This window comes from Rhineura floridana, chromosome 1, assembly GCF_030035675.1.
Source record: "Rhineura floridana isolate rRhiFlo1 chromosome 1, rRhiFlo1.hap2, whole genome shotgun sequence".
Classification (NCBI taxonomy): Eukaryota; Metazoa; Chordata; class Lepidosauria; order Squamata; family Rhineuridae; genus Rhineura; species Rhineura floridana.
In genome coordinates this window covers 122788521-123076878 of record NC_084480.1, presented here as the reverse complement: position 1 = coordinate 123076878, position 288358 = coordinate 122788521, and the positions used below count along the sequence as shown (strand labels likewise).

The following is a 288358-nucleotide window of genomic DNA, read 5'->3' as shown; positions in this document are numbered from 1 at the left end:
ATCAGCTTATAGAATCTCTGTCTCTTAAGTTCCCTGCCTTCTGATACCTCATCTGTATCAGATTTCTACTCATCAAGCTGTCCCAGAGAGCTCCTACTATCCTTAGGGCAGCCTTTCCCAACTAGTGGGCCACCAGATGTTGTTGGACCACAATCCCCATCTTTCCTGACCATTGGCAATGCTGGCTGAGGCTGATGGGAGTTGTGGTCCAGCAACACCTGGTGGCCCACTAGTTGGGAAAGGCTGCCTTACGGCCTGTGTGAGTGTTTAAACCCAGCTAACTCACAACATTCTTTTTTTGTAGTGTCTAAAAGCATCTGAGAGCATTCTGCCCTGAAAAGTTAGAACGTTCATGAACATTCTGTGCCATCATATCAGCTCAGCCAATCAGTGTCAGAGACACCAATGACACATGCACAATACAAGTCTCTACGGAGACTTTGGAATTGCTTCTTCCCAATACAATTCCCAGGATTCTTTAAGGAAGGTCAGTCAAACAAACCACTATGTATTTATGGTGTAGAGAGGGAAAATATCTCTCCAAAGCTGTGTAAATCTAAATCCAACTTTTGTACCAGTGTGAGCTGTGTGCTTGCTGATATGACTAAACTAGTGTGTAAAAAAGCAACGTGAGCAGATTACTTCAGAGTTCAGCAAGCATATGGTGAAGCAGTCAAGGAATTGTTTCACATTTACAGTGGAGGCAAGGAGCTGTCTTAGGCTGAGTCAGACTATCATTCCTCCAAGTCCAATACTATTTATGAACTTCCTTTCCAGTTAAAAGGATCAAGTAGCATATAGGGATGTGGAAAAAAAACTCTGCCCCAGATCCTGGAGAGGCACTGCCTATCACAGTGGAAAATAATTGGCTAGATAGTCTGTGCTGTCTTGCTAATCTTTCTTTAAGATCTGCAGAGCTGTGTATGTCTCACCTATGAACCTTCTTGGATGCCGTATTCTCAGAATGCCGTATTTTATTTGCTATACCCACAGAGTGGGGTTGGGTATAGATAAGGAATGGGGAACCTTTGGCCCTCCATGACATTGCTGGACTCTCCCATCAGTCCCAGCCAGCATGACCAGTGGTCAGGCAGTCCAACCACATCTGGACAGCCACAGATTTCCTAACCTGGTAAATGTGATCATTTGCCATCTAATATCTTCTTGTGGTGGGCATATAACCTATGGCTGCAGAGGGAGGAGCAGCATATATTCAGAATATGCTAGAATTCTGCCCAATTCAGATTTGGTACCAACTTTTTTATTAATCCACTTTATCACTGCAGATCGGATTTTTATGTAGTGATTTTCCATGGGTATTTTCAAAAAACTTTCACACCTCTAAAATATTGATATTAAGAGCAATAATTTTATAGATATTTCCTTTCAAAACATCCATATTTCCTTTAAAATTATAGGTATTTAATATCTTTTTTTTTTTTGCAAGGGGAAAAAACAACAGCAGCTAGCACACAAAGAATAACTTGAATTGATACTGGCCTATTAAATTGACAGAATGCTTTGGTATCAGCACAGGCCAATGAATCCCATTGCTAATTTACATTAAATATAAAACCAAACTAACAATATAACGATTCTAGCAAAAACATTAAAGCAATATAAATTCATCAGTATAAAAACGCCTTTCTCCTTACTACAAAAGTCATGACATCAAAAAGCCACATTAAAAGCCTAGCAAAAGAGATAAGTTTTCAGTTGGTACCAAAAAACTAACCAATGTTGGTACCAGCTGGATTTCAAGATAGAGGACATTCCACAATTAAGGGAGCCATCACTGAGAAGGCCCTTTCATAAGCTGTAGAGGAACTAACTTTATTCCGCAATAGTAGGGGATGCCCAGCAGATGTTAACTTCCAGGCAGGCTACTACATGGAGAGACGCTCCTTTAGGTAACTTGCTCCTAAGTTGTTTAGGGCCTTTGAAGTCAGCATTAGAGCAGCACACTCAGTAGCATACAGCCTCTTCAGAGCTGGTCTTATACGAGCTCAGTTAGACAAGCCTGTCTTGGCACAGCCATAGCCTGTGACCAACCTATCTTTCTCCAGTAATGGCAGTAGCTGTCAGACCAGCCAGAGCTGTCAATAGACTCTCTTGATCACTTGGCCATCCAGTAGCAAAGATGACTCCAAGAGCACGCCAGATGATACACCATTCCATCAGCCCCACCCAGAACAGTCTATCTACTCAGTTCCTGGACACAGGAGCCATTTATCTTCAGGACCTCTGTCTTTTCAGGATTCAACCTCAGTCTTGTTGGAATTCAATTTGTTGGTCCTCATCTAGCCCATTACTGACTCAAGACACAAGTCTATACCTGCATAGCCTCTCTTGATTCAGTTGATATAAAGAAATAGGGCTGGGTATCATCAGCATACTGGTGACACCATGCCTCTCCTAACGGCTTCACATACATGTTAAACAGCACTGGGTACAACACTGAGCCTTGCAGGACCCCACAACACAATTAGCATGCAGCCGAACAAAAGTCCCATATTGCCACTCTCTGGAAATGGCCCTGCAGATAGGAGAGGAAGTACCATTTCACCATGCCTCTAACCTGCTGAGTTGATCCAGAAGGATACGGTGGCCAATGAGGCCAGAAGCTACAGAAACATCTAGGAGGACTAACAAGATCACACCCTCCCATCTCCCAGTATAGATAATTGTCATGGCCCCATCAGAGGACTCCTCCGATGAGGACGACTCGGGAGTAACAGCAGCAGACCCAGGAGCAGCAGACCCAGAAGGAGACACGGAAGAGACTCCTGAGAATCCAGCTCCTTCTCCCCCTCAGCTGCAGAGCACCCCAGATACAGCGGAGGCCCGGCAGCCAGACGCAGACAGTGAACAGGATACTCCCCCCTCACCTGCAGAACGTAGACAGCAGAAGGTCAGGCAGAAGAGAGGCAGGCCTGTCCCCTTAAGGCCCAAACGCTGAGGGCTCACATCTGCTGTCAACCCTGCTCTTTATAAGGCACACCTTGGCTGTAGCTTGTTGCTGACTGCAACGTCAGGCGTGGCTTCGTGTATTCCCAGTTTCCCTGCAGCATCTCTTGGACTGACCCCTTGGCAATTGATCCCGGATCTCTACTGACCTCGCTTCTGGACTTGTGAGGTGGCAAGTAAGCTTCAGACAGGCCTGGCCCTTATCAGGTTCCCTCCTCGTTGCCCTGGCAGATTTACAACCAGTCTGCCGGCTAATGACTTCCCTTCCCTGCTAACAACCCAGGAATTTCCAACCCCCACTGCTGACTCAGTGCAGAGCTGACAGTAATCAATCTGGGTGACCAAAGCCATTTTAGTGCCAAAATTGGGCCTGAAGTCAGACTGAAATGTTTTTAGAGCAGTGGTTCCAAACCTTCTCCCCCACTGACCACTTGAAAAGTGCTGATGGTTTTGGTGGACCACTTCAATGAATTTTCTGCCTGTTGTAGCAATTGTAATGTGCTGTGCTAGGTGCTGCCTGAATTTTAATTGCATTTTATTACTTCTTTTATTTCAAATATTTATTACAATTTGCATTCCATAGAATTCCAATTGTGATACAATAAAATATAAGAAATAAAAGAAGAAATAAAATATAATTAAAAATCAATAAGAATACTGAATATAAACATTCCGCACACCACCTGAATGAAGTTTGTGGACCACTGGTGTTCCACGGACCACAGTTTGGGAACCCCTGGTTTAGAGAATCTGATTCCTCCAAGTATGCCTGGAGCTAAGCAGTCAACATCCAGGCAAACAGCTTGCCAAAAGGGGGGTATTCACGATTGGGTGATAGGTGTCACATACTCCTGGGCCCCAGAAGGGCTCTCTTTCACTACCTCTCTCAAGGTAGTCAGCTTCTTCCCCTCCAACAAGGAAGCATTTTCAACTTGCTTGACCAACCCAGACAGTTTCCTCTGGGTAGGTTGAATTAGATGGGCAAGGGCTTAGACATGTGGTCGGTCAAACCCCTTCAGGTGTTTCGTCCATGTCTTCAAGCCACAATGATTAAAACTGATCCCACAAAATCCAGCAGTGCTCTGGACACCTCTGGATGGTGGCATCTAACTCAGGGCAAATGCTATTTTTTTGCCTCAAATGTCTTTCAAATTTGTCCCACCAGACCAACAAAGGTTCTGGTAACCCACCAACTGGGACAGATAGTAAAACTGATCACTCAGAAAAGTTCAGCTGGACAGCTATTTGAGGTGCCAGAGCAGTAATCTCTTTGTTGCCATCACTGTCACCTGGTAGGCACAATGATGTGCTCTTACCTGTGTTTAGTCGTCTTTGCTGGAAGGTTTATGCCACTTGCTCTCTAGCCATCATCCAGCCTGCTTCATGGCTTGAAGCTCCCCTGAAACCAGGGTGACATTTGAACTCCATCGCATGGGAGAGGGCACTTAAAAGTGATCATGTAAGTAGCCCTCCCCATCTCCCAGTTCTACAGGTTAAATTGGATCTCAACTGGAGTTCCAAATGGCCAATCGGAAAAATACTAACAGCACTCAGGAATCCATTCAACAGACTAACATAATGGGCCTGTCATCCCTGCAAAGTGACTGACCACTGATCATTTCACCAGGAAATGATCTATCTATGAAATGGGGTTACAACACACACACACACATATGCACCAATTGGAACACCTATCACCACCACTCATTGAAAAAAACAGAATATGACTTACAACATGTGTTATCCCATGGTTGTCATGAGTGGCCATGAAGGCTGGAGCTGGCCTAGTTGTAGTGGCCTTTGCATGAATGCTGAAAATCTACAATAAAACTATCTGTTGTAAGATGGGCCTATTTGTTACTATTAGCCATGATACCTAAATGGAACCTCCATGTTCAGAGTTAGTATACTCTGATAATACCAGATGCTGGGGATAAAACAGGGGTGGCCATTAGCTTCCAAAGGCATCTAAGTGGCCAGACCACAGTTGGAACTGGAATTCTGGACTAGATGGAGCATTGGGTGGATCTATCAGGGCAAGTTTTATGCTCTTGTGTTTTGCCAAGCAAAACTGATGGAAGATCTGGCGTGGTCTGCAGTGCACTATATCTGCTTCACCTCTAGCAGATCTAGAAAGGTTATATTTATTCACAGAGTGAGCAAGAGCACATTCTTAGAAGTTTTGAACCCTGCCCATAATACCAGCTGTGGCAGATGAGGAAGACGGGCCTATGTCCTCTCAGAAATTTCTCTAGGAATGTTCAAGAGACAAACGCCAGCTTAGTGAACATGTGCTGGGTGGAGACGGCACATGCTCTCTAAGGAATGACAGGATCTCTGCTTGGGCAGCACTTCTGTTTCAACAGAAAGGAAGAGAAATCGTGTTATCGGTTGATTGGTTTGTGTGCACATGGACCTGGTTAATTTCAGGTGATGCAAGCCATTTAAGATGAGGAAAGTCTTCATCCAGTGGTGGCTGGTGTCCATCAGGGCTGGTAGGATGGAAGACAGGGAGCCCAACAGGTGGTGGAGCCAGAGCCAATGACAGGCAGAGCCAACTCAGACTAGTTTTGTCCCCATCATTTTCCTTGCTGAGTTCTAGAAGGGCAACACTGAGCTTAAGATGGAGGAAGATGACAGGCAATGCCATCCCCTGGTCTGATTGTAAGTAAGGGACAGACAGGTTGGGGCTGACTGAGGGCAGAGTGAGGTTGGAGGAGCAGTGTCCCATTCTCCCTAATGGACCATCCTCCACTGGATTCATTTAAACCATTGCTCATCCTTCAAACAAGCTATAGCTCTAAACTGTACATCAGTCATGGGGAACCTCAGGCCTGGGGGCCATGTATGGCCCTCCAGGTCTCTCGGTTTGGCCCTCAGAACTCTCCCCAGGCCACACCTCTCAGTGGCCCTCGTCCACACACCAAGGGCTTTTGCCTAGCTGGAATGCATCCTTGAACTCTGATAATGCCTCTTTATTTGTCTGGATGGAGGACAGAGAATGTGTGTGGGTGTGTCTAGAAGCTAGCCTACTGAACAAAGGTAATATTTACATTCATTGCTCCACCCACTTTTGTCTCTGGCCTAACCCACCACTGCCATGTGGCTCTTGGAAGGTTGCCCAGAAGGGAATGAGGCCCTTGAGATGAAAAAGGTTCACCATCCCTGCTGTACATAAGCCTAGGAACATACAGAACATAGGCAGCTGCCTCATAGCATTGTCTATCCAAGAATGGGGAAACTGTGGTCCTCCAGATTTTGCTGGACTTCAACTCCCATCAGCCCCAAAGAACATGGCTCATGGTCAAAGATGATGGGTGTTGTAGTCCAACAACATCTGGAACATGTTGTGTGGATGTTTTAGTACATTTTTAGTAGATTTTTATCGTCATTGTTTTCAGATGTTTAATGTCTTTTATATCTGTATGCCTATTTTGTACATCGCCCAGAGTGGCTGGATAGCCAGCCAGATGGGCGACTAAGAAATTCAATAAATAAATAAAATAAATTATACATACTTATAATGTCTCTTAATACATTTATAAATACCATTTTTAAAATCTGTCATGGCGCATTCACATGCGCAAATCACCACATGATATTTCACTCATTGAGTGATGAACCCACATTTGTGAACTGTCCCAAAGCTACATGGATGTTCTTCATAGACGACACCATGAGTCTCGTATTTTGAACTCAGCAATTAGTTTCCAAGTCCAAAATGTGCTGCATGACATAGACCTCCTCAGCTGAACAGGAAGCACATTTTGGAACAAGGGGCAACAATTATGAAGGACATCACCTTTCTAAGCAGGTTCAAAGAGCAGGGCCTGATATCCCAACTGTAGCTGGCACATGGACTGATATAGCAAGAGGGGATCCCTCATATTGGAACCCAGATTCAAATCCACCATTATCATCTGAACCAGACTTGCATTCCTACTTTATTTCTTTATACCTTACAAAGAGATTGTTGTAGAGATTGACTTAATGGGTGATATTCAATGCTAGTCCTATTCAGAGCAGATCCATTGAAGTTAATGACATGAATAACTTTGGTTAATTAATTTCAGTAGGTCTACTCTGAGTAGGACTTAGTTGAATATAACCCAATATTTGCATGTCTAGAGAACCAGTGTGTGTTGTAGTGGTTAACTACGACCTGGGAGAACAGGGTTCAAATCCCCACACAGCCATGAAGCTCACTGGGTGACCTTGGGCCAGTCACTGCCTCTCAGCCTCAGAGGAAGGCAATGGTAAACCCCCTCTGAATACCACTTACCATGAAAACTCTATTCATAGGGTCACCATAAGTCGAAATCGACTCGAAGGCAGTACATTTACCTTTATTTGCATTTCTGGCTAACTTTCCGTACAAGACATGCCAACAAACCCTGGTTTGCAGCTGAATATACCCTTGACAAGGAGTGACAGCCAGTTCCTGCATCTCTGATGAGTATGTGTGTGTACATGCATGTATATAATTTGGCTTCTCTGCCCTTTAATACATTGCCACATGCTTGTCTTCACTTGATAACTGCAAGGTCAAGTGGCTGTTTGCATGTGTGAATGAGTCATAAATTTATAATGTTACAAGCAGAACTCTCAAATCACCATAGTGGAGTTGGTTCACACATTCAGCTGCCAGTCATCAAACATGTGAACCATCCCATGATGACTGGCAGCTAAATATGTGAACAGAGTCCGCTAAGAAGCATTGCACATGAAGCAATATATTTGTGAGCTGCAGTCATCAAGTGATAACCACTCATGGGTAGTCACTAAAACCAAGCTCAAACCTGTATGATTCATGTGTTTTCGATGCAATAAATGATTATAATTTTAGAGATATGCTTTACAAAAATAAAACCTTAGGTATACATTTAAAAAACTTGAGAATATAATTCCAAAGCACCACTATTGTGTGTGTGCATTTTACACACAGAGAGAAAAGGGTGAGTATCCTTGCCTGCCTGCCTTCAGAAAGGGTTTTATTGAAGGAAAGCCATCCATCACTGCAAAGCAACGCAGAGCCAATGAACCGAAATGGGCTTTCGGTTACCAAAGACTATCCCCCCACTCATTCTGCCTTTGGATACAAGTGATTGTGCAGTCTTTCTTACTTACTATCAATCTTCAAAACCGGGCTCTCTTATGATGATAATCTCTGGATCAGCTTGGATCTGTCTCCTCAGTGCTTTCTAGCTGGGCTTTTTTGGTGTTGGGGGGGAGGAGGAGAAAGAAGAGGGGTGGTCTGCTTCTTCCTTTCTGATTGGTCAACCATCTCTCCTTTTGTTTTGGAGATGATTATAGAATTGACTTCCAAGTGCTAGTCTCTCCTCCTTACTTACCCTTATGATACACCCTGCATCGGTCGCTTAGAATTTTTTTTAATACTTTTATGTAAAGGTTGTGACAAAGCATTATGAGCTTGCAATGGTAAGTGCCCTTTTTATTACACTTCCTCTCTCTCTCTCTCTCTCTCGCTAGCGAGCCAGGGTTCGTTTTGGGAAGGGGGGGTAAGAGGGGCTTTGGGGGTGGGACTGTTTCGGAATAACCAGCCAGCCTCTTTAAAAGTGCACATAAAACGATGCTGGGGAAAACTTCTAGTGTACCTTGGGATGGGAGGGCAAGGGTGCAGAAAGTCTGCCTGCCACAGTATTTTGCATATATGGTTTTTAAAATCTCTGCTCAAATCTAAATGATTCCGGCATCAGACCCACAACCTGAGGCTTGCGCTCTGAAAGGCGCCAAAGAAGAGGACAGAGTCCCATAATAATCTAGCGCCGCCCAAGAACAATGGAACGTCTCCCTTTCAAAAACTAGACGCGTCTTCTCGGCGGCACGTTCGCGTGTGTGCATGTGTGTGCGCGCGTGCGTGTTTAACCCTCCCATCTATTAATTGGCATTAACTCGTCGCTCGAGTGAAACTGACACACACCAAAAGCATTGCTAGTAGTTATGGCTATCTGAACACCACGCGCACAGCTTCTCATTCAGGCTGCAACCCTACGCACGCGTCCCTGGGAGTGAGTCCCATTGGACTCGAAGAGGCTTTCTTGTGAGTAGACATACCTGGGATTGCACGGTCAGTTCAACTGTCACTGAAAGGCGAAGGAAAGGAAGGGGTCATCAGAACTGGCGTGAGGAACCGTTGGCCCTCCAGATGTTGCCAAACTACAAAGTCTCATTACCCCTGGCCATTGGCCATGCTTACTGGGGCTGATGAGAGTTGTAGTTCAGCAACATCTGGAGTGCCAAAGATTCCCCACTCCTGCTTTAGAATGAGACAGGGAAGTAAATCTAAACTTAATCCTCTCCTTGCACCCCATATCTTGCCAGATGTGTAATATATTTTCATATGAAATGGGGAGCAATTGGAAAAGATCATAGGGCTGCTATTCTGTTGGGGTAGGGGTGGGATCTTTTAGCAGGCGCAGTTTGTCTAAACCAGGGGTAGCCAATGTGGTGCCCTCCAGACGTTGCTGAACTACAACTCTCATAATCCCCGACTATTGGCCACACTGGCTGGGTGCAATGGGAGTTGTAGTCCAACAATATCTGGAGGGCAGCAGATAGGTTACCCCATGTCTAAATCCCACATATAACACCAGCCAATCCTCCCTTTTTCTCTTAGCCAACTTTTTTATTGGCTCCTGTGCTTTTAACAACAGTCTGATGTACAGAGTTTAGGGAGTGATAACATTTATGTCCATGCTGTGAAAAGCAGCTCAAGCCGCTGTTAAAAACCACAAGAGAAGGCTAGGCTAGCTATCTTTTCAGTCAGTTGTCAACCTCTCTGCCACACTTTGTGCTCCTTTGCATTAGGCCCCTGTTATGATAATTTTTCCCGTTAATGGTTGAGACCTCAGCTGAGGTTAGAGCATCTCCCAACTGTCAACTAAGTCAGTCTTACAACTGCTTTATAATATTTAATATGCCCATTGAAACAATTGCCCTGTGATAAAGAGTGAGTGTGATGTAGTGGTTAAGGTGTTGGACTACGACCTGGGAGACCAGGGTTTGAATCCCCACACAGCCATGAAGCTCACTGGGTGACCTTGGGCCAGTCACTGCCTTTCAGCCTCAGAGGAAGGCAATTGTAAACCCCTTCTGAATACCCCTTACCATGAAAACCCTATTCATAGGGTCGCCATAAGTCGGGATCGACTTGAAGGCAGTCAATTTTCAATAGCCTGTTATAAGACTGATAGGAGGAGGGCACATAACCCAAAGATAGGGCAGCTGGACTACAACTTCCATCAGCCCTGAACATTGACCATGCTGGCTGGGGCTGATGAGACCTGGAGTCTTTTGGAAAGCCACCAGTTGCCCAACCCTGCCATAACTGAATAAGCCTCATAGCTGAGGAATGGTTTAACCTTGGTCTTCCATGTCCAAAGACATCATTTTAGCCAGCAAAGTTCCTCTAGAGTTGCCACTTTTTTTCCCCTTGAGATAAGCTCTGCACAACAGGCAGTGACTCAACAGATGTGAGATTGAGAAGTACAGTGTAGAATTTCCACCTGTCAAGCACCTTTGGGAACCTCTGCATCATAAAAGGGGGCTAGTGAACCAGGAGTTTAGATGCAACATGGAAATGCCATGAAGGGGGAAAGCACCCCTACTCAATTTCTACCTATCCTGCAGCATGTCAATGCAGAAACCTCTCAGGGAAAAGGTTGGGAAAATAAAACTTTTCCTACTTTTAAATATCTGAAAACTAATAGTTTTTTTTAATGAGCCAATGAGCCATCCATCCAATACTTTCTCAAATGTTTGTCCTAGCAAATGATTCTACCTTGTAGTTATTTTATTTAACTTTTCCTAGCACCTTTTATCTTTGAAGTGAACCTTCCATTTCAGATACATGAGTCATTAGCAAGTACATACACAACAAAACAAGTTACAAAGAGGATAGCATCAAATTATCATCATCCAGATTGGAGACAACTATTAAATATAGCCTTGGATGCTGTCACTTATTGATGCAATAGGGGGGAGGATCATAGAAATAGTGTAAGCAGCACAGTATTCAGACATCCCACCATGTTATCTACAATCATTACAAAGTTGTGGAAAGAGAGCTGACAATTGGTCGAATAGGGTTGCCAGCATTTTGACCACCCCCTCTCTTGCTTCTGTGCATTTAACAGCTTGATCTGCAGGCAAATGGATTGTTAGCCCCGGATCATCTCCATGCTTCAAAACATTTCACCTGCTGAGTTCTTCACATCAAGTTGTGAAATTGACCAAGTCCATCTTTTCCTGGTCAATTGGCAACCCTAGTAGTAGCGTGGGGGACTTCACTTGCAGGATTTGTTGAAATGGCTGAAAAGTATAAGCAGAATGACACTGTAATATATCTGCTTCTATAGACATATGTGCAAGGCTATATGACACCTAACACTGGTATTCCATCCCTGACCACACCTGCTTCCTTTCACCACTGGTGTTGACCATCCGTAGCAGCTGTATAATACAACAACAACACCCCGATGTGTAGAAAGAAATTATGAGCACCACTGGCACAAATCTTTTTTTTTTGGCTGGTCTTTATTTTCAGCCCCAATCTAGGCACCACACACAAAAAAGTATGTGTGTATGTATATATCCTGCCCTTCCTCCCAGCAGGAGCCCAGGGCAGCATTTTTCCCACCTATTTTCTGAGGAACTCAAGATGGCTATCAAGTCCCAGTACCAAAACAGTATTTCACATGAAAACAAACCCCTAAGTTAAATCCAGTCATAAAAAACCAAAGTAATAATTCCAACACAACCAAGCACAGAAAGAAAGAATCAGCCAAAGGCCTTTGTGAAAAGCCATGTCTTTACTAGCAACCTGAAATAAGTGCTAGTGTCTAAATGTACCTCACTTGGCAAAGCATCCCACAGGATGGGCACCACCTCAGAGAATGCCCCAGTTAAGATGTGAGCACCATCTTAGAGAACACTATACCCCTGAAAGCCATCATCCATGTTCAATGGGGCTTCTCCCTAGTAAGTGTACTCAGGATCATGGCCCTCAAACTATTAGTGGCCATTCCATGAAATATGCATGGTTTGTAAAAAATGAAATACTTGGTAAAAAAAACAACTTTTTCAATGGATGGGGTGTTCCAGCAATGCCATTAAGCTTCTCTTTGGCTTTCATTTGTGGGACTAACAAAACTACAATGAACACCCTGAGCTGTAGTTTCTACAAGTGCCAGAAATACATCTACCAGAGGTCCCTGTAATTTCCTGTTAATAAACCTAATTATTTTTAATGGAATGGGGATATTTGCCATCCACCACTGGAATAATCATTAGCTTTCTTGTGTCCAGGCAAGCTTATCTTCAGACTTTCAACTGGCCCATCTCACTGAAATGAATGGGATGTGCATCTAAAAGAAGAAATTCAATAATAAATAAAAGGTTATAATAAAGTATACGTTGTTAAGTGTCTTAGATAACATGAAATTTGTCCTAAGACAAATGCAAACCATACAGAGCTGTAAGCTTACACACCATATCTAAGACACATAAAACCTGCATTTACAGGAGGTCTTCCTACTTAAACTGTAGCTGTTTTGACAACATAAAAATAAATAATATTTTCATTTTAAATAAGAATTGCTAACCAATTAGTAAAAAAAATTGGCCTGGTCTGCTCTTGAGCTTTTAACAACAGCAGCTTGATCTGCATAAATCAACCACCAGAGACATTGCAAGTTTCTGTTGAAGCCATAGCTATAGCAAGCCAGCTGAAAAGCCGATAAACCTAGCTTAAATAGCAAATAAGACCTGTCCATTCCTCTAAGTTACTAGTAAATTAGAAACTGATATAATAGCTTTAGAGAGAAGGTTGCTTAATTTTTTCCTGGCAGTGCTCCTGAGCCTCTAAAAGCTTTGTGACAGGCAGAAATTTAACAGATACAGCTCATGATGCAGTGATAATGCATGGGACAGACTGAAAAGTTTGGATTCCTCTTGTGCAAGAAAAACTGGGCTACTGGTTTTTCTGTTTGTCATACAGCTCTAAAAGGCACACCCACAAAGCTTAAAGTCCTGTTTGCCAATTTTGTTGGCTTGGAGAGCTTTGCACATATTTCACTACTTTGTCAGGACTATAGCTGGGGGAAGAGACTTTCTGCATCTCTTTCCTGAATTATTCAGGCTTTCTGTTTTTTTTTTTTTAAAAAAACTATATTTCTTTAAGTTAAAGCAGTGTTTCTCAATAATGTTAAACTTGGGGAAAGAACCCCACAAATTTACAGCACAATCCTATACATGATTATTCAGTTTAACTCTCACTGTGTTCAATGGGGCTTACATCCAAGTAAGTGTGCATAGAATTATATCTCTATGTTACCTTCTGGAGTCTCCCAACTCAGCACCAATAAGCTGTTCCACACAAATTTTAATGTGCAGAGATTCTTGCAGACATTCATGTACATATACTCTACTGTTGTTGCATGTGAGAATCTATGGACTGGGATAGTAATCCAACACTGCATTGGAAGTAGTTTTTTCTGTATTACATTGACTTCACCATCCCCATATTGCTCGGCTACATCACTACACTACATAATGTTTCTGATTACAAGTCTGCTTATTGTATATTTATACAAGCATTCAAGCTACAGAAACTTCTGATTTTAGAAAGCTGTTTCACACTGTGGGTTGAGATTGACTGGAGGGTTTCAAATGCGTAGGGGTGCCAACTGATCAGGAAAAGAGCCCACTGATCTGCTCTAGTGCCCTTAACAGTTGATTGCTATGGAGAAATTAGCAAGTGAAGCTTTTCAAGGTGTGGAGATCAACATTATGATCATGTTTACCATCTGCTAATGCCTATACATCAGGCTGCTGAGAAAATGCATAAGAGCAACAATAGGAGTTAGCAACCTTAAAAACAGAGAAAGTTTAGACAGAGTGGCAAATTCAATGGATTTGAAAAACATTGTCTTAAAGAAAAGTTAGTTCAGTGCACCTTTACACCTTTTTGCCATGTCTTTATGCATCTAGATAAGAGGTAGCTAACACAGTGCCCTCCAGATATTCTTGGGAGTACGACTCCCATCATCCCTGGCCATTGGACATGCTGACTAGGGTTGATGGGAGTTGTAGTCCAAGAACATCTGGAGGGCACCCCACTGGCTACCCCTGATCTAGATAGTAGATACTTTTAAGCAACACAATAAAATGAATCAGCATTTGAAGTTTTAACTCCCTGGGAAATTTGCTGCAGCTACCCATCTCTCATTAACCTTAATGGAGGTAGACTGCAAGAAGGCAGACTCTTTGGTTTCACATTTCATTCTGCTCATATAGTACATAAATTGTGTTTTCTTACATGATTGTAATATAGCAATCTACTTGATGAATCTCTTCCAGTTTAGCTGCTTGTGCCACTGTTGTGACATAGGTGGGAAAGTGGTACAGTCCAATATTTGAAATGAAAGCAACTACAGGACAGACTACTGCAGTCCTAGCTGAAAAAAATCAAATAGTGTTACAGCGGCAGTCTTTATAGCTATGATTCCATTTTACCGAAGGAATATCTATAACTTACCTTCTCTCAGAGTGGCCTCCAAAAACTGGAATGGGTGTCAACAACTAGATTTTTATTTTCTGCTTTTCCCAGACCAATTTGGGCATCCAAAATGGGGCCGGAAAGGGCTGGAATGGGCTAGGGCTTTCTAGGGCCTACCACATGGATGCCATCTGATCCGAGCGTGGATCAGATACTCCCCACCCATCCATCAGATGTCATCTTAATTGGACCAAGGTGAAGTTTGCCCAACTCTGCTCCCTCTGCATTCTTTATAAAGTTGGTCCCTGGAAGTAAGTGATTTTTTTTTTCTGGGGCAGGAAATTTAGAATATATACACATGCACACTTCTAGGGCAGGATACTGCTTGTGACTCTTGCCAGATAGGAAGTAAGTGTGAAGACCACAAATATAAGAGCATATTGTGTATGTCTCTGCTTCTTGGTAGCTTCTACTGACAAAGAAAGGAGAGTGTTGTTTATTCTTGGAACAACAGATAATGTTGACAAGTGAGGACAATATGATCTGTGGATACGATTTTTGTCAGTAACAATGAATAAAATCCCAGGAGGTCTTTTCCTTTGGATCAAGCTCTTTTGTGCAATGATCAGATTGTTGAGATCTTAATGCTAGTTAGTTAGTTACTCCAGGTTGCGCAAGTTTTACAAGTTTTGGAAAAGACATCCAAGACATTCTGCTGTCTCAAAATACAAACATTTCAGTATAAGGTTAGATGCACTTTAAACTGATGGGGAAGGGGAGAAGGGCTAGATTTTCCCTGTGATGTGCAGTGTTACATAACTACCATGGTGGGGAAAGATATCCCTGAGATGATTCCTAGCTGTGAAAATTACTTCTTCTATAACTGCATGGGAAAAGATCAAAAAGTCGCCCCTATTCCTAATATGCCAAGAAAAATTAATGGTGCATTCATTGTGAAGGAAAAAATAATTTCTTGAGGAGGAAGTGTTACACAAACTGTGATTTATTATTATTATTATTTTAATAATAATAATAATAATATTTTATTTATTGGTCGCCTATCTGTCCAGGTTAGTGGACACTCTAGGCGACTTACAATAACAAAAAGCTATACATAATATACATATACAAAAACAAACCACAGTCCTAAACAATTTAAAACCAATTTCCAATTAAAACATCATAAAAAAGCAGCACACAAAAAAACAAACAAAAAACAAACAAACACCCAGGCCACCCCAGCCAGCTGGCTTATGTATCCGTCCAAAGAGGGACAGGTGGTAGCAATCAGTCCCAGCTGGCTGGGTACCTGGGGCCTGGTCCTGCAGGGTGCAGGTCTGCCAGGCAGAAGTCCCACAGGGAAGGGTGGTGGAGGTGGTGATCCCACAGCAGCAGCAGCAGCAGACTCTCCTTCCCTGGGCAGCGATGTTCTCTTCCTGCAGGCCCTGGGTCTCCCAGGCCACCCCAGCCAGGAGGTTTGAGATTTGTATTATTTATCAGATCCAAATCTGGGAGATTTGCAGGATTGTACCGATGGTACAATTACACCTGTGTGGCAGTTGTGTGGAAACACATTTCAGTACCCAGGAGAGCAGCAACTGACCAGGAAGAAAAAATGGTCTGGTCTTTTTCTGTGCACCTAACATTAGTCAAACTTAGCAGCAAAAATGGCACCTTACAAAAGTGGCACCTGCTGCACCTTACAAAACTAGCACATTTTACTATGGCTTATGCTTCTGTGGATTAGAGCCCACTTCATCAGATGCATGGAGTGTGATCTTCAGTTATCAGGTATATATACAAAAGTGTAAAGGTAATGTTGGTAGTGGAAATGTAACGCTTGGGGGTAAATCGCAATGGAATATAAAAGTACAGTCTGTGACAATTCAATTGGAGTGTAACTGTATGCAAAATGACAGTTCACAGCAGCAGTAATTGATAATGGAATCATGTTAATATTGTTGAGCAAACTGTCACCTGTCATGGGACGGGAAACCACTGTCTCTCTATTTGGACCTCAATGAACAGAATTTTTGAGGAAAACTGCAACTATTATTATTCCATTTATATCCCATCTTCCTTCCATCATGGAACCCAAGGATCCTTGTTGTTCTCAGGAGGTCTCCCATCCAAGCATTGATCATACTTAGCTTCAAAAAGGTGGTGGCCTTATGTGCCTTCAGTGCAATTCAACAGTTTCACACTGGAGATTACCAGGTGCTTATTTTTCCAGATAAGATTTCAGCCAGACATGCTTAACAACTATTACCCAGTGGGCAAGGTGCTCAAGAGGGCAGTGGCAGCCCAGTTTCAGGCATGCTTGGAAGAAACTGATTGTCTGGATCCATTTTAGTCTAGTTTAAGGCACAGTCATGACACGGAAAGTATGTAGCCTAATAAACAAACTTGGTGACTCACAATCCCATAGACCTTGATATCAGCAGGGATGGGAAAACTGTGGATCTCCAGATGTTCTTGGGACTCCAACTCCTGATTGTTGGCCATGCTGACTGGGGCTGATGGGAGCTGGAGTCCAGCATCATCAGGAAAGGAAGGCAACAGGCTCCCAATTCCTGTATTACAGGATTACATGCTCAAAGAATGCAGTCCTTCCCAGAAATCTGTTCCTGTTCCATTTACAGGAAAGGCATAAAAATGGACAATTGATTTCTTTTTGTAGATATATAGAGAATTGCACTCTCTGTGTCAATATCTCTTTGTTGGGGAGGGGGGAACAAACACAACATGAAAGATTTGTGATATAATAAAAAATGTAGTTGTGTGGGGCTGCAGGGGGAGGTAGTGCTCCGAGGGGGACCTCTCTGTCTTATTCCTATTTTCTGTCCCTTGAAGTTGCTCTTACTCCCACAGTGTGCGTGTGTGGGGGGAGAGATACAGGTTCCTTTATTGAGCCTGCCTTTTTTTCTAATAGCAGCTAGGAGCATAGGAATGATATGGACTAAGAAAATGATGCAAGGAGTTGGACATCTCCTCCTCTAGCCCTGCTGCTCTGATACGTTCAAGATTAAATAGCTAAACTGCAGTGTATTTTAACATCTCTCTTCTGAAAATAGGGGCACGCTAGTCAAACCCTGCCCCTTTTTACTCTAAAACCTGGAGGGAGCTGCTTGAGTGCATTTTTTTAAAAAACAAATCAGCTTCAAAGAGTTTTTGCAACTGATTGGCAGATCAACCCATTCCCCCTCCCCCAGGAATGACTAATGGAAATACTTTGTTCTGTTTACAGTCTCGGTGTGTAGAACCAGTGGGAGGGAAAGAACTGTGTGATGCTTAGGCCAGATTCAGCAATGCTTCTACAGGAGAAAGGGTGGGATAGAAATCAAATAAATAAATAAATAAATAAAATAATGTCTCCCTGAAAAGAATTGGGATGGCATCCCTCCCTGTCCTACTTGAATAAATGTTTATTAATTAAATGTTTATTCATTCCAGTGTGGTGTAGTGGTTAAGGTGTTGGACTGGTTCAAATCCCCACATAGCCATGAAGCTCACTGGGTGACCTTGGGCCAGTCACTGCCTCTCAGCCTCATGAAAACCCTATTCATAGGGTCGCCATAAGTTGGAATTGACTTGAAGGCAGTACATTTACATTTTAATCTTCAAATGTGTAGTGCTCAATCACATGTGGTTCTATTACACAGCACCCTTGATAGCAAATATTTTAAATGCTGCAAAAATGGAGAATTGATTGAGAACATCCAGAAGTAAATACCTTTAGGCTGCATTCCCATACATACTTACTTGGGAGAAAGTCACATTAAACAGAACTGGCAACATTTGAGGAAACAGGGCATTAAACTTTTTCACTGGTCAGATGTTGTTTCAGTGTTAATCCCATTACTGACCCTAAAAGTAAATACACTAAAACTCATGGGAATTGTGCACAGAACCATTTGCAGACATTCAAAGGCACATTTACAGAATGTGGGGGTAGCCAAGAGGAGATCAGGTTCTGGCCAATACTCATTCATTATATATACTTTTTAAAATACCTGTAAAGAGTTTGTATCCAATGCCGGCAGCTGCTGCACCTCAGTTCCCATACTACTTGAAACTCTGTCTGTAACTCACTAAGGATATAGATCTGCTTAAATGTGAGGGGGGTCAGAAAGAAGAGCCATAGCTCAGTGGCAGAGCATCTGCTTTGCATGCAGATGGTTCCAGGTGCAGTGCCCAGCACCTGCAGTAGGGCTGGGAATGTCTTCTGTTTGAAATCATGGAGAGCCTCTGCCAGTCAGTGTAGACAAGAGTAGGTGAGAGGGAACAGTTGTCTGATTTGGTATAAGGCAGCTTCCCAAGTTCCTAATGCAAAAGAAAGTGTTGTTTTCCATACCTTTCATAACTATGGTAGAGAAGAAATGGTTTCAGCAAGCACAACTTTCCTCACCCCTGCATAGGGTTGCCAGGTTCAAAGCCTGAGACTGATCCTGTATCTTTAGGAGAAGAGAAAGTCAGCCAAGCGCAGGTGTTCTTTCAACACTGTAATGGGAAAAACCACAAGGAGAAATCCTTCCTTCCCCTTGCACAACTTTTAAAAATACAGAAGACCTCTTGGAGGCTGGGCCTGACAACCAAGAGGTCTTCTGTATCTTTAAAAGTTGTGCAAGGGGGAGGAAGAATTCCACCTTGTGGTTTTTCCCATTACAGGGTTGCAAGAACACCTGCACTTGGCTGACTTTCTCTTCTCCTAAAGATACAGGATCAGTCTCAGGCCTTGAACCTGGCAACCCTACCCCTGCATGATCATCTGATTAATTCCCTCCTCTGCAGAACTTTTACAGATGCAAGAGCCTTCTTGCCCCATTTTCTTAAGTTGCTGTAAATCAGCCAAATGGGGTCTTTGTACTTCTGGAGGAGTAGCTGCTGGTGAGAATGTGAGGCTTGTTTGCAGGGTGTGGGGGGAGAGGGTGAAATCTATTTTAGGCTACCATTTGTTAGCAAGTCATGCATTTTCTTCTAAAAATATTCCCAGCTCTGACGTCCTGGCGGGTGCATTCTAAGAATACAGCCATGTTGTAAGCTCAAGCCTGGTCATCTATACTAATCTTGCTGTTTGGACACATCTTGTGGCGAGAAATATCTGGAGTTTGGTTGATCTCCCAGTCCACCACCAAACGTCCTTGCACTTAATTCCCCTCCTTTTTTGTTTGTTTCTAAGCAAGCAGGCAATTAGATTTCACATTGAACTGAGCAAGCATTGATGGCGTTTTGCATGCTACAGTGCACTGTCTTGTTCTGCACATGTGAATATGAAACAGATGGTCAAGGAAGCCCAGCAAGGTGGGGAGGGGTGGTAAGGAAACCTGCTGCGCCCTTTCTAATGGGACCTTAATATTAGAGGAGATAGCAGCTAAATGCTTTCCAAATAAGTATTTTAAAGCAAATACAGCTTTCTGATAATGTTTTTTAATGATCGGATGTTTCCTTTAAAAAAAAAACACTGCAGAGCAATACTGCGTATCACAGTCACTCAACTATCATGGCATCTTTCCTATGCAGTGGTATACTCAGTGCAGGACTTTGGAACAGCAGAATGAACAAAAATTGAAATGGACTGCTTTCAAGTCGATTTTGACTTATGGCGACCCCGTGAATAGGGTTTTCATGGTAAGTGGGGTTCAGAGGGGGTTTACCACTGCCTTCCCCTGAGGCTGAGAGGCAGTGACTGGCCCAAGGTTACCCAGTGAGCTTCATGGCTGTGTGGGGATTCGAACCCTGGTCTCCCAGGTCATAGTCCAACACCTTAATCACTACAAGACCCCTAAATTGGAGGGCTGGGTTGCTACAGTTAGAAATAAGTGAAGTAATATATATTTCCATCTAAAGAAGAGGAGCTCCACATGGCCACTTAGTTCCATCTCTTATATTACCTCAGTACTCCACTGCTCCAAAGGAACACTTTCTAACATTTCTGTTATTCTCCGAGCTTGGTTATGTACTTCTAAACTTAGTCAACTTCTTGTCCCATCTTGCAGCAATGATAATCTGTGCATGCTTCCCTCCCAACTACTCAACATTTATGTTTGTTTTGTTTGTTTAAAACACTTATAAACCATTTCATATTTAAAAGATCTCTATGCAGTATATAACATAAAACCAGTAAACAACATCATTAAAACAAAAATACAACAGAAAACCAGTATAGCAGTAATCTAAAGGCATGCAAAAACAAATAAAAGCAGGACTTTTATAGAGGTAAGAAACAAGGCCTGATCTGATGGTTAAGGAAAAGCTTGGGCAAGAAGATGTATCTTTACAAGACATCTGTACTAATTGATGGCCACTGCTTCTCATGTGGCAGAGGGAAGATTCCTGTGATATTCTGTCACGTGTGGTACCATGAGTAGACTTTCCATAGATGATGAAATTGATCTTACAGTTATATATAGGTGCAGACAGTCTTTCAGGTAACATGGTCCTGAATTGTTCAGGGATTATTATGTTAATAATGAGACGGGTTTATATGTTAATAATGAGACCTTGAACACGGCCTGGTAGTTGATCAGCAGCCAGTGAAGTTCCCCCAGCACCCATGTGCTCTACTCAACAACCTGGCAAGCTGCAGCTTCCGGACCAATCTCAAGGAAAGCCCCACATAAAGCACATTACGGTGGTCCAGATGTGAGGTTGTTCAAGTATAGCTTATTACAAAAGAAACACATATCATCTGATCATAAGAACATAAGAACATAAGAAGAGCCTGCTGGATCAGGCCAGTGGCTCATCTAGTCCAGCATCCTGTTCTCACAGTGGCCAACCAGGTGCCTGGGGGAAGCCCGCAAGCAGGACCCGAGTGCAAGAACACTCTCCCCTCCTGAGGCTTCCGGCAACTGGTTTTCAGAAGCATGCTGCCTCTGACTAGGGTGGCAGAGCACAGCCATCATGGCTAGTAGCCATTGATAGCCCTGTCCTCCATGAATTTGTCTAATCTTCTTTTAAAGCCGTCCAAGCTGGTGGCCATTACTGCATCTTGTGGGAGCAAATTCCATAGTTTAACTATGCGCTGAGTAAAGAAGTACTTCCTTTTGTCTGTCCTGAATCTTCCAACATTCAGCTTCTTTGAATGTCCACGAGTTCTAGTATTATGAGAGAGGAAGAAGAACTTTTCTCTATCCACTTTCTCAATGCCATGCATAATTTTATACACTTCTATCATGTCTCCTCTGACCCGCCTTTTCTCTAAACTAAAAAGCCCCCAATGCTGCAACCTTTCCTCGTAAGGGAGTCGCTCCATCCCCTTGATCATTCTGGTTGCCCTCTTCTGAACCTTTTCCAACTCTAGAATATCCTTTTTGAGATGAGGCGACCAGAACTGTACACAGTATTCCAAATGCGGCCGCACCATAGATTTATACAACGGCATTATGATATCGGCTGTTTAATTTTCAATACCTTTCCTAATTATTGCTAGCATGGAATTTGCCTTTTTCACAGCTGCCGCACACTGGGTCGACATTTTCATCGTGCTGTCCACTACAACCCCGAGGTCTCTCTCCTGGTCGGTCACCGCCAGTTCAGACCCCATGAGCGTATATGTGAAATTAAGATTTTTTGCTCCAATATGCATAATTTTACACTTGTTTATATTGAATTGCATTTGCCATTTTTCCACCCATTCACTCAGTTTGGAGAGGTCTTTTTGGAGCTCTTCGCAATCCCTTTTTGTTTTAACAACCCTGAACAATTTAGTGTCGTCAGCAAACTTGGCCACTTCACTGCTCACTCCTAATTCTAGGTCATTAATGAACAAGTTGAAAAGTACAGGTCCCAATACCGATCCTTGAGGGACTCCACTTTCTACAGCCCTCCATTGGGAGAACTGTCCGTTTATTCCTACTCTCTGCTTTCTGCTTCTTAACCAATTCCTTATCCACAAGAGGACCTCTCCTCTTATTCCATGACTGCTAAGTTTCCTCAGAAACCTTTGGTGAGGTACCTTGTCAAACGCTTTTTGAAAGTCTAAGTACACTATGTCCACTGGATCACCTCTATCTATATGCTTGTTGACACTCTCAAAGAATTCTAATAGGTTACTGAGACAGGACTTTCCCTTGCAGAAGCCATGCTGGCTCTGCTTCAGCAAGGCTTGTTCTTCTATGTGCTTGGTTAATCTAGCTTTAATAATACTTTCTACCAGTTTTCCAGGGACAGAAGTTAAGCTAACTGGCCTGTAATTTCCGGGATCCCCTCTGGATCCCTTTTTGAAGATTGGTGTTACATTTGCCACTTTCCAGTCCTCAGGCACGGAGGAGGACCCAAGGGACAAGTTACATATTTTAGTTAGCAGATCAGCAATTTCACCTTTGAGTTCTTTGAGAACTCTCGGGTGGATGCCATCCGGGCCCGGTGATTTGTCAGTTTTTATATTGTCCATTAAGCTTAGAACTTCCTCTCTCGTTACCACTATTTGTCTTAGTTCCTCAGAATCCCTTCCTGCAAATGTTAGTTCAGGTTCAGGGATCTGCCCTATATCTTCCACTGTGAAGACAGATGCAAAGAATTCATTTAGCTTCTCTGCAATCTCCTTATCGTTCTTTAGTACACCTTTGACTCCCTTATCATCCAAGGGTCCAATTGTCTCCCTAGATGGTCTCCTGCTTTGAATGTATTTATAGAATTTTTTGTTGTTGGTTTTTATGTTCTTAGCAATGTGCTCCTCAAATTCTTTTTTAGCATCCCTTATTGTCTTCTTGCATTTCTTTTGCCAGAGTTTGTGTTCTTTTTTATTTTCTTCATTCGGACAAGACTTCCATTTTCTGAAGGAAGACTTTTTGCCTCTAAGAGCTTCCTTGAGGTTGCTCGTTAACCATGCTGGCATCTTCTTGGCCCTGGCGGTACCTTTTCTGATCTCCGGTATGCACTCCAGTTGAGCTTCTAATATAGTGTTTTTAAACAACTTCCAAGCATTTTCGAGTGATGTGACCCTCTGGACTTTGTTTTTCAGCTTTCTTTTTACCAATCCCCTCATTTTTGTGAAGTTTCCTCTTTTGAAGTCAAATGTGACCGTGTTGGATTTTCTTGGCAATTGGCCAGTTACATGTATGTTTAATTTAATAGCACTGTGGTCACTGCTCCCAATCGGTTCAACAACACTTAACATCTCGCACCAGGTCCCGGTCCCTACTGAGGATTAAGTCCAGGGTTGCCGTCCCTCTGGTCGGTTCCATGACCAACTGCTCTAGGGAATAGTCATTTAGAATATCTAGAAACTTTGCTTCTTTGTCATGACTGGAACACATATGCAGCCAGTCTATGTCCGGGTAGTTGAAGTCACCCATTACTACCACATTTTCTAGTTTGGATGCTTCCTCAATTTCATATCTCATCTCAAGGTCTCCCTGAGCATTTTGATCAGGGGGACGATAGATCGTTCCCAGTATTAAGTCCCTCCTGGGGCACGGTATCACCACCCACAACGATTCTGTGGAGGAGTCTGCCTCTTTTGGGGTTTCGAGCTTGCTGGATTCAATGCCTTCTTTCACGTATAGAGCGACTCCGCCACCAATACGTCCTTCCCTGTCCTTCCGATATAGTTTATATCCAGGGATAACCGTATCCCACTGGTTTTCTCCATTCCACCAGGTCTCGGTTATGCTCATCCATAGGTCAGCATGCGGAGATTCTTGCAGGCAACTATGTGCCTGTAGTCTTCCGCTGCATATGAGGATCTGTGAATTGGGGCACTAATTCAACATTGGCATTAGAGGGGAAAGCTCCTAAAACTTTGCAGAGGGATATACTAGTTGAACACAGCAGGAGCTCTGGCCTATCTGCATTATATATTTAAATCAGTGTCATCTCACTTTGAACAGTCATGACTTCCCCTAAAGAATCCTGGAAACCATAGTTTGTAAAGGGTGCTAAGAGTTGTTAGGATAGCCCCATTCCCATCACAGAGCTACAATTCCCAGAATTCCCTGGGGAAAGGGATTGATTGTTAAAAAGTACTCTGAAAATTGTAGCTCTGTAGTAACAGCTGCTCCACATGTCTGAGAAAATAAAATCTGGTTTGTAACCCAAATTAAATTAAATACACACAGGTTCCTGAGTAGGCTGAGAGGGAGAAATAAAGAAAAAGATGACAGTCTTTAATTTTTAAAAAGAACTGGGCCCCCAATTACAATTCCACTATGGAGCCAAGTCTACAAGCTGACCCCATGGCTAACATCCAACCCTAATTTTGTACTTGTGTGTGTGTGTGTGTGTGTGTGTGTGTGCGCGTGTGTGTGCTTTTTTCCCCTCACCCCTGCCTCTGTGCTTGCTGCAACATCTTGCCTGATGGAAGACTTCGGGAGAACTCAAAAGCATGACACAATTTTCTGACATTTTGGTTAGTCCTAAAAGATATATTGTTCAACTAGGAATTTTGGAGGATTTTTTCTCTCTCTCTCATGGACCAATAACTTTTTTTTAACATCAGGGGACAGAAAAAACACATTTACTTGGAGTAAGCTCCATTGAGCACAGTATCCCTTACTTCTGAGTAAACATTTGTAGGACTGGCTGCACATCTTTTCCCACAAAGTGAGCTTTAGTTAATCTGCCTTAGATTATATGGAGTCTGACCATGAATCCATCTAGCTGAGTATTGTCAGACCCAGGACTCACCTTCAGTCGAAACCTGCATTTGGGGACCCACTTCTTAAATTATTACTATGTATTTGTATGATAGTAGTGCTGCCATTGCGGCCCACTATAAGTCAGACGGTGATCTACTAGTTGGGTCCCCCAACCCACCAGCTGAAGACCAGGTTCAAATTGATTCGTAGCAGCTCTTTAGGTCCCAGACAGGAATCTTTTACCTGCTCTTCTTGAAACTTCCTGGAGATTGAACCTGGCACTGTTTCCATGCAAACAGGTGCTACCCACTGAGTTACAGCCTGTTACTTCGGTAGAGTCTTGCGGCATTAGGATGCCGTTTCTAATATCAGCTGCTTTGCATGTCCTTTTATTTAGAAAAATCCTTCAAACGGTTGTGTACTTTTTTTTATTAAATGAAGCATGTAAAATCCTCCTGAACTCATTTTGCTTGTGATATTGAATAGTGTTGAAATAGCATTCGAATGAGAATGGTCTTCTCAGATTTTGTGGGGACGGTGGTAGTATTTTTTTTTCTTTACAGGCTTGCCCAATCCAGCTGTATATTTTATATGCTAATCTAAATTCTATTTTTGTTCCCCTTGGGGGTTTTAAGTGATTATAATTGTTGCTCTTCAAAAGCCAAACAGATGATGATTGCTGCTTCAGGAATATACCAAAAAGAAACTGGCTTTCATTAAACCTGCTGATCCTCTTCGTAATTATTGCTATTTTATCTTGCTAAGAAGCAGGGGGGGAAATGGCAAGTGTAGTTCACCGAAGGCAGTTTGGTTATTTAAACACAGCTTTTATTGAGCTAACAGGGGGTGTTAAAAGGGGATTTCCAGGAGGAACTGCAGCCTATAGTCTAGTTACCTTTCCACTGGAGAGTCGAGAACCCTGAGTCAGCGTGGAATGTAGGCCAGTCAAGAATATTGCAGGACAGGTGACCTTTTATAGCATCTCTGGCAAGAGAGAAAGGGAGGGGGGATGAAGAGAGAGTGTTAAACCCATCCTCATGAATATGTTTGTGATAGCGGACTGACAGATGTTTCGCAACATGCCTCTCTGCCTGTCCGCTCTGCTGGAAGGTGCATTAGAGTAAGCAGCACATCATTACGGGAGTGAGAAGAGAAAAGAAATGGAGAGGCTGGCAAATTGGATACTTTGAGCTCTTCCAGACAAACTGTTTATTGGGAATGCATCCTCATCTGTTTGCATGGAGGTTAGATAGCTGTTGGCTATTGAATGAGCATTCATTCTGATTTGTTTGCAGGGAGGTTAGATAAGGTTGCATCAAAACAAGTGTTAACCCCATGCTTTCCAGGGCATTTCCTCACCACTGTTCTTACTGCAAAAGTCTGATCTTTTGGGGAAGCAGGTTTGTTGCATGAGACCTATCAATCAGCAAAAATTGTGCAACCTGAATTTCCCCGTGTGTGATTGAATCCCAGCTGAGAATAGTGACAGTCTGAAAACAACCTACAAGTCCATACTGGTTTGGAGCAGGGGTTCTAAATCAATGCCACAAGGCAAAGGAATATGTTTAGCCCAAAGGTCACACTCCCTTCTAGGCAACCTTCCAAGGGCCACATGCCAGTGGTGGGCAGGGCCAATGGTAAAAGTGGGTGAAGCAACAAATGTAAATGTTACCTTTGGACAGTAGGCTAGACTCACACACCCCTCTCTGTCCTCCATGCAGGCAAGCAAAAGGCATGATCAGAGTCCAAGGACACATTTCCAGCCAGTCAAAAACATCAAGGAGGATACAAAGCAGGATTGGAGAAGGGTGTGGCCTGAGGGGAGATGCAGCCTAGGGAGAGTCTTGAGGGCCAGACAGAGAGGTGTGGAGGGCCACATTTGTCCCCCAGAGCTGAGGTTCTTCATCCCTATTTTAGAACAAAGCAGCCTTCTTTCATCTTGTCAGATCCTGCTTGGAAGATGGGGGTGTGGTGGTGGTGGTGGTGGTGAGCAGTAAACAGAGCTCCTTGTGGAGGTTAACTATTGCAAATTCAACTTCAAATACCCGTGCAGATTTGCAAGCAAAAAAAAGTACAGCTAATTTCTCACAGAAGAAATGCTTGTCTGGAAATATAAGTCTCTGATCTGTTCATCATTCCTCCCTCGTCCCTGCTATGCGGGGCTGCTCAGTCTGAAGTTCTTCAGTCATGATGCACTCTGTATCTGCTCAGGGACATTGTCATTTCTTCTTGCTTCGTATGTTCCTGGGGATCACCCAGATGGCATGCATATTGAGCATTCATCCTGATTTGCTTACACAAAACTTACACAGAAGTGCTACAGTGCCTGCTCTTGATTGAGCATTCATTCTGATTTGTTTGCAGAGAAGTTATATGACAATGACCGTTCATCTTGAGTTCATCAGAGGATATATGTCACCTTGTCAATCAATTAGTATCCCATATTTTGTAGTGCATTTCCCTATCACTTCGCTAACCTCACTCTGAGAGTTCCAAGGGCCAGACAGATAAGCCTTGAGGGCCACATTTGGCCCCCAGGCCTGAGGTTCCGCATCCCTGATGAGGCAGTTAAAACCTATATGATGTAGGATCAACAGCATCACCTTAATTTAATTAAACTAACATTGGCAGAGATCCGGGCATCTTCTGGAATGTAATGCCTTTCCAAATATTTGCATCACTCTGTGCTGCCATCCCCAGTGTCTACTGTACTCTAGACAAGTTACACCACTGGGCCCTGCCATTTCTCTTACACCTTTCTCCTTCAGCCTGGCTAATGCTACATTGCCTTTTTATAAGCCCAGGATTGCCTCTCAAGGAGATCTGTAAAAGCACGACTGTCGAGTGGATTTCTGTCCGCGCCCCCCGCCCCCCACTGTCCAGGAGACAATCTGTATTAGTTGTGTGATAAAGCTGGTCTCCTATTTTGAAAAGGAAGGATTTATTCCAAGGCTGTGCTCTTGTGCATGGCAATTGCCATACCATGATTGGCCTGCTGAGTCTGGCAGGGGAAAAAAGGTATGAATCTTACAAGTCAACACAGTAGGTCAGCAATTCAGAACAAGGGCACCATTTAGATGGGCCAGGAGGGGGTTGTTTCCTCCACCCACGCAGTGTTTCAGATCACATTCGTTCTCAAGAGCATCTCCAACTCATGGGTTCTGTGCACTGAATGACTACTGGCCCTTTCTACATGCACACCCAGCAGTGAGAGAGGTACATCTGTGTCTGTCTCTCGCAGGAGGACCCTCTGAGCATTCAAAAACCCTCAAAGAGGCTTAAAGCAAAGGCCATTAAAGCAGAATGGGTTTGTATTCCAACCAGGCTCCCATTAACTGAGGGGTTCCTCCTGTTCAAGGATGGGGCCTAGAATCCGGCCAAAGATCCTGCGAGCAGAGGGGGAAAGCAATTTTCACCAACTCCCCCTATCTCACTTCTCATGCCCCCTATCTCACCTCTCAGTCTGTTCCAGGTGATCCCCCAGTTCTCCCATAGTAGATATGTATACAACTGAACTGAGAATCAATCACTATTGTCACTGTGTTTGTGCAATCAAGCCCACAGTAGGTATGTGATTATCTTCAGGATATAAGGGGCTCCCTGACCCACAGCAAGGTCTTCAATGAGGGGGCATTTGTGAGGTGGGATGATACAACCAGTGTTCCCCACTCCTTCTACCCTGAGTGGTATAACCATGCATGTTGTCCTGAAGACTGAGAAGTCACTCACCCACCCACTCTCCCATCCCCATCACCACAGGAGAGCTCTAGGGCTGAAATCTTGCAAGACGTGGGATTTCTGGATCCCATGAAAGCTAGGGACTACATTTGTGGGATCTGTATATTTATACATTTGTGGGATCGACACACATGGATCTGCCTCACTCAGGGCCAGATGGACAGTATGACCCATCCTCCCTTGGATGAAGGGTCACCCCAGGTTACAACCAGCCACTCTTTTGAGGGCCAGGTAGGAACCTTCTCATGCCATCCAGATTGGCTGAGGAGAGTAATTCTTGGTCCTTCCACAGCTATCACCAGCCCAATTTTATGTTCTGATTGGGTTTGACAGCTGAAGAGGAAAGTAAAGTTGCACCTCTCCTTATTGCTGACCACAAGCTACCTTTGCCATTTTAAAAATTGGTTTAGTTTCTAAACTAGGGAACCCTGCCCTCTGCTCTTTATGAGAGTCTGTTTGGTTAAATCCATGGAGGAGAAAACATTCTCCACATGCTCAGGTGTACCTGTTGCTTAACATGAGCTTTTCCTTGTTTTGATATTTATTTACTTAATAATTGATTTATTACATTTATATACCACCTTTCTTCCAAGGAGCTCAAAGTGGTGTACATGGTTCTCCCCCTCCTCATTTAATCCCCATGACAAACATGTGAGGTGGGATAGGCTGAGAGACAGTGACTGGCCCAAGGTCACTCAGTGAGCTTCATGACTGAGTGGTCTCCCAGGTTCTAGTCCGACACTCTAAACATTACAGCACACAGACGTGCTGTTTAAATGTTTAAGTTTTAATGCCCCTGTTGCTTTTTTATCTTGTTGGTTCTCATTATTTTATCTGACATTTTAACATTTTTGTTATTTGTAACTTGCCTTGACTTTTTTTTTATGAGGCAGCATAGAAATATATTAAATAAAAACATGCAAAAAGGTCCAGGGTTTGATCCTTGGTACATGTTAAAAAGATCAGGTTGTGGGTGATGTGAAAGACATCTGCATGAAATCCCCAGAGAGCTGGCAATTCTGGGGAGGGATGGACAAAAAAATCTGACCTGATATAGGTCAGTTTCCTGTATTCCAGGACTGAGCTGTATTATTAGAAGTTGATTCTGAGGCTAAACCCTGTCTACAAGCAACACCTGGGATTATGGAAGTGATAGAATTATTCATAATCTAGTCAGCAGGAACACAGATGGGGGGGAACCTTTTGCAGAGGGCAGAACTCTGAAAGGCTACTCATTTAGTCATACCCCCCCTCTCTCACACACACACATATGCACAGAGGAAGGCTTTCAATACAAATAGTACATGGGGACAGAAACTTCTGTTGGCAACCTTGCCAACTACATGATTCCCAATCAGCTTAGCTTTTTAATTGTTGTTAGAGTTGCTAATATATCAGTGGCTTACTAGAGAATGGAGTTTTGTTTTCTAGAAGACAAAACTTTGAAATCCTGTGCTTTGGGGTTTTATTGACACTGCCTGTTAAGTAGTTGTTTCTTGCTTTCCAGTGTCAGGTGCAATTGTCCATCTATAAAGACATCTATCAAGATACCCAATCACAACAAGCATCTTAATCAAAGGAGGGTTTCAATCTCACTAGTGCTTCTCTGTCTGCTCCCTTATAGCTTCTTTATTGTCACTACAGACTTGGAGTGAACAGCGTCTGCTTTTCAATTAAAAGTCTTCCAGAGCCCAAGTAGCAATATGATGAAGTAAGATGTTATTACAGAAATACAAGTTGGATTTTGCACTCAAATCATTTAAACCAGGAATGGGGAACCTATAATAATAAATAATAATAATAATTTAATTTATGTGTCGCCTATCTGGCCAATGGCCACTCTAGGCGACGTACAAATCAGTTGCAGTAAATGCAGCACAATAAAATACACATAAAATACAATATAACAAGGAAACTATAAATAGGAATGATAACAGTTCAGAGTAATAGGCAGTTAGTCCTGAAAATTAACCCTCCCCGGATGTCCCAAAGGCCTGTCTGAAAAGCCAGGTCTTCAAGGCTTTGCGGAATACATTCAGGGAAGGGGCATGCCGAAGATCGTACGGGAGGGAGTTCCAGAGAGTGGGGGCCGCCACTGAAAATGCCCTCTCTCTAGTTCCCACCAACCTAGCTGTTTTAGTTGGTGGGACTGAGAGAAGGCCCTGAGTGGCCGATCTTGTCGGGCGGCATATGGCTCTCCAGATGCTGGATTCTAGCTCTCATCATCAGCCTCAGCCAGACAATGGTCAAGGATGATGGGAGTTGTAGTCCAACAACATTTGGAGGGCCACACATTCCTTGCCCATGATTTAAATAGTGTCAGTGTCTTCCTCATTTGGATCAGTGATTATTGGGTTTAGTAATCCTGGACATGGCATCATATTAGCAAATTATGTTCAGCAACAATGATAATTTGCAGCAGGGCAATCTGATCTTGAGATGTTTCTTTGAATGAGCTAAGTGGATATGATAGTCTTAAATAAAAGTGAAGCTTCATTGATAGATACCAAGTTAGGTTTAAACAGCTTCTTGATTCCCCCACCCCCTACTAAGGTCATGGAAAGGGCTGTGAATTTTTGTGTATGAGAGACCTGACTGATTTCCAACTTCAGAAGTAAAATATTTTTTCTATATGATCCTTATAATTAAAGTGACCTAAACCCAGCAATCAATATAGATAAGGCACAAAACAAACACTCTTGCTTGATGACTGCAGAAAGCCATTAAAACAATCTTAATCAATGGGACTTTCATTGCACTCTCTGGATATCAACCTGAACAGATATGCTGCAAAAATCCAGAAGCTAAACTAACTGATGTTGAAAAGAAAAAGGAACAGTCCATAAATGCATTTATTTAGCACTGAGTCAATGCATTAACTTCAGGTGCAAACGTATGGGAGCTTTAATCATATCCATACTTACTTCAGAGTAAGCTCCAATAAACTCAGTGAGGCTTCTCAGTAAACAGGGCTGACAAGTATGTTTTATTCAGCATATCAAAGTGAGTTTGAGCAGACTTTACAGCCTTGAATTTAGAAAGAACTTTATGGAATGCCATCATTATTGAGAGGGTGAAATAATCCAATTGCCTGGAAATGCACATTTTCCCTGGGAGAAAGCTTCTCCCAACACAAGACAAGTTGCTTCAGATGAAATATGCATAGGATCAGGCTCCATGTCTCAAAATACATTTGGGAAGCAAAAACAGCATTTTTAGAGCTGAACCAAAATTTCTCAGAAGGCATTTTTCTGAGAAAAACTTCTTTTCATTTCTCACCCTCCTAGGATTTTCTCCAAACATTCTCAGCCTTTTTTTTTTTTTTTTTTGTGGCCGGCACTGTTAGCCCTCTCTGCAATGCACTAGCACAACACAAGATCAAGGGCGCTGTGGAAGATGCAAAATGGTGGCCAACTAGCCAAAACAGTCGCTCCTTCCACTTGCACAGCAGAAGCAAAAGGAACCTTGGAGGAAATGTGGTGCTACTGCAATTGCTAATGGTGAGCCCCTGAGAAACTTTTGGAGAATTTCTTCTCCTCTTGTAAAAATTTGCCCCAATTTCTCTGCCCACAGAGTGACCTGATACAAACAACAACTCCAGTATTTTCTATAGAGCATTTTTTTGTATTTTCCTAGACACTTTCTTTTTTAAAAAGATGGATTGTTATTATTTATTAAATTTATATATCAATGATAAAATATACTTACCCTTATACTCCACTGTATATCCAAGGAGCAGCATATATATGGTTTCCTGTCTAGTTTCAACATTAGAAATGAACAGTGAATCATCAGACCATTGTTTAGTTTATCTTCTGTACATACAGCTGTTTGATCCCTCTTGTTTCCTCACATAAGAATGCTGGCCTACTTTACAGGCCTATTGTAAGAATTATGGAGATACTATATGTGAAGCACTCTGAACACTTTAAATGAACTCTATAAATGCCAAGCATTCTCATCTTTTGTATATTTACAAAAATGATATTTGCTTCCAAAAGGTCATACAGCTGTTACACAAATACCACCATTGCTCTAATCTGAGTGAGCCTACAGTTTGCAGATACAATAACAGATAATAAAAATAATATGAATGTCATATATTGCCAACATAAATGATGGAGACTGCAGTCATGTATATATATAATTGAGAGTAAACACCACTAGGCCTTATGGCTATGTAAGTGGCAAAGTCATTCCATTCTATTTTCTCAGATCAGGCTGTAAAACCATAATTTCGGTTTGTTCCTAATATGATTTTGAGTGTGTTTTAAATATGTCTTAGTCCACAGTACAAATCTGTCTCTTATACATGGGATATTATTATATTAAGATCTAATTACATAGTATTCCAACCATGAGGAATGTAGAAGCTTTTGTTAAAAAAGGGTAGTAACTAGTAATGGGCAATAGCCATTATTTTACAGCACTATATTATTAGCAGAACAATTACTAAAGAAGATAGATATTTCAGTGCAATGCACACTCTTTTCTCCCTTAGCTAACTGCATGAGAACATAAAACCCATGTTCTGACAGTGAAACACATGTGTCGCTGGTTTTAACTTTTGATATCATGCTTGCATGCTAACCTTTACAATAGCGATCATTCCCACCCCCTCACTTACATTGGAGGGCTATGGAATTAGTATATCTGCCAAACTGGTACATATAATTCAGAGTTGTAGATTTTACTTGCTAGGATGCTCAGAACATTTCAGCATGAGTTCTCATAATGATCTGTAGTATCAAGTAACAGTCAAAAGTTACAGAAACTATATTAATATAATTGGCAATAGTTTTGTGGCGCTTTGGTTTTTTTTAAAGAATAATTTAATTATTTTAAACTTTTTATATTGAGCTTTGTGTTTACAAAGTTATCTTAGGATAATTATTCATTGTGTCCTGAACACAGGAGGCTACTTTATACTGAGTCAGACCCATTGATCCATCTAGCTCAGTACTGTTTAAACTGTCTGTCAGGGTTCCAGGCAGATGTCTTTCACCATCCCTACTTGGAGATGCTAAGGACTGAACCTGGAAACTTTTGCATGCTGAGCATGTGCCCTACCACTGAGCTACAGTTGTTCTCAAGGCTGTCTGATGCCATTTGTAATGAATGAGTATCCCACACTTGGTATACAGATGAGTTAGCCGCAAAGAGCATTTATCAAATAATATACAAGCAAGCAAACTAAGCTTACATATCAAGGTATTTAAAGTTTCTATTGGTCTGTAAATAAATATTGGTATGTACTCCTTCACAGGACAGGTGGTTATCTTCTTCCCCTTTTCCTCCTCTGTACGGGATTTTAAGAACATATTAATGCTGTGAAAGGGGGTGATGGATTCCTTAGCTCTCTACAGCCACAGTTTTACTACCTTGGGTATATATTATTTGTCATGGGCTATTGGAGAATATGGAGTATATTTCTGTTGGTGGAATACTAGGAGTGCAAAATGGTTGCCTTGGACATCCTTCACAATTGCGATCCAATGATGGAAGCCATTGACCATGCTCACACCCAGCCTTTGCATTTGATGGCACCATTCAAACTGGATCTGAACAAGAAGGACAGACTCTTGTTCAGTGCCAATGGCAACAGCACACAAGTTACTGAAAAGTAACATGACTGCATGCTTAGGGATCAGCTCACTGAAAACTGTGTCAGTGGCTCCCCAGCATTTGCCACATTGCCCACACACTTTTGTCTATCCCAACATCTGCAGAAGTACACTTAGTTGCAGTGGCAACTGGTGGCTCCATGTCAGTGGAGCAGTGGAATCTCTTCTGTGTTTTAGTCTGAACTTTCAAGGAGCTATCTATTGGTTTCAGCACCTTGGACAGCTCCTTGAAAGTCCAGACTAAAACCCAGAATAGATTCTACTGCCCCACTGACATGGAGCCACCAGCCACCACTGCCTAGTTAATACCAGGAAGGGGGGCTTTGCAGTGGCTGTACCCAGCCTCCAGACCTCTCTCCCATGGAAGCCTTGGCTTGCCTCCCCACTTTTTTGGCTTTCCACTGGATGGTTACATTCTTCCTGTATAGGAAGGCTTTGGAGTCATGAACAGTTTGTAACCAGCTGAGCTAAATTGTTTTAACTGTTTCAGCAGCTGCTTTGCATTTTGAGTTTGTGTGGGTGCGTTCTGCTATTTTAGTAATTTTAGTGATTCTGTTTTATTTCATTTCCTTCGACATTGTTATTCCCTGCCTTGTGCTCTTTTAGAGCAGGGGTGGCTCAGCTGAGGCCCTCCAGATGTTGTGGTACCACAACTCCCATAATCCCGGACTGTTGGCTTTGCTGGCTGGTTCTGATGATAGTTGCAGTCATAAAAACCATAGGTTAGACACCCCTACTTTGGAAGAGAGGCGGGATATAGATGTTTTAAATAAATAAATACATGTCTGGAGTGTCCAGCTTAATGAACAGGTCATACAAGGCACCCACTATTTAGAAACCCCTAGGTATGCTACCCACCTAACCACACCATATTTTCTGTTCTAAATGTAAAAGATGTGGCTCCATTATCTCAGCGATCCTTACAACAAGCCTGTAAGGCATGCCACTTTATTTCTCCTCACATTGCAGGACACTTAACCTGGCAGAAAGTAACTGGCTGAGGGCTGTCCCGTATGCTGGGGAAGGGGGTTGAGATTTAGCACAGAGACTTTCAGCTCACAGATTATTCTCTCCACTGCCATTCTCATGCCCTCTCTCAAAGCTTTCCATCTTCGACTAAATAAACAAAGTCATATTTTAACACCAGCCATTTTCTTACTAAATCAGAAAGGAGATGAGTCCTTGACACCATTAGCCTTTTGAACAGGATTTGTTGCTTACACAAACATATGGCTCATTTTTCTTGCACCAATTCAGTAATTATTCTGAAGCTCATTAGTCAGGCTCCCCTTCCCTCTTTCAGAGAGGAGTTTCCTAATTTATGGTCCCTAAGAGATGGAGTGTGTGTGTGTGCATGCATGCATGTGCATGAGTACAGGTGCCTGTGCAAGTGTGCAGGTGCTTGTGTGTAGTACAAGGCCATCTTCTCCACACCCACACATAGTGGGGACCTTTTATTTACATACACTGCATTAGCCCACACACCCTGAACCTGCAGTTTAATTTGTCTTTTAAAAGGAATGATGTTATGTGTGGACTTCCAGTGCACCTGGAAAGATGAATTTTGTTGCAGCTAGAGAACCTTTCTCCAGCAGAATGTGAAACCCCACTATTCTATTCCTAATCCAGGTGTCATTTAAGGACACTACATATGGGCTTCTTTCCTTCCTTCATTTTTTAAAGCAGTACTGAATCACGGCTCAGCTAAGTCCATTCTCTTCTCTCCTTACAAGTGGGAAGGCATTCTAAATAGACCTTAGCTTTAGGCATCCTATCAGCAACGTGCTGCTGCCTGTCTCGCTAACCCAACCATCCTTACTCCCCAAATTTCAGTTTCTTAATTTACAGCGCAGTTGTGTGTGTGTGTGTTATTTATTTGCCACAGCAGAACGGAGCTGAGTCTGTCCTTGCTGCTCCCTTATAGCACTGGGATGGCCTCTTATCAAGGCTAAAGTTTGGCGCAATGCAAGCGTCCCCCATTCAAGTTATTATCTGTCGAGGACCTCTCGAGCCATCACCATCGCTGCAGCTTGCTGATAAGGCAGCTGTTTCTCTCGCTGTCGTGTCTCTCTGGGCCTCGGTCTGTCTTTTGGTACAAACTGTGGCTTTGTTAACGTGGCCTGGTGAAATAACACTTTCTCTGTTGTGCGGGCGTTTGAACCGAGCACAAAAGGGATATTGGGGGGAGGGGCGGAAGAGAGGGAGATGGAACTGATCGCCTGGTTGATAGGCATGGTTAAAAAAAGAAAAAGAAAAACACGTATTGCACCCAAGTTGAAGGGAAGTGATGGGGAAAAATACCCGGCACATAAACAACAAACCAGAAACACCCCCATTTCCCCCCTTTAAATAAAAATCTAGCAAATGTGTGAGGGATAACAACGAGTTCTCGGGGAGAAAGCAAGCAGATGGCTTCCTCCAGTCTGAATCCAAATAATGATCATTTATCTTTCCTTTCAAGAAGTTACGAGATTGCTGGTGTCCTTGCCTGGAAAGAATAATTTTTAAAAGCACCCCCCACGCGCCGCAATTCTCTCTCTCTCTCTCTCTCTCTCTCTCTCTCTCTCTCTCTCTCTCTCTCTCTCTCTCTCTCTCTCTGTACATACCAATCATTCGCGGAGGGGGGCAGGAGACTCATTAGTATTAAGACCACTGCATCATTCTTTTTAAAAGGAAGTATTGCTTAGTTAGACTTGCAACTGCTAAACTTGCTTCCAACATATGTGTCCCGCACGCACACACATTTATACATGTGGATCTTTCTTCATATATATATATATATATATATACATACATACACCCCATCAAGGGGTTTAAGAATGCAGGGCTTATTTCCAAGTAACAGCACAATCCTATATACGTCCACTCAGAAGTGAACACCACTGACTTCATTGTTCAATGGAACTTACTCCCAGGAAAGAGTGTATAAGGTTGCAGCCCAAATGTCATAGTGTGCTCCTAAATACACTCACTTGGAAACAGGCTTCCGTTGAAAGAAATAGCAACATCCTAATAAGCAAGTACGTTGAAGTTCAAGGCCCATGAGGTGGCTGCTTTGCAACAAGGAACGAAGCAAGACCTTTTTTAGTTAAAAGAGAAATGTTGTCGTAGATGGTGTGCTGAATGAAGCAACGCCTAGACCAAGCTACTCCAGGAGTGGTGCGATTTGTTTCGATCCCGCATGCTTACTATATACTTCGTTACGTTAGGGAGCACGCCCAGGAAACATGACCTTACCAGAGCCCTTTCAAAAGGAAGCTGCTTTCAAGACCGATCTCTCAACGCACACAGTGTCACCCATGGGAAAACGCTATCTCTTTGACATAATGTGTTTTCCAAACGAGTAGACCCTTAGTCAGATATTTTCAGCTCCAGTCTTTCCCCATCCCCCACCCTACTCCCTGCTCGAGTTTGACCGTGAACAAGCGACTCTCTTTTTTATAGTAATGTTCTGTAAGGCTGCTGTAAAACAATGCCTTTCTAAAACAAAAGTTTTTGTTTTGTTTTGTTTTTTAAACTTGGCTTTTAACTCTTAGCTGTGTGAGTTCGCCGATCGTGGGAGACTGCTTAGAACAGAAAGCAAAGCGAGAGCGGTGAGCATCGTCGGGGAAGTGAGAAGCTAAAACGGGGCTGGGCACCTCTGTCCATGGTCCTGAAACATTCCAACTATGGTACTATGGTGGAAGTTGACAGTTTAGTGCTTGCATAGATCTTGGGAGTTCTTTGTCCCACATCCAGCGCCTAGAACAGTATTCTCCTGTCAAATTAAGTATACCTTCCAGGGCAGGCGTCTTAAAAACAGCTTTTTAATTTGTTTTTCTGACTCAAATAAAGATGCTACACTAAATTATTGAGTTTGGTGAACTGCTGGCGTATAGGGCGGTGGTGGAATCTACACTACTCTGAATTATGTTGCCTATATCCAAAAGTTGGTGGTGCTGTTGTTTTTGAAGAGCAAACACGAACACGTATGTTCGGTTTTCTTTTGTGGGGTCTTAGCAAGGAAAAGCAGCGACTGTGTAACCAGAAAAGTAGTCTCTATCTTTGTGCATGTCTGAAGCGTTGATGTCGGAAATGTGGTTTCTTTTTAGAAAGTTAGGGGGGGAAACACAAACCAAAAAAGAAAGAAGGGCACGCTTTTGTCTAAAGATGAGTGGGAGACAAGAGGAACCCAGTGGTGATCTGGCTTGTCACTCTGACAGCTGTGTTTCTGCTTAAGGTCACTTGCTACAGTGCTAAGTGTTTGTAAAGCTATGGTTTATTTAAAAAAAAATAGTACAAACTAAGGATTATCACTGCATTTGACCCGTTGACAGGATTGACTTGTGCCAACTTCTTGTAGAATCTCTATTTAGTCTTTGGGGAAAGTTGATGAAATTCCATTCCTTAAGTTAAAAAGAAAAAGAAACATCTTCGGGATTTAGCTGGAGCAGCTGCTTTTGAAAACTTAGCAAGTGTGTTGTTTTTAATCGATTTAACTGAAGACAGGATGTCAGTCTGGAACATTTTAATCAGCTTTGGCATTTCACAAGGTTACTTTCCTTTCTTGCTTCTCCAAGGCTGCCACTCTCGCATTAAAATAACCCTCCGAAGTTAAGTGACTTAGGCTAAAAGAAGGAACAGGAAACTCTCCCTGAGTTTGCCTATCTACAGCAGAGAGGATGCCGATGGTCTTCATCCTTTTTCTAATTCATCCTGCAAACACCGATTTGTCATACGATAATTGAGCTTTATCAAGAGATGCTACTGAACGAGGGGCGTGTCTACAATGCATGGCTAGACTGTAAAAAAAAGAAGCTCGCGTTCTTGCTTTAATGTAGGCATAGCTAAGCAATGGGGGGGTAGCTTTATACCACAATTAGCATCCACGTCTACAATTTCAAGTGGGATAAGCAAAAACTCATGGTGTTTTACAGGACACCAACGTTTGAAATCTAGTCCCACGAGCATCCTCGAAGTGGGTGCCATTTCAGAAGTAAAGCACAGCCGAGGCTTCAGTCACAGTCACCTGTCTCTCTTCCTTTAAATCTTCCATGCTCACTCTGTTTTAGGTTTTGGATCCATTTCATCCCACATTCCCCAAAGAGACAGTCAACATTCAAGGAGTTAAGTGTTCTCTATAGATGGTTCAGTACCACTTCAGCCTAATGTGAAAGGTTCGCTAGAGGATGATATGCCCATTTTATTTCACCTGTAGGCGGCTTGACGGTGTAAAAATCACCCCCACCCCGAGTTCCACTCTGATTGCATGACATGGATTGAATACTGCGATTGTATGGGCCAAGCAGCCGGATAATCGAAGGTTCTGGTATCCGTTCCATTAATCACTTGTAAATAATCAAGGGTACACTTCTAGGACAACCCAAATTAACACTGTGCTGCTCTTCCAGTCTTTACCGACTTCTTTTGCACCCTCTACTTTCAAATGCACAATTGCACCAAAGAGATTGGGGGCAGGGGAGAGGGATGGGCATATAATGTCCCCCCCACGGTATATAAGTGCTTGGTTGTTGCAACATACAGCGGTTTCACCCGCCTCTCCCACCAAATCTAGTCTAGAAGACATTTCCGATTGAAAAACAAGTTGACGTACAGGGGAAGGACACGGAAGGACAAAGGCATGAAAAGCTTCTGCAGCGTGCTCACCTGGGGAGGGGTGGGAATCATTCTCAAACAGAATTAAGCCAGGACATTCAGGAGAGAGGGGAAAGGTATTTGCTCTCCCCGTCACTGTCAGCCGGAGGGGGGGGGGAGCAAGTTAGGAAAGCAACCGGAATGATTCTGAGTAACTTTCCTTGAGAATAAAGAAGTTTATGGCAGGAAAATGAATGCAGGACGCTGAAAGCAGCCTGTGTAGTTTAAGAGGGACACAACCTCGCAGTTTTCTTCTTCTCGAAAGAGAAAATAGGTAAACGCCCAGTGAACTAACTAACTAAATAGATGGCAAATAAGACTATCCCTGGCCTCGGGATGGGGCTACTTTTTATGAATTTTAAGTTCTCTGGGCAAGAAAGAGTCTGCCCAACTCTTTCATCGTTGACATTTCCCTCTATGATTTCCAAGGTGTTTCCTTCCTTCCTTTTCTTCAGTAGATGATCTACATAGTGGTAAAAGAGGTGTGAGGTGTGTGTGCACACAATGTGCGTGGGTGTACTCCAGGGTACAGAGAACTCGTACACTGCACTTGTAAGAGCCTTCCCCCGCCTAAGCGGACAATAGTCTCTTCCTCCGTCTGAAGAAATGTGGAAACGTCCTAACCCAGCACGTTTAGTCTCCAAACATGCTATGCAAACGATGTGGCGCGGATCCCAAGGTATTGCATTGGTCTAATTCGGGGAAGTTCTACTGAAAGAGAGAAAGGGGGAGGGAAAAGAGAAGGACAAACGGCAGCGCAGCAACTTCACTGCAGCTACATACATCCTACGACGCTTTCTTCTTAAGCTGCTCACCCCCTCCCCCCCCCCCGCCTGCCCGCCCTGCGCTGAATGTGGTATCGCTCGGCGCAACGCACCCTGAAACGGGACTCCATTGAGCCTACCGGAGTGGCACAGAGCGGCCACCAATCAGCGGCGGAGGCTGCCTCAGGGCGGTGCCGGTTGAAACCGAGCGGACCAATCGGGCACGACAGAGGCCCTGCGAGCGGGTTCAGTTGTCTCTGGATTCGGCGTATACTTCCGCGCGTGGCACTCGGGATAGGTGGGAGAGCCTGGCACGGCTGCAGAGACACATACGCGCACACGCTCGTGCGGAAGCAGAGGAGCGCCGGGTGATACGGTGCCTATAAATCTGTGCTCCAGTTCACCTTCCATTTAAGGCGTCCTCCCCCCTTATGTCTGTTCTCAGTTAAGAGATGCAGCAGCTTACTTCGATTGGGCGCTGCTAGAACGAAGGAGGCAGAGACAGGGAGGCAGCCTTTTAGGAAACCCTCCTTTCATCCCTTCTTTCCTTTGTTCCTACCTTTTATTTCTCCTCCCCTCCCCCCTTTTCGTTGAGTTGTGTTGTAATAGGAGACCGTTCAGTCTTGCCGCGCTCCTTTTTTGGGAGTAAAGTTTTTCCCCTTTCTTTTTTTAACCCCCCTTCCCAATTTATTTTCCTGCTGTGGGAGTGGAGAAAAGCAGCTTTCATTTTTATTTTTATTTTTTGTGTCCTTTTCCCTCCCCTCCCTCCATTTTTATTTTCTTCTCTTTACAACTGTCTGCAATTTAGGTTTTGGGTGTTGTCGTGAGACCTACCCTTCTGCTTCTTACTCATCTTTATTGGGACATCGTTACCTTTCCCCCCTTTTTTTCTTTTCTTTTTTTAAACTGAAGCGAGAAAGGTAAGTTGTGCTTTTTGTCATTATGCTATTATAATTTTTTATTATTAAATGTCTCCGTAGCTGTTAGGATGCCTACATTACCTACAAAAGGGCACGCGGTATACAATTAAGTTTATTGCAGACGCTTCCGCTTGCTCCCCAGCAGTTGGTGTCCATTGCATTGGGCTAGTAGGGTTAGATACCCGATGTACCGCTATAGAAATACTTGTATAGAAAAATAGCACTGGCAGATGAGGATATACGATTTATTCTATATTAGTTGCGTTTAGGGCATTTAGATGCCCTCAGGGAGCAAAAAGCTCCAGAAATACAGCAGCTTAGCTGGAGGTGTAAAGTTCATCGCTCTGATCGTGAAATGCATGTCTCGCGTTGGACCAGCAGAAAGTACCCAACACCCGACATGAAGATGAATGAATGGAATGAGTATCGATTTGAAACGCTTAAATCGGCGTTTGCAGATCAGACGGGATAAGCTCCGGGCTCTAATTGCATTAGCCAAATAGCATTTGGTGGCCTGGGAAGAAAGGGATGGGGGGCGGGGAGCACTAGACAGAGAAGGGATGCGAGAAGCCATGACTTGAAATTGGACCAGTCTGCAGATCCTCGTGTGACAACTGTCAAAGCTGGTGGCTGGAGGTATGCCAGGGTATGAAAAAGGTGGCAGCAGGATGGGAGAACCAGACTTTAAAGCACCTTCCACTGACAATTATAGCGCTTTGTAGGGAGGGTTCCGCTTTTATATCCGGGAGACACGATTTTCTTTGTTCTGAGGAAGCTGAGGAGGGGGAAAATATGCTTAAGCTCTTGATGCAGCCGAAAGCCGTTCTGATGGGAGCCCTGCTAGCATACCTGGTTTAGGCGTAGAGCGATCCATTTCCTCATGTCGCTGTCCTTGGTCCTGAAAGGGGGCGCGGTGACGGCGGAGACATTGAAGCTCGGGAAGAAGAAAGCAATCCCCCGAAGCGAAAAACCGTAGAGTCAGCCCGACGATGAGACAACCCTCCTTCAGTCTCCTCCTATTGTGAAACTGACACCATGCTAGGGAGGATGCGAGGCGTTCCTAGTTCAGATCCCGCTTTCGTTTTGCCTGGTGTCAGCATTTAGGAAGAAAGCGTCGGCTCCTCTTGTCTAGTAAAGAAGAAAGGCGCGCGCGCGCACACACGCTCCGTCATCCCCGCACATCCTTGAATTTTGTATGAAAGAAGTTGGTACCAAAGCTGGAACGGGGGTGCGGCCAGGAGGGGTGGTGGGGGCTGGAAGGGTGGGGTGAGGGGTGGGGGGGACAGACGGGGCGTGGAGATTGGCTGACGCGGCGAGACTGGCACCCGAAGCCGAGAAGCTCCTCCCCAGAACACCCCCCCAACCCAACAACCCCCCCCCCAGCCGCAGCCTTGTATTCCAGCAAGGACCGGTCCCCGGTTTGCCGTTGTTCCTTAATTTATGCCCAGCACGTTGCCATGTATGTAGCCAGCTACTTCACGTCTGGGAAGCATTTAACGGGAGAGCTATATTATTCTGCCAGATTGGTAGCCTAGTTTACCTCTTTCCTTTGGGGGATCTCCAACTGGATTGGAAAGGCAATTGGTACCGAGGAGCTGAGATTTAATTAACAATTGCAGGCTTTAGAGTGTGTTGGGGGGGATTAGAGAATGTGTGTGATAAAATCACAGGTAGGCTGAGCGTTGATATTTCTAAGGTCCCGACGAACCCCCTCCAGATCGACACACCTCACTGCATGCCCCCGTAAAGCCTGTGCATATATTGCACAAACCTAAGACAACGCATTTGCCCTGCACAACCTCCGAATGCGTTTAGGTGTACGAAAGCCGGAATATCCCTCTCGATACACGGCAGAGGAGACGGTCGTGGAACTCCTCCGGAGGCAGTGGCTGGGAGGGTGATGGCTTTACATCTCCCTCAAGGGACAAAGAGGCTCTCCGCCATGCTTACTTTAAGAGAGACAGTGTCGGGAACCAGAATTCTCCCGAAGGGGCTTGGAACGTGCTTGGTGGTGGTGAATCTAGCTCTGTTCTAGCCGTTACGAAGACTCGGTCTTTAGTCTCCCCACGCCAGCTCGGGTGGCTTTTCAATCGCGCCTTCTCCAGGCCACGCCGCAGAGACACGGCCAATCAGCGCGGCAGTTCACGCCGGGGAGTTGAGCCGCCGTCTCTTTATGGAAGGCACTCGGTTAAAAACCCAAGCCCAGCCTGGCCGCTGGCGCTTACAACCGAGCGTGCTTCATGCCAGGCGTGCCGGGGCTATGCAGGAGCACAGCAGCCCAAGACAGCCGTCTGTAAGACTGGTGTAGTCCCCTGCAGCTGCAGCAGGAACCAGAAGAGGCGTTGGGAATGATTTTGTAACAAGGATGCTCTTAGGTCTTCTACTTGTGCCGTAAAGAAGGTAGAGGGAAAGTCCCACTCTCGAGAAGGGCGAGGGGGAAGGGCCTTAGCTCCGTGCTAAAGCATTTGCTGGACCAATGGTTGGACTCGGTCTAAGGCAGCTTCCTACGTCCCTAGGTGATTATGCATGTTTGCTTCATTCTGTGCCAGAAGGGTGTAAGGGAACTATCACCCACAGCCCCCTGTTAGGACACCCCCAAGAAACCACGCTGACCTTGTATGCCCTTCTCCCCACCATACAATAAAGGGACTGATTTTAGGAGCATGCGATGCGAATACGGTCAAGATGACGTTGAATACGCGCTCGTGAAGCCACTTAACCAGGTCTACCTGCGTATATATATTGGGTTCAGGCCTGAGCCAAGCGCATCCCAAGGCTTCAAGAGCGTGCCGTTTTAAGCAAGCCCCGATTCCGCCTATGGGCCGGCTCTGCGCCCAAGGCTGCAGGTGACGGCGATAAAGTCTCCTAGCGAAGGGCTTAGAGAGGCGGCAGGTGCAAGCAACGCCATCTAATTGGTGAAGGTCACGCTTCTGGTCTCTTAGCCAGAAGTAAGCAGAAAATAATGCTGTTGTATTCGGTGGGATTTAGAGCTGCCCCCCGGGCAGGACTTGGTCGTTCAGCGTTTATGAGGAAGGTGAACGAATACTGTTACAGATTATTGAATTACTACAAAGCTGTAGTTCTAAATTCACCCTGCTTTCCAATCCCAACGGTATGCTGTAGGTGCATGCAGATATGGTCAAGATGGCGTGGAGCACGCGGTCCTGAAGCCACTTAACTCGGCCTGCCTGCGTTTGAATCGAGTTTAGGCCCACTGACCTAAAAGGAGCCGAGCGTGGCCTTCTCCTAATCAGGGCTGTCCTCTTTTCCATGGGAGTCAGCCCACTGAACTCATTGGGTCTAACTTCCAAGTTAACTGGGCTGTACGGTCCTCTGAGTTGAGTCAAGACGGCAGGGACGGCAAGGCTACTCCGAACTCAGAGGGTTGGCGGTCTACGCGATGCCCCTTGAAGAGCTAAGCGCTTTCAAACATCTTTCCCAACTCGTTAGAACATTCACTTACACGAACTGAATCACACCTACCTAGAAAACGCCTAACCCAGTTTAAAAGCGAATAGGATTTTAAGGCAGACCCCCCCCTCCTATCACTTAGACAAAGGGATCTTTTGTTTAGATTGGTAAATCTTGGCACGACGGCTTAAGTGTTTTATGGACCAAAGCCACGAACGATTTCCTTCACGTAACTCCATAGTCTTCCATTAATCTTTAACGAGATGTTATGCAGAGTTAAGAGACTTTGTGGATTACAGCCCAAAAGCGCTAATTCTGAACAGGTTTCTCCAGAGTCACTGAACTGATCTATACTATTACTTCAAAGTAGGTTTATCTGCTTTATTTTACATGCTTACGCTGAAGCAAGTCTCCGTGCATTCAGATCATTACGCATCCGTGCAATCCGATTCTATGGATGTTTACTTTGAAGTAAGTACCACTGATTTTAGTGGGATTTACTCACATGCATGTGTGCATTGGATTGGGCTGCATTAGTGTTAATGGAGTTAGCTTCCTGATAATTGTGTAGGATATTTTGCGGCTGTAATCCTCCGCACATATCACTGTGGGTAAGCCCCATACAACTCGGTAAGACTTTTTTTCTGAGTAAACTCATATAGCTTCGGGCTGTGAGTTTAGGATCGCAGCCTAACAGTTCGATCCTATTCCTTTTTCTTTTTTGAGAAGTAAAGCCACTGATTTTAACAGGGCCTGCTTCCAAGAGCAGCAATTCCTCTGGAAAACAAAGGGAATTATGTCCAGCTAAACCAGACTGTGATCGGGCCACAATGTTAAGAATTTCTGGTATATGGGCATAAATACAGGGCAGCTTTTCCCAACCCAGTGGTCGCCACCAAACTTTTGGACTATAACTCCCTTCATCCTGGGCTATTGGCCATGCTACCTGGAGCTGATGGGAGCTGGAGGCTCACAATGTTTAGAGAGCGGCCGGTAGAAGGCTGATAGTGGGGCCTTAAAGACATCAGAGTAGAACGTGAGCCTCCCGCCTTCTTTTCTTCTCGTAACTGCAGAACGACAAGGAAGCGGCCCTATCCATTGATTGCGCATTGCACGGCATCAGCAGACATACAATCAGAAAGAAAGCGACCTCCATCTTCTTTCCGTAGAGAAACAAAGCTTCTGGAAGACCCACAAATGCACTGTAGGCTTTTGAAATGCAACTTGTGCCGCTGTTACAGTAGGTATAAAGCTAAGACTTCTGGGTCTTTAACATTTTTACCCCAGAAGAGGAGGGAAAAAAACCACACAACCCACCCCCGCACAACCTGTCTGTCAAGCTTAAATGTGGGGTTGAGGCGGAGCTGCGTCTTGGGTTGGCCTATGGCGCAAGCGCATTTCTCAAACACACCCTGTTGTCATTCAAACATCTCAGGGAGGCGGTTCATTTTTTTTCCCGCCAGCTCTCGCCGACAGCTCTGTGCTAGGACTCAACTAAGTACACCGAGAGTATTCTTTCACTAAAAGCTGAAAACGCCAGAGGTCAGATTTTATTTTTCTGCAAGGGTATAGGACTGGGTCTTACGGCCACGAACAGATATCGCAAAGTTAGTATATTGCGATAAGAAATAGGTTGTCTTTAAGAGAGAGTTCTTAAGAGACGGGGTTGCTATACATCACTAGACATGTTCTTTTTCTGTGTTAAAAACCAAGACAGGCGGAAGATACAGTCCAATCCTGTGCATTCTTATGCAGCACATTTCGTTTCTTTCAGTTTGTCTTGCAAAGCAGTGTGAGTAGGAATGCAGTTTTAGTCTACCATCCTATGCATACTTGGGAGTAAGGCCTGTTGCTTCTGTACAAGCCTGCAGGCATGCATGCTGTTAGTTCTTCATCTGGAAATCGTGGCTAGGTTACCAGGCGTTGCAGTCGTATCCTATCTTTAACTGTAGCAGCGCAAACCCAAAATCCTGATCAAGTCAGTAAGATTCTGGTGTGCGTAACTTACAGCCTTGCTTTTCTCCATCCAAATTCGGTTGTATAAATCCCGGGGAAATCCATAGGTAGCGTTTCCAAGAAAGAGACCGTAGCCTTGCTAAGAAAAAAAGGGTCCCACTAAACTCTGTTAATACCCATAACTATAATGGGACTGAAAGGGTGGCGTTCTGCACGCAGTTTCTTGAGGGGAAGCTCTATTTGAATTCAGTGAGCAGAGGAATCGCGCCGAAGGTTGCTTACGGCACAGCCCTGTGCTAGCGCTCTAGGTCCACGGTGCCTAGCCGGGAGAAATGGGAGCAACAACTCGTTGTAGGGAAATATTGCTCAGGTTACTTACTTTGCTTTCTTGCTCATAGTCACGCGTGTATACGTGTGTGTGTGTGTGTGTGTGTGTGTGTAAATACACCCACCCACCCACCAATCAGCAGGGGTTTCGGGGTGCTTGCAGATATGGTGGCTAGCGATTTGATGGTGTTAAGTAACAGGCGGCTTGTTAGAGAGTAGGCGTTAGCCTCGTTAAAAGGGTGTCTCTACGGAGCACTTTGGCTGCCTGCTTGCCTGCTTTTCCGGGATTGCACGCGACGAGAAGGCGTGGCGAAGGGTGACCCGCGAGCGGCTAAGTACTTTAAGGCGCTTGGAATGGCCGCACGCGGAGCTTCGCGGTAGCGTCACGTGCCTCTGATTCTCTTCTCTCAGGTGGGCGCAGGAGCGAGTAATTGCTACTGGCTAGTGTTGAACTTGCGTGGGTAAAAAGAGGGGCGCGCGCTGGTGGCCGGTCTCTATAGCTTTCATTCGGACTGGCGCCAGACCTGCGAAGATCGTGGCCTTTGTTTAGCTTGCCAGGTTAGACGCTGTCGTCGGGCAGTTCTATTGCTTTAAGTAGCCAAGTCTTTTTGCAGCCATTTGTGACGGGCTGTGAACAAGCTTCGACCAACGCCCATTTTTTCATGGGGGAAGAAAGAGGAGAGGAATTCTTAAACTTTGCAGCTACAGTTTTCTTTTTTTCTTAGGTGCTGTGGGAACGGGCTTCAGTTTTCTCCTTGCCAATGGTTTCGTAAAAAAAAAAAAAAAAGGAAAAGATACGTTTGAAAATCCGTGTGTGTGTGCGCGCCCTGGTATGACTGAGTTGTAGCTGGTATCAAAAAAGACGCACTAGACGTGTGTGTGTGTGTGTGTGGGAAGGGTTGTCGCCCAGTGGTGGAACCCATACTTGATGTGTAAAAGGTCTAGGGTTGCCAGGTTCCTGGCCTGAGAGTGATCCTGTGTCTTTAGGAGAAGAGAAAGTCAGCCAAGTGTAGGTGGTGTTGCAACACTGTAATGAGAAAAACATGTGGACCCTTAAAAAGGTCACAGGTTCAATCCCTGCTGGGCTGGGGAAAGTTCCTGCTTAAAATCCTACAGAGTTTGCATTGAGCAGGGGGTTGGACTTGATGGCTTCATAGGCCCCTTCCAACTCTACTATTCTATGAGTTGCACCTAGTCAGGCTGAACAATACTGAGCTGGTTGGGCCAGTTGTCTAACTTTTGTACAAGGCAGCTTTCTCTGTACAGATAGAACTCTTGGTTTTTTCTTTAAAAAGTTTTTAGTATTGTAAGATGTTAATAAATAATTGTGAAACCAAATATTTCAGATTTCCCTAATGATGTATTTGCTAGCATATTGAACAAGATTGGAATTGGGGGTATGAGAAGGTTAAAACTAAGACTCATAGAGGAGGAAGTAGCTGGTGAGAAACAATACTCTGATGGTGATTATTATTTAGATTTGTTGCCTTCCCTTCATCCGAAGGAACTGGATGTGGATGCAGGCCTGTAAACTTTTTATAACAACTTTTTTGCTCCAGCAGCATTAGTCAGTATTGGCTACTGGCCGATTCAAAATGTTAAAGCAGGTTATTTAATGTATTTACATTTAGCGGCATTAAGGTTGCAGTTCTCTGTGCACTTGGAGATAAGCCCCATTGAATTCAGTGGGACTTAGTTCTGAGGAGTTGTGCTTAAAAATGCTTGTCTATCATCCCAGTACCTTTGTGCTTCCTGATCACAATATTGAAAGCCAAGAACAGGTTTATATCTTCCTGGATAGAATGCTGCCTGCTGATTTTTCCTTCTGTCAAATGATGTGGAGATTGTTCTTTTAGAACAAAAACCGAGAACACAGGGAAGAAGCTTCTGGGGGCCAAGAAGTCCATATGATGATTTCCCCCGGTGTGTCTGTATCTGCACACTGTTGTTTCTAGATATAAAAGTGTACTGTTCCTATGCACCATTTTGTTAAAATTACTTTGGAATCCGATTCAACTTTCAAGCCTAACTGAAGCTAGAAGGAATGTGTGTTGCTAAAGGCCACAAATGTAGTTGATGAGTCTTGATCCATCCTTTGGTTTTTTTTTTACTATAATTAGAAGTTTTGAGAGCCTAGGTCCCTCTAAGATTCTTTGGTTGGGGGAAGGGGCTCCCCAGATTACTTTGAAATGGACTGCCTTCAAGTTGATTCAGACTTATGGTGACCCTATAAATAGGGTTTTCATGGTAAGCGGTATTCAGAGGTGGTTTACCATTGCCTTCCTCTGAGGCTGAGAAGCAGTGACTGGCCCAAGGTTACCCAGTGAGCTTCATGGTTGTGTGGGGATTTGAACCCTGGTCTCCCAGGTTGTAGTCCAACACTCAAACCACTATGCCACGCTGGCTTTCTCGGATCACTGTAAATGAACCTAAATGTCATTCATTGTGATTGGAAGTTGAATTCAGATGTGGCAAATAAAAAGAAATAGACAAGGCTTGCTAGAGTCTTGATTTGGAGAAAAGATAATGTGAATGAACTTGCATATGAAACATAGTGTCTCGACAAGACTACAGTCAGATTATGTTAAATGAATTGACATAAAATTGGTGTTTGTCTCTTCCAAAGCTTGGTTGCATACTCCAGCTAAAGTTTTATTTAAGTTCAGTTGATCTGAACTAGCGTGCTTTGTTAGTATTGAAGAACAATCTTCCCCAACCTGATACAGATGCTTTGGACACCAAATTCCATCATTCCTGACCATTTCCCATGCGGATTCAGGCTTACATTTGTGCCATTGAAATCAATGGGAATTACATGCACTCAGCTTTTGTTAGATTGTGCCTTTGGCCAGGCTTATTATGCAATGCTTATTTGAAGCGGGAACCTTCCTTTATGCTAGGTAGCTGGTAAGAAATGGTAACCATAGATAGGTGTGTATATCACTTTTTTGTCCCATCTGTTCATCTCATGGCATGTAGCATACATCCATTACATTTCTAACACTTCAGTGAGCAGATCTCCATATTATTAGCCTTTCTCTAGTCCTTTAAATCAATAGTGGGGAACTATGGCCTCCACATGTGGGTGAACTACAACTCCCATTATCTATGATCATTGACCATGCTGGAGGAGGGTGATGAGAATTAGAGTCCAGCAATATCTGGTCGGCCACAGGTTATTGATTTCTGCTTTAAATCGCATATTCCACAAATTTTTGGCACAGGGGTGGCCCCCTAACAATTACAAAAGTATACAAATTAGGGTTTCATAATTTTGTAAAAATCCCCTGAAACTATTTTATGGTGGATAATGCTGTCTAATTAAAAGATCCTATAATGTCTTTTGTATCTCTGTGTGTGATTTTTAAAAGGTAGTGTGTTAGTGTATTCATAGTGAGTAGAGTTTACAACACTTAAGTCTCTAAAGCTCAGACTCAAAATAAACTGTAAAATGGACCTGTGTTACTTGTCACCTGTAAAACTGAATTCATCCTACCAGCCAATTCTTCTAGGAATTGTTGGTTACTGCTGGTTGCCTTTTGTAGGTGGCATCGTCAGGGTGGCAGGCCTCTTCTAAAAGTAGCTTACAGAATACTGTTTGGCTTTCAAGTACAGGAAGGAGCCTGTGGGCAGTAGGAAGTACCTTAAGAAGTACTCCATTCTGTGGTTAAAAGCAGCTTAAGCAGAACAACTGACATGCCTCATGAATGCCCATATAAAATTTCATTTTTAAGCTGAGCTAAGTTTCTTGATTAACCATAATATAAGAGAGAGCACAATGAATAATGTGTCAATTGCAAACCAAGAAAAATGGAATCTTTATTTTCTAATGGAACTGGAAAAATAGCTGAACAGCATCTTCTTTTGCCTATTAATTGATTGAAATAGAAGTGGTCACCATCCCCTTTAAATAGTACTTCACTGACTAAGGAGAAACTCAGAGCACTATCTGAAGTCCTAGAGCAGATTTGTTGTTAAACTCCTTGCTCTGGAGCATTAACCTAAATTAACAGTAGTCAGTAGTGTGTGGTCAAGGACTGGATTTAAGGTCATTAACTCAAAGCAACACACCAATAAGAAAAGGAAGTTTATTTAAAAGTAAAGAAAGGTACATATAAAAAAGAGAGCAGCATTATTTTCCTTTAAAGCCAATTACCCACAACTGGGCTGAGCAAGATATATTTACATAATACTGTGAGAGATTCAAAACAGACCAAAAGAAAATAACAAACCTTACCTATTCTTGCTAATACTCATTTCAAATTGAAAGCCTGGTTCCCAAAGGCTTACAAGTGTCTTCAGGCGATTCAAGTCGATCCTGACTTAGGGTTTTCATGGTAGGCGGTATTCAGAGGGAGTTTACCATTGCCTCCTTCTGAGGCTGAGAGGCAGTGACTTGCCCAAGGTCACCCAGTGAGCTTCATGGCTGTGTGGGGATTCAAACCCTGGTCTCTCAGGTCGTAGTCCAACACCTTAACCACTATACCACACTGGGTCTCTAGAAATGCAAATATTCTATTCAGCAAAAATGTGAATATTTGGATTATTTCTTTCAACTATTTTGGTTTCCACAACGGTTTAGTTTTAGCAAAACTGATCTCATAGATGTGCAACTCAATCCTATACATGTTTATTCAGAAGTTTTAAGTTCAAAGGAGTGTGAATAGGATTACAGCTTTAGTCACTAGTTAACAGTAGCCGTCAGCTGGTGATCTTATCAGTTCGGAATAAAATGTGATTAGACAGATCTGCTTAGTACTGAATATTGTGTTTATGTATAATGGTGTAGTAGTTAAGGTGCTGGACTACAACCTGGGAGACCAGGGTTCAAATCCCCACACAGCTATGAAGCTCCCTGGGTGACCTTGGGCCAGTCACTGCCTCTCAGCATCAGAGGACCGCAATGGTAAACCACCTCTGAATACAGTTTAGCATGAAAACCCTATTCATAGGGTCAGCATAAGTTGGGATTGACTTGAAGGCAGTCCATTTTCATAAGTGTGTGTGTATGTAATTATTCTGCAAGTGCCCTGTAAGCATGAGATTTCTATTGATTGGCAAAATGCATTTGGCCTTCGCTGCACTCTGTGTATTTGTACATCAACTTACCTAACAGCCATGATGTGATGCCCATGTGAGTTCTCATCTTTGCTAGATCAATCTAAAGCTTGTCCAAGGGAGGAAAATGTGTATAAAATTATTACCCTTCAGTTGTGTTAGTAAATATTTAAACAAAGATTGAGATGCATCTTTTTTTCAATTTGAAAAATAGTAAACTGACCCCTAGATCCAGTGTGTGCTGAAGGGCAGGTAAAATAGCTGAAAGAAAAGGCATTTGCTGGCATTTGCTTGTTGAGTAATCTAATTTCTAAAAAGGGAATGAATGAACTTCATTGGTGTTTCAGATGGAAGTCAACTTTTTATATTCCTGTTTTTAATATGTGTGTGGCAAATGAGACCAATTGTAAATAACCTTGAACACAGAAAAGAATTGTATTGTCATTTAATGTTTTGAAACACCAAGGCTTCATTTCTCATTCAAAAGCCTTCTGTAAATGCACTTGAACTGATAATTCCTTTCATAGTGATACTTCTCAATTGTAGTGCATTTTTGTTTTGTAAAATGCCTGGTCTTCTACTTGTGCTCTGTAAAAATTACTTTGTCTTCAGTGTAACCAGAGAGGGTGTTTTTTATGTGTGTGTAGTCTGTATTTTTTTTAAAAAAATCTGCACCAAGAAAAGCTCAGTTCTGAAACCTTTTTACATTATGCAAATTGAAGCAAACTTGATTTTCATTTTGGATAATTTTTCTATCTTGTGAAATTATTTTTTCTAGTCATGAGAATATATAGTAGAGCACTAAATCTCTGTCCCTAACTGGAAATTTTGTTCAACAATCCCTGTGGCTTTTGAGGCTTCAGCAAGTATTGCCCACACACTTACATATACCTTCACACTGATAAGGGCTTTTCAGTGGAGTGTAACAAATTATCAGGTGCTAAATGCTATGTCGAATTACACATTCTGTACATTTTACTCTTTGTGTTATACTCTGTGGATCTGGGGCAAGATATTTTCTCTGTAGTGAGGCATAGCTTCTGATATTTAGTCACCAGACAAATTCTGGGACTCTGTTTGGAATACGTAGTTTCCCTCATGAACGTCCACCACTACTTTTTGTGTAGCTCTAAAGAAGAGTATCTTAGTATTGGGTGTCATGGTATGCTTTTTTTATTTTGGTTTTTGGAATGGCTCCTAAAAGTGTGTGCCAAGCTGTCAGATCCAAGTCATGGTATCTTGTCTCCTTTTATGTTTTGTTTTGTTGTGAACTCAAAAAATTCATTGCAGTTCAGTATTGCAGCCATAGAGATAAAGGAATTGCTTGTGCACATTCTGTACCATTCATTATGATAAAATATAGCATGCATATAGGATAATACCCTGCTAGATTGGCTGCTAATTATTATTTTTTAAACTTTGCTGATCTCTCCTGGTGGGAGAAACTGCAGTTGACAGATGGTTTTGCTTGCATTGTAAGTATGTAATGGCTCTGTCTTGTTTCCCAGTTCATATTTTAATTTGCCCAAATGATTAAATTTTCTAAAGGTGAAGATTTCTAAAATCTTCTAAATTGTTCTCTAAGACAAAAGAAAAAAATGTTACTTAAAGGGATTTGTTTACTTCTAGTACTTGCCCTTCACACAAATAATGTTGAGCTTGATTTATTGTGGGTTTTTAACTTTGTGTAAAGTATTGTGGAATAAGAATCCAAAACTGAATTTTGAATTCAGTCCTTGTTCAAGGAAACAATATCTGAATTACAGTTACAGTACTTATTAGTTGGGATGTGTCTCTGTTCAAAGCAGAAGATACCTTTTTATATGAAAAATGTGATAGTTGCTCAAACAGGTATTTAAAACAATGGAAGATAGCAATAGTAAAACAACATACGAATATGGTGGATTGCAAGAGCTGGTTTTTTATCTCTTTCTGGAGAGAGAAATCTGGAAAATGCTGCCAGTATTTGCAGATCATCCTATGCTACTAACCCAGCAGGCATTGTTGTCAAATTGCAAGGACTCCAGCATCTAATGGATTACAACTGAAGCTCGGCTTCTGTAATATCTGCCAAATTATACAAATAGAAAGCAACTGCAACCTAGCTATTCTGCCTTGCTTGATACAAATAGTTTTAGCAAGTAATATTGAGATCGGGGCTGTAGGTCTAAGCAAACATGCTTGGGGAGGAAGCCCCATTGGACTTGGGGGGAGGATTGGTTCTCAGTAAACATGCCTATGTTTGTGAGGTGTTAAGCATTAAACATTTTGGAGGCTCCAAATGTGTTGCATTGTTTGTGTGTGCATGCGTGCATGGAGGAAATACTTGTATACACACCTGTGGAGCAACTGTCTTAAAACATCTTGCAATTGAGTACATAACATAGTTACAATCTGAGTTGATATAATCGAAAGAGATTACATCTGCTAGCATGTGCTCAGTTTGATTTAAAGGTCTTGTGTGATGGGTTATTAAAGTTGCCTGACTCATTATTTTAAAAAATGAATGTTTACTGGAATGCTAACGGGCATTCCAACCCTCAAAGTGTGCTGTCATTGGGTTAGTTCTCATTGATGGTGAATGCTTTTACAGCTTGCAGCCAAAATCTTTATGCCAGGAATGGGGAACCTGTGGCCTTCAGATGTTGCTGAACTTCAGCTCCTGACATTCCTGACTGTTGCCTGTGCTGGCTGGAGCGGAATGAAATAATATCTGGAAAGTCACAGGTTCCCCATCCCTACTTTATGGTAAGTCAGGGGTGGGGAATCTTTTTGGCTCCAGGGGCCAGATCTTTAGCTGTTACCACCCCGCAAGCAAACTTTGACAGGTGGGCAGGGCAATCCACCTGTCAGTCACACATCACATGATTAATAAGTGGTTGTCCCACCTATCCATCAAAATCTCTTGCACCTGCAAAGCTTTCCTGTACTGATTCTTTCAACATCCAATTATGAGGTTGAAAGGATCAGTATGAGGTGAGCTTTCCAAGCCTCCCTGCGTCCCTCCTTTCAAGCTCTGCAATCAGTCCAGCGATACTTTAAAAGACTGACAAAATTATTTTGGCATAAGTTTTTGTGGTGACAACAGTTCACTTCATCACACACATAAAGCATAATTGCAAATTGACAGGCATAGAGGGGAGGAAAGAGAGGAGTGGGATCAGAGAAAAATAAAATTTGAAAAGAATGCAGTGACTATAGTGTGGTTAAAAATCTGTAATCTCAATGCAAGAGTGATATCACTGTCTTTTTTACATTTTGTTATCCCCTGACTTTACTTCTCTCCATTTTTGGATTTTGCTTCATGTGTCTGAAGTAAACTCAGATCTACAAAAGGCATAATAAGTATGTTAATCTTTCAGATACAGCAAGGCTGTTCTTGCTGCAATGGACTGACATGGCTAACGTTCTGGAAATTATGTTAGAAGTATTTGTGTTGCACAGGACTCGTATTGAAGTAATTATGGCTTACAAATAGTTCCAGTGAAAAACATTTTAATTTATAACTTGGAATTCAGTTCGCTCATCCTGCAAACGTGCTTAAAATAGATTGATGAATGTTGCTTAGTACTATAAAAGTGTCAGATATCTTACAAATAAGCGTAAGTAAAAGACAGGTCCCTGTCCTAAGCAGTTTGCAGACCAATCATAGATGGGGGAAAATGGAAGATAAGAGGAAATGTCCGGCATTTGATACTTTCGTTTCTATGCTTTTCTAGTCAGTACACTGGTATTGCAATTCATAGTTTGTTTCTAACTGTGTTTACTTGGAAGTAAGTCCCACGAACTTTCATAGGAGTTACTTCCTAGTAAGAGTGCTTGGAATTTCATCCTCTATGGCTTAGTTACTAGCAACAAATTCTTAAGATCTATGCATAGTAGCTACTTGTGTCAGAATGGGCACCCCCCCCCAAAAAAAACTTGGGCAGTAGTGCATTTGCCTGGGATTATGGCAACCATCTAAATCTTTTGACTCTAAGCTATCTTCAGGTTTGGTCTGCAAGTACATTAACTCTTGTTCTGTTAAGAGTTTAGAATTAGACTTAGAATTTAAGTTACATAGATAGCTATAAGACATTCAGATGAATGTGTTCAAGAAAAACATGGTGTTAGATGTTTACATAATATGCTAACCATTTCAATGGGAAAAGGAGCACATGCCCCATAAAAGGCACCTTAATTTTTCCTTGCAGACTGATTGTGTGTTGAATTCTACTACTTTGTAGAACACCAAGATGTGCTAATGGTATCAACTCAGTTCAACACGTTACCTGGCAGAAGGTTTTTAGGTGAACAAATCTTAGACCTAAAAAGTCATGAGGCCCTGAATTTGCTGCTAAGAATTTGTGGATTCTAAATATTTTATTGTATTTATATATTTACTAGCTTCTGTTGTGGTTCCAAGGCAGTCACCCATCCAGGCTAGGAGCAGAGCCAAACTTGCTTAGCTTCAGCAGGGTGGTGGTCTTATACCATAGCCTGGTAACTAATAATGTGTAATTTTATATATAATAATAAATATATAACAAAATCCAGTTGGATTGATGACTTATTGAGTAAGGAAAGCTTTTATATTATATAAAATTGTGGTAATTTTAGAAATGGCTAGGTGTACATAGTGGTGCTACCTCTTGTAGGAAGTACATTTGTGGTGGGCTACCAAACTGAAACATCAAGATTGGTGCTGAACTGCAGGTGTTTGGCTTTTTAAAGATTGACTTTTTTCTCTTTCACCTACCTAGGTGGCTCATTACTCCATGGCTGTCTCCTCTCCACTTGATATACGATGTGGAGCATTGTAAAAGTGTTAAAAGCATTTTAACACTGAGCCTGTAAAAAAAATGTAATTGGTGTTAACTCTAAATTTCCTAGTAAAGCAGTATGGCAAAATCTCACACAGTAATTATGTGTTTCTGTAAGGTGATATTGGTGGACTTGAATGTGCAGATACCGGTTAAAACATCAGCAGTGAAATGCTTGTCTTACAAGCAGGTGTCTTGGCCGAATTTTCAACAAGGCAGTTCATAATGAGGTTTCCATTAGTTTACCTAATTGAAAGTTCATCTCTTTAAGACTGGTAGGATTTGGCTGTAGTAAATATGGCTAAAGTCAGGCTATTGGGGGTCTAAAGCAACTGGGTTTTAAAATTAGTATCATGCATGTGATATGGATGACTATTTCATTGTATTTTACACAATTTATGAACGACAGTTGCACTAGCACATGCTTAGATAGTAGCTGCCTTTTATGTATCCGTTGTTCCAAATATGTAGACCTTAGGATTCATGAAAAAAACTTGAAGCAGAGGTTTTTTAAAATGCTGTCTTGACTTATGCAGATAACAAAACGCGCACTGTGGCTCAGCTGAGTCTCTGAAATAGATTTAGCACTTTGTGAATTTAACGACATTGTGAGCTCATGATGCTTGTAGTCAGTAGAGGTTGCATAACCTCAGACTCTTGAACTTCCTCATTTTTAAATATGTGATTTGTAAAGCAGAACATTATGGATAGTAGGATAAAATTAAACAGTCCAGTCTGTAATATGCTTCAGGCATTAACTATTGCTCTGGTATTATAAACATTTTGCTGACTTCACCACCACAACAGAACATGCATAAAGCTTTTTATAGGCATAGCGATGGGACATTCCTGAAAATTTGAAGCCATGGGAGGAACCCAGGTCTTTTTACATTGAATTCCTTGGAAAACTTACGTAATACTTTTTATCAAACCTCTATTTTACTGCATTAACAACATAAAACATGTAATATAACTTAGAATATAAAGTTATATTCAATATGTTTATGAAATTTAAAATTTAAATGCCTTGGTTTGTACAAGCAAATTGTGAATATACCCAACTGTGGCCCACTTCTTCTGTGGGTTTTGCTTAGAACTTGCTTCCAAGTCTATAGCATGGTGTCTGTCACAGTTCCTTAAGGAGAGGAGGAACCCTCAAGGAGCCCGGTCACAGTAAGAGCAGAAACAGAATATTTCTTCTAGTATCTCCATAGTAGATCAGAAGAAGGCGAGCAGCAATTCACAAGCAATACAAAGGCCCTGCATGACCATTCCCTAATGCTAGATTGTCTTGCATTAAAAGATTAGTTTATATAAAAGCATTTTATACATTTTAAACAAGAAAAAAATCATAGGAACTTTTTCAGTGTTCCCAATATTTCCAATTTTTCTTCTGGAAAAATTGACAAAGTCTTGGGGGGGAAAGGGGAAATGCCCCCCTCATCCCCCAAGGTCTTCATATCATTATATAGGCAGCACCTATTTCGTAATATAGTTTGTTATGTGCCTTCAAGTCGGTTTTGATTTGTATCGACGCTTAGCATCTGTTATAAACCACGTGGTCAGTTCTTGTTAAGTTCAGGTCTGTGGCTTCCTTTATGGAATCAATCCATCTCTTGTTTGGCCTTCTTTTTCTACTCCTTTCTGTTTTTCCCAGCATTATTGTATTTTCTAGTGAATCATGTCTTCTCATTATGTGTCCACAGTATGATAACCTCAGTTTCATCATTTTAGCTTCTAGTGATAGTTTTCATTTAATTTGTTCTAACACCCAATTATTTGTCTTTTTCGCAGTCCTCCAATACCACTTTTCAAATGAGTTGATTTTTCTCTTACCCACTTCTTTCACGGTCCAACTTTCACACCCATACATAGAGATCGGGAGTACCATGGTCTGAACGATCCTGACTTTAGTGTTCAGTGATACATCTTTGCATTTGAGGGCCTTTTCGAGTTCTCTCATAGCTGCTCTCCCCAGTCCTAGCCTTCTTCTAATTTCTTGACTATTGTCTCCATTTTGGTTAATGACTGTGCGAAGGTATTCAGTGTCGTAATTGTCAACTTTAAAGTTGCATAAATCTTCTGTTATTACTTTAGTCTTCTTGATGTTCAGCTGTAGTTCTGCTTTCCTCTTTAACTTTCATCAGCATTCATTTCAAATCATTACTGGTTTCTGTTAGTAGTATGGTATTGTCTGCATATCTTTAATTATTGATATTTCTTCCTCCAGTTTTCTCACCTTCTTCATCTTGATCCAATCCTGCTTTCCATATATGTTCTGCATATAGATTAAACAAATAGGATGATAAAATATACCCCTATCTCTTACCCTTTCCGATGGTGAACCAATTGGTTTCTCCATATTCTGTCCTTATAGTATCCTCTAATAGCTGTGGTCTGACCATCTTACATCCATGTATTTGGGATAGAGTCATTGAACACAGAGTCTGTCTTCTAAGTATTGGATTGGGCTCGTGTTTCATAACAGCATTAATGCTGCTTTGCCTCTAAAATGTTCATTTTAGTGCTATATTTAATCACTTATTTAATCATTCTTCACAAGAAGCTCCATGTATTTCTAAAATTATGAAATAAAATCCTCTTACTGTTTTAAAAACATGAATTATATTCTGCAATTGATTGGGGCTCCCAGTTAAGAAACTGATTGGGTCCACATCTGCTTCAGAAAGGCTTCATCAGCTGGAGCTTCCAAATAAAATAATCATTCCAAATAAAACCATTCCAAATAAAATCCTCCTGAATTCCTATAGGAATTCTCACCGAAACCATGTAGGGTAGGATGAAGTAATATTCTAGTTCTGGCAGTTAAACATCCTCCTTTGATTGAGATGAGTTTTTCTAGAAGCCAAATGGCCTAAAACTAGTGCGTTTTGCAGGTCTACAGAGTTAAGTGGTCTTTCTCCTAAAGTAAGCATCCAAAATAATTTATCATGTGCAAGCAGACTTCAAGTGTTCTCTCTGACCTCAGATCACTTATGAATAAACTGTGTAGGGTTGCATCCAATGAGGTTGCTCCATTTGCAACCTTCCAGAGCAGGTGGGGGTGGGGAGGGAAGGGAGGGAAATCTCTGTTGCACATGTGGAACTCTTTGTGTGAATGAGATGACCTTGTTGAATACAACCTATACTGTTGCACTTAATACAGATGCTTCTTGGACCCCACTTCTTTTTTTGCATTGTGGAGGAAAATAGCTCTTTCTTGCACAAGAAGTGGGGGGTGAGGGTAAAAATTGGAACAAGAAGTACTAGCAATGCAAGGCTCCTACCTATGTGTGCGATTCCCTCTCTCAATAAAAGAAAAATTGTGGGGAGAGGAGGAACACTCCTTCAACATAATTTTATAGATCTGTGAAGTCCCATCTAAAAATGGCACTTAAAAATAAAGTTTTATTAGCCACATATGAATGAAGAGGCAGACTGGTGAACATTATTGAGGGCTAGTAATTTTTACAAATTTGCTAGGGATAACAAGACAGGAGTAAATGCACATTTGATAACCTTTGTAATGTGCTATTCCTCATTATCCAGCCATAAGGTAAGAATAAAGTAAGCTGAAGAGTAAAAGAGCTAAAGACAGACAAAGCTTAAAGTACAACTATATATATGACTACCCAGAAGTGAGCCCCACTGATGTCAATGGGACTTACTCTCAGGTATGCAATTGCAGTTTAAGACTTAATTTGTCATGTTGTAATTGGATTAGGGGTAATAATGACACCAAGTGACTGAAATGCAAAGCAAAGGGTAGTCTGTAGGGAAAAGATCGTGTGCCATGAAAGTGCTCTCTGTGCTGACCTGAGTTATGCACAAAATATTTTTAAATCTTATTTTAAAGGGTTACATTTGTAGTTGGGAAGTGTGGTGTAAATAAGTGCAGCTTGAATCATCTCTGATCTGGGGACAACATCTCCTTGCATGAGGCAAGTTAATCTTTGCAAGCCTGAATTCTGCTTTCTGGCATGTGCTGTTGCTGCCCCAAAGTTCTAATATCTGCTGATGTGGTTGGTGGCATGCCTTCACACTTCACTCAATATAAGTATAGAATGAGATGCTGAAGAAAGCAGTTTTTTTAAGTGATAGCTGACAATAGGTCTTGTGCTTTAGTTTGCAGTAGGTAATAGAAGTAGGCAGCACTGCATAGATAAATTACTTTGCAGTTTGCACTCTTTAGATGCAAATACTTACCTTGATTAGCCTACTTGTTTCTTTCTCTTTGCCTCCCCCCACTCGAGTTTCCACTACTTCCATTCTTTCTTCCACACCAGAAACATTGGACTCCATCGTACTGCTACATTTCTTTACTTTAGAACACCCACAGCAATATTTAAATATTAAATGACCCAGCAAAGGTGTTTCAGTTGTATTTATTGGATATATTTCATCTGACTTCCCCCGAGCCTTCCCAGTGTCTAATAATAGTTTGCTGAAATACTTGAAGAAGGGCAAGTTCTAAACTTCTTACAGCTTTTCCGAGTAGTTACAGGTATATTATGAAGGGGATTAGCATTTCTTTTTGGCATGCGCAAGCTTGACCATCTAGTATGCAGATACTCTATACTTATCATTCGATAAAGGTGAGCTCTGTTCACATTGGCTCAGAAAGAGCCAAGCTGCCCCCTCCCAAAAAATTGGAGAAACAGCTCTGCTAGTTTCTGAGCCATCCAAATTCATTAACACCTGAACTACATTCTTCCATCTTGAAACTCCCATGTCTCTTCCCTTCAAATCTAACCCAGAGGAGCTGTCCTGGCTCCTTACTTGCTGGTGTGGCTAGTGGCAGCAAGCAGCTGAAAGGTGGTAGGTAGAGAGGCTATAGCTCTGAAAATTGCTGGTGGTCACTGTGCCCCCCTCTCCCAAGAAGCCTTTTGCTCCAAGGTGGTTTTCTGGGGAGCTGAGCAAGTATAAAGGTAGATGCACCGGAAAATCTTCTGGGATTAAAATCCAAGCCAGCCTGAGAATTGGAAGCCCAAGCAGAAGAAAAATCGAGGAGCTTGTGATGCTCTTCTCTTCTTTGAGATAAGTTTATGAGCCCTTGTAGCTCTTACCTGGGCCCAAGCTTCCAAGCTTGACCAGATTCACTGGCATCTTTGCTTATAACAGATGGACTGTTTAGGAATAGGTTAGCTTCACTGTCTAACAAGCTGTAGCAATAAGTTATCTCTTGCAAAATGAAAATCTGTTTTGCATCACTGCAGTATGTTTGACTTTGTTTTCAGGAACCAAAAAGCAACTCCACTCACTGTTAAAGCACAAATAGGGTTACATCTCCATTTAGGTGCAAGATTTTCATTTTTATTTACATTCTGTCTAAATTTCTGTTTCTGTAGTATTGTAGGCAATGTACCCTGGCCTCTAGGCCACAGGAAATTAGATCACTTTCTTCCAGCTGTCACTTGCTGCTTCCTATAATTCCTATAATTCCTCGTATCATTGCATAAGTGATATCATGAAACACTGGGGGGGAAAACAACTATTGCAATCCATATGTTAACCTTGTGGTGTGATTGCTACCACAGAGCTGTCTCTGTCCTCCCGCTCCGAAGCTGATGTCTGTGCTGCACTGGTAATTTAGAAATATTAGTTTCATAATGAGAGGCTGGATCATGTGGAGTACTTCCCATACAGCTATCATTCCCTTGTTATTGCTAGTAAGTGAATGTGGAAAATGCCCATGATCAACCAGTCACTGATAAGATTCCTTGTTATAGCATGCTGTATAACAGAGTGTTCCCCAGTGAAGTGCAATAGCTGAGGAACATTCCTGAAAAGTAAAGTTCCTCCAAATGGTGGATACTGACTTTATTTATTTATTAAATTTATATCCTGCCTTCCTCCCAGAAGGAGCCCAGTGCGGCAAAGAAAAACATTAAAAGCACTTTAAAACACCTTAAAAACAAAATACTTTAAAAACATTAAAACAAAATGTCCTAAAAACATACTTAAAAACAACTTCAAAACATCTTAAAAAGCAATTCCAGCACGGAAACAGACTGGGATAAGGTCTGTATTTAAAAGGCTTGCTGAGGAGGAAGGTCTTCAGTAGACGCCAAAAAGATAACAGAGATGGCACCTGTCTAATATTTAATGTGAATGAATTCCAAAGTGTTGGTGCCACAAAACTAAAGATCCACTTCCTGTATTGTTCAGAAAGGACCTTCTGATAACGTATCTGTAGAAGTCCCTGACCTGCAGAGCGCAGTGATGGACTGAGCATATAAGGGAAAATATTTTTCAGGTATCCTGATGCCAAGCTGTATAGGGCTTTGTACACCAAAACTAGAACCTTGAACGTGGCCTGGTAGCTAATGGACAGCCAGTACAGTTCTTTCAAAAGCAGGATATGTTGGTGATACCCTGCCCCGGTGAGGAGTTGCGCTGCCGCATTTTGCACCAGCTGTAGCTTCTGGACTAATGTCAAGGGAAGTTCCATGTAGAGCATATTACAGTAATCCAGCCTGGAGGTTACCAGTGCATGAACACAGCTTGGGACCAGGATATGTGAAAGATTGTCTTATCTCTTATATATCCAGTCGATCACTGCACTCTGTAGGTCAGGGCCTCCTGTAAATACCATCTTATCAGGAAGTCTGTTGCACACAACATAAGAAACAGAACTTTACTGTTATGGCACCTATGAATTTCCTCTCCTTAAATATTAGACAGGTGCCATCTCTGTTATCTTTTTGGTGCTTATCGAAGATGTTCCTCTTTCAACAAGACTTTTTAAGTAGTGACCTTATCCCAGTCTGTGTCTGTGCTGGAATTGCTTAAGAAGTTTTTCAAGTTGTTTATTTTAAAGAAGTTCTTAAGATTTTTGTTCTAATATGTTTTAAAGTCCTTTGTTTTTAAGGTACTTTTAGTGTTTTTGTTTGCTGCCCTGGGCGCCTTCTGGAAGGAAGGGTGGGATATAAATTTAATAATAATAATAAAAAATAATGGCCAACAGTGGGCAGGCTATCAAGGTCCAGAAATGGCTGCAGCTGTCTTACCAGCTAAAGCTGGTAAGCTTGTTGATAGCAGTTTTCTGTGCTTTGCTGATTTTATATTTGTATCTGTTGTATATATATTTATTTGTATTGTTGCTGCTAAAAATAATAAAAATGATTAGGGGGGAAAAAGTCAAGTGTCTCCAGGTGGTAGTCCACCTTGAGGCAATTTGGTGTCTTCAGAAAGTTTTCACAAATCTCCTTGCTTTCTTCCCAGTGGGGAGTGTCCTTACTGAGTTCTCTGTGAATTGCAGATGATTTGGGAAAAGGGAGGGTTGTGTTTCCTTTTATGCTGGCTTGCTGGAAGCAGCATGAGACTCACACAGGTGGTGGAACAAGGCCTGTCATCTCTACTTCCGTGCTTTTCAGAGTGGTCTGATTTGCAGGTAATGCTAAGCTGTGGGCTCCTGTGCTCTTCCTCTCTTGCTCCGACATGGCTGTGAGGAGGAGATTAGAAACTTTTGCTTCCATTTTCAACCCAGCAGTGATTTCCTTTTTATGAACCTGGACCAACTAGTTAATCTTACCTAGGGTTTATTGAAACAAATCAGGAACTTCTGTCTTGGCATATTACTGGACATTATGGCAATTGATGACCAGAGATAAAGCAGAAAAGTGGGGGCATGGATGTTGACTGTTTGGGTTGCCTGCAGCAGGGGAGAGTTTGTCTGCTCATCTCAACATGCTTTTATAGTGGACGCTGTCCAGGTGGAAGCATTAAATGATGGTAGGAGTGATATTGTAGGAGATAGTTCTTGTGCCACATTTGCCGTTCATACTTTTTGTTGGTAAAAGCTCATTTTTACTTAGTATGGTATGTACTTGGGAATGTTTGCTTCTAAGTGATGCTCTATTCATTTTTTCTAGAACAGATGCTGTCTTTGCATGAGAAAATCTTACATGTATGAAACACTAAATCAAATACTAGCTATTTATGCCAATAGTTTGAAGCAAGTTCTTACAAGAGAAGAAGCTAGATGGCAGCATCAGCAAGCTGTGGCTACGTCAGTAGCACCTATTGACCTTGCTGAACTGATCTTGATAGAAACAAAATCTCTTCCTTAAAAGGATAAGATTTTGGGGACCCAATGAAAACCCCTGAAAGATGGGTTTTATTGCACTTTGATCTATTCAAGCTGCCACTTGGATGTTCTAGCCTTGTAAGATTATGGAACTGTTACCTAAATGGTTTGTATATCCAGAAGGCAGTTGTGAACACAAGACAACTTATGCAAAACTTTTTGAGGTGGGGAGCAAATATTTGGCATCCTTTGGGGAAAGTAAAGTAAGTAGAGCTATGGTAAAAAAAAAAAAAGACATAAAGCATAATTGCAGGCGGAGTGATTATATGGTAGGTCTAGGGTGTGAACCAGTTACCCCAAGATGGCAATTCTAAATTAATCACATCTGATAAGTGCCAGAGAGCCAGTGTGGTGTAGTGGTAAGGTGTTGGACTATGACCTGGGAGACCAGGGTTCAAATCCCCACATAGCCATGAAGCTCACTGGGTGACTTTGGGCCAGTCACTGCCTCTCAGCCTCATGAAAACCCTATTCATAGGGTTGCCATAAGTCGGAATCGACTTGAAAGCTGTACATTTATTATTACTTTTTAACTGATAAGTGCCAGTGAACTGAGAGTGGTTGCCTTTTGCTTCCTCTTCCACCCTGGATTAATGTGATTAGACTTGCAACCAATCAAATGTAAAATGTAGGTGAACTAACCTTCTTAGTAACTACCTAATGCTATCAACATCGCTTCATTTGATTTCTTGTCTACAAAATGGGAATCATAGTTCTGGAAAAATATAAGGACTGTAAAGCTTTTGTATTTAGATATTCATATGGTCATTTGTATAGTACTTTATAATGGATCCAGTGCTCCATAATCTGTTTATCTTTGCAAAATTGCAGTGAGGTGGTCACTGGTAGGTGAGACACACAGCAGCTACCAGAATGAAGTTTCAAGGACTGCCTCTCTTTACACGTACCAACCCAGACCTTGTGCTTGTCATTGGAGGCTCTATTTCCTGTGCCCCCTCCATATCATAGTTGAGAGTGGCAACATGAGAATGGGCCTTCTTAGTGGTGGTCCCCTTTTTGTGGAAAGCTCTCCCCATGGAAGTATGCCTGGCATCATCATTATCTATCTTTAGGTGCCAGGCATCGTTCTTAACTTTGGAAGGCTTTTGGAGGGCTTCTGTTGTATAACTTCCCTAAGAAAGGTTGTTCCACGAGCTAGAGGGAGCCCCAGCTGACGAAGCGTCAAGGCAAGTTAAGCAGCAGGGCGAAAAGAGGGTAAGTAGCTCCCATTTATTCCATTATTTAATTGAAGTAAAACAGCTCAGAGCAATAACTAATAAGGGCAGCCCAAGGTCACCCTGAGCTAGGAGCCAAATCCTGAAAGAACCTATATCTTAGGAGACAGATCCTTGGAGAAGGAAGCGTATAGAAAGCTAGTTTTCAACACCACCCTAGCAGGAAAGCTTCAGGGGACACTGTAAACAAGGCTAAATTCCAGTCAGAGAGAAGGGGGAAAAGGAAACTCCACCGATACATACAGGGAGAGAGTCAGCTCAGTCCTTGCTAAAAAGGGCAGCTTCAGCCTTCCTGAAACACAACCACAAGCTCTGTTTCCCTAGGTTAAAGAAAGGTCAGGCTGTTCTAGGTGGGAAAACAACAAACACAAAAGACTTGCCTGGAAGGCGCAGCCCCTTGCTGAGATTAAAAGCAGCCAAAAGCTTAAACAGCCCCGCCCCTTGCTCAGGAAGGAAGCCTGAGAGAATACTAAAGAGTTAAGCCCCAGCTGATAGCCATCAGCCTCAAGTAACACATCATTGGCTGGCAGCAGTAGCTGGGAGGAACCAGCCACACATATAAAGTCAGAGCACCCTAGCGAGGGAGCCTGCTCCACGAGCTGGAGCCCCAGCTGACAAAGCATCAAGGCGAGTTAAGCAGCTGAGCGAGTTCGGCAGCAGGGCGAGGAGGCCAGGGCCCCCCACTCTGCCCGTCTGTTCCCTGACCTCAACTAAACCGCAGTCTCCAACCCATTGACGTAATAAACCTTAAACAAAACTATGCAGGTAAGAAGCCAGCAGGGGTGTGGGGGCTTTCCAGTGTTTTGCACCGCCTGCAGCATGTACGACTATCTGCCTGTTGGACAGAAGTCGTGGGTGTGCTCTCGGTGCAATGAGCTCCTGGCTCTGCGGGAACGACTTCATTTCCTTGAGGCCAAGGTGGCGGACCTGGAAAAGCTCAGAGAGGTGTGTGGAGGAGGGCTTCAGGGACGTTATAGCTGTGTCCCACTCCAACGATGATAGCTCTCCTGCTATCATGGACAACGATGGTCTTGGGGAAGGAGAGCATCCAGCTGAGGAAGAGGGAAACGATCCCTTAGAAGGGACCCATTCCTTGGGGGATGAGCAGCTATCCTCTCGTGCCGAGGATATATCTCCAGGGGGTGGAGGGATCCTTGTAGTGGGTGATTCGATCATTAGGAACATAGACAGTGGGGTGTGTGATGGGCGTGTAGACCGCAAGGTGTTTCGCCTGCCTGGTGCGAAGGTTGCGGATATCGCCCGTCGTTTAGATAGTTTGGTAGACAGTGCTGGGAAGGAGTCAGTGGTCGTGGTGCACGTTGGCACCAACGACATGGGGAAATGCAGCCGTGAGGTCCTGGAAGCAAAATTTAGCTTGCTAGGTAGGATGCTGAAAGCCAGGACCTCCAAGGTGGCTTTCTCTGAAATGCTACCGGTTCCACGCTCAGGACCAGCCAGACAGGCCCAGCTTCGCAGTCTCAATGCGTGGATGAGACGATGGTGTCGGGTGGAAGGGTTTGGATTTGTTAGGCACTGGGGAACATTTTGGGACAAGCCGGGCCTGTACAAAAGGGACGGGCTCCACTTGAACCAGAATGGAACCAGACTGCTGGCACTTAAAATTAAAAAGGTGGCAGAGCAGCTTTTAAACTGACAGAGGGGAGGAAACCCGACAGGAGCTGAGAAAGGTCCGGTTCGGAATAAACCTCCCCCCTGGGATAAAAACCAAAGAAATGATGAAATTTTAAAAGGGGTAGGCCTAGAAGTAGGCATTGTGAGAGCAGGGGCACAGGATATAAATTCAGAAGAGCAAAATTACCACAGGCCTAACCAGAAGTGCCAAAGACACTTGAAGAGAGACACTGCTTACAAGTGCCTGTACGCTAATGCTAGGAGCCTGCAAACCAAGATGGGAGAACTGGAGTGCTTGGTCTTAGAGGAGAGCATTGATATAGTGAGCATAACGGAGACCTGGTGGAATGGAGAAAACCAGTGGGATACGGTTATCCCTGGATATAAACTATATCGGAAGGACAGGGAAGGACGTATTGGTGGCGGAGTCGCTCTATACGTGAAAGAAGGCATTGAATCCAGCAAGCTCGAAACCCCAAAAGAGGCGGACTCCTCCACAGAATCGTTGTGGGTGGTGATACCGTGCCCCAGGAGGGACTTAATACTGGGAACGATCTATCGTCCCCCTGATCAAAATGCTCAGGGAGACCTTGAGATGAGATATGAAATTGAGGAAGCATCCAAACTAGGAAATGTGGTAGTAATGGGTGACTTCAACTACCCGGACATAGACTGGCTGCATATGTGTTCCAGTCATGACAAAGAAGCAAAGTTTCTAGATATTCTAAATGACTATTCCCTAGACCAGTTGGTCATGGAACCGACCAGAGGGACGGCAACCCTGGACTTAATCCTCAGTAGGGACCGGGACCTGGTGCGAGATGTAAGTGTTGTTGAACCGATTGGGAGCAGTGACCACAGTGCTATTAAATTAAACATACATGTAACTGGCCAATTGCCAAGAAAATCCAACACGGTCACATTTGACTTCAAAAGAGGAAACTTCACAAAAATGAGGGGATTGGTAAAAAGAAAGCTGAAAAACAAAGTCCAGAGGGTCACATCACTCGAAAATGCTTGGAAGTTGTTTAAAAACACTATATTAGAAGCTCAACTGGAGTGCATACCGGAGATCAGAAAAGGTACCGCCAGGGCCAAGAAGATGCCAGCATGGTTAACGAGCAAAGTCAAGGAAGCTCTTAGAGGCAAAAAGTCTTCCTTCAAAAAATGGAAGTCTTGTCCGAATGAAGAAAATAAAAAAGAACACAAACTCTGGCAAAAGAAATGCAAGAAGACAATAAGGGATGCTAAAAAAGAATTTGAGGAGCACATTGCTAAGAACATAAAAACCAACAACAAAAAATTCTATAAATACATTCAAAGCAGGAGACCATCTAGGGAGACAATTGGACCCTTGGATGATAAGGGAGTCAAAGGTGTACTAAAGAACGATAAGGAGATTGCAGAGAAGCTAAATGAATTCTTTGCATCTGTCTTCACAGTGGAAGATATAGGGCAGATCCCTGAACCTGAACTAACATTTGCAGGAAGGGATTCTGAGGAACTGAGACAAATAGTGGTAACGAGAGAGGAAGTTCTAAGCTTAATGGACAATATAAAAACTGACAAATCACCGGGCCCGGATGGCATCCACCCGAGAGTTCTCAAAGAACTCAAAGGTGAAATTGCTGATCTGCTAACTAAAATATGTAACTTGTCCCTCAGGTCCTCCTCCGTGCCTGAGGACTGGAAAGTGGCAAATGTAACACCAATCTTCAAAAAGGGATCCAGAGGGGATCCCGGAAATTACAGGCCAGTTAGCTTAACTTCTGTCCCTGGAAAACTGGTAGAAAGTATTATTAAAGCTAGATTAACTAAGCACATAGAAGAACAAGCCTTGCTGAAGCAGAGCCAGCATGGCTTCTGCAAGGGAAAGTCCTGTCTGAGTAACCTATTAGAATTCTTTGAGAGTGTCAACAAGCATATAGATAGAGGTGATCCAGTGGACATAGTGTACTTAGACTTTCAAAAAGCGTTTGACAAGGTACCTCACCAAAGGCTTCTGAGGAAGCTTAGCAGTCATGGAATAAGGGGAGAGGTCCTCTTGTGGATAAGGAATTGGTTAAGAAGCAGAAAACAGAGAGTAGGAATCAACGGACAGTTCTCCCAATGGAGGGCTGTAGAAAGTGGAGTCCCTCAAGGATCGGTATTGGGACCTGTACTTTTCAACTTGTTCATTAATGACCTAGAATTAGGAGTGAGCAGTGAAGTGGCCAAGTTTGCTGATGACACTAAATTGTTCAAGGTTGTTAAAACAAAAAGGGATTGCGAAGAGCTCCAAAAAGCCCTCTCCAAACTGACTGAATGGGCGGAAAAATGGCAAATGCAATTCAATATAAACAAGTGTAAAATTATGCATATTGGAGCAAAAAATCTTAATTTCACATATACGCTCATGGGGTCTGAACTGGCGGTGACCGACCAAGAGAGAGACCTCGGGGTTGTAGTGGACAGCACGATGAAAATGTCGACCCAGTGTGCGGCAGCTGTGAAAAAGGCAAATTCCATGCTAGCGATAATTAGGAAAGGTATTGAAAATAAAACAGCCGATATCATAATGCCGTTGTATAAATCTATGGTGCGGCCGCATTTGGAATACTGTGTACAGTTCTGGTCGCCTCATCTCAAAAAGGATATTCTAGAGTTGGAAAAGGTTCAGAAGAGGGCAACCAGAATGATCAAGGGGATGGAGCGACTCCCTTACGAGGAAAGGTTGCAGCATTTGGGGCTTTTTAGTTTAGAGAAAAGGCGGGTCAGAGGAGACATGATAGAAGTGTATAAAATTATGCATGGCATTGAGAAAGTGGATAGAGAAAAGTTCTTCTCCCTCTCTCATAATACTAGAACTCGTGGACATTCAAAGAAGCTGAAGGTTGGAAGATTCAGGACAGACAAAAGGAAGTACTTCTTTACTCAGCGCATAGTTAAACTATGGAATTTGCTCCCACAAGATGCAGTAATGGCCACCAGCTTGGATGGCTTTAACAGAAGATTAGACAAATTCATGGAGGACAGGGTTATCAATGGCTACTAGCCGTGATGGCTGTGCTCTGCCACCCTAGTCAGAGGCAGCATGCTTCTGAAAACCAGTTGCCGGAAGCCTCAGGAGGGGAGAGTGTTCTTGCACTCGGGTCCTGCTTGCAGGCTTCCCCCAGGCACCTGGTTGGCCACTGTGAGAACAGGATGCTGGACTAGATGGGCCACTGGCCTGATCCAGCAGGCTCTTCTTATGTTCTTATGTTCCTCCGTCTTATTTTATTTTAAACTTTTTTTTTAATCTTTCACTTTTATTTTTAACTGTAAGTCACTTTGAGTGCGCATATGTGTAGAAAAGTGACTATCAAATTTAATAAATAGATAAATAACATAATAACATTTTATTGTAGACAGTTTTTCATTCTTGCTTCTGGCATGTTTATAAACATTGGTAATAAAAACAATTAACAACTGTCACTGATCTGATTTACTCTCCTTTTTTAAATTAAAAAGCTGTCAACTTCAAATGTTAATTCACAAAAATAACTTATTTAGTGGCCTTTATTTGTGAGAAATAAAAATAATTTGATACTTGAATCTGTTTAGCTTAGATCAGAAGGATAACTGTAATGCTGCTGTTTATCTTTCACTGCTCTATCCTTGCGAAGCTTTAGTGGAACTTTTGTGAAATTCCTGCATGAAACTGGATTATTTGTACAGGGGAACTGCTCTCATTTGTATAATACTTCTTTATTAGGGTGAGCTAAAATATCACAAAGTATTAAGCCAGCTTTTTGAGCCCAGAACTCTTCAGACTGGATATTCAGTAAAACAACAAGGGAAGTGGGGGGGAAGAGAGATGTTTCAGGGCATGATAGAAAAGCCCCAAAGCTTGGAGCTCATACTGTTGTAAGATGGAGTATAGGATGGTGCTATCCATATGTAAATGGGCTAGAAGGAGCTAGGTGCAAAACAGAAATATTCTCCTTTTAGGAAAATGGCAGTAATTTGGACCATCTGCTAGCACTAGTTAGAAAACACAGCTTAGAACAGAGGTAAAGCAAATGTATGCATTAAAACAAAGCTGGAGATTTCTTTTAGATGGTATAATTCAGCTATAGGAGGGTTTTTTTGGGGGGGCAGGGGAGCTATGATGGGTAGACCAAAGCACATGCCTGACAGTAGAGATTCAATGACAACACCAAGTATGGCCTGCACACATGATTCCCCCTTTGAATCCCCACCCCTTTATTTCCCCGTTCTGGCCATTTCCTTAAAAAATAACAACCGTTTTTCTCCCTTCCAGAAGCTGATGCTAGGGAACCAGAAAAACACATGCTTGCATGATTTTTTTTGGTATCTTTCTCAGAAAACTACGGATTTCATCTTGTTTTAAAAAAGTTTTGTACTGCTAGTCACATTCTTTACCTCTCCCTAAATAACTTGGGTGGTGAGGGTTATTAGCAATGGGAATTGTGAAGTGGTTAAGTTTAGCTTTTGATAAAAATAATTCACAAGACAAATGAATGGTTCCTAGGTGAAAGAGAAGATAACTGCAATGGGACAAAGTGACTATGGAAGAAAATTTGGTAATGAAAGTGGCAGTGACCAGGAAGAAGGGCTGAGTTAGTTACCTTTCCAGACCAATCACTGATTCTTCCTATGGCCCTTTGTTCATCTTTAATGGTGGCTAATTGGAAACAGAATGGGACAGGCTGTATGATGCAGTGTGGACCATGCTGCTACTTCGGGAAACAAAATGAACAGATTATGGTAGGATGGGTCCAAATATCCACTTAATTGCACACAAAGTGCCATCCCTTTGGTACAGTGTTGGGAGTGGAAGACAATGTCATTTCTCATTTTCCCAGCAGCTCTCATTTTTTCAAGCTATTTTATTGATTGATTGATTGATTGATTGCACTTGTATACCGCCCCATAGCCGAAGCTCTCTGGGCGGTTTACAGCAATCAGAAACATGAAAACAAATATACAATTTAAAACACATATTTTAAAAACAATTTAAAACACAATTTTAAAATTTAAAGCAACATAAAACAATATAAAAACAATTGCTAAAGAGCTGCAAATTTCACTTTCACCTTTATGAGAAACTCTTCAGTGCCAATAGTTCTGTTTAAGACCATTGGAAAATGGGGTGTAGGCCTGATGCAGTGATTTGTGTAGTCCCTGGCTGCTTCCCCATCATTTGAAGAGAGCCTGAATAATGAAGTTGAGAAGCTGAGCGCTTATATTTCAGAATATGTGCAGTCTTTATTAGCTCTGACAAGTGAGCCACCTCTTTTTTTATTCTTGTTTGCATGTGAGATTAGTGGGTCTGAAGTATTGAAGTATTCAAAGCAGAGGGGTGTTAGCATTCCAATACTGTGAATTGTTGCACTTGGGGCCAAAGTAGACATGGAATCTGGAGATCTGTTAATTGGCTTGCCTGCTTTTTAGAAGCGGAGTTGGTAGTTTTAGGAATATGATTCAGATCAGTGCTATGGTGCTGGGTGAGAAGTGGCTAGCCCTTTTCCCCATGCCAGTTTATTTACTTAGAATCAAAAGTGTTCCAATGTCCCTTCTTTAAAGAAAAGGCCAGATGCGGTGATGGTGGTGAAAGAAGTGCTCACCCCAAAAGGTGTTACCTTGGACTTCACATCAACACCATACATTTAAAGCTGGCATACCATTAACAGTTGTGGCTTCCCCAAAGAATCTTTGGAACTGTAGTTTGTTAAAATGGACTGCCTTCAAGTCGATTCCGACTGGGAATTATAACTCTGTGAGGGTTCTCCTAGCAACTCTCAGTATCCTTAAACTACAGTTCCCAGGATTCTTTGCATGAAGCCATGACTATTAAAAAGGGTATGAAAGTGCTTTAAATGTATGGTGTGAATGTGACCAGAGTTAGCTGAGTGGTGTGAGACAGATGAAAGTGCATTGGTGTGGATATACCCCATGGGCCATAGGCATCCATCCTAGGGGTTGGCTTGGCTTTAATTATGTGTGTACTGCCTTCAAGTCGATTCTGACTTATGGCGACCCTATGAATAGGGTTTTCATGAGGCTGAGAGGCAGTGACTGGCCCAAGGTCACCCAGTGAGCTTCATGGCTATGTGGGGATTTGAACCCTGGTCTCCCAGGTCATAGTCCAACACCTTAACCACTACACCTTCAATTAAGAGCTTGTAAATTACTGTATCTAACATAATAGTCTGACATACTCCCTATCAACCTGCTATATGTCTACTTTCAAATGCATTCTCAGAGAGCATCTTTTCCAGCTTTAAAACTCTGCTGGACTACTGTCCTGTAATTTGCCCTTAAATGTCTGGTTACACAAAAGGTGATGAGATTCAATTTGTATATACCAGATACCACAGTGGAATCTGAGCATGATGTTGGTGACTAAGGCAGCAGCCCAATACACTTACCTGAGAGTAAGTCCCATTGAACCCACTTGAGCTTACTTCTGAGTAGACATGTATTGGATTGCAGCCTAACAAGGTATCTAGAAGACTATTCTGTAGGGTCAGGGTTGCTTGGTTTCAGTTAAGAGCTTGTAAATTACTCGAACACTACACAGCCTCAACCAATTAATGTTAAATCTGTAACTTGTGTTGTTGTTTTTTCTATGTGATGTATTCCTATTGGTTAATTTAAAGGCAATTAAATTGAGAGCTGATGTAGTGTACCACCAAGGAGTATGAGCTAGGACGGTAGTCAATGTGGTGCCCTATAGATATTATTGGACTTCACCTCCCATCAGCCAAGCCAGCCTGGTTAATGGTGAAGGATGATAGTTGTAGTCGAACAACATCTATAGGGCACCATGGTGGCTCTTCCTGAGTTAGGAAGTACAGTAGGGCTCCTCTTTACAGCGCTTTGCTTTACGGCGCTTCGCTAATGCAGCGGTCTCAGACACAATTAGACTAAAGCCCCACTCATACGGCGCTTGTTCCGCTTTTATGGTGGTTTTTGGGCGTTGCGCACCATTCTATTCAATGAGTTCTGCTTTACAGCGTTTTTCGCTTTATAGTGGGGGTCCGGAACGTAACCTTCCATATGAGTGGGGCCCTACTGTATCTGGTTCAGATTCTCTCTGTAACTCATAGATGGCATTAGGCAAGCTATTGTTTTGTTTTGTTTTTAGTTTCAGTCCATGCTATCTTCCAAGGTTGTTATAAAGATTAAGTGTTTGTGTGTGGGGGGGGGTTGGTGCCACTTGGTACTCCTGGAATAGGTATATAAGCGTTAAATATTTACTGGAAGTCTTCGTATGTGACAGTGGATGCCTGCATGCAGCTTACAGAAACTCCCTTGCGAAGTTTTCAGTGGTGACAGCTGTCCTGGCATCTTTCATTCCCCTAATTTTCCATGAAGCTTGGATAACAGAAGGAAGAAGCTTTGCCTTTTTGCTTTGTGAAAGGCAGAAGCAGAAAGATACTTGCACTGTTTAAGCTATCTGCAGAAGCTCTGAGTAAAATGAAAAGACCAACCCCTTTTGGCATCTTCAGAAGATTTGGAATGGAATATTGGCAGTGTCTGCAACAATGGCTAGCAATGAGCCAAGACAGGATATATCTCCTGGTCATAATAGTATTTGAGCATCTGCATAGTTCAATGCTTGCAGTATTTATTTAGAAAGATTTATCAGCCATGTAATAAAGAAGCAACCTTGTGCTGGCAACCAGTTGGAAGCAAGTTACTAGGAAAGTTTTGGGTATAGAACGTTCAGAATTGGCCAGGTAGAGCACTCATAAAGCTATGGTAATCTTGCATTCTTGTCTTGAGAATGAAGTATGACAAACTTAGCAAGGTTGGGAAAGGAAACAGTTTAGAGCCGATCTAGAGATAACATTCCCCATGAGGATTAATCTCCCCACGATAAGTTGCCTATCTCCCCTCCCCCCACTCCCGGTAGGAGCATTACAAGAACTCTTGGTCCAAACCGCTGTCTCATAAGAATCGTAGAGTTGGAAGGGGCCTATAAGGCCATCGAGTCCAACCCCCTGCTTAATGCAGAAATCCAACTTAAAGTATACCCAACAGGTGGCTGTCCAGCTGCCTCTGGAATGCCTCCAGTGTTGGAGAACCCACTATCTAGGGAATTGGTTCCACTGTTGTACCACTCTTAGGAAGTCCTCGTAAAACTATTAGGAAGTTTTTTCCTGATGTTCAGTTGAAATGTGGCCTTCTGCAACTTGAGCCCATTATTCCGTGTCCTGCACTCTGGGACGATCGAGAAGAGATTCCGGCCCTCCTCTGTGTGACAACCTTTCATATACTTGAAGAGTGCTATCATATCTCCCCTCAGTCTTCTCAAGGCTAAACATGCCCAGTTCTTCTCTTCTCAAGGCTAAACATGCCCAGTTCTTTCGGTCTCTCCTCACAGGGCTTCGTTTCTAGTCCCCTGATTATCCTTGTTGCCCCCCTCTGAACCTGTTCCAGTTTACAGGGCTGTGGAGTCGGTACGCCAAACCTTCGACTCCAACTCTATTTTTCTACTATCCGACTCCTTCATAAATGGCAAATGTATATTAACTAGCAATAACAAATTTACTGTAGTAAAATGGTAGCACAAGGCATTTCATCACCACCATGTGAATCATCAGGCTAGATTGATAGAACATAAAATATATTTATTTGATTAAAAATTCTGAACAAGAAAACTCTCCTAAATTCCTATGGAAGTTTTTACTTTAAAGCCGGAGTCGGTACATTTCTTCCGACTCCACCCAAAATTGCTTCCTACACCGCAACTCCGACTCTGACTCCACAGCCCTGCCACTTTATCTGCATCCTTGTTAAAGGACAGAGTATTCAAGTTGAGGTCTAACCAGTGCTGAGTAGAACTGAGCTAGTGCTTCACATTATTTTGAAACTATACTTCTGCTAATGCAGCCTGAAATAGCATTTGCCTTTTTTGCAGCCACATTGCACTGTTGGCTCATATTCAGCTTGTGATCAACAATTCCAGGATCCTTCTCACATGTAGTATTGCTGAGCCAAGTATCCCCCATCTTATAACTGTGTATTTGGTTCCTTTTTCCTAAGTGTAGAACTTTGTATTTATCTCTGTTAAATTTTATGCTGTTTTATATTATGTCTGCAGCATTCTCACAGTCTACCATGGAGGTTACCCAGTCAAAAAATAAAATTAGTCTGTTTAGTTCTTGACAAATCCATGTTGGCTTCTAGAATCACTGCATTGTTTTCAGGGTGTTTGCAGATTGACCACTTTATAATCTTCAGATTTTCCCCAGGGATTGATGTCAGACTGACTAGTCTTATAGTTCTCAGGTTCCTCCTTTTTGCCCTTTTTGAAGATAGGGACAACATTAGCCCTCTTCCAGTCATCTGGCATTTCACACATCCTCCACAATTTTGCAAAGATAATAGACAGTGGTTCTGAGAGTTCTTCAGCCAGTTATTTCAATACTCTAGGATGCAGTTCATTGGGCCCTGGAGATTTGAACTCATTCCAAGTGATTAGGTATTCCTTGACGATTTGTCTATCAGTTTCAAACTGCAGCCCTACCCCTTCAACTTCACATTTGCCAGGAGGATCATAGACCTCCTTTGGGGAGAAGACTGAGCCAAAGTAGGAATTGAGCACTTCTGCCTTTTCTGTCATTTGTTATCATTTTGCCATCCTCATTGAGTAGCTGTATCACCATTTCATTTCTTTGTCTTTTCTATGCATATACCTGAAGAAAGCTTTTTTTGTTGCTTTTGGCATCTCTCGCTAACCTTAGCTCATTCTCAACTTTTAGACTTCTTGACACTATCCCTGCAATTCCGTACTACCTGTCTGTACTCCTCCTTTGTGGCCTGGCCTTCCTTCCACTTCCTGTATGTGTCATTTTGTTTTCAGGTCATCTCTAAGCTGTTTGTGAAGCTACATTGGCTTCTTTAGGACTTGTTTGCAATTATGCCTTTTAGCATTCCTTTTTTAGACTCCACCCATCTTGGACTCCTTTTCTCATTAGGGTTGCTTGCCATGGCAGCTTACTTATCATTGTTCTGAGTTTATTAAAATTGGCTTTCCTGAAGTCCAAGGTATGCATATGGCTACTCTCAGTTTTTGTTTGCTTTGAAATCAAGAACTCAAGTATAACATGGTCACTTTCCCTCAGAGTTCCCTTAACTCACTTCATCCACCAAGTCATTTGTGTTGATTAGATCAGGTCAAGGATAGTTTCTTCTGCTTTCTGTAGGAGAAAGTTATCAGCAAAACAAGTTAGGAATTTCTTGGAAGGGGCATGTATAGCAGCATTTGTTTCCCAACAGATATATTGGGGTAATTGAAGTCCCCCATTACTGCTATATAATGCCTCCTCGAAACATTAGCAATTTGCTTTCAAAAGTTTCATCCTCGTCTTCTCCTTTATTGGGTGGTTGGTAGTAGACTCCAGCCACCATGTTCCTTTTACTCCTTGCCCCATTAATTTTAATCCAGATACTCTCAGTGAGGCTTTCTATTCCTTTCGTTCTTAACACAAGTACTGTTAATACACATATGTGTATTATGATATGCTCTGTTGGAACATTTTCTCCAATTGAAACAAGATACAGAATTGGTCAGGCTCAAGAGGGAGTTGAAAGGTGTAGGTAAAAATGGGGAGGAAATTTCACATGGCACAGGGGAATTTGAAATCCAGGGTCTGTAGATAACGTTTCTACATCTTTTTTTTGCCTTCAAATTGTGTCTTCCCTGACTTCTTGCTTAATAGCAAAACCATCTTGAGGCTACAACTATATGAAAATTAGGTTCTGTGCTTAGAAAAGGCATACTTTTCTTGTTTCTGTCCTTTATAAGCTTTGATCTGGGTTTTGCCTTTTAGATGCTAGACGAGTGGTGTGGCAGCTACTTTTTCTGTAGGCTCATTCCACAATGCTGCTGTAACATTTAAAGATATACCACCATGAGACCAATCACATGATCACTTATCATGCTGGCATTTCTGAGAATGGCTTCACCCATGTGATGATGGGCCTGTAAATACTGAAGAATTGTGGAATGAACATAAATGCAAATGAGTTCCCTGCTATAATGTCTCACTGGCAGGTCAGACACCAGTCCATGTTCCATTAAATTGCAATGCAAAATTGGCAGTCAGTTGGCAAACTGAGGCTCAATCCAGATGAGATTGAGATGCTGCTAGTGGGCGGTTCTTCTGGATGTTCAACCTGTCCTGGATGGGCTCAGGTAGCCTCGGTGGCATGGAGTGCTTTCTACCAACTTCGGTTGGTGGCCCAGCTACGCCCCTATCTGGACAGGGATAACCTGACTTCAGTTGTCCATGCTCTGATAACCTCCAAGGTAGATCACTGCAATACACACTACGTGGGACTGCCTTTGAAGACAGTCTGGAAACTGCAGCTTGTGCAAATTGCAGTGACCATATCGGTAACAGGGACCAGACGGTTCGAACATATAAAACTGATTCTGGCCTGCTTGCATTGGCTGCCTGTATGTTTCCGAGCTCGATTCAAAGTGCTGGTTTTAACCTATAAAGCCTTACACGGCTTGGGACCACAATACCTGATGGAATGCCTCTCCTGACACAAACCCACTTGTACACTACGCTCCACATCCAAGACCCTCCTGTAGGTGCCTACTCTGATGGAAGCTGGGAGTCTGGCAACAAGGGAGATGGCCTTCTCAGTGGTGGCCCCCAAATTATGGAATTATTTTTCTGACGAGGTGCACCTGGCACCAACACTGTTATCTTTTCAGAGCCAGGTGAAGACTTTCCTCTTCTCCCAGGCATTTTAGCATGTGTTTTTAAATTGTTTTTTAAAAATGTGTTTTTAAAATTTGTATATTTGTTTTTAATGTTTTTAATTGTTGTAGACCGCTCAGAGAGCTTCGGCTATGGGGCGGTAAACAAATGTCATTCATAAATAGATAGATAGACAGAGAATATTCAGTTAAGACTGTACTGAACTAAGATGTTATTTGGGCTTATTCCATTGTCAGAGCTGGACTTGCAGACCTTGACTACACATTAATTGCACAGTTGAGACACAATGGTCTTAATAATTTAGGTGTTTGGGAGCAAGCATTAATCTCTACAAGGCACTTCTCAAAACATCTTGGTTGACCTATCTAGTCTGTACCCATGCAAAAGAATTGGTTTCTAAAATGGAGTTATTAAACTGTTAAGGGATGTTTCACATGCAAGACAAATGTAGGAATGTAGGGATGCCTGAAGCCACCCTAATATAAGATCTGTGCTGGTTGGTGGGTTTTTTTGCTTATATTGTGCCAAGTGTTTTGATTCATTAAAACAAAGCCATGAAAAGATGCCGTATTGCCTGGCTCCAGGGAAGAAAAGAATTTAAAAGTTACAGTAATAATGCTTGAGAACACAGTGATTAGTACCTATAAAACTTCTCCAATAAATCTGTGGGGTTTTTTTAGGGGGGGAGGGATCTTTTGTATTGTAGCACCTCGCCATCCCATCTAAATAATCAGTAAATATTTAAATTAACATGTAACTACTTTGTAAGCACAGTACAGTATACTCCGGTAGCCTGGTTTGTCTGCTTAATGTTGCTAAAAATTATAGAAATGGATTATCAGATTAAAAGAGTTATGCTGTAAAGCTGACCATTTTACAATACAAGTGCAAGATAAGTGGATACTTACTTTTTAGGAGGAAAACATTTAAGTTTCACTGCAAAGAACTTGACACTCTGTGGAGACTACAAATACATAATTGTGCACTGGGAGGAATTGTTCCTGACAATGTTCTGCCAAAAGTGAAGTGTCCTCGGGTTGCTTTGGCTTATTTGCTCCGACTTGTTGTGTTTCTTTATTGTGGCTTAGAGCAGAATAATGATGTTACAAAAATTAATTGGTCTTTAGAGCACTGTGTATGTATACAGACCAGCCATGTACTGAAACATTGTTCCATCTTTAGAGAGATCCAGTTTCTCTTGGGCTGTTAAAAGTTGAATGCAAGGCGGATATGCAGCTAAGTGAGTGGCATTTCACAATGAAAAGTGACCCATCTGTTAGCATAGCAGGACATAGGATAATTTCTTTTAAGTAGTAGACAAACTTAGGCTGTGAAATTTCTTTGGGGAGTGAATGGCTTTGAATCAGGTACAGTGTATTCAAAGTGGTGTCCCCTTGTTCTCTTGCTGGTCTTGAATACTTGAGTGCTCAAGTAAAACAACTGAGGAAAAAATGCATTTGTAATCCTTACTTCTTACTTCCACTTCGTATAAGACCACCTAGTCTTGAAGTTATTACAACCTCCTGATGTAATGAAATATTACAGCTGGAAGTTTGACCCTGGACTGAAAAGGTAGAACCTCCTCCACATATTAGGAAATTGCATAGGATTTCCATCTTTCCCATAGAGTGTTTCATCATAAGCATTGGTGGTCTCCATAGGAAATATCCTTGGTTACAGCTATTTACATTGTTGTACTGTCTCATTTCCCATTAATTATGGGGTGCTTTTTATGGGGTTCTGTTGTGAGCTTGCCCTAAATCATCTTTTATGAAAAACAACTTTTCTGGACATTACTACCTGCTCTGGAAACATGCTGTAAATATCGTATTTACAGTTGGTATCTATTCATTCTTACTAACGAACTTTTGAAATGGAAATTCTTCTGTGGAAAAATAAAGCACTGGAAAAATTTCCACCCTACATCACTGCTGCAGAAATACCTAATACAAGTTGGGTTTAGTATGCATCCACTGCTATTGCAGCTCTCCTATAGATATTCTTCATGTATAAAGTCATTTTCTTTAACAGCTGCTTGTTGTATGAATGGCTCTCAGATGACAAGAATACAGCTTGTGTTAAAGATATCCAAGGCTGGCATGTGTTTCACAATAAGACAATGCTGTAGCTATGACAGAGTTGTCTCTGTTCCCACGAGACTGTGAATTATTGCCAGTAGAATTGTTGTTGATGAAGAGCGTGCATTAGGAACAAAGGAAGCTGCCTTAAACTGAGTCAGACCATTGGCCCATCTAGCTCAGCGTTGTCTATGCTGACAGTGGCTCTAAAAGGCTTCAGATTGGGAGTCTTTCCCAGCCCTACCTGGAGATGCCAAGGATTGAACCTGGGACCTTCTGCATGCAAAGTAGATGCTCTACCACTGAGCTAAGATCCTTCCTCTCATTTCCCTGCATCCTTTTTTAAGGGTTCTGTGCATGCACAAGCCCAACTCTGGGGATGTCATAGAACTGTAGCATAGGAACTGTAGTTCCATCTCTCTTCCCTTCTTTTTGTGTACTTCACATACCTTGACATATAAGAATAGCACTCTGTTATTTTTCTGACATCCATAACAGCAAGAGCTGGCAAACCTTTTCTCCCAATTAGGTAGTTTATCAGTGTTTGCTTTCATGTATTAATTTTTTCATAGTTAAGGAACATGTTGACTTTATTTTCTCTTCCCTTCTCTTCTGCTTGTGAGTGTTCTTTTTTTAAGAAATGTGTGTCTTATGGGAGTAATCTCTTTGACAGTGGCCACACCTGTTGCATCTGTTTGGAAAATGACTACAGGATTGATGCTTGTAGCCTCTGTTCTGCACATCTTTAAAGAAGTCTAGCATAATCTTCTAGACTCTGAGATACTCATCTCAGCCTTTGCCAGACAATTCACAGCCATCAATTTTGCATTCAGAATGCAAAAAATCTAAACGTTGGATGGATTGGATTTGGAGTATGGCAGGTTCAGCCCTGTGTGACATCTTTTTGCTTGCCATAGTGGTTGATAATAGAAACCACGTGTGGACCACTTCAGGTGAATTGTGACTCACGAAAGTCATCTGTGGAAAAACCTGGAGCTGAAACTGTGAATGTTGACTTCTGATGTGTGTTTCCACAGCCTTATCCATATAGAAGAACTGTGCTCCTGATTCCCCAGAGAAGCAAGTTCTCTGTTGTATAGACTAGAAAAGGTAGTGGAACAAAATAGTCATCAGCTGCACCAGGATGACATAATGTTTCTTGGCATGCCAATTTGGTTTTAGATTTTGGCATAGTACTCTGCTTGTCTTCAGCTAGTGATGTCAAAGACTGGAAAAAATATATATGGTGTTGTTCACCGCTACTAATCTATTTTGGCAAGTGTGCTCCCTGCAACTTGAGTTCTAGCTATGAATGTGCTGCTGAGTAGTAAAGTACACATAGTCTTTCCATGCTTCAGTGTGGCTGTAGAGTATTTGCTGGCAGCAATGCAATATGGAGCAATTGGAGCACATATCTGCTTCTATGCCATATGGATTCTCCTGCTATTGTCCCCAAATACCTGCTGATTGTGCCTCTTTATTCAATGGGTTTATCTTGCCTTCCTATTTTTTTAAATAAAAAATCAAGGTAGCAAATCAAGAATTCAAACATGATATAACAATCTAAAAAATTAAACTAAGAGAACAATATAAAAACACGTGTCAGAAGCAATAATAAGGCTAGGTGGCATTCACTTGAGTTTGTGTCACCCAGAAAAGGCCCTGATTTTCTTGCCTGTCACCTGCCATACGTCAGGCAAATACAGAGGAGGACTTCAGTAGACAGTCTCAAGGTTTCAAGAAACTTGCATGTACTGAAGCAGTTACCAGGATATTCTGGTACAAGGCTGGTAAACATTAGAGGACAATCACTTTGAACTGAACCTGAAAGAAAGTAGGTATTTGGTGCATGTAAATGATGCAGAATTGTGTATATGCTCTGACCCGCCCACTCCAAGCAAATGCATTCTAGACCAACAGTAGTTTCTGTATCAGTAGCAGTAGTTTCTGTAAAGGTAACCCCATGTTGAAGACATGGTAATGAAACCTGAGAGTGTAGGGCATGCATATTCGGATCAGGCCTCGCTTTCCTTAAGAAGAGAAGGGCAGCATCCCAATATGGTAAAAGTCACACTGAACCACTACTGATTCCTGGCCTTCCAGGTGGCACACTCTGCTTTCGATCTCTGTAACTTTCTGATTTACTGATGCAATTGTAGATAGTGGATAAGGCTCACAGGAGTGTTCCTTGGCGTTTCTTGGCAGGAAGGCCTCAAAGGTGTCTGTCACCTTGTTTCTTGACTTCTCCTGTGTGACGTGTGAAGATGTAGAATTGTAGCTCATGGAAACCTCTTGGGAGTATTGGTATGTTCATGACATCCATCTAGTTCTCTCCTTGTTTGATCTTGAACGTCTTTGTCTTTACAGTGTTTGGTGGATATGCAAAGGCCAAGTAAAGCTTTTTAAAATTCAGACAGAATCAAGATCTTTGATAGGCCCTGTGATTAGCTGAGGATACCAGCAAGTAATGTAGTGTATCTGTAGCAATCTAGTACTTAATCATCAAGATAACCTGAAGGCCCTCTACTGCCTTTCATCATCTATTCCAGTTGGTGATATTCCCCCCTCTAGTTAAGACATAGCAAATAGAGCTAAAAACCACAGGTGCCTTGTCGTGTTAAAAACCTGAGGCCTGGACTTGGCACTGCACACAGCTCAAAATACCACTATCTCCTAAAATCTTTGGTTTATTAACTTGTGCAATTTTTCTAGGCATGTGTGCCATTAATGCATCTGTTAAGTTTAAGACTACAGAAAACATATTTGTTCTCCATAGAGTTTAGACACAATTCAAGGTTCTTTCAAAATAGAGCTTAGGCTACATCTCTCTCTCCCCCCCTTTGCTGATTGCTGTAGTTATTAGCTGACAGTTGTTGCTATTTGATCAAGTATAAAGTATGTTAGTTCCCCAACTGATTTTTTTCTGACCAAGTTATAGTGCCTTCTATATAGCTGTACTAACAGTTGGTTTGGCTTTTATTTACAGATTTATTTATATTTATATATTTATGGAATGACTCCATTTAGTCACTTAATGGTAGTCGTGAGTCTTCCATAGATAGGGTATAGAAACAGAACTTTTCCCACTTGCGCCCCTGTTCAAACTTAATAGCTATATCCTACAACTTGTATAAGATGTAATTTCTGTAAAAAGTGAGATTGCCAGCTTGTTCATTTATGAGCAAATGTTTGGTAGCTGACTCATCAGCGTTAAAGACTAAGCTTATTGTGTGAGAGGCTCTGCTGGTGGTGTCTGGATTGGCTGACATGTGCTTCCTGCCTTCTGTTAACACTTTCCAGCAAAGGTGCCCTTTGTTACCCATCTGGTTCTGTTTCCACTTGGAAAGGCTATGTCTCCCAACAGTTTCTGTGTTAGTGTTGTACAAGTGGAAGAGGGCACACAGACTCGAGAGCGTTGTCATCTGGGATCAGAGCAATGTGTTAGACTTTAAAAAAAAGAAGTTTGAGGAAAAGAGTAGATAGAAATGGAATGCATAAAGTCATTTGGAAAGCTGGCCTGTGAATAACCACATGCCTGGTTTGTTTGTTGTTTGTTGATTACTATAGGGCAACTCAAATATAATTAAATTCTGAATGACGAACAAGTAAAATAGCTCAACACAATCATGGAATGTAAACAAATAAGCACTAAAAAAGCAATAACTGAGACAGTAGAATGCAACTTGAAACATCTTTGTAGACATAAAAGGTGTGTGTCTGCAGAGCATCTTCACTGTTACATTGCTTTTGTTTGGTGGGGGTGAGGTGTATTAGAGATTTGTATGTTTTGGTGGCTGCTGCTGCTATCGTCAATTTTTATTTGGAATTTTATATTTTGGTTGCTGTATGCTGTTTTAGTCTTACAGCTGTTTGATTTTGAAGTCAATGTATTCTCTTCCCCGGGACGTTCAGGTGAAGGGCAGAATAATACATTAGTAAAGTGCAACGTGCAAGAGCAACTTAGGAGGCTATCCAAATAACAGATAGTAAAATTCAGTGTTAAATAAAAATATCACAACATTAAAACAACAAAACCCTAAAAAGACTAGGTGGCTGCCTATGGGTAGGGATGGGTGAATCTGTCAATTTTGGTGATTTAGGGTGGACCTGTAGCACAGGGGCCAAAAATTAGATCATCCCTTCCATGTACCACAGCTAGGAGAGGAATAATTTGTCAAACCTGGTTTTTTTTGGTTTCTTATTTTCCAGTCTTAAGCTCATTTTTCCACATTTCACACTAATTTGTGTTTTTAAGAGTTCTCATGAATATTCATCAGCATTTTAGTTACATGTGCCTAATATACACATTGTTGCAAAGCAGTTTTTCCTAATATAATCCACTTTTGTATATTTTCATCAACATATGCATTTTTATGCACAGGTTGCCCTGTATGTATACATACATATGTATACATACATATGTATGTTTATGAATGTGACTTGGCTGGAGAATTGCAAGATGCAGAGAAATGCAAATTTTGAAGACTCACTGTTTTGGTTCACATTTCTGAAAGTGCGAATTAAGTATGTTTGCTTTTAAATACAAACAATCTCCAGATAGGAATACTTTTCTGAAGGTGTGGTGGTTCTCTTTTTAGACTACAAATGAGTAACCTGAAAAGATAGTCTGCAGTTTTTTCATTTATTTTAAATAGTGTAAGTAGTTTTTGTGGGCTTTCTCATTCTAAGATTGGGATGGGAAACCTGTGGCAGATGTTGATGGACTACACTTCCCATCAGCCACGGCCGGCATGGCCAATGGTCAGAGATAGTGGGATTTGAAATCTAACTACAGATTCCTAATCCCTGTTCTAAGACTGTTATTTGGTTAATGGAATGGAAGGCTTTTGAGATGGGGCTCCTTTGAGTAATGATGAATTCTTGTTCTCACCAAACCCTCCAAGTTCACTTATATTTATATGTGGCTGAGGCAGAAAGCAGAATGCTTAGCTTTTTCCTGCCCATACTGGTGTCATAAATGTAGCTCAGCAGCTTTCCACATGTTTGAAATAACAGTTAACTATTGTGCTCTAATAATCTACCAGCTAATATTTGGGAGGACAAAATACTTTATAAAACCCAGATGGTGTTCAAGGGTGTAGTCCACAGAGAACTGTGGTGATACTGCAGTTATTGTGTATCTGAGAGGAACTTTAAATGACACTTCTGGCCCCAGTAGACCTGCTTATATCTGCTTTCTTCCTTCCTTGTACATGGTACTCACTGAGAATGCAAGAGCTCCTGAAATTAGATATTTGTTTTGAAATGGGCCCCAAAATGCTTTCTTCTCTCTCCTCCCACAGATGTGCACAGTCTAGCAAAGGTAGATACTCTCTATGTATAGTATTACACATCTGCTTTTTCAGTCCTTTAGCTATTTCCTGTAATGAGGAATTTGCTTCAGATTCTTCAGGAAAGGCATGATGTGTCATGTCTGCTGCCTTCTGATAAGGAAACTGCCACAGAAGAACGGCCTCTAGTAAGAAGAGAAAAAAAGTGTTTGATCGGCACTGGGACTCTTTAACTTCATGAGACTGGATCTTTCCCGTAAGACAAGGAAAAGAATCTGCTTTGAGCCTGACTGAATGCAAAAAGTTCCCTCTCAGAGATGAAAGATGCACCAAAGAGAAAGAATAGAAGGCTGCAATTAACAGTTGCCCCTGTTTACTTTTATTTGATCTGTAGTGTATTGTCTTAATGTGGCTTCTCTCCAGGACACAAAATTCCCAGTTGTTAGTAATGCCAAAGATGTTACTTTTAGGACACCAAAGCTGCTTCTAAAGTGGGTTCAGGGCTGTTCAGTACACAGCTGTTTCTGTACCAGCCACCTGAATTGCATTAAGAAGCATGATGCCTTGCACTTGAAGAAGATAGATATTTCCTGCTGCAAATGCAAAATGGACCTGTAAGCTATATACTAGAATACTCCTGCCTGGAGAATGATGTAGTGTGTGTGTGTGTGGGGGGGGGCACTTCAGGCTTCCTGGTTCCTCTTTGTTTTTTACTAGAACTCTGAGATTCACCAGCTAGAAACTGGTATAAAACTCATACACATACTTAACGAATTTTGAGCCCAGGAATTGTTTTTGAGTAGCATCATTGAACAGAGTGCACAGTCCTTTCTGGTTACCCCCAGATTTCTTAATTTCAGCAAATTATTTAGGGCTGGGTTGAGTCATTTTGTTAATCGGGGATCAGTAATTCTTGCCAGTCTACCAGTACATCCTGATCTACCTTCTTCCCACCCCTGGAATATACTTTCCAAATTCAAATTGGGTCTTCAGATTTTTCCTTGTGTTTATCTCACTGATTTCAGGAGGTGAATTGGAATGCATGCTGGCAAAGTTATGCATGTGTTGTACAGTGTTTAAATGGATAGCCTTATAATATTCTGTTTAAGTTATTCAAAGGCTGTCTGACTTAACTGCAGCATCTAGCTGATGTAGAGATAGCATTTGGACTAAATGATGAACTTTCAAATCCCTGTAATTTCATTTCTATTTTTAAATAGTGCTAATCTCTGCCCCCTACCACCTTTTTTCTCCTTTGACAGGGATTAAAATATTTGTGCTTTACTATATATATGTTCCTTATGGTTCTTGGGAAATAAATTTTGCCCAGTGTTTGTACAGAGTTTCCAACTCTTTTGTTTATAGTGTTGAGATTGGGGGATAAAATCCTCCTGCATATGTTTCAAAACTCACTAAAAAAACTGGTAGAGGGATGTTTTAATTCCTCAGTCTCAGGGCTCAGCAACACAATATTGAGATTGCCAGGTAAAGCCCTCTTCCTACCCCTTGCAGATGAAGCCTAAAAAATGGTGATTCCCCTCATCCCAACACTGGAGGAAGGACTTTATAAGAGCCCTCATCCTGCGAGAGCAGGGGAGGGTTTATATACACTGTATGTGTGTATATACATTGGCCAGACCCACCATTGGCATGTGGTCCTTGGAATAGTAGCAGATGGTCAATGTGGCACTTAGGCTGAAAAGGTTTATCTACTCCTTCTATAACACTGTGGAAAGATTGACATCCTACCTCCTTCTGTGGGGAATTCATAACGGTAACCAACAGTACTTTTTGCAGAATGTAATAAAGAAAAGAATTTAAGTGCTTCACTCTTGGGAGCTGACTGTACGCTTGGTACTATTTAAAGTTGGGAATCTGAATTTAGCGCATGAAGCTTGTCATTCCAAATCAGTGCTATTTTGAATACTACTTAAACTATAGTATTTGCTGTAGCTGAGCTTCTTCCCTCGAGGGCTTACACTTGGAAAGACCCCCCTTTTTTTACCATTTTGTTTTATTCCCTAACAGTGAATCAGTTGGTGAAACTACATGTTCAGTGGGTGGTATTCAGTGCTAATCCTACTCAGAGTAGGTCTAGCAAGGGTAATAGACATTACTAACTTAGGGTCATGGACTTCAGTGGGTCTACTCTAAGTAGGACTTAGTTGAACACAACCCTTGGGTTGTATCCATGGAAGACTGTTTAGTCTAGCAAAGGCTTCTGTGAATGGAAGGAGAAAGAAAATTTTCCCCCATTCCCCCCCCAAAAAAAACCCAACTGCTTCAAAGTGTGGGAGGTGGTGTCGTGGGCTCCAGGAGAAAGGAGAGGATTTGTGAAAATTTCACAGAAGTTTCCTTGGAGCAAAGATTCTCTCATGAGCAGAGAGACAAAATTGGATACAATCCAGTGAGTTGTCTTCAAAAAATCAAATATATATGATTTTTTAAAGCCTTTCCCCTGCACCATGGTCCTGTTAAAGCCTCCCCACCCCCAGTTAGCCCTGATAGGAAGAGCATTACCATTGGTACAAATAGCAGCTTGGAGAGATTTCAACCCTTGTCCCATACATGATGTGACCTTGATTTTCACTGCCCTTCTCACAACTCCTCAGATGCTGCTATTTTAAGAAAGAAAAAAGAGGGGATGGTATTCAGTGCTAGTCCTACTCGGAACAGGCCCATTGACATTAATGAATATAAAGTTAGCCATGTCTGTTAACTTCAATGGATTTATTCTAACAGACTGACCTAGATTCATTACTTTCAGTGGGTCTGCTCTGAGTAGAACTTAGCTGAATACAACCCTTGGGAACTTAAAATACATACTTAGCATAACATGCAGCCTGGCTCTCTAGTAATCATAGATTACCGCTGAGTTGCTGTCCATTTCAGTACAGTAAAGATACAAATAGTGGATACAAATGGCCAGTCTTCAGCAGTTCCACTCGCCATCACCATGGCATGTTTGCTGCCCTAAGGTGAGTCTTCCAGTTTTGAGCTACAGTGGTGGGTGGTGATTGTCCTGGCGGTTGCATGGCTATACTTACTGCCTCCCCAGCTCCAAGCCTGGAGAGCCCCCACCCCCATTGTCCTTTCTGCTGTGGATCAGTAAAGGCTTGGGTGGGGAGGGTTTGAGACCATTGGTGAAGGGACTTAAGGTGTCTTCAACCAGCTGCACCCAACCAGACACTCACCACCAGGTTGCTGGGGTGGGGAGGGGAGTAGTGCCTGGAGAGGATGAGGGCTGGCAGCTACAATTTTTGGCTTTGCCAGCAGGGCTAGCTAAATAGTGTAGACCCTTGCAGTGTGTTGAACAATACATCACAAGGTATAGCTGATGCTAGTGCATTGAAAGCTCACCCAGTGCTCTGCAGTGTGTTTCTTTTTAAAGAGTTAGACCAGTAATTTCCGAAGTATCTACTGATTAATAGTAGGGTAACATAAGAAATTAATACTCCTGTGGCTTAAAGTACCAACTCCCAGAGGGTGCTTCTGCATCTCTGATTCATGCTCTGTGATCCAATCCCCCCTCAAACTTATAACCAAACTGCCCTGCAAACAGGTAATTGCCATCAGAATAAAATCCCTTACTAAAGAGAATTTTATATCTCTATCTACGTAGAATTAATAAATTAATTAAATACATAATGTACAAATATGATGTATAAATCTTTTAAATATAAATAATGTCAGAAAAAATATTTTAGGATAGAACGATAAACTGCAATATAATTTCAGAGGTGCTTGATTGAAGAAATTTATTTTTTAGACCCATTTCAATCTGGCTGTAGGCCTAGTTTCAGCACTGAAATGGCCTTGATCATCCTGATGGTCTGAAGAGAGATGGGGGAATGTGACCCTGTTGATCCTCTTTGACCTCTCAGTTTTTTGATATTGTTGACTGTGGTATCCTTTGTAGGGTGGCAGCTCTAACCTGGAAGATTGTTTCCAGAGAGTAGCATTGAGAAACTTTTGCTTGGTCTCTTTTTAGTTGTGTTGTGGGATTATTTGGTCCCATTGTATGTCCCATAGTATATATATGAAGCCACTGGGAGAGATCATTAGGAGATTTATAGTATGGAGCTGACACAGAGAAATAGAACTGGATGCACATTATGTATTGTGGCATAGTTACCTGCTAAAACACAACTCTACTTTGGGTGCAGTTGTCTCATTCAGTCTCTCCTGAGACAGATAGTCTGCAGAACTACCGTTCTTCGGAAGAGGCTGCCCATTGGTCTCCACACGAATTACGCTTTGGGATTATGATCAGGAGGAATTCCTGCAATAGTAATTAATGCAGAACCACAGAGAGCAATCATGTCATAGGGTTTTTTTTAAGGGGTCTCTTATAAGGCATCTTCTTCTAGGATGCAGTCCTACTTATACAGGAATCAGTAACAAAACTCCAATGGATTTTAGTGGAGTCATAAGCTGCAGTCCTTACCCCAGTTAGAGGGGAGGAAGTTCAGTGGAACTTACTTCTCAGTAGACATGGTTAGGATTGCTTTCTTAGTCCCCCTATATAGGGATACCTCTGTAACTAGGTTCTGTATGCACAAGGTGGTTTGGACATGTTTCCCTCAAAATATCCCAATTCTGCATGGCAAACCTTTTATCTGCACCCTGCTGGAATGTCAATTCATAGTAAAGATCTACATGATCAGCTCTGCAAGTGTGGCTTAGAGATGATGATTTTTTAAAACATGATTGTTTGCTGTGCATAAAGGACTTGCTCTAGGCACCTTCAGAGAAGCCCTCTGTGCATCTGCATGAATTACCATTGCAGGCATTTCTTCTGATTGTAAGTCCAGAGCATTAATTCACGCAGAGATCAAAGTAAAGCAGAGATGTATTTTAGCAGGTAACTGCCACAGCACAAGACTTTGGTGGGAGGGACAATATCAAATGCTTCATTGAACTGTATTTCACATATAATCAAGTGATTAAAAAACAAAGCTAAAACATTTTAATGCTTGCAAATATCTGAAGGAGATTTGGAGGGTGGTAACAAGGGAGAGGGCCTTTTCATTTGTGGCTCCCCATCTGTGAAATATGCTCCCCAATGAGGTCTGCCTGACACCTTCATTGACATCTTTTTGGCTCCAGGTAAAGACTTAACTTTTCCTCCAGACATTTGATAGACTGAGATGATGTCTGTTGTTAGTATGCTGTCAAAGCTTCCTGTGGCTGCAGGGGGGTGTAGTTGTTGTATCTTTTTTTTTATAGCATGTTATATTTGCTTTTGTTTTTAACGTTGTAAGTCTCTTGGAGACCTTCAGGTAACAAGTGATTAATAAATCTAATAAATAATAAGTCATGTTAATAAATTATGAGAAATCCTCTAACTCTGGACTGAAATGAGTATTACAATTTCTAACATGACTAGATCTATGCAAGCCTGAATTTTTTTGTCTTACCTAAGGGTAGTTCTGAAAGAAGTTTATAATACAGCATGGGTGTCTGAAGTTCAGCTGGCTGTGCCAAGCTTTAGATACACATTTAAATCCTTAAGAGTTTGATACTGTACATAGTAGAATTTGTATTAATCCTCAAATCAATTTACAGGAACAGGCATTTTTGGTCACAGAGCCAGTGTGGCGTAGTGGTTAGAATGTTGGACTACGATCTGGGAGACCAGGTTTTGAATCCCCACACAGCCATGAAGCTCAATGGATGACCTTGGGCCAGTCACTGCCTCTCAGCCTCAGAGGATTGTAATGGTAAACCACCTCTGAATACCACTTACCATGAAAACCCTATTCATAGCGTTGCCATAAGTCGGAATCGACTTGAAGGCAGTCCATTTCCATTTCAATGTATTTAACAAGCAGGTAATTAGTTTTAAAAAATAAAAACAAAACCTGGATTGATTACTCTGCACATCCATACATATCCTCTTATCTTACTACTTCAACACCTGGAATTTGGCAGCCTGTTGTGAACAGAATCCTAAAAGTGATCCAGGAAGTTTTGTGTTCAGTTCTTCATCTCACCATGGAGCTCACTGGGTGATTGTAGGCTAAATCATGACTGGCCTATCTTGCAAGACTGTTGGGAAGATAAAACAGGATAATCCTCCAATGTTGGTTCACAATCTGATAATTTGTTACCTTAGTCATATACTGCATTGCATTGTATTCTGGGCAAAGTTTAATAGATCCGTAGCTCTGCTGAGGAAGTGCTGCTGTTAGATTTTTCATTAATGTGCATGAGCATGTATCTTATTATTGTGTTTTGATCAATGGCTCCAAGTTAAGATTGTGTGGAGTGGGGTCGGATTGGTAAAAATATGTTTCCTGAATTGAAGACCATTCTGTACATTTGTTGTGACATACCTTGTGAATCGAGAGTGGACATAGACAGGTGATAAAAGATTTGATCATTTGACCCATGAAGTATTAGTCAACTATTCTTTAAGCAATAATATTATCCTTTTTGTTCTAATATTTTAATAAACAGGTTTGATACTCTTATGATAATTGCAAAACAAATGTATTAACTATTACTGTGAAACAATGAAATAATTACGTGAAATATGGTGAACTATAATTTAATGTTAGGTTAGGTTTCCATCTTCTGTATTCAGAAATGGGAAAAGGTTGTATTTTTAGAGAGTTCATTAAATACTTGGTTAAAATTTATAGAATCTCATGTACACACTGCAGTCCTATGCACATAGAATCTTACTGAACAGAGGCCTTCTGAGTAAAAATTCATAGAACCATACTGCAGGTGTTCCAGTAAACGGGAAGAAAATTTAGCTAACCTGAAACCATATTTACTTGACTTACTGTATATCCTACTCCACCTTGATGAACATTCTAAAAAGTACTAGCATAACACTTACCATATCAAAATTGGTGGGACCTCTTCAGTTATAATTCCAAGCCATAGTTTGACATTGCATTAATGAACCCTGAAGAGCCACATGTTCCCTTATCCCCTTGTGTTATTGACTTCCTATCCTTGTTTGCAGGTTTGACAATTTATCCAAATGAGCAAATTATAAACTGGACTTGCCTGCAAGCCACGGTGTTGTTCCAGCAACCATGATTGCACATTTCTGAATGACGTATTTATTTATTTTAATTTCATTTATTATTACATTTATACTGCACCTTTCCTCCAAGGAGCACAAGGTGGCATATGTGGTTCTTCTCCCTCTCCATTTTACCCTCGCAACAACCCTGAGAGGTAGGTTAGGCTGAGAGACCGTGACTGGCCCCATAGCAACCTTCATGGCTGAGTCGGGGTTTGAGCCTGGGTCTCCCAGGTCCTAGTCCAGCACTCTACCAATTTACATCATACTGATCCATAGCTTCTGATTCTGAAATTTAATGTTAAAATAAATTTTAGATCATGGAAAATTTGCATGATTTGAAAGAAGCATCTGTACTGTGCGTTATTGTTGTTTGTTCCTAGATTGTATGCATCATCAGACTTTCATTAGTTTCTTACAGTTAATGAAAATTGGAGGCAAGTGAGAAACCTCAGGAAAATGAGTATCCCCATATTCAACTTAAACACAATTTTATACTTGCGGTCCCTAACAGTATATTATAATCCACAGAAATAAGGTGGGGGGCTGAAACATACCTCATACCACATTAGTTATATTGAAAGACAGAAATTGTAATTAACATTCAAATTTCTTAGAGGTGAGAGGGCCCATAACACTCATGAAAAAAGTAATGTGCACTTAAAAATCTGTTTTTTCTTATCAGATTTTCCCTCTTTTGCTCTTTTCCACAGTATATTATCTCAAAATGAGTGAAATTATTACTAAAACACATTAAAAACCAACTACACTGCTGCAACTACTCCTAGATTCAAGATTTAAAAGGTTTGTGTTCCCATCCCTTAAAAAAGCATGAGCTTTCTGCTATTCTTTAGTATTGTATAGTATCTCTAAGCCCAAATGTAACCTCATTGTTTTTTAGTCACAATGTTGGCCTATTTCTGTGTTCAACTTCTACTTTTTTCTTGTCTGGCAAGATATATGCAGGTGTCTTATGTTACAGAAGTTTGCACACTGGGTATATTTATTTTTTGGGGAAACTTTTTATTCAGAAACACAGCAAAAGGTAATTTGTGCTGGATATGCATTATGGATCTGGTGTCATTAAAAGTAGTAGATGTTTTAAATCTGATAAGTATTACAGCCTCTTCAGTTTTTCCCAAACTGTTTTTTATTTGATACTTCAGAAGCTAGTACTGAACAGTACTGAGTTATGACTCCTAAGAATTGTGACAGTGATGTAAATGTTTTAGTTCCTGAACTAATTGATGGCAAACAGAATGGAGTATAAATGTAAGCTGAGCAGTAGGGGCATGTTTTTCCAAGAAAAGTTTCACTTGGAAAATGACTTAGTAAAATGCTTTTATAGATACTTCAGGAATTATGCTTTCACAACTCTAGAGTAGTGGTTGTGTTGTCAAATAGGCTTTAGAAAGTGACTGTTCACTGTTAAGTTCATTGGTTCTCTTGTTTTGTTGAAGTATGGCTGTAAGGAACAAAAATTCTCTGAGCTGAAAAGTGCTGAAGCCAAGTGCCTTTTCTATATAAAAATAGGAGAGTTTGTGTTAATGAATTTAGTATGACATTCTTGCCCATACTGGCTAGTCAGCATGAGCCAGAATAGAATGGATTGGTTCACTTCGGAACAAATTGTAAATGTCTGTCCGAAGGTAGGCAGTTTTAAGTCTTAAACTTTATTGGAGCGCAGCAGCCTGGCCAGTCTTCACTTAGAGGGGAAGAAGAGGAGACTAAGCGTATGATAAGAACATCTCAAAGTATTAATGTATGAGATACCTTTCGTTGGCCTGTTTCAGACCAGAGTGTAGTCTCTGTCTAAGGAAACTGCATGAAAAAGCAGCTTTTCTGACTGAACACACAAACAGTTTTTACTTGATAATGGCAAATTTGTAAAGTGTTGGGAACTTACCAGTCTTTGTGCATCAGTCTTTGTATGTGTGCTTTTCTTTGTGGATTTTTACTGCCGTTTTTACCTCCTTTACACCGTAGAACAGCCTTTCCCAACCAGTGTGCCTCCAGATGTTATTGGACCACAACTCCCATCAGCGTCAGCCAGCATTGCCAATGGTCAGGATAGATGGGAATTGTAGTCCAGCAACATCCGGAGGCACACTGGTTGGGAAAGGCTGCCACAGAAACTAAAGGGTAGTTGACAGCAGAGGAGAGTATCATCACATCTGCTTAACACATCTGAAACCACTGGGAAAGGAGATTGTCAGCAACTGAGTGTGATGACATCCAGCTCTATACCTCTAACTGTTGAAGAGCTCTGTCCTGAACTATTATTTGGAGGTCCTGATGGAGTTCATAAGTGTGGAAATATTAAAACGGAGTCTAGAAAAGATAGGATTGATGATGCCAGAGAATCCAGATGCATTGAAAGGCATGTTTGCATGTGGATGGGTTTTGGTGTCCTCTTATAGCACAGGTTGTGCTCCAGTACTCAGCACTGCTGTGTGAAAAATGATAAGCTGTATCCAGTGCTGCTGTTGCGTGAGCAGAACAAAATTCCATGTGTGCCACAGGACTTCCCTTCTTCTCATTTCTTCTGCAGTCCTCTGTGCACACTCAAAATAGCCTTCAGAGGGCAGAGGACCCCCTGGAATAGATTTAGGGGCTGGAGAAGAGATGAAGGGAATGTTCTGTTGTGCAAGGGGAAGTCGGCTCGTGCAGCATTGGATACATAATTGTACCTATGACAAGACAGTTCTCGTTTGTCAGATATGTTCTGTAAAACATCTTTCTACAGCCGCTTATGCTCTCATACCAGTTGGTATTCTTTCTGAATGGTCTGTGCTGCCCTTGAAAATGATTGTTTGCAGAACTCAGCTGCTTGCCACCTTGCAGAAATCTAGCAGCAGTAACCCATTCCACCTTCACCAGGTCCCTGTTAGTTTCCAGGCCTTGGTGTACTGGTATTGAAATATAAAAAGGCATTCACAGTTTGGAACCTATGTACTGCAGGCTCAGTCGATGCCTTATGCCCACAGTTCAGTTGTTACTAGTTGTTATGGCTATATACTGTCTACAGGATCAGAGGCAGCATGTATCTATTTGTGGGTGGGAGGGAGAAACACGTTTTTGGACGGGTAGAGAGCTTTATGTGAAATGTGGTGGCAGCAGCAACAAAGGCATTCCCCTCTCTAAAGAAAACAAAACACAACCAAATCCTTTCTTGTCACAGCAGTGGCAACACTTCTGTAATGAGCCCAGTAACCTTGTCATTGTTTGGTATTTTTAAAAATATAAAATGAAATAAGAACTAAGTTTCGTGGTCCTATTTCTTAGCAGAGATATAAACGCAAGCAGCAGAGTGAGAATATAAACCAGTCCCCACCTTTCCCACAGACATACTAGTTAGTCAGATAACTCGCACACAGAGTCTTCTTAGGTAAAAAGATAAAGAATATTTACTCACGACCTTTCATATGTTCAGGAAACATAGGCTCTAGCTTAGATGAAAGAAAAAGTAGAAGTCTTAGTCCATTTTAGTCTTTGGTAGTGATGCTCCCAGGAGGGCATCTGCCATGCGGCGTCTCCCAGAGATAAAGTCAGTAATGGAGATTATGCAGGAATCTCCAGGACAAAGGAGGAGGAAGCCAGGTAACTAATCCCACTCATTAGGAAGTTACATCATGGTAAACAGGTACATGGGATATTTCCCCAAATATCCCTTAAAGGGAACATCTCCCTTTTACAAGGAACCATGCAAGTTTGCCTATTCCAACAGTCATGACATGTCATTCCAGATGACACAACTCCTCCCTGCATTTTGGAAATGACTTTTGGCAGCTTTGACAAATGCAATGATTGCTGACGTTGCAGTAAGGATGACATGTTGGAATTTTGTGTGTGTTTGGTATTTTAGAACCTGCTTAAACATTTTTGTTAGACAAAGTAGGATATCAGTTTTAGTTTTTTAAAAGACAAATTTAAATTGTTGAGAGAGTAAGCGACCAGCTTCCAAGTCCAAGAACAAAACTAGTCTTAGCCTTGGGTTCTTCTGCCTCTCAATTATTTGTGTCCTCTTTCTCACCCACCCCTCAAAAAGTAGATGACTTGTTCAACTGCTTTTTTTATCAAGTTGTCTAAGATAGCTGCTTGTTTGGAATCAGAACTGACTATAAAACCTTTCAGTCCCCTGTGTAGAGGGGGAAGTGGCAATGTTTAAAAGTGTGTTACCATGTGCTGCTGCTGAAATCAGTGCAGCATCTGAATGCTTCCAAAATAAGCTGTTTCTTCACATTTTCCCTGCTTTTTATTACCTTCTTTATATCCAAATTCCTATTTACTGGAGTTTAGCTACTGACCCCAAGTCATATTATTTTTGACACATCTGTTTCAAGGAAGAATTCAAATGAACATTTCGTTGGCATCGCATTGGCTTGATCTCTTTCCCCTATTCTCTATTTTTGCCAGCGCAGTACTGTTAATTGGGTAGTTTAAGGTCTTGGTTCTTCCTCCCACCCCCAGTATTTTAGTGTTTGGCAGCATTGTGGCTAGGTATTGCTCTTTAGGATATGCATGTATAGCAAGTAGTTCAAGGCAAGTACCTAAAGAAGTTGCAAGTTGGGAGATTTTAAGTGTTTAGTAGCTGGTTTCAGTGTTAAACACTGTCCTGGTGTCTTCTGGAAATCTTCAAAAACATTAATAAACATGGTTCAATTTTTCAGTGCTAATTTGGAATGCTTGTGTTTCTTCACTATCCCTCCATCATAAGGAATGAAAATAGTACATAATCTGTCTGTCAAATGGAAGACTATAATGCTCATCCAGTTTATGAATGTATGCCCTTCCCTTTAGCCCCATCACCTAATCTCCTTGATCTCATTGGGGTTGGGGCCCTTGTGCTATTCATTCTCCACTTCCCTGATTTGTACAGTGTTGCCATCTCTTGAAGTCCTCCCTCATTTCCATTTAGAGGCTGAAGCCATTGGGTCTTCAGCATTTGGGGGCCTGAAACCCTGCTTTTGTCTTTAACTATCACCATAGTTATAGTCAATACATTAGGATACCTTTATTCTTACTCTAACTATAGGGCATGCCAAACAGTGGCTGTATTTTGATGTAACACTAAACTATGGTTTTAGCATTATAAGCCTCCCTCGGGCTTATTGGCTTCCTCTCCCTTTTCTTCCAGCATGGCTACAAGAAGGTCAGAAGTTTCCAGTTCCATTTTAGATTAATCAGTTTAACATGTTTGTGTGCTAAACTGTGGCTTAATCTTAACTAAGGTTGATGAAAAACAGGCCAGCCCTGAACTATGGTTTGATGTTGATATGTTTGTACTAACTATAGTTTGGTTTGAGACGACGTGACAAACTGTGGCTAATCAATAACAAACATTGAAGCTTCTGAACTCTTCTTCATGGCTTTTCCTGAGGGCTAAGAGGAAAGGTATGAGCTTGGCGGGAGGCTAAGGTCATTTTTGTAATGCTAAACTGTGGTTTACCATTACAGCCCAATTTCCATTATGTATCTTCCGGTATGAACGTCTGTCACAGGACTGCACTTCTGTCTTCTGTCACAACTTATAAACTTACTTGCAGTATTTAACTAAGCTGCCCATATATAGGTTTGTTCAAAATCCAGTTAAAGGCCTTAGCTTCATACCCCTAAACCCAGTGAAGTGGAGTATGAAATTTTCCATGTCTAAAAATGCATCATTGCATAAACTTACTTAAAGTGACTATCCCTAGAAATCATGTATGCATGATTAAATATCAGTGCATCCCATTAAATTAAAATAGTTGATGTGCTAATTTAAATGTCTTTTTTTAAATGTAAACAATGTAAAAAGTATGCTTTTGAGGTTCATATCTTGTAAATATTTACCAGTATTCTAATCTTTAGAAGATATTTTTAATAGAATTTGTTTGAATAGAATATCAACATAACATTTCCTAATCCGTTATTTTAATAGAAGTACTTTTGGGTATTAGAACAACATTTGAGAAATTTATACTATATGCAAATTAACATCAGCTTTGTTTACTAAATATTTAAATTGAATTCCAGCCAATTTGGGACACAGGAAAATATATGGAAAACTCAATTCTCTGCTTTAAACCACTGGGAATAAAACAGCTGTTCAGGGATTACCGGATTAAAAACATAGGAAAACATACTTGTTTCTGTTACCTTGAGGTAACTTCAGCAGCTCTTAACTACCTCTCCTGGGATGAAAGGAAACAGAAGAGAGAGAGGCATAGGAAATCCAAGATGCTGGTCGTTCTAACATCTTTTCATGTGTTCTTATTGACCAGGCTGACTGTTTACAAGAAAGAACTGTTCACAGCAGGACTTTGAGTAAAGATGGCTGTCTCTGTCTTTCCCCACCTTTGCTTAAGATGGCAGTCCTATAATTCTAGGAGTGTTTCTCTGAGCTCTCATTGGGGCTTACGTCTGAGTAGATATGTGAAGGATTGCACTGCACATTGAATCAAGGCTGAATCTCTTCTGGCTCTGGCAGTGGGAACATGTAAAGTAATAGATCAGTGCTTTTTTGGGTTAAAAAAAGAGAGGTGCCAATACTCAAATCTTGATAAAAGTGCTGTGGATAGCAGCTCAAAATAGCTGTCATGGGCAGTGCTATGTATCAGTGAGTACCATCACAAAAAAATCCACTGAATAGAATAGATGTCTGAGTATACATCTACACACAACCTTGGAAGGGGAGCCAGAAAGTTCTTTAATATTAGATGCATAAAAGCAAAAACAGTTACTGTGGCATAGGAGTCTTGTATTTATGTACCAAGTGTACCAACAAAACTGTGTTTTTATAACAAAGAACTTATAACAGCAAGGCCTTGCAATTTTTGATACATATTCCTCCCACCACTTTGCCCTTCATTGCATAATTTGAATATCTTATTCCCTGTTTTCAATACCAAAACTCTGTTCACAACCTTCAGACAAATAATAATTGAACATCTGAGCAAAGAGCCTTTCCCAACATGCTTTCTTGACGAGACCCCAAACATCACAAAGCTTTGGAATAAATATTCATAATCACTTCTAGAGGGCAAATCACTATCCATTCTCCTCTCTCTGTCCTCATTTGTTTTACATATATACATTAAATTAAGATATAAGTAACCTCTCTCAACTATAGTCATTTTTGGTTTCATGGTGTGCCAGACTCTAAACTTGAAACAACAGGAGATGAGTTATTTCCAATAGTGAACATTCTAGTGGACCTCTACAATTGGAGCTAACCAGATGAAGATGTAGCAGATATAGTTTGCAGAAAATAAGAAAATAGCTTTGCATTGTGAAAGTAGTGCCTACATAATCCATGCATGAGCACTTTAAGCTGAGTGATCCATATGCTGATCTTTTAAAGGAGTAGGCTTTCAGTGTGGAAACCTATTGCAAATTGAGAGTCTGGATCAGCATCTGCTAGCTTGAGATAAATGTGTACCTGCCCCAGGTGAGCAGAATAGTGGCTATTATAAACCTGATATACCCTTTTGAGTATGATTAGGCTTTTTGTTGTCTTCTTGGGTGTGCCTCATCCTTGTGCACAGATAGGGTAAGGTTCAAATAAATCAGTTGTAGAATTATATAGGAAGTGTCCATTATGTCTGGTCAGTCCTTTCTACCTTTCTGTAATGAGCCCTTTGATTTTGATTGAGCAAGTCTCAATGGGCTTGGGTTCAAATTACTAGCACTGAAGGAACTGTTACTGCTCTTCCTAAGTTTGCAGTGCCTAGAGAATTTCTTACGACGTGTCTTACAGGTATAATAAAGTTCATTGGAAATGTGTTCCACTAAAATGAGCAGAACTTATATTTCAGTAAATGAGAGGGATTGCAGTCTGGTGCAAGCTCTCTTCAGTATTTTTAATAGGCTTTATGTGTTTCATTTAAGCTGCTTATATGTTGATTCTTAAATGCTGGTGCAAGCAATAGGTCTTTCATAAGTAACAACAGAAAAGATGAGCTCTTCCTGGCATGTTGAAGAGCTAGGTGCACGCATGTATGTTTTAAACCTTCTATAAAGGAATTTTATGACCCTGTTTGGCTTTTTAATAAGAATAAGAATCCTCAAGCCAAAGAGATTTGACAACTTGGTCAAAGTGTGACATTACTTGATTCATTCCTTTTCTCCTTTACATATTTAGATCAGTTCAGAAATTAAGTAGTTATACAATTTTCTTTGTGTAGAGCACGGCTTCCCAAACTGTGGTCTGTGGAACACCGGTGATCTGTGAGCTTTTATCAGCTTTTTTCAGCATGTCCACATTAAATATTCATATTGGTTTTGAATTGTGCTTTTATTGTTGATTTATTCAAACACAAATTATGGTACAATAAAATACAATATGTGAAACAAAACAAAAATACAATTCAAAATCATATAGCATCTAGCACAGTACATTACAAGTGCTACACTAGACAGTGAAATCATTAAGTGGTTTGTCAAGACCCTCAGCGATTTTCAAGTAGGCTGTGGGGAAAAAAGTTTGGGAACCACTGGTGTAGAGGATTGGATTCACAACAATGATCATTAATGTAGTCAGTCTTGCATAATCTAGCGAGTCATGTTCTGCATTTCACAGGTATATTTGATAGTCATAGGGCTTGCAGTACATGAACCATTTAGCTAATTATTTTCATTGCAGACACATGTTATAGTGTATCATCCCCTAAATGAGGGCTGGCAAACCTGGTGGCCCTCCAGACACTGCTAGACTACAGTACCTATCAGCCCTAGACAGTATGGCCAAGGATCAGGATGATAGGAGTTGTATTCCAGCAATATCTGGATGACCACAGGTTAGCCACCCCTGCCTTAAATATTGTTATTGTGCTTATCATGACTAAAACTGGAGCTCTTAAGATCATTTTAAAAGGTTAAGGCATCAAACAGGACCTAGCATAGCTAGTAGATTTGCTTGCTTGTTTACATTTCTCCAAACAAAAATGTCTGTATTCTTAGCTACTTCTGCTTTCTACAACCACTATTTTCTACTTGCTGCTCCAAACATTACACAATGGTAGCCTGGGTGTGCCACTGAGTGTACATTTGACAGAAAGAGGAATAGCAGTCAATCCTAGTGTTTTATGAATTATTTCAATTAGGCTTTAGGCCTGGTTTAGGTACCAGAATAGTGATGGTTGTTTTGGTGGATGACCTATGCCAGGAAACAGACAGGGCAATCTGACCCTGCTTATTTCCCTAGACTTTCAACACCTTCAGTCATGATGTCCTTCTGGACAGGCTGTCTGGGTTGGAAATTGGGGGCACCGTTTTACTATTGGTTCCTTTACTATTTAGATAGCAGATTCCAGAAGGTGGTGCTGGAAGGCTATTGCTCAGGTCCATGGAATTTAAGATGCGGAGTTCTGAGTGAGCTCATCTGGAGATTTTGAATGAAGGTGAACCTTAAAAGTCCTTCACAGGTGGAAGGATCATCTGCTTGCACAGCAAGGCTATTGTCAGAGGCTCTTCTCCAGGTTCCCTTATATATGAGGTGCAGCAGGGAGAGCCTTCGTAGAATCTTAGAATAGTAGAGTTGGAAGGGGCTTAAAAGGCTATCAAGTCCAACCGCCTGCTCCATGCAGAAATCCAAATCAAAGCGTTTCCGACAGATGGCTGTCCAGCTGCCTCTTAAATACCTTCAGTGTTGGAGAGCCAACTACCTCTCTAGGTAATTGTTTCCATTGTCGTATGGCTCTAACAGTTAGGAAGTTTTTTCCTGATGTTCAGTTGAAATGTGGCCTCCTGCAACTTGAGCCCATTATTCCGTGTCCTGCACTCTGGGACGATCGAGAAGAGATTCCGGCCCTCCTCTGTGTGACAACCTTTCATATACTTGAAGAGTGCTATCATATCTCTCCTCAGTCTTCTCTTCTCAAGGTTAAACATGCCCGTTCTTCCAGTCTCTCCTCATAGGGCTTTGTTTCCAGTCCCCTGATCTTCCTTGTTGCCCTCCTCTGAGCCTGTTCCAGTTTGTCTGCGGTGCCGAAGCTGAGGTGCGGAGTCCAGAACTGAATGTAGTACTCAAGTCAAGGCCAAACCAGTGCTGAATAAAGGAGAACTAATACTTTATGCGATTTGGAAACTATACTTCTGTTAATGCAGCCTGAAATAGTGTTTGCCTTTTTTGCAGCCACATCGCTCTGTTGGGTCATATTCACCTTGTGATCAATGACAATTCCAAGATCCTTCTTGCATGTTGTATTGCTGAGCCAAGTATCCCCCATCTTATAACTGTGCATTTAGATTCTTTTTCATAGGAACAGAACTTTGTATTTATCCCTGGTGAATTTCATTCTGTTGTTTTTAGCCCAATGCTCCAGCCTATCAAGGTCCCTTTGAATTTTGTTTCTGTATTCCATGGTATTAGCTGTGCCCCCCAATTTTGTATCATCTGCAAATTTGATAAGCTTGCTCTGTACCTTCTCATCCAAGTCATTAATAAAAATGTTGAAGAGCACTGGGCTCAGGACCTAGCCCTGTGGTACTCCACTCATTACTTCCGCCCAGTTTGAGAAGGAACTATTGATAAGCACTCTTTTACGATTCTGGAGCCAACTGTTGATCCACCTGATAGTTGTTCCATCCAGCCCACATTTAGCTAGCTTGCTAATCAGAATATCATGGGACACTTTGTCAAAAGCTTTGCTGAAGTTGAGATATATTATGTCCACAGCATTCCCACCATCTACAAGGGAAGTTACCCAATAAAAAAATGAGATAAGATTAGTTTGACAGGATTTGTTCTTCATAAATCCATGTTGGCTTCTAGCAATCACTGCACTGTTTTCAAGGTGCTTATGGATTGACTGCTTTATGATCTGCTCCAGAGTTTTTCCAGGGATTGATGTTAGGCTGACTGGTCTGTAGTTCCCCGGTTCCTCCTTTTTGCCCTTTTTGAAGATAGGGACAACATTAGCTCTTCTCCAGTCATCCAGCACTTCACCAGTCCTGCATGATTTCACAAAGATAATAGACAGCGGTTCTGAGAGTTCTTCAGCCAGTTCCTTCAATACTCTAGGATGCAGTTTATCAGCCCTCCAAATTGATATCGTTCAAAGTGATTAGGTATTCCTTGACTGTCTGTCTATCAATCTCAAGCTCCAATCCTGCCCCTTTCACTTCATGTTTCCTGGGAGGGTCATAGACCCTTTTTTGGGGGAAGACTGAGCTAAAGTAGGAATTGAGCACTTCTGCTCAAGTGTGTTCAGAGTGCTGCCTAAGGAATGTTTTCAAGGTAACCTATATTATATATAGCTCACCTATATTTATCTTCTTGGCACAAGGTAAATGCATTTCATTTTACTTATTTCCAAGAATGTATATCCTGCCCCTTAGCAAAGTATTAAGGGTAGCTTAATAAGCAAAAGTGAACAGCTGAAATTCATATTTATAATAAAACCTTTCAGTGGAGATAAGACTGAGGATTTTATTTATTTATTTATTTTTTAAAAAACATCAGTTTTGGAATATGATGTGGTTTTCTGCTTTAGGTTTCTTACTGTAACTTTGCATTTTGTGATGTCTTAATTTGCTGCTTTGAAAAAGCACCCTGATTAATTTTGTTGAAGGATGGGATATATGCCTGTGTGATGTAGTGCTTAATTCTGATCTAGGACCTGGGATCCAAGGTTCATATCCCTCAGCTGTGAATTTCATTGGATGACCTTGGGCCAGTCAGAGTCTCTCGACCTAAGATGCCTCACAGAGTAGCTGTGAGGATAAATTGAGAGGGTGAGAGCCATGTATGCCATCTTGAGCTCCTTGAAGGAAAGGTGGGATAGAAATGTAATAAATAAAAATCTATATAAGAAAATCTGCATGGCATGTGGTTGTAAACACATATTAGTTACATTCACACTTTTCATTTTTAGGTGTAAAATGAAAGACCTTTGGTGTATACCCAAATGTTGTACCAGGTGAGGCTGCTCTCACTGTTGTCCTTTTCCTGTACCCTGACAAGCAGACTTTGTTCTACCCCCCACCCTCGACTCTAAGCCTGTTAATGTAAATTTCCTCAGATTGTAACTGCATATATTTAATTGCTTATACAAGCAGTGTACTTTCCTGAACAGTGGAGAGGAGGAAGGAGTTCGGGAAAGCTAGCCTGATCTTGCTGAATTTTGCCTGATTTTAAGGGTATTACATTCTGCTGCTTTTCTAGCGTACCTCCTGTCGCCCAACTAGTTTTGGGATAGGTGAGCATCTTGGGATTTATTCCAAAAAGTCTCAAGTTTTTAGGAACATGGGAGGTTGCCTTGTATGAAGTTAGACCAATGGTCTATCTAGCTCAGCTTTCACCTACTGCTTTGGTGAAAACCAGAGACTTGTTTTAAGATCACATGGCTTATCACTCATGACGTATAGTCTTGTGGCAAGGCTACTGCAATAAGCCTTTTTGTGGAGCTGCCCAGATTAATGTTCAGACATTGCTTCTGTTGCATCTGTTTGCCTTCTCATGAGGTTAACATCAGGACTTGAGGCACATTACAAAATGCTTTGATGTCTGCACACACTTCTTTTTTGCAAGATGACAATTCTGGACAAACTGTTTGAGCCAAAGATATCCAAGAGACTGCTTCCTTCCATGCTCTGTCTCTAGGAATGTGAAAATAGACAGGGAAAGAGGGATGAACAGACTTGTATCAAATTGATGTTTAAACTTGGTGCCATCCTTTTGGGTCGCAAGCAAAAAGTAATATAAACATTACCACTGAATTATTGGTACTAATTTGTATACTTGCATGATTGATCAGCCAGTATTCACAGGAACATAAGGGGACTGTCTTATTTTGAGTCAGATCATTGGTCTGTATAGCTCAATATTATCTACACTGACTCGCAGTAGTTTTCCAGGGTTTCAGACAGTAATCTTTTGCAGCCCTTTCTGGAGATGCTAGGAATGCCTGAGACTTCTGCCTGCAAAGCAGATACTCTTTCACTAAGCTACAATCCTGCATCTCCACGTAGTCTAGAAAAGTTCATGTTCAGTGCTACAACAGACTTCAAAAAATTAGAAAAATAAATAACTATACTCTTAACTTTAATTTTCATTTTTGGCCAGTTTCTGCAAATGGATATGGAGGTACTTAAAATGTATATGTATTGATTAAAAGGTATGTTACATACAAGTCTTTGTAAAATAGGCTGATTGTCTTAGTTGTGAGAACTTTAACAAAGCTAGTCATTGGGAATTTTCTGGGTAGTTCTTAGAGGATTGGTTGCCTTTAAAGGAGATCAAGCCAGAGATCTAAGTTGTCTAGTAATGCTGTGTGTGGGTAGGTTGCAAATAAGGGCACAGAAACAAAAATGCAGGCAGGTAGAGGTAGTCACAAATCTGTTTCAGGGAAGCATAATAGAAATCATTGTTTTGTTGCCAAATATTTTGGATTATTTTCCTCTCCCACTGTAAACCCTGTAAGACCCAGCCAACAATGCTTGGTAGATCTCATCCAATCCTGCGGAGAGGTTTTTTGAGGAGATGTGGTGGTTGTACAGATAGCGGGGGGGGGGGAAGAGAGACTGGCTATATAACCTACCTTTCCCTTCTAATGTTCGAAGATTCAGGACAGACAAAAGGAAGTACTACTTTACTCAGCACATAGTTAAACTATGGAATTTGCTCCTACAAGACGCAGTAATGGCCACCTGCTTGGATGGCTTTAAAAGAAGATTAGACAAATTCATGGAGGACAGGGCTATCAATGGCTACTAGCCATGATGGCTGTGCTCTGCCACCCTAGTCAGAGGCAGTATGTTTCTGAAAACCAGTTGCCGGAAGCCTCAGGAGGGGAGAGTGTACTTGCACTCAGGTCCTGCTTGCGGGCTTCCCCCAGGCACTTGGTTGGCCACTGTGAGAACAGGATGCTGGACTAGATGGGCCACTGGCCTGATCCAGCAGGCTCTTCTTATGTTCTTGTGTAACACTGAATATAGCCCTAAGTAACTACCATCTTTGTGCTCTTTCTAGGCTGAGTCCTATCTTTCTATTTCGCTTACCATTCTACTAAAGCTCATAGTACCACTGAACCTTTGGCATCTTTTATTCCTTTAGAAGAATGCAGGGTTTTTTGATGATGATAGTGAAGTATGATGTGTCGACTAGTGAATGAGTACAATGACATGATACTAAATGTATCCTGTACCACTGCTTTTATCAGGTTTGTCAAGGTATTACATGAACAGCTAATAAATGTCAGTCCTGTTCAGTATGTGTTCCATCTCATGTTGAATTTTTCCCAGCTTATCTCATTCATATTCAACTTGTAACTTCATAATTCTGTCCTTGGAGGATTCACTGTTTTACAGTAGAGTGTCTTTTGCAGTGGATAGAGAGAATTCTGCAGCTAGGTGTCTAACCACTTAATTGAGGCTATATGTAGTGCTGCAGATTTGCTAGCAATCCATTGATCTGGTTGATTATTACTTAATACTTGAACTTAATTTTGCTGATTACTTATACTCCATTTTGCAAAGGCAGAATTTTAATCTTATCATTTTGAACTTTGACTGAATAATGTTTGTGATAAATAAGTTTAAACATGCTGCGTACTTGGTTGGCTGTAGTACGTATATTGCCTGTGAGTGATGAGTGGGAAAACTTTTTTTGTAAATGGGAATATAATCTTTTCTTTCAAGCTGTTGATTTGCCACAAATTTTTAACAAAAGCTGTGGTGTTCAGTAACTTTATTTTCTGTTGGCTAGTCATTTTCGTGGATTCCTATTTGCAAGGCTGAGTTAACCTCTGTGTGACTAGTCTGAAGGCACATAAGGCCAGCTCCCTGCTGAAGCTAAGGCAGGGTATAAATGGAATAAATAAAGAGTTGTCTTGAAGAATAAACTCTGAAGCTGTGTGTGTATTTACAATAGAGATGTAACATTTCTGGAAAGTTTGAAGCCATGGAAAACTGGTTTTTCCCCAGTTTTTTTTTTTTTAAAAACAAATTTTCAGAAAAAAATGAAAAAATGCAATATTAGCACTTTTACAGATTGAAAGTCATTTTGTTACTTCAGGAACATAAAATATAATTATGTACAAGTTGGTTTGGCATAACATTATGACATTTGGTATATTAAAAGTACATTTTATTAAACAATTACAAATTGAATTTACTTTTTAATATTCTTACTTTTTTTTTAACAAATGGAGCTACAAGCCCCTGAACTGTAAGGAACCTCTTTCATTTTGCCAGTTTACGAGGAGCAGGCAAAAAACAATTAAAAACCCCAGAAGAACCCATCATAAGAAAGCATTAATAAGAAAGTCAAGCAGATAAGCATCCATTCCCATAAAAAGGACTGAGAAAAAGGGGGGACCAAGATTCAATGAAACACTTTATTCATCATTAAAATAAAGCATTCCATAATCATTTTTTTCAATTTTTTTTCAATTTTTTCAATTTTTCAGAAAAAAACAAAAAAGACTTAGGGAAAAACTGGAAAAAAACAGGGTTGTTTCTGATTTTTTCTATTTTTTTCCCCTGGCCTTCACATCTCTAATTTACATACATGTGTCTGTGTTTTAACTTGACTGATTAGCATACATATTTTGGCAAAGAATCTCACTGGAAGAATTAGCTAAGCTAACTTCGTATATTAATGGCTGTAAATTAAAAACTACTCCTGTTCTGCCTTGACTATTATGCCAACACTAACCAATCTCTGCAAGCAAGCAATTGTAAATGACACATTACCTGTAATTGTCACTGCCTAGTTTTGCTAAATTCAAATCCTGGCAGGTTTACAATTTGCATGGGGCTTAACTGATTTTTCTGTGTGCCTGGGAACAATGCATTATTGAAAACCATTTCTATGTACTAGGTCTGTTCCATCTCAGTAATGCTGCTTGACTTGCGAATGTTTCCCAATAAATATACCCTGAATGAGGTTGCTATTGCAACATCAAATTGAAAAAAGCAACTTAGATCCTACTAAGGAAATTATTTATGAAAAGGTTAGATTTTAACAGCGCTAGACAGCAACTAAGACATAATTTAGAAGGCTTTAATGAAGGAATATGTATAAAACTGTCCCTGGACAAATGGTTTCTACATTTTATTTTTCTACATGTCTCCACTGCACTCCAGTTGTCTTAGCATTTAATCCTCCCCCACGTGATTCTTGTAGACATGTGTCTACAATATATGCATTTAAGATAGGTTAAAGGTTGGATGCAAACTAAACTAACTTGTACTACCTTTTAAATCAGGCTTCTAAAAAGTGCCTTAATTTACACAAAACAATGACAACACATTAAATGAATTTGAAAAGATTAGATTGGAATTGCCTGAAATTCTATTAAGCCACACTGCATGGACGTGCTGGGAATATAAATACAATTACTGTAAATTTGTACAAACTGATTTGTTGCATTATCTTGCTAATCTAACATACGGTACTTTTTGTGTCCATATTGCAGACGGCAACTCCAAACTAACATGGCAGTCAGACTGTGTGATGTGGCTTCTCTGCTTAGAAGTGGTTCGTGGGCAGCAGAGCCTTGGACTGGGGTCTGTGGGATTTTTCTTAAATTCTGTAGGATATTTTAAACATGTTACAGTAGTGCTGAGGCCATACCAAACACTTTAAATTTTATTTGGAATAACTCTTTATACCATCCTCTCTAAGTTTTGGCATAGGAATTAGTCTGTATCCCTGGATTGGGAAAGGGTTCAGGGCATCCTCTACACTTGTAAATATACAAGTGACTTCCTCTAATACATTCTGACTTTTCTTCACAGTAACTTGAGTTACCTGTTTACTCTAATACAATATTTGTTTTAAAAAAGAGCAGAGCTTGTGTTAAAGCTGTTTTGGTATGGTCTGAATGCTGAATAACAGTAATTTTGGAAAATTACGCATTGTGTATTTTTTTGGTTACTAATGAAATTATAGAATTCCATTCAAGTTGCAAATTATTTTAGCCATTAAAAAAGTAAAATTCAGGAGCTGTCGAAAAGCCTGATCTGCATCAGGTGACAGCTGTTTTTTTAATACTGTCAATACGATAGGAACTATTTCTTAAAATATAGATTATTAGTATTGCTTTATTTGGAGCAGCAGATGATCTTGTAGTTGAGTTACTGTAATTACAGAACATCCAGATTTTTGCAGCTGTTCATTTGAACAGTGGTTTAGGATTTCATTCTTGCTATCTAAGTATGAAAATGCAATACACATATGAAGATATCTTTTTGAAGATACCTTTTAAAACTTGTTTTCAGTTAATCAACACTTAAAACATAATTATTAATAGAAAGCTTTAGTCTGAAACCAGTGTTACGGCCCACCAGTTCTGCAACCTCTGTCAGGCGTGGTAGGAACATTTGAATAGTAGACTACTTAAATTGTTCTTGATCAGTTTGCACATGGACAGTTTAGTTTTGTTTGTAGTCTTAGGAAGAGGTATATGTTGAAAACATTGTGTTGGTTGAAGTGAAATGATTGCATATCAGTAAGACGTGGTTGTTTTCAAGCATATTGAAGGGAATTTCTCTTTTTTCCTAGAACCCAGCTATGTCCTGGGAAATTCATAATCCTCCAATCCCTTCCAGCAAAGTATTATGTATAACCTAACAAAACACCAGGACAGGCTTATTCCTATTATTGTCAAGATACTAATATTTTAGTCTTTCTTGAACTTCCAAAGATGGAAAATGTACCTTACCAAAAATCCAATTGTTGACTTTAAGGTGGAAGTTCCTTCTTTGAACATAGGATAGAGAGCAGTTTTATTGGCATGAGTTGAAATAAGGATTGTGCTCTGTATTGGCAAATTTGATTAAAATTATTTAAATTGAGTAAAATTGGCAGATTTGATTAAAATGTCAGGTTCTGAGATGGAAACTGTCAGAAGTAGCCAGCTATTGTCAAGCAGTAGTACACCTACAAATGAAATAAATGTAGTGTGCATTTAGACTAGACCTTTGTTTGAAGTGATCCATTCTTCTGCTCCGGTGTGTTATATGAGCGACCCCAGTTCTTCTGACAAACAATCCTTGAGGTTTGTTCAGCTTAACTAGAAGTATAGATATGAAGATCTGGATGCACTACTTCTGGAACATTGGGAGGAACAGTAGATACCAAAGTAGTTGCATAATAAAGGTGGTAAAGCCTTTCAGATCTTAGGGTAATCAGTAAACAAGGGCTCACATGGTCATACCAGCACTCTTTGGCTCTTCCTTATCCTCATTAAATGCAAAGTTTTGGAACGGAAAATTGTATTTTTCCAGTAACATGACCAATGCAGCCAAGCTCTGCGATACCAGAAAAGTAACCAAAACAGTACATTGTTTTTAATAACGTCTTTCATGAAGTCGTTGTTGATTGTCGTCGTTAATTCAGCTTTTGCAATAATTACTGAAATTTCTGAGGTGTTTTCTTCTGGTGAACAATTCTGGGGATTTATCTGAATGTAGTATTTACAGTTAAATGTTAGGGTTTACTGAAATAACAGCACAGGTTTAGAAAAAAATGTTTCTAATCCCCTGCTATCAGGAAAAGCGCCTGGGATTTCCCCCCCAGACTCGATTTAGAAAATCTTTCAGTAAAATCTTTAATAAATAACTTATAAATGGATTTTATTGATAGAGAATTAAAACTGTTGTTGTTTTTATTGTAGAGCCATTATTGCAGACCTGACAATTGTGTACTTTTTTATAGTGACAAAGCTTTAAATTCTTGGCTAGAATCGCTAATAGATTCTGAAATATGAATTCTGACAGTTCCCATTTTCTCTGTTTTTAGCAGGTAATTGCTGCCATGGAAACACAACTGTCTAATGGGCCAACTTGCAATAACACAGCCAATGGTCCTTCCACCATAAACAACAACTGCTCATCACCAGTTGATTCTGGGAACACAGAGGACAGCAAAACCAATTTAATAGTCAACTATCTTCCTCAGAATATGACACAAGAAGAGCTCAAAAGTCTTTTTGGGAGCATTGGTGAGATAGAATCCTGTAAACTTGTAAGAGACAAAATAACAGGTACGTAAGCACCAGGGTTTTGCATATGCACAAGCATGTGGATGTTACTGTTTAAACAAGTGTCTGAATAGTATTAATTGTGAATGACAGAAGAAAAAGTGTGGCAGTTGCCTTTCATCCAGTTTATAATGTGAAAAACAGAAGGTTCAACAAAATCTTCAAAGAATAGCTTACAAAGGCTTTTGGAGAAGAATCTCCCCCTCCCCCCAAGATAACATACATGCTCATCTTCTTAAGAATTCTTGGTTTTCACCCCAAAACATGAAGTATCAACAGATTCTAACACTACCTACTTGTAATTTAATTTTCTTCATAAGCCTGAGGTAGGGGTGGGGTGAGTAAAAAATATATGAAAGTGAATGTTCCTTGTAATCCACATTAAATTTGCTGAGAAAAGATCAAGTGAAGAATGTGTACAAACTTTCTGAAACTTTTAAAATTGTCCCCATCGTATATCTTGATCCTTCACAATAAGTGCAGATCACAAAACTAATACTGCAGAGGTGAAAACAAATTTCCGTTAAAAAACCCAGTGGTAGTGATTATATGTAGAAAAAAGACGTGAATAAAAACAGAATTTAGGAACAGAGTATTCAAGCTGCTTAAAGATGTACATGCTAGTTGAATGTAAATATATCTTAAGAACAAGAATTAGTTGATGTTTTAGTCCCAGCTGAGGAACTGTTTTCTATTCAAAGGAATAGACTTGTCATGTGAGCAGCATAATGTGAAGGCAGGAATTCATAGGTCTCTGTCTCAAGTGCAACAAATTCCATAACCTTCAAAAGATTGAACCTAGCCTATAGGTTGCCAGTTAAGCTGTAGGTCACCCATCACTGTGAGGCCTTTCTAAGCTTGTTCGTGTTTTTAATAGTTTTACAAAGTCCCTCCTGACTTTGTTTCAAGGTTCTGCATTTGCATTATTCTCTTGGCAGCTTCCCAGTATTCCATGTCATCCTGCCCCCATTTTTGTTCCCATTCATCACCCTTTTTGAAGTTGGCTGCCATATTGACACTTAGTTCTTGGAATTTCTCCTGAGCTTTCAAGCCTGAAAGGCAGCAAGGAATTTTAATTGTTGTAAATCTCTAGTGCTTCAAAAGAATTGCACTTGTGGCTCACAGTCAGCTTGCATAATTAACAGTATATAATATTTTAGCGACTTAAGTGATTTTTAGGCATGGTTTGGCTTAATGCACTTTATGGAAAGGAACAGATAGTGCATATGCCTTGCCAACTCTTCACTCTGTTTCCCCCTCCCTTGCATTTGCTGCTAAGATATAATATCTTAAAAAACACACCAAACAGTAATATTTTTAGAAAATAGAGAAATGCAATTCAGGTAGGGTATACTTAAAGGTTTGGGGAGGGCTCTGTGCTATCTACTCACCCTTTCTCTAATGGATAAAACAATAGGCCTGGATTCAAAGGGCTGCATGCGGAACTCCTGCACCAAGGCTTCTAAGTGATGGGGGGGAATATTAAAGCACCCCTTTGAACCTTTCCTTAGAATTGTGAGGTGGGTAGCACTGGCAGAAATGATTGTGCCATCCTACTGCTGTCCCACTCTGTCTTTGCACTGCCCCCCATCATTGTCTTTGGTGGCAGTGCCATCCTCTTTCCCCCTGGTGTCCCTGTTCCTCCTTGCATGCTGTTGTTTTGCTGTTGCGGCAGTACAGGAGATTCTCTGCCATTCCCTCCACCACCTCCTCAGCACCTCTTTCTGAGGAAGGTCCAAGGAGGTCCTTCTGAAAGTAAAGCATACTGGGTCCAGTGGCTGGGAAAGGGCTGTTTGAACCTAGGAAACAATTAGCTTAGTTACTTTTCAGGCTTATCCTGAAATAAATCAGTTTGGCTGGTGTTGGCCAACCACAGCTTAATCTTTGGCAAGCCCTTCAAGCAATTTTCTGAATTACTGGTGGTAAAGCTGGCCTAAAGATGCCTAACTCAGTTCAAAATGGAGTGCCATCCACTTCTTTTCTTATGGGTTTCCCCTGGCCTTGGGTAGAACTTTCCAAATTTGGACCTGTGCAAGATTGTTCACTTTCTAGGAGAAACTTGTTTTTGATTAATTGAAGTTATATACCCTGGGAATGTTGGGTGACAAAGGGAAGGGAGTGTGCGTAGATATTTTCAGACTTGTGATATGGTAATTGAAAGCATTGAGACCTCTCTCAAAATGTGTAGCCTGTAAATAAAATGTGGACATTTTTGCCGGTGGTGGTAAAAAACAATTTTATGGTATTTTTTATTTTATTTATTGCACTTGTATACCGCCCCATAGCTGAAGCTCTCTGGGCAGTTTACAGCAATCAAAAACATTAAAACAAATACACAATTTAAAAAACATATTTTAAAAACAGTTTAAAGCACAATTTTAAAATTCAAAACAATATAAAAACAATTTAAAAACACATGCTAAAATGCGTAGGAGAAGAGGAAAGCCTTGACCTGGTGCCGAAAAGATAACAGTATTGGCGCCAGGCGCACCTCGTCAGTAGGATAATTCCATGATTTGGGGGCCACCAATGAGAAGGCCGACTCCCTTGTTGCCACCCTCCCAGCTTCCCTTGGAGTAGGCACCCGGAGGAGGGCCTTTGATCTTGAACTTAGTGTAAGGGGGGGTTCGTATCGGGAGAGGCGATCCATCAGGTATTGTCGTATCAAGCCGTGTAAGGCTTTATAGGTCAAAACCAGCACCTTGAATTGAGCTCGGAAACATACAGGCAGCCAATGCAAGCGGGCCAGAATCGGTTTTATATGTTCAGACCGTCTGGTCCCTGTTACCAATCTGGCTGCTGCATTTTGCACAAGCTGCAGTTTCCGAACCATCTTCAAAGGCAGCCCCACGTAGACTGCATTGCAGTAATCTCATTTGGAGGTTACCAGAGCATGGACAACTGAAGCAGGTTATCCCTGTCCAGATAAGGACATAGTTGGGCCACCAACCGAAGTTGGTAGAAGGCACTCCGTGCCACCGAGGCTACCTGAGCCTCAAGTGACAGAGATGGTTCTAGGAGAACCCCCAAGCTACGAACCTGCTCCTTCAGGGGGAGTGCAACCCCATCCAGAACAGGTTGGACATCCACCATCCAGTCAGAAGAACCACCCACTAGCAGCATCTCAGTCTTCTCTGGATTAAGCCTCAATTTATTAGCCCTCATCCAGTCCATTGTCGCAGCCAGGCACCGGTTCAGCACATTGACAGCCTCACCTGAAGAAGATGAAAAGGAGAAATAGAGCTGCGTGTCATCAGCATACTGATGGCAACGCACTCCAAAGCTCCAGATGACTGCACCCAATGGTTTCATGTAGATGTTGAACAGCATGGGGGACAGAACTGACCCCTGCGGAACCCTATACTGGAGAGCCCAGGGTGCCGAGTAATGTTCCCCAAGCACCACCTTCTGGAGGCGACCTGCCAAGTAGGAGTGGAACCACCGCAATGCAGGCCCTCCCACTCCCAACTCAGCTAGTCTCCCCAGAAGGATACGATGGTCGATGGTATCGAAAGCTGCTCAGAGATCAAGGAGAATCAACAGGGTCACACTCCCCCTGTCTCTCTCCCGACAAAGGTCATCATACAGGGCGACCAAGGCTGTTTCCGTGCCAAAACCAGGCCTGAAACCCGACTGAAATGGATCCAGATAATCAGTCTCATCCAAGAGTGTTTGGAGCTGGCCTGCAACCACTCGTTCCAGGACCTCGCCCAGGAAACAACAAAAGGTCTTAAAACTAGAAGAAATATAACTTAACAAATCAGGTAGCCTACATTTCTGCGCTGGTGCTATGGGTTCTTTTTTTGACCTGGGTGGGTGGGAGTTGAGAGAATACCTTGTGCAACTTCCTTAACGAGTAAAGTGCCAGATGTGTTGGCATGGAGATAAGTGCTCAATTTTATATTAATACTGCCAGCTTACTTACAACTTAACCTTCCAAATGGCATTCTTTTTATTTCTCCAGTGTAATGTTTTGTAAGTTAACAATAAAAAAAATACACAAAGCATCTAACCAGTTCTCTAATTCATGGTACAGATGTACAGAATGCTTCACCATTTGCTACCTCCCATAATTTATTTAATAGAACAAGCAAACACAACAGTTGGCTTTGCTTTCGGGGAGAGGGGGAATAGGATATAAAGTGGAGAAGTAATGGATAAGGGGTTCTTGTGCCAGTGCTGCTATGCTCCAAAATGTCATCCCTCCCCAAATCTCCATACTTTCATTTGGGACCATGTTGTAGAGGTGCAAGGACATCATTTGGAATGGAGAAGCATTTGCTAGGTTAAGTGCTAAGCACCCCTCCCACTTCAGCTTCTCAGCTTAAAATCACTTTTCCTCAAGCTGCTCTTCCACAAAGGTTTTACTATGCACAGTTGTTATTTATTTAATTTGTTGGTCGCCTCATACCCAGTGGTCTCCAGGTGACTTACAACGCATCTTAGAAACATACAGTATAAAACCAATTTAAAAACACACAATATACAAAAATTTAAAAGCCAAACAAAAAGGACTAAGACAGCATACCAAAACCCTGACTGAAAAGGAAGGTCTTTGCCTGGCCCCTAAAGGTGGATAGAGAAGAAGGTGCCAGGCATGCAGTACAGTTTGGCCTTGGCCTTTTCACTTTTTTTTTACAAACTCTTTACATTGTCTTCTCACTGAACAATCTGGTATCCTACCTAGATCGAACGTGTTTTGTTTTAATGGCAATGAGTGAAGATTTAACTGGGAATATTTGTTGCCTTACCTTGTCTCAGGCCTTACAACTAATTTTTAGTGTATTTTTCCAGTTCGGCCCAGTACATTCCGTTTGCCCTCGCAACAGCCCTTTGAAGTTGGTCTCATTACCACTGTATATTTATTGATATAAATAAAATACTATGGCCAAAGCACCATGGGTTAAAGTGCAAGTGCCAAAGATTTTTGAAGAGAGAAATTTAAATGTTTATATGTTAATGGTAGAAGCCTCCAAACCAACATGGAGCACTTGGTCTTAGAGGACAGCATAGATAACCAGCGGGACATGTTTATCTCTGGATACAAACTCTATAGAAAATACAGGGGAGGACACACTGGAAGTGGTGTTGGTATGTACATCAAAGAGGACATAGATTCTAACAAGGTAGAAATCCCCAAAGGGATTCCTCCACAGAATTGTGGGTGATGATACCAGGCCCCAGGAGTAATTTAGTACTGGGGGCATGCTACCCCAGGCCAAAACGCCCAGGGTGATCTTGAGATGGAGAATGAAATCAAGAGGAGATCCAAAAGAGGAAATGCTGTAGTAATCGGTGACTTCAGTTATCTTCACATATAATAATAATAATAATAATAATAATAAACTTTATTTCTACCCCGCACTTTTTTCCAATAGGACTCAGAGCGGCTTACAACTAAAAAACAACACCATTAAAACATACAAAAGTATACAATTAAAAATAGAATTAAACTGTGAGAAAAATTAAAACCATAAAACATACGTTAAAAACAGCGGACAATTTAAAATAATAAGATCATATAATGTAGTCACCAATCCTATGACACTTAATCCTGGTTGTTCTCTATCCCAAATGCCCGTTGAAATAAAACAGTCTTTACTTGTCGCTGGAAAGACGGCAAGGAGGGAGCTAATCGCACCTCACTCGGAAGGGAGTTCCATAGCCTAGGGGCGGCCACCGAAAAGGCCCTATCTCGTGTCCCCATCATATGTACTTGCGAAGGTGTGGGAAGCACAAGAAGGACCTCACCTGAAGATCTCAAATCCCAGACAGATTCATGTAGGGAGATATGATCTGTCAAATAGCCTGGACCTGAGCCATATAGGGCTTTGTAGGTCAAAACCAGCACTTTGAATTGTGACCGGAAACAAACTGGCAGCCAGTGAAGCTGTTGTAACAGGGGAGTTGTATGGTCCCTGTAACCAGCCCCGGTTAGCACTCTGGCTGCAGCTCTTTGTACCAATTTAAGTTTCCGAACAGTCTTCAAAGGCAGCCCCACGTAGAGCGCGTTACAGTAGTATAAGCGGGATGTAACCAAGGCATGCATCACCCTAGTCAGATCAGGCAGCTCCAGGAACGGGCGCAGCTGGCACACCAGTTTTAATTGGGCAAATGCGCTCCTGGACACAGCAGTAATCTGGGCCTCCAAATTCAAAGCTGAGTCCAGTAGTACACCTAAACTGCGAACCTGAGACTTCAGGGGAAGTGCGACCCCATCCAGCACCGGTTGAATCCCTATTCCCTGATCCGCCCTCAGACTGACCAGGAGTACCTCTGTTTTATCAGGATTTAATTTCAACTTGTTTGCCCTCATCCAGTCCATCACTGATGTCAGGCACTGGTTTAGGACCTGTACGGCTTCCTTGGCTTCAGGTGGAAAAGAGAAATAGAGTTGAGTGTCATCGGCATACTGATGGCACCGAACCCCCAAGCCCCGGACAACCTCTCCCAGCGGTTTCATGTAGATGTTAGATAACGTGGGGGACAAAACTGAACCCTGAGGGACCCCATAGGTCAGTGGCCAAGGGGTCGAGCAGGAGTCCCCCAGTACCACCTTCTGGGCTTGGTCCTCCAGGAAGGACTGAAGCCACTGTAACACAGTGCCCCCTATTAGACTTGGATGCATGTATGTTCCAGTCACAACAAAGTGGTAGCATTTCCAAATATCCTAAATGACTATGCCCTAGAACAGTTGTTTGTGGAACTGAGCCTGGACTTAACTTCAAGTGGCGCTCAGGACCTGTTGTGAGATATAAGTGTTGTTGAACTAACTGGGAACAACAGTGGCCCTAGTGCTATCAAAGTTGCATTATATGTAAATAGATAATTGCCAAGAAAATCCAACACAGTGACATTTAACTTCAAAAGAGGAAACTTTGCAAAAATGAAGAGATTGCTAAAAAAAAAAGGGAAAGTCAGGAGGGTCATATCTCTCCAAAATTCTTGGAGTGGTTTAAAACGGCAATATTAGCTCGGCTAGAATGTATACCACAAATCAAAAAAGGTAGAACCAGGGCCAAGAGGATACTTGAATGGTTGATGAGCAGAGTCGAACAAACTATTTGAGGTAAGAAGGCTTCCTTTAGAAAATGGAATTCTTCTCCATATGGAGAGACAAAAAGGAATGTAAACTCTGGAAGAAGAAAAGCAAGTGAACATAAGGGATGTTAACGAAGAATTTGAGGAGCACATTTCTGAAAATATAAAGACCAACAACAGCAACAAAAATCTTGCTAGGGAGTGGCTAGGGAGGCAGTTGGACCTTTGGATGACAAGAGAGTCAAAAGTGTGCTAAAGAATGATAAGGAGAATGCAGAGAAGCTGAATGAATTCTTTGCATCTGTCTTCAGTGGAGAAGACACAGGGCAGATAGTTGAACCTAAACCTGAACTAACTTCAACAGGAAAGAAGTCTGAGGAACTGAGTCAAATAACGGTGACAAGAGATGAAATTCTAGGCATTGACAAAATAAAAACTGTCACATCACTGGGTTTGGAGTATCTACCCAAGAGTTCTTAAAGAGCTCAAATGTTACATTGCTAGACTTAAAAATATGTAACTTGCCCCTAAGATCAGCTTTTTTACCTGAGAACTGGAAAGTAACACCAATTTTTTAAAAGGTATCCAGGGGTGGGAGGAATACAGTTTGGTTAGTTTAATTTCCGATCTGGGAAAACTGGTGGAAAACATTGTTTAACAGAGAATTACAAACATATAGAAGAACAAGTCTTGCAGAAACAGACCCAGCAAGGTTAAGTCCTGTTTCATTAACCTATTAGAGTTCTTTGAGAGTGTCAACAAGCATATAGATCAGGGGTTGCAGTGTGATGCCTGCAGGTGCAAATGCACACAGAAAGGCCTTCATTGGCACCCCTGGCCAGGGGTCCAGAATCCATTTTTTAAAAATAAGTCTCTGGCTCTCATAGAGAGGAAGTTATGAAGCAAAATGTGCTAGTACCCTTCCAAGCGATTTCTGTGGAATGAGCTATGAAATGGTATACATGTCCACTGAAGTAAGTCTTTGTGTTTAATGTTGCTTACTCCCAAGTAAATTAATACAGGATGTCAACCTACACTTTGAATTAGGGTAGACATTGGGGGAAACAGGGTTCTTGTGCCTTTAGCAGCTATATATCCACAATTAGAACAAGCAGGACATAACTGACATCCCATGCTAAGCATGAGGTTGTCCAGTGCATGGGGGGGAACAATAAATGACTGTACTCTAATTTTTGTGTTCTGCCACATGCCCATTGCAGGCATTTTGTGACTGGTGCCCATAGCACTCTGACATGTGCCCACTGATCCAAAAAAGTTGGTGACCATGATAAAGATAGAGGTGATCCAGTTGACATAGTATACTTGGACTTTCAAAAAGCTTTTGACAAAGTGCCTTACCAAAGATTTCTGAATAAGCTTAGCAGCCATACAATAAGAAGAACAGAAGTAGGAATAAATTGACAGTTCTCCCAACAGAGGGATGTAGAAACTGGAGTCCCCCAAGGATCGTTTCTGGTACTTGTGCTTTTCAACTTGTACATAAATGATCTATAGTTAGGGGGGAGCAGTGAGGTGGCCACGATTGTTGCTGATATCAAAATTATTCAGCACCATCTACTCCAAAATCCTGTTCTCACAGTGGCCAACCAGATGCCTATGGGTATTCTGCAACAGCAGTCTCCCTACCTACAACTTGTAGCAACTGATTTCTTCATTAAGCTATCCACTACAACCCCAAGGTCTTGTTTCCTGATCAGTCATCACAAGTTCAGATCCCATGAACATATATGTGAGATCAAGATTAAGATTTTTTTTTTTTTGCCAAATGTGTGCCACTTTACACTTGTTTGCACTCATTGAGGTATGACCCAGTGTGGCAGCTGGGAAAAAGGCAAATGGCATGCTGGGGATCATTAGGAAAGGGATTAAAAATTAATGTCATAATGCCATTATATACATCTTGGGTGCGACTTGGAATGCTATGTACAGTTGTAGTTGCCTCACTTCAAAAAATATTGTAGAGCCAGAAAAGGGGAAACAAAATGATCAAGGTGATGGAGCAGCTCCTCTAAGAGGAAAGGCTGCAGTATTGGGGGCTTTTTAGCTTAGAGAAAAGTCAAGTAAAAGGCAAGTAACACTAAAGATACATGGTTGAGTATAAAGCACACACAAAGAGGGGGAAATAGACCTGCCCTTGCTTTTCTGATAACTGGTCCCAAAGTGCACACAGTAATTTTCTTGGTTGCTTGGCAATCCTGTCTAGCACACCTACTTGCCCCTGCACCATGAAGGGGAGCAGATAATTGCTCTTCTGCCAGCTCCAAAAGAGTACATAGAATTGGACTAGATGAAAGGGCTGTTGAGATAAAGCTTGTACTTTTGTAAAGTGCTCATGCCTGTTCACAGAAAAACCTGGCGTCATTTGTATATTTGCAAAGAACAATGCTATGTTTTAGGTTCTCTAGAAAGAAAATGCACAATGAGTTGGAATAGCTGTTTTTATTTGCTGTAGGGATTAGTCATGGTTGGATAAAGCATGGTGAAGTAGCATCAATCAGTTGATTGACTGATTGATTGAAATAGGAAGGTTAGTAACTATATAAAAGTCATTTAGTAAAGTACACAGATATGTGTGTTTCTCCAAGTCTCTGTGGCCTGCTTCAAGCATTAATTGGGTGGGACTCCCAGAAAAGTCTGGTGTTGGCCTAGACTTTACACATGATGGCACTGATCTATAATAAATGTACTTTTAACGATAGCAGCCAATGAGAAGCCATGCCCTAACAAAGTGGCATTTGGTGGCAACTACACACAGCTCATGTAATTCATGAAGTAGCATAACAAGACAATCCATTTTTTATTAAGAGTTTTGCTTTTGTTTTATTCTTGCATGTTTATCCCAAAGATACCAAGGTTAGCTGTCTCTGGCTTTTTGTGTCTTTATCTTTGAAGAATTTTTCATTAAGTGGAATACAGATGTGAATTTTTAGGAGGGCATTTTCATGCTCAAAATGCCCATTAACGCTTTATGAGTTGACTAAAGTTGACCTTAATGTTTTGGCTGCTCTGCTAATTCTGGGCAGGGACATTAATAGCAGAACTTTACTTCTTAATGTGAGACCTGGAGGCCATTTCTCATCTCCCATGAGAGGGGCTACCCTGAGCTTAATCAGGAGGGTCAACAACATGAATCTTTTACCAAGGGCAATGTTCTCCCCAGACTGTCTTTGCCTACAAAGTGAAGTGATTGGGTTAGATTATAGTTTGATCTTTGGTAGCGTACGCTCACACACACACTTCCTGTTGATTCCTTGCCGTAGTCCCTTCTCACCCTTGGATTTTGGCAGCAAACGTAGGCAGGCTTATTATGTTTGTGTCTAGGCATGCCCCAAGAGCTAGGCCTCCCCCCCATTCTTGTTCTCTTTGTTGTTGTTATGTGCTTTCAAATCTATTACGACTTTTGGTGACCCTATGAATTGGCGACCTCCAAGAGCATCTGTCGTGAACCGCCCTGTTCAGATCTTGTAAGTTTAGGTCTGTGGCTTCCTTTATGGAATCAATCCATCTCTTGATTGGTCTCCTCTTTTTCTACTTCCTTCTGTTTTCCCCAGCATGGTTGGCTTTTCTAGTGAATAATGTCTGCTCATTATGTGTCCAAAGTATAATAGCTGCAATTTCTAGCTTCTAGTGACAACTCTGGTTTAATTTGTTCTAACACCCAATTATTTGTCTTTTTCACAGTCCATGGTATGCGCAAAGCGCTCCTCCAACACCACATTTCAAATGAGTTGATTTTTCTCTTACCTGCTTTTTTCACTGTCCAACTTTGATATCCATACATAGAGACTGGGAATACCATGGTCTGAATGATCCTGACTTTAGTGTTCAGTGATACATCTTTGCATTTGAGGACCTTTTCTAGTTCTCTCATAGCTCTCCCCCCAGTGCTCGCCGCCTTCTGATTTCTTGACTATTGTCTCCATTTTGGTTAATGACTGCACCAAGGTATTCATAATCCTTGACAAATTCAATGTCAAGGATTTTCAATCTGAATGGAGATTTGGATCTAGATTGACTCTGAGAGATTCTGCTACAGTGACATAGGAGCCCCCTCTACCACCTTGAACAACAGTGTCATTACCAAGTCCATTAATTGGATAAATCCCATCCATGGTGAGATTTGGAAAGGAGTTGCAAGAATCATTAGTGCTAGACCTAATGGTCTTCTACCAGGATCTAGTCAGCTGGTCATGTTTTTGTTCAAGTTCTACTCCGTTGCAGAAGCTCCTTTTACCATTCCAGGGGAAGAGGTCAAACATCAACTCCCATCCCTGTTTCTGTAGTTGTTGGAGCCTTTAAGAACTGCACCAGAATATATTACCTAGTTTTTAACATTTAAGTCCCACCCTTCCTCCCAAAGGGAGCCCAGAGTGGTAAACACATCAGTGATAAAACAATACAATGAAAAAGACATAAAAAATTAAGAGTTGAAAACCTTTTTTAAAAAAGTTAAATTAAAACGTGTATATCAGAGAGTAGGGGCTTACAAGTGAATCCAGCCTTCTAGAGTGAGCTGATATATATCTGTAGCAACCGCAGGGCCTCCAAAAGCAGTGGGGGCATCTAGAGCATAAAGCAGTTGTGGGGAACGTTTGGCCCTCAAGGTGTTGTGAACTACAACATCCATCATCCCTGGCCATTTTCCATGCTAGCCAAGGTTGTTGGAAGTTGTAGTTCAGCAACATTTATAGAGCCCAACTGCTGCCATAGGGGAAAAGATTGAGTTTCAATCTCCTCCCCCATCTCTTTTGAAGTCTTTTAAGTCTTAAAGTTCTAAGAAGTGCATCAAAATATATCTGCTAATATTTATTTATTTATTGTATTTATGTACTGCCCCATACCCGAAGCTCTCTGGGAGGTTTACAATAACTAAAAAAATTAAAAACAAATATACAAATTTAAGAACACATCTTTTAAAAACAATTTAAAACACATGCTAAAATGCCATGGAGAAGAGGAAAGTGGTGTCGAAAAGATTACAGTGTACATTGCCAGGGAGATCATTCCATAATTTTGGGGGCACCACTGAGAAGGCCCTCTACCTTGTTGCCATCCTCTGAGCTTCTCTCTGAGTAGGCACCCAGAGGAGGACCTTGGATGTTGAGCGCAGTGTACGGGTGGGTTCGTTTCGGGAGAGGCGTTCCATCAGGTATTGTGGTCCCAAGCCGTGTAAGGCTTTATAGGTTAAAACCAGCACCTTGAATCAAGTTCGGAAACATACAGGCAGCCAATGCAAGCGGACCAGAATCAGTTTTATATATTTGGACCGTCTGGTCCCTGTTATCAATCTGGCCGCTGCATTTTGCACGAGCTGCAGTTTCCAAACAGTCTTCAAAGGCAGCCCCACGTAGAGTGCATTGCAGTAATCTAACTTGGAGGTTACCAGAGCATGGACAACTGAAGTCAGGTTATCCCTCTCCAGATAGGTGCGTAGATGGGCCACCAACCGAAGTTGGTAGAAGGCACTCTGTGCCACTGAGGCTAGCTGAGCCTCAAGTGACAGAGATTGTTCTAGGAGAACCCCCAAGCTACGAACCTGCTCCTTCAGAGGGAGTGCAACCCCATCCAGGACAGGTTGAACATCCACCATCCGGTCAGAAGAACCACCCTCTAGCAGCATCTCAGTCTTGTCTGGATTGAGCCTCAGTTTGCCAACTGATTGCCAATTTTGCATTGTAATTTAATGGAACATGGATTAAGCCTCAGTTTATTACCCTCATCTAGTCCATTGTCGCAGCCAGGCACCGGTTCAGCACATTGACAGCCTCACCTCAAGAAGATGAAAAGGAGAAATAGAGCTGCGTGTCATCTGCATACTGTTGGCAACGCACTCCAAAGCTCCGGATGAACGCACCCAACGGTTTCATGTAGATGTTGAACAGCATGGGGGACACAACTGAGCCCTGTGGAACCCCATACTGGAGAGTCCAGGATGCCGAGCAATGTTCCCTAAGCACCACCTTCTGGAGCTGACCCACCAAGTAGGAGCGGAACCACCGCTGTGCAGTCCCTTCCACTCCCAACTCAGCCATTCTGGGATACCATGGTCGATGGTATTGAAAGCCGCTGAGAGATCAAGAAGATTCAACAGAGTCACACTTTCTCTGTCTCACACGACAGAGGTCATCATACAGGGTGACAAAGGCTGTTTCCGTGTCAAAACCGGGCCTGAACCCCGACTGAAATGGATCCAGATAATCTGTCTCATCCAAGAGTGTCTAGAGCTGGCCCGCAACCACTCGTTCAAGGACCTTGCCCAGGAATGGAACATTTGCCACCTGCCTATAGTTATTAAGATTTTCTGGGTCAAGGGAGGGTCTCTTCAGGAGTGGTCTCACTATCACCTCTTTCAGCATCCAGGGACCGCTCCCTCGTGCAGAGAGGCATTAATCACTTCCCTGGCCCAGCTGGCTGTTCCATCCCTGCTAGCTCTTATTAGCCAAGAAGGCAAGGATCCAGCACAGAACTGGTTGCACGAACCTGTCCAAGCACCTTATCAATGTCCTCAAGCTGAAACTCCTCCAAGAAATTGGGACAAGGCTGCGCTCTAGGCAAAAAAACCCCTTGCGGTTTAAGAACATACCTATAGCCAACAGATATTTCTATCAAACTTTAAAAAGCAGGGAAATTGGGCAGCTATAGTGAATGCACCAGGGGAGCAGGAGACCTGACCTCCTCTCTGAGATATTGTAGTACCCTACAAATTTGTCAAAATGCAAGCACAATTTGGGTTGGTCTTTCACAGTCCAATCCACTTCCTGTCTAGCTTGGAAGGATTTAGTAACATATGCGTCTGAACATATGGTGAGTGGTGGCAAAGCCTGCCATCTCCAAAGATGGAGAATTACATTCTTGTATGTTTGTTGGTGTTCTTCTTACTTTGCTTCTTTCCTGTGTTACTATTGTTTCTACAGAGAATGTAATCTAGAAAATTATATTTCTCTCATTATTCATCCTAGAAATCTGTGTCAAATTTATTTTTATTAATTTCAAAGCCTTTTTATTGGTCAATCTCATATGATGGCGAATACAGCCTTTTATTTTTCAAATTGGAAGTTATGTTCTATTTCGATTTTGGGCACATTAACTGTTGAATCTGAAACTGCAGTTTGATGTAAAATCAGACTGATTACAATATGTTGCTACTTCAGCAATGACTCTAGCGGTTGGAAAAAACAAACTTGCTCTGCCCAAGATGCATGTTTTCAGCCTGCTATGTTTAAACCACTTCATTTAAGAAAGGGTGGGTATGGTCAATTAAAAACATAAAGCACACCTAGAATTTTGCTAGAATATATTTCACTTCCCACTGTTTTCTCTTGTGCAGACTGAGACACTCCTCTTGTCCATTGGAGACTATTCTGCAGAATAGTCAGTGCCATTATTCCACAATTATTTTTGGCATGTTTTTTAAGGGTAAATTTTGCAAAGTGTTGCTGTACTTCACATATTCACAGAAATAGAAAGAAAAGAAAATGATTTTCTATAGGAAACTTCACTAAAATTGCAAAGTAAATCAAACATATGTAAACTGACTATCTGAGCTATATCAACTGTCTTAATAATGTTGCTTCCTCCCTGCTAAAACAAGATCAGTACAGCACGTCTTCTTTCTATTATTTGGGCTGATTGCAGGTGTTGCCACCACTCACCATATGCTCAGAATCATTTTTGCCTATGAGTGAATATCTCTGCTTTTTAATGCGGGAGGTAAGAAATATGATCCTGTGCAAGTTTGCTTAGGATGGATTGATCATTCACATGCTTATTAAGTTCAATGGGATTTACTCCCCTGCAATCATTGTTAGGACAGGTGAAATTGACCATATGGGATGGGGAGGGGGGGAGGAGGGGGATGTGTGCAGGCAGGAGGGGGAGGGGAGGAGATGAGCAGGTTTGATTATTTGCATGTTTATTGAATTCAGTGGGATTTACTCCCCTGCAATCATGCTTAGGATAGGTAAAACTGATCGGGGGGAGGGAGAGAGGGCTGGAGTGGGCAGTGGAGGAGGGGGAAGGAAAAAGGGAGGGGGAAGGGAGAGGAGGGGAAGGAAGGGAAGGCAGGTCTGATGATCTGCATGTTTATGGAGTTCAGTGGGATTTACTCTTATTTAATCATGGTTGGGATAGGTAAAACTGACCATGGGGGAGTCGGACGGGGAGGGGAGAGGAAAGGGAAGGAGAAAGGGAGGGAAGTCGGGGGGGAAGGATTGGATTGGTGAGGGAGGGGCAAAGAAAGGGGGATTATTTGTATGCTTATTTCATTCAGTGGTATCTACTCCCATGCAATTATGGTTAAGATAGGTAAAACTGCCCATGGGGAGGAGGAGGGGGATGGGTGGGGAGGGGGGAGGAGGGGATTGGAAGGGGATGGGGATGGGTAGGGAGGGCAAAGGAAGGGGAAGGGAATGGGCAAGAGTTAGGGGATAGGAGGGAGGAGATCATTTGCATACTTTTTGAGTTCAGTGGGATTTATTTATGTGCAATCATGTTTAGGATAGACGAAACTGACCTGGGGGAGGGGTAGGGAGGAGAGGGAGGGGAGAGATTGCGTGGGTGGGCACTGGGTAGAGGGGAAGTCCCTTTCCAAAAGGAAAACATTGTGAACAGTATCATTGCTTTTCAGCGGTTCCCTCACTTTTTTATTCTATAGCAGGCACATGTAGCCTCCCATCCAAAGTTAAACCAAAGCTGTCCCTGGCCACATCCACACCAGGCCTTTATTTCACTTTGGACAGTCATGGCTTCTCCCAAAGAATCCTGGGAAGTGTAGTTAGTGAAGGGTGCTCAGAGTTGCTAGGAGATGCCCTGTTCCCTTCACAGAGCTTCAGTCAAAGTGGCTGACTCTGGCCACTGGAGCTCTTGTCAGGGGAATAGGAGTCTGCTCTCAGCACCCTTCACAAACTACACTTCCCAGTTTTCTTTGGGTGGAAGCCATGACTGTCTAAAGTGAAATAAAGGTCTGGTGTGGGGGCATAATAAACACTAGAAAAAATCTGTTTATGTATAAATTCTTCAACATCTTTGGGGCTTTGGTGCCTGAAGAAACATCTGCACCCATATATAGACTAGACCAGCTATTGAGATCTCAGGGTGAAACCATCTTGGTTTCCCACAGTCTGTGGAAATATATATGCAGGAGTTTTTTGTTGTGGCACCCCATTTATGGAACTATCTTCCTCCTTGAAATAAGGCAGGTACCAACATTGTTGAGGTTTTGGTGCCTCTAGAAAATACATTTTATTTACCCAGATTTCTTGGGTGGTGTTTACATTTGTGCTTGAACTATTCTGGTTACTGAATTGATGGTTGTGCTTTAAATTGAATTTATTGTAATGGCATGTTTATTGGTTTTTAATTTTATTTGTTGGATTTGTTTCTGAGGTTGTAAACTACCAGTAGATTGTTGTGGAAGGCAGCAGTGGTGGAAGACACCAAGAAAGGAGCTAGCTGGGGTTGGAACAATCTGCTGTCATAAAGGTTCCATGGAGGTTGGACCAGACGGAATAAAATAGTCTCATACAGATAAAGACTGGGCTTCTTAAAGGGTAGGAATACCTCAGACTAGAACCGGCTAGGTATGTGAAAGGGGATGGTACAAAATAATGTGAATTTGCTGCATCACCACTTAGGACAATACAGGTTGTCAATAACAGACTGATTGGACAGTGCTAGGAGGCAAAGATAATGGCCAAGAGCCAGTCTGAATAAAAGTCCTTACTATATTTTTACCTCAGTGACATAGGTGTCCCATTTGGAAACAAGAGATGAAAAGTGCTTAATCTTAGGAGATACAAATGGCTTTTGACTAAGTTTCTGGTGGAGCAGTTGCCAATGAGGAGGATTTTGTTGTCACCAGGGTTAATGGAGCTAAATTGAGCTTTGTGCTTGTACTCACATTGGGAGATGATCAAGTGCATAATAAACAGATGTTAGCATACATCCAGAGTACAATCCCATGAGTACAAGCAGGAGACCTGACCTCCTCTCTGAGATATTGTAGTACCCTACAAATTTGTCAAAATGCAAACACAATTTGGATTGGTCTTTCACAGTCCAATCCACTTCTTGTGTAGCTTGGAAGAATTTGGTAACAGGTGCCTCTGAACATATGGTGAGTGGTGGCAACAACTGCAATCAGGATTACGTCTCCAAAGATGGAGAATTACATTTTTGTATTTTGTTCGTGTTCTCACTTTGCTTCTTTCCTGTGTTACAAATGTTTCTACAGAGAATCTAACCTAGAAACTTATATTTCACTCATTATTCATCTTAGAAATCTCTGTCAAATTTATTTTTATTAATTTCAAAGCCTTTTTATTGGTCAATGTTATATGATGGTGAAGACAGCCTTTTGTGTTTCAAACTGGAGGTTATGTTCTATTTCGATTTTGGGCACATTAACAGTTGAATCTGGAACTGCAGTTTGATGTAAAATCAGACTAATCACAATAAGCAATGAATCTAACTGCTGGAAAAAAACAAACTTGCTCTGCCCAAGATGCATGTGTTCAGCCTGCTATGCTGAAACCTCTCCACTTAAGGAAGGGTGGGCACAGTCAATTAAAAACATAAAGCACACCTAGAAATTTACTAGAATGTATTTCACCTCCCACTGTTTTATCTTGTGTAAACTGAGACACTCCTCATGTCCATTGGAGACTATTCTGCAGATAGTCAGTGCCATCATTCCATAATTGTTTCTGGAGGTTTTTTTAGTGTAGATTTTGCAAAGTGTTCTTTTACTTCACATATTCACAAAAACAGAAGCAAAAGAAAATGATATTATAGGAAACTGCACTAAAACTGCAAAGTACATCAAACACATTTAAACTGACTGAACTATATCAACAGTCTTAATATTGTTGCTTCCTCCCTGCTAAAACAAGGTCAGCACAGCACATGTCTTCTTTTTGTTATCTGGGCTGATTGCAGGTGTTAGCATCACTCACCATATGCTCAGAATCACGTTACCAAATTCTTCCAAGCTACACAGGAAGTGGATTGGACTGTGAAAGACCAACCCAAATTGTGTTTGCATTTTGACACATCTGTAGGGCAGTACAATATCTCAGACAGGAGGTCAGGTCTCCAAATTTCCCTGCTTTTTAATGTTGGATAGAAATATCTGTTGGTTATAGGTACATTCTTAAACCACAAGGTTTTTTGTCTATTTCTCTGCTTTTTAATCCAGCAGGTAAGAAATGTGATCATGTGCAAGTGTTCTAAGAGTGGATTGACCATTTGCACGCTTATTGAGTTCAGTGGAATTTATTCCTGTGCAATCATGCTTAGGATAGGTGAAACTGACCATGGGGAGAGGAGGGGGAGAAGGGGGAGGGAGGGGGTGAGAAATGTAAAGAGGGCAAAAGGGGCAAAAGAAGGGAGGGGAAAGAGGCAAGAGGGATGGAATAGGAGGAAGAGAGGGCAGGTTTGATCATATGTATGTTTTTTGAGTTCAGTGGGATTTACTCCTGTACAATCATGCTTAGGATAAGTGAAACTGACCTGAGGTACGGGGAGGAAGAGTAGAGGTAGGGAGTAAGGAGGGGAGGGGGAGGGTTGGGAGGAGATTGGGTGGGTGAGCACTGGGCAGAGAGAAAGTCCCTTTCCTTTCCAAAAGGAAAACATTGTGAATTCTTTTTCAGGGTTTCCTCCACCTTTTTATTCTACAGCAGGCACATGTAGTCCCACCCAAATTTAAACCAAAGCTGTCCCTGGCGACATCCACACCAGACCTTTATTTCACTTTAGACAGTCATGGCTTCCCCCAAAGAATCCTGGAAATTGTAGTTTGTGAAGGGTGCTGAGAGTTGCTAGGAAATGCCCTATTCCCTTCACAGAGCTACAATCCCCAGAAGAGGAGCTAGTGCTTAAGCCACTCTGCCACTAGAGCTCTGTCAGGGGAATAAGAGTCTCTTGTCAGCACCCTTCACAAACTACACTTCCCAGGATTCTTTGGGGGAAGCATGACTGTTTAAAGTGAAATAAATGTCTGGTGTGGGTTTGGCCACCTGATTAGCCAAGCCAAACAGCTGTGAGTCTGGCTTTTAGAACACTGAGAGTTGATTCTTACTGAGCGTTCCTGTGCTTATAAATGAACACAATGTTAAATTTCTTAAATTAATTAAAATAGGCCTGACATTTTTAAAACTTTTAAAATGCAGAAGATAAAGGTCGGAGTATGGGGCAAGGTCAATAACAGGATTACAGGTACTCTATGAACATAGCTGATTTTTAATTAATTTCAACAAATTATGAGACCACTGATAGAAAGAAGTCCAACAGGGGTCTGGATTTTTCCCCCTCATTTTACACTTTGAACTCTCAATTCTCTGAGTGTTTTGTGTATCACCGTGAAAACTTAGAGGGTTGTTAAACAAGCATTTCTGAGTTCAGGACTCTTTGTAAGGTTTTGTTTTGAAATGCACTTATGGGAAGTAGCAGAATGGCATGGGGGTATGAAATTGTAAACATTAATAGAGCTATTATAAACATATTCATGTCAAAGACCAACAATTTGACAAGTGAGGAAAGAACACTTTCTTGTCGCAGTACTTTAATCTTTGCTGATAAAGTACTTCATAAATAAATGCACAATAGTTTATTTAACCACTGAATTTCTGAAATTATCCTTTTTCGGGAGGACTAGGATCGGAGTAAAGGCAATCTTAAAATGTGACTACATAATAAGAACATTAGTTGTACAAAAACATCGCCTACAAACCACTGTTTAAAAAAATAAAATAAAGAAACAAGCAAACCTTTCTGTGCTGGCAGATGGAACTTCTCTCAAAATTTTGAAACACAACTCCTTATCGAAAAGTTGAAATTTTGGTGGGAAATGGAAGTAGATACAATACTGACTTGTTTATGAAACTTACTCCTTCCATAGTGACTTAACAAATCTCCATCTTTCCACCTCTGTCAATTTCATATCCTGTTTCTTTCTATTCCAGTGGTGTAGAGATGTGACACCAGTTTAGGATTTAAAATGAACAACAAATGTATTAATAAGAATTAAAAATAAATTTAAAAGATCTGCACTAGTGCAGATTTCTGTTAACCTGAAGCATTGGAGCACTTTCCTTAAACCCTTTTGGGAAGCTTTCTTGAATCAGAGCACCTGGGTAGTTGTCTCCCTACTTCTAGCCAGTGCACTAACTGTTCAGAGATATCTATGTACAATAGGGCCCTGCTTACATGGCGAGTTAGAGACCAGGCTCCCGCCGTAAAGCGGAATCCATTGAGTATAATGGGTCACGTCGCGTGAAAATGCCGCAAAAGTGCAAAATTGGCTTTAAAACGGGGAATTTCCCCTAATTGAAAGCCACCGCATCAGTGGAACGCCAGAAAACGGAACACCGTAAAGTGGGGCCGTACTGTACAACCACACACATACCCAATAGCTTTGAATGGGTGAGTTGGACTGTCGTTAGGTGGATTTCCTGCTCCTGCTCCTGAGTCTTTCAGTCTTGATGGCTATGTCTGAAGGTGCTCCTTTTGTCTCATAAAAAAAGGCTCAGGGTACTCATAAACTCCTTTCTTACCTACCTATACTTCATAAATGTCCTATTTAGCCTTCTTCTTTTAAAAAATCAACCTGATTTCAATATTTATTGTAACCCAGCCTGGAACCTTCTGGTGAAGAGTGGGTAAGAAATCTAATAAATATTAATGATCTAATATTATATAATAAACAATAATACTTTTACCTTCACCAGTGCAGCTTATATGACAAAAACCTTTAAGGTCATTGCCACTGTAGACCTTTAAGGGATAAATTCCCACAAGCTCCCAAAATATTGGCAACCAGAATTACCCACACTGGACTGTCAGCAGGTGGGTGCTGTATTAACAAGAAGGAGAAGAGGCAGTTCCCCTGCTCTTTCTGTCATTGCATAGTTTTGCTCTGGTTTCTTCTCTTCTTTCCACAGTGCTGGGTGCAAAGTCACTCTCCCATCTAGCTCATCTGTGGTAATGGGAAAAGGAACATGATTCTTTATCTAGCTCAGGGATGGATAATAATCCTTGGCCCTCCAGATATTGCTAAACTGCAATTCCCATCAACCCCAGCAAGCATGACCAATGGTCAGGTATGCTGAGAGTTGTAGTTTAGCAACCTCTGGAGGACCAAAGGTTCACCAAATCTGATCTAGCTCATCTGAGTAGATTTGAACTTGTATGGTTTTCCTGTGGCATCATTCCCTATGTTCTTACCCTTTTGATAGTTGTATTGCTGTGATTACTGAAGTTTCTGGTGGACTTTTTTGTTTACATAAATACCATATTAATTATTCCAGTAGTAGTGGAAGTTTGATTGGCTGGGATTCGGAATATGGCTTTCCCAGCAGTGGCACCCCAGCTTTGGATCTTTCCCCCAATTGAGATCAGAAAAGCTTTCAATGGATTACAGAAGCAGCTGAAAACATTTTTGTTTCGTTGGGCCTTTGAATAATGCAAGAGTTCTACTGGCTATTTTACATTTACATATATGAGGTATTTTAAAATGAAGTGCTGATTTTAACAAGTTTTATTTAAAGCTGTGTATTTTGGTGTGCTTTGCATTAAGTTGCTGTGTGACCTTGTGCCGAAGGGTGGGGTATAAATGGTAAAAATAAACAAATAAGTAAGCCTTCCACCAGATAGAAATATGCAAGACTGAGCTTGTATGTTGCTGTAATGCTGGTATTAGTATAATGGTTCATGTCTTAGTTATTTTTACATTTGCTGTCTTGCCCTTTATCATTTCTTGATCCCAGGGTAAATCACAGAATAATAAAATCATTTAAAAAAACAATTAAGATACCAATATATTAAATAGCAGATGACAGCAGTTGGTTTCTCATACATTTACTATCATATCACCCCTATCCCTCAGAGAAAGAGAATGTGTCTTAGTGTTAGAACCCAAGGACAGTACAGTACCTGCTGTAAAATTGCTCCTACATGTAGTTCTTGACCTCTAACTAGCAAGGCAGGCTGGTTCTACAAAGAGCATTTGATTGGCACTAGTAGGGCAGGTATGAAGGGGGCAAAGATCCTGTACATGGAATCCTGAGGAAATTTGGAACAGTATGGAAACCACCTCATGAAATTAGCATTATATCTTGTGCATTCTCTTGGTCAAGCATCACTTGTAGGAAGAGTTTTAGTGGTTGTTGATGTGCTGCATTGTGATCTCGCACTAGTACAGATAAAATCTTACATCAGTTCTGGGATTCTTAAGCCTGTCCCATTTACAAGAAGATTTTTTTCCACTGGACAGAATTGAACAGCTCTATCTGATTTTGCCAAGGATAAAATGGTTAAAATGGTTCAGAGTAAAACTTTGATCAGTGGCAGTTAAAACAGCTTTATTATACAGCCACAAGAGTGGCTGTATACTATAGCCAGCGTGGATCTTTCATATTCCGCAATGTTAAATTGAAAATAGCTCCCCATGCCATTCTGATGCTTCCCATAAGCTCATTTCAAAATAAAACCTTACCAAACTTGCAGTCCTGAAATCAGAAACGCTTGCTTAACAACCCTCTCAATTTTCATGGCGATACACAAAACAGTCAGAGAGAATAGAGAGTTCAAAGTGTAAAAAGAGAGGAAAAAACCCCAGAGCCCTTTTGGATTTTTTTTCTGTCAGAGTTCTCATATCTGTTGAAATTCATTAAAAATCAGCCATGTTCACAGAGTACCTGTAATCCTAATACTGAGCTTGCCCCGTACTCTGACCTTCATCTTCTGGAGTTTTAAATTTTAAAAAATGCCTGGCTTATTTTTAACTAATTTAAGAATGTTTGGCTTGAAGCCAATGATAAGGCTGGGCATGCTCAGTAAGAACCAACTGTCAGTGTTCTCAAAGCCAGACTCACAGCTGCTTGGCTTGCCTAATCAGGGGGCCACACCCACACCAGACTTTGATTTCACTTGAGACAGTCATGGCTTCCCTCAAAGAATCTTGGGAAGTGTAATTTGTGAAGGGTGGTGAGCGGAGACTCCTATTCCCCTGAGAGAGCTTCAGTGGCCAGACTGGTTTAACAGTCAGCCACTCTGATTGAAGGTCTGTGAGGGAAACAGGGCATCTCCTAGCAACTCTCAACTCCCTTCACTAACTACACTTCCCAGGATTCTTTGAGAGAAGCCATGACTGTCCAAAGTGTAATAGAGGCCTGGTGTGGATGGGGCCAGGGACAGCTTTGGTTTAAATTTGGATGGGAGGCTACAGGTGCCTTCTGTAGAATAAAAAGGTGGGGGGAAAGCTGAAAAGTAATTATGCTGTTCACAGTGTTTTCCCTTTGGAAAAGAAAGGGGCTTCCCTTTTGCCCAGTGCCCACTCACCCAATCTCCTCCCCTCCCTTTACGGGAGTAAATCACACTGAATTCAAACATGCAAATGATCACATCTGTCCTTCTCCCCTCCCCCTCCTGCCTGCTCCCATCCCAGTACTCCCCTCTGCCTTTCCTCCTCTCCCATCTCCTCCCTTCCCCTTTCCCTGTGGTCAGTTTCACCTATCCTAAGCATGATTGCTGGGGAATAAATCCCACTGAACTCAATAAGCATGCAAATGATCAATCCATTCTCATAAAACTTGGACAGGATCCCATTTCTTACCTCCCAGATTATAAAGCAGAGAAATTCACTCATAGGCAGAAACACTTGCGGTGTAAGAACGTACCTATAGCCCACTGATATTTCTATCCAACTTTAAAAAGCAGGGAAATTGAGCAGCTATAGTGAATGCACCAGGGAAGCAGGAGACCTCACCTCCTCTCTGAGATATTGTACTGCCTTACAAATTTGTCGAAATGCAAACAGAGTTTGGGTTGGTCTTTCACAGTCCAATCCACTTCCTGTGTAGCTTGGAAGAATTTGGTAACAGGTGCCTCTGAGCATATGGTGAGTTGTGGCAACACCTGCAATCAGCCCAAATAACAGAAAGAAGATATGTGCTGTGCTGATCTTGTTTTAGCAGGGAAGAAGCAACATTATGATATAGTTCAGATGGTCACTTTAAATATGCCTGATTTACTTTGCAATTTTAGTGAAGTTTCCTATAGGAAATCATTTTCTTTTGTTTCTATGTCTGTGAATATGTGAAATACAGCAACACTTTGCAAAATTTACATTAAAAAAACTCCAAACATAATTGTGGAATAATGGCACTGACTTCTGCAGAATAGTCTCCAGTGGACCTCAGGAGTGTCTCAATTTGCACAAGAGAAAACAGTGGGAGGTGAAATATATTCTAGTAAAATTCTAGGTGTCCTCTATGTTTTTAATTGTTGATGCCCACCTTACCTTAAATAAAGTGGTTTAAACACAGCATGCTGAAAACATGTATCCTCTTTTTTCCCAACAGCTAGAGTCATTGCTGAAGTAGCAACATATTGTGATCAGTCTGATTTTACATCAAACTGCAGTTTCAGATTCAACTGTTAATGCACCCAAAATAGAAATAGAACATAATCTCCAATTTGAAACACAAAAGGCTGTCTTCACCATCATATGACTTTGACTAATAAAAAGACTTTGAAATTAATGAAAATAAATTTGACACAGATTTCTAGGATGAATAATGAGGGAAATAAAATTTTTGCTAGTTTAGATTCTCTATAGAAACATTAGTAACAAAGGAAAGAAGCAAAGTGAGAACACGAACAAAATACAAAAATGTAATTCTCCATCTTTGGAGATGGCACTTAGAATCTTTGCTTTAAAATCACTACTCTAAAAAGCCCTGAGATTTTCCACCAGCATCCCATTTCTAGCTGGCAAGTATAAAGGCACCTAACTCATATTTAATTATCAGATGGGTTATTGTAAAGGTAAGTAGCCTAAAAGTACTTAGAATGAGAGAGTTCTTACTACTATTAATTCAAACTAAAATGATCTTAGGGGTGTTTCAGAAGGAAGCACAAACTTAATTTTTGAACAAGCTGCTCTTTTAAATAGAAGAGTTCTTTAATGGTAAACTAAAAAGGAGTATTACTCTAGCATTATTACCTCTAACATATAAAGCAATTTAATTTATGTTTAGTTAACTAAAGTTCAGATGAAATCTAGTGAAGTTTTAAGATCTAGAAAACCCTCAAGACCCTGTTCTGCCTACCAAATGTATTTGGTGATGTGCAGGCTTTAAAAAAAAAGGCAATTAAGTTCAAAATACCATTTTCCATAGAAATGAAAGATACTAGGATTGTCTCAATATTAGGAAGAGGTAGATTAGAATGGATTCTATGACCTGTAGGGCAAAATTGTAATTCAAGCTGTTAGGTTGGGTTCAGAAAAATTACCTATTGGGTGAAAACCGAGCATCCTTTTCTGAGAATTATAAATTGAAGCAATAATACAGTACATAAACAAATTGCTAAACAGCTAATCTGGTTTTATGGATTTCAAGGGATACCTTAGTAAAAACAGTAGACAACAATAAATAAAAAACACTTGGTATTTTTACCACATTAATTTTGTTTTAAATAGGTACAATTGAATGAGGAGTCTAAAAAAAATTAGAGGTTGAGAAATTTCTTAAACTATAAATGATTTTCAGCCCGTTGTATGCCAGTGATGCATTATTAACATCACACTCTTGGAAATACTCTTGCAAATTAACTTTGCAACAAACATTGGAATTGAATGTCCAGCCATTGAACCATACTGGATTTGGGATGTTGTCCCTTTGAGAACTTATCAAATGAAATTTGTCAGATTAAATATGGTAGCTATGCACATTTCTATGAAAGTTTTAGTTTCCCGTAATACTTTGATAGATCGTGTCGTAAATGCAACTTGGAAAGAATAGGTTATACAATTTAAGATTCTCTTGGAGTTGGGTCTGTAGACTTTCCATTAAGGGTTTGGGACTGAGATCCAGCAAAGGTTCATCCTGGAAAGGGGTGAAGGCAGTTTTCATTGATTCTCCTTGCAGCCCACTTCCATGCTGGTCCCCCAGTCCTCAAAAGCAGCATTTCAGGAGACACAAGAGGCAGAAGATGTTGAGTGTTATGGGTATGACTGTTTTCCAGAGTTTTGTGAAAAAGAGAAATTTTATAACTCTGGAATTCTGGATATCAAAAACAATGATTTGAGTTGTGCTCCATTTGGAGAACTAGGTTCTTGGTCTGTAGGTGTCCTTCACCCAGCCTTGCCTCTGGATTTTCATTCTGCTGCTGTAGATGTATCTTGGTCACATTCAGATATGTTTACTGCAAAACTTTATTCATGATGTTGCCACCAAATAGTTCGGAAACGTTTGTACAAAATGCAGCAAACAAGATGTGTGGGTGAAATTTGCTTTATCCTGGTGTTTGAGCTGCACTGGTTTCAGATTTATTTCTGGGTGCATTTGCAAATTCTGCGGCCGTTTGCAAATAGTCAAAACATTTTAGTTCATTAGGCACATAAATTCTAATTTCTCCTTGCTGCTATGAATTATTTTAGTGTCAATGTAGTGTTTAGCTTGGTTCTTATGGTACATACTGTTTAAACTCTCCTGTAAACAGCCTCTGTTTTTGTAGCCCAAAGTCGGGGTATAATTTTTAAAATCAAAATGTTATACCAGTCTTGTATATATTAGATATTTTTCCTATATGGACACAACAAATAAAAAAGTAGTTAGAAGGGGTTGCTGAATGTCAGTCTCACCACTTCTGATAGTGATTAATGTTTGATATGATCTTTGTAGAGCAAAATTCTGTGTGTAGAAAATCTAATGCAGTTATATGGCTAACATTATTCCAATACAGTTTAAACTCTGTTTGTTGCAAGTCGGCAAGCAAACCTACCAAAAGACGATTTCATCCAGTTTTTTTATCTGTATAGGCCAATGCTCTTCAACCCATCATTCACAAGTGCCATGGCCCCTGCAAAAGACTTCAGTGGTTCCTCCAACAGGTAGCCCAAAATCTAAGCTTTCATTAAAAAAGTGTTTAGCCCTCCTAGAAGGAAAGCTACAGAGCAAAACGTGCAGATACCCTTCTAAGTCATTTATGTGAAATGAGCCAGCTTGGCTGCTCCTACTTGTCAGTGTTATTAGCCACTGAGTTATATCAGAGCGCCTTCCTTTGAGTGTACTTTTCCTGCTTCTGTCTTTTTTAATTTTTTCTTTAGTCTTTGGAATCTCTATAGTTTGTCCTTTCCCCCTCGCAACCAGGATGCATCTTTCCTGTGCTTGGGTTGCCTGAGATCAGGTAGTGCCTAGAAATTATTTTCTGTAAATACTACTACACATTAAGTTTGGGTGAATGTTAAAGAATTCCTCTTCTTCTAAAAGGCAAATGTGAAAACTTAGCAAAGAGGTTTAGGCATGCCTTTTGTTTTGCAGGAGCTAAAGACCAGAGACTCATTAAGAATTCATTGTGTAGTTAAGTTACAATACAATGTAATACATGCCGATTCAGACGTAAGTGTCTTTGTGTTTAAGAAGGCTTACTTCCAGGTAAGTGGGTACAGGATGTCAGTTTAGGTTTTGTTTTAGCATTGGCATTGTGGAAAAACAAGGTTCTAGTGCAGCCTTTCCCAACTAGTGGGCCACCAGATGTTGTTGGACCACAATTCCCATCTTTCTTGATCATTGGCAATGCTGGCTGAGGCTGATGGGAGTTGTGGTCCAACAACATCTGGTGGCCCACTAGTTGGGAAAGGCTGTTCTAGTGTCTGTAACAGCTGTATGGCAGGCAAAAATTCAACCGGTCAAGCCTTGTCTTGTATGGAAATACAATTATGGGAAAAGCTTCACCATGTCTACTTTCTAATTTTGTATTATGCACACCCTGTGGCAGCTATTTTGAGACTGGTGCCCCCATTTCAAAATTTGAAATATATCCTCTCCCCAAGATGTTTGGCAACCCCTCGTATAAGCCTATCCTTGTTGGAAGAACCCCATTCAGCAATATGGTAAAATGTCCTGTTTATACAACTATCCAATTGCTGCTAAAATGTGAGTCCCTTCTGGGTTTCTATGGGTTAGGAATGGAAATAACACCCCCTCGAGTCCAGAGACTCAATATTTTCTATTTTCCCCCCCAGTACATTTAATGTTATTGGTGCCCAAGTGTGCAAACACTGCTTATGGTTTTAATGAAGATTCTTGGTTTTATAGTGATGTCTTCCTGAAGCTTACATTGCAGAGTACATTGTTTCTTGGATGCTACAAGTAGACTTTTTTCTATCAGAAGTTAATTTGGTTCACAGAAATGTTTTTTCTGGTAGTATGGCTCTTCTTCTTAGGGCTGGGAAATGCTACTTCTGTGTTTTACTGGTTGCTGCTTTCATGTCTGTCTCTCTCATTCGTGGCATGTCATATTTTTCTTATTTTCTCCATCTTCCTCTATATTTTATTTAACAGAAATTATATTTTGCTTACTAGAACTAAACAAGATTTCTAATGAGTTTACAACAACAAAATTCATTAAAATACAAACATTAGAAATTACATAAAATTTTAAAATATAAGTAAAATCAGTATTTTTCTTTAAAAAATAGAATTTAGTTAAAATAAAAAATTAAAATTGCATGTCTGGATAGGCTTGCTGGAGGGAGAAAAGTTTTTAGCAGGTTCCCCAAAACAATACAGCCAAGGTGCCTGCCTAATATTAATAGGCAAAGAGTTCCAAAGAATGGTTATTGCCACACTAAAGGATAGGTTTCTTACAAAAGCAGAACGGACATTGTGTTAGCTTTCATGGAATAGAGTCCATGTCGTCAGTTACTTGAAGTATCATCCTCAGTTGGTATATAGAGAAAAAGGTAAAATAGTGGATCCAAATGGTAGTGAAATAGTAAATCTGTGATAATTCTATGTAAAGCTTTAATGTAAAGCAAGATAACCACAGTGGCCATTCACAGGAGCAGTAATTGCTGATAATCCTTGTTTTGCTAGGCTAATTAACACCTCTGCTCTGAGAGAGCCATTGTCTAGAGCCATACCTATGCAAAATAGAATGAAATTTCTTGGTAAATTCTGAAGTGTAACGTTATTCTATTATAAAGAATGGAAACATTCTTGTCAACAGCAGTGTCCTGAGAGATTAAAATGTTCTCCAGCTGGTTTCTGAATGTTGCCATTTCTGATGTCCAAATTTTGTCTCTTTATTCTTTTGCTTATGGAATGACCTTTTTGTTGTCTTCTCTAAGAACCGTTTTTACACCTGAAAGCTATCTCCAGCTCATGTTAACAATTTATTATTCACTTCTGTAACTCAAATTGTTGTTGTGTATTATCTTGTTCAGTATTATCTTGTACATAGCATCTGTGTCCCATAGTTGAACTGCTTCAAACCTTCAACTTTTCTCTCTGAAATGCTTATAATCTGTTTCCCAAAGGTGTATTTTCTGCAGCTTTCTCTTCAATTGCATTGTTGTTTCTTTCCTTCTTAGATTGTACGCAAAAATGTCAGTGCCCTGATTTTTGCTCTCTCCTGTGTAGGCATGGTTTAAGACAGCAGTTGTGTTTATAACTTGCCCAGGGTGTGTGAAAGAGAATGTATAATTTTGGAGCAGAACTTTGTGCAAAGCAAAGAGCTAGAAATACTGTAAAATATTTTGGAGACATCTGTGCATGTGCACATACTTATGCACAGCAGTGGGGAATCTCCGTTTTGCAAGCCAAATTGGGCCTGCAAGGACATTTTCCACAAACTGCACTAATCTGCCCCATACCTGATGTTGTATGTTCTGTCAGATGTGGGGCAAATAAAGATGTGGCTGCAAAGAAACAATCATAGCCGTAGGATGTGCTTCTGGTTGTTCCCTGGCAAGCAAGGGAAACATTTCCTTTGCTTGCGCAGCTTGAAATCAAACCTCGTAGACAAAGGTAAAACCCTCACCTGACAACATGTTGAAGGCAGGTGATTGACAGGTGGGTTGTTCTGCCCACCTGCAGAAGTAGCAGAGGGGTTGAGGGAGGTCATTATCCAGCCCACCAGCTGGATCCAGTTTCCCATACCTGTTCTGACAAAACTCCAGCTGTTGAGGTGAACAATAACAAACAAGTGTAGAACTATGGGCCGTTCCCTACCTTTACTTCCTGTGACTTGTTGAATTCGGTTGCATTCTGAAACTGATTTCAAGACTCCTATTTCTGTCTTCACATTGCAGCCATTTAAATTTAATCACAATAAAATTCTTAAATCGTACAGGAAAAGATTGTCGTCTTATTGCTGTTCTCTTTGGGGAAACCTTTTATATCCTTCATGTTTGAACTAATGCATGCTCGAATTTTGGAATGTCATTTTGTTTGTTCCAGTCCTAGATACTTTGCATGTCTGTGGCATGAGTGTGATGCAGGATATTCTTAGAGACTTTCTTCTTTGCCCACTCTATAATAAAGTTGTTAGGTCTAGTATACAACCATTTCTGGCAAGGCGGAATGTGTAACTGTTCCTCAGATTGATTACTTGTTGCAGGATACAGCAGAAATAATCATCTGGGCAGCTGGCAGTGATGAAAGTGGATTGCATCTCTTGTAGCACTACCATAATTTTATATTGGTACCTCAGTTTTAGTGATACACATGGGTAGAATGAAATGTTTTTCTTGGCCCCTGTCCCATTCTCACCTGCTTACATCACTGGTTGTTTGATACCATTTCAGTTGCCTCAGCAAAGGTTAGAGCAAACTTTACCCAGTGTAAAATATATCCAGATGTTATTGCCATGCATCTCTCTTTACCTATAGATTTATCATGCCATAACAGCTGAGGGCTGTATCCAAGATTCTCTGTCCAGTAGCTTAAGGTCGCGTTTTAATGTAGTGCAACAGAGGAATCCAGCACAACAGATTGTGCTACTAGAAATCTGTTGTGCAGCAATGTACCGCTGGTGCAAAACATTTCACTAGCGGAACAACTGACTTTAATTTAGTGCTACATTGGATACAACCCTTAATCTTTATTGCTATGCAGTATTTTCCATGTCTAGTTTGTTATCATCAAGCATAATATAGCTTATATGTCCTTTCTGATGACACTCTGATTTTTCAGTATGTTTTCAGATAACCATCTTGCTGTGGATCCTGAGCTGCTTTTTGCACACGAAAATCCAGTGGTGGTTCTCGCTAGTGAAATGATGAGGGAGACTGTTTTCTCCAGTTCCTCTTTCCCCCTGCAGTGCCTGTTGTGACTCTCAGAGGGCCAGTGAACTTTCTCAAACAAATTTTTGAAGGGCACAGGAGTCTTCAGGGGGAGAGAAGAATTGGTGAAAAATACATCTATTTATGGAAGGACAACTTGGGATCCAAGCCAAGAAGTTTACAGGTAGACATAGCAAGTAATAATTCAGTGTATCAGAAAGGACATGTACTATATCAACTATCAGTATTAATTATATTTGATTATAACATAGAGTTAGATGTGGAAATAACTATACAATAAGCAGAAGTGTCTTGTCAGCAAAGTTCCACTCACGGAAAGTTTGGATCCAAGTTCTGATGATGATGCAAGAAAGACAGGACATAAGTAATAACTTATCCTACTGTTTGGGAAGGTGTAAATATTTTACCAGGTTATTTTACCAGGCTGACTGAATAGAATACTCATTTTGGTTTGTATATTGAAGTCATATTTGCTGAATGTTGGAAACTTGTGCTTTAGAAATGATAAGCAATGTGTACTTGTGTTTGCTTAAACTATTACTGTTATTATTTTGACCATAACAGTTTGCATGCTTCTGTGAGTATTTAGGAAGTAAATTAGTCAGCTACTGAAAATTATTAATGTTTTGTCTTCAGTGTAAAATAGTTTAGTTACCTCTCGTTAGTAAAGGGTTAAGATCAAGATTCAAATTAATTGCTTATGTCATTGTATAATTAATAATATTTCTTCCCCTTCCTTTTTTTCCATCAGGACAGAGCTTGGGATATGGATTTGTGAACTACATTGACCCTAAGGATGCTGAAAAGGCTATCAATACCCTGAATGGATTGAGACTTCAAACCAAAACAATAAAGGTATGTAGAAATTACAGTGTGTGTGTGTGTGTGTGTGTGTGTGAAAAGTCATATTAGAAGACAATGCATATGACATTTCCAAAGGTTACCTGGCTTTGAAACTAATGGTGGCTTATTCACAAGCTATAGTCTTTATTACTGGGGCTTGTGCTACTAGTTTACATATGAAACAATCTTTAGAAAAGAATTTTGTCCCCATAGCAGACATCTGCAAATACTCTAAAAGGGCATTGGTATTGAGGATCATCTTCCTTGAATGTATTGCACTATTTAATCCTTCGCTGAGAAATACTGCCCTGTTACTACAGGTAGCCAAATGTGAACCTTTTTGAGTGTGCTTTGCTTGTGCATCATTTGAAGGCAGCCACTGACTGTATTCCTAAAGCTCTAAAGAAGATGGTCTAGATATGGAAGATATTGGAAAATTCACTTCCTTTTTGGCCAACTTGCTTCAAGAATTTAGCTAGTTGCAACCTTATAGACTTAACTGCATATTTTATATGCCAGTGTGTATAATGGCAGTGTTGCAGCCCACTCAGAAGAGGCAAAGCTTCATCCTGTAGAGAAAGGTGGTAGTGGCGCAGCAGTATAAGTGGAGGAGGGATGTAATCTTTCCCCCTCTCCCCTGGCTGCCTCCCAGTTTCTAATTGCTTATCCAGAAGCAACTCTTCCTGATCTAATAGTGCTGGTTGACTGTGTCTCATGCTAACTTTAGTATTCTGAACATCTTCGAAGCACAAGTCCAACTCTATGGATGATGCTCCACACCTTTTCCCTAGTTTGAAATGAATGGTGGGATCATCTCTGTTGAGTGTTCCCAGAGCTAGAACAGTGAGATACTTTCTTGCTTTCCAAGTGCCTCTGAGGCTGAGTGTAGTGTCGGAGAGGACTCCTATGCTTTGGGAATGGGATGCTCAGTTAATCAGGAGTGTTTAAGTGCCCATGTCTTTAAATAATTTTTCCCTTTCATAATCCTTCTACAACATATCCTTTGGGGTTCCCTCCCCTTAGATATTAGACAGGAGCCATCTCTGTTTTCTTTTCGGCATCTACTGAAGACCTTCCTCTTCCAACAAGTCTTTTAAGTAGATATCTTTCCCAGTCTGCATTATATTGTAATGCAACTGTAACCCATAGTAATACATTACCACAGTACCAGAGAATTGTAGCATGCAAAGTCTCTACTGTGATTAAAGCTTTGCATTCTACCAATTTTGAAATTAGCACAATTTTGACCAGCTGACATGTATCTCTAGCTGTTTGTACTCAAGTGCAGGTTTAAAACTCGAACTGTTAAATGGGGAGGGGAAGGTCCTCTTGCCTGCTCAAATGATGTTTTTCTCCTTAGATCTCTTCTGGAAATATTGGCTTAGCACACTGAAATACTACTTTAGAGTTATGTGTTCCATCTATTGTGCTGTCTTATCTGGCCCAGCCTAGGGATGTTCTTAGCAGTGTTGCCATCCTTGGATTTGTGTCAGGATTTAAACTGGTTGTCCACATGCAGGGTCTTTTCTCTTTACAGCTATCTGTAGACTTTTCTGTCTTTCAGCAACTGTTCAAACGCATATCCTGTCTTGTATAGAAGATGAAAGGTAGCCTTCAGTAGGAGTTTAGATCTGACTTTTCCTTATATCTAAACACCTCTCCATTCCTTTGCTGATCATACTATACTTTCTTTCCAAGATTATGGGCAGACCACTATCTACTGCTCTTCTACTTGATATTAGAACACTTCAAAGCCTTCTGATTTGTCGAAGGACAAGAGGGAATTTTTATAGGGAAGGTGTATTATTTATTGAATTTATAACCCCCCCTCCCAGATGAGCCCAGGGTGGCAAATATCCTAACCCTGCATGAGAATTAGAAGCTAGAGTACTCCTTTTCAGACATCCTGCTCCTTGGTGGCTTTGACACATACAGTAGCCAGTAGGAATGTTCACCAGACTTTAAATGTTGGTATGCTGTGCTCTCTGAAGAGAAAAGCAAGACATTGAATGTATTCTTAGTCGTAACATCACAGTGTGAAATTGAGGGGAGGGGGATGCTAACAGGCACTCCTGAGTGGAGTATGGTACATATACATCAAACAAAGCAATTGGCGTGCTGTAGCGGTTAAGGTGTTGGACTATGACCTGGGAGACCAGGGTTCGAATCCCCACATAGCCATGAAGCTCACTGGGTGTCCTTGGGCCAGTCACTGCCTCTCAGCCTCATGAAAACCCTATTCATAGGGTCGTTATAAGTCAGAATTGACTTGAAGGCAGTACATTTACATTTAGTCTTAGAAGGAGAGAAGAATCTACTTAAAGTTGCTAGACTTGACTAGGCTATTTAGTAGCCTACTCTAGGTCGGATGTGTTATGGAAAGATAAAGTTTTGATACAGATATGAAAACAAGTTGGGACTTTTGTAAATGGTATTTACATAATGCCTGTAGAAAGAACTTACAGTAGGAATATTGGAACAACGCTTCATGCTTACTTTGTTAGCCAATACACATTCCATGCCTTTAAACCCATAATGCAAGTTAGAATTAATTCCTAACAGGGCAAAGGCTGGCCAAATAATTCCTTCTATCATGTGAGATTTCCTGACATGACACTTCTGAATTGACTATTAATGTGTGTATATATATAATTATCACCTGTCAGGGGAATATAACTTTTTTTTAAAAAAACTTATTAAATCTGCAAGCTTTCTTCCCACTCTGCAATATTTAAAAATCATAAATGCTTTATTGTGAAGGAGTTAGCAAGTGAAATCTGAAAAGTTTTCTCCACTCAACTACTCCAAAGATCTAATAATATCCTCTGCACTAACTGGCCAATTACTGAAAATTATTTATTGCTGCACCATGTTGTATGGTTTTCTTCATTCAAAATTCATAAATGAACTTCATCGAAAGAGGATCAAAGCTTAAAGGCCTATATTTTGTTCCCCTTTTTGTTTTGATTGCAGATACCTTTACTGTTGAAGAGACAAGCTGTTACTAAGCTGAAAAAGTGACTTGCCTCTTTGGCAGTGGGACTGACTTTTCTTATAAAGGAATTTTATTTTTAAATAAAACTAAAAATATAGGCAATAAACACATGCTTAAAGGCATATTGCCACTTAAAATAGGCTTCTCTATTTAAGTAAGGTGTTCATACTAAAGTCAGTCGATTATTTCTACTCTTGCAACCATGGTTACTTCAGAACAAATATGTTAGTGTAAACCATTTTTCAAGAGCTTTTAATATTTTTTACAAATTTCTGAATAAATGAATGGGATAAATGTTTGAACTACAACTGCCAGGTGCTAGAATATATAGATACTGAATACACTTGGCAATAAAATAGCACTCTCTCTTTTTAGTGTACAGATTTGCAAAAAAGGGGGGTGAAAAGTGCCCTTTGGTAGATGACAGTTTTTAATAGTGATCTTTTCCATTAACCACCGTGTCAAGAGAACTGAGAATTATGTATGCATTGTATAAAATCCTCTTAGAACATCTAAAGGAAATGAACTGTGAAGGTGAGGAAGAAGCACCCTTGCAACCTCTGTGTTTTGTACTTTCCATATTAAAGAACATTGATCCTAGTGAGTGGCAAAAGGAGATCCTATTTGGAGGTTTAATTAAAGTGAGTGAATTTTATTGATGCTATCAATCAGCAGAGATTGAGGGAAAGGGCTTGGTGCCAAACCATTTAGTGCTCTTGACAGGGTAATTAAATACCACAGGACTGTACTCTAAAGATAAAGTGAAGTGCTCCTGCAGATGTGTGAGAGAATAACAATTTGTGTTGGGACAAAAAAAGGGTCTTTTACCCTTTATAAAATGTCTATAGGGGATTTAAAAAAATTGATCAGAATTATTTTCTTTGGCTGGCAACTGACCCCCTGAAATCATTGGACTTGTCCAGTTATTTCAATAAGTCTACTTTGAGTTTCACTTGAATATCACTCCTCCTTTTTGTGTGTTTGGTTGACTTTGGGGGTGCTATTTCACTTTTGTAAGCTGATGCAAGCTCTTGCATGAACAGCAGTGCAGAAATATTTTAAAGCTTGTTTTATCATGAAGTTTGCTTAGGGCTGGTGAACCTGTGGTCCTCCATGTGTTGTGGGACTCCAGCTCCTATCGGTCCCAGCCAGCATAGCCAATGGTCAGGAATAACAAGAGTTGTAGTCCAGCAATATCTCAAGGGGTACAGGTCCCCCAACCCTGGTTTATATGCTCCTTTCCCAAATTTAAGCTGAAATCGGCTTACAATAACAGTAAATTGTGGGCAAACTTCTGTGGACTACATGCCAGGGGACAAAAGCTGATGGAGAACAAGAGGTGTCACTTTGTTACAGTAGACCACTCAGAAATCAGAGGAGTCTACACATACCGTCTCATGCACATTTCTCCATCCTGGCAGGCAAGAGGTGGTATTGCATTTCAAGGACACGTTCTAGCCAGGCAAAAGCACTTGGAGACCAGTGAGAGGTATGGACTGAAGAGTCTTAAAGGCATGGAAGGGAGTCCCTGGGCCTGAGGTTCCTGAGCCCTGCAGACATTTGTTTCTACGTTGGCAAGGGGAACAGCATTACAGTTGGAAAAAAAGTCCCTAAATGTATAAAAAGCAATTTGTTTCATAAATAAATAAAATCTGCATTTAGCTTACCAATCTTTTACTCACTAATCCAAATCACTGAGATATCAATAGATATAAATGCATTTTATTAGTTTAAATTGTAGCAAAGTCTATTTCTCCACCACCTGTTGTTGTTGTTATTTACATTTGTATACCACCCCATAACCAAAGCTCTCTGGGCGGTTTACAACAATTAAAAAAGCATTAAAAACAAATACACAAATTTAAAAACACATGCTAAAATGCCTGGGAGAACAGGAAAGTCTTCACCTGGCGCCAAAAAGATAACTGTGTTGGCGCCAGATGGACCTCATCAGGGAGAGCATTCCATAATTTGGGGGCCACCGCTGAGAAGGCCCTCTCCCTTGTTGCCAGCTTCCCAGATTCCCTCGGAGTAGGCACCCGGAGGAGGGCCTTGGATGTGGAGTGGAGTATACGTGTGGGTTCATGTCAGGAGAGGCATTCCATCAGATATTGTGGTCCCAAGCCGTGTAAGGCTTTATAGGTTAAAACCAGCACTTTGAATCGAGCTCGGAAACATACAGGCAGCCAATGCAAGCAGGCCAGAATCAGTTTTATATGTTTGAACCATCTGGTCCCTGTTACCAATCTGGCTGCTGTATTTTGCACAAGCCCACAGTTTCTGAACCGTCTTCAAAGGCAGCCCCACGTAGAGTGCATTGCACTAATCTAACTTGGAGGTTACCAGAGCATGGACAACTGAAGCAGGTTATCCCTGTCCAGATAGGAGCATAGCAGGGCTACCATCTGAAGTTGGTAGAAGGCACTTTGTGCCACCAAGGCTACCTGAGCCTCAAGTGATGGAGATTGTTCTAGGAGAACCCCTAAGCTACGAACCTGCTCCTTCAGAGGGAGTGCAACCCCATCCAGGACAGGTTGAACATCCACCATCCGGTCAGAAGAACCGGCCACTAGCAGCATCTCAGCCTTGTCTGGATTGATGCTCAGTTTATTAGCCCTCATCCAGTCCATTGTCGCAGCCAGGCACCGGTTCAGCACATTGACAGCCTCACCTGAAGAAGATGAAAAGGAGAAATAGAGCTGCGTGTCATCAGCATACTGATGGCAGCGCACTCCAAAGCTCTGGATGACCGCACCCAACGGTTTCATGTAGATGTTGAACAGCATGGGGGACACAACTGACTCCTGCGGAACCCCATACTGGAGAGTCCAGGATGCCGAGCAATACTCCCCAAGCACCACCTACTGGAGCCGACTTGCCAAGTAGGAGCAGAACCACTACCATGCACTACCTCCCACTTCCAACTCAGCCAGTCGTCCCAGAAGGATACCATGATCAATGGTATTGGAAACCACTGAGAGATCAACGAGAATCAACAGGGTCACACTCACCTTGTCTCTGTCCCGACAGAGGTCATCATACAGGGCGACCAAGGCTGTTTCCGTGCCAAAACCAGGTCTGAAACCCAACTGAAATGGATCCAGATAATCGGTCTCATCCAAGAGCAGCCTTTGTAAGCAGCCTTTGTATTTGGAGCCAGACCCTTACACTTCTGTCCAGGTGGAAATGGCCAGACAGTGGCCTGGTTCACACATAACACTAAGCCAAGCACACTGGCTTAATGTGAATGAGCAAATGTGTGGCTCCCTGAGGAGCTGCTTGCTCCTCTCTGCTCATTTTGATGCTGTACTGCACTGAGCTAAGCCATGATTTAGTTTAGTGTGTTGTCTGAGCCTGCAGTCCTAGTTTAGCTCTCTCCAAACAAACCACAAACTATAATTAAGGTTTGTCTTATGGTTTACGGTTCATAGTTTGTCTGTGAGAGCTAAACCAAGAGCCCATTTTTTGATGACACACTAAGCCAAACCACAGCGTAGGTCAGTGTAGTAGCAAAAATGACTGGGGAGGAGCAAAGCTGCCATGTGGTCGTTTGTGTTAAGCCATGGCTTGCTTGGCTTAGCATTACATGTGAATGAGGGCAGAGGAGCAGGGGCCAGATATTAAGACTCATACCCAGATAGTTGACATTTAACTATGGCATTCCTTTAATTTTAATTTTTTTTCTCTCTCCCTGTGCACCATTTGAAAATTGCTGAGGGTCTTGGCTCAATTAACTTTTTATTATTATTCAGCAGGAGTGGCATCATTGAAACCACTGCCGTATTATGAACATCATGGGCCCTAGGCCAAGCTGTTGGGAAGGGACCCCTCTAATTGATAATTTTTTAGGCAAAAATGAGACTTTTCCAGCACCACATTATGGAAGTCACAGGGCCTCGGCATTAGCCTGTTAGTTAAATCTGTCCCTGTTCAAAATGGGCTCTGTCTCCATTGTCAGAAAATAATGAAGTACATATATTCTTGAGTGCTCTGCAAGCTTTCACATCCTCAGAGCATACAAGCAGATGCTCAGAATTTCTCTCATCACAAATGGTTGCTGAACAAGAGTGTGTTAGAGCTGTTTATAAAAGCACTCACCAAAGACACCAGAGTGACTGTTCTTTCAGCTGTGACAAGTTTGAATGAGCAGGTCACACGAGGTTCAGTATGGAGTTTGTTCATGTGGCCGATCAACCCAAATTCTAAAGCTGTGGAGAGATAAGAACCTGGCAAGTACTCAGAACACACATTTGAGAGTGGAATGGGCACTGGAAGGACCAATAATTGAATCTTTGGGAACTAACGAGCCGAGATTTCAAGTTGTAACATAAGGGAAGGGCTTATTTTCTTTGCAGATTGCAAGGAATACTGTGCTCGCTGGGGCTCATGGAACTTGAACCATCTGGAGGGCACCAGGCTGGTGAAGGCTGATTGATATTTATTTTTAAAGAAACCCTAAAAGGCTTCTTGACAAGATGCATGTACTTTTTATGATAACATGTCCCTCAAATTTATTTCATTAGTTCAGTGATTCTCAAACGGTGTGCCGCGGCACACTGGTGCACCGCAAGAGGTGGCTCAGTGTGCCGCGAATATTATGAAAATATATTTTAAAAATTAGAAGAAACCCATTTGAGAGGGAACCGGGGCGCACTGGGGCAGGGGTGGGACAGGAAAGGAAGTGTGAGAAGGTGGCAGAGGTAGGGAGAGAGGATTTCCCTGCCCTCTCCTTTCAGTCCCACAGTGCCTGCCCACCTTCCATCTCAAGCCGCCTTAACGTGATTGGCTCTTAAGGGGTTCGCTTGAGGTGGGGGTTTGCTCTGGAAAGCCTTCACTAGAGCTCGGAAGTTGATTGGCTGAAGGGAAGGTCGCGCCTTGCTGCGGTCTTTTTCGTCGGGCCGTGTTGTGTGAGGAGTGCTGGGGGGAGAACTTTGGTTTTACATGCCTCTCGGAAACCCTTCTCACGTTCGCCTCAGTCCCTTCAGGGCCACCCCTTCTAAGGGTGCTCACCAGGTTTCTATTATTTCTGAGGTGGGGGAAGGTAGTGAAATAGATATGGTCTCCCCCCACACACCCTTGCCCTACTTTCCCATTATTTGTTCTGGATGGATTCAAGTTGTGGTGGACATCATCATCATTGTAGTGCCTAAAATACTTGAGGTGTTGTTCAAATATTTTTTAAAAAGTTACACCCTGCCCTCAGGCTTATAATCGAAAAGGCAAATACAGTAGGATCCATAGCCAGTGTTTAATTATAAGTGTTTCCATTTTTTATTTTATCTTAAAGACCCAGCATTTATTTTTAACAGTATCCTGACACACTAGACTTCTCAAGAATCTTTGGGGGAAAGCCCTATGCTTGAAATGTGTGGTGTGGATGTAGCCAAATATTCGGTGGGTGGGTGTCCCCCTATTATCAGAAAAAGCTGAATTTATGTGGGTATACCTGGTGTTACTGGTGAAGGTCCATGTCCAGATCGAGGTGGTAGTAGGGCACACAAGACCATGGTAACCCCAGTTATAAGGGGTGATCTCTCCACAAACAAGCACAGGAGTTTGGATAATGTTTTACAATGCAATCCTGACTATATCTATTCAGAAGTAAGACCTTAGAATAGGACATGAAAGCTGTGCAAACGTTATAATTTCCATAATCAAAATCCTAAACACATTGATTTTTAAGAATTAAAATAAGGTAATAGTTTTCTATAGTTTAAGTTATTTTTATTTATAGTTTAAAATATATTAATATATTTTTAATTTTGTACACGAAGTGCGCCAGAAAGTTTTTATGTTTTACAGTGCGCCGCAAACCAAAAAAGTTTGAGAACCACTGCATTAGTTGATAACTTTTTTTCATTAGTGCTAGTCATCTTAGGCATTGTCACTACCAATAAGGAACCAACACTTTTTTCTAGCTCAAAGTAAGCTGAATTCCTCATTTTAAAATAAACCATTTTGTGCAGCAGTTCTGCATTTTTCCTCCAGCCTGGTCAATGTCTCACTCAAGAGTTTGTTTCTGTTAAACCATTGCAGGAGTCAAATACTGACACTTAGTAATGTGAGTATAGTGTATATGTTTCATTTTTTATGTAAAAAAATAATTATTTTTCAATTTGTGCACCAAAAAGAGCAGGAAACATCTTTCTAAATTATTTTAGACTTGTGGGACTAAACCATACTGCTGGCACACTTTTCATTGTTCAATTTACCCAGGATAGTCTTTCCAGAACAGTTTTTACAAATTGTCACCCATACAGTATCCCCATATTTCTGCCAGTTACCGCTTATTGGTTTGCTTCTGGAAGCAAAAAACCATATGGGGCATAAAATATCTCAGAAATGCATTGGGATATATTTACTACCCTAGCCAATGTTAGCCAACTGGGGTAGTGAAAACACTCCATCGTTTTTCATAGAAAAATGGGTCAGGAACAGGTCGACAAAGAGTGCTGGACTCAAGACCACAAACATTCTACTTCCTTTGAATTAGTATTTTTTGGATCTGGGTGTTTGGGTATTGCCACACACGCTTCTTCTGACACCATAGACACAAATACCTGGAGTCAAAATATCACGCCACCATACGTTGGAAATCTCATTGGAATAGAAAATGCACTTCAATCCCCCCCCCCCCGACTCTGGATTCTAGTACAGGTAAAAATTTATCTCAGTCGTCACTGATGTCATCATGCTACTTACGTGATTCCTGATTTGCTGGGATCATGTCAGGAAAAAAAAAGCTTTTAAAAAACAGTGCCATAGTTGCAGATTGGGGAAAGAAGTCAAATGCTATGAGATGGGGGCTTGCCCAGATTTTTTTTGTGGTGGAGAGGGCTGGTGACTATAATCTTTTGCTTAAAATGTACTGCCTTCAAGTTGATTCCGACCTATGGCGACCCTATGAATAGGGTTTTCATGAGGCTGACTGGCCCAAGGTCACCCAGTGAGTTTCATGGCAATGCTTCATGGCTATGTGGGGATTCGAACCCTGGTCTCCCAGGGCTTAGTATAACACAGCCTTTCCCAACCAGTGTGCCTCCAGATGTTGTTGGACCACAATTCCCATCTTTCCTGACCATTGGCAATGCTGGCTAAGGCTGATAGGAGTTGTGGTCCAACAACATCTGCAGGCACACTGGTTGGGAAAGGCTGCTCTAACACCTTAACCAGTACACCAGTAATCAAAGACCCTCTGAATAAGAGGCACAGTGTGTACTTCATGCAGTATTTCTCAGATGGTGGTAGAATATGATGACCTGGATCTCCTGTGGAAACTTCAATTTATTTATTTATTATTTGATTTATATCCCTCCCTTCCTCTTAGCAGGAGCCCATGACGGCACTTGAAAGTAAATCTGGGTAACATTTTGGGCACTAACTTGCCCCGGGGATCTAGATATTTGATTAAACTTACTCCTGGAATGTACTACTACTGACTGAATGAATGCAGGCCTAGTTCCTAAATGTTTGATGTTAGTTTTGCCTTTTATTTATTTATTTTTCATGGGTGGATCTAGGGGTGTTTTTCCACTTGCAGGAGGTGATAGCGTTATTTTATTTATTGGCAAGGATGGAAAATAGGATCTGGCCAGTGGACCTGATCCTGAACTCCCTCATTCCCTGTGTGCAATTTTGACAGATGGATGAGCAGTGCCATCCCATCTTGTCAGATCACCTGACATCACCATGATGCCATGTGATCCTCTTAAAAGGAAAGAATGAGGAGAATTCCCTTAAGTATGTTTCCACTACTTTTCTTTATTTCTTCTGCAGCCTGGCTTAAATTCATCTTGCTCCTGGAATCAAAGAATTCACCTCCTAAACACTGCAGTTATTGTTTTAATTCTGGCACCGTCTCTAATAATAAAATCTGTGATTTTTCTGTTGAATGATGGGGCTCACCTTTTGTTGGGTGAAATGGCAGGCTAGTGTTGGCTTAAATTTGTTTATTAGATTTATATCCTGTCCCACCTCCCAGTAGGAGCCAGATTCCACTGAGAAGAAAAGAATGGTGTGTGTGTGTTTAATCATGAACTGTTTGGGAATAGTTAACCGTGCCTGAATATATCCTACCTTTCCTCTAAGGAGGTCAACTGCTGCCAGCTAGGTGCTTGATGCAGCCCATGCGGAGGAAAAGCAACATAATCCATGAAGATTCTCTTCTCAGTAGATGGCCCTACATGCTCATTGTGACGTATGAAGTGTCTGTATCATTATGTTGGGGGTACTGGGGTCAGAATAGGGATTCTGTTAGTGTACTGCTCACCGTGCTTCCTAGCAGACTCCCTGACTGAGATGACAGAAGGAATCTCAGCACATCTTCTAGAGCATTTTGGTATAAGAAATGCTTTAATTAAAATTTGTTTGGGAGAAATAAACATCAAACGTATTAGGGGAAAAGACACCATTGTGTGTATGTAATTCTTCCTTGCTGTATTTCTTGTATCCAAATTGTCACCTCTTCCTGAAGCTACTCAGTGTGACTTACTTTCATGCAAACACATTTATGAATGGGTTTCAGGAACAACAGTTGAAAGAGAACTAAAGATATGCTATCCCACACGTGAAACCCCACAAAACACAAACTTGGTAACATCTCGCTGAGAGGCGCTTGAGAGAGAAATGATCAAGGGTTGCATGTCATGAAACAGGCTGGACCCAAGTTTGTTTGCGTATTTCTGTGAAATTAAATCTGAGACACAAAACAGCAGCCTCTACTTAAAGAGGTTTTATCTAAACCGTCTGTCTCTCGAGCCACATTTTTCACCTATCAGCATTAAGCAATGGGGAATTATGAACCCGCATAGATTATCATATGGGAAACGCACACGAGACAGCAGCAGCGGCGACTGCAGGCAAGCTACTCAAGAATAATGGATGCTTAACACCTTTTTTGGGGGGTGGGGGTGCAATTCAGCCAGGATTAACTATCCCCAAATAGTTAAAGATTAAATATACATACCCCATTATTTTATCCTCAGTGGAATCTGGCAAACTGCACAATTGTTTGAAGTAAAGAGAAGGAAACTGTAGGACATCCTGATCACAGATCCCCCACACTGATGTTTAGTTAAGCCCATAGTGCCAAAGATGTACAGAAACTGGGATCCACATATTTGTGTAGGCCTCGATAGCTAGTGAAAAATTCCGCTTGCCACATACCCTATGATACTCACCTCCACCAGGCTGAGGGAGGAGTAGGGTCTTAGCTTGGTCACATTGAGTTTTGGAGGTATTTTAAGTATCTCCAAGGCCCAGCAGAGCATTACGGAGAGATACTGCTTTTCTTCGAATGCGGGAGATAGAAAACTTTTCCTGTTGTTCCTCTGAGTCTCAGATGCTTTGAAAGCCATGTGTTCTCCCTGTTCTGCTGAACTTTGGAGCCCTTGAAAAGCCAGTAGGACTTCACTACTTTTCAGAAGTCTTTTGAAGCTCAGTGTGATGATGAGAGGGTTTCCCATGCTTCTCCTTAGACGTGTGGGGCTATTCAAAGATATATCCCCACCCAACAGCACATTTGTCATCCTTAATTTCATAATTGCTTCTCTGAACAGATAAAAGTTCTGTAGTGCAAGAAGCACAAGGGTTGCTTGACTAGATGTTTTAGACTCTGTTCCAGGGTGGTATAAAAGCTTTTAATTAGCTGCAAATTGATGTTTTGTGTTTCATGTTTATACAGCAACCAGTTAGCATGAATGCCTCTTCAGGAATTGTATGGATCTGTTTGAAATTTGATCAGTGACTTTAAATTATCTGTTTCTTGGTGTGTTAAATAATAAATTATTTAAATTACCTGCTTTTAAATATATCTATCCTGGGTTGCAACTTGATTGTGGTATGTTCTCCTGCTCACATGAGGAGCTCCTTTTGTTCTTTAGAAAGGAAGCAAAAACCTTGGTTTCATCAGATCTTTATGGAATATGAGTTTAGATTTGTGCTTATCAGTGCATGTGAGTGATTTTTTTCACTGACAGCATTTTTTATTGTGATTTTTTTCATTATTTTATTTGAAATGTAGTGGCTATGAACCACCCTGTGGGTCCAAATTAGATGGAAAGGCATGCTTGGAGTAAATAGATGCAATAAAATAAGCTGAAATAGAAAAGTGTGAGGCAGAGCAAATCCCAGTGTGTTAAATTTGTTATCTTCCATGTGTACCATGGTCAGCTACTTTTCATCTTTGCACTCCGAGAGGAGTTCCTTCCAGGGACATAATGTGCAGCTCAGCATGCAGAAAAGGCTAATCATTTGGCATCTACTTCTCAGACTGCTGAGAACATCAACTGCTCATGGATAACTTCTTTCCGACCACCATACCACTAAAACTGAATGGTAGTTAGGCTGAGTGGGAAACAGAGAGGCTGTAAGAACACATTTTAGAGGCCCTCCTATAGAGATATAGTCTGAATACAGTGTCCATGGAGACCTTCCTCCAGGGTTATGGCCCTTCAGAAATAAGGTACATCAGTACTGGAATGTCAGATGCTGTTCTAATAATACATCTGCGAGAGTATCCATTGGCTGTTTTAAGGAGATTATTGAAGAGGATTTTTTATTTAAGAGGCCAGTTTACTGTTTTCTTCAAACCTGATCAAAAAGATGATGCCATGAAGTTAGTCCAAGTGTCTTCAATCACAAATTGTACATCTCATCCTCCTAGCCTTTAAGGAGGGGTTCATGTATGTGAGCAATATGACCTTCCTTTCCCCCCCCCCTTCAAGATCTTTCTCAGGAAAGCCATCTAATACGGGGCAAACATTCATAAGTCAGTGAGCATAATTAATCAGTTTAAAAGTCCCATTGCATTCACAACTACCACCCACCCAGTCCTAGCCCAATTCAGTGTGCTTGTGTTAATCTTTAAAGCCCTAAATGACTTAGGTGCCAAATATCTGAAAGTCCATCTTCATCCCTAACAGCATTCTTGGGCATTAAAATCTTAGTTTTTATGCCACCCTCAGAACCGCATGGAATGACAACTTGGGATAAGGCTTTCTCTTTGGCAGCCCCTAGATTGTAGAACCCCTTCCCCACAGAGTTGCATCAGCATTTTCATTGTACAGATTTTGCCACATGTTGAAGTCACATCTCTTTACCTTGGGCTTCAACAGTTAAGGTATTTAACTGTTTTGTTGTGACCCATCTGCTTCGCTGAATTTATATTGCTGTGTTCCATTTTGAAACAGTTTTATGTGTTTTAAAATTGTATTTTCTATTTGTTGTAACATGCTCTATTATCTATTGGTGAAGGGCAGGTAACAAATCTTATGTGTAAACAAATATTGCATAAGCCCAATATGAACACAAAACTTAATGGGAAACGGAAAGGGGAAGTGCATGGTTATTAAACAGGTTGCCATGCTTGTGCTGGTCTCTTCTGTAAGCCACCATCAGTGCTGTCTAGTGGAAAGTTAGAATCCAAATCCTAATATAAACAATAAAACAATTTCATTATGTGTAAAGTCCACCAAGCATTGCTCTTGCTAAATCCTGGTGTGTGTGTTTTTCTGCTAAATTGGCAGAAATATATTGATTATAGTGAAATATGATTTTGAGACAAGTAAGTTGTGAGTTTACAATGTATTAATATTTATGAAGAAATATTATGGAAAATAGAAATGTTTCCATTATCTTGAGAAATATTTCTCAAATTAATTAAATTGTGCTAAAACTTGATTTGATTGCTCCTTTTTTAGAGGTTTTTAAGCAGAGACTGGATGGCTGCCTATCAAGGTGCTATAGAGGTATCTTTCAAATCTATGGTTTTATAAATACCCGCTTTGCACCATTTCAAGTGTAATTATCTGCTTTAAATGAGCTCACAGAATTCAGCTTCCTTGCTGCAAAGAGTTATCCTTTTCACATCCCCATCCACCTAGGGAAAGGTTGTCCTGCTAGAGACGAGCTAAAAGACTTCACAAATAAGACAGTGTACTTCACGCAGTAAAGTTTGACACTTTGTGATGAGAACATTGTCTGAAGACAGAGTTAGGAAAAACGGGGTCAGCTGCAAACTGTTCTCCTTTTACAGTTTGGTGCTAGCCCCATAGAGCCTGTCCAGCTAAGGAGCCAATCCAAATGATTGCTTAAATAAATAACTACCTTTTGGAGACTTCCAATGAAGCTCCTGTGATCAGAGTGTGTTGTAGAAGATGCTGGGGTACATCTTTCAGATTGTTTGCTCCATCATGCTTTGTACATGTCAGGAAATAATAGGGTATATCTTGGAGCCCTATGACACAACTGCTATGAGTGTCAAAATGATTCAGCTTTGTCATCCCAGCCAACTAGGAGATAATAAATCTTGATGGCAATACTCCTAATATTGGCATTTTAGGTTGCATTGTGGCAGGTTTAAACAGTTTTAGTACTGTTTTATTCAGGTCAACTCAGGAGTAAGCCCTATTGAGTTCAGTGAGACTTACTCCCAGGTAAGTGTATGTATGATTACATCTTAAAATATTAAGTTTAGGCTCCATTATTGTCCCAAATGAATACCTGAATAACTGTGTGTGTGTTACATATTTTATACCTGTATAGCTTTTAATTTCCTTTATGCTTTATTTTTAACTTACTTTGGTTGCCATTCTTTTTGCATACATGAGTTTTCCCATTTTTGCGCTAGGAATTGAAATATGAAGGAAGGTAGAGCTATAGGACTTGAGAGAAAGTTATGATTGCCATATATTTATGACGCCCCTTGCTTGCCTGGATGAAGAAATGTGCATGTGGCTGGGGGAGGGGGGCAGGGGTGTAGCACTCCCTGGAATGTATCACTCCCTGGAATGTGGCCTACTGTACAAAGGTAAGAGTCGTATCTATTCTGCCCACTTTTGTTTCTGACCCCATCCACAATAGGCATGTGACCCCTGGAAAGCCACCTATAAGGCAATACAAACTCAGGCATGTGGCCTCTGGAAGCCCCTCCCCCCAGGCTATATAAGAACAAATTGGAGCATCAAAATTTAGTGATGGCAAGAAGCCCTCGCTACAATGACTACTAGTGGCCAACCTGGATTCACTGGTTTCACAGCTGTCAGCTTTTAGCAGACTTTTTTTTCTCTACCTTGACTGTAATATCTCAAAGTATCACATAGGCAGAGTATTGTTCCTGTTCCTGTGTACTTGTAGCAGTGAAACATGAGGAAGAACCACCATAAAATAATATTATGTGTTGCACCACTACCATGGCATGTCACATCTACAACATAATGGCACTGTTTTTCACAATAGTGATCTAATTTTTGTGCAGAGACTGCTGCATTATAGATAAAAGCATTGTGTCGTGTCTTCAACAAGATTGCTGTGTTTTTCCCCAAACAGAAAAGAATTTTAGAGAAATCTTAGTTATGATTTCAGATACTGCATTTAGAACTGTTCTGTCAAATAAGAATTCTAGGAAAGCTGTTAAACTAGGAATTGTGAAATAGTGGTGCTGGTGTTCAACATATATCATATTAACCATATTTAAATTCACTAATAGGCAAAAAACCTTGGGGTTTAAGAATGTACCTATAGCCCACAGATATTTCTACCAAACTTTAAAAAGCAGGGAAATTGGGCAGCTGTAGTGAATGCACCAGGGGAGCAGGAGACCTGACCTCCTCTCTGAGATATTGGACTGCCCTACAAATTTGTCAGAATGCAAACACAATTTGGGTTGGTCTTTCACAGTCCAATCCACTTGCTGTGTAGCTTCAAAGAATTTGGTAACATGTGCCTCTGAGCATATAGTGAGTGGTGGCAACACCTGCCATCTCCAAAGATGGAGATATTTTTGTATGTTTGTTGGTGTTGTTCTTACTTTGCTTCTTCCCTGTGTTACTAATGTTTCTACAGAGAATCTAAACCAGAAAATTCCCCCCCTTATTCATCCTAGAAATCTGTGTCAAATGTATTTTTATTAATTTCAAAGCCTTTTTATTGGTCATTGTCATGTGATGGTGAAGACAACCTTTTGTGTTTTATATTGGAGGTTATGTTCTATTTCTATTTTGGGTGCATTTAACAGTTGAATCTGAAACTGCAGTTTGATGTAAAATCAGACTGATCACAATATGTTGCTACTTCAGCAATGACTCTAGCTGTTGGAAAAAAGAGGATGCATGTTTTCAGCCTGCTATGTTTAAACCACTTTATTTAAGGCAAGGTGTTCACGATCAATTAAAAACATAGAGCACACCTAGAATTTTGCTAGAATATATTTCACTTTCCACTGTTTTATCTTGTGCAAATTGAGACACTTCTGAGGTCCACTGGAGACTATTCTGCAGAAGTCAGTGCCATTATTCCACAATTATGTTTAGAGTTTTTTTAGTATAAATTTTGCAAAGTGTTGCTGTACTTCATATATTCATAGAAACAAAAGCAAAAGAAAATGATTTCCTATAGAAAACTTCACTAAAATTGCAAAGTAAATCAGACATATTTAAAGTGACCATCTGAACTATATCAACTGTCTTAATAACGTTGCTTCCTCCTGGCTAATAATAAACTTAATAATAAACTTTAATTTAAAGCTAAAACAAGTTCAGCACAGGACATATCTTCTTTCTATTATTTGGGCTGATTACAGGTGTTGCCACCACTCACCATATGCTCAGAGGCACGTTACCAAATTCTTCCAAGCTACACAGCAAGTGGATTGGACTGTGAAAGACCAACCCATATTGTGTTTGCATTTTGACAACTTTGTAGGGCAGTCCAATATCTCAGAGAGGAGTTCAGGTCTCCTGCTCCCCTGGTGCATTCACTATAGCTGCTCAATTTCCCTGCTTTTTAAAGTTTGGTAGAAATATCTGTGGGCTATAGGTACATTCTTAAACCGCAAGGTTTTTTGCCTATTAGTGAATTTCCCTGCTTTTTAATCTGGGAGGTAAGAAATGGGATCCTGTGTAAGTTTGCTGAGAATGGATTGATCATTTGCATGCTTATTGAGTTAAGTGGGATTTACACACACACACACCAGGCAATCATGCTTAGGATAGGTGAAACTGACCACAGGGGATGGGGAAGGGAGGAGGGGGAGGAGGGAGGGAGGGGTGGAAAGGCAGAGGGGAGGATTGGGATGAGAGCAGGCAGGAGGGGGAGGGGAAAAGAAGGACATTTGCATGTTTATTGAGTTCAGTGGGATTTACTCCTGTGCAATCATGCTTAGGATAGGTAAAACTGACTGGGGGGGGGGACGGAGGGCTGGAGTGGGCAAGGAAGGCGGAAGAAGGAAGAGGGGAGGAGAAAGGGGAAGGAGGGAAAAGGTAGGGGTAGGTCTGATCATTTGTATGATTATTGAGTTGAATCGGATATACTCCTACGCAATCATGATTAGGATAGGTAAAACTGACCAGGCTGGGCCTGCCAACCAAGATGTCTTCTGTATCTTTCAAAGTTGGGCAGGGGGAAAGGAGAATTCTACCTTGTGGTTTTTCCCATTACATTGTTGCAAGAACACCTGCACTTGGCTGACTTTCTCTTCTAAAGATACAGGATCAGTCTCAGGCCCTGAACCTGGCAACTCTACCTCCCACCCAAATTTAAAACAAAGCTGTCCCTGGCCACATCCACACCAGGCCTCTATTAACTTTGGACAATCATTATTTATTTATCTATTTATTTAGTCTATTTATATACCGGCCCATAGCCGAAGCTCTCTGGGCAGTTTACAATAACTAAAAACATTAAAAATAAATATACAAATTTAAAAACACATCTTTTAAAATCAATTTAAAACAATTTATCATGGCTTCTCTCAAAGCCATGGCTCAAAGCGAATCATGCCTTCTCTCAAAGAATCCTGGGAAGTGAAGTTAGTGAAGGGTGCTGAGAGTTGCTAGGAGACGGCCTGTTCCTCTCACAGACCTTCAATCAGAGTGGCTGACTGTTAACCATTTTCTCAGGGGAATAAGAGTCTCCTCTCAGCACCCTTCACAAACCACACTTCCCAGGATTCTTTGAGAGAAGCCATGACTGTCTCAAGTGAAATCAAGTCTGGTGTGGGTGTGGCCTTCTTATTAGCCAAGCCCAGCAGCTGTGAGGCTTTTAGAACACTGACAGTTGGACCTTACTGAGCATGCTCCGCGTTATAATAGGCTTCCAGCCAAAATTTCTTAAATTAATTAAAAATCAACCAGGCATTTTTTTAACTTTTAAACTGCAGTAGATGAAGGTCAGAGTATGGAGCAAGGTCAGTATTAGGATTACAGGTACTCTGTGAACATGGCTGATTTTTAATGAATTTCAACAGATTATGAGAACTCGCAGAAAAAAGTCCAAAAGGGCTCTGAGGTTTTTCTCTCTCTTTTTAGACTTTGAACTCTCGATTCTCTCTGACTGTCTTGTGTATCGCCATGAAAATGGACAGGGTTGTTAAGCAAGCTTGTGTGAGTTCAGAACTATAAGTTTTGTAAGGTTTTGTTTTGAAATGAGTTTATGGAAAGCCTCAGAATGGCATGGAGGGATATTTTCCATTTAACATTGTGGAATGTGAAAAATCCCCGCTGACTATAGTATACAGCCACTCTGGTGGCTGTATAATTATAAGCTTTCAGTCCATCTTTTGACTTCAAGCCTGTACTCCTTGGATTGATTCCTTATTACCTTGATGTGATGGGTTTTACCAGTTACAAAACAGCACTGCCGATGATTAGATGTGGAGTTAATTCAGTATATTGGGATATAACGTATGCATGCATTAGGAATAATGATACAGCTGGTGAGGAGGACATCTTTTTATGGGTCATGGAAAAATACTGTGAAACTATTACCCTGCAAATAAGATTTAGGACTTAGACTGTGTCTGCCTTGTAACACTGAATGTATAGAGCTAGCTTTTAAGTTTTATGAAATCGCACATTTTGGTTTCTATCAAATTCACAAGTAGGTGCTTTGTAAGGACTGCAGAAACAGCAGACCTCTTCCTGGATATTTGGTGTTTTAATAGGAAATTTAATTTCTCTGCAAAATTATTACAGAAGGATCATAACACTATTGGGAATTTCCAGGCATAGAACTTGCAATTACATATATCAAACCCACTTATTTTTCTCCTTTCTTTCTGGCTTTAACATGATTCAGCATAGGCCATCTGTGATTGTCACTCTCACCATATGGGAGCAATACAATATTAACCATTGGAAAGCTACAGATATCCTGTCCCCTACAGATAGAAATCTCTGTGTGATATGCATCTGTAAACTTACTGTAAATTCTGTTTTTTTGTGGTATTACATTTTTCAGACTCCTTCAGAAGTTTATTTCCATTGGTGGCATTAACCAAGAACCTCAATATGATACTGTTCCTAAAACAAATATGAGAAATATTTTAAAAATTTGAAATTGATGTGCATTGTAAAGATTATTTTGGTGTCACCACCTTTTTGAACCTTTCAGAAATGCTAACATTTTAAATATTAGCAGGTGCTACAGGTTCCTGTCCAAAATTAGTTGTTATCCCCACTTCTTGGAAAAGGAAATATATTGCTGTGGGGGAGGGAATAAAACAAACTTGGATTATGGAAAGTGTCACTATACTGACAGTTTGTTACAATGGCTAGAACATAACAGTTAAACCGTGGTTGATGGCTGCATGCTATATGGATGAGCCCCCATGACCCTGAGCAAAGCATCAGACTGGTGCGCTGTTCCCTCTGTGTGGCAGGAGAACATTTCATTGACTATATATGTTTAATGACACTGGCATTTTCATTTGCTTCTGTAGGAGAGCATGGTCATGCGTTGCAGGGAATTAATCTAATTGATTAATTGTAGGGTTATTTGTGTGGTGTGGTTAAGGTGCTGAACTACGACCTGGGAGACCAGGGTTCGAATCCCCACACAGCCATGAAGCTCACTGGGTGACTTTGGGCCAGTCACTGCCTCTCAGCCTCAGAGGGAGGCAATGGTAAACCCCCTCTGAATACCGCTAACCATGAAAACCCTATTCATAAGGTTGCCATAAGTTGGAAACGACTTGAAGGCAGTCAGTGTTGTGTGCTAGACAGAAGCAACTTGGTGTAGGCAGTACATCTCCCCTTCATCCCCTCCCCAAATATTTTCAGTTTGAAGTTCCCAACTTAGCATTTCTGGCTTGGGTCCAAAGATCCTCCGGAGGCAGTTTTCAGGATAGCTCCAGTTATGAGGGGAATTTGCAGCCCCATGTTGAACAAGCGGAAACTTTAAATCCAAGATTCAGTATTGTTAAAAGTGCTGGACAATTTGGAGAAAGAAAAATAAATGTCCTAAAGATGGAATGTCCATGGTATATTGTATAGGTGTGTTGCATAACTGTGTAAATGACATTTGGATGAGGTAAAACTCTCAGACCCCAGCAGTTCAGACCCTGTTCCTATATTAATTTTACACATTTCCATGGAGATATTTTAAACACAATAGTTAATTATTTGGCTTTAGTTATAAAGGTTAACAGGAAAGTTGATTTAGTGTATGCCAGTAAAAACCCTGAGGATTTTTTTTGTGAAAATGGGTGAAGCAACCTGGAAAAGCAACATTATTGATTTTAATCTGATTTATACCCAGATTATGCCATTAACCAACTTTCAATATTTATGTTTATATATTCTCTTGTCATAATACTACTGTTGACTTAAACTTCTTCTTGATTTTTTAAAGTGTATACATTTGTGTCAAAAATGAAATTAAGTTTCCTTTGTCTCGCAAGGAATAACCTGGAAAACTGCATCACACCACTATTTGCATACTGTGGCCAGCTGGCTGCAGTTACTCTGGGTATGGTGGCCCATGGTTGTTTGACCAGCCGTGAACTAGAAAACAATTACAGCATTTTCCCATGACTGTTCATTTGCGTGTAGAGGTATTGGGGGTGGGGGAAAAAAAGCTATCTCTAAATATGCTTGTGTTTTCCTTCCCTGCTTTCATCTTGAAATAAAGTGAGCACACTCTGGACTTTACGTGTTATAATAATAAAAGTGAGACAACCCCGTTAATCCTAGCAAATAAGTCCCCCCCCCATATTTCAAACAAGGAGTCCTACTCTGCTACCTAACAAAATGCAACACACACTTGGAAAGAAAATTCTAGTGTAGTTGAATCTTCTTTTTATAAGGTCATTTCCACGAAGAACAGAAAACACTTTATTCTCTTTCATTCCACAGGTTTCATATGCGCGACCAAGTTCAGCTTCTATTAGAGATGCAAATCTGTATGTCAGTGGTCTCCCAAAAACTATGACCCAGAAAGAACTGGAGCAGCTCTTCTCCCAGTATGGACGTATTATTACTTCTCGTATTCTAGTTGACCAAGTCACTGGTAAGTAGACAGCTGCTCTGCACTATCTCTTTCAGTTTCTCAGCCTGGCAGGTTGTGAAATATTCCACCTTCCAGTACAGCAATCCTGCCTCCAGAACATATCAAAGGTATACGTGGGCCAGAAAATACAATTTTCTGCCGGAATTGTTCATAAATATGCATGGACAAAAATAGATTGTAGAATGTAGTCAGCCAGCCTGAGTCATTTCCACCTTGAAGGTGCAGGTTTGAAGCCTGTTTCATGCCTTGTAATAAATTTACAGCTGCTATAATCTTCATATCCCAGCTACTGAGTGAAGATAGTCCCTGTGCTCCTTATAAAATGCTAATAAGCAGTCCTTTTAAAAAGTAAGGAAAGCAAAGTCTTACACAGAAGTGCTCAGCAGTTCTTTTAGGCTAAGCCTATGTAAAACACAAACTGGTAATTGCTGATAAGACTTTTTTTAAAAAAGGCTGTATTATCCTAGTGCTGAAGAATGTGAACTGTGAAATCCAGAGGAAAGCAAATTCCTTAGGTTTAAAAAACAAGTCTGAAAGCCATATTGATTTGATGCATAAATATTGAACAGTTCATTTTTATTAAACTCAGTCTTAGCTCTCCAGGCACTGCCAAATTTGTGAGCACATTACTTGTATATTACTGCTTGTGGTATAATATAATCTCAATGAAGAGATGAATCCATTAGAGGTTGGACTATAGAGCATCATTTCTCATTATCAAGGGTTTAGGGAACTTTTATTTTCCCCAACTTATTTCAAGATCCTAGGAAAATATCCAGCAGGGTTTTTTTTATTATTACTCTAGTATAATTTCTAGGGATCTCAAGCTTGATAGCATTTCTTTAAATGGCATTGAACAAAATTTAAAGTATGACTTGGTGAATTTATGAGCATTTTCTTCTTTTGATAAAGCAAGGGTGATGTGAAAGCAGGTTTCCATTCATGAGTCCCATTTCAGAAGAGAAACTGCACATACAAAGGCTAAATATATTACAACATAAGTGTACTACTGGATCACACTAAAGGCCTATCTAGACCAACATCCCGTTTCCCATAATGGCCAGTCGCATGGGAAGCAAACAAGAAGGGCAGAGCACCAGCCATTTATTACATTAACAAACTTGGCAAATGTACAGAGGATAGGTTGCCTGCATGCCTGCTTTTTTCATCTTCAGTATACACAGGAATTATCATTATCTAATGCTGTGTAGATTGTTACATAAAATTTCTAATTTAGTGAGTTATTTATTTATTTATTTTATTTTGTTTCATTTATAAACCGCCCATAGCAAGTAGCTCTCTGGGCGGTGTACAAAAAGGTTAAAATACAAAAATAACACAGTAAATCACTATAAATTACACTATAAATCATTTCACTTCATCCGAAAGGCGTTTTTTCAGTGTCCCCCCAAATTCCCCCTCTATTAAAAAAAGTCTTCCTACAGCTATGTTTCTCTTGGTGAGGGTAGATGCAGATGTAACATAATCTAGTCCTTAACTAGGGCTTCAGGCTAGGAACATGGTCTTGTGTACTACCTTTGCCCCTTCCATATGCATTTATCTGGTCCTCTTATATCATGGCTAAGCATGGTAAACACAACCTCCCCTCCGCCCATTCAAACACATATTTATGATAATGTTGGATGGAATAACTGTGTATGGAAAAGTAGGAGGAAAATGAATTTGTATGCAAAAGGGGAATGACTAGGTGTAGAATAGAAGTGTGTGATCCTAAAGACTAATGAAAGAAGCTGGCATATAAAGTCAGACCACTGGCCTGTATAGTTCTGTATTTTTTGCATTGATTAGTACAAGCTGTCAAGAGGTCCAGACGGGACTTTCCCACTCTTACCTGGATATGCTAGTGATTAAACCTCAGACCTTCTGCATACAAACATGTGCTCTACCACTGAGCAATGGTTCTTCCTGATTCCTTAAGCTTCTAATCCCTAAAGCATAGGGCCACCTGCTAGATCTGCAGACATGATACAGAGTTGTTGGTTCCTGTCTCTGACTTCCTTTCTTATGACAAATGCTGTATATAACTTTTCTTTAAAAATCACCTGTTTAGCTGCTGTTTCCGTTGCTTCATATGGCTTGTTGGCTTTACATATAGCTATGAAAATGGATTCATTTTTTGGGGGGGGGCTGGTAGTGTACTGGAAGACAGTAATGAATGAGCCCTGTGCCTTTTATTTTACTTCTATGCAGGAGTTTCAAGGGGTGTGGGCTTCATCCGATTTGACAAGCGGATTGAGGCTGAAGAAGCCATCAAAGGTTTGAATGGACAGAAACCTCCAGGTGCCACAGAGCCAATCACTGTAAAGTTTGCCAACAATCCAAGCCAAAAAACAAATCAGGCCATCCTTTCCCAGCTGTACCAGTCTCCAAACAGAAGGTATCCAGGACCTCTAGCTCAGCAGGCTCAACGTTTTAGGTAAGTGGAAATGCATAGTATCTCATAGGATCAACCATTTGGTCTGAGTTTTAGTTTTTGTTTTTGAACCAGTTTATTCTCTTCCTGATAGGAATTGCATTTCCTAATATATGGGAGTTGATGGGCTTCTAATCTTTTTGTGTGTGTCTAAAAGGCATAGCTGGAAATGCTTATTTAAAAGCACTGCCATCTGTTGGCAGCTATAAACAGAAGATCTTAAGCAGCTAATTAGTAACACTTTAAAAATGGGGAAACATTCTTTTTCCAATCTGCACCAGGATTTTTGGGTTATTTTTAATCTTCAAGTGTAAATAATTCAGTTCTACTAAATCAGACAACTTTCATAACCATATGATACTCCATATTTAAAACTTTGCCTTGGAAGAAGTGTCCATTCTCTCCTATCTTCTGGATAATTTTTCTCACCCTGCATTTTCTGTTATTTTATTTTTTTAAGTAGTTTGCAGTTTTTGTGTGTGGGTCTCTGTTCCTGTGACACAGAGCTTGCAGCCATATGTTTTTCTCTGTGATATTTTAGAGTACTGAAAAGGACAGATGGTGTGAATTGAAACAAATACTGTGTTAATCTACATTCATTAACTGCTTGGGGCTTTCAATTTAGCACCATTTTATGAGAGATTTTGTGTATGTGCATGCACGCTTCCACATGCGTGTGCTAAACTTGATGCTGCTTTACACTAGTATCCAGCTTTTCCAGCTTCAGAAAGGTTAAAAAGAACTGGTGACAGTTGAGTATCACAGTAAAGCAGAGGAGAAACTGTATCAAAGGGTTGGTTGTCCTTCCAGATAGGTGGAATGCTCACATAAAAACCTAGACTGCCAGGACTTCAATTTTAATGTTTCAATTAAGCACCTGCCCAATGGCAGGCTTAACTAAATCCAGGCAACTTGTTTACATTTTGTGCTGTTATATTTGCTCACCCTTAAAAGCATTCATCCTAGTGAGCTCTTCTATTGGAGCAGACAAAGGCAGTTGTTTTTATTCAGTATTCAGTGGATTTCCTAGTTTTGCTAGAGATTTTTTTTTTGTTTCTGTTTTTCATCAAAGGATACTCTTGTCAAGCCGCTGAATATTGAATAAAAGTAGACTTGCCCTTTTTCCATAGGCAGACTGCCTGCTCCAGTACTGAGTGCCGGGGCAGAGGTAGCACTGCTCAGAAGAGGAATCCCAGAATGCCCTGTGCCTGAAGTAAGGTCATTGGGGAATTGCTGCACTGACATGAAAAGAGGTAAATAAACTCCTGAAGAAATGGCTACTGCCAGGGTTGGGACACACAATGCCCTGTGGCCTTTTGAAATCCCTGAGCAGTCTTTCTTTAAGATATAGCGGTCCAGCTCTCCCCTATATCACCTACAAGCTTACAAATTGTGAGTGATATTCATTGGGTTCAGAATGGTGCCAAGTGAATCTGAAGTGGGAACGTGGAGGCATACATGCAGGAATTTGAATATTTGCTAGACTATTTTGGGATGAAATCCAGGAGCTTCCATTAACTCTTGACATGTACTTCCTTAACTACTTCCAAATAGGCTGGCTTAGGATGCACTCTTCTCTGTCTTCCTGTTTTTTAAAAAAGTAGCAAAAGAGAATTCCATCACTTATTACCAAGGCATCTTTCAGCGCTAGTTTTGTCAACTGGAACAGGTTTTTTTTCCCCACTATAGTTTTTCAACACAGCTGGTATAGCACAGTGGGGAGGAGAGCCTGGTTGGGAGTCCAGAGTCTGTGAGTTCAAATCCCCGCTCGTGTCTCCTGGGTGTCAAGGCCAGCTAAAGATCACCCCGACAGTGAGTGGCTCAGGGGTTACGTGCCCTGCCACCTGTGCAGCCGTGGGCAAGCTGCATAGTCCCAAGGAGCCCAGTTGCCCCCCAGCTGGCAGTTGCGGACAAGGAAGGGGCTGGCTTGTGCAGCTGTGGCAAGCTGAGCAGGCCCTAGCCAGCTGGGGAGGACTAGCCTCAGAGGGAGGCAATGGTAACCCCCCTCTGAATACCACTTATCATGAAAACCCTATTCATAGGTAGCCATAAGTTGGGATCGACTTGAAGGCAGTCCATTTCCATTTTCATAGTTTTTGAAATAAAACAGAGAGCTAATTGCAATGGGATCCATCTAGAGGATGGGCAGACTCACTTCACATGAGGTTGGACATTTTCCAAATTATTCCCCCAAACTTGAAGAACCTGTATCATTTTTTTCTAAGCCACTCCAAAGACCATAGAATCATAGTATAGTAGAGTTGGAAGGGGCCTATAAGGCCATCAAGTCCAACCTCCTGCTCAATGCAGGAATCCAAATCAAAGCATTCCCGACAGATGGCTGTCCAGCTGCCTCTTGAATGTTTCCAGTGTCGGAGAGCTGACTACCTCTCTAGGTAATTCGTTCCATTGTCGTAAGAATTAGAACCTCTGACACTGTTCCCTTGCCTTGCCTTACATAGGAAGTGCTGGGAATAGCGATAGTGCAGAAGGAGAGGAAGAGGATGTGTCTCTCCTGAAAGCTAATGGAATTGCAGTAGCTGCATCACTCATTGACCCTATAGAACTTACTGCCCAGTATACTGCTACTCATTGCATCAAAGGGAAAGAAATAAGAGCTATTGCTGTCCATGGACTATTGTTGCTGCTCCTGCTCCCACTTCCAGTTTTAGCTAAAGGATGAAGAAGGAGGCTGACAAAGAAGGATTTATGGAACAGTGAGAACTAGCAGGGAAGCTGGGAATTCTGGTATGGCTTAGAATTTTATCACAGCTGGAAATTAATTCAACAGCTTTGAAAGCTTTCCTCTAGTTTAAGACAGACTTTTACAAGCCCTTGAAGACCTCGTCTGGCACAGGAGAATTTTGGCACCTCTAGTTCCAGTCCTTGTCTGTACAGCCTGTAACTTGAAAGCTAGTCAAAGTGTCTTCAATGGGATTTAATTCCTGGTGACATCCTTAGGATTTCAACCTGTTTGCTGCAGAACCTCCATACCTCAGGACTCACTGCAGGAGGTTTTCCAATATGCTTAATCAGATCTATGTCTGTTCAGGGCACTAGAAATTTTTCCAGACGCCTTTATACAGTTGTTGTGACATGGGCAGCCAGTCACAGAAGTTAATAAGCATCCTCTTATTCAGTCATCTCAATCAAAACTTAGTAAAATCACTTTTACTTGGACCCATGTTTCTGAAGGCATATCACTAAGGTCAGTGCTCAGGCAATTTACTGAACAACAGAATTAAAATGTGAGGTGAGTTTTTCATGCTTTATACTATAAGGGGAGAAGGATGGATCCACAGTTCTACTGCCCCATTTGCTGCGGAGGTTGCCAGAACAATGCAATTCCCTAATTAGAGATGACCCATCCTAATCTTATTCACAATACAGAGATGTTTCACAGGTTTTAGAATCTAGGAGTGACCTGTAGTGTCTTGATATTACTCACAAGGTGATGTGAGAAGTATGCTAGTTGCTTCTATGTGAACTCTTGCATCTAAGTGTAGGTTGTATCCAAGATCTTAGGGGTACAGCTATTGTAAGGTACTTCCATGGTGCAAATGGCAATGCCTCTCTGGAGTATATATGCCCTATCTTCTACCCAAAGTTCCAAAGTTGGCTTATAGTATATTAAAATATAATAAAGTACCAAAGGCCTAGTAAATAATTTTGACCCAGAAATGGCTGCCAAAGAAGCAAACAGGAAGCAGTGCAGATTTATTTTTACTTACATTTCATTTACAACCCACACTTTCAATATAAGTTTATGTTCCCAGTGCTGCTAACTAGCGGTAAACAAAAAAGTGCAATATAATTGTGATTTAATAAGGCACACAAACTAACAGAACAAATAAAACAGCATCACCCTATCCAGCAGACAGTTAAACCAACTTTCTCTAATGAAAATGCTAAAAGTAGCCATGTTTAAAACCCTGGTGAAACAAATGCTTTTCTCTTGGACTTAAATAGTAGTGACACAAGCTCCAGGCAGGCCTCCCTGAGGGTGGGCATTCCAGAGCTGTAGAGCCTCCACTGAAAAGGCTGTCTCTCTGATCACCACCTGGTGCAGTTCATATCGTAGAATGTCCAGAGCAAGGCCTCAGATGACTATCTGAGCAGATGGGCAGACTCATAACATGAGAAGCTGGTCCAATAAATAGCTAGGTCTGAAGCTCAGACTTTAAAGGTTAAAACTAGCAATTCTGATTTGAGGTTGTAACATTGCTGGAAGCTAGTTCATATTTTTTTTCTCACTCTTCTCCCAAACCCTGTCAAAGTGTTCTGGACTAGCTGCAGTTTCCAACCTGTCTTCAAAGGCAGCCCCGCATAACATGTTTTGCAGTAATTTGGCCTCAAGTTTGCTCAGGCATTGATAACCATGGCTACGCTTTTTCTGTCTGAAGGAGTCACAGTTGTCACATCAGGCTCAAATGATGAACGGTCCTTTATACTTAAGCTTCAGCTAAGAAATCAAATAGCAAACCCAGACTGCCTACCTGAACCTTTTGGGAGAGTGCAGTGCACTCCAGAACAGATTGAACACAATCTCCCAGGGCAGGTGAACCACTGGCCCCAAACAGCTCCATTTTGCACAATTGAGATTTTCAAGTTATTGACTTATGCCCAGTTTATTATCAAGCTCCCAAACATTGGATCAGCAGTTCTTGTTCCACGTGACTGAGCTATAAAAGTTAGACCTGGGTGTCATTGTACATGACAAAAAACAGAGATTACGTTAGTGCATAAGGCAGGGTGGGGGGGTTGATCTAAGATGACTCATCTGCTTCCAAAATCAAGATGAAGAGGCGCATCTTGACTGACCTGATTAACAAAGGTAAAGTCCCCCAATTCCACCATCTGCAATTAGCTCTGCAAGTAGTAGTAGAACCACCAAAAACAGTGCCTCCAATCCCCAACTCAGAGAGCCTTTCTAAAAGGATACCATAGTTAATGGTCATCGAATGCTGCTGCAAGAACCAGTAGAATCAACAAGTTTGTGTTCCTACTGTCTTTCTCCATGTGCAGCTCATCTATCAAATAGATCAAGGCAGTTTCCATCCAGTTCCAAATCTGGGCTGCAATCAGATTGAAATAAATCCCAATAATAAGTTTCACCCAATAGTCCCTATTGTTGACTGGCAATCACTTACCCTAATAACTTGCCCAAGAAAGGGATATTTCAACCAGATAATGGTAGTTATAATCTTCCAGGTTCAAGGAGGCTTTCTTCAGGAGTGATCAACTGTCATAAATGACTATAATTCTTGAGATTGGAGCTACCCATGTAATTCCTTCTCTTGTTTGTCTGAATTAGAAGTTCTTAATTGGATAGGTAGCTCTGTCATAACAGTAATTGATACAATTGCTTACATATATGCGGATGTCTAAAAAAAATTAAATGTATTGCCTTCAAGTTGATTCCAACTTATGGCGACCCTGTGAATAGGGTTTTCGTGAGGCTGAGAGGAAGCGACTGGCCCAAGGTCACCCAGTGAGCTTCATGGCTATGTGGGGATTCGAACCCTAGTCTCCCAGGTCGTAGTCCAACACCTTAACCACTACACCACACTGGATGTCTAAATACAATAACAAAATATCAAACACCTGCTCAACAGAAACAGCAGTATACTTATTTGTAATGCACAGAGCAGCATCTTAATGCCAACTTGGCACCCCAGTTGTAAACATGTGACACTGAAACCCGATTGGTTTTGACATAGCTTGCTTAATGTAAGTTTAAAATATTAAATAAAGAAGTACCTCGATATTTCTTTCAAAACTTGCTGAAAAGCTTTAAAAATAGGTAAGCAGAGATATCTTAAATGCTGCTTCAATTTGATTTGGAAAGTTGGAAAACCTGTATTCATTAATAGAACTATTATTGGATGCATCCCAAAAGCATTGGTATTCAGGCTTCATCAGTAATAGGTTGCTGTTCAGTTTTTAGCATCCAATGGGTAGACAGTTTTCAGTTTTTATCATCTAATGAATAGAAAGTCTAAGATTCAGAATAATGGCTACTCTTCTCCATTGCAGAAAAAGCATTGTATATATACAATATTTATATACCACTAATTCATACAGCATGGCATGGTGGTGAATAGTGTTTGTTTACAGATAGACAGTTGCTCATACCCCTCTTACTTGCAGGTGTTGGATACAAACAATACTTTTGTTACAAGCTCCATATTTTCAATTTAAGCATAGGAAAATGGGAGTAGCTGAAACTCATTTGGAACTAAGATACAAACAAATCAAAATAGCTATGCTGACTTTACTAAAAAATTAGGAGTAAGGGTTAAAAGAGAGGCTAAGCAAGCATTCATGATCAACACTCAGTCTTATGAATATCCTCTTTCCATAGTCAGTAGCTAAGTCCATGTGTTGCCATGAATGTCTAAAGCTTGGTGCATGCCAGCAATCTCAGATGAATTTTGTGAATGTTTGAAGTTGGATTCAGGCCAGTAAATGTTGATGATTGCCTAATAGTCTAAATTCATGTGTATGCCCCCAAAGTGGTGAAATAATGTATCTGAGTATTCACAAAACTTTTCTTTGGTTATAATGATTCCTGTGTCAGTATAGCTATTCCTCGAACTGATGAAATTTGCTATAACGTATGCAAGGCTAAAAGACAAACACAGGCAATAGATTTTGAGGGCATTGCAGCAGGTGGTTTCAAAAAGCTATTGCTGCTCACAATTTTAAAAGCTACAAAAGACTCAGAATCTGTTCACCAGGGGCAATAATGGGATGAGGAAAAAACCTCAAACTGCTTAGTGTGGTTTCAGAGACCATTCAAGAGATATTTGGATCCAAAGCAAAAGTGGGATCATGGAAAGCAAACTTCCTCTCACACCACTTTTAGTTCTCATATTCTGTCTCCATCCTCAGAGGATTTCTCTCCATAAGAGGCAACTATTAATTCAGGGATGATGTTACTGTGCATAAATCTTATGCTTAGGTAATGGGAGTGTTTTCACAGTGGCAACTTTCCTTCACTAGAACAATTTAGTGGTTAAGGTGCTGCACTACAACCTGGGAGACCAGGGTTCGAATCCCCACACAGCCATGAAGCTCACTGGGTGACCTTGGGCCAGTTGCTGCCTCTCAGCCTCAGAGGAAGGCAATGGTAAACCCCCTCTGAATACTGCTTACCATGAAAACCCTATTCAGAGGGTCGCCATAAGTTGGAATCAACTTGAAGGCAGTCCATTTCCATTTCAATGTATTCCATAGGCTGATAGCTTCAAGTGCTTAACATAGCCTTCCATGTGCTTCTATAATTTATTTATTTATTGAATTTATTAGTCGCCCATCTGGCTGGCTGTCCAGCCACTCTGGGCGACGTACAACATAGACATACAATACGTAGGCATTAAAAATCTAAAAACAATGAAGATAAAATCACACCCACCCCAGAAGCCTGCCTGAAGAGCCAGGTCTTCAAGGCCCGGCGGAAGCTCATCGTAGATCATTTGGGAGGGAGTTCCACAGGATGGGGGCCACAATTGAAAAAGCCCTCTCCCTAGTCCTCACCAGTTTGGCTGTTTTGACTGATGGGATGGAGAGAAAGTCTTTTGAGGCTGATCTTGTTGGGCGACATAGCTGATGATGCTGGAGGTGCTCCTTTAGATAGACTGGGCCGAAACCGTATAGGGATTTAAAGGTCAAAACCAACACCTTGAATTGGGCCCAGTAAGCAACTAGTAACCAGTGCAACTCTTTTAGCACTGGAGTGATATGATCTCACTGGCAGCTGCCTTTAATCAGGCACGCCACCGCACTCTGTACCAGTTGCAGCTTCCGGACCATTTTCAAGGGTAGCCCCACATAGAGCGCATTACAGTAGTCTAGGCGACAGGAGACCAGGGCATGTACCACCGATGGGAGCAGATGATTGGGAAGGTAGGGCCGTAGCCTCCGTATCAGATGGAGTTGATACAGCACTGCCCAGCTAACAACCGAAACCCGAGTTTCCATGGACAGTTGGGAGTCAAGAATGACCCCGAGGCTATGGACCTGGTCTTTCAGGGGCAATTGTACCCCATTGAGCACCAGGTCTAAATCCCTTAACCTTCCCTTGTCTCCCACAAACAGTACCTCGGTTTTGTCAGGGTTCAGCTTCAGCTTGTTCCTTCCCATCCAGCCACTCACCAATTCCAGGCACTTGGATAGGGTTTCTACAGCCAACCTCGGTGAATATTTAAATGAGAGATAGAGCTGTGTGTCATCCGCATATTGGTGACACTGAAGCCCAAATCTCCTGATGATAGTCCCCAGTGGCTTTATAGAGATGTTAAATAGCATCAGGGAGAGGATGGAACCCTGCAGCACCCTACAAGTGAGAGGCCAAGAGTCCAAAACCTCATCCCCCAATGCTACTCTTTGGTGCCTATCAGAGAGGAAGGAATGGAACCACTGCAGTACAGTGCCCCCTATGCCTAACCCCTCCAGGCGATCCAGAAGGATACCGTGGTCAACAGTATCAAAAGCCGCTGAGAGGTCCAGGAGCACAAGGAAGGTGCACTCACCCCTATCTAATGCTCTCCTCATATCATCCACCAAGGCGACCAAGACTGTTTCAGTCCCATATCCAGGCCTGAAGCCCGACTGAAATGGATCCAGATAATCCGCTTCCTTCAATTGCACTTGCAACTGCTTTGCCACCACCCGCTCAACTGCCTTGCCCAAGAATGGTAAGTTTGAGATTGGGCGAAAGTTGTTCAAATCTTGGGGATCCAAGGAGGGCTTCTTTAAGATTGCTTTTATTACTGCCTCCTTGAGGGCTGATGGCATTACGCCCTCTTCCAAGGGCGCATTTACCACCTCCTTGATCCCCTCGCCCAGTCTGTCCTTGCAGCTCATAATGAGCCACAAAGGGCAAGGGTCGAGCAGGCAGGGTGGTTGGCCTTAAGGTTGAAAGCACCTTGTCCACTTCATCAGAGGGAAGAAGCTGGAATCGATCCCACACCACCGGAGAACCACTGGCCGACTCTGGCTCGCTCACTGTATCCATAGCATGCGAAATTGCACTCTTTGGACGATTGATTTTATCCGCAAAGTGTTTTGCAAACTCATCACAGGAGGTCTTAGAATGTTCCATAGGTTCCAAAGCAACTGGACCGACTAGGCTTCGGACCACTTGGAACAGCCTCCTGGGACAGCACTCTGCGGACGCAATAGAGGCAGCATAAAAATCCTTTTTTGCTGCCCTTATCGCCACATGGTAGGCTATTGCAGCCGCTCTAACCCGTGTCCGATCGTCATCAGAGCGAGATTTCTGCCACCGGCGCTCTAGCCGTCTCGCCTCCCGTCTCAGTTTGCAACCATGGAGTATAATTGTGCAAATTAGTTTCTGCATAATTACCCACAGGTATTTAAAGATTATGGTAGTTAGGTCTAGAACTGAGTTTCTTATTAGGTATTTTAGGTGCAGAAATTGGGTCAAAGTGGACACTTGGCTAGCATGCCGCTACATTCTGCTGTGCCTGGACCATTACAGACCTACTTACCACAGATGCACTGTTCATTTTTTTTAAAAAAAAATTGGTATAAAACCTTTAGGTCAGGGGTGGCTAATCCATGGACCATATACAGGCTGCCAAGCCTTTTTTTGGGGGGGGGGGGTGATGGCCTTTGATGACCCTCTCCTGGCTTTTTCCTCCTTTTGCATTATTATCTTGGAGGGGTGCTTTTTTAGTTACTCGTGCAAGTCTTTATCTTATGTGAGTTTCTTGGACTTCATCAAGCACTCTAGGGTATTTTTCAGGTGATTTCCATCATGTAATCCCCCCACTCAAAAGTCCCTCCCCCGCGAGTTTAGTTACATATTGTATGTGCATGCTCCATGTCAATTTCCAATAGCACTATTAATGCCTATCAGCACTTCCACATTCAGGTGAAGTCTTCCTTCCGAATAGAGATGATCTGTCTCTGTTGTTCCCAAGAGCAGTTGAAGTGTCTTTTCTCAAGGATGATCGCGAGAGTTTGTCTCTTTTCTGAAGACATCCGTAGGATGTGTGTGAGGGTGACCAACTCTCAAAGCCACCCCTATCTTTGGTCAAAGCTTAGAAATATCATTTAAAGATTTTAATTCAAGTTAGTAACAGCTTAGGATTGTATCATCATAGTGAGCAGAAATCAGCTCATATTACAGATTCTTCCCATCCCCTCCTCCCCACTTCAGACCTGAAAAGCATCTCCAGAGGATCAGAGAAACCTATTGGGCATTGTAATCTGTGTCAATAAGGTTTGCAGTGATAGGGGATCACTTGAAATCATATGGCGGATTCCTCTGCCTGATTTTGGGTGATTCTTCCCCTCGTACTTTGGCTGCAGACAGTGAAGCTCACAATATTTGGAAGGTCCCCTTCACCTTCTGGAGAGGCTTTTTGGAGGCTACAGTGGACTAAGTAGGGGAAGTGGAAATGAAAGAACTGTTGTATGAGCTGCCTTCTCCTCACACAGTACTGTGTACCAACCCTTAGGGTTGTATCCAGCTAAGTCCTACTCAGAGTAGATCAATTGAAGTTAATGAGCCTAAGTCATAGCCGTTAACTTCAGTGGTCCTACCCTGAGTAGGATTGAAGTTGTTTAACACCCAGCTACAGAGAGTGGCAGAGCACTTGCAGTATGGGGAAGATCTCTCTATTTCAATGGGCATTCTGTCTTTAGATCAGTGGTTCCCAACCTTGGGGACGGGAAGTAATCGTGAGGGGCTGCGAACAGTAAAGAAATGAATTATTATTATTTTTTTAAAAGTCTCCACTCCCTGGACACTGCCAGTTCCCCACTGCTGCTGCAGACGACACCTCCCTCTTGCACCAAACTAAAGGGGAGGACTTTTGCTGAAGTGCCAGAGCATCTTTCCGGTGTGCTGAGGGCAGGCATCTGCCTATACCACACAAAGGAGGCTGAGGGTGGAGCTACCAGGAAGAAGAAGGGATTGCTACTGCTGACTCCCGTCTCCTTGCACTGCCACTGCTGCTGCCCTTGTCAGAATGAGAGGAGAGGGCTTTTCATGAAGCAGAAAGAAGCAAGGCTGCAAGGAAAGGCTGCTTTCCCTCTTCCTTCCTGGCAGCCAGCCTGCCTGCCTTTCTTGGCACCTGATTCACTGCCATCTCCTTTGAAAAATTATTCTTATTTGCAAGGCCACCGAGATCTCACTTTCAGTCCTGATGGAACCAAGGAACAGTGAGGAAGGCCAGAACTTGCTCACCCCACCACCTCTGGGGCTGTGTGTTTCTTCCACGTACACTCTGCCCCCCCATCTCTCTCTCCAAGATGCTGCGGAAGTTGAGGGCTTCCCCTTCCCACATGCCTCAAAGCATGCACTCCTGCAGATGCTTGTAGGAGGGGCAAGTGCATTTATGTGTGTGCATACGCTGATCTGTCTTCTGCTCCACTCTCATTCCCCAAGTGCATGCTAACCAAGTCATCAGTTCTGATGATCATCCCAAGGCCTAAAAGCACTACCCCCCTCCCTCAGTCTACCTACCCTTTTGTCTTCATAATCTAGCATCCCCACCACTACTACATTACTGCTTCTTGATTATTATTATTATTTATTACTATTATTATTAAAAAGGTCAGCACCGTGGTTGAGGCTGGGGTCCACATACTGCTGTTGAAATCTATTTATTGAATTATTATTGCATTGATATCCCACCTTTCCTCCAAGTTGCTCAAGGTGGTACACATGGTTCCCTCCCTTTCCATTTTATCTTTACACCAACCTTATGAGATAAGTCAGGCTGAGAGACTGTGTCTGGCCCAAGGTCACCCAGTGGGCTTCATGGCTGGCTTGGGATTTGAACCTGGATCTTAGTCCAGCACTGTAACCCACTAGTGTTGGGAGACAGGACTGTACATCTTCAGACTATGGGTGGGTAGGTGGGAGCGGGATACCAATTGGATGAACCTTTGCATTAAGAAAAGAAAGCAACACCTCCCTGTTTGCAGGGGGCTTTATATGGAAGGGGATATTTGGAGATGTGATTTTGCCATGCACCATATTTTTTCAATTAACAAGCTAGAATTACAATTAGCATGGGGGGGGTGTCATAAAATATGTTTAGCTTAAAAAGTGGGTCCTGTACTCATAAGGTTGGGAACCACTGCTTTAGATTATTACCTTGTTTTCTGCCTTAAAGAGGAAGCAGGCTGCTTCCTTACTTGCCCAATGTTTTCCAGTCCTCCTGTAGAGGGCAGAGAGCAGAAGTAGTCTGTACAAGCCCAAAACATATACATCTTTCCAGATGTAGGTTTTATTCTGAGTTCATTCTGATTTATTGTGGCAGAGCCAGTGAGTATACTGTATTGGGTATTCCTTACTCTGAACCAGTAACCTGATTTTTGTGTGTGTCTGTACTGGTTCAAGTTCAAACAAACTCTCAAATAATGGTTTGAGTTCTGTTCCAGTTCAGAGAGAAAAAAATGATTTGGTTCAGGGTTTGTGTGTGCGCACGTGTTCAGTTTACCCCATCTTGTTGCTTTAATTTAAACTTGAGGGATCATGCAGGCAGTGTCATGTTTGCATGTCATGTTAAACTATGTTTAGTATATAATGAACAAGCCTAGCCTCATGTCATACTTGTGTGTTCTTCCTCCCCCATGGCCCGCAAAAGGAGTCTGGAAGCTAATCACGGCTTACCATGTCATATGAAATGAAAACTGTGATTAACATTAACTGTTAGTTTGAACAAGCGAGCTTCATAAATCATAGTTTGAAGTTGGATTATTTTAAACCAACCATAGTTAAGTTTAACCATTGTTTATTAGCTAACAGACAGCAGTTAGCTAAAAGCAGAAGCTTCCAACTCCTCTTGGCCATGCAGGCGGAAGGGAGATGAGTATGAGAGCCCTAGAGGAGGCTAGACTTGTTCACATTGCGTTAGCCATGGATTAACATGACATCTGAACATTGCCGGTACTAATTCTATGTTAAGCCAAGTTACAAAAAAATTAAGAGCCAGTCTCAGGAATATGTGGTTCCTCTTCTTGCCCCTTCCACCTTGAGAGCGGTTTAAAGTGGCTATTGGATACTGGGTGAATTAACATTAACTGTGGTTACTGTTGGTGCTAACCTTTTACTTGACTGTAGTTAATGTGGGATGAGTAGAAGGAGTTTGTTCTGGGGAAGTGAGAGTGTACGTTTTCAAGTTTGGCTTCTGAATTCTCAACAATAACTAATAGGGAGCCATCATTAACCTAATTGCTCTCTCTGTCACACTGATGGAGCGTAACATTATATGTTTTGCATAGAATTTCATATTTTGCAGTAAGTTAAAAAGTAAAATCAAATTGGCATTCCATTGTGCAGGTTATTCTGGTATTGTAGAAACTGCAGTTTATAGTGATACGGTTGTCATTTAAGCAAGAATGTAATGTATAATATTTGTAAACATTTGAAGACACCAGGAGCATAAATAATTTAATTGTGGTATGAAGGTAATGTCTCATCAGAAATCTTGAGGAATGGAATTCAGAAAACATGTGAAGAGTAGCTATTTCAACCCAAAGAGCTTTCTGATAATGGAGTGGGAGTGTAGTCAAAATTGACTGGTCCCTCATGTAAATAATTCAGTATGAAATCCCTTCTCTGAATTAGTATTTTAGTATGTGTGTGCTGTCACTTTAAAAAATCCTAATTGTCTTCATAGCATGGAATTGAAAGCCTCCTGAGGCTCAGCTGCTCTTTTACATAAATACCTAATAGAAATGTAATCAAAGCTGGCTTTGTGGGAATACTTGCGGGTTCTCTCTCTAGCGGGGGCGGAGAAAGATGCAGGTAATATATAGATTGTACATCTTCAGCTTTTTGAAAGCCTGTTCTGTGAGAAACCTTTCAAGACAAACTAGCAACTTACAGCTGAAGGTAAAAGATCCGAAGACTGAACACTTTGCTAAATGTGTTTTGCAGGTTGGACAATCTGCTCAATATGGCTTATGGAGTAAAGAGGTAATGAGGAATTGTGTTAGGTCCATAATACCTTCCTAATAATAAATTAGTGTTTGAGTTGAAGGTATTTTGGAGTTAATTTATTTACGTTGCATTATCTTTGCATGTTCAGATATTAAACAAAGCTATTTTTATTCAGTGCATCACTTAATACTTCCAGTCTTATCATCTTTATAATTTCACCATTTTCTAGTATTATTTTCAATGTTACTTGTGTTCTGCAGTTAGTGCTTGGCATTTATTAATCTATCACATTGCCTTTTGTATCAGTCTAGCATTCTAGAGCAACCTAGGGCCTTTCTGCACTAGCGTGTGTTTATACCACACTTTAACCTTTTGGGATACCACAGCAACATTTTTCAGTGCCGGTAGTATTGCATCTGTGCCAGCTGATGGCAAGGAGATAAAGACTTGGATCAGGGATGATGGCTATGTAACATTGATATAATACGTTTGTGTTAAGAGTACTTCACATATTTTATCTTGGTAAATGTTATGCAACCTGCAGCGTAGGGTGATATTATCTTCATATTGAGCTGGGTGGCTGAGGCTTTAAGGTTAGGGGCTGAAGTAGACTTGTCAGAGCAGATCTGCATTTTAAGAAAGGCAGGTATCTGGATCATGGATCTCCTATGACATGTCCACTTGCCTTAAGGCCACATTTTTCATTGTTCATGGTTGAGGCAAAATGTAGCCGGTTTATGCACACCACATTAAGTGTCCTGGCAGAAAGGCAAAGTGTGAACATCTAAAACCAAATTGTTTGTAGCTGTTACATTGGCACCAAATATGTCACTGTTAATCGGGGGGTGGGGGTCTGGCTAGATACTCACTGCACTATAAAACAAGGGAATCTTCAAATAATTGATAGTTTACAAAGCTATGATAAAGGAAACAAAAATATTCCTGGAATGGAAAATGGGTGCAGCAGGTTGTAGTTTTACTGCTAAAGTAAGGATTAGAAGGCCCTATCTGCATTGGAGTTGGTATGATAAGAGAGTACCGTCACCAAGGAACCTAATTTTATTTAACCCTTTTTTATGTAGACACTAGTGCTGGGCCCTGTTTGATCCCTCAGGGAGCTCTTTTCTTCAACTTTTGGTAGGGGCAGTATGAATATCTGAGAAATTCTGGGAGGGGGGAGCAACATTTAAATCATTTTATAGGTTAGCCGAGGTGGGAGGGAGTCCTTATTTTACTTTAAACATAATAAGTAAAATCGCTGCATTCACTTGCAACAGCATCAAACTCTCATGCTGGCTTCCAGCTCAGCAGTAGTAATATATCTCAAATGTCTCATAGCTAAGGCACTTTTGATTTTTCTGAATTAAACTTGGAGGCACATTTCTCTCATGTCTTAAAAAGACTGGAAGGAGACCCATCCAAAGCCAACTTGTAGCCTCCTGGAGACAGATAATTCTTCTATACCTCCGCACAGAGTGTGATTAAATCATTCAGTTAGATCCAATGCAGGCCAACAGCAGAATGACCTGCTGTCAGAATAGTCTGAAAAGAGGGCATACATGGAGCCTTAATGCATTAGTATTTTTCTTGAGCCTCACTAGTGGGTCCTGTACTACTTACTTTGGGAATTGTTGTGCTGTAGCAATGAATGCATGCTTTGCATGCTCTGAAAATAAGAGGGGAAAAAATAAAGAGGGCAAAAAATAAGAGGGCAAAAATTTTGAGGGGAAAAAACAAATGCACACTTAAGGCACAAAAACTGGGCAGAAAGGCTCTTAGTTTTAACTTGCTTATCATGTTGATAATATGTGAAAGTAGACTGAATTCTTAAATTCATGTTTTGAACTAGCCTTCTCCTAAACATTTTTTTTGTCTTCTCTGTTTTTTGTTTTTGCCCTCTGCATTGGTTAGTAGGTTTTCTCCAATGACCATTGATGGAATGACCAGTTTGGCTGGGATCAATATCCCAGGACATGCGGGAACCGGATGGTGCATTTTTGTGTACAATTTAGCTCCTGATGCAGACGAGAGCATCCTGTGGCAAATGTTCGGACCCTTCGGAGCAGTTACCAACGTGAAAGTTATCCGTGACTTCAACACAAACAAGTGCAAAGGCTTTGGTTTTGTGACTATGACAAACTATGACGAGGCAGCCATGGCAATAGCCAGCCTGAATGGATATCGCCTTGGAGACAGAGTTTTGCAGGTCTCATTTAAAACAAACAAAACGCATAAAGCCTAATGAGTTGCCCTCAGCCCAATTTATATTTGAAAACCATTCAACAAAGGCAAGTTAAAAAAAACTTTATACATTAGTAAATGTCTTTGTAAGTCAGTGTTGAGATGGGGGAATACAAGACTAGCATCCTAAGAAATATGCGAGATTTTTTATTGCTAGTATTTGAACTAAAACTTCTTAAATATCTTATGTTTGAATATGGACAAGAGGTACAGGGTTTTTACCTGTCACAATGCATTCTATTGCCTTCTTTGAAGAAGGCGGACCTTTTAAAATGTTTGAGCTAAGGGAAGACATTTCTTTTACACGACTGCCTTGAACCTGTGAGTAAATATTGAGGCTTTGTGTTATAATCCTTGAGTTAGTTAGTCTTATGTTGTGTTTGATTTACACTTTAATGCCTTGCTGTTTAGTCTGTTCAAGAAAAGTGTTTTGAAGTTTACATTTTTATTTATAAAGTTATTTATTTTGTAATTATTATTTGGGTTGGGGAAGGGGGGTGGTGCATTATAAAAGCTTATTGTAAGATTAATGGAGAACTTTTCGTAAAGCAGTACCTTGCCAAAGAGATAAGAGCCTCTTTGATGTGGGTTTAAAAACAAAACAAAGCATCTATTTTTATAAAAAAGAGAAAATTTGGAGAAACTTTTTACAGGTCCTGGAACAAATATTTTGACTTGAATACTTTGAGAAATCTCTTCATATGACACCTAGTGAGCTTTTAAAACTTACCAGGAAATTTGCAGTGGTTGGGGGAAAAACTTTAGAAAGATTTATGATGTAGGAATTCTTTAGAGATCTTTGTTACTCAAGAAGTGGAATCACTGGGAAAAGCACTGCTGGTTTTGATTTTCTAATCGTTGGTGCAGTCTCTGAACATCCTGGTTACTATGTGATAGGTGGCTCACGTCAACTTGTGTGATTTTGAAACTAAAAGAAAAATTTTAAAGTATATAAGAGCAGGCAAGAAATTTAAATTAACTGAGATGGGGGAAAAAATCTGTTCTTCCTATAGAATTCCCTTCAGATAGAGCTCATGGTGTTTAGTGATGTACTTGCAGTATTGTTTGAAGAATTGTTTTGTCTTAAAGAAAAAAAGATGTTTGCACATGGTTTGCACAGTGGCAGACCAGGAAGAAGCAGTCTTGCGTTGGATATGTTTGAAGGTATTTTGAAAGTTACGTTCAAGGCTAACACCTGAGCTTTGTGTAATGTAAATAAGATCTTTTGTTTTATGAACCTCTTTTCAGCTAATATTTTGAGTTTTCTTCTGGTTTTTATTTTCTTTATTTAAACATGCCAAGTGATGTTCAAATTTTGAATGTTTTTGTATTTTTTTCCCTTTGTAAATGGCATTAAGATTGTTACTTGAGGTCTGCTTATTCATTTTTGTTGTCCTGGGGACTTGAATTTACAGTGTATCAGATACGTTGCAAATTTTGTCTGTAGATAGTCTAGCTTCAGCTGTTTATGGTGATGCTACATTTTTGTTTATAAATATGTTTGTGGTAAAAAAAATGAGTATAACCATAGGTTTTGAACAAATTCCTTACATTTTTCATACCAGAATCATAAATACCTGTATGCTATTGAAATTTAACTTTGTATGACGCTTAAAACACTTATTTGGGGAAATAATAAAGTCTTTACCATGTATGGAAGAAATTTAAGGTCAAAAAGTACAAATATTTTCTGATTAGCATCTAGCTTATAATAAATTTTTAAAGAGCTGAAGGCTGCAGTGCCTTCTCCAGGATGCACTGACAACTATATAGTTACGTCCTGCTTTTTGTATAAACTGAGATGCTCATACGCTTCCCCTTAGAACAAGCAATGTGCTATGCATAACATACTTGTACATGATCTTTGCAGTTGCTTTTTGATTCTTATTTTTTAAAAATTGTAGTTATAAATTTTTCAGTATAGTACATAATACTGTGAGAGAATAAAGTGTGCTAAAGTGACAAGCAACTTTTCATGCTGGACCCATTCAGTGTTACTCAAATCAATTGGCTTCCTGACCCACATTCATTCTAGGTGCATTGAGCAACTATTCTACATTAACACAGATTTCCTGTGCTTCAGTAAACAAATGAGTTCCATTGTGGTGGTGGGGCAACAGTGCCTACATCCTTTGCTACTATATACTACTGTAGCAACAACAGCAAACATACACACACACAAAAGGGGGGCATTGATGAGAAGGCATGTCTATTGGGCTTCACTTTGCACTGTTTATCAGAGCACTTAATAAAATGTAAGGCTGGTATTTATTTGAAGTTGTACAGTATGACTTAATTCACATCTGTTGAAGTAGAAAATATATTCTGTTGAGTATTTAAAAGAGGCTGTACATGTTTTCTTTTGTGTTTGGATCCTTTGTACTTTTTCATGTTCAGTACATCAATAAACAAAAGTTGAAGGGAAAGAACTGTGTGGTGCAGAGGTCTTTACCATTTTTTTATTTTTGAATGTGCTTTCCTGCATATCAGGGTTTTTAATCCAAATTTAAATTCTGTACCTAATTAAAAATAGCAAGATCAACCATTATAAATCTAATTGCCATATCACTCATATCTAGGTTTTATCTCCATGAACCCAGTTTGCAGGCAGTGTGAAATAGTCATATTAGTACACCCTCATGTGGTAGGATTGCATTTTTATGGACTTGGGGGTGGCTAATGTTTGGCCCTCCAGAACGTTGCTTGGCTACAATTTCAGGCCCCAAACCAGTCTGAAATGAATCTATATAGCCAGCATCTTCCAAGTCACTAATATTTAATAAGGCAGGGGTAGTGAATGTGGTGCCCTCCAGATGCTGTTGGACTCCAGCTCCCATGTGCTTCAGCCAGCATGGCCAGTGGTTAGCAATGATGGGAGTTGTAGTCCAACAACATCTGGAGGCCACCATGTTGGCTATATCTGGTTTACCAGCTTATTGTGTTCTTTCTCCTTAAAGTATCTGCCAATTTCTGTTCTCAAGTGAACAAGGAAAATGAAACAATGGTTTACTCGTATGCTTACAATTCCCTCATCTAGCTGTCCTTCAGTAAATGTTGCTTGACTTGTTTTTAAGACTTTTTTCGGGGACTCCTACTGGAAGAAAGGGGTATAAATAAATAAAGATATAGTTTTGTGTAAAAACTAATGCAACTCAAGGATGTTTTTCAAGATGGCAGTGGTTAATACAATTTAGTAGGGTAACTTACAGAGGTGGATGTGATTACATACAATGCTGATCTGAGTTTACAGTATTGGATAAAAATTGGGATTTGTCCTCTTACCCAGGATGGTAGAAATTGCCTCATGTGAACGCATGAGTGGCTGTCAGCTTGATGCTCTTCCAAAGCCAGGAAGAGAGAAGAGAATGGCAGCCACTGCATCAGGCTGTTTGGTATAGCTGCCTCCTTTCTACTTAAGACCTACTGGCCTTCCTTAGACTATAAAGTTCTGCACAGCCCTATCTGGTGGTTCTGTGGTGACTGCCAGAACCACTTCCTTGCACTGAGTTCAAAAAAAGCATCAGAATCTGTCCCTGTACTCACCTTTCTACTGCCTCTGTGTTGGAGAACGTATTAGAGAACAGCAGATTAGATCACTGTCCTGACTTGCACTAGACTCCTAGATCCAAGGGAATCAGTAACACAAGTGCACAGAAGAAGGAAATAAGCCATTGCCTCCCTCCATAATTGTTAAAAAACTGAGATGAGTTGAATATTAGGAACCTAGGAAGCTGTCTGAACGTCCTCTGTGAATCCATCAAGCTCAGTATGGTCTACACTGATTGACCACTTCTCTACAAAGTTTTGCAGAGATCTTTCCCAGCCCTAACTGAAGGTTTCAGGCATTGAACCTGGGAACCTCTGCATGCAAAGCATGTGCTCTACCACTAATGTAATCCTTACACACTAAAAATAATGTTCAGTGCTGCAAAGAATTTAAACCATAATACAGAGTTAATTTGTATTAGAACAAATGCAAAAGGCTTGTTCATAGAAAGGTGATAAATTACAGTGCCTGTTTACTCATTGTGATGTTTGTATGAACTGCTGCAGATATCTGAGCAGTATACTGCTCTTTATTTCATATTGCTTGTTTACAGTAAACATAAACCCATTGCAATGTACTGAAACTAGAGCTTCAATCTTTAATCGGTAGGTTAATAACTAAAGCTTTACTTTGATTAATGTTACTTCTAATTAGGCTGCAAGTTGAGGATATTTTTGTTAGTAGTATGTCACAGTTACAGGAAATGAAAAAGAAAATGTTAAAAGCCACATCTGCACTATACACTTAAAGTACTCTTATACCTTTTCAACAGTCATGGCTCCCTTCAAATAATCATGGGAACTGTGGTTCTTAAGGATGCTGAGAGGTGTTAGGGACCCCTATTCCTGTCATGGAACTACAGTTCCCAAAGTGGTTTAACAATCCCTCTTCCCAGCTGTAGCTCTGTGAATAGCAGCTTTTCTTTACAAAATTGTAGGCTATCTTGCACTTTATTCAGTATCCTAAAAAAACATGCAAGCCTTGTTCAGATGTATGTCAAGAATGTGTGGAGGTAGGATTTGGGCTGCTTGCTAGACCTGCTCCAGCTTCACCATCTCTGCTGGCTGCAGCATCAGACCTTTGCACATATCTTTCCATGTTCAATTGCATGTACTTAGAGTCCTCCACACAACTGGGATGGCATGATTTGGTTTCCTGACTGAATGGAGGATTCCTTATGCATTCAACTGAATGTGCAAGGATCTACCTGTCAAACCTTTCTCTTCCAATGCCTGCAGGTCAGGGACGGAGCAGATGGGTATATTGCGGGCAAGGGATAGAGTATGTATTCTAAAATTTCATGGAGACCAAGGGAGCATCATAGGAGCATAATATGCTGACTTACACTGAGTCTGACCATTGGTTCATATAGCTCAGTATTGTCTACAGCAACCAGCAGTGGCTCCTCAGACAAGGATCATTCCTAACTGTACTTAAATGATACCAGGGAATGAACCTAGACCTTTGTAAACCATATGCTTTACCAATGACCTATAGCCTTTCCCTTCCCATAGTAACATATTTCACCAACATATATTATAAAGAGAGGATATATGAAGAGTTTCTTGTAAATATCTATCTGCTTTCTAGAAGTGCTTTCACTGCTGAATATTTACCCTTTTCAAAAAGAGAAGCAGAACCTTTACTAGCAGAGGAGTGGTGCCTGTGGAAAACTGTGTAGAGATGCATTTTAAACTCTTTCCTGTAGTTGTCTCCATCCATGCATATAAATAGTGGTTTCCCATGGACTGAGCAGTTTTTTATCTTTACCACTGAAAGGAGCTTCTTGGGATGTTTCTGATCACTCCTAATTTAATTGGAATCGGTAGTGGTGAATAAACATGGTTGACCTATGCAGCTAATTAGACCATTAGTCCATAAAGCCCTAGCATTGTATGTTTTGACAGGCAGAAGCTTTCCAAAATCTGAGGAGGTCTTTGTTTAAGAGGGCTGGGCATGCCAAGGACTGAATTTTCTACACACAGAACATTCACTGTACCACTGACCTCTCCCCAAGGAAGTTTTCAGCAGCTATCAAAAGCAACAATCATTTGATTCTACCAGAGCAACATGCCAATTTTGGTATATTCTTATAATTAATATGTTAACTGCCCTCATCCTTATGGATGCAGGGTGGCATATTTTTCAATTTCTGCCCAGCCCAGTCTTATATACACTTATATAAAAATGTGTATATATCACCTTCTATTCAGAGAATTTCAAGGCAATTTACAGTAAAACTGTAAACAATTAAAATAAAACTGCATTAAAATAAAATCCACAGCAGTCAACAAATATTGTCAGCATAGTTAACAATGTCCAAGACATGCTTGGGCAAAAAGGTTTGTTTCTAACATATGTCAAAATCTGCTATAATTGGAGCAAAATTTTATTGTAGTGTAGGTGCCACTGCCACCACAGAAAAAGCCCTCCTCCTCGTTGTCGCAAGATAGACTACCACAGGCTGTAGTACAGCCACAGGGGCCTTAATTCAGTGAATGGGCAAGTCTATATGGATGGAGGTGTTCTCTCTGATGATCTGGTCTCAAGTTGTTTATGGTTTTATGAGTCAATAATCAAACCTTAAACTTGGCGTAATAACTGATTGGCAGATACATTTAACAGAAATGCCCTGTGGTCTTGATAAGTTGCTCTCATTAGCAACCTACCTACCACATTCTGTGCCAGTTGCACCTTCCAAAACAACTTTAAGGATAGTCCCACAAAGAACACATAGTAATCCAGGCTTGAGTTTGCCAGTGTGTGGGTCATTCTAGCCAAGCTATACTTATCTAAGAACCATCATAGTTGGTAAAAGCAATTCTAGCCACTGTGCCTACTTGGGCCTCCAAGATGATGATGGATCAAGAAACATTCCTAAACTGCATACCTGCTCTTTCAGAGGGGAGTGCAACCCCATTCAGAACAAGTAACCTACCTTTATTCTACAACCACAAACCACTCACCCACAAAACCTTTGCCATACATCATTGACCCACCACTGTTTCTAGGTAATAGTCCATACCTTGAGTGGCCACACCTGATTCAGATCTAACCCAGAAAGTTTAGGTTCATCAGCATACTGAAGGCATAATAATAGTATCTTCAGTATGCTACTGGCACTGAACTTTCTCTGCTTGATCTGAATCAGGTGTGTCCTGATTAATAAACTATTTTATGAATTGCCTTATACATTTGTCTTAAGGCAATTTACAAACATACCATAAAACAGCTAAGAACAATTTTAAAAGCCACCTAAAGTTAGATTTGAAAACAATAAGCAGTACTGAACACGTAGGTCCACTAACACAAGGACGTTTGGCAGAGCAATAGAACTTCCCCTCCCTCTTCTCTTCCCCTGTAGCCCCTAAATCTGTCCTGGGGAGGGAAGCTCCACTATGCAAGCAGAAATTCTTGCACTAGCAGAAGTACTTTGTTGGATGCTGCCCAATACAAAATGAACATTGCACTCCAACCCCCTTAATGGCTTCAGATAGAAAATAAACAACATCAGGGGCAAGATAGTACCATGTGACATTCCACAGCAAAACCACCAGGAGGCTTAGGTCATTGGCGATCACTCGTAGCCGAGTAAGATTGTCTTCCAGGGTAAGGGCTTTAACAGTGGGTCTGTAAGTGACTGTGGAGGCCAATTTTGGATCCACACAGCCTCCCACAGTGAGGACATAGGTTTCCAGATGAAAGATGGTCACGATGAGGATTTGCTTGATGTGCCTTCTGCTTAGCTCGTTTGTCCCTTTTGCCCTGTACTCGTGCTTCTTCAAAGTCCATAGCACCTTTGATAATGGCTGACCTCCAATTGGGATGCACATGGGCCAAGGCCTCCCAGTTCTCGATGCTCATGTTACATGTTTTTAGATTAGCTTTGAGAACATCTTTAAACCTCTTTTGCTGTGCACCGATATTCCGTTTTCCATCCTTAAGTTGGGAGTAAAGTAGCTGCTTTGGAAGACGGTGATCAGGCATTCAAACAAGATGGCCGGTCCAGCGAAGTTGATATTGGAGGATCACTGTTTCAACACTGGTGTTCTTTGTTTCTTCCAATATGCTAACATTAGTCCGCCTATGTTCCCAAGCAATTTGCAGAATGTTCCAGAGGCAACGTTGGCGGAATCTTTCAAGAAGTTGGGAGTGGCGTTTATAGATGGTCCATGTTTCACAGGCATACAGTAAGGTCAGTAGTACAATGGCTTTGTAAATAAGCATTTTGGTCTCCCTGCAAATATCCCAATCCTCGAATGCTCTATGCTTCATTCGGGAGAATGCGGCACTCGCAGAGCTCAGACGATGCTGAATTTCAGCATCAGTGTCAGCTTTAACAGAGAGATGGCTGCCAAGATAAGTGATCAACATTCTCCAGCGTTGCATCATTAAGCTGGATTGATGGTGCTACAGAGGGATTGGTTCGCACTTGCTGATGAAGCACTTTGGGTTTTTTTATGTTAAGTGAGAGGCCAAGCTTTTCATATGCTTCTGCAAAGACATTTAGGATAGTTTGAAGATCTTCCTCTGAATGTGTGGAAACTACATTATCATCAGCATATTGAAGTTCTACGACAGAGGCTGAAATTTCCTTACTTTTTGCTTTCAGCCTACTAAGATTAAAAAGCTTTCCATCTGTTCGGTATGTGATTTCCACGCCAGTGGGAAGTTTCCCCTCAACAAGGTGTAGAATCATGGCAATGAAAATAGCAAATAAGGTTGGAGCAATGATGCATCCCTGTTTGATGCCTGATCCCACTTTGAATGGATCACTTTGAGAGCCATTGTTATCCAAAATGGTTGCTGTCATGGAGGAGTTGCAAAATATTCACAAATTTATCAGGGCATCCAATTTTCAGAAGGATGGTCAAGAGAGCAGTTCGATTTACAGTATCAACGGCCTTAGTCAGATCAATAAACACCATATACAGAGGTCAGTTTTAGTCCCTGCATTTTTCTTAAAGCTGTCATGCAGTGAAGAACATGTCCACTGTCCCCCTGGAAGGGTGGAAACCATTTTGGGATTCAGGGAGGATGTCTTCTGAGATAGGTAGGAGGCGATTTCTGAGGATCCTTGCAAGGCTTTTACCTGCGGTAGCTAGAAAAGAGATGGCTCGATAGTTCCCACAATCTGTTCTATCGCCCTTCTTGAAAAGAGTGAAAATTATGGGTTAATGTAGAGAACAACTCCATTTTTTTTTTTTGGTCCAGCCGAAATAAATTCTTCACCCAAATTTTTACAAATCAAATATTTGGAATCTTTCTTCTTAATATGAGTTTCTTGTAAACAAATTATATCCAATTTTAATTTTTTCAAATAATGAAACACTTTCTTTCTCTTCTGCGCCGTATTGGCTCCATTTATATTCCAAGTTAGATATTTGTAATCCATCTTTAAACGTGTATTTTAAAATGTGCCTGATGCTCCTTTTAATCCATCATCTTCCTTCCCTTCCTCTGCATATCTTTGTTGACTTTGTTTCCCAGGAATTATATCCATATCTTTGAGTTTATCTTCATCCATGTCTTTTGAAACTTTTCTCAAGAAGTCCCTTGCTTTTTGAACAGTATTCAATCTATATTTCTGTTGTCTGAATATAAAGATCACTCCTTCTGGAACATCCCATCTAAATTGAATTTTGCGTTGCTTAAGTTTCTCTGTAAGGAAAGCATATTCTTTTCTCTTACGTAAAAGTCTAATAGGAATTTCTTTCATCACCAGTATTTCCTTACCATCAATTTTAAAGGTATTTTTAAAGTGTTGCTGTAATACCATATCTCTGGTCGTTTTCTTTATAAAATGAACAAGCACATCTCTTGGAATTTTATTCATTGTTGCATATCTGGAATTAATTCTATACACTTTGTCTATTTCAAATTCCATCCGATCTTCATTCAAATCCAGAAATTTTACTAGAGCATTAACAATTTTATCTCTGATGTCTTCACCTGTTTCCTCAGGAATTGCACGGAATCTCAAACAATGCTCTTTATTTCTCATTTCAGTCACAGCCATATAGTCCAGGTTTTTTTCTAATTCCAGATTTAATATATCTGTTCTATTCTCCAAGATTTGTACCTTTTCTTTAGTATTTTTTGCATCCTCCTTTATTTGCCCAATTGTCCCTTAATCTCATCCACTTGTGTTTTAATATAGTCTTTTATATCTGTCAGTTCAGTTTTCATTTCCTGTTTTATATCATTAATCCCTTCCTTTATTTTTTGAAACATATCTGGGGGTATAGCCCCTTCCTGTGGATCAGTAGAACTTCTTCTTCGCTCCTGGGCCTTAGTTGCTTTTCTAGTTGTCATTTTCAAGAGAAGCCTTTAATTTCTGATATTAATCACTGTTTCAAAACCTAAAGGCAGTCTATTTCTTTTTTTTTTCCTCCACCAACAAAAGAGTTAATATTCCAGGCCTGTTATTAAAGTCCAGCCAGCACAGCACAGTTCTTATCTACATCCAAGAATGCAAAACAATTCTGGTTCCCAACACCAAACAATTAGTAACATATACGAGCAGCAGATTCGTCCAAAGAGAAATAGTCCAAAGAGGAAAATAGTCCAAAATATAATAATTGCCTCTCATCCGTTTTTAAACTTTAAAACTCCAAATTCAGGCCAGCTTTTTGTCATAAAAAAAGTATATAAGTTGTTTACATTTTCTTTCTTCCTTAATTATATTTAAAAGAGAAAAAGTATGACTCACCCAGGTTTCTCAGTTGCTGATTCGTAAACAAATCCCTTTTATTGCAGTAATTTAAGCCAAATGATAAGATTTAGACAGAAGTAGGCTCGCCGGTTAAGAATGTTTTTTTAAGAAGAAAAAAGAACGCTTCGCTTTTTTCCAGTACAGCTTGCGTGGAAATCCTGACTCCGTCTTCAGCCGATCGGCATGCCTTCTTATCTCAGGGATTTCCTGATCAATTCCAGCCGCCGACAGCTCAACGAAGTCTTGTGGAAAATCTGATCGGTTCTCCTATACCTTGGAGAACATTTAAGCCAGTCAAAGATTCCTCTTGGCTGGCTTTTAACCTGGAAAAAGCTTCCTCTGAGGCAGAGCTCCCTCAGAGACAACCACCAGCCAGCACTACTTCCGGGAAGTAAAATTATGGCATCCCTAAAGTCTTCCGGGATCTCCTCCCTCATCCAAATTTTTTCGATGAGTTTATGAAGTTGTTGTGTAAGTTCAGGCCCACCTTTTTTAAAGACTTCAGCAGAAATCTTATCAGGTCCACTATCTTTGTTATTCTTCATTTGATTAATGGGTTTGCTGACTTCATCCAAATTAGGGGATACTGCAAGCTCATCTCTAATTTGTTGTTGTGGGATTTGCCAGAAGACCTCACCAGCCACATAAGAGTTATGATTAAGGAGACCGTGGTAATGCTCTTTCCCAACCCCACTTTCTGAAACTGGCTGTGCAGGTAAGAACACAACCACTATGGTACAGTGCACCCTACTCTAAATCACAAAGTTGATCCAGCAGGATGCCATGGTTACTAGTATTGAAAATCACTGAGAGATTAAGTCAGGTCCAGATGTTGTTGGACTCCAACTCTCATCGGCCTGAGCCAGCATAGCCAATGGACAGGGGTAATCAGAACTGTAGTCCAACAGCAGTAGGACTACAAGCTTCCCATCCCTGGACTGAGAAGAACCAAAAAAAAGGTATTCATGACAGACATTAGTTGTCATAAATGGTAAGTCCAGGATGGAATTCTCTAGAGGTAGTCAAACTACAGCCTCTTTAAGGGATAGGTTCACTATGCCCTAGACCCACCCAGTCATTCCCTCCCCCTACAACCTCTGTCAAATCTGCCGTGAGGGCACAAGGTACTGCTGCAATGCTGCAAGTACCTTGTACTTTGGTGGCAAAAGCTAAAACTTAAACCCCAAAACTAACCCAGATAGTGCATTGGACACCTGAATTGGATTTGCCCATAACAATGGCATCCATGTTGTCATGGGGGTGAGTGCCTAGGACCTCACCATGATCCCCAGCCCTGTCTGCTGGATAATTTCCTTTATTTATGGAGTCCTTTGGATTCCAAAAGTGTCCAGGGCACACCAAATAGCTCCCCAACCTCCACAGTGCTTGTCTGTCATGTTGATACCAAGCCTTACTAAGAAAAGGTCTGACCATAACAATGGAGTTAGCTCAACCCCTCCCCCATTTCAGTCCACCCCTGTCACCCCCAGGGCAAAGACTGAATCATAGAATAGTAGAGTAGGAAGGGGCCTATAAGGCCATCAAGTCCAACTCCCTGCTCCATGCAGGAATCCAAATAAAAGCATTCCTGACAGATGGCTGTCCAGCTGCCTCTTGAATGTCCAGTGTCAGAGAGCCCACTACCTCTCTAGGTGATTGTTTCTATTGTCGTATGGCTCTAACAGTTAGGAAGTTTTTCCTGATGTTCAGTCGAAATCTGACTTCCTGCAACTTGAGCCCATTATTCCGTGTCCTGAACTCTGGAACGATCGAGAAGAAATCCCGGCCCCCCTTTGCGTGGCAACCTTTTGTGTACTTGAAGAGTGCTATCATATCTCCCCTCAGTTTTCTCTTCTCCAGGCTAAACATGCCCGTTCTTCCAGTCTCTCCTCATAGGGCTTTGTTTCCAGTCCCCTGATAATGCCCTCCTCTGAACCTGTTCCAGTTTGTCTGCACCCTTGAAGTATGGAGACCAGAACTGGATGCAGTACTCAAGATGAGGCCTAACCAGTGCTGAATAGAGGGGAACTAATACTTCACATGATTTGGAAACTTCTGTTAATGCAGCCTAATATAGCATTTGTCTTTTTTTTTTTTTGCAGCCACATTGCACTGTTGGCTGATATTCACCTTGTGATCAATGACAATTCCAAGATCCTTCTCACATGTCGTATTGCTGAGCCAAGTATCCCCCATCTTATAACTGTGCTTTTGGATTCTTTTTCCTAAGTGTAGAACTTTGCATTTATCCCTGTTGAATTTCATTCTGTTGTTTTCAGCCCAATCCTCCAACCTATCAAGGTCCCTTTGAATTTTGTTTGTCTTCCATCGTGTTAGCTGTGCCCCCCAATTTTGTATCATCTGCAAATTTGATAAGCATGCTCTGTACCTCCTCATCCAAGTCATTAATAAAAATGTTGAAGAGCACTGGGCCCAGGACCGAGCCCTGTGGTACCCCACTCGTTACTTCCACCCAGTTTGAGATGGAACCATTGATAAGCACTCTGAGTATGATTCTGGAGCCAACTGTGGATCCACCTGATAATTGTTCCATCCAGCCCACATTTAGCTAGCTTGCTAATCAGAATATCATGGGGCACTTTGTCAAAAGCTTTGCTGAAGTCGAGATATATTATGTCCACAGCATTCCCACAGTCTACAAGGGAGGTTACCCGATCAAAAAATGAGATAAGATTAGTTTGGCAGAATTTGTTCATCGTAAATCCATGTTGGCTCCTAGTAATCACTGTGTAGTTTTCAAGGTGCTTACAGATTGACTGCTTTATAATCTGCTCCAGAGTTTTTCCAGGGATTGATGTTAGGCTGACTGGTCTGTAGTTCCCCGGTTCCTCCTTTTTGCCCTTTTTGAAAGTAGGCGGCTTACAAAAAACACAAATATAAAATACAATATAAAAATTAATCAATAAAACAATACAAAATGCAATCTGTAAAAATTAAATAACAATACACATAATAGCTCTTAATGGTGGTTTTATCCGTGGTACAAGTAACTGCATTTTCTGTGTTAAATTCCAGTCTCTTCAAAGCCAGCTGAATTGCATTTGCAACCAGGTCTATAGTTTCATATGTTTGTTGTTGGGAGGAGAATGTCCTGATTTTCTTGGGCATCCAGCTGCCCTGGCGAGGCAACAGAGGGCAACCCCACTGCCCCTCCAGGGGTGCCTCCAGAGCCCTGGGTGTCGGCGCCCAGTAACTATGCAAGGCTCACTGCATCAGCTCCAAATGGATATGACCTCAAATACTTTCTGCTGCTTTAAAGCACTGATTCTGTAGCCAGACTTTTGTAGCTTCTTCCAGTTTCATCTTGTTGATCTCACTCATGTCCCTGGAGGATCGTGAATCAGGCTGAATGGGACAGTTGCTGAAATATCTTTTAACAAAGCTCTGGCCAAGGAGATGGAAAGCCATTTCTCTTTGCTTTGGATCTCTTATCTGGTGTTTTATTTCATCAGCGAAAGCCATTTCCAGTCTCTCTAAAACCTTACGCCACAGCTTCCCAGTCAGGCTTTTCCTGCAGGCAGGCATTGAACCAAGAGACGCTGAAAGCCTGGTCGTGGCAGAATAAACTTGCTCTTGGGCTTCCATATAGTCCTCCTGCGTTTTCCTCCAGTTCATGCAATATTATCAGGGTGTCGCCAACATGTCACCCCGCTGCTGAAAGAACTGCACTGGCTGTCCATTTGCTACCGGGCCATCTAGTTTTGGTGTAGAAAGCCCTATACAGCTGGGGACCAGGATACCTGAAAGACCGTCTTACCCCTTATATACCCAGCCGATCACTGCATTCTGCTGGTGAGGGCCTCCTGCAGATACCAGCTTATCAGGAGGTCCGTTCTGCACAATATAGGAAACGGACCTTTCGTGTGGTGGCACCTACCCTGTGGAATTCCCTCCCCTTAAATATTAGGCAGGCATCATCTCTGCTATCTTTTCTGCTCCTTTCCTCTTCCAACAAGCCTTTTAAGATGAGACCTATCCCGGTCTGCGTCTGTGTTAGAATTGCTTTTAATATGTCTTTTAATATCTTTAACCCTTTTTTAAAGATGTTTTTAAAGTTTTTTTTAATGTGTTTAACGTTGTTTTGTTTTAATGTATTTTAAGGTCTTTCTATGATGTTTTAAAGTGTTTTTAGTGTTTCTGTTTGCTGCCCTGGGCTCCTGCTGGAAGAAAGGGCGGGGTATAAAAATAATAATAAATAAAAATAAATAAATAATTTATTCCAGAGGTATACACAAACCCTTCTAGGTTTTCATTCTGAAGGTCTTTCTGACACAACACTGGGGGGAAAGTTACAATGTGGATGAAACAGCTGAGGTACAAATTACTCCAAGCACAATCCCAAGCGCTGGATAAAGAGCTTTTTTATCTAGCGTTCATGCCTTCCATGGCTTCGCCACCCCTCCCTTCACCACCTCCTCCTCACAGGCCCGACTCCTCCAGTTGCTATGGCGACCGAGCACTCTGGGCCTAACTCAGATTAGATATTCCTTGACCGTTTGTCTATCAGTCTCAATGTCCAATCCTGTCCCTTCTACTTCATGTTTCCCGGGAGGGTCATAGGCCCTTTTCTGGGAGAAGACTAAGCGAAAGTAGAAATTGAGCACTTCTGCCTTTTCTTTGTCTGTTATCATTTTGCCATCCTCATTGAGTAGCTGTGCCACCATTTCTTTTCTCTGTCTTTTACTATGGACATACCTGAAGAAAGCTTTTTTGTTGCTTTTAGCATATCTCGCTAACCTCAGCTCATTCTTAGCTTTAGCCTTCCTGATGCCATCCCTGCAATTCCATGATACCTGCCTGTACTCTTCCTTTGTGGCCTGGCCTTCTTTCCACTTCCTGTATGTGTCCTTTTTTGTTTTCAGGTCCTCTCTAAGCTTTTTGTGAAGCCACATCGGCTTCTTCTGTTTCCCCCCTTTTTTCCTTGTTGGAATTGCTTGCCATTGCGCTTTTAGAACTTCCATTTTTAGAAACTCCCACCCATCTTGGACTCCTTTTCTCATTAGGGTTGCTTGCCATGAAACCGTACTTACAATTGTTTTGAGTTTATTAAGATCAGCTTTCCTGAAGTCCAGGGTGCACATATGGGTACTCTCAGCTTTTGCTTCTGTTAAAATCAAGAATTCAAGTATGGTGTGGTCACTTTCCCCCAGAGTTCCCGTAACTGCCGCTTCATCCACCAAATCATCTCTATTGGTTAGAATCAAGTCCAGAATAGCTGATCCTCTGGTTGCTTCCTCCACTTTCTGTAGGAGGAAGTTATCTCCAACACAAGTCAGAAATTTTATGGAGGAGCCGTGTTTGGCATAGTTTGTCTGATGGAGAACCCCTTAAGGGATCCTGGCCCCAAGTAATTTGGGCCCTTGAAAACTGATGAAGGAAAAATGGATTTATTTCCTTTATTCACACACAGCAGGCATTAAAAAACAAGCCTGTGTGTACGGAAAACAGAAGAAGGTCAAGCCCACCTTGCTGCAAATTCCTGAGCATCGTGCTGTGCGAAGAATGACTAAATGCGTGACCGCATATCATTTATTTAGTGTTGTTTCTCTTGATTAATATACTTTTTACTATGTGATCTTGGAAACCAGGTTTCTGATGTTATAAAGCAGCTAAGGGAAAATCATAACAGAATCAGAAGTGGAAGACAAGATAAAATTTTAGTTTGATATTGATTTTTTTGTTCCCTAATCATTTTTATATTATGTGGCTTTCAGCTATAATATGGTGATCTGAAATTAATCCTTTTCTATAGCAATGTATAGAACTTCCAGTTATTCTAAGGTGAGCCAATCTCAGTCTTACATCATGGCTTCACCCAAGGAACATGCCGTTATCTCCTAGAGATGTTCCTTGACCAGATTGAATGATCAGCAGCCATGAAAGAATGGAATGTAGGGTACAGATTGGTTTCAGAACGGTACAAGATCATCAGTAATATATAACAGTAGAATAGTGGTATACCAGTCAAGGGAACAGATTGACATTATTCTAAAAAGACAACAAGACAATAAGATGGAAGTTATCTACTTGATTATGAATATACATGTATTCATTTTAATAAAGTTACCTGGTTGGCTGGAAATATTTCAAGAGGGAAGAAACTGTTATGTTACAATGGGAAGAAACTTGGGGGATTGGTTAATTCATTGTCACATGCTGTAACTGTATTCTATAAAAGAGCTTGCACACAGTGCCTCAGTACAGTCCCTCTTAGATTTCTGGGGGACTGTCCTTGCATATGCTTGTAAGTTAATAAAGGCCTACCTTGTTGCTCTAAGCCTGTGTCTTTGATTACTTAAAGGACCCCCAGCAAAGACCCCACAGGAGAAAATAAAAATTTCTCCATCAGTTTGGCACCCCAGATGGGACGCTGGGACTCCAAGCGAGGCGGAGGCTGATTAGGGCAGGTTAAAGGGACCCTCTTGCTTGGCGGTAAGAAGTCCATTTTTAAGAGTCTTCCATGTTGAATTTGACATGATACTAAATTGTATTGATTTAGGAGATTCAGGCTTTTAACAAACTGTTTTTGGGGAAAATAGGGATCTGGGAGGGTATAGTTAAGTCCAAGTCTGGGGGGTATTGTTGTTGTTATTATTGTTGTTGTTCTTCCAGTTCAAGGCTGGATAAGTATTGTTATTTAAGCCAGTTCGAGTCTGGGTTATTAATGGTAGCTATCATAGTTCAAGTCTAAGACAGGCTGTACCATGTGTACACACGTGTGAAGTTTGTAGTATTTTCCTGGGAAGTGAGTGTGTGGTTAGGAAATGATCCTTTGAATGGAGTGTATGTCCTTGCCCCTTTTTGCTGAATGTTCTAAGTATCTAGCACCTTCAGTGGTGCAGTGAGCTTGAGCCCTTGAACCTTTCCCCTTTTCTACCTACCCAAGTTCTTGTGAATAGCGCTAAAATCACTGATCCAGCAACCTTACGGCTCAGTGAGTGTAAAAGATAAAGTAATAGCCCCAGAGAAAGATGCCAAGCTTAACGGGTGAGGACATTATTAGAATAGTGCAGGAAACCCCCAATTATTGCATTAGGGACTTCCCAGGTGATTACCCAAATTGTCTCCCAACAGATATTGGGATAATTGAAGTCCCCCATTACTACTACTTCGTGCCTCCTTGAAACATTGGCAATTTGCTTTTCAAAAGTTAACTCTTGTCTTCTCCTTGATTGGGTGGTTGGTAGTAGACTTGAAGCACTACATTCCTTTTATTACTTGCCCCATTAATTTTAATCCAGATACTCTCAGTGGAGCTACCAAGCTCACCTTCCATGGTATCTTCATCATGGTATATAATTATCTGTTTATTGGGCCAATGATAACATGAAACAGTTTCATGCTTGTCATGGAGCCCATGGAGCCCCCAGCTGGCCCACCAAGGATGGGCTCAGAGTGAATGCTAAAATTGTCATACAGTTCTATAGCACACCTGAGACCACATCAGTCAGAGAGGCTGCTGGGGAGCAGGGTGGGCAGTACAACAGCAGCATGCTCAATCTGGCCCATCACTAGATGCAGGCCCTCAAAGCCTTTCACAGGGTGGATGGTAAGGAAGATGGAAACGTTATAGACCACAGTGGCACACACACACACACTCACACTCCAGCTGGTCCTCCAGCCTGTATTGGTGCTTCCCCGATCACCCAAGCAGGCAAAGCTCAGTCAGATACACTCCACCTAATTCACCCAGCCAAGACTCAGGACTCATCTACACAGGGTTTTACTGTGTGTCTGGTGCTACTTGCATCCCCTTTTAGTTTGTATGGTTCACATGACATTACTGGCAAACAGAAGCTATCACACAATTTCCCCCCTGTGAAATTCGTACCAACCCAATCCTCTGAAAATCCAAAAAGGGAAGGAAAATAGTCTTCCGTCCATATATCTAGGGCTTGCAAACACTTTGCTCCAATGCTTTTAGGTGGGTGTGTCAATTGTTCCCCTTTCCATGCTCACTCTCTCCTCCTTTCATTTCATTTCCTATGGGCTGAAGAGAAACTTCCACTGCTTTCTCCCGTTCTGCAAGCTTTTTTTTATGTTGCTGCAAACGGTGCCTTTATTTTCATTTCCCCCCTAACTTGTGCATAAAAGCATAACACTACTCAAACAAAGATTTGTATTTTAGCTGTACTGTACCAGTGAAAACACAAATAATCACACTCTGGGTTTTTGTAAAACTTACTGGTAGAACAAACTGAGTGTGCTCGGTTGCCAGGTAACCAGAGGGAGTGGAAATGTTAAATTAGAGGGTGTGGTCTTTAGGAAACTTCATGATTGATGCTTCCCCTCAAACGTGATTAGAAAACACCATGTTTGCAGCTGGCATTGAGCCTTTACTATGGATGGTGCAAACAGAAAATGGAGGTAACAACAGCATCTTTAGCATGAAGTAATGCTCCTAAGCCCTCAGTAGCAACACAGCAAGTCGGCTCTCTCTCTGTGATCAAGTCAAGCGGCATCTGGTGTTGTAGACTAGCCTACCATTAAGTAATAGTGCCACAAGTCAATAAGGCACAGCAGCAGAGAACCAGGAACCTGAGAGGTGGAGAGATGGCCAGAAAATATATTTAAAAATCAGAAGATAAATATAAAATGCCCAATTAAAAATAAAATACCTATTTTTAAAAAAGAAAAAATCAATTAATATAGCTTAAAAAGTAACAAGCAATAAAACACCAGCCTATGAATGCCAGTTCAAATTCCATAAGATCTTCTGGTATGTCTCTGTGTAGTTGATGTCCTGTAATTTTGGAACTTCACATGAAAAGACTGCAATGTGGACACCAGGCATGCTTTCCTCGGGACGGGGGAAGACCGTAAAAAAGGCCTCGCTCTCATGGTCACACTCCAAGCTTCAGATTGAGGGGGACACAGAGAAGGACATCTGCAAATGATTTTAGGGTATAGGTAGATATATACAGGAGGAAGGCACTCCTTATTAAGTTAGGTCAGAGGTGACTAACCTAGTCGTTATTGGACTTAATATGGTACGGCGCTGCCTGTTTTGGTGTTCGTCTTTTAGTAGTGTTGGGTAGGATTTGACCTTTCATAACATTGCAAGACAAACACACACCTCTAGTCAATAATTTTGTCTTACTCCTTTGGATGTTTGTTTTAAATTCTTGTACATATATACTTTTAACAATTGTAAGTCACTTCGAGACATTTCATGTAGTAAGCAAATAATAAATGTAGTGAATAATATTGATCATGTCTGTTCAAGAAAATGAGTGTACTCCTTATCTGAAGCTGGATAACCCTACTACTTCAAAATATTGAGTGCATGATCTAAGAAAGGTTTTTTTCCTAGTTTGTGGTTAATAGATTTATGATTTCAGAATGAATATATTCATATTATTGGCTGGTTTCAGAATGTGAACAATGGTTTGCTTTAATGTCTGAACCTAAACTTGCCCATAAAAAGGTTTTTATTGGGCTTACAAGACAAGATCTGAAACCACAGCTTGTAGCTAGTTTGTAAACAATATGTGCTAAATTGTGATGTGCTGCTACATGTAAATTCACAAACCATTGACAAATCACAGCTAGAGCCATCACCTCTACCTCAGGCTACTGATGTACTGTGGAAATGGGAGTAGACTTATGAAGCAGAACCTGAGCAGAAGGGTAAACACAATGTAGAAAAGCCAGCACATAGCACAGTGGCCTGTGTTTATCTGGAAGCTCAGCATAGGGTGGGTTACTTAATTGCAGTTAGCACAAGCCATAGTTTTGTGTTCCATTCCAACCAAGCCATTGTGGCTCTCTTTTAAATCCCATTAGTATGGAGACAACATAATGCAGAACCCAGGAACATAACTCTTGATGAAGTGTAAGGACTAAAAATAACAGTCACTAAAGTTCTTTAAAGAGCTTAGATGTAAAATTGTTGAACTGTTAACTAAGAATGTAACAATTAAAACCAGACATGCATCCAAAAAAGTGGGTCAGTAATATTAGGGTCCTTTCAAATGATACTGTGGGTTCTAGTTAATTAAATCTTACTCAGAGGAGACCCATTGAAATCAATGAACTGAAGAAATGGCACTTGCCAGGATAGGGTACTGGGAGGAAAATCTCTTGGGAAACTTTGAACGTCTCCCTCCCCCCCCCACTTTGAACCCCTCCATTTATCTGCAGAGGAAAAAGTGGGAAATGTAGAAAGATTCAAAAGAATACTTGGATTAGGGATGGGGGAGAAATTCAGTTGCCATTCAAAGCTGAATTTATCAAATTTGCACTTCCCAAAACAACATGAGAACCAAGATGCAGCCATCCTTCAAAATCCACACTTATCCAAATGTTGTGATGCAGTTCTCCCACTAAGCAATGTTTGTAAAAATGAATATATTAAGGGAAAGTGTGCATAAATGAATATATTAGTGAAAATAATATACAAATTCCCATTATATTAGGAGAAATTGCTTGCAAAAATGTGCACACTAGTTAAAACTGCAGATAAAAATGTGTTTAGTAGGATAAATTCTCACTAAAATGCTGGAGAATGGCCAATGATCAGGGATGATGGGAGCTGTAGTTCAATGACATCTGGAGGATCACAGGTTCCCGATTGCTACTTTAAGGGAAGCCTACATAGGCAATCCCTGACCGGCAAAGCCAAATGCAACCTTCAAGCCGCATATGGGGGTAGTGAGGAGATTGTCAGGCACCAGGAATCACAAGAAAGATCTAACTAGACCAGCAGGGTGCAACCTCAGGAGAGCTTTGTGCATTGCAGTCTGTGCATTGCCCAGGTCACAGAACAGATTGGCAGGTGCTTGAAGCTGAAGAGTAATGGCTTGTTCATCCTTCCTGAAAAGGGTAAGATTGGAAACAAGCTGTTAAGCTGACCGGTTAATTTGTATCCAAGTGGCATCATTTGATTGGGGAGCAAACGATCCCAGGTTTACTTCTAACTTTTGAGTGATTGCCTTTATGTTCCCAACCCTCTGCTTTAGTGTGAGCAGCACAGGAGCCATATGAATCTGGCAAGTCTCCAATAATTCCCCATTTAATTCTGTATTTGAAAGTACAGCAATCAAGTCAGATGGAGTATAGGTAAATTTTAATCTGTAGCTGAGTGGCAGCACCATATAAACATCTCACCTTCTGATAGAAGCAACTTGGGCTATCTGTTCCCCTGAATATCTCCACCAGACAGCATTTTCAGATGCAGTGGGAGCCAAGCAAAAAACTATGACCACTGCCATCATTGGGCATGGACATCTTTAAATGATTGATGCTGCTGTTTCTGTTCTTAGTCTACAGTAGGCTGTAATTGTCAACCAGAGATGCTTGGCATTGTATATGAAGGAGTGAATATTATAATGGAAGTATCTGGAATATAGTGACCATGGTATCGGGGACAGCAGCTGCATACCTTTTAGAGTCAACATGGATTGAATCCAGATTGGCCCTTCTGTGAACTGAAAGCCTCCTCCTGCTCACAGAAGGGACTGAGATCCAACAGATGCTCCTGCTGCAAGAAGGGTGGGAGGTGATACATTTCCCTTTGGCCCTGCAGTTCCCGCTGCCACCTCTCACACTGTTACCGAGGGTCTCCCAACCCAGAGCAGATTTTCAGAGGGCTGGGGGGGAGGGGGAGAGAAATTAGTGATAATTGCTTCCCACCTTTCTTCTAGCAAAAGCATCCTGTGAACAGAGTTCCATGCATGGGAACACAGAATTCAAGCCCATGTGCTTCAGGATTGCGTGCCCCGACTAGTTCACTGAGAAGGAACAGCTTTCACAGCAGGTTGGAGTCACAGCAATAGATTCTCAGCAGCAGAATTGTTACCACTTAGCAGGAGGGGCAAGGCTGGGCTGCGTAGCCATAGGAGTGCTAGATTGGCTCTGCAGTCTTTGAAGGATGCACAACCCTGACCTCACTGCCGCCCCATTCCTCCCCCTCCCGGTAAGCGGCTGCAGTGTTATTGCCGACAGGCTTTTGTTGCAACCCACTGGGTGAGCTGCTCCTGCCACTTACAATCCGATCAATATTACGTGTGGAACATGTGTTCACTGGGTGACCTTGGTCCAGTCACTGCCTCTCAGCCTCAGAGGAAGGCAATGGTAAACCACCTCTGAATACCGTTTACCATGAAAACCCTATTCATAGGGTCGCCCTAAGTCGGAATCGAATTGAAGGCAGTCCATTTCCATGTGTTGAAGGGATTACATGAGCATCCAAGACATGACAGCTGCTGAACATTGCTACCCTATTATGCTTGTGATTTTGCTCCCAAAGGCTGCAAAAACAATGAGGGGGAGAATATACCCTGCTCAGGGTCAGCCATCTTCTCATCCAAAGGAGAGCTATGAAGCCATCTCTTAAGAGCACCAGGCATCTGAGTGAGACATAAGAGAACTTTAAAAAGATAAAATGAGAAGCTACCCTTCTCTTTCTCCACAGTGAGGAATTGTCACAACTCCAGTACATTACTCATAATGTGTTTGCTGTCTCGCTGGATTTTGTGGGATGGGGATAAGAATGCTTCATTAAAACCCTTCAGATTAGTCTGTAAGTGACATACTGAACTATCTCTTCAAAAGAGGGCAGGTGACAGATAGGGGTTTTTTTTATAAGTGGATTGTGAACAGTTGCATTTCTCACTTTATTGAGGCCGGTTGGCTGGACCTTATACAGTGTTTAGAATTTGGTTTTTTGCATGAAAGGTTATGGCTTCCATTGGTTACTTTTCCTGTTTTGCCAATTCGATGCAGGATATCTCCCTATCAGGCTGGAGAGGGTTTTTTTTGGGGGGAGGAGGGTTGTGTAATCACTGTGGTGGTTCTGTCAAAGCTAACTATTTGCTTGAATTGAGCAGAGGTGCGAATTCACACAGACAGCACTTCCATGTGGGTGTGACCCAGTTGTGAGCCCAGCAGCTGCTGCATGCATTCCCAGCACACTCACATGAGTGCAAAAGGTGAGCACTGACCCTAAAAGTGAGTCACTTATACTTACTGAGATGATTAAGACAGTCAGCTTAATAACTCTGCCTGCTTATATTCACTGTGGAACAGGGACTTTCTTAAGGTGTTAATGCTGCCTTGGTGATTGGATGAGAACAAAAGCTTAGTCATGATGAACACTTCATGGAGTAGCAAGCATAAAGAGAAATGACGGCATAAGTACTTTTCTTCGTTCCGTTTTCTTCGGTGTACTGTTCTGGAAAATCTTTTTTTAAAACACTAATTATTGGGTATGTTATGAAGCACCCCACTTTAGGTAAAATAACATGAGTGCAACAGAACTCATTGAATCCCTGCATTTACCATGACATTAGAAAGCCATTTCTTTTTATAACAGCTTAAGGGTTTAAGATGAGATAGTATATCACAGGAATAGGTATCTTCGCTCTTGAGTATGGATGGGAGAGAACATTGCCCCAGTTCTCATTTAAAGGCAAACTTATCTATTTTGCACTTTCCGAAATAATATAACAACTGAAACATGGCCAACCCTCAAATTTATATGTCTGAATTTTTCAGTGCAGTTCTCCAGCCACATAATTTGTATAAAACATTCATACAGTGGGATAAAGTGTGCATATAAATGCATGGATTAGTAAATATAACTTACAGAAATATTAGGGGAAATTGCTTTACAAAAATGTTTATATTAGGGGAAAAAGGCATACAAAAATGTGTATATCACGAGAAATTCACAGTAAAGTTTTCATGAAGACCTTAAAAATAGAAATAAATCTCAAACTGATGTGCAGATGTGGAGAACCAAATGTATGATTTTGAAAAAACGAGAAACTGAGAGAAACCAAAATTGACATAGTTGCCCATCCCTACTCTTGTGTGGTCTCGAAAGTAGAATCCCTACGGTCCATGTGATGTTGATATTTCATTTGCAAATCAAAAGTTCATGCTCAAAGTCTCTGAAAACTTAAGGCACAAGTGAGTAAGTCAGCATGTACTCTTGCTTGAAAGTTTCAGAGGTATCTTGCAGTCTGGATCATACCAAGAGCCACCTAATGCAGCATTCTTTGACAGAATTCTAGCAAACAGGTTTACTTAAGTAGGTTCACTGACTCTTGGCTGATAATTGACCTTCTGCCCAACCTTGGGTATCTCTCTTGCTCCATGAAGTCAGGTGGCCTTAGGCAAGATATTTTGCTCACTTAATCCTCCTATTCACAATATGAAGCTAACAGTAATTTGGTTTACCTTGTATATCAGAGGTGGTTTGGAAACTTGGACATGCTATGTTAACAGTTGCTACATTTGTTGTTATTGTGGTTGCTGCTATTTGGGGAAGGGCCGTGGCTGAGAAGTAGACCACATGCTTCACGTGCAAAAGGTCCCAGGTTCAACCCCTGGTGTCCTCAGATAGGACTGGGAGAGACCCTGTCTGAAATCTTGGAGGCCCACGGTCAGTCAGTGTAGATCACAGGTAGGGAAACTTTTTCAACTCAAGGAGCACATTCCCTCGCTGGGAACCATCCATGAGCCACATGCCAGTGGTGCGCGGAGCCAAAGGCAAAAGTGGGGAAAGCAACTAATGTGAGCTTTACTTTAACAAGCTGGTTTCTGTGCACATTTAAACATTCTTCTCTATCCTTCATCCAGTCAAGCAACAAGAGTTGTTGTTGCTGTTGTTTACCTGCCCTTCATCCTACGGTCCTAGGCCAACATTAAAACAGTTGAAAATTAATTATAAGAATAGGGCAGGCCCTAAAAATATACATCTCAAGTGTCAAAGGCTACTGGGAAAGAAGTGCGTCTTCAGCCTTCAATGAAAACTGAACAGTGAAGATGCCAGGCATACCTCTGTAGGGAATGTCAAGAACTTGCCCCCCAAACCCAGAAACCAGTCCTTGATGATTTAGCACTTACCAAATGTCCAGTGTCTAACACCAACCCTGCAAGGTGGTACTCTGCCACCATTCCTTCTGCCCAACCACCCTGGACCAAGAGACTCCATCACTAAGGTTCCAAAGAAGCAAGAGCTAAAAATTGGAATCTCTGCTTCCTGAGCCTTAGGTCAACAACATTACTCAGTAGCAAGTAACCAAGAAGTAACGGAATTGGATTCAGTACCAAGGCTTTACCCAAGAAAACACACCAAGTATAATTGATGTTGACTTAGCAAAAACAATTAAAAATAGCAGCACTAAAGTGAACCAAGATACAAATAAGAAATATAGTTAAAAAATACAGCTAAGAAATACTATTGGGAATTATAAACTAGAATAAAATACTAAAGCTAACTTGTCCTAGCTCTTTACATACCATAAGAGCATTGACCACATAGGAACAAAGCACGAAGCGTAGCAGATATCTCCAAAGTGTTGCAGAGGTATCAGGCAAAAAAAGAAAGGCCCTAGCTTTATACTAAAAAGCATAGCAACTATGGTGAATCTTGTTAGCCAATCAAAAGGCTTCTAGACTAGAACCTTCTGGGAACTTGTTATATGTGCATTACCATGGCCGAAATGACTTTCCCAATTAGCAGGTCTCATCCCTGACCTTGGAGCACAGCAGACTTAGATGACATAGGTACTCAAACTCTGTGAGATCATTCCAAGTAGTGAGAAACAATTTCTATCCAGCGACCAACTATTACACAGAGGCCTAACCAGGGAAGCCATGTTCTTGATAGGGGAGGAATTCCACTACTAGGGGCTGCCACAAAGAATGTTCTTTCCTAGGTCACCCCCCCCAACTTCTGGGGTTGGAGAAACTACCACGAGGGCCTCCTCTGCTGATCTTAACACCAGAGACGGTCTGTAGGGAAGGAAGCAGTCTTTCAGATATTTGGAGCCAAAGTCATTTAGGGCTTTAAACACGAATGTGAGCACCATGAATTGGGCCTGGAAACAAACTGGCAAGCAGTGCAACGGTTTTAAAATGGGTTATATGAGATTTAAATGAAACCCCAGCCTGTAATCTGGCCGCTGCATTTTCGACCAATGAAGTTTCAGAGTCATCTTCAAGGGCAGCCCCACACAGAGTGCATTGCAATAATCCAGTCTGGAAGTTACCAGAGCATGGAGTTACACTGGCCAAATCATTTCTATCCAAAAGAGGCCATAGCTGGCGAACCACCTGGAGCTGAAAAAAGGCGCCCCCAGCCACCGAAGCCATTTGAGCCTCCAGTTACTGTATTGAATCCAGGAGTAGCCCCAAGTAATAGAACTGCTCTTCCCAGGGGAGTGCAACTCCATCCAGAACAGGCCATCTCCTCAACTGGACTTGAGAACTCTGAACACATAACACCTCTGTCTTTTCAGGGCTCGGCTTCAATTCTTTGGCCCATGTTCATAGTTCAAGGACACGTTCCAGCCAGATGAAAAGAGGAAAAGCAGGGCCAGTGAGGATGTGACCTAAGGAGAAGGGGGTGGCTGGGGAGGCAGTGTGGCCTGGAAAGGGTTCAGAGGGCCAGAAAGAGAGACCTGGAGGGCCACAGTTGGCCCTTGGGCCTGTGATTCCATATCCTTACTGTAGGTAGTACTGAGCTAGATGGACCCAATGATCTGACTCGGTATGTCTGCCTGTTATGAAATAGACTATTAGTGCTGCAAGATGCTCTGCTTGTCTTTGCTGCCTGTAACAGATGGACGTGGCCATGTCTCTGGAGCTGAAGTACCGTTTCTAGGATGCACTGAACTTGGAAATTCAGATCTTCACCTCTCTCCATACTCTTAGACTGACAACTAGTGGACTGCATTCAGTAGTGCTTGGTGAGTACTGGGGGAGGCAGACCTATCCTCTTCCTGAACCTTTCTCTTGCAGAGGCAAACAGCTCAAATAGGAAAGATGTATTAATATTTCACTGCGTAAAGCATCTTCCCGTTGTGATTGTTTGTTCTTTTTGTAGCTGGGAGCAATTAGCTGGAACAGTTGCTGTCGCAGCTGTTAGATAGCTTATCCTCCAGCCGTGATCATCAAGGATGTGTGCTCTTCTTCGACATGTGCGCACATGTGTATACATACATATATATATATATAAAGGAGATTTTCTTAAATAGGCCGTCTTCAAGGTAACATGAAGAAGGCACTTGGCAACTGGCAGGTGCACTTGGAATAAACACACAGCTTGGGCCATCGTCTCAGTGACATTGCTGCAGTCATTTGAAGCCTGCCTTTGTATTTGCCGAAGTGAAATGCAGAATATAATCTCGAAGTGACTTCTTTTCAGAGAACTAATTCTTTTCCCACTGCCCCAAATGACTCATTGCTAGACTCTCAGATGTTCAGTAATATTTTACCCCTCCCTTTTTCTTCTTTTTCTCTCCTCCACTGTCATTCTCTGCCTATTGAGCAAACAACTGGTGGGTGTGCAAAATAGCATTGCTAATTATCTTGGCATGTGCAAGAATTAAGCTGGCATAGCCAAACAATTCAGAGCATGAGCTATGAGCTGAGACATTCCTGGTTTCAAATTTCTGCCTAGCTATCAGTGAGAGACTTTAGTCAACCTTCTACCACCCAGCTACCCGCACTCACTGTGGCCTAATTCTCGTGAATGAGCTGTGCCACTTAAGACTGCAAGCAGGGGATCTTGCGTGAAGGTTCCTGCGTACCAAAAAGGGTTTTTTACAAAAAAAATCCTGCACATAGAAAACCTCGTGGCAGGGAGAAATCTTTAATTTTAATGACATCTCACATGAGAGATGCATCCAATCCTTGATTGGCTAATCTATTGTATACATTTATCGCTGCCAGCCATGAAGGCTATGTTCTACTTCCACTATCAGTGGCAGTATGCTTCTGGATGCCAGTTGCTGGGAATCACAACTGGGGAGATTACTGTTGCGTCAGGTCCTGCTTGTGAGCTTCCTTTAGGCATCTGGTTGGCCACTGTAGGGACAGGATCCTGGACAAGATGGGCCTTTGGCCTGATACTGTAGGGCTCTTTTTACATTCCTACACTTTGCAAAGACAATTGTTGTTACTGTGAGGTTTGCAGCTTACCTTTGGGTCCTCAAGAATCTTCTAAAGTCTGCACTAGAGATGGGGAAGCTCCCCCGGGCTCAGTTGTGAATTGGACCTGGCACTTACGAACACAAGTGGGGAACATTCAAGGGAGAGAGCATTTATCTCTCTTGAGAATTCTAAATATGCCTACCTCCATCCTGACAACTACAACTACTAGCTCCAGTGACTGAACTCTTACCATGATGCTTGCCTTTGTATTTAAAGGGGGGACATTACGAGCCCCAAGACTCGCACATCTGAGCCTGAAAGTATGTCTTTTTTTGTCGCGCTTAATGCAGTCTATATTGCAGTGCCCTTGTGTTCCCAGAAAACCCATGTGCAAGTGAGAATATTTAATTCAGCTATTTTCCAAGATGTGCTGAGGTCTTTGGGAGGAGGAGAAGGAATTTTTCTAAGTTGGCAGAGAGAATGGCAGCCCTTCCTTGCCTCGGTGAATCCTTTATTTATTTATTTAATTATTTTTGTATTTAGATCCAACCTTTCCTCCAAGGAGCTCAAGGTGGTGTACATGGTTCTCCCCCTCTTCATACTATCCTCACAACAACTCTGAAAGTTCAGTTAGGCTGACAGTTGGTGACTGGCCCAAGGTCACACAGTGAGCTTCATGGCTGAGTGGAGATTTGAACTCTGGTTACCCAGCTCCTAGTCTGACACTCTAGCTACTACACCATGCTGGCTCTCCTTACAGGCCTCAAAGCCCTGATACTTACAAATGTTTCTATCCTCTAGCTGCTGATAAACAGGAAAGTGAGGAGAATTACCCTCAAGGCAGCAAACAGTACCAGAGATTTACAGCCAAAGGGCCATCTGAATCTGGAACACAGGATCAAGTTGTTGCTTGCTTATTTTTCTCACAAATGCAATCTGAAGCATGTTTACACAGAATTAAGTCTTGCTGAGTTCAATGAGACACTTAGAAGTAGTGGTTAGTGTGTCAAACTAGGACAGGTTTAACTCTCCCTTCAGCCATGAAGCTCCCTGGGCAACCCGGAACCAGTCACCATCTCTCAGCCTCACCTAGCTCACAGAGTTGCTGTGAGCATAAAGTGGAGAGGACCATGTACACTGCTTTGAGGGAAAGGCAGGCTATAAATTTATAAAATGAGACTTTACTCCAAAGTAAACATGCTCAGGATTCAAGCCTAAATTTCACAGGTCCAAAACTGAAGATAGTTATGGCTGAATTGCACCAAAACCAAACCAACAGCAACCTCAAGCTCTTCTAAAAATCTGATACTTGACTTTGAATGTTCACATTCAGTTCAGGTCCTCGGAACTGTTTGTGTGTACTGAATGGACAATAAAGATGTAAAGAATCCTATTACGCCCAATGGATCTAGTCTTTTCTTGGAGATATGACTTGTTACCCCTCTCTATTAACATGAGAATGTGAAATGCCTTAAATGTCTCTTCCATGGCAGAAACTTCCAGAGGGGCAGCCACATTAGTCTGTTGTGCCACAAACAACATAGAAAGTCACCTTATACTGAGTCAGACCATTGGTCCATCTAGCTCAGTATTGTGGACACAGACTGGCAGCAGCTCTCCATGACTTCAGACAGGCTTCTAGCCCTACCTGGAGATGTCAGGGACTGAACCTGGGACAAAGATTTTTGTGGAGCCAAACCAACCAACAAATGTATTGGAGCATAGGTTTCCTTTTCACTCTAGCCCAGGGTGTTTAAAGATTTAGAAATTCCCATTTCTAAACCTGTTGTAAACCTCAAATACATATTTGCATATGTGTTTTGGTACTGCTATGCGGAGAACAGCACTGCAAAATCTGAAAGATAACTGCATTCCAATCCACACACTAGTCCACGAAGTGCGGATTGGGTTTGTTCATAGCAAAATGCAGTCCAAATGAAATCCTTGAGCAACTGAACTTGTTGCCTATAATAATTCAGTGGATCCCAGTTCAGGTGTTACAGTATTTGCATCTAAATTCTACTCTAAATAGCATTTTCTCTTTGCATTTTTTTAAAAGATGTCAAGAATACTAAACTTTCCTTGTTACCGAATCACTCTTCAGATCAACTTGTTCCTTATAGGAGTGGATTTCCTGCCTTTCAAGAAATATTGTTTATCTAAATCCACAGACAAGCTGAGGCCTCATGGTTTTGCGAAGCCTGACTCATGGATATTTAACTGTAATATGTTGTGACTGATCCCAGATGCATGTTTTGGCTATGGCTACTGGCCACAAGTCAGTAAAACTAAGTGTTGTTTATCAAGACAAGAAGTGATACCAAAATGAGATGGGGAGGTGTGATTCTAATTTGCACCTCGCTTTTGGTTTTGCCTTGAGGATCTGCATTTCTTTGTCAATGCGTTTCAGAGCACTGACAAGGGGATGAACCAAATGTGATGCTAACAGATGTAGCAGCCAGGCTAAAAATTGGATTGCTTTGTGCAGCCTGAATGATAGACTTAATTCTTCATGCACATGTCACCAGGGAGGGCAGCGGGCAGCGTTTTGTTCACAATCTGGGTCAGAAGCTCTGAGCATATAAACATTAGGTAAGAGTTAAACGATGTAAAATTGGAGAGCCAATATGATGGGGAAGACAAGAGTGTTTGGTCACAGTCTAGGGAGACCCAGGTACAAATCTCTGTTTAGCCATAAGCTCATGGGGTGACCGTGGACAAGTTGCTTCCTCCCACTGTATTCTACTTGGCCAGTTGTTGTCCTAAGGCTAAAATGTCTCTTTGCAATAGGTGACCTTGTTTTTCCCCTGTATTTTTAATGGTTTTTATTACACGGTTTTTATTTGATATAAACTGCTTTCATGTTTTTTGAAATGAAACAGCAGTATACAAATAGGCTTTAAAAAAAATAAGACAGCTTTATGTACTCCGAGTTACTCAGCAAAAGATTGGGATGAAGAAGTGACAAAGAAATAAAATGTACTTCATTCTGACCTCATCATGTAGTTTTCATTTTTTTTAAAAAAAATGCAGTATTAGCACTCGAAGTAAGACAAAATAACAATGTAATGTTCAGTTTTCTTCTACCAGAAATCAGGGTGTCTTGTTTGGTTCACTCTGGGTTTATCTTGCATAGTGCATTAAAAGTGATGCACGGATGCGAGAGATTGAGAAAGGAGCACTGCCTGCTTTAACCTGATGTCCACTTGAGGAGACTAGGCTGTTAATACCTGAGCAGTAGTCTTCTTCCTTTACCCCAGCAGTGGCTAACATGGGATCTTCCAGATGTTGCTGGACTTCATCTCCCATCAGCCCCAGCCAGCATGGACAGTGGTTGAGGGTGATAGGAGTTGTAGTCCCAGAATATCTTGAGGACCATGTGTTCCCCACCCCTGCTCTATCCCTTCTACCTCTCCTGCCACACTCACAGCCTAGACTAGGGAGGGAAAGATCTGCCAGTTTTGGTTCTCTCAGTTTCTTATCTTTCCAGTCTTAAATTCAGTTCTCTACATTTCTGCAGCAGTTTGCGAATGAAAATTCTCAAGAATTCTTATGTGAATTTCTCCCAATAAACACATTTTTGTAGGTAGTTTTGACTCATGTTTACATTTTTGGAAGCAATTTCTCTGCATACAATGCATTTTTGTATATTATTTTCACCCATATATTCATTTTCCCCTAACATACACATTTTTGTACACATTGTTCGGTTGAACTGCAGTGCAAAATTCAAACAAATGGTGAATTTTGAAGGATGGCTGTGTTTCAGTTCTCATATTGCTTCAAAAAATGTGAATTTGATAGATTTGGCCTAAAATGCAAACTAAATCAAAATTCTTGCCCATCGTTAGCAAGACCCTAAAGATCTGTGAATGAAATTAGAGCTCTCCCTTCTGGTCCCTGCATGTTAATGCTTTTATCTACGTAGCAGCATCTCTCCTTTAGTGTCTTTTGTCTAAACACTAGGCAACACAATTAGAATCAAGCACAGAGGGTACCTGTCCAAGATCCAGTATGATAAATCTATCTGTCTCCAGTTTCTCAAATACCAACGCTGCAGGAATATATCTACTATTAATGTATGGCTGCATCAATTGTTTTTAACATGTGTTTTTTTGCCTGAATATATCACAAAGTCCTCTTGTTATGTGCCTAGGCTAATGCCATCTTGGACCAGTCATCTTCCGTTAAAGTATCCCTTTTGTTTTCCCCAGGTAGCATACCATCAGGTAGGTAGTAGCGCCGCCTAGTGTCCGAAGGCAGGAATGCACAAGAGTCAAGACGAGCTGCTCCTTCTGGCCCTCACTCCATTCCTGCCTTTGTCTGAGGTGGTTCCTTACAGCCTTACCTCTGCTAATCCTTGTCTATAGTGAGTCTTACTTTCATTGTATGTAAGAGGTATGTTTTGCATGGGGGTGGGGGTGGGGGTTCTTGGCTGTTTTCCCCCCTGATCATCCTGCCTGGACCTCCCCCACCCCCGTCTATAGCCTCCCCACTCCTCTGCAGGGTTTGTGGCTGTGGTCCCAGTAGTACCCTCTTCCTGAAGCTCTGCTTCTGGTTGCTCACTTTTCCCTCCCTCCTCCGGGAGTTTGCTTTTGTTCTGTCACAGTCCCAGTAGTTCTCTCAGGCCAATCCTTCCTCCTTGCCAGCACCATTTCCCTCCTCCCCCATTTAAGCCTCTGTGCTTGTTGAAGTGGCTTCAGATTGCAGCCAGACTTGTCCCATTTTCCCCTCTGGAGCTTGCAGAGCAGCTTTGGGCCTCTGAGCTCATAGGGGTGGCCTCAGGTTGCAGCCCATCTCATCCTGTTTTGCCTCTTGGAGCTTGGAGCTGTAGCTCTGGGACTCTGTTGAGGTGGCACTGGTGCCTAGCAGTGGTCTTATGGTAGCATAGCCGCATAGATCCCACTGTAGCTCATGGGTGGCGCTTCCTAGAGGCTTGGGCTCACTCCTTCCTGCTCCAGTTACTGTGCCTTTCTCTTTCCTGTCTTTTTGGCCTCAGCCGCCATCTGGGTTTTGATTCTTGCCCTCTCCTCTTCCATCTGCCATTTTGCTTGCCTGAGTTTTTCCCCTCTCTTTTTCTCTGCCCTGATTTTGCCTGCTGTTATTTGTAGAACTCCTGCTTATCTGAGCTGTATTTGTATGTTATTTCTCCTTTCTTCTCTGTCTCAGACAGAAGGTAGGGAAACATCATTTAATTAAAAAAAAAAGACTTCAGAAAGAATGTTGACCTATGTTTTGGGCTTTACTACACCCCTGTACTGTGTGTGTGTCTTCAGCTCTCTTTGTCCACCACACCCCTCTTCCAGTGCATGTGTTGATATCTGGATATCGCACCCTTCTGCAGTGTGCATGTGCCTTGGTCTCTTCTGCTCCACTGCACCCCCACTACCTGTACGTGTGTTGAATTTTGGATACTGTACCCTTCTACCATGTGTGCATATCTTCCTGTGTATGATACTTGGTGCTCCTTTTGGAAGTTGCACCCCTCTACTGTGTGCACATATTTTCCTGTGTGTGTCAGCTGGGTGCTGTGCCCCTCTACAGAGTGCAGGTACACGGTGGCTGACCCAGCTCCAACTGATATCTTTAATGACCAGGCCAGCCAGGTAGCATCGTCACCTTCTTTGATTTGGTCATCTCGGGCCCTAAGGTAGGCAACCACAAGGCATTCAAACTTAAGCCTTCCAAGTATGCTAATAAGTCGGTTCTATCCGCAGAGCAAACAGCAGCCAGGCGGTCTTGCAACCTCCTCAGAAGTTGCATGAGAGCAGCAGCGTTTGTTTAAGGGTACTGCTTGTGGTGAGAGAAATTGGCAGCACTTTCTCGCTCTCCATTGTGTTTCAGATGAAGAGCTGAAGGATTCACCTCTCAGCCTGTGGTTCTTCTTTTTGTCCAGCTCCCTGTCTTATCAAATCAGCCCAGGCTGTACTCTGTTGCAGTTGGTCCTGGTCAGTCTTGTAACTGTGGAAAGGGTTTAGTCTTTTCATTTCAGGACAAATGGGGCTATTGGCCCTTCAGCAGGTATATGGTATAGTCCCCAGCTGAGGAATTTCCCACCATTTTTACTGATAAAATTAGGTTTAGTACTTCATGAGACCTGATTCTCTCTCCCTCAAGGCCTGAACAGCCAGCAGGCCATTTCCATGGGCAGGATCAGAAGAACCTGATGGCTCCTCTAGAGGACCACAATGTAATACAGACACATGGTATGCCTCGTGAGCTTCATGAAAATATTATACAGCCAAGAGAGTGACTGTATACTATAGTCAGCATGTATTTTTCGCATTCCATGATGTTAAATTAAAAATCCCCTTCTTGCCATTCTGATGCTTCCTATAGGCTCATTTCAAAACAAAACTTTACAAAACTTATCCCCACAGAATCCTGGGAAGTGTAGTTTGTGAAGGGTGCTGAGAGGAGACTCCTATTCCACTGACAGAGCTACAGTGGCCAGAGTGGTTTAACAGTCAGCCGCTCTGATTGAAACTCTGTGGGAGGAACAGGGCATCTCCTAGCAACTCTCAGCACCCTTCACTAACTACACTTCCCAGGATTCTTTGGGAGAAGCCATGACTAGACAGTGAAATAAAGGTCTGGTGTGGATGTGTCCAGGGACAGCTTTGGTTTAAATTTCGGTGGGAGGCTACATGTGCCTGCTGTACAATAAAAAGGTGGGGGAAACCCTGAAAAAAATGATACTGTTCACAATGTTTTCCTTTTGGAAAGGAAAGGGTATTCCTCTCTGCCCAGTGCCCACCCACGCAATCTCCTCCCCTCCCCCTTCCTCCCTCCTCCTCCCCTCCCCCAGGTCAGTTTCACCTATCCTAAGTTTGATTGCACAGGAGTAAATCCCACTGAACTCAAACCTGCCCTGCCCTCCTTCATCCTATCCCCTCTCTCTTGCCCCTTCCCTCTCCCTTCACCTCTCCCTTCACCTCTCCCTTCCCCTCTTCATCCCCTATTTCCTCCTCCCTCCCCTTCACCCTCCCCCTCCTCCTCACCCCATCAGTTTTACCTATCTTAAGTATAGTTGCATGGGAGTAAATCCCATTGGACTCAGTAAGCATGCAAATGATCAAACCTGACCTCCTCTCTCCCATCACATCCTGTTTGCCCCTTCCCATTCCTTCACCCCTCCCATTCAAATCCTTTCCTTCCCTTCTCCCCCCTTCCTCCTTCCCTCTACTCTCCCCTACCCCTCCTCCCCCTCCTCCTCCCCCCCATGGTCAGTTTTACCTATCCTAGCCATGATTGCATGGGAATAAATCCCACTTAATGTATGCAAATGATCAGACCTGCCTTTCACCTCCTTCTCTCTCCCTTCCTCCTCCCTTCTTCCTCTCCTTTCTCCTCCCCTGCCCACTCCCTCCCCATAATCAGTTTTACCTATTCTAAACATGATTGCAGGGGAGTAAATCTCACTGAACTCAATAAGCATGCAAATGATCAATCTGTTCTCAGCAAAATTGCACAGGATCCCATTTCTTACCTCCTGGATTAAATAGAGAAATTTACCAATAGGCAAAAAAACCTTGCAGTTTAAGAGCATACCTATAGCCAACAGATACTTCTATCAAACTTTAAAAAGCAGGAAAATTGGGCAGCTCTAGTGAATACACCAGGGGAGTAGGAGATCTGACCTCCTCTCTGAGTAATTGTACTGCCCTACAAATTTGTAAAAATGCAAACACAATTTGGGCTGTGTAGCTTTGAAGAATTTGGTAACATGTGCCTCTCAACATATGGTGAGTGGTGGCAACGCCTGCAATCAGCCCAAATAACAGAACCAAGACATGTGCTGTGCTGGTCTTGTTTTAGCAGGGAGGAAGCAACTATATTAAAACAGTTGATATAGTTCAGATAGTCACTTTAAATATGTTTGATTTACATTGCAATTTTTGTGAAGTTTCCAGTAGTAAATCATTTTCTTTTGCTTCTGTTTCTGTGAATATGTGAACTACAGCAACACTTTGCAACACTAAAAAAAGCTCCAAAAACAATTGTGGAATAATGGTACTGACTGTTATGCAGAATAGTTTCCAGTGGACATGAGTAGTGTCTCATGGGCTCCTGCTGGGAGAAAGGGCAGGATGTAAATCAAATAATAAATAAATAAGATAAAACTGTGAGAGGTGAAATATATTCTAACAAAGTTCTAGGTATGCTCTATGGTTTTAATTGGCCATGCCCACCTTTCCTTAAGTGGAGCAGTTTAAGCATAGCAGACTGAAAACATGCATCTTGGGCAGGCTAAGTAGTCATTGCTTAAGTAGCAACATAATGATGTAATCAGTCTGATTTTACATCAGATTGCTGTTTCAGATTCAACTGTTAATGCACCCCAAACAGAAATAGAGCATAATCTCCACTTTGAGACACAAAAGGCTCTCTTCACCATAATATGACATTGACCAATAAAAAGGCTTTGAAATGAATAAAAATAATTTTGACACAGAGTTCTAGGATGACCAATGAGAGAAATATAATTTTCTAGGTTAGATTCTCTGTAGAAACAGAAGTAACACAGGAAAGAAGCAAAGTAAGAACACCAACCAACATACAAAAATGTAATTCTCCATTTCTGGAGATGGCAGGTGTTGCCAACACTCACCATATGCTCAGAGGCACATGTTACCAAATTCGTTCAAGCTACACAGGACAGTGGATTGGACTGTGAAAAACCAACCCAAATTGTGTTTGCATTTTGACAAATTTGTAGGGCAATACAATATCTCAGAGAGGAGGTCAGGTCTCCTGCTCCCCTGGTGCATTCATTATAGCTGCCCAATTTCCCTGCTTTTTAAAGTTTGATAGAAATATCTGTGGGCTATAGGTATGTTCTTAAACTGCAACTTTTTTGCCTATTAGTTTCATTTATTAATACTGCATATAGCCAGAGGCTGTTACAGAAGAAATACAACCACATATACATAATACAGAGTAAAATAATAAGTTAAAAAAGCCAAACTATAAAATTTATTTGCAACAATTATTCTTAACATAATTGGCTCTAAGCTTCTTCGCAGCCAAGGCAAAGTTTGCAGTAGAAATTATTACATTTGGCTCTGTTGCTGATAATAAAAAAAACACTTTCTGAGACCTTGTTAGAGCATTTTCTGCCTGAAACAATGGAGCTAGAAATTTTGCTCTTGGAAGAGAAAACATTGGGCAATCTAGCATATAGTGTAACAAATCGTCTGGCACCATGCACCCTGCTATACATAATCTTTCAGCGTATGGGATGCCCAAATATCTGCCTTGTAAGAGCGCTGTAGGCATCACTTGAAAACGCAGTTCAGTATAGGCTCTCCGAAGGGGAGCCCTAGTCAAAATATCCAAATAATTGGGCCATGCATTATTTGATTTAATAAGGAAAAACCACTGGGGAAAACGGGAAGTTGCAATCTTTAAACTATCTTGTTTTACCTCCTGCTCATAGATGTGATTACACAATGACTTGGGGTTAAGATTGCCAATCAGGGTTGGAGTTAGGAGATATTGGAGACCTAGTGCAAAAAAAAGTTTGCGCCCAGCCCCCATTTTCCATCACCCAGCATAGTTTGGACAGGGAGGGGGGGTCAGCTACAGAGAGTTTCTTCCAAAAGCGAAGGAAGGCTAGATCAATCCTGGCCATTAAAGAGGGAAAATTAAGTTCAGATCTCAAGAAGGCCACCGGGGTACCAATAGGTAAACCCAAGTTCTGCTTAAAAAGGGAATTTTGGATTGGCTCCAGAGCTAAGTGCAAGGAAGGACCCCAAATCTCACACCCGTACATGAATGACGGAAGAATTTTTGATATGTAAAGTTTAGATATAGGTTTCAATAATTGGCCACCCTTAGAGAAGAAAAAATTCTTCAATAGGCCCAAAGTTCTGGATACTTGTAATTTAATGTAAGCAAAATGTTGGGACCAGGACAGTTGGTTATTAATATATATTCCCAAATATTTAAAAGTATGGACCTGTTCAATGGGATGGCCATTCAAAAGCCACAACGATTTAGCTTTACTATACTTTCCACATATCATTATTTTGGATTTTATATAATTAATTTGGAGAAATTGCAAATCACAATATTCTTGGAGATGTAAAAGCATTCTTTTAAGACCAATCCTATTTTGCGAAAGAAAAAGCAAATCATCCGCATATAATAGAACCGGGATCTTCCTATCTTTAATCGAGGGAGGGAAGAAAGTGTGTGAAGCCATTGTCAAAACAATGTCATTAATAAAAAAATTAAACAGAAAAGGCGCCAGAATGCAGCCCTGTTTCACACCTTTTCTCATTGGGATTTTTTGAGATAAAACCCCATTGAAACCTAGGCGAATTCTTATAACTGTGTCTTGATGTAAGATTTGAAGGAGCCATAACAATCTTTTATCAATTCCAGCCTTATCTAATTTCCTCCAAAGGAGGGGGCGATCTATAGAATTGAAAGCGGCTGCAAAATCAATAAACGCTAGGTAGAGGGATGATAGGGATTTCTTCTTTACTTTCATAATGAAATGGTGTAAAATGAACAATTGGTCAATTGTAGAAGCTCCACCCCTAAACCCTGCCTGAGCGTCTGATATGACAGAATGTTCCCTGTCCCAGTCAAGAAGTTTCATTAAAAGATATCTCCCATAGAGCTTAGCCGCAACGTCCAAAAGACTAATAAGTCTGTAGTTGGACGGGCATGCGGGGTCACCTTTTTTGAATATCGGGATTACTACACTCGTTTTCCAACCCTGGGGAATACAGCCTGATTCATTGATCTTTGTGAATAAAGCCGCCAAAATAGGTCGCCACCAATAAGGAAAGGCTTGATATAAATCTGGAGGAATCATGTCTTGGCCAGGGGCTTTCCCCGATCGTAGAGCAAAAATTAAAATATCAATTTCTGCTCCCGATACCGGGGGCCATGAGGGGCAATTGATAGGTATAGAAGGAGGATCCTGGCCTAATGAAGATAAATCGCCAAAAGCGTTTTGGAAGTGTGAAATACACGTTTCTGGGAGGATTGGAGGAATTGTTATGAATGGTTTATTAAATAAGGTGCCATGAATCAATCTCCAAAAGTCCCCCTGATTACCCTGGCGAGCGGCCATGCCTAAACGTTGCCAAAGATGAATGGTATAAGTTAATTTTTTGTATTTTAATAAATTATTATATTCTTTTTTTAGTTGTAAAAGTTTGGCTACGGCCGTTTCCGAATAATGGAATCTGGTGAAACGAGTTTGGTAACCAATTTGTTTCTTTTTAGCTAGACAAAGCTTGTCAAACCATGGCTTCCCGCCAGAACATGCATTGACAGGGTAAGCATTGACTGAGGTGACAGGTAAATAAAGGTGGTTTAAAATCCGTTCAAATATCTCAATAGTATCCTTTGATGGGGCTGACGCTTGTAAGCGAAGATCCAACAACATAGGGGACATTAGTATTGTTTTAACCTCATCAACTAATATAGGAGACCACCGGCGGCGTTTTGGGCCCAAATAGGCTTCAGTAACCGGAAAGGACCGAGAGGAAGTCAGGTGTCCGACTGCAACAGCGAGTTTCAGAGAGAGGGGAAGATGATCACTATCAGATCTATCCTCGATAACAAAACCCTTTACATAGTCAGACAAGTGGGAAGAAATTAAAATATAGTCGACCACACTGGCCCCTCTTTTAGATATAAAGGTAAAAAACCCCTTGGACAGATCGAATTTGGAGCCGTTTAAACAAATAAGATGTGCACTTAGCAACAACCTGACTAAAGCATGCCCATTTGTATTTAGCACCTTGTCATGTGATGTACGGGGAAGCAACGACAAATCACCCGAACATAAGGATGGGAGGTCTAAGGTATTTATGAGGGGATATCTTATTAAATGTAACTCTGAATTAAAAAAAAAGAAACAACAGAAAATGCAATTAATTTTGGAAGAAATAAAACAAAAAGAGGAAGAATTGAAAAAGAATCCAACTAAAGTTTCTATTGTAAATCAAATCAAAATGTTACAGAAGCAAGTATCAATGCTGACAGTTAGAGAAATTGAAAGAAAACTAAATTTTGCTAAACAAAGGACTTTTGAATTTGCAAATAAACCTGGGAAATGGTTAGCATATAAATTAAGAAAAGAACGTCAAAAAAATATCATTTTAAAGATACAAGAAGGAGATGAGACGTTGACAGATAATGTAAAAATTAAAAAGATTTTTCATCAATATTATTCAACATTGTACAAATGTCAGGAAATTCCATCTGAAAAAATAGAAGAGTATATATCTAAACAGAATTTGCCTAAAATTACAGACTTTCAGAGACAAGCTATTAATGGTCCTATTACGTTAAGAGAGATATCTGAAGCTATAAACAAAATTAAATTAGGAAAGGCACCAGGACCAGATGGGTTATCTGCAATGTATTATAAATGTTTGGAGGAAGAACTCTTACTACCTTTACAGTCTACAATGAATCTTATTCTGCAAGAGGGAAAGATACCGGATAGTTGGAAAAATGCTAATATAACATTAATACCTAAAGAGGAGCAAGATTTAACTAAAACAAAAAATTATCGACCAATATCTCTATTGAATAATGACTATAAAATTTTTACAATGATCTTGGCAGAAAGATTGAAAATAATATTGCAACAATTTATTCAGGAAGATCAATCAGGGTTTTTACCTAAAAGACAATTACGTGACAACGTCAGGAATGTCTTGAATGTCTTGGAATATTTAGAACAACGAAATGATAAACAAGCAGCTTTGATTTTTTTAGATGCTGAAAAAGAATTTGATAATTTGAATTGGAAATTTATGTTTCAGGTTTTGGAGCAAATGGATTTTGGAGACAATTTTATAAAATGGATTAGATCGATTTATACATCTCAGAAGGCTCAGATAATTGTTAACGGAGATTTAACGGATTCATGTGAAATACAAAAGGGTACAAGACAGGGATGTCCTTTATCTCCCCTTTTATTTATTCTGGTCTTAGAAGTGCTGCTTAGAGATATAAGGCAAGATAAAAGAATTTCGGGATTAAAGATAAAAAAAGAAGAATATAAATTGAGAGCATTTGCTGATGATTTGATAATTGTACTAGAAAATCCTTTGGAAGGAATTAATGTATTGATGGACAAATTAAAAGAATTTGGACCGTTAGCAGGATTTAAGATCAACAATCAAAAAACAAAGATGTTGGTGAAAAATTTAACTTTAAGGGAACAGAAAGAGTTAATGGACAAGACAGATTTTACAATAGAGAAAAAGTTGAAATATTTAGGTATCATTATGACAAATAAAAATTCAAAGTTGTTTCATAATAATTATGAAAAATTATGGACAGAGATTAAGAAAGACTTGCTAAGATGGGATAAACTACAACTGTCATTAATGGGTAGAATATCTGTGATAAAAATGAATGTATTACCGAGAATGATGTTTTTGTTTCAAACAATACCTGTAATATCCTCTGATTTACCTTTTAAACAATGGCAAAAAGATATCTCTAAATTTGTATGGCAAGGAAAAAAACCAAGAGTTAAATTTAAACTACTACAAGATGCCAAAGAAAGAGGAGGACTGGGATTACCAAATCTGAGACTTTATTTTGCTGCCTGCTGTCTAGTCTGGATAAAGGAATGGATCTTATTGAGGAATAAAAGACTATTGGATTTGGAGGGCCATAATTTGAAGTGGGGATGGCATGGATATCTATGGTATGACAAAGTAAAAGTAAATGTAGACTTTAACAATCATTTTATAAGACGTCCTCTGTTGAAAATATGGAATAGATATAAACCAAGGTTTTATTCGAAAATACCATTATGTGTCTCAAGTCAAGAAGCGTTTTATAGAAGAGAAATGGCTGGAAAAGAGAAATGGTTAACTTATCAAGAACTATTAGAAAATGTACATGGAGAATATACAATGAAAGAGAGAGAACAACTGACAAAGGAAGGATATAGTTTTCAATGGTTTGCCTATTTACAATTGTTAGAAAGATATAAAATGGACAAGAAAATGTATGAGTTTGAAATAAGTAAATCTGATTTTGAAATAGGATTGTGTACAAATGATGAAAATATAATTGCGAAAATGTATAAACTCTTATTGAAAATGGATATGGAGGAAGAACAAGTAAAAGAGTGTATGGTAAAGTGGGCAAAAAATTTTGGTCATAACATACAAATGGATCAATGGGAAAATATGTGGAAAAAAGGTTTGAAATTTACACTATGCTATAATCTTAAAGAAAATTTTTATAAAATGATGTACCGTTGGTACATGACTCCAGAAAAGTTGTCAAAAATGTATAGTAATGTTTCTAATGTTTGTTGGAAATGTAAACAACAAGAAGGATCATTTTATCATATGTGGTGGTTATGTAAAAAGGCAAAATCATTTTGGGCACAGATAGGTAGGAAGATGCAAAAAATTCTAAAGATAAATATTCAGTCAAAACCAGAATTTTTTTTATTGGGTTTTATGGATAAACAAATAGAAAAGAAATATGGAAGAATAATATTATATATGATTACGGCAGCAAGATTATTATATGCACAAAAGTGGAAAATGGAATCAACACAAACAATGGAAGAATGGCTATTGAAATTAATGGACTTAGTAGAAATGGATAAATTGACATGTTTACTTAGAGAAAAATCGACAGATACATTTCTTAAGGAATGGAAGCCTCTCTTAGACTTTTTGTTGAAAGATCAAAATAAAATGATGATACTGGGATTTGACGATTAATTAAGACAGCCTATGGAGAAAAGGGACTCTGTATGTATACATTAAGGGACAGGTTTGATGTATATTATATACTTATAGCTGATCTGCGACAAATCGGAAGTCAACTATTTTATTTTCATTTTTTGTTGATGTATTGTTATGTTTTTTTTACTTTGTTTTGTTTGTTTTTGGAAAAATTTGAATAAAAATTATTAAAAAAAAAAAAAGAACATAAGGATGGGAGGTCAAATGAATTTGGGTAACTGGGACCTATCCTGGCATTAAAATTTCCACCAATGATTAAATTATGTGTGGGATAGTTTTGTTGTATTGATTCTATGAATTCTAGGAACTCACGCCACAATAGGGAACTGCGCCTCTGTTCGTAAGGGAGAAAATAAACATTAATACATATAAATGAATGAAATGAATAGCGCCTCAAAGGAGGGGAGGTTTTAGGAGAAATAATTAAGGCTTGACAATTTTCAGGGGTCGTACACAGTACCTCGGATACTAAGACATTAAGTTCAGTAGAAATTAAAAGCACAAGACCGCCACTAGCACGGCCTTTCTGGGCCAAGCGTATAGCTGTCTTAGTCCAGCTTTTAAATCCATCTATATATAGATGATGATCTTCAGTTAGCCATGTCTCTTGCAGACCTAAGATGTCATAATGACGGAAAAAAGCTAGGAGCTCAGGGTCAGAGGCTTTATTGTGCCAACCGGCTATATTCCAAAACAAAAAGTTTGTCTCTGCCAAAAGGGGAGGGGCTGAAGGGTCAGATAACTCAGTATGGGCTACCATGCCGTCCAATTGTGACGGCGATTTTCAATTATTTGAGTCGTCTAGACACTGAATTTGATCTAAATCAGGTCTTACCATGCTAACATTTGTTATGGGTAATTTACGTCCCCGGGGAGAATGGTGCAGAGAATGAGAAGGTTGAGAGATTTGTCCAATTTCATGTGGGGCCAGATAACGCCTTTCCGTCCAAGTAGTAGGAGATGGAAGTAGGGCTCCTTCCTGCAAGCAGGGTGGAACCACCTCAGGATTCTCGTTGAGTCGAGGTGGACCAGGAGGAAAAAGCTTTTGTTTTTGGACCAAATCCACCTTTAGCCGATCAAGTCTATTGATTATTTTTATTTGTTCTGCTATTTGGAGATCGGAAAAAACTTCAATGAGTTGAAGATCTTCCGACTCCCTCGATTCATTATGTGTATCAATAGAAGGGTAGTGGTACTCCTTGTCAGGCAATTGCACAGACACTGCTAAAGGAGCAGAGGAATTAGTGGATTTACTCATAGGATTGCTCAAAGGGAGAGGTCTGGTCCCCAATGAGAGGGGGGGAGCTACATTCTTAAAACAATGAGTAATATATAATCCATAATCCGCTAGACAAGATTTTAAGGAATAAAACTTTTTAGATGTCTCATTACTTATGAAGGTTATTATTACTTTAGTTGTAGGTTGTTTACTATAAAGAAAAGAAATTCTACTTATATCAACAGGAGCTATTTGTAATGGAGCATGGGAGGTTAAATATTCACAAAATTGAAATTTATTCGGATAATAACCATGTTTCCTCAAAAAGTTTGGAAAGTTGAGGAGGACCACTTTGTTTTGTTCGATGACTAGGTTCATGTGAGACTTCGACAGATCATTATCTAAAACCTTTATAGATGGAGAGTTCTTAGTTGACCGGACTAGGGACTTATTTCTTAGAGGCCGATCGGCCTCAGCAGTTAGACCCAAAGGATGTTGTTGAGATTTTGGGGGGGAGATAGAAGGGATGCATTTTTCCGGACAGTCTGGACAGCCATTAACAACTGGTGAACAAGGCTGCAAATAAGTAGACTTAGTGGGCGGCTGCAAAGCTGTAGAGTCTAAAAGTTTTAGAATATCAAATAATGGCTTAAAATTTATTTTTTTATAAGGAAGATGCTTAAAATTCTTCATATTCATATTAGTGAATAAGTGTTATGCTAGGGGACGGCCCTACAGGATTTTTATTAGGAAGTACTTCCAGGAGTAGCAGATCAAAGCTCCCCAGCTACAGTCCTTTATAATTGGATGAATAAATAATCGGATTTACCCAATGAACTGTAGAGGAGTTGAAAGGTCTCCTACAGGATGACCTTATTGCTATTCTTCTGGGTAAACATAAATAAATTAGTTAACATAAATTAAGATGAGTGTGGCTTTTCCAGTTACATGAGGCTTCAGTCCTGTTTATTTCATTGGCATACTGTTCTTCTTAAAATGGAAATGAACTGCCTTCAAGTCGATCCTGACTTATGGTGACCCTATGAATAGGGTTTTCATGGTAAATGGTATTCAGAGGTGGTTTACCATTGCCTTCCTCTGAGGCTGAGAGGCAGTGACTGGCCCAAGGTCACCCAGTGAGCTTCATGGCTGTGTGGGGATTTGGCTGACTTCCATTATCCCATTTTCATGGTGACCGGCCACGTGCCCATGGAAAGGCCACAGGGAGGACCTGAGCTCATCTCCTGTGGTCTCCAGTGGCTGGTATTTGAAAGCATGCTGCCCTTGTCTATGGGGTCAGAACATACTTATTGTGGCTGGTGGCCACTGGTAGCCTTATCCTCCATATATTTGTCTAATCCTTCTTGAAGCCATTCAAGCTGGTGGCTATTTCTGCCATATAACTACATGGTAGCTTTCACTCAACAGCAAAGGTTATCAAGCAACTCCCTAGCCTTTGCAGAATCCATGGAAGTGTAATGTCTTTCTTCTTCTGCCAGAAGTTCCATAAGGAATTCTATTTGGCTTCTGAAGGCAGTTGTCACAGATGTTTCTTTCATTTTGGGATTCATAAAGTTCAGCTTTCAGAGTTTTCTGCAAACTCTCTTCATTTTACGTCAATCCCACTTGGGTAGGCGGTGCCCTCTAACTTCTAACTGTCTAGTCATGCAACTGTTTCCTTTTTAAACAGGATTTGAATGTTTCCAGGTTATCATTGCTAGAGGGCTCCTTGGAAGTCATCTACTATTGTCAGCCTCCATGTCCCTTGGTAGGGATGTGAGGACTTAACCGTTCATTGCAAAGGCTGGATCTTACACTGTTTCTATAGCCTAACATTCTCTGGGCCAGCACCATCACGGATCTTGGCCAGCACTCAACCTAGTTGTCAGGTCTCCTGTTTTCCTTTCTATCAATGCCTCTACCTCTACTGTTACGGGTGGTGGAAAAGATATGGTAAGAACACACTATAGTAGTGGTATCAGCCCCTTCTGGCCAAGTCAGCCATGTTTATTGGAAATAGTAACTTGGGGTTTTCTCCACCGTGGCATCTGCCAGTGCATCTAACTATGCTTTCTCAAGGCCTTTTTATGCATCCTAGTTTGGCTTGGTGGAACATTCCAATAAACCATCCACTCCAGATCTGGCTAACTTTATCTGGCAATTGACTGGTGCTTCTGATGAAGGCTGGTCCCATGTGGTCTGCTCTATGCCTTGCCTCCATTACTCCTCGTGAGACAGACTCTCCATAAACAATGCCAGGAATGTGCTCAGCTGATTTTACCCGTTCTGTACTAACCACGCCGGCCATGGTTTTCGGTTCACCTGAGTCTGTCCATCATGGATCCAGGGAGGCTCCTACTGTCCCAGGGAATCATCTGGTGTCCAAACCCCAGCTTGGTGTTTCAGCGGCGACAGTCAGGTCATCAGGGGTTTTCCAGGGCAGTTAATGTTTTCATCCTGTTCTCCCAGAGACCTTCCATGATGAGGATCTGTCAAGTCCATGGCTGACTCTGTGCAAGTGGTTTTCTTTTCAGGGGGTACACCCAGCTCCTCTGTTCAGGTCCTTGTATTTCTCTATACAGGTTTGAAGATGGGACACTATATGTCAGCAGGTTTTGGCCATCTCTTACTTTTTGTGTGCCAGGACAACTCTCACTGGCTGGGCATCCTTCAGTTCTGCTGGCATTTTGTTTCTTGGTTTTGCCAGCATTTTCTTCCAGACTGTTTCATCCTCTGGAGAATGCTGGGCATTCATTAGATGTGCATAGGCTGTCAAGGTTTTCCTTGCTCGTACATGGGTCATTTGCTGGACTAAGTCTCCATTCTTCTCCTTTCATTCAAAATCTTGGCAGAAATCTTTTGAGTTTAGCTTTGTCCTACTACTTGTGAGCTTGCATTTCTCTGGTATATGAAGTTGTCAGGGCCTTGTTACATCATGTTTCACTCCACGAGGTCAGCGGCCATCTTGGCTGCCGTGACCACTAACACTTCACTTGTGGTCATTTGTGAAGCCACTGTTTGGTCTAGCCCTAACTTGTTTATTTTGCACTACAAGTTATATTGTTATGCTTCTACAGATGCTTCCTCTAGGAAGTTCATTTTATAATGTGGTATCTCATATTTAGGCAGCCTGGGTGGACATCCACCTCCCTACTGGGACTGCTTTGGTATATTCCATCTGATGGCATGCTACCTGGAGAAAATGAACCATTGGTCTCATCTGAAAGGTATTTTTCCAAGGTCTCATGCCACCAGGGCCAGCTATATATTATTTCTTTCTTTAGGTTTTATATGTACCCATATTGCTAAGGCTACTTTCTTCTGATTGAATTTATGATATTGCAAAATAGTCAAGACTTTATTGCATGTAATCATTTTTTTGCTGCTCCTCTTGTGTGTGATTATTCTTGTTGTGCTATGTGTTCGCCATGCAACTGCTGTCAAGATACCTTCCTTCAACCTCATCTGGAATGGAATGGAGTGAGGACCGGAAGGAGCAGCTCAAGACTCCTGTGCATTCCTGCCTTCGGATGCTGGACAGCGCTACTACCAATGAGATGGCATGATGTCTGGAAAAACCACCTTTCAGGTGAGACCAATGGTCCATTCATTCAGCTGAGGGGTATTATCACAGACATATGAGTGGTCAGAGGTTGAGAGGATATGGCACCATAGACCTAGCAACATAAGGTAAATTTTTGGTGTAGATGGGACTACTTTGGACCTAGATTTGAATCCAATGTTTCAAATGGATCCATTGAAATTAATGGAGATTACTAATGTAGGTCCATTAATGTCAATGGGCCTACTCTCAGTATAACTTAGTTGGGTACAACCCTTAGTGTATTTTTAAAAATATATATAGGTGATTCTGCAGTGTTTGCAGTGTGAACTTGCTATTTGCTGTTTTTTTATATTGAGCTTTGCTATTGAAGACTAGTAGAGAATAGTTTATGAGAAATCTGTCAGTGAAAGCATTTTGTTATCATGAACCTTGCTGCCCCCCTTTATTTAAAAATGAGCCGAAATCTCAGTTGCATTTGTATTTAGAGATAGTTCTTTTTTCTGACTTTCAAAATTGTAAAAATGTGAATTCAGATGATGTTTTATGAATAATTGAACCGATCTGTTAAAGTGGCTCAGATTAATCTTTTAAAAGAAAAGGTTTTTCCTGCTTGTACAGGTCAGGAAGAGAACAATTTTGAGATAACAATTAATTGTATTCAAAGGTATAGCCAAGCTCCCGCTATAGCTTCTGTTTCTCACTGCAGTATTATCAAGACATGAGTACCAGTATCTTATTTTTTTTACCAAAAAAGCACTGAGTGGAACCCTCCAAATAAAATGTTGCAGTGTGGAGTGTTGCTGGTTAGGATTCCATTCTACCCCCCCATCTTCCATTTTCCCCTAATAATCAGCATTCTGTGGCTACTGAGTATGCTCAATCCTCATTGGGCTTTAGGGGGAATTACTCCCTGTCAGTTTTTCCCTCCCCTCCCCCTTTTTCTTTTTTGGTACATTTGAACCAGATACAAAACATTTAAGATTTTAATCAAGAACAGAAATTTGATTGCAATAGCTCCTGTTATATTCAAGAGCTTAAAATTAGGGTTGTTTTTGCTTTCTTGTGCGTCTTATTTCTCTCTAATAATAAAAATCTAATAATAATAATAAAATACCAAAAGCTGTTACTGGAACTATTACCTGTTTTGTATGGAATACATGATGAGAGGTTAATCGGAATATAGGTGTCACACTTTTCTGGTTGAGTTTGGATTGAGGAGGCATTGATATTCTAGCATAAGACCTTTTTTGGGAAGCCTTAATCTTCATACTGTTGTCTTCAGAGGTTAGGTTGAAGGAGCAGAGCTCCCTCCGTTGTTGCCACAGTAGTGGAACTCCCTCTTTTAAGGAGGCATGAATGGCCTGATCCTTGGTTACCTTATCAAAGAGTAAACATAAGATTTTACTCTTTCAGAAGAATGATAGTCATGTTGGGGTTTTTTAAAATTAACTTATTGATACTGGTTTTGTTTTATGCGTCGGTAGCGCAACGTGGATCTATATTAATGAGAGAGAAGGAGAGTTGAGATATTGAATAAATTAAATTAAATGGATACATCATGATGATGCATGTGCCTGTTTTTCCCAAGACATCTTCTGGGTTTTCACATGCTTGAATAAATCTGTTCTGTTATTGAAAATAGTGAAATTGCAATCCATGCAAACAAACAGAAGATCGGTTTAGTATGAAATCTATTTGTAATTCAGTGCTGTGTATTGAAAAACAGACATGATTCTGTTGGTCTCCAGTTTTGGAACAGTACACTGAAGGCATTTAAAGGCCACCAGATCTGTGTCATTCCTTTGGGAGGAAGGGCAGGATATCAATTTAATAAATGAATAAGTATTTGCACCCATAATTTCATTCTGTTTCTTCATTAATCTGACTTGACTGTTGGACATTTCTGGAGGAAATGGCTTACAAATCCGTCTGTCTTTATCTAAATCAGACTACTGGTCTCTCTAGCTCAGTATTGTCTACATCGGGACGTAGACCAATGGCCACAGTCCCTCTGGGCAACCTTCCAAGGACCACATAACAGTGATGGGCAGGGCTAGAGGCAAAAGTGGGTGGAGCAACAAATACGAATTTTACTTTTATGTACAGTTAGCTAGTTTCTTCTCTCACACACGCTTACCTCCAACTAGGGAAGCAAGAGGCATTATCAGAATTCAATGGCACATCCCAGCCAGGCAAAAGCAGTCAGGGAGAGCAGTGGAAGGTGTGGTCTATGGAGAAGGGGTGTGACCTGAAGAGAGTTCCGCAGGCCAGATAGAGAAGCATAGAGGGCCACATTTGGCTTCTGGGCCTGAGGTGCCCCATCAAGGGGCAAGCATTTCCACCTGCCTTGCCCCGCCCCTCTGGCTGGGCCTTGTCAGGAGGAGCTGCAGACTGAGACATGCTGCTGCAGGGATGAGACTGTGCTGGGACCATCAAGGGGCATGCTTTTCCACCTGCCTTGCCCCCCACCCCTGCTCTTAGTGACATTTTTCTGGGGACTGCCCTTTACCAGGAAGCTGAATGCTTTTGGTTTGCTGCTCCTGTTTTTTTAGAGATGTTAGGACTTTGTTAGTTTGATTTTTTTTTTGTAAATTGCATTGTTTTTATTTGTATTTTGTATTTGTATTTTTATTTGTGTGTAAGCCGCCTTGGGGGCCTATTTGGTCGAAAGGCGGCCTAGAAATAAAACATTACATTACATTACACCCCTTGTCTACAGAGACTGGCAGCAGCTTTGTAGGGCTTCAGATATGAATCTTTCTGATGCAGAAGATTGAACCTGGGACCTTCTGCATTCAAAGCATGTGCTATGCAACTGGCGTATGGCACTGCCTCCTAAGTGGCTTAGCCTCCCTCCTTTCACTGCTGTGGAATCCTTTATACTTTTTTTACCAACAGGGTTATCAATATTTGTGTTTGAAAAATGGATATTCACTGTAATAGGTAAATGGTTTAAGGGTGGCATACAGTCTGGATAGCCTGTATCTCTCAACAGATTGCTAGTGTGCGTGTTGTTCAGAGCAAGATGCATCATGCGCACAATAAGGGTGTTCAGGCTTTTCGTACAATGTACAAGAGGCCTTATTAGAAAGTGTTAAGCTTGCATTTTCTTTCCAAAGAGCTTGTACTTAACTTTTCATGTCAAGTGCACTTTTGCAGAAGGCTATGGGAGCAAGATACTAGAGAACATACATTTCTGTTGGACTTGTCAGATACGATTATTTCTGAAGACTAACAATATTGTGGCTGAAAGTATTGCTACATAAACAGAGTTTACTGAAGCTCTAGCATCTTAACACATTAAACCAAAATAAATGCCCATATATTTTCTTAAAAAGCTTTTTTTTAAAAAAGGAAAAAAAAGAAAAATCCCCTGGAGTCCTCTCTCCATTTAAGATTGCCACTGCCCTTTCTTAAAGCAGACATCTACGTATCCTACTCACTAAGGAAGTGGAAAAAAGGTCATGACAGTGAGCATAGAACTTGGGGGGGGGACTTCACTGGATGCTACTTCAGTAAACTTCCCTCTCTCCCAGAATTCCAGGATTGTGCCTCTTTTAGGTTAGGGTTTCAGGTTGCTGCAGACTCTTGACTGTTGGTCAAGGCAATAAGAGTTTCCCTTTTATCGGTCCATGTGTTTTCTTGTTCCTTTGCTGAGCTCCTGGAAATATTCTCATTTCTGTTCCCCTTGCCCCCAATGCACATATGCTGGATACTTTTGTTGTCTAACCCCAGTTTTGCCACAAGGCAGAGATTGTAAGTATAGACTGGGGAAGCCTAATGGTCTTAGAGATGTGAATTATTAAGCGATATATAAATGTCTTCAATAAATCTTTCACCCCCCTGGTAGTTGTGCTGTGGGGTGCTGCAGGGTGCTATCTTGTCCCCCCTGCTGTTTAACATCTATATGAAGCCCTTGGTAGTGGTCATCCAGAGATTTGGGGCAAGGTGTCAGCAGTAAGCTGATGATACCCAGCTCTGTTTCTCTGTAACATCTGAATTGGGAGAGGCTGTGCAAGCCCTGGACCACTGCCTGGACTCAGTGGTTGGCTAGATGAGAACCAATAAACTGACTCTAAATCTCAGTAAGATGGAGGGGCTGTGGGTAGGTGGTTCCCAAGTCCAGATAATTGGTCAATTGCCTGTGTGGATGGGGTTGTACTCCCTTTGAAAGAGCAGGTTTGTAGTTTGGGGGTGCTCCTGGATCCATCTTTGTTGCTAGAGGCCCAGGTGACCTTAGCAGCTAGGAGTGCCTTTTACCAGCTTCAGTTGATATGATGGCTGTGGTCGTTTCTGGACCGGGATAGCCTCACCACTGTTGTCCTTGTACTGGTAACCTCCAGGCTAGATTACTGTAATGCGCTCTGCTGTTCTTGAAGTTGGTCCAGAAGCTGCATCTGACACAAACTGTGGCAGCACAACTGCTCACAGGGGCAGGATATCGCCAACATATTACCCCACTGCTTAAATAAGTGCATTGGCTGCCCATTAGCAACCTGGCCAAGTTCAAGGTGCTGGTTTTGGTGTACAAAGCCTTTTACAGGTTAGGACCAGGATACCTAAAAAATCACTTACCCGTTATATACCCAGTCGATCACTGCACTCTGCAGGCGAGGGCCTCTTGCAGATACCATCTTATCAAGAGGCCTGTTCCACACAACATAGGAAACGGACCTTTAATATTGTGGCACTTGCCCTTTGGAATTTCCTCCCCTTAAATATTAGACAGGCACCATTTCTGTTATCTTTTCAGTGCCTACTGAAGACCTTCCTCTTGCAACAAAAAAGAGATAAGGTAGAGACCTTATCCCAGTTTCCATCTCTTCTGGAATTGCTTTTTAAGATATTTTAAAAGATATTTTAAAATACGTTTTTAAGAAGTTTTATTTTTAAAATGTTTTTAAGAAGTTTTGTTTTTGAAATGTTTTAAATATTTTATTCTTTGTTTGCCACCCTGGGCTCCTTCTGAAAGGAAGGGTGGGATAAAAGTTTAATGAAATAGTGAAGAAGAAGAAGAAGATCACACACAAGCCTTTAGAAGTCACTAGGGACTTGAGCCCTCAAAACCCTTGCATTACCAGAAAAGAATATAGACACCCTCAAGTGATGGTTAAGGGCTATAGTCACATATGGGCTTCTGCATCCTGCTTTTTCTTCCTTTGTTAGTCTCTGCCAGTTGGGATGTTTGGTTCACCACATCTGTATCCCACTCATTCACATCCAGATCCATCCACTTTTTGGTCTCTTTCTGGTTTCATCTGATCTCCACTGCATGTATGAATATTTCCTCTTGAGCTGCATTCTCGTTAAAGGGATGATGCAAAGAATATCAACATAGTCATTTGTCATCCTTAAAGATTCACAATTTTTAGCCTTGTTTCCAAGCCTGACTATGCATGAAAATTAACCCGCATAGTTTAATCATGAATATTTATGGTTGAGAGTAATCCTGAATTTAACTATAAAATTTAATGATATGCTAGCTGCTTGACCAATAATTCATGCTACCGCCAACTCAATGATGCATTTTAATTGGTCTGAAATAATTGGAATGTATGTAAGTATTGGAGAATGGCTGAGTTTGTGAGGAAAAATAGCTGAACACATGCTGTGTTGACTGCATATGCAATGTAAATATGAAATATGGCAGGAAAAACCTGGATTTAGCTAGTCAAGTTCTGAGCTATTTTCTAAATACTTTGCCAAAAGGGAACTGTGTATATACATTTTGCAGAGTTCTTAGCAAATGTTTCCATTTGCAGATGGGCATTTATATATAATAGTTGGAGCTGTGCCAATTACTTGCAGATGAACATTTTCAGTGCAAAAGGATACATGGGGGCTGATCTGAATGTTCCCAATTGCACAGCTCCTTGCAACCAATGCACTGCCCCTCTTAGCACTTACTTTGGTCCATGTGTTTACCTTCTTTTGTAATGACCCCAGCCAATCAGGAATTATATAACCAGTGTGGTGATGCCACAATACCAAATAACCAATCAAATTTGTATGTATGAGAACACCATAAACCCAGTCAAGAGTGAGGGCAATTTTTTTAGCCCTCTCTGAACAGGTGAACATTTTTGTTTCTGTTCATGGCATCATTAGCCCAAACGTTTGCTGAAAGAAGGGTCACTTTTTTAAAGGGAACAAAAGTGTTTCTGAAAAATTCACTCAACCATGTTTTGGCTCATTCCTAATATTAAAGTCCTAAATTTCCTGGGCAGACAAAACCTTGTACCATATGTTGTCATAACTTAATAACAACTAGTCCAGTTTTATAATTATGCATAATGTGCTTTTAATTTATACAAAATAAGGTTTTTGTATTTGGGATCCATGTTTTTCACATGAAAAGGGGGCTCATCCTAATGTCAAACTTGATATTTTTTCTCTTCTTTCATGCATGTGTGGCTCCCCACTTCTCCAAATAGTACAGGTATGTATTCTTGGAATAGGAAAATGCTGCAGACTTATGATGTTCTTATGATTTCTCTGTACAAATTACGTATGTTGAGCACAAAAGAGCAAGCAAACAGATCCTACTACTCTGTGAAACAGCATCACTCTTCCTAGACAGCTGAAAACGCAGTGCATTTCTTTCTCACTAGCAGCTTTGCAGCACCCTCCCACTTCTGAAGCTCCCAACAAAGTATGTGGGTTATGTTCTCAATCGCCACTAACCATCAGTGCTCATTAAAAATACATTATCTCCATATCTCAAAGGTACAATTTACCAAATCTGAGTGGAAAAGATTTAGCATGGATAAAACTACTGAAGACAGAACAGCTGAAGTGCATTTAAATTCCTTGGAAAGGAGTGTTGGTCTGATGTTTTGGGATTTGGATAACGCAGAATTAGGACCATTTAATCATAACAAAGTTCTGAGAAAAGTGAAACCAGATTTAGCTAAATGGATCCAACTGAAATTACTGTAACCAGGTAGAATTTCAACTTTGAAAATGAATATATTGCCATGAATTCTGAATTTGTTTCTGAACATTCTACTACAGGTAACCTCCTCATTATTTGAAACTTGACAGAAAAGATTATCTGCATCTCAATGGATAAGCAACTGCTAGAGTAACAGCTAGCACTTTATTGAAATTAAATTGATCAGGTGGTATAGCTCTGAAGCAATGTTGGGTCATTTGGTTTATTCAAAGTAGGTTGAAGAGTCTGGAGAAACAAGAGGTTTTGACATCTTTTTAAACATATACTCTCATATGGGGATATGACTATTAACTAATCTGTGTACTAAAACCTGTATTTCTATCTGATATGAATTGGAACAGAACTAAGTCCAAGTTTATCTCCATTTATATCAATCTATTACAATGGAAAACCGGAAAATGAGGATTTATTGGGGAATATGCTGTTTTGGGAAGATAATGACTTAGTTGAAATATGCAAAGTTGTAGATGATGGAGAATGGACACATATCAGAAGTTCTGGATACATTCTGACTTCAATATCTACAAGTTTGGCATGTTGTGAATATATTGTTTAGCTGATCCCTTGAGCATTTATACAAAATTTGAGTCATTGATTTCAGGAAATCAGAGTATTTTGAGTGAAATATGTAAGATGATCGCTGACTTGATACCAGTAGCTATTAGGATCTTAGGAGGGGAATACCTAAAACATCTTCAAGATGGATTTGGCAATATGATAATCATATGCATGAATTTTAAGAGGGTTTTCCCCCAATAAGATTCTATGTAGATGGCACATGACTCCACTTAGGTTAAGGCTGCAACACAATCCCCGAGCTGTCATGGGGGGAGGGGGGGATGATACAGAGGTGTCTCTTTGTGCAGATTAAAACAGCTCTGCCAGCCTCTGCTCATGGAGTGATGCTAGTATCTCTCCTCTGGGCAGAGCTCCCTATTCCACCTGGCAAAAGGGAGAGAGAAAGTACTGCTGATGGAATTCCCCCTGACTATTGCCCATAGAAAGCCCCCAAACTGGCCATTCTGGGGGCAGAGAGGGGCTGAGCTAGGCCACGATCCAGTGGCTCCTGAATCAGCCCTATTGCCTTCTCTCAACAGCACCGAGCCTTCTCCAGGCTGGTATATCACAGAGCAGTATATTGCCTGCCTTCTGCCCCAGCCAGCATGAGCATCAAGACTGTGGCTATGCCACTCCATCACACCCCACAGCTGTCTGGCAGCGTTTGGGATTGCTCTATCCATTCACTTTGATCACTTTTAGAAATATGCTCTTCCCTGAGCAAATATATTTCATGTTTATTGGGCATGCCATAAGTTTATAAAATTTTAGAAACAAATTTGTTGTCAGGTAAAATACATGATGGGTCATGTCTTTCTATTGGATGTATTTTTTTTGTAATATCTGTAGTTTTTCTGCAATTGCTGGGGCCTCAGATGCATTGATGGAGTGGCCCTCTACCCATTCCCTTCCCCCGCCAAAGTCAGGATCATTCAGACCATGGTGTCCCCAATCTCTATGTATGGATGTGAAAGTTGGACAGTGAAAAAAGCAGATAAGAGAAAAATCAACTCATTTGAAATGTGGTGTTGGAGGAGAGCTTTGCTGATACCATGGACTGCAAAAAAGACAAATAATTGGGTGTTAGAACAAATTGAACCAGAACTATCACTAGAAGCTAAAATGATGAAACTGAGGTTATCATGCTTTGGACAGACACATCATGAGAAGACATGATTCACTAGAAAAGACAATAGTGCTGGGAAAAACAGAAGGGAGTAGAAAAAGAGGAAGACCAAACAAGAGATGGATTGATTCCATAAAGGAAGCCACAGACCTGAACTTACAAGATCTGAACAGGGTGGTTCATGACATGTTGGAGGTCAGTGATTCATAGGATTACCATAAGTCGTAATTGACTTGAGGGCACATAACACACACACACTTTTAAAAAAAAAAATAGTTGTAACACACACAAAAATGTATGCAGCAGCTGTTTCTCTTCCTTGCTATGTTTTAGCTACAGAAGCTTCTGCTGAAAATGAAATGTGACTCAAAACAACATTCACACCATACATTTGAAACACTCTTACGCCACTTTAACACAAAGTTAATCAGTGGTGGAACAGAGGTGAGATGTTACCTATATCCACACCATACATTTAAAGCACTCTTATTCTACTTTAGCAGCCATAGGTTCCCCCTTTAAGTTGAGCTTTTAGAAATGCAGTTCAGGCATCCAAAGAGAGAGGCAGGGCAAAATTACCGATAGAATTGAACATGGCAAACGTAAGAGTTAAAAAAGTGAATGAAGTGAACACAAATCTTGATGGAAGGGGTAGGGAGTCACCAAACCTAAGGGTTTGCAACTGGAGGAAGGAAAGGCAGGAAAGACAGTATTGTTATGCAATGCAGAGCATCTACCCCTCCGCTGTGATGCTCACCCAGCCTCTGTAGGTGGTGGGTGTTATTAGTGCAGCAGTCTAACCTAGTTCAGGGCAGGACCTGAGAAGAAGCAGAGAGGTGAGTGAGCTGGCTCTTCAAGGCCCAGTCAGCCTAATGAGACCTTACTAACTGAGCCTAGGAAATGGGGAGCTGGAATATTTGGGGGGGGATTTCTTCCCTAGTCTTAAAAAGTTGAAAAATATCCTTTCAATCCTTTTCAGCTGGTTCCATTTCAGAACGGTTTGAAAAGTATAAGGTAGCTAGAGCCTTAGTTCCAACAGTTTTAGACCTCCACCCAACTTTGCAAATGGTAATTATAAATAATTCACTTTATTTAACTTTTCTCATGCAAACTTATAGACTACCAAACTAGGGTGTGTGAGATTTGCTGGTAGAGTCATCAGAAGCAGTGTTAGCTGGCTGGCCCGGGGCCTTACTATAGAATAGAGATTGTGTGCTTTTGCAGTTAATTCTAGCACCTGTAGGTAGGAGAGACTTATAGTTCGTATGTAACATGCTGTCAAGCATTTCCATATGAAAAGTGATGTTTCTAGGTATTATTTCATTTTCAAAGTGAAACTTCTCTTAGGGCACAATCCAACTGCTTTTTACACCAGGCTGAGGGGAGGTGGATATGCCAGAGCTCAGCAGAAGGGGAGCTGGTGGAAGGCCCCAAAAAGAGGAGTTCTGGGGGTATGTCAGAGAGGGGCTGGGGGCGACTTAGGCAACGTAAAACTTATGTTGGGAGCGCTCCTGCAGGTCCTGATCCAGGCCAAAGTTCCTCCGGGGAAAATGTCGGTCTAAGAAAATAATTACAATGGAAGTCTATGGAGAGCACTCACTCCCTGCTAGGGGCATTCATGAGAGTCAGATTTTACTTTCTGGTTCCCGCACACAGCTCCTGGCTGAGCTGCCGTTCAGCCGGACCAGAGGCTCGCGAACGGCAATTGCTGGGGAAAAGAGCGGGATACAAATCAAACCAATTGTATTGTATTTATATATTTTCTGATTGTTTTATTGTTATGTGCACCGCCCAGAGAGCCCTTGGGCTTAGGGCGGTATATAAATAAAATAAATAAATAAATAAATAAAATAAGTAAATAAATAGATAAAATTTGATGCCATGGACCTTCCCACCGGCACCCTTTCTGCCGGCTTCCCTAGTTGGATTGCTCTGCCCCTTGTTTTCCTGGCATGGCAAAGGATACCAGGGTAGTCAGTTCCAGGAAGCAGCTGCCTCAGGAGAACTGAATTCATGAGCTTATTACCTGTACAAGGAAGCCTTTCCACACATGTACACTTTGTATGCTGCAGGACTCATCTTTGGTGCATCTACAGCTGTGTGTAAAAATTAATGCTCAACTTTGACACGTGCTGACACCACACAGGCGTTCAGTGCTTCATCAGAGAAAAGGAAATTTAGGCTGTAATCCCATACATGTCTACTCAGTGGTAAGCTCCACTGAGTTCAATGGGACTTACTCCCAAGTGAAAATGGATTGGATTGCAGCCTTAGTAATCTTGGCTTTTGAAAGTAACATATTTGAAGGAATTTCAAGTGAATAGTTCCTCTGCAAGTCTGCAGAGAAATCATGGTGCATTGGACTTTATTAACAGTTTAGATCATTATGGAAGGATGACTTGCACAATATACATTTACTTCCTAGTCATTGTTATTTAGTTTACACAACTATTTTGCATGTGGAAAATAATGTATTTTAAATTAGTTTGCTTTTTAGTAAACTTCACAAGTCATAGTTCCTAATTAAAATGCATAAATTGGGGTTTATTTATGGCATTACCTATAAGAAATTTTCCCCAAAAAACCTCTTTTATGGTAACTGATGCCCAAACCCTTCTGCCCCCCCCCCCATTTTTCACCCAATGAAAATTGTCTCACTACACTCCTGATAAGAGTGCTTTTAAAAATGTATGGTTTGGATATAATGGTAAAATATTCTGCCGATGACTGACTTTGTGTTTCCGGGCATGCTCCAATTACTCCCCTGGGAAAAACAATGTAATGAATGTCCAAGCATATAAAATAAATTACAGAGCACATCTAAGCATGTTTACTGATATGTAATTCCCACTGAGGTTCAATGGGGCTAGTAAGCATGCATCTCATCACTCAGATACAAAATTGATTTATATAATGATGGGGTGGGTAGGGAAGTGTACTTCTGTGTAGATACATTTCTTCAGCTTACTTATACACTATTGCAACTTTATTCTTTTTTTCATATGTATCTGGGAAGGCTAGTAGACTGCTTCCTCTCTGGAAACATATTTAAGGTATTCATTAAAAGCTATTTCTGTTAATGGGCTCTCGAAGAATGAATCAAATTGCATATGCTGTAAATGAAGTTTAAACATGTTAATTCCAACAGTTTAACAAGCTCTGACATGCCTCTATCCCTTTGCAATATGCAATTTTCTGGAAGCTGGAGAGCTGGTATAATAGTTATTTTAGCTATGCATGCCATTTTGCTATTAAATTAGAGTACTATTACCTCCCACAGCCAAAAGACTACCCTTGAGTCCCAAGTAATATGACTTTATTTTGCAAACAGAACAAGCCAACATTATTAGATGGCAATGACTGGGAAACCAACAACACTTCATTAACATTTTAACATCCTACATCTTCAGTTTTATTATGTTTAATCAAAGTTTGAGTTTGACAGCATTTGGCAGACATGTCCTAAGCCTGCCCGCTGCTATACTTCTTCAGCCTCTGGAAGCCTTTTAAATGCAAGAGCTGTTGTTGTTTTTCTTATTCTTATTAACTGGATTCATGAGATACAGACAAGTTTGAGAAAAGGGCAAGCAAACTGAAAATTGCCTAGACTTTCACTTCCCATAGGAATCTATGACCTCATCAGACCTTTAGAGCTAAATGGAGTAGGATGTGGTCCCAACAAGAATGCATGTTTAGGAAAAACCAAGGGAATGTGGAGCAGAGATGAAATGTGTCAAGGGAAGTGTTAAGCCAGTGCTATAGGAATATAAGAAGAGCCCTGCTGGATCCAACCAAAGGCCTAGTTAACCCAGCATCCTGAAGGAGAACATGATCCTCCTGCTTGTGATGCCGTGATGCCTCTAATACCAGAACTTTTATATAGCCATCATATCTTTATTCTCTAATCCCCTTGTAAAGCCATCCGAGTCGTTGACGATCACTACATCTCATGGTAACTACTTCCATGGTTTAAGTAGATGCTGTGTGAAAAAGTACAAGCAAGTGGTTTGTTCAAAGAATAGTCATATTAAATAAAGGATTGTATGCAACTACAATTATACTCGGAGTAGAGACCTGGTGAAATGAGTGAGCCTAAATAAATCATATCCATTAATTTCAATGGGTCTCTTCTGAATATAACTAATGTTGAATACAACCCAAAATGTCTGCCTGCTTATATAATGAACTACCTTACACCAAGTTGGACCATCAATTATACGTCTGCTTAACTTGTGACCCAGCAAGTTGAGCACAGCTCATCACAAGCACGTAGCACAGTAGTAGAGCATCTGCCTAATGTGCAGAAGGGCCCTGGTTCAACCCCCAGCATCTCCAGATAGGGCTGAGGGAGACTCCTGCCTGAAACCCTAGAGATCCGCTCCAGTCAGTGCAGACAATATCGAGCAGATGGACCAATGATCTGATTCAGTACAAGGCAGCTTCCTCGGTTCCTATAAGGCTTGCCAAGCAACCCAGCTGTGTTTTCAATACAGTCAACAAAAGCTGGAGATTACGGATCCTCTGATAGTTTGTCAGTGGAAAACAGGACAAATGTTTGCCACAGCACTACCAATAACTCATGCTTTGTTAATCATCCTTTCTTTTTTTCATGCAGCACTAACCTTGTAGGTATGTCATATTTCTCTTTGGGCAATTGCTTCTTCAAGCTGACAGAGTGATGAGACAAGACAATATATTGTATAGGAACTGTAAAGCACTTTTGTACAGTGGGAAAGTTCCATAACAATTAGAAAGTCTCTGAAGTAGGAGCTATTCTATACCTAAATCACTAATAAGCATCACTAATAAATTGCTCTGTGCTTAATGACTACCTGCATGATGGCTCGCAGCTTAACGTGTGAATTCACTCAATTGTAACTCATTTGTGCTCGAAGTTTTGTGAGGTGTTAAGAGTTCTGTTTTCACTGTGTACAGCAGGAGGATATGCTGATGTTTCTCACCTACAAAGAATACCGCATGAGCAAAATATTTTAAGTATCTACGTTGCTGCAAATCCAATGACTGTTGCAACTCCAATAGGCGTGTCTGTAACCAATTAATAGATAGAAGCTCAGGAGCAAATGAGAGGTGATATTTGTCACATAATTTGCCCTTGTATGGTTGATTTTCCTTTAAAAGATATCCAGTGTGAGAAGGGCCGAATCCAGACTGTGGTGTGAAGAGAGAAGCCAGTATGACCAACTGTCAGGTATAATAGGAGTTGTAGTCCCAATAATATCTGGAAGGCCACATGTTAGCCACCCTTGCTTTAAGCCAGGGGTGGGGAACCTGTGGCTGTCCAAATGTTGCTGAACCACGACTCCCACCAGCTCCAACAAGCATAACAAATGGCATGGGATAATGGGAGTTGTTCATCTGGAGAGCCACTGGTCCTCCACACCCTGATTTAAATCTTTGCATCCACCATGGTCTGAATTGGAATTGCCCCTCCCCACACAGCTGCTATTCACAATGGGAGAAAAGCTCCCATGGACAGCAATGGGAGCTTTCCTCCCATTGTCAGTAGCAGAGGTTTGTGTAGTATGTGAGTGTTTATTCAGTTTGTGACACACTCACCCCGCAGCAACTACATGTTAAACAAAACTCAACCACACAGTAAGTCATGTCTAATTTGTCCCTCAATGGTACAAATTGAAAAAGTGTCTCCCTAAAGAGAGAGCCACTGTGGCCAATTCCTCTAGACAGGATGACCGTAGGAATTTACAATATATCTTGCACATTTTAAGGACTGCAGAAAATAGATCTGCCTTGTGCTACATGCTCTGCCTAGCTAATTCCTTGATAGCTTATTAGACAGTAGCTTATTGTAACTAATGGAATGGACAGAGTGCTTAGTTTTTGTTTTTGTCTTACATTTTCCATACTATTTATTGTCATGGGCAAAACTGTATTCAGGATGTGCTGGTAACATTAAGGCTAATGATCCGGAACGAAACGTAACTCAAAAGCTATAGGCTATCACTGTTAGAAATCTTCTATTTTCTCTGTGGGTTTATCAGTCCCATGCAATGAAATGGTTCTGGGTTTAATGGACAAACAAGGCCAAAATATTTTAATAGAGGCAATAAACTCTGCCCGACTTTGTAGCCCAATGGCACAACCATGCATTGTTAATGGAAAAAGCTTTCACATGATTGTATAAGCCCAGCAATGTTTTCATACTTATTCTGGACATATTTTACCCCTTTTTAAATAAAGTATTTTTTAAAAAGGAATATTTTTCCTTAATATGAGTTTGGCAGATTATCTAAGCAGAAACAGTATTTGTTATTTATTAAATGCATTTCTGTCTCACCCTTCATCAAAAAATGATCGCAGGACAGGTTAAAAAAAATTGTAAAATAAAGCAGACTTAAAAACATGAGTTCACATATCTCCTTTGCAACTCCATCCCATCAAAAAATATTCATCAGTCTGTGCCAATATTACAGAACGGGGAACTGGATATCCTGATATCCCCCTCCCCCATGCTTGTCATGGTTTTTGGAAGGCTATAGGGGCTACATTTTGGCTAAAATTAATGTTTGTATTCATTTATTTATGACATTTATATCCATCTTTCCTCCAATGAGCACATCGTTCCCCCTTTTATTAATTGTATCCTCACAGCAGCCCTGTGAGGTAGGTTGGATTGGGAAATAGAGATGCCCCAAGGTCACCCTGCAAACTTCATGGCTGCGTGTGAATTGGAAGCAGTGTCTTCCCAGTCCTAGTCCAAAGCTCTAACCACTATGCTGCAAACGTATTTAGGAAGTGTGGCTAGTGGATTTTATTAAGGATCCCCTACTCTCCCCCCAAAAAAATATTGAGCACTGTGCAGCCCAGTACCCAAGGAACTGAAATGCATGCCCCAGCAAAATGGGAATGAGAGTATGCAGTGCTGGACCAACCTGGAGACCAAGTAATATTGAATACCAGGGTCTAAGACATAGGTAGTCAACGTGGTGCCTGCAGATGTTGTGTACTCCAACTCCTATCAGCCCCAGCCAATGTGGTCAAGGGTGAGCATAATGGGAGTTGTAGTCCATGACATCTGGAGGATGCCATCTTGACTACCCCTGGTTTCTTTGAAGGGAGGAACTGAACCACTGTGTAAGCAGAATGTGAGCAGACAAGCCAACAGGAAAGCTTGCAAATGGGAAGGGACATATAGGAGGTAACATAGATCTAAAGAAAGCAGTATAAACCCAGCAGCGGACCTGGAACAGATTAGATTAAAACGGGTGGGGAACATCTTCAGATGTTGTTAGACTCTACTCCTGCCAGCATAGCCAATGATCAGCCATGATGGGAGTTGTAGTTTGAAGGGCTATAGCTCAGTGATATAGCTTGTTAGGTTCCTATATTCCTAAGAGGCAAGCTGACAGGCAGATGCATCTGGAGCAAGACTGAGGAGCTACATGAGTAAGGCCAGAGTCTGTCGATCTTCCCAGACAAAGATATGGGCCTGACCACAGCAATTATGGCCAGGTCAAGAGGAACCAATAGATTACCTGAGACCTCTGAAGCCATGCAGATATCTGGACCAATAATACTGTTCCTTCCTCTTCCACTCTGTAGTCTCAAAAGATTCATCACAATGTTTTCCAGGGCCCTGATCAGCTTCTGATTGGGGTTTTAAAGGATCCTCACACAGGTGGTCTTGCTAGACTGGAACGTTCTAGGTGTGTTTTTTCCCTTTAGAGAAGTCTAAAACAATTTGCAGTTCTCTGTGGTGTCATGACAAGCTTTTTATTCTTAATGCCCTTCCAAACTGTTTGTGGTATTCGACATTACAAGAGCAGATATCAGAGTGCTGGGCAAAGAATGTATTTGGTGGTTGGGTTTTGCATCCAAAAGAGTTCATTTGGTCTTTCGTTCATTCATTCATTGCATTTATATCCTGCCTTTTCTGTAATGAGCTTAAGGAGGCATAGTTCTTCTCCCTCTATTGATCCTCGCAACAGGAAGGAAGGTAGGTTAGGACTGAGTGATGGTGAAAAGCAAAAGGTAACCTGTGTGACCTTCATGGCTGAGTGGGGATTTGAACCTGGGTCTTCGCAATCCTCATCCAACACTCTAACCGCTGCATCACATTTGTGTTTTGATTTTCTGTCAAGTAGAACAGCGTACATTTGGTATGAATTGTGTTAGTCCTAAAATAGGAAAGCAATCCCCTCAATTAGGCTGATGAAAGATTATGCTGGCTTCTAATGGAAATTTGGATGTAGACATTTAGTTTTTGTAAAAGACTCATCTGTAAAATAGCTGTCTCACCGTCCCCATATAACACCAGCTTGTCTCCTCCACTTCTCCGGGTAGCAGTGACTGATTTCCACTATTGTCACAGGCAGCGAGTCTAAGTAGACAGGATTGGCCCTATTGGCTGCCCCTGTGACTGACATTAGCTTAAATGTTAAAATGCTTTAAATGTTAGAGCAGGCTAAGCAACAAGCACCAGGCAGAAATTCTAATTGTTTGGGCAGCTTCCATCAAATTAGACAATATAGGTATTGTCAGTACACAATGAAAGGAGGATCTAGCATCTGGATTTGTTCTGATGCAGCAGAGAGGTCTTCTTATGTTCTCAGATATTGAATGACACCTAGTAGGTGCAAACTGATTAAGGTGTTCTGGAGCTTTTCATAAGACAGGCAGACAACACATTGCCTGCAAAGTAGGCGTTTCCATACTGCATCTGAATGCTGTAACTGTGCCAGTTACAAAATCTAAATTTATGTTCTGTGACCATTGCAGTATGTGCTTAAAATTCAGTATGGCAGAGTTTCAGTAAATACATCTGCTAGAACATTTGTAGCAAGAGAAAACATAAAAAGAGTTGCTAGCAACATTTGTTTAATATGACAGGCTTTTACCAGCAATGTATTTGCATTTTGCCCTGCCAGTTTAGTGAGAGGGGTAAAGATTTCTAAATGTGCTTTTAGCTATGTCTCCGTGATATTTTCCCCTTAAATGTAAGGAATGTTTTCAGAGGAAGAGCCCATTAATCAAGCATAAGGCCTCTTTCTTTGTGAGTTTCCCAATATCAAAATAAAAATTTTAATGTCCAATTTCACTTTAGGGAGCCTTGCAGTCCTACCAGCATTTTGTCTGAGATGAGCGATATGCCCACCAAGCAGCCTAGTGGAGTTGCTTCAGGCAGCTTGCATGAAGGGCTACAGATGAGAGGGTTGGGCTGGGGCAGCCCATTGCACCTGGCAGACCATGTTGTTATAATGTAGATGAACACCCAGAAGTCCCAATTTCGGTAAAGGAGCCTGTAGATGTGTGTATTTCTGTGTGTGTGTGTGTGCGTGCGTGCGCATGTGCACACATGGTGCATGTACACAAGAGAAGAAACTTCCTCTATCTCCCTGCTCATGATTGTGTGTACAAGAAGGGATGGCTTCAATGCAAGTAATCAGTCTGTCTGAAACCCTGAAGAGCCACTGCCCTTCAGGGTAGACAGTATTGAGCTAGATAGGCCAATGGTCTGCCTTGGTATAAGGCAGCTTCCTGCTTTGCTGCTGTTATCATTGTCATCAATTTATGAATCACCTTCAACATAAGTCTCAAGGCCACTTACATTCAAAACAGCTAAAAATAGCTTTTAAACGGCACACAAAACAAAAACAAAAGATAGAACAAACACCTTAAAAACAATACAGAATCAACACCTAAGGCAGAGACCTTTTCACCCAGCTGGAAAAGGCTGTTGAAACAAAAATGTCTCCAGTTCTTTCTGGAAAGTGCAGATATTGTATCTCAACAGGGATCCTGTTCCTCATCCCTGTTGAGAACCGGGGGGTGGGGGGTGGCAATGGCTATAGCCCTATTTAGGTGTTCAGCCTAAAAGGGTGAGAGTACAAAGTGTGTAGGGTGTGGGATGTGTGTCTGCCGGCTGAACCTGCTGCACTCTGACTTCCTTGTGTTGAGCAGAAAGGTCTGAAGGGGGCTTCTGACTGTGTTGGGCTGAATGCACTTAGAAACCCCCTTGCGATCAGGGATCTGAATAAGGCTGAGTTTCCAATTGCAGGGAGGTGTCTAAGTGTATTCAGCTGAATGTGCTTAAAAAAAACCCTTCAGACCTTAAATTGGGCTTATGAAACTTTGTGGTGCCAGAACAGTCAGATGTGGGACCAGCAAAATAAAACTGTCAGATCAGCTTTGAAGAGCTTAATTGGCTCTCTGTGTATGTCAGACTCTCATCTGATGACTGATGTATTACAGATATTTGCATCTTTGCGTCCCTGAGTCTTCCTGAAGTGATGTGCTCTGTGGGCACATTCCGCAGAACAGCTGCATGCTTCTGCTGGCGAGGCATCTGTATGGCTTCTTCTGCAAGGGGCTGTGGAACGACGCATGATCCTGGCTCCTAGCAGAGGATTTTAGCAGATTCCTTTTGGTCCTCCCAATTAACATAATCTCCCCACTTTATGTATCTTAAAGATCTGATCTGAGTAAAGAAAAACAGAACCAGCCCTTCTAAAGGCTGTTTCCAAAACGATAGATTTCCCACATCAGGAACATTTATATATACACACCAGGGTGGCAGCCAACTAAGTCCTACTCAGAGAAGATCCATTGAAATTAATGAACCTAAGTTCTATTAACTTTAATGGGTCTACTCTGAGTTGGGCTAGCATTGAATACACTCCAAGCTATGAAGTTGCATTTGTTAAGCCATGAAAATTTCACAAGTGAAATTGTAATGTTCTTGACTGGCTATGCATTTTCCAGTTGGTGTACAGACAACTGAGAACCACATGGCCGTATTGCTAAGATTTAGCTTAGGCCACTAGGACTCTGGACTGTGGCCTAGGACTATGAGTGTATGGATTGCAGAGCACAATATCTGCCCTCTGACTGGTAGGCAGAATGAATGAATGAATGAATATTTTTACCCCACCCTTTTTCCAAAACTGGAACTCAGGGCGGCTTACAAATAAAAACTACTCATAGGTAAAAAACATACAAAAATATACAATTAAAATAGAATTAAATTATTCGTAACATTAAAATCATGAAACATACACTTAAGATACTAAAACAATTTAAAACATTAAGAATAGGACCATAGAACAATACAACAGACCTTATGAACCCTTTGGATTGACCAGGTCTGATGATGACTGACTTGTGACCTTTTTGTGCCAGTATTGAACCAGTATCATGTAACTCCTAGGGTTTGTTTTTGCTCAGATAAGGTTTGAATTGGGACCTTCCTAATTCACAGTTAGGGTTGGTGTCTCTCTCACCATTGCTGACTACAGAGGGGGGAAGGGTGGCTTGAGCAAAATGCCCTCAATGAGCCCCTCTTCCCTAAATGGGCCCACGGCCTCCTTGCCTCTGCCATAGATGCCCATTTGTTTGCCCTCTTCCTCCGAACGCAATCTGCACAGTCACCAGAAGGTGCAGATTCAGCCAGCAGAGGTGGCTGCTCCTTGTTGTCGCTCCTATCACTACTCATTCACTCCAACAGATGAATAGGTAGGAATAAAAGACAGGTAACAGCCGGGCAAGCGGGTGGCAGTGAGGCCCCTGATGTGAGATGGGTCTTGACAGGAGCCCAATAATACCAAGCCCTATTGTTGGCCCTGTGGCAAACCCTGCTCTCCAGCCCATAGCTCATGCCTCCTTGACTATGCTTTTAGCTATTTTCTTGTCAAGTTCTGTTTCATCTGGTCATCTTTAACTCCATGAAGGGACAACTGATCACAGAAACATCATGTTCCATCATCGTATTTAGGAAATTATCCATATAGTTTATTTATAACTTGGCAGCTGCATGCTAGGCTTTCTTCTTTCCTTCTTGAAGCAAGTCACAGAACAGAGGAAGTTATTTGGAGATTATATTTCTCCAAATGATTGTTCTCTCTCTCTCTCTCTCTCTCTCTGTGTGCGTGCGTGCGTGCGTGTGTGTGTGTGTGGTGTAGAGTATTTCATCAAAATAAAAGGCAGTAAGCAGCTTGCTTTGGGGAATTATTGCTTCCTTCCTCTTCATATCCTGCTTTGGAGATTATAATAAGCATCAATACCTTTCTTACAGCAAAACATGAAATGAAAGGTCCTCTCACTTAAAATATAATCAGTTGAAATATCTCTTGATGCAGTACGGGGAAATCCTTTGAAGTTGTGGCGTTTGTTTGCTTATTAACAGAAATAAATAAAAGATCCATCATTCACATGCACTTGTTGCAGATATATATGGAATTATTTTAATTAATGACAGTTTTCCTGAGTTAAATAGATTGCACTCTGATAAAACCCTTGGCAGTTGCACATGAAATGCATCATCTGGTTACATGGTGGTACTTATGGCCTCACCATGCCTTTTGCTGGTTCTCTCTCTCATCCACCTGCCTTCCTCAATAGTGCCTTTTGAAAGATGAAAAGAAAATACATTTTGTGTGTGTGCCACTGGCATGATATGCCAGGTTTGGACTGGAACAGAGTGTGCTGCTTGACAGCAATTTGAGTGGATTAAAAGTAAGACACTCTATGTGGGTTAGTGACCATCATGGGCCCAGATATCTCAAGCATTGAGTCCAAGTTGGGGGTGGTAGATGTGAATTGGTGACTCAAATCTGGTCTAAGGTCCAGTCCATGTAGGTGCACTAAGCAGCATGAATGTGCATTCATTCTTAAGAGAGAGAGAGAGAGAAGGCTGATGCCTTCATGAGTTAGTAATATGCCTTACAATGTCATACCAGTTAGATGGAAAACATGGACGTTACAGGCAGCAGCATAGGATCAACATTTCCTGTTGAAAGCGATGGGAAATATGAGAATAAAAACAAACAAATGAAATGCTAACAAATGAAATCTGAAAGGAATTGTGGTTTTTATAACATAAAAGCATTTTTCCCTTGCACACCCCTATTCAGCAGGCCACCTAAAGGAAGAAGACCAAACATTTAACTCAGCTGACTGATGGATTCAGATTCCTCAAACAAGGAATCCATACCTCCATTGTTTCTCCAACTGCCCAAGGACCCAGAGTCTCCTCTATGCTCCTAATAGAGACATAATCTAGGGGCCACCCAGCAATGTTGGAAGACAATTCTCCAATGAGTAGAGCTCTGTCCCTTCAAATTCCTGCTAGCTTTCAGCTCCGGGATAGGACTTGGGAACTCATAGGAACATAAGGAGCTGCCCTATGGATCAGCCCACTGGTTCATCAAGCTCAGTATTGTCTACAGTAATTGGCAGCATAGTCAGAAGTCTTTCCTAGGGGGTAACAGGGCTTGAACCGGCGACTTGGTATGCAAAGCATATGTTCTGCAACTGAGCCATGGCCTTTCTCCTTGGGAGTCATCCACTCAGTATTTATTTTTACAGATTTATGCCCTTCCTTCTTCAAGGAGGCATACAACAGTTTATTACAATGCAATACATAGGAATTAATTTGCCTCTCTGGATGACAAGGCAATTAAGAAAAATATTGGGGGGACATAATCTTAAAGCATATTCTCAGCTCTCTGATATTCCTGGTGGTACTCTTGATGTTCTTATGGAACCTGTAATACGTCTAGGTGAAGTAGTATCCCCAGAAGTGTGGTTGCAAGCACCATCTAATGCAACTGTCAATCAGGTGCTAGGTGTACTCAGATTCTGTGTGAAGCACCATACATTTTCCTTTGGAGTTGCACTGTCCCAGGTTCTGCACAGCTAGTCTCAGCAATCTGGGATTTGGATACCAGCTGCTTTCTGCTGGAGCCTCAGCATATGTCTGTCTCTCTCAAGCCTTGTTCAACACCCAGTGGGCTTGTAGGCTGGCCAGAGCAGTGCAGCCTGTGGTGTTTGAATCTCAATGTACCACTTGTGTATTCAAAGCTCAGGAATGGCTGTGCCATCATTAGTCTGTGCCACCCATATACAGTATTTAGCCAGAACCTTTAGTAGCCTGTTTTCTGCATTACTCTGCAAAGCTTCTCCCAGTTATGTGTGCCCCATTTTAAAAACAAAAAGCTAACTGAGCTGTAATTTGACCCTTATGAATTACGTGTGTGTGCTCTCTTGCTCAAGGATGTATGGTGCAATCTTGGCCCATCCTGTCCAGTATTGCTTGTTTTGGCTGGCAGCAGCTCTCAAAAGTCTCTGCCAGATAACTTTTCTAGCTTGCTACCTGAGATCCTTTAACTCACTGGTGAAGGACCTCTTGTTTCCTAGCTGTTGTTGGATTCCCACCTCCCATCAGCCCCAACCAGCATGTCCAAAGGCCAGGGATGATGGGTGATGCAGTCTGGCAACATCTGGAGGGCCACAAGTTTCCCATCTATGCCTTAAATGAAGTTGTTGGGGAGTTGTATCTGGGATGCACAATGTGTGTGCTTTCTCATACAGCCACGGCCCCTACAAGGTTAGCAGGAGCTGTACAGAGGGTAGAAAAGGTTGGATTACCTTTCCCTAGTGTGCAAGAGAAGAAAAAAGATACACACAAAATTTTAGAACTAGTGCTGTCTTATCCAGTCTGTATGACACATACTACCAGTTTGGCATGTTGGTTGGAATTTTTTGCAAACCTAAGATAAGGAGAATTGATGTGGCAGTGCTTGTTTCAATTCCACCCAGATAGCTTGCTGCTGTTTGGGAAGAAAAACAGTTTCCCTTTTTTTGTTTTTTTTGTTAACACCTCAAGGCTCATTTTACCTTTGCAAAATAATTGATATCAGCAACATCAAAGCAAATTAATTCCCCAAATATTTTCTAATTTTGAGTGAACGCAAAATGCATTTGGAGAAAGGAGTGTTCACTGGGAATGCATCAAGGACTAATGCTTATGTCTGCCAAGCGGGATATGCAGTTGCCATAGCAGCAATCAATCTACTAAATAACTAGCAACATAAACTGATTCAAAGGCAAAGACTGATTTAGGTCAGGAAATAACACTCCATGAAAAGAGTGACTTTTTTTTCTTCATGACTTGTGATGGTTGTGTTTGCTTTTATAAATGCACTTGAAATGCATATGGGAAGGATGCCTGCCTGCTGGAGACCAAGTGTGGGACTGAAGAGCCCTTGAGCAGAGAGTGAAGAACCAACCCACTTAAAACTGATGTGTGACACTTCCAGCGTATCCACAGACAAAGATACAGCAGAGGGGAGAAGCTGTTGTGAATTGCTTGGTGTCATTTATGGGCCCCTTCACTGTAACTGATGGGAGCTACCCGCTGATGTTGGCACATATGCACCAATCATGGCAACGGAGAGGATTGAGTTAGACAAAAAATGTCTGTGTGCCATAAGATATTGTCCCTGGGCTGACGCACTAAGAGTGTATGACCTCCAGTTGGGCTCACAGCCTGGCCAGAATAGTGTGAAGACGGACTGTGTGAGCTGGTGGCAGCTTCAAAAAGTGCACATGGCATCCATGTGCTCATTTCCCTTCATGGAGGCAGCAGCTCATATTCTTGGCCCATCCATGCAGTGTTCTTTATGGAACAACATTTTGGGGTATGCTTCATTACATTTCTCCTTTACGTATTGTTTGGTTTTAGACACCAAGTCCTAGCAGTGTTGTAGACCAGGTGTAACACTGTTTCAATCAGCCAATAGCTCAATTTTGAATTTGGCCTTGATGAGGACCATCCTTTAGTTATGTTGACAAGGATGGAGGGCCCTTCAGTTTCTCTTCCAACAGATGAATGGAGCCCCCTACCCCCTTTTCAGGCATCTGTTCAATAAGTATTATTCCAAAGATTCTAGCTCCTTGCATAGAACAGCTGTCACATGCCACTGTGTCTTAGTTCCCACATGAAACTGTCTTAAAATTAATCCATTAACTTAAAAGTTAATGTGTCTGGCTTGGTGATGTTAAATGGTCCCAGAACTTGCATGTCCACCATATGATTTTCTAAAAACTGCCTATAATATAATTCTAGCACGTAAATAATGCAGCTTCCATTTTTGCTTCCTACAAAATGTGAGTGGCAAAAAGTACAATATTTGGGAATTCCCTAGAACAACCCAGCTGGATCAGGCCAATGGAGGCGCTGTGGGGTGGTGGATCCCGAGTTCAGATAATTGGTCAGTTGCCTACTTTGGATGGGGTGGTATTCCCTCTTAAACAGCAGGTTCATAGTCTGGGGGTGATCCTGGATCCATCTTTGTTACTAGAGGCCCAGGTGACCTCAGTGGCGAGGAGTGCCTTTTACCAGCTTTAGCTGGTAAGACAGCTGTGGCTATTTCTGGACCAGAATAGCCTGACCACTGTTGTCCATGCACTGGTAACCTCCAGGCTGCATTACTGTAATGTGCTGTATGTGGGGCTGCCCTTGAGGTTGATCTGGAAGCTGCAGCTGGTGCAAAATACAGTGGTGCAACTGCTCACTGGGGTAAAGTATCGCCAACATGTTACCCCGCTGCTGAAAGAATTGCACTGGCTGCCCATTTGCTACCAGGCTAAGTTCAAGATTCTGGTTTACAAAGCCCTATACAGCTTGGGACCAGGATACCTGAATGATTGTCTTACCCCTTATATGCCCAGATGATCACTACTGTGCAGGTGAGGGCCTCCTGCAGATACCATCTTATCAAGACAACATAGAAAGCGGACCTTTAGTTTAGTGGCACCTACCCTTTGGAATTCCCTCCCATTGAATATTAGACAGGCACCATCTCTGTTATCTTTTTGGCACCTACTGGAGACCTTCCTCTTTCAACAAATATTTTAAGTAGAGACCTTATCCCAGTCTGCGTCTGTGTTGGAATTTCTTTTAAGATGTTTTTAAAGCTTGTTTTAAAAAGATGTTTTTAAAGATCTTTTGTTTTAAAATGTTTTAAGGATTTTTGTTTTTGCTTTAATATATTTTAATGTCTGTTTTTATGATGTTTTAGACTTTTAGTGCTTTCGTTTGCTGCCCTGGGCTCCTTCTGGGAGAAAGGATATAAATTTAATTAATTAATAATGGTCTATTTATTCATGTCTTATACACTACTACTATTAAATGCACTCTAGTCAGCCTTGGCCAACGTGTCAGAATCATACATTAGAAATACATATCAGAAGCAGATATATTGCAAGATACAATTAATACAAAGCACAGAAAACTTACACTTTAAAATATAAAACTTTCAAGTTACAGCACCTATTAGGTTACACTGTTGCACAAGACTGACTGACTGACTTACTAAAACAGATTTACAGAGTAGTTGGAAATACAGAAACGTACAATAATACTTCTCACCATCAGGTGTAATGAATGGGATATGTGCTTCTTGCTTCGCCCAGGCGTTCAGCACTGGTCCAGAACACTAAAAGTCTGGCTTTGCTATACTTTTTCTTATCAAAAGGTGTGTTTAGTAGAGCTTGGCCACTGAGTCTCTTCTGGGGACTGAGCTTTGCTGAGTCCTTTCCATAAGGCTTCTAAACAATTAACCACCCTTTTAAGGAGTTCCATCTCTACAATCAGACATATTGGCTCTCTTCCCAGACTTGTTATCTGTCTGTGTCTCATTCAGACTGGGCAGACAGGCTGCAGGGTCTGAATGAGATTTGGGGTGGGGAGAGGTGACTGCTTTATGACAGGGAGAGACCTTTTCAGGAAAAACAGGCACTTAAGCGAGAAACAAATAGAAACAAATGAAAATAAGTAGCCTAGACCATGACAGTGTGCTACTATACAATTTGCAAAATACTATTTCTGTTAAAATGCCACCCTGTGTTGTTGTTTTTAAATTCTAGTTCCATTGACCAGCTCTTCTCCCACTCCTCACCTCCATTTCCATTGTCTTTGGCACACAATCTTGGATTGTTACCTTTTAAAGAAACTCTAACTTTCTTAGAGGAAGAACAGCTAGCACCATCAAGGATGATTACAAAGATGTTTCCTAAAACACATGAAGATTCACTAAGAGGCAAAAAAGTTTCAGAACATACCTAGAGCCAACCTCCTCTCTGAGATATTGTACTGCCCTACAAATTTAAAATTTTGGTTGGTCTTTCACAGTCCAATCCACTTCTTGTATAGCTTGGAAGCATTTGGTAACATGTGCCTCTGAGCAATTTCCCTGCTTTTTAAAGTTTGATAGAAATATCTGTTGAGTTCAATGCGATTTACTCCCATGCAATCATGCATTGCATATGTAAAACTGATGGGGGGAGGAGAAGAGGGAGGGAGTGGGCAGTGGAGGAGGAAGAAGAAAGGGGAGGGAAGGAAGAAGGGAAGAGGAAGGGAGGGGAGGGGAGCAGAAGGATTAGGAGGGAGAAGGAAGGGATTGGAAGGGGAGGGGCAGGGGAGAAGGAACGGGGAGGGAAGGGCCAAAAGAGAGGTGATGGGAGGGAGGAGGAGGGGAGGGCAGGTTTGATCATTTGCATGCTTATTGAGTTCAGAGGGATTTACTCCCATGCAATCATGGCTAGGATAGATAAAACTGACCATGGGGGAGGAGGAGGGGGAGGGGAGAGTAGAGGCAGAAGATTTACTCTCATGCAATCATGCTTGAAAAGGGGTTTTCATGGTAAGCGGTATTCAGAAGTGGTTTACCATTGCCTTCCTCTGAGGCTGAGAGGCAGTGACAGGCCCAAGGTCACCTAGTGAACGACATGGCTGTGTGGGGATTTGAACCCTGGTCTCCTAGGTCCTAGTCCTCGGATAGGTAAAACTGACCATGGGAGAGGGGGAGGGGAAGGAGGAGGTGGGGGATTGGAAGGGGAGGGGGAGGGAAAGGGAGGGGTGAAGAAAGGGGAAGGAAGGGGCAAGAGGGAAGGGATAGGAGGAAGGAGGAGGTGGGGGCAGGTTTGATCATTTGCATGCTTTTTGAGTTCAGTGGGATTTACGCCTGTACAATGATGCTTAGGATAGGAGAAACTGACCTGGGGGAGTGGCAGGGTGGGGAGGAGGTGGGCAAAAAGGGAAGGAAGGGGGAGGGAAGGTAGGAGGAGGGGGAGGGAAGAGATTGGGTGGGCGGGCACTGGGCAGAGGGGAAGCCCCTTTCCTTTCCAAAAGGAAAACATTGTGAACAGTATCATTTTTTTCAGGGTTTCCCCCACCTTTTTATTCTACAGCAGGCACTTGTAGTCTCTCACCCAAATTTAAACCAAAGCTGTCCCTGGCCACATCCACACCGGACCTTTATTTCCCTTTAGATAGTCATGGCTTCTCCCAAAGAATCCTGGGAAGTGTAGTTAGTAAAGGGTGCTGAGACCTGCTAGGAGATGTCCTGTTCCCCTCATAGAACTTCAGTCAGAGCAACTGACTGTTAAACCACTCTGGCCGCTGGAGCTTTTCCAGGGGAATAGGATTATCCTCTCAGCACCCTTCACAAATTCCCAGGATTCCTTAGGGGAAGCCATGGCTGTCTCAAGTGAAATAAAGGTCTGGTGTGGGTGTGGCCCCCTGATTAGCCAAGCCAAGCAGCTGAGAGTCTGGCTTTGAGAACACTGACAGTTGGTTCTTACTGAGCATGCCCAACGTTATCATTGAGTTCAAGGTAAAATTTCTTAAATTAATTGAAAATCAGCCAGGCATTTTTAAAACATTTAAACTGCAGAAGATGAAGGTCAGAGTATGAGGCAAGGTCAGTAATAGGATTACAGATACTCTGTGAACATGGCTGATTTTTAATTAATTTCAAAAGATGATGAGAACTCTGACAGAAAAAAGTCCAAAAGTGGTTTGGGTTTTTTTCCCTCTTTTTACATTTTGAACTCTTGGTTCTCTCTTACTGTTTTGTGCATTGCCATGAAAATTGAGAGGGTTGTTAAGCAAGTGTTTCTGATTTCAGGACTATAAGTTTTGTAAGGTTTTGTTTTGAAATGAGCTTATGGGAAGCATCAGAATGGCATGGGGGGTATTTTTGATTTAACATTGCAGAATGCAAAAAATCCATGCTGACTAAAGTATACAGCCACACTTGTGGCTGTATAATAATATTCTAGACTTGACATAGGGAAATAAGCAGGAGAACCATAAACCAAATGGCAAGAGATGAAGGCAATCTCCCTTCCCATTTGGGTCTAAAGGCTGCTGGACAGCATTATCTTGTCTGTACAGGGGCTACTTTAAACAACCTCCATGTGGTGTCTTCTTCATCTCTGCTCACTGCTCTTTATAATTTTGTTGTGTTATAGTCTCCCTACTTTGTTTCATTCCATTGTAATTGCTTGATCATCCCAAATGAGCAGTTATCTTGAGTTCAAGTCCTTTGCCTCTGACATAGCACAGCTGTAGGTTCTAGCTACAATGGTAGGGATGAGGTGTCCCACTTTAGGCAGTAGACTCTGAGGGTGCCATTAAGAACAGCTAATTGTCACTTTTTTCTGCCTTAGGAATCAAAATATCTTAGAGCACAGACATTTAATGCACTTTAATTCAGACATGACCTGCAGTCCTTGCTCCAGAAACAGCCTGGTCACATTGCCCAGTTCCCATCACTTACCATTATGCCTGCGGTGAGAGATCCCAGCTAGGGATGCTTGAGAATTTTATTCAGTCTGCATAATTCTTCAGTTTTCACACTACTCCAAATTTTGCAATATAGTTTTTGGCTCAAAGCAATATATCAAAATGTAGAAGAAAATATGCATTTTAGATTAAAATGTGTACAAAATGTGTATTTTAGGGTAAAATGCAATAAAATGTGTATTTTGTGAAAAAATACAGTTAAAATATGCCTTTTCATGTGTTTGCAAATGAATATGGAAATGGAACAGAATGGACTTATGAATGAACACATATGAAACTAATAATAGACTGATCCATCCATCCCTAATCTCAGCCATCTGATTAAAGCACTTATAGTCTAGCTAAACAGCTAGGCAGAAGTAGAATGAGACATCTGAGTGGAATATTGGACACCATCTTTCTTAATAAATCTGTAAATATAGGATTGACCTAGCCATTATTCATCCATTCATCTTAAATTATCAGTCATCCAAACTGAGAGGATTTTAGTCCACTGCCAGCATATAAATATCTTTAAATAATCAAATAGTAATTTTAGTTGTCATTCTGTAAAATCAGGTCTACATTTGTAATCATCTATGATTCAGTATACTTCTGAATCACATTTGTATATTTCTATCTGGTTTCCTTCTTCCTTTCTCTTTCGATTTCCTTTGTCTCATTTAGATGGAGAGCCCTTGAGATGAAAGATCATCTCTTTAGATCTTGATTAACATTTTATCTGCCCTGACAAGCCCAAGATAAAGTGGCTTACAAGTCTACATAAATAATTAGGGCCAGCGACTCATCCCTAATGAGTTTCCTTGCTGCATGCAAGCTTTGATCTCTGCCTGAAGGAGAGCAGTTATTTGAGGCAGTGGCGGCTGGGAAGTCCATGCATAGACTAGCATATATGGCTCGGGAGTAGGCAGGATCTATGAAACAGGTATGTATTGAATTGACAAAGTTAAATACTGGATTGGTTCATGCATGTGTGTATATTGCTTTCTTATCACTTCCTTACTGTATCACTGGATGACTCTCAGATGAACTGTCTCTCTTAAAAATACTGGGCCAAGGATTAGTGCTAGCACAAGAAGATTTTCCTCCTCTCTTCCTCCCCATGCCGTTCCCCAAATCTGCTCTGGGGGGTTGGGAGAATTCTTCCAAGCTACACAGCAAGTGGATTGGACTGTGAAAAACCAACCAAAATTGTGTTTGCATTTTGACAGATTTGTAGGGCAGTACAATATCTCAGAGAGGAAGTCAGGTCTCCTGCTCCCCTGCTGCATTCACTATAGCTGCCCAATTTCCCTGCTTTTTAAAGTTTGATAGAAATATCTGTGGGCTATAGGTACAATCTTAAACCGCAAAGTTTTTTGCCTATTAGTGAATTTCTCTGCTTTTTAATCCGGGAGGTAATAAATGGGATCCTGTCCAAGTTTGCTGAGAATGGACTGATAATTTGCATGCTTATTGAGTTCAGTGGGATTTACTTCCCTGCAATCATGCTTAGGATAGGTGAAACTGACCACAGGGGATGGGAAGCTGTCGGAAGGCAGAGCTGGGGTCCCAATCCTGGGGAGCTGGATCCCGGAGAGTTGGGAGAAGAGTATTCGGATGAATGGCAGAGGGAAGGGGGAGGAACTTCCCCCCTTTGGAGTGAAGACGAAACAGAGGAACTGCCAGTGATAAGATCGCTTAGCAACGGGGAGCCTGAGCCCTCCCTGGACATTCTCACGCCTCCCCCTCTTTCAGGCTCAGAGCAAGAGGGGGAAGAGGGAGGGCTGCTCACAGCCGAAAAGCGGGGAGGCAGTTTACCATCAGCCCCTCCCCTATCCCCCATCCTGGAATCGGAAACTTCAGAAGAGGAGGGGGTGATACTTCCCCCCTCACCACGCACACGCAGACAGCTGAAAAGACAGGAGAGAAGGGGGGGAAGCCGGGCAGTACCTGAGGGGCAGTTAAGAAGGAGCAAAAGATTGCGCGCCCGTTTGGCCCCTTCTTAAAGAACAGGCGGGAAGAAGTCTCTTGCTCTGTCAACTTTCTCCCAATGCCGCAGGACCTGTATCCCTGTATTGATTCATGAGAAAACGCAGTCTTTGTTTGGACATTACCCTAATAAAACACGAATTAACTACAGCCGTTGGTCTGGTTCCTGAGTCACATCCTGGGCCTGACAGCTTGACAGAGCCACCTAAATCACCCTCAACGCTCTCTTCACTTGACTGGGACAAGATGTCAAAGGGAGCAGCGGGGGGGACGAACCCCACTTCTGAGACGGAAGAAGTGGAACTCTTGAGGACTAAGGTAGCTGATTTGCAGACGGATGTTCAAGCCCTGCTAGCAGCAGTCAAGGCACTGAAGACGGATAATCAAACCTTGAAGGCCACGATAGACCAGATGCGAACAGCCCCTCCAGCTGCCGTAGTAAAGGTTCCCATTGGATTGCCCCCAAAATACGCGGGACAAAGTGATCAGTTGGCAACCTTCGTGGCTCAATGTGAGTTATATCTGGATGTCAGGCACACGGAATTTCCAGATGATGGGGCTAAAGTAGCTTTCGTGATTAGCCTCCTGGAGGGAGAAGCTGCAAAATGGGTGACTCCGTATCTCGTGAGAAAGGATACTGTCTTAGGAAGGTACAGAGAATTTATACAGGAGATGACCGAGATGTTTCAAGATCCGCAAAGGGCTGAAACAGTAGCGCGGCAACTAGGCGCTCTGAAGCAAGCTAAAGGGACTGTTTCCGAGTACACTAACACTTTTAAAATTCTGTCCCAGGAAACTGGTTACAATGACGCCGCCCTGATGTTTATGTACCGGAGTGGATTAAATGCTGAAATCCTGGATGAGTTGGCCAGGACCTCCCCCCCCGCTGACCTACCAGGGCTCATCCGGCTATGCCTACAGATAGATCACCGAATGGAAGGAAGGCGCCTGGAAAGGAAGCAGGAGGTCCCGAGATACTCAGCCTCGGCATCCCGCAACAAGACCCTTCCCACTGCAGGGATGGCAGGTAATGCAACTGAGGGACAGGGAGGGGCTAGGCCAAGACTGTCGGAAGAAGAAAAGGAAAGACGACGCCGGGAACGTTTATGCTTTTATTGTTCAAAGCCGGGCCATGTGGCCAGAGACTGTGGACTGAAAGGGGGGAAAGCCAAGCCGTCGGGAAACTAGAACACCCAGTCCACGTGCAGGCCGGTGGACTGGGGGCAGCGTTGTATAAAGGCCCCCCAACGATCCAACCTCCCTCAAAGGGGGTGTTGGTCTTGCCTATTCAGATTACAACTTCCAGAGGAGTGGTGTTTAATTCCACTGCCTTAATTGACAGTGGAGCCTCCACAAATTTTATTGATGCAAAGTTAGTCAAGCGTCATGGAATTTCCCGGTGGAAACTGGATGCTCCCCTAGCTGTGGAGACTATCGATGGGAGACCCCTGAAGTCAGGAGGGGTGACACAAGCCACGGAGGAAGTGAAACTTCAAATCCCTGGGCACGAAGAGTTCATTTCGCTATACGTGTCAGATCTCTCGAACTTTGGGGTGATTCTGGGAATGCCCTGGCTAGCAAAGCATGAACCCAAAATAAGTTGGAAGGAGGCGGTGGTGTGGTTCACCTCACAGTATTGCCAGGAGAACTGTCAACCTGAAGGAATCAAGAACACCTTAGCGGGGGCAGTGCAAGAGATCGAGCAAGTGACCCTGCCACCAAAGTATGAAGAATTCAAAGATGTGTTTGATGAAAAAGAGGCAGAGACTTTACCCCCCCACCGCCCTTACGACTGTGCGATTGACCTAGTGCCAGGAGCCAGCATCCCATCAGGGAGAATCTACTCTCTCACAGAGAATGAGAGGGAGGCCCTGAAGGAATTCCTGGATAAAAACCTGAGGCGAGGATTCATACGCCCCTCACAATCCCCTGCTGGAGCGCCACTATTGTTTGTGAAAAAGAAGGGGGGGGACTCAGACCCTGTAACGACTATCGCGCATTGAACCAGATCACCATCCCCAACAGCTACCCGCTGCCCCTGATCTCAGAGTTGCTGGACCGACTGCGCTCTGCAAAAATCTTCACGAAGTTGGAATTGAGAGGAGCGTACAATCTGATCAGAATGAAGGAGGGAGATGAATGGAAAACAGGATTCTTGACCGCTTACGGACAGTATGAATACCTGGTCATGCCGTTCGGGCTTTGTGGAAGTCCAGGAATTTTTCAAAAATTCATGAACGACGTGTTTAGAGACTTGTTGGACACGTATGTAATCTGTTACTTAGATGATATCCTGGTGTTCTCAAAGAACCAGGAAGACCACGACCAGCATGTGAAGACGGTGTTGAAGAGACTGAGAGAAAATCACCTGTATGCTAAATTAGAGAAATGTGGATTTGACCTCAAGTCTCTAGACTTCCTTGGATATCGAATCTCAGCGGAAGGCGTGGAGGTGGACCCAGGGAAAGTAAGCTGCATATTGGACTGGGGCCAACCTGTCACCAAAAAGGATGTACAACGGTTTTTGGGGTTTGCCAATTATTACAGAAAGTTCATTCCAGGGTTTTCCAAATTAACAGCTCCTCTGACTGACTGTTTAAGGGGGGAGAAGAAGTTTCAATGGACAGAGAACGCCACCGAGGCCTTTGAGGAGCTGAAGAGAAGGTTTGCTACTGAGTCCATTCTGCGCTTTGCTGATCCGAACCGCCCTTTCGTAGTGGAAGCAGATGCTTCAGATTTTGCCATCGGGGGGGTCCTGCTACAATTAGACTAAGAAGGGAAGGAGCTGCACCCCTGTGCGTACTTCTCTCGGAAGTTAAAGCCTGCAGAGAAGAACTACACAGTTTGGGAGAAGGAGCTGCTGGCCATCAAGGACTCTTTTGAAAACTGGAGACAATACCTAGAGGGGACCTCTCATCGAATTGAAGTGCGCTCCGACCACAAGAATCTTGAAAGCCTCCAAACAGCCAGAAAGCTGAACCAGAGACAGATAAGATGGTCCCAGTTCTTCACTAGGTTTAACTTCCAGATTACTTACCATGCCCAAGCCAAAAACCAGAGAGCGGATGCCTTATCCAGACAGCCACAATACAAAGAAAGTGAATCCGAGGACCAGCCTCAGTATGTAATCCCGCCAGAGAAATTAACGTTGGGAGTATGCCAGCCTTCATGGGAAGAGGAACTCAAAAAGGCACAACAAGAAGATGCAGACATGCTAAAATATCAGCAGGAGACGGGACAAGGTCAAGACTCAGAAGTAACCTTTCACTGGAGAAATGGACTGTTATGGTTCAAAACCGCCAGATATGTGCCAGAAGGGGAATTAAGGCTCAGAATCCTACGCCAGTGTCATGATTCCATCACAGCGGGACACTTTGGGATTTACAAGACCATTCAGAACGTGGCCAAGGACTTCTGGTGGCCTAAAATGCGTCGGGATATTGAGAGTTATGTAAAGTCCTGCTCTGTCTGTGGACAAAAACACAAACAGGGACACCAGCAGGACTGTTACAACCGTTGCCTGTCCCACACGAACCCTGGAAGGACCTCTCCATGGATTTTATAACTGATCTACCCAAGTCCCAAGGAATGACAGCCATCTTAGTAGTGGTGGATCTACTTACCAAAATGGCACACTTTCTTCCTTGTGCAGGGGCCTTAGAGGCTAAAGAAACGGCCAAGTTATTCATAAAAGAAGTCTACCGGTTGCATGGATTGCCAAACAGCGTAGTCTCAGACCGAGGAACTCAGTTCACAGCCAAATTTTGGAGAGCAATGTGGAAACAGTTGCAGACGGAATTAAAACTCTCCTCCGCCCATCACCCCCAGACAGATGGGCAGACGGAACGCTTGAACGCCGTTTTGGAAAGATATTTACGAAGTTATGTGTCCTATCAACAGACTGACTGGGTATCATATCTGCATTTTGCAGAGTTCGCCTACAACAATTCTCTGCACTCCAGCACTCAACAAACCCCGTTCTTCGCTAATTATGGATTCCATCCTAAAGTCTTTCCAAGCAGCTCAGAAGGAATGCTGGTATCGGCAGCTGAGAACTTCCTTAAGGAATTGCAAGCGGCGCAACAGACACTGAAACAGCAGTTAAACGAAGCCAAAACAGAGTACAAGCGAGTTGCTGACCTGCACAGGAAGGAGGCCCCCCCCCTTCAACCGGGAGACCAGGTATGGCTGTCCACCCGCTTCCTCCAGATGCCGGGCAAATGTAGAAAATTACAAGACAAGAGGGTGGGTCCTTTCGAAATAGAAACTCAAATCAATCCCGTGGCGTACCGACTGAAGCTGCCTGACACGTTTAAAATACACCCTGTGTTCCATCGATCCCTCTTAACGAAAGCCGCCCCTCCCAGTGAGTTACGGCCGGAGGAACCTCCCGGAGCTCCACTCCTGGTAAATGAGCAGCTTGAGTTTGAAGTTGAAGAGATCTTAGATTCCAGGATCAGACGCCACAAGCTGCAGTACTTGATTCACTGGAAAGGCTATGGGGTGGCTGACAGATCATGGGAAGATGCAGCTGATGTGCATGCTCCAGAATTGGTAAAACTTTTCCATCAACGTTTTCCCCACCGTCCCAAGCCAGACAAGGGGAGGGGGGATGGTGTCGGAAGGCAGAGCTGGGGTCCCAATCCCAGGGAGCTGGATCCTGGAGAGTTGGGAGAAGAGTATTCGGATGGATGGCAGAGGGAAGGGGGAGGAACTTCCCCCCTTTGGAGCAAAGACAAAACAGAGGAACTGCCAGTGATAAGGTCGCTTAGCGACAGGGAGCCTGGGCCCTCCCTGGACATTCTCACGCCTCCCCCTCTTTCAGGCTCAGAGCAAGAGGGGGAAGAGGGAGGGCTGCTCACAGCCGAAAAGCGGGGAGGCAGTTTACCATCAGCCCCTCCCCTATCCCCTATCCTGGAATCGGAAACTTCAGAAGAGGAGGGGGTGATGCTTCCCCCCTCACCGTGCACACGCAGACAGCTGAAAAGACAGGAGAGAAGGGGGGGAAGCCGGGCAGTACCTGAGGGGCAGTTAAGGAGGAGCAAAAGATTGCGCGCCCGTTTGGCCCCTTCTTAAAGAACAGGCGGGAAGAAGTCCCTTGCTCTGTCAACTTTCTCCCAATGCCGCAGGACCTGTATCCCTGTATTGCTTCATGAGAAAACGCAGTCTTTGTTTGGACATTACCCTAATAAAACACGAACTAACTACAGCCATTGGTCTGGTTCCTGAGTCACATCCTGGGCCTGACAGAAGCAGAGGAGGAGGAGGAGGAGGAGGAGGGAGAATAGGAAGGGCAGAGGGGAGAAGGGGGATGGGAGCAGGCAGGAGGGGGAGGGGAAGGAGAGGATTGGAGGGGGGCAAAGGAAGGGTGATGGCAGGTTTGATCATTTGCATGGTTATAGAATTCAATGGTATTTACTCCCGTGCAGTCATGCTTAAGATAGGTAAAACTGACCATGGGGAGGAGGAAGGGGAGGGGGAGATGGGGGAAGGGGAACAAAGGGATTAGAATGGGATGGGGAGGGAGGGGCAAAGGAAGGAAGAGGGAAGGGGCAAGAGCGAGGGTATAGGAGGAGGAGGAGGGAGGGTGGGTTTGATCATTTGCATACTTTTTGAGTTCAATGGGATTTATTTCTCTGCAATCATATTTGAATATCGAAATGGACTGCCTTCAAGTCCATCTCGAGTTATGGTGACCCTATGAACAGGGTTTTCATGGTAAACAGTATTCAGAGGGGGTTTACCATTGCCTTCCTCTGAGGCTGAGAGGCAGTGACTGGCCTAAGGTCATCCAGTGAGCTTCATGGCTGTGTGGGAATTCGAACCCTGGTCTCCCAGGTCATAGTCCAACACTGACCTGGGGGAGGGGCAGGGAGGGGAGGAGATTGGGTGGCCAGGCTCTGGGCAGAGGGGAAGTCCCTTTCCTTTCCAAAAAGAAAACACTGTGAACAATACCCTTTTTCAATGTTTCCCCCACCTTTTTATTCTGCAGGAGGCACATGTAGTTTCTCACCCAAATTTAAACCAAAGCTGTCCCTGGCCATGTCCACACCAGGCCTTTATTTCACTTTAGGCAACCATGGCTTCTCCCAAAGAATCCTGGAAAGTATAGTTAGTGAAGGGTGCTGAGAGTTGCTAGGAGATGCCCTGTTCCCCTCACAGACCTTCAATCAGAGTGGCTGACTGCTAAACCACTCTGGCCACTGGGCCTCTGTCAGGGGAATAGGAGTCTCCTCTCAGCACCCTTCACAAAATACACTTCCCAGAATTCTCTGGGGGAAGGCATAACTGTCTCACATGAAATGAATGTCTAGTGTGGGTGTGAGTTCAGGCAGGGCCGGTGCTATCATTAGGCCAACTAGGCAGCCACCTAGGGCAGAGACCTCAGAGGGGTGCAGTACTGACCTTTGAGGGGCACAGTTTTATACAGATTAGTTTTTTCTAACCCTTGTAAAAATGCAACTGACAATTTATATTTTTTATTTTAAGATAAATACCACAACAGTGCTATGGAATATAATTAATTATAAAGTCTTATGAAAAATTTCTATATTCTGTTTTTTATATATCCTTTTTATATGTATTTTTATTTTTGAAATTTAGTGATATTTTTAGGTAAGAAAAAAATCTCTAATTCTTCTTAGTTGGCAACATGTGTTGTTTACAGCTGGATATGTTACGTCATGTGACTCATGACAAGCACAAGAAAGCTACTACAAAATAAGGAAGCTGATTTAAATTCAGCTACAAGCCAATTGCAAGTGACCAAGAATTACCTTGTGAGTGCAGGTGTGATGAGGGTTTTCAACAAGTTTTGATAGATGCTACTGAGATTGCAAAAGAGCTAGAAATACTATCAAACTTTGAGACAGAACAGGTTAGAAAGAGGAGAAAGAAACGGCAGTTTGAGTATGAGGCCCAAGAAGAGGCACCGCAAGATCCAAAGCAGAAATTCAAAGTAGGTTTCTGCTATGCTGTCTTAGTCATGGCCATACAATCTGTTGAAGAGAGATTCCAACAGCTACAACAATATAATTCCCCATTTGGCTTCCTGTATGATATACACAGTATCAACAAAAAATCTACTTAAGATGTACTTAAGGCCTGCAAGAATTTGGAAAAATCATTGATGCACAATGGAAACAAAGATATTGATGCTGAAGATCTGTGCTGTGAACTTATAGCAATAGCTCGAAGACTTCCAAAATCTATGCTGCCACAAGGAGTACTTCCCTTCATACTACAACAAAACTCCTGGATAATGTGCCTAATGTTTCTGTTGCTCTAAGGATCCTTGTCACACTTCCAGTGTCAGTGGCAAGTGGTGAACGCAGTTTCTCAAAGCTCAAATTTATAAAAACTTACATACGCTCAACAATGTTGCAAAAGTGACTAATTGGCTTGGCAACTATATCAAGTGAACATGCCCAAGCATCAGCACTTGACCTGAAGGAAATGACAACAAGATTTGCAAAGGAAAAGGCACGCACAGTGAGATTTTGATGTGCCTGAAATTAAAACTTTTACGAGACTTAAATTTTAACATCACAATTCACAAGATTATTCAGAATGATTTGTGTGCTAAAACATTGCACAGGGGGTTGGACTTGATGACCTTATAGGCCCCTTCCAACTCTACTATTCTATGATTCTATGATTTTCTTTTGTATTTGAGAAAGATAATCAAAGATTGTGTATTACTTATTCTTGCAATTTAAAATAAATTTAGCAGTTTCAAGTTTTGTGCTTTTCATTTTTTCCACAAGACATCTGTTTTTGAAAATTGAAGTTAGAAATTTGGGGTGTGTGTGCAAGTAGTTAGCCTTGCCTAGGCGCAAAATATCCCGGCACTGGCACTGAGTCCAGGACTATAAGTTTTGTAAGGTTTTGTTTTGAAATGAGCTTATGGGAAGCATCAGAATGGCATGGAGGTATTTTCAATTTAACATTGCGGAATGTGAAAAATCCGCACTGGCTATAGTATACAGTCACTCTTATGGCTGTATAATAAAAGTCAAGGGCTAACCATGAAGATTCATTTCTTGAAGATATGTGCCCATTCTCTCCAGAGATCTTTCCTCTTTTGACCTATGTATTGCCCCCAATTCCATCAATGTACACCTTACCCCTCTTTCAAGGAGAATCAGGGCAGCACATATGAAATCTGATTAGGGAACCTGTGACAAAACACAGAGGGTGCTTCCAGACTGTCACTATTTTTGGGTGGGATTCAATCTCATGCCAGCAAATTCAGGTTGCACACATACAGTTGATAGTGAGGTCTTGCACAACTAACCTGCTTCCCTCAGAGATTGGACTTTTTACAATAAGAGCAGTGATGCGAAAATGCATCAGAATAACACTTGCTTTCACACAATGTCATCTAACCTCCCTGCAAACAAATCAGAATGAATGCTCATTAAATGGCCAACATCATCTTATCTCCCTGCAAACAAACCAGGATGAATGATCAATAAATAGGTCATCTGGAAGCTCCAGGGCATTCCACAGATTGGCTCCAGGTTGACCTAAATATAGACATGCAGACAAGCCCTTCCACGAGGAAAAGTACAATTTATTCCACTCTTCATGGAAATGTTCCAATTTAGGAACACATCCAAGTCTCTTAACATGTTCAAGAATGAAGTGAAAGTGAAACCATGGCACAGTTTTATCTCTGTTGTGATAAGTAATTGTCCTTTACTTTGCAGAGGACTAGGGTTGCCAGGTTCATGGCCTGAGACTGATCCTGTATCTTTAGGAGAAGAAAAAGTCAGCCAAGTGCAGGTGTTCTTGCAACATTGTAATGAGAAAAACCGCAAGGTGGAATTGTCCCTTCCTCCTGCACAACTTTTAAAGACACAGAAGACAGAGCTTGGAAAAGTTACTTTTTTGAACTACAACTCCCATCAGCCCCAGCTGGCATGGCCAGTGGATTGGGCTGATGGGAGTTGTAGTTCAAAAAAGTAACTTTTCTAAGCTCTGACAGAAGACCTCTTGGAGGACGGACCTCTTGGGGGACGGGTCTTCTGGATTCTCCAGCTTCTTGGGGTCCCCTCCGGTTCTCTGGGTGACTCACCTTAATCTCCAGACTCTCAGCTTCAATTAAAAAAAAAGTTTCTAGGTGGTCTGGCTCCCAAGATATACACCAAAACATCAACCACCCCGCTCCGCAACTGTTAAATCTGTTATAGCAGCTCCTAGATCTAACCCTGCCCTTTCAGGATTGTAGCCAATAAGAGAAGCCAGGATTGTGATTTGTTGACCCAGGCAGTGCCTAGACTTAATTGCAACATCAGAAAATGATGGTTTTGAGATTTTCAATTTGAGTAAGTAAGAATATGGCTTAGAGGTGGTTTTTTCTCTCTCTTCTGTACAAGAGTCAGGCCCTGGGCTGTTGAAGAGAGCAGTGCTTTGAAAACCTTCACAATACGAAAGTATTTAATCCAATACTTGCTTTTCTGGGAGTAAAGCAATGCTAATCCCATGTACCTGAGTAAACCCCATTGAATTAATCAGAACTTACTTTTGAGTAGACATGGTTAGGATTGTGCTGTAAATTAATGGGACTTTTGAGTAAACATAGCAAAGAATTGTGTTTGTGTTGTAAATCTTTTCCTTTCCCTCCCCCTCCAATCCTATTTTAAAGCAATTAGGCAGGGTTTACCTAGGTACCACAGTTTTTATTATGTAGGAAAATAATACTGATTTTTAACGAACTGTTCTGCAATGACCAACTGGTTTGACAAAAAAACTATTATATGGGGTATATTTTTACACCGGTGTGTGTGAGAGAGGGGGGGAGGGGGGGAGAGGGAGAGGGGAGTCTTTCCAACAACCCTGTGAAGTAGGGTTGGTGACTGGAAACCAAGGCAGCTCACAATAAGAAATAACTCCCTTTAAAAACCAATAACCATAAAACAAGTATAAACAGTTGCAAAACAGCTTAAAGTGGCATGATTCTGAATTTTGGGTTGCGTGAATGAAGTTTATTTATTTATTATTTGATTTATATCCCACCCTTCCTCCCAGTAGGAGCCCAGGGCGGCAAACAAAAGCACTAAAAACACTTTAAAAATCATAAAAAGAGTTTAAAATATATTAAAACAAAACATCTTTTAAAACATTTTTAAAGCAAAAGGTTTAAAAACATATTAAAAAGCAATTCCAACATAGACACAGATTGGAATAAGGTCTCAATTTAAAAGGCTTGTTAAAAGAAGTTCCTTATTACTTGAGGCTTCAGTTTTCCCTGGTTGAGTAAGCCCCATTGAATACATTGGGACTTGCTTCTGAGTAAACAAACATAGGATTGCACTATAAATATCTTTACAGGTTTTGTAAATAATAAACATATTTGATAGTCATGCTTATATAAATATTCTTCATGCTGTGTCCCAATAAGTATCCGATTTCACCCTATGGTTGTACAATACTTCCTCTACATTTTAAGTATGCCTTTCTTCCTTGAGGTGGTCATGGTTCTCCATTGTTTTCATCCTGAGGGGCAGATACTCTGAGAGATGGTGAGTAGCCCATGGTCACCCACTACACTTTATAGCTCATTTCTATTTTAAAAAATTAATTAAAACAATTTACATGCAGGTAAAATTTATTAAGTGGAACCACACAATATATTTAAAGCACAGCCAACTCGCCTTTAAAGAGCATGACTTCCCCTAAAGAATCCTGGGAAGTGTTGTTTCCCCCTCACAGTTATAGTTCTGACCACTCTTAACTAACTGCAGTTCCCATGATTCTGTGATGGGATTCATGTGCTTCAAATGGGTGTTGAATGTGCTTTAAATGGATGGTGTGGATCTGCCCTAGGTATGATGTGTTTTCAAGAATGAACTGAAAAGAACAATTTTAAAAGATACTTTTTTAAACAGGGGAAGGATTGTAGCTCATTGGTAGGGCATATGCTTTGCATGGAAAGGTCCAGAATTCAATTTCTGGAAAAGATTATTGCCTGGAATCCTAGAGAGCCAATGCTAGTCCATGTCATCAGTACTGAGCTATGTGGTACCAAATGGCCTGAGTCAGTATAAGACAGATTCCTTTGTTCCTAAAAATGGGAGGAGACTCAAGGGCCACAGTGACTCCAAAATGTATTTATGTATTTTATTTATAAAAGTTATATACTGCTTTATTGTAAAAAATCTCAAAGCTGTTTACAGAAAGATTTAAAACAATAAAATTATTGACAAAAACAGTTAAAGACAGGTATTTAAAAACATTCAAAATAATAAAACCAACAATGAGTTATAAACAAACAGATATAAAAACACAATAGCTTCTACATGCCTGGATAGGCTTGCCTAAACAAAAATGATTTTAGCAAGTGCTGAAAAGAGGCATCTGCCTAATGTCAATAGGCAAGGAGTTCCAAAGTGTAGGTGCTGTCACTTTGTTGTTGTTATGTGCCTTCAAGTCGATTTTGACTTATGGTGATCCTATGAATCAGTGACCTCCAATAGCATCTGTCATGAGCCAACCTGTTCAGATCTTATAAGTTCAGGTCTGTGGCTTTTATGGAATCAATCCATCTCTTATTTGGTCTTCCTCTTTTTCTACTCCCTTCTCTTTTTCTCAGCATTATTGTCTTTTCTAATGAATCATGTCTTCTCATTATGTGTCCAAAGTATGATATGTGTCCAAAGTCAGAGGAAGGCAATGGTAAACCACCTCTGAATACGTCTTACCACGAAAACCCTATGAACAGAGTATCTAAAATGCTGCTACTTTACAGGACTGATTTCTTACAAGAGCAGAACAAGTACTATGTGGCACCTATAACATGGAAAGCACAGCTTGAACTTGGCCTGGTAGCAAATCAGCAACCAATGCAGATTTCAGAGCATATGCATTATGTGCTGATAGGATCTCACTCATGTCAGCAATCAAGCCACAGCATTCTGCATTAACTGACTGGCTGCCAGGATTTTTTTAGTTTTGATTTTCGGTTATGAATCCTGACTGGTTGTGGGATGCTAAGTTGTCTGCCTTACTCATAAGAATCTTGTTGTGTTTGGTATGGTATTGCAGAGCTTGGAAAAGTTACTTTTTTAAACTACAACTCCCATCAGCCCCAGCCAGCATGGCCACTGGACTGGGCTGATGGGAGTTGTAGTTCAAAAAAGTAACTTTTCCAAGCTCTGGTATTGCATTTAGGAAAGCATCGCTGTCATTTGTTTTTCATTTTCTGTTTGCATTTCATTTACCTTTAACCTCACTCCCTTACATCCATAGAAGCAACAGCGATGGTGGCATGTGCTCAGCTCAACCCCCTAAAACCCATTGATGATGCACTTTGTTGTTTGCATGGCAGTTTGTTTCTTGCCTAATAGTGGTAAAAGAGAATTTACATGTTTGAAAGTGTGGCTGTAATTGTTCCCAAGCTGCTGCCTATGAAGGTAGACCAAACCATGTGTGTTTTCTCTGTGTCAATTATTACTCACTGGAATTGGGTTGGCTGTCAAAGTGAGTTTATAGCAGCCCACAGGGTAAACAGAAAGGGTAGAGAATCTTCTTACTCTTACTGATTTCTCAGACCTCTTTCTGAAGTAAAGGGTCAAATCTGTAAAGATGTTTGGAGCAGCCACGTTAAAAGATAAGGGCAGGGCATTCCAGGCAGGGGGTTGCCAACCCTGCTTGGATGTGGATGTCTTTGCAGAGGATCCCTAGTCAAGCTTTACCAACAGCACAATCCACACTATATCTACTTAGAAGTAAGTCCTGTTGGGTTCAGGGGTCCATTTTTACTCCCAAATGCTCCCATCTAACATCTCCACAACACTAGGCTCCTTTCTTCCTACAATGGCCTTCTGGTGACTGGCCTGGCCTGAAGGCACTTAAACCCTTCTTGCCGAAAGCAAGTAGGCTAGATTAAATGTTCCCTACCCAGGCTCCATCTTTTAGCTAAGATTTCTATATTAATTTCCAATCAGATATTTTTTTTAATTGTATGCTCCAAGTAACTGTGATTGATGCTTAATGTATAATTCTTAATGACTTCACTCGGGCCTGCCCCATGACATCACTTGGGCCTGCCCCGTGACATCACTCAGGCCTGCCCTGTGACATCACTCTGGACCACCCCATGACATCACTTGGGCCTGCCTCATGACATCACTCCGGCCCACCCCTGAAATCTCAGGTTTTGGGATGCTTCTGTCCTGGCAACCCTGCTGGCTCATAATGTACCTGCCAAGGAAATTGGGTCCAGGGCCAGGTACAAATATTGCCCAGTTTTGGTTTGCAGTCTGATTCTGTCAATACCTTTGGATAATCCTCTTAGGGTGGTTTTACTGTATCTGTCTACCTCCAACAAATATCTTGCAAAATAATGCTGCAATCCACAACTAAATATAGTAATCACAAAAGTAATAATATAATAATATAAGCAAATTCAGTCTGATCATTTAATAATACACAGCAGGTTCCTGCTATGAATGTATGGCTTCAAAATACTACCCTGTGGTGAGAACTTGTAAGTGCTGTGATAGGAACCAACATGTAACACTAAAGTTCACCCTCACATGGAAACTGCCAGCTCACCCTGCATAAAAGCACTCCCAAATAAATATTCACCAGGCAACAAAATCACCTTGTAATGACTTTTCCATAACAGCAACAACAACAAAAGCCCTATGCATGCATTGTTTTAATTATTTTTATTTATTTATTTAAACCCAATTCCAGGCTGCTTTCCATTTTTAAAATCCCAAATTGGTTTGCAACAGTGGGTCAAAACATCTCAGTACAATAAAACACTTGTAACTAAAACAATTGCAATATAGTGAAAAGGTGTCAAAACAGCACAAAAGGCAGCTGAAAACAGGCTCAGGAAGTATTTGAGCAAAAAGATAAAGGTTTTTTTATGAATGACAGAAATGCATTACCATTGGTGACCACCATATTGCAGGGGGGGGGTGTTCATGCCACAAAATGTTTATCTATTTATTTATATACCACTTATTACTTCAGATGATCTCTAAGTGGTTTACAAAATCAGCAATATTATACAGCCACGAGAGTGGCTGTATACTATAGCCAGCGTGGATTTTTCACATTCCGCAATGTTAAATTGAAAATACCTCCCATGCCATTCTGATGCTTCCCATAAGCTCATTTCAAAACAAAACCTTACAAAACTTATAGTCCTGAACTCAGAAGCGCTTGCTTAAGAACCCTCTCAAAACAGTCAGAGAGAATCAAGAGTTCAAAGTCTAAAAAGAGAGAGAAAAACATCAGAGCCCTTTTGGACTTTTTTCTCTGAGAGTTCTCATAATCTTTTGAAATTCATTAAAAATCAGCCATGTTCACAGAGTACCTGTAATCCTAATACTGACCTTGCGCCATACTCTGACCTTTATCTTCTGCAGTTTAAAAGTTAAAAAAATGCCTGGCTGATTTTTAATTAATTTAAGAACTTTTGGCTGGAAACCAATGATAAGGGTGGGCATGCTCACTAAGAACCAGTGTTCTAAAAGTCTCACAGCTGCTGGGCTTGGCTAATCAGGGGGCCACACCCACACCAGACTTTGATTTCACTTGAGACAGTCATGGCTTCCCCCAGAGAATCCTGGGAAGTGTAGTTTGTGAAGGGTGCTGACAGGAGACTCCTATTCCACTGAGAGAGCTTCAGTGGCCAGACTGGTTTAACAGTCAGCCACTCCGATTGAAGGTCTGTGAGGGGAACAAGGCGTCTCCTAGCAACTCTCAGCATCCTTCACTAACCACACTTCCCAGGATTCTTTGAGAGAAGCCATGACTGTCCAAAGTGGAATAAAGGCCTGGTGTGGATGTGGCCAAGGACAGCTTTGGTTTTAATTTGTGTGGGAGGCTACATGTGCCTGCTGTAGAATAAAAAGGTGGGGGAAATGCTGAAAAGCAATGATACTGTTCACAATGTTTTCCTTTTGCTCTCTGCTATCTTTCTGGTGCCTTTTGAAGACTTTTCCTCTTTTCACAAGCCTTTTAAGTTGAGACTTATCCCAGTCTGTGTCTGTGTTAGAATTTATTTATTTATTTATTTATTTATTTATTTATTTATTTATTAAATTTCTATACCGCCCCATAGCCGAAGCTCTCTGGGCGGTTCACAACAAGCAAGACAGCAAAATACAATTAAAACCATTTATAGAACAATTTAAACATACTAAAATACAAATATACTAGCATACTAAGATGCTAAAAAGAATTGCTTTTAATACATATTTTTTAATAATGTTTTTAACGTTGTTTTATTTTAATGTATTTTAAGGTCTTTTTATGATGTTTTAAAGTGTTTTTATCATTTCTGTTTGCTGCCCTGGGCTACTGCTGGGAAGAAGGGCGGGATATAAATCAAATAATAAATAAATAAATAAATAAATAAATAAAGGAAAGGAGCTTCCCTTCTGCCCAGTACCCACCCACCCAATCTCCTCCCCCTCCCCTCCCTGCCCCTCCCCCATGTCAGTGCTGGACTACAACCTGGGAGACCAGGGTTTGAATCCCCACACAGCCATGAAGCTCACTGGGGGACCTTGGGCCAGTCACTGTTATGTTACGTTATGTTATGTCTCAGCCTCAGAGGAAGGCAATGGTAAACCCCCTCTGAATACAGCTTACCATGAAAACCCTATTCATAGGGTTGCCATAAGTTGGGATCGACTTGAAGGCAGTCCGTTTCCATTTTCAAACATGATTGCACAGAAATAAATCCCATTGAACTCAAAAAAGTATGCAAACAATCAAACCCACCCTCCCTTCTTCTCCCTCCTATTCCCTCTCTCTTGCCTCTTGCCTCCCCCTTCCTTTGCCCCTCCCTCCCCATCCCCAACCCCTTCCAATCCCCTCCTTCCCCTCCCCCCTTCTCCCCATGGTCAGTTTTGCCTATCTTAAGCATGATTGCATGGAAGTAAATACCATTGAACTCTATATGCCTGCAAATGATCAAACCTGCCCTCCCTTTCCCTTCCTTTGCCGCCTCCTATACAGTCCTGCCCCTTTCCCCTCCTCATTCCCCATGGTCAGTTTTTCCTGTCCTAATCATGATTGCATAGGAGTAAATCCCATTGAACTCAATAAGCATGCAAATGACCAGACCTGCTTTTTTCCCTCCTTCCCCTCTCCTCCACCTTCCTCCTCCCCTCCCCTCTTCCTTCTTCCTCCTCCCCTGCCCACTCCAGCCCTCCCTCCCTCTCCCCCTGGTCAGTTTTACCTATCCTAAGCATGATTGCATGGGAGTAAATTGCACTGAATTCAATAAACATGCAAACGATCAAACCTATCCTCCTCCCCTCCCCATAATACCTGCTCCTATCCCAGTCCTCCGCTCTGTGTTTCCTCCCTCATCCCCTGTGGTCAGTTTCACCTATCCTAAGCATGATTGCAGGGGAGTAAATCCCACTGAACTCAATAATGATGCAAATGATCAATCCATTCTCAGCAAACTTGGACAGGATCCCATTTATTACCTCCCGGATTAAGAAGCAGGGAAATTCACTAATAGGCAAAAAACTGAGCATATGGTGAGTGGTGACAACACCAGCAATCAGCCCAAATAATAGAAAGAAGACATGTGCTGTGCTGATCTTGTTTTAGCAGGGAGGAAGCAACATTATTAAGACGGTTGATATAGTTCAGATGCTCACTTTGAATATGTCTGATTTACTTTGCAATTTTAGTGAAGTTTCCCATAGGAAATCATTTTCTTTTGTTTCTATTTCTGTGAATATGTGAAGTAGAGCAAAATTTGCACTAAAAAAACTCCAAACATAATTGTGGAATAATGGCACTGACTTCTGCAGAATAGTCTCCAGTGGACCTCAGGAGTGTCTCAATTTGCACAAGATAAAACAGTGGGAGGTGAAATACATTCTAGCAAAATTCTAGGTGTGCTCTATGTTTTTAATTGACCATGCCCACCTTACCTTAAATGAAGTGGTTTAAACATAGCAGGCTGAAAACATGCATCCTCTTTTTTCCCACAGCTAAGAGTCATTGCTGAAGTAGCAACATATTGTAATCAGTCTGATTTTACACCAAACTGCAGTTTCAGATTCAACTGTTAATGCACCCAAAATAGAAATAGAACATAACCTCAGAGCTTGGAAAAGTTACTTTTTTGAACTACAACTCCCATCAGCCCAATCCAGTGGCCATGCTGGCTGGGGCTGATGGGAGTTGTAGTGCAAAAAAGTAACTTTTCCAAGCTCTGCGATAACCTCTAATTTGAAACACAAAAGACTGTCTGCACCATCATATGACATTGACTAATAAAAAGGCTTTGAAATTAATAACAATAAATTTGACACAGATTTCTTGATGAATAATGGGGGAAATAAAATTATCTAGTTTAGATTCTCTGTAGAAACATTAGTAACACAGGAAAGAAGCAAAGTAAGAAGAACACCAACAAACATAAACAAATATAATTCTCTATCTTTGGAGATGGCAGGTGTTGCCACCACTCACCATATGCTCAGAGGCACATGTTACCAAATTCTTGCAAGCTACACAGCAAGTGGATTGGACTGTGAAAGACCAACCCAAATTGTGTTTGCATTTTGACAAACTTGTAGGACAGTCCACTATCTCAGAGAGGAGGTCAGGTCTCCTGCTCCCCTGGTGCATTCACTATAGCTGCCCAATTTCCCTGCTTTTTAAAGTTTGATAGAAATATATGTTAGCTATAGGTACATTCTTAAACCTCAAGGTTTTTTGCCTATTAGTGAATATATATAACAAACCATAAAACTGAGAAGCTTACAAGTAATTTTATTCTGTATATTTGTTTAAAAATTGCTGACTTTTGTCTATATTTGAATAAATGTTATGTCCATTTATTTTTAAAGTTTGTTTTTATCAGGGTTTTAATGTATATTTTGTATCATTTTTATGTAAACCACTTGTAGATTTTTTGTTGATTAAGCAGTATAAAGAACTTGTAAAATAAATAAATAAAATAAAAATGAAAGTTGGCATGTGGCACATCTTCTGCACTGAAAACAAGTTGCTCAGACTGCAGTGAATGTCTCTTGAATCTGTGTCTACGTTGTCTTTAGATGCACGTCTGTCTTTACCTCAGGTTATTTGACTACTGTCAAGCCAGCATGACATGAGACAGATTGGGAATGAAAGATGCATCATATTGGTTTTATGAGTAGTCATGTGACCCAAAAGCTCAACAACAAGCCTGTTTAACTTGCAATCCCACAGGTGCATGCATGCTTGATAACTCTCCTGTTTTTGAACCTCCAGGCAAGCAGGTGGTTTATCAAGTTCCTGAGGGATCACCATACATAAATGTCTCTGAATATCAGTTGCTGGGAATCACAAGTGGGGAAAGTGCTGTTGCGCTTAGGTCCTATGTGCAGGCTTTCCATGGACATCTAGCTGTTTTTATAATTTATATTTATATTTATTGCCTGCCTTTCACCAAAAGGTCCCAGGCTGGGTTACAAAGTCTAATATACAATATTAAAAAGAATTAAAAATAAACAATATTAAAAAGAATTAAAATACATTTCAGTCACAAGAATAGGTTCTGAAAACATATCTCAAGAGCTGAAGGCCAGAGTAAAGAGCTGTGTCTTTATAGCGCTTGCAAAAAACTGCATAGCAAAGGTGCCAGATGCACCTTTGTAGGGAAGTAATTCCGCAACTCGGCTGCTACAGAGAAAACTCTCTCAGGCCACCATCCCCTGCACTTCTGAGGGTGGCAGAACTACCAAGAAGGCCCCTTCTGCCAATCTTAACGCCCTAGAGGATCTGGAGGGAAGGAGACAGTCTCTAAGATATTTGGGGCATAACAGAGCAATCCACCTCATGGTAAGCTGGTGGAAGGAGGTGCCAGTGGAGGAGGAGCCGCAGGAAGCTTCATGGCATCCATTTGGGAGCCTCCGGGCCAAGTGAATGTTGATTCAGACGGAACTGTGCACAGCAACAAAAAGAAAAAGGCAGCTGTCATGAATACCACTACTGGTGAGTAAGCTTCCACTAGGATTATTTTCTTAGACCGACCTTTTTCTTTATGTAACTTTGGCACGGATCAGGACCTGCAGGAATGCCCTGAATGGGAGTTGGATGTTGCGTTCCCCCCCCACACCGCCTCTCCTCTGACATGCCCCTGGAATGCCTCTTTTGGGGGCCTTATACTGGCATCCACCAGCACCCTTTCTGCCAGGTTGTGTTTCCCTGGCAGACTTCCTTGGGTCTTGGCTCTACTGTGGCTGAGCTGGGTTGAGGGGCTTCTGCCAGCACAGCCTGGTGGCTCAGCCAAGGGCCCACCATATCCAACTCCCCTAAGCCCAGAATAAATATGAGTTGAATTGTGCCCTAAGTCGTTTAGAGCTTGCAACACTATTAGCCACTGTAAGAACAGCATGCTGGACTAGTTGAGCCATTGGCCTGATAAAGCAGGCTCTCTTTATGCTCTTATGTTATTAATTGGCTGAGTCTGCTTATAGGTTGATTGCAATCCCTACAAGGGTGTTTCTAAGATGAGATGTATCTGTGAAAAGATCCTGATAAGTATCCTGTTGCAATCAAAGGTTAAATTTCAATAGAAATGTCCATGTTTATGTTAAGAATGAATAGCTGGTGTGGTGTGGGGGTTAAGATGGGCTGATTTAATCCCTGTGAAAATCATGAATACAATATGCTCATAAATACAGCAAGTAAAATTTTTATTCAGCTGAATGAGTGGGAAGTTTCCCTGAAAGGTGGAGAGGCATTACCTATAATTCCACTTTTCTTACAATATTTCAATAGTTCTAGAAAAGGGTATCTATTTAGGGAAATGGAGCTGCGTTTGATCAAACCTAGGTTACTGTGATCATCAAATAATCTGGAAATTATGATGTGTAGGGGAAGCCATTTAAGATGTCAGCCTCTAGTAAATCTTACCAGTAGTTAACTTGAGATCTCATCTTTACAATATAGACACAAATTGTGGTGCTGGTATTATGTTATAATGGCTGACAAATCCTACTATTCCAATACTACTTAGGGCAATTAAGCCCATAATAGGAGAGACTGAAGAAAAGGCTTCCCACTGTATTTTTATAACCACTATTGTCACTTCCTTTGGAGGCATGCTTAGGAATGATTCTCTCCCCACTATGATATCTGTGAATGATACTGTTAAATATTTGTATGATCAACACCTTTTTAAAAAAGGGGGGGCATGATTGTTTTTGTTTGAGGTATTAGCAAATTGCTGAGAAGCTGAACAGTGTGGGGGTAACTGTTCCATTTGATGGATGGAAGGTAGCAACAGACGTGGTTCTGCTAACAATCTTTTTTTCTTGCTCCTTTCTAGGGGTCTCGTGTGGAAATGGAGGATTGTCCTAACTCCACAGAATGCTTGGAATAAAAAGGCAAAGATATTTCCTGCAGCTTGGTGAAGGAAAAGGTATTGTTTTGGACGCGAGTTCTCATCATTTACTGAAAGCAACCTGATCGCTGAGACAAAAGGAATTCAGCTTAAGTGGTAAAGGGGGGAGGGCTGGTGATTCCCCTCTGAATTACCTGGTGATTGAATAAAAATAGAAGCCGCCTCATTAATTATCTTTAGCCTGCCATTTCAAATTAAGGGCTAAATTGCAGTGCTCGGGAAGCATCATGGGGAACGAAGGGAAAGAGATGGAACCAGGGCAAAATTGAGAAGGTGGGGAAGCAATGTCACTAAATACTGCTTGGGGTAGGACTGGGGAGATGAAGGCTGCAGCTCCTATGCCTACTTAACCATAGACGCCCCACCAAAGGCAATGGGACTTATGTCCATCAGAAACCTAGAAAGCTGTTTTATACCAGGTCAGACAATTGTTCAGTTGAGCCCCATACTGACAGGCAGCTGCTCTCCAAGATCTCCACCCAGAGGTCTTTCGCATCACCTGCTACCTCATCCATTGAACTGGACAAGATGGCAGTTGATCCACGGGCCTTCTTCAGGTAGGCTCTTTGCCTGGCTGGAATATGCCCTTGAACTGTAAGAATGCCTCTTGATCATCTGGATGGAGAAATGTGGGGTATAGAAGCCTCTGACTTTTGTAGTTGCTGGAATGTAGTCTGGTGGCATCTGTTGCTCCTCCCACCTTTGCCTCTGGCCCTACCCATCATTGGCATGCGGTGCAAAAGGATGCCCACAAGGGAATCTGGGCCTTGGGTGGAAAAAGGTTCCCCACCCCTGCTGAAGAGCAAGAGCTGTACTGCTGATCTACGTTCTCTCTCGCCTGCATTCAACACGCATGGAGTCTGGAATGTAAGTGAGCTACCATCTTTAAGGCTAATTCCCCCCCCCAAAAAAACCTGTATCCATAGCTATTCTGCAATGGTAAGAATGAGGACTGTCAATTTTTTTTCTCATTTGAGGCTGAAATAGTCACTGGATCTTTGTCACACTAATCATCTTAATTAGTAGCAGGGAAATGTAGCAGGGAAGAAGCATTTGTAATGCAAATGTACATTTTGGCTAGGGATGGAAGGATCAGGTTCTCATTTTTCTGGTCTTAAATCTAGTTCTCCACATTTCTGCTGTAATTTGCACATTTTTAAAAAAGAAATCCTCATGAAAATTCTCCAGCATTTTACTGCAAATTTCTTCTGATAGATACCATTTTGTAGGCAATTTTGACTAATGTACATTTTTGCAAGCAATATCATATAATATATTTTCATATGGTATTTTCACTCATATATTCATTTTTATGCATACCTTTCCCCAATATATGCATTGTTGTAAACACTGTTTGATGGGCAAACTGTACTGCAAAATTTACGTAAGTGTGAATTTCAAAGGATGGCTGTGTTTCCGTTCTCATATTTTTGGGAAAGTGCAAATTTCATCAGTTTGGCTTGAAATGCAAACTGAATTGCACACATCCTAAAGCTTGTCCTCTGTAGATCTTATATTCCTATAAAAAAGCCAATCAAAGTGAGAGCCATGTGTGAAAACCCCAAAGGCTTAGAACATGGTTTGTCTTGAAAGTTCTATGTGTCGATTGTTAGTGAACTGCTGGACTTTGTACCCCACTCTTTCTCCAAAAAGGCTCCCAGGATAGCTTACAAAGATCACTGGATGGGACCTGCCCTGAGACGTGCAATAAAAGATGTGGCACAAGGAAAAAAGAAATGAGGGAGGAGAGCAAACAAGCTCATGTGCCAGTTCTTCAAGTTCCAGCTCTTATAGTGACCAGCTGGGATGGAAGCAGCCCTGATAGCCTGATGGAATGACAGTCGAAGGAGAGACGAAGGTATATGGTCTCTCAGCAGAATCAATGAAATAGTCCTAGTTGGCTTTTGTTTCTGTGTTCTGCAGCCTGATGGAATGGCTGTCACTAGGTGAAAATTGAGAGAGACCCTAGCTCCGGTAGGATGAGAGTGAGGCTCCACTTAGTTTCAGTGCTTTACTTTTCCCAACAGGAATGAATAGGAGGGATTTGTGTGTATGCAGAAAACAACAAGGAGTGCCCTTGAGCACACTCTTGTCTTTGGGACAAGCCCTATTCTCCAGCTCCTGATGCTAGATGAGCCATTTTCTACTGGCAAAGGCTGATGATATGTGTGTGCTGCATCTTGGCGCATGGCATGCAGACCCCAGAGTGTGAGATGACGAGGGCAAGTTCCTCTCAGCTGAGTCCCAGATTGCAGCCTGCTTGTTTTTTGTCCTAGTGGAAATTGCCTGGATAATATTCCTTGGTCAGTTTAGGATATGACACACACAGAAACCAAGAATTTACTTTTACAGAAATGATGGTTTGCTGTTGACATTTTTCAGCCCATAGATGTTGAGATGTGACAGCGGGAGGCAGCCTTTCTGGGTGTGCAATGAATGGAATATGGCAATAGACCTCTGAGACTCCCTGTTTCTCCTTTTGAAAGAATCTGCAATGTTAGCACTTGCGGAGAAGGAGAAGAAGGAGCAGAGAACAGCAGACAGGGACCCTGGGTGGAATCCAGCTAACTTGTTCCATCAGCGCAAGGATTTTTGCTAGTGCAGGCCTTCCCAAACTGTGGTCATTCAGGCGGTCTGTGGTGTATCTGTGGATTTGTGGTTGAAGATGGGAGTATTGAATATTCATATTGATTTTTAATTGTATTTGTATTTCTTCTTTTATTTCTATTGAATTTCAATTGCTACAACAGACTGAGTGATGCACCAAGATTAAGTGAGCCAACAGATGCAGTGTTCCACCAAGACCCTCAACAATTTTCAAGTGGTGTGTGGACCCTCAGCAATTTTCAAGTGGAAAAAAGGTTTGGGAACCAAGGCACTAGTGCAACAGAACTTCCCCTCTCTTCTCCCCATGTATGCCCTACACCTTCTCAAAATGTACTCCAGAGGATTGGGAGAACTGCCAGATTAGATTTAGGAGACATGTGAAGGGAAGAGATGGGGGAA

The 288358-nt window shown here is 41.4% G+C and overlaps 1 protein-coding gene across 26 annotated transcripts; it reads left to right on the top strand.

Annotated features, from left to right (window-relative positions):
* Positions 1-46243: 46243 nt before the first annotated feature.
* On the top strand, positions 46244-188657 carry ELAVL2 (ELAV like RNA binding protein 2). Of its 26 annotated transcripts, none has more exons than XM_061631055.1 (10): positions 46547-46698; positions 95109-95199; positions 110796-110886; positions 113123-113366; positions 140245-140316; positions 145265-145368; positions 167482-167635; positions 169847-170072; positions 183994-184032; positions 185908-188657. In XM_061631055.1, the coding sequence occupies exons 3-10, from the start codon at positions 110815-110817 to the stop codon at positions 186236-186238; spliced, it is 1242 nt and encodes a 413-aa protein (XP_061487039.1). In that variant the 5' UTR covers positions 46547-46698; positions 95109-95199; positions 110796-110814; the 3' UTR covers positions 186239-188657. The 26 variants fall into 26 exon arrangements, with proteins under 26 accessions (XP_061486999.1, XP_061487192.1, XP_061487039.1 ...); XM_061631070.1 differs by lacking the exon at positions 46547-46698 and adding an exon at positions 47719-47850; XM_061631062.1 differs by lacking the exon at positions 46547-46698 and adding an exon at positions 47884-47997.
* The last annotated feature ends 99701 nt before the right edge of the window (positions 188658-288358 follow it).

Excerpts from the sequence above, each read along its gene's own strand:
- ELAVL2 (XM_061631015.1), top strand. The coding sequence starts at position 46,374 with ATGCAACTTGTGCCGCTGTTACA. Across the intron at positions 110,887-113,122 it reads CAGCAGAGCCTTGGACTGGG|CAGGTAATTGCTGCCATGGA; the intron begins GTCTGTGGGATT and ends CTCTGTTTTTAG. Across the intron at positions 184,033-185,907 it reads ATGGCTTATGGAGTAAAGAG|TAGGTTTTCTCCAATGACCA; the intron begins GTAATGAGGAAT and ends TGCATTGGTTAG.